At 40.7% G+C, this 243,793-nt stretch overlaps 4 protein-coding genes across 13 annotated transcripts; 2 read left to right on the top strand and 2 right to left on the bottom strand.

Moving 5' to 3' along the window:
* Positions 1-21,746: 21,746 nt before the first annotated feature.
* On the bottom strand, positions 21,747-154,099 carry LOC125906131 (potassium/sodium hyperpolarization-activated cyclic nucleotide-gated channel 1). Of its 2 annotated transcripts, XM_049604561.1 has the most exons (9): positions 153,944-154,099; positions 153,437-153,523; positions 109,368-109,791; positions 77,650-77,811; positions 61,535-61,753; positions 52,430-52,576; positions 46,900-47,140; positions 35,912-36,076; positions 21,747-27,340 (listed from the first exon to the last, which is right to left on the bottom strand). In XM_049604561.1, exons 3-9 carry the CDS (start codon positions 109,770-109,772, stop codon positions 26,217-26,219), a joined length of 2,463 nt encoding a protein of 820 aa, XP_049460518.1. In that variant the 5' UTR covers positions 109,773-109,791; positions 153,437-153,523; positions 153,944-154,099; the 3' UTR covers positions 21,747-26,216. The 2 variants fall into 2 exon arrangements, with proteins under 2 accessions (XP_049460518.1, XP_049460517.1); XM_049604560.1 differs by lacking the exons at positions 153,437-153,523; positions 153,944-154,099 and adding an exon at positions 117,200-117,847.
* A 2,671-nt stretch (positions 154,100-156,770) lies between these two features.
* LOC125906206 (actinia tenebrosa protease inhibitors-like) lies at positions 156,771-169,677 on the top strand. Of its 2 annotated transcripts, XM_049604678.1 has the most exons (8): positions 156,771-156,942; positions 157,276-157,420; positions 157,696-157,863; positions 158,016-158,183; positions 159,172-159,339; positions 160,342-160,509; positions 167,985-168,152; positions 169,457-169,677. In XM_049604678.1, exons 1-8 carry the CDS (start codon positions 156,859-156,861, stop codon positions 169,660-169,662), a joined length of 1,275 nt encoding a protein of 424 aa, XP_049460635.1. In that variant the 5' UTR covers positions 156,771-156,858; the 3' UTR covers positions 169,663-169,677. The 2 variants fall into 2 exon arrangements, with proteins under 2 accessions (XP_049460635.1, XP_049460633.1); XM_049604676.1 differs by lacking the exon at positions 167,985-168,152.
* Positions 169,678-175,037: 5,360 nt separating this feature from the next.
* Positions 175,038-230,577, bottom strand: LOC125905543 (probable E3 ubiquitin-protein ligase HERC1). Of its 8 annotated transcripts, none has more exons than XM_049603556.1 (80): positions 230,442-230,577; positions 226,336-227,338; positions 224,676-224,771; positions 224,386-224,568; positions 223,177-223,389; positions 222,823-222,921; positions 222,609-222,705; positions 222,349-222,492; positions 221,966-222,093; positions 221,243-221,387; positions 220,959-221,130; positions 220,529-220,663; positions 220,216-220,381; positions 219,824-219,949; positions 219,102-219,326; positions 218,709-218,861; positions 218,478-218,610; positions 217,450-217,653; positions 217,056-217,277; positions 216,473-216,646; positions 216,108-216,222; positions 215,863-215,980; positions 215,145-215,346; positions 214,657-214,957; positions 214,509-214,557; positions 214,387-214,432; positions 213,501-213,754; positions 211,728-211,925; positions 211,425-211,545; positions 211,047-211,287; positions 210,796-210,962; positions 210,483-210,635; positions 210,273-210,370; positions 210,030-210,125; positions 202,914-203,081; positions 202,536-202,775; positions 202,353-202,436; positions 201,678-201,903; positions 199,920-200,214; positions 198,862-199,568; positions 197,115-197,328; positions 196,901-196,947; positions 194,949-195,032; positions 193,913-194,099; positions 193,671-193,798; positions 192,929-193,137; positions 192,526-192,785; positions 192,342-192,394; positions 192,048-192,245; positions 190,445-190,610; positions 190,104-190,353; positions 189,344-189,572; positions 188,952-189,229; positions 187,806-187,933; positions 187,411-187,538; positions 186,858-187,085; positions 184,572-184,699; positions 184,239-184,438; positions 183,963-184,077; positions 183,666-183,797; positions 183,397-183,495; positions 182,897-183,070; positions 182,388-182,672; positions 182,186-182,251; positions 181,908-182,033; positions 181,672-181,810; positions 181,259-181,440; positions 180,973-181,128; positions 180,727-180,849; positions 180,413-180,515; positions 179,135-179,304; positions 178,901-179,039; positions 178,630-178,799; positions 178,299-178,468; positions 177,871-178,036; positions 177,675-177,751; positions 177,323-177,575; positions 177,043-177,195; positions 175,677-175,982; positions 175,038-175,580 (listed from the first exon to the last, which is right to left on the bottom strand). In XM_049603556.1, exons 2-80 carry the CDS (start codon positions 227,305-227,307, stop codon positions 175,395-175,397), a joined length of 14,271 nt encoding a protein of 4,756 aa, XP_049459513.1. In that variant the 5' UTR covers positions 227,308-227,338; positions 230,442-230,577; the 3' UTR covers positions 175,038-175,394. The 8 variants fall into 8 exon arrangements, with proteins under 8 accessions (XP_049459513.1, XP_049459514.1, XP_049459515.1 ...); XM_049603557.1 differs by having other exon boundaries at positions 196,901-196,929; XM_049603558.1 differs by having other exon boundaries at positions 196,901-196,926.
* A 2,772-nt stretch (positions 230,578-233,349) lies between these two features.
* Positions 233,350-235,211, top strand: esm1 (endothelial cell-specific molecule 1). Its single transcript, XM_049604242.1, has 3 exons — positions 233,350-233,865; positions 234,284-234,427; positions 234,589-235,211. The coding sequence occupies exons 1-3, from the start codon at positions 233,370-233,372 to the stop codon at positions 234,681-234,683; spliced, it is 735 nt and encodes a 244-aa protein (XP_049460199.1). The 5' UTR covers positions 233,350-233,369; the 3' UTR covers positions 234,684-235,211.
* The last annotated feature ends 8,582 nt before the right edge of the window (positions 235,212-243,793 follow it).

Genomic DNA, 243,793 nt, shown 5'->3' with positions numbered 1-243,793 from the left:
CCAAAAGTGCGCCCTATATTGCTATGGTGACAACGGATACATGGAAGGCTTGAGCTTCTCGTTACACTGCCACCTACAGGTTTGGCATGCTCTTGTGTATATATACACAGGTAAGTGTAAACGAAGAAAACGGAGACGGTGAAATGTCCATTTATTAAAATAGCCGGCAATGTGTAAACGGCCTCTAAGGGTTATTGTTGAACTGCAGTGGTGGAGAGTGACAAAGTAGATTCATTCAAGTAGCCTACTATGTACAATTCTGAGTTACTACAATTAGCTCTACTATTAGGCTACTGCCAGCTGCAACTTTAAAATAAATCTTATATGTGACTGCATCAATAACAATTAAATAGTATAATAGATATTAATGTAACGACACAAAGCCTATTTTGGTGGCATAGAAAGCATTTTTACTTTTAGTAGATATTCTTGATTTGTACTTTCATTTAAGTAAGTGTAACAGAGTATACTTAAATTGTGGTATCGCATACTACTAATGCTAACACTTCCACCACTGCAGGACTGTCAGATGTAATTCATTAAAGCAGTGATAACATTAGGCTCTTGCTACTGCTAACGTTCCGTAGCTAGTTAGCTAACTGCTACACCTACTAATGTTACTGCTAACGTTCCGTAGCTAGTTAGCTAACTGCTAACCCTGCTACTGCTAACGTTACGTAGCTAGTTCGCTAACTGCTAACCCTGCTACTGTGTTAGCTTCTTCTGCCTCTGCTGTTTAGCGTTAGCATTGTCATTAGCAAGCTCACCTGTCAACATGTGACTCCAGGAGAAATACCGGTAAATGTGAGCTCCATAGCCGGCCTTCCATGTCGAGTTTTTGTATTTGTCCTTCTAGCACTTAGCTAGCTAACCATTTTACGAGCAGTGGACACGTTAGCTGTTATCAGCTAATGACCACACACCTGAAGTTCAAACAAGTCCTGCTGCTGCCTTCCACGTGGTCTTCCGGCGATTTTTCATAAAGTTGTTTTGAGCTTGAACATCATTAGTTCACCTGTTGGCTGTGTTCACCTGTAGTGGACCATTTCATTTCATGAAGCTGCAGACCTCCTGCTACTGATGACTATTTTCTTGCTCTCTGTTTATAATCTTGTGTTCAATTTTCAGCTTTTTCTGTCACTGTATAAAGTATTGTAAGGTAGATCACAAACGTTAAGTTTGACCCTCCGTTATCCTGTCATAAGATGTGTTATGTGTTGCTAAGCATGTTGATTGGTTAGTGAGAGTCACGTGATTACCATGTTTTCAGTTTGTTGTTGGATGTTGAACGGTGCTCACGGCTCACTGCATGGACAGCCTAGCTTGCTGTTCTGTGCCCGAGCTAGAGGCCACAACCCAACCTAAAAAGCGTGCCATTGAGATGTATGTTCTGTACTTACTGGCTGAAGTCCAGTAGAGTCTACAAACGAAGATTCCTTGTTGTGTGAAGTACTTTCCACCCACGCACAAAGGATTACAACTCATCAAAAGGTCCGAGCACAACAGTATCTTTCACCATCTTGTTGTGATTAATGGTTGTAGCAGAGGTCAGCTGTGGCTGGGTGGAATGACTTTTGTATAATAATTATTTCATGCTGTTGGTTTAGATCGTGGTGAAATATTAAAGTTCCTTCCCTTGTTTTAGAGTTGAGAGATTGCTCCAAAGCATATTGTGATTTCCATATTTGTAAGTTATTGATTTGTCTGTCCTTGAATGAGTGGCAGATTAATCAGTAGGCCTAATGAAAATAATCATTAGCAGCCCTACTTGACTTCCAAATCTCTAAATTGCACCAACCAAAGAACAATAAAGACAAACAAGATTACAATATATTAGGGGAGAGATATTATGATTATTAGGGTACAGAATTCTAACAGTATTATTGAATCCATATTAAGAATTCAAGAGACTTTGAAGCCCTAAAAAAACGGATTTTCACAATGAGCTGCTTAATGTACATTACGGTGTCCAGAGCTCATCTTGGCTTCATCATAGCTTCATCTGATCTGATTTTGTTGATTATTCAGTTTGCCTTTAAAACATCAGAAAATTTCAAAATTCAAGCATTTTAAGAAACTGGAGTTATCCTAATATTTTCCTTTTCTGCTTGAAAAAAAAAAAAAAATTTTAAAAATATTGTAGATAGGGAAAAAAATGACTTGAGCAGAATACCTGCAGAATAATTTTCTGTTGATCAACTAATTGACCAGTTGTTTAACCATCTATTTTGTGCCTACATTAGTTCAATCAGAAGAGACCTGTTTTTATAGTAACAAGAATATTTATTGACATGTGCACATATGAATGAAAAATGTGAAGAGTCTTTGGCGATTAGACCCCGTAGAGATTGTATGATTTAAGGAGGGTGTTGAATCCATAGTGGAATAGGGAACCCAACGGGATCTAGACGTTGGTCGTGGTAGAGGTGGTGAAGATGAGGTTGGTGAAGATGAGAAGTGCTGATGATCTGGATGAGTGGAGGAATGAGCCTTTGTTGAGCTTGACTTGGACTCTGGATATGATAGCTGGAGGTGATTGAGTTGGAGGAGAGCAAGACAGTTCTGCCTAAAATGACAGCTGACAGTAACATCCTGATTGGCTGAAGCTCTGTGTCCTGTTATGTTTGATATAAAACCCTGTAGATCAGTTCAGTGTGCAACTGAGTCCGACTCAGTGCACAGTTGTCAACAATGTCTGTTGCGGACGAGGCCTTGACCTTGAGTGGATCAGAGAGTGGATGTCAGGTTTCCCTTTGCCCCTTCACTTGTTCATGTTGTAGGCTGGCATTTCTGGGAAAGAATTAATCCTGTCTCGTTCAGACGGATTACCGTTGGAGAGCAAAGGAGCTGGTCTGGTAAAGGGATATTCTTGATGTAGTTAAAAGATAATCTGCTGATCGAGACCCCTCAGAGGGCCCCTGCTGCTTGTGTGGGATCAAAGCCGTGAGTCAGAGGGAGGGTTTCAGATGAGCGACTGAAGATACGCAGCTTCTCATGGGGCGATGTATTCATCCACAGTTGAGTGTGTCATATGTTTGATGTCAAATAAAATGCTGCTTAAAACAATAATGTCGGGATAAAATGTCTGAAGTTTTGATGTTTACCACAGTGACAAATGAATCCTTGTCAAAAACCTGAGAGAAGAAGATGTCTAAATCGCATTTGTGCTTGCAAATGAAGATAACTGATTATTGGGAGGCCACAAAATGAACTTTTTGGATAAATTTAATAACATCCCCCACTTACTGTATCTGATCTAATGTGCCTCTCCCTGCAGTTAATCAGCAGTTTAGACAGCTATTATCTCTAGACTGTGAAGCTCAATTGGATTGAGACAAACCTGTGGTGCTCTGTGCCTTTCTAATCATTTTAGTCCCCTAATGTGTGTGTACTGATACTTTACATTGTGCAGATGTTGGGGGAATTTTAATCTTGTTGTTTATTTTGTTGTGTATAGGAATGCAAAGGAATAGATGCTAATCAAGCTGTACAATCTTTGAAAAACAATTAGCCTCATTCTGCTGTCTCGTCCCATTGAGAAGTACATACAGGTTTTGTCTGTAATTATCAGACAACTTAATGGATTTTCCCTTTATTTGGTCACTATAGAGGAACTTAAAGAATACTTCACCTCCCCAAAAGACCATTTGTGTATCAGTTACTCTGTTACGTTGAATTATGAAAAAAAAACCAACGAAAACCCCAAAATGGAGAACGTCATAGGGGTCAGTGTTTAACAACAGCAAAACATATGACTTAGGGGGCATCTGAACTAACAACACATTGTCATTGCGACCTTGTCACATAACAAACATTTGGTCATGGACTTTCCACGTCCAGATACGACATGCAAGGTACCCTGGGTGTGTTGGTTTTTGACATTCTGGGACACCGTGTCAAGTTCTGTCTGTTACATGCATTGTCCTCTTTCAAATACACTTCCGTTTTCACAGGAAATTTAACGTTTACACACAGTCTCTTTCAAAATGAACACACTACATTTGTACAACCCTGCCAATTGACTTTTTTTCTCCCTTCAACCACTAACACACGTGCGCAGTTAAACTATAACGGCATCCGGCCATGTATCATGCCAATGTTAGAGGACTGCTTTTTTTCCTTGTGTCTGACACCGCAAGTCACTGCCCAAGCAACACATTCTCACTCCGACTTCATCACATATTGACGTTTGGTCGTGGACTTTCCATGTCCAGATACTGCATGCAAGGTACCCTGGGTGCATTAGTTGTTGACGTTCTGGGACATTATTTCTCTTCTTTGATACACTTCCATTTTCACTTTAAAATAAACGCACTATGTCAGTACAACACTGCGAATTGACGTTTTTTTCCTACAACAACAAACACACATGGTTGGGTTTGGGCAACAGAAGGAAGTGGTTAGGTTTAGGAGAAAAGAACAGGGTTTGGCTTTAGAATCTTAAGAGGATGCGAAGTCTCCTCTCTTGGGTGAAAGTCCGTGTTTGTTGGATTCATCCACCATCCCTCCCATTGGCCCCACTCAGACTTTCACCACCTTAACTTTTGTCCTTGTTCCGCTGCGTTTCCCCCTGACAAAGCTGAGTGCTGTTAAACTATAATGGCAACCGTATCATGCCAGCGTTAGAGGATGGCATTTTTTTTTGTCGGTGTCTGATACTGCAAGTCACTGCTCAAGCATGGGATTTCGACATCTTCAGAGTCAGACCATGTTGGAATTAACCCTTTGAAAAAACCAAAGTCAAACAACAGTCGGTTTCCCCTTTGGAAAGGTCTGTCTGGGAATTACTGAGCGTACAACTGAATAAATGAGACTTGGATTACACTGCCCGAGTTGTGTGAGTTTGATAGCGGATGTTTAGATATAGTTTTGCTGTTGTTAAATGCAGGCTCTTTTTGCATTCTTCATTCACTGTGTAGGCAGTGGGGAAAAACGTTTTCTCCACGAATTGATACACAAATGATAATGGTGGACGTAAAGTATTCCTTTAATCAATTCTGAGTGGGCAAAGTTGATGTAGTCTGTTATGGACTGGAATGAATGAGCTCACTTACACGTATAAAAGCTTCTTGACTTCACAGACACAGGCTGCACGGAATATTTTCTCAGTCGGCCTTGTATTGACTGCAGATTTGGGGGCAATAGAGGAGAATAAAAATTCAGGATTTGAAGATATCCTCTAAGTGTAACTGATGGAAAGATGTGTTCCATGAAGGAGATGACAAACACCATCTGCTGACAGTTCATCAATCAAAAGGTGTGTGAGTGCTGAAGGCCTGGTAGATAAAACACGGCAAGGAAGCTAATATAATGATATTCATATCTCATTTTACCCCATGTCACTCTCATGGTGCTCACTTTATCTTTCATTGCTTTGTGTCTGCCCCCCCCTCTTTCCTGGACACGCTCTCAAAATGCTATTGCTGATAAACAGGATTCAGCTTTTGGTGATACAGGAAGGCTTCTGCCGAGGGAGAGACAAAATGTGTGTGTGTGGGAGAGAGAAAGAGAAAGACAGTGTGAGTAACAAGATAACAAGAAGCCTCCAACCTCCACCGCGGGGTCAGCAGAGACGTCCAGCAGTCATATCTGAGGTTAAATGCTATGTGAAGGCAAGGTGCTCGGGAAAGGTTAAAGTGACTCACAGCACATCTGGGTACCACACGCAAGTAGGAAAACAGAAAATGAAAAAAAAAAGAATCCTGCTAGGCAGAGGAAATGTCTCTGGTGTTCAACAGCAGAGAGAAGCTGCTGTGTGCGGTCTGCTTGGTATTAACGGTCCATGTGAGAGGGCTGCAAGGATCAATTGTTCAGTCAACTGGAAATGAATCATTGACATGTTTAATATTTACCAATCACTGGCTGGTTACCATTTATTTTCTTGAATGTGAGGAGGACTTGCAGCTTTTCCCATCAGCACTGTACATCAGTCAAGTTTCCATTAACTATAGATCACATTTTAACCAAATTTCTAGTCGTCAGGCAAAAAAAATGCATTTCTATCCACTACTGTTACACTAGAAGTTGTTTCATTAAGATAAGCAGTGATGCTAATTCACCAGTCAGAAGAAGATACACGTAATAAGAGTGCTGTTCAAACCTAAATAGGTGGAAAACAATGTAAAAAAACATGATGGAGATATGGCAGGTTATTTCATATATTAAATGTACAGTCAGAAACTCTATTCAATTTATTTTTTGTTAGATTCTACTACCCTCCCTTCTCCACGTCCAATCCCACAAGGAGCAGATCTACACCATGATAGTACTGCAGGGCACAACAATAAGGACTGCCCAAGTGGTACAAAAGAATTTAACACATTATTTTTTCAGGAGCTGATGATGAAAGTAGGTAAGGAGTGAGCCATCTCTCTTCCTTCTCATCTCTGCTGAGAGTTGCACATGAACAGTACCATTTGGTAACTTGATAAAAATGGCGACAGGTACAGACAAAGTTTATGAGCTGAAGTGCAAGGGAGCATTTTAATTATCCTGGAAACAGGAGTTTAGTTGGGTGGCTTTAGAGGATGTAGGTGAAACTCCAACCATGTATTGCATGGTTTGATGCAAGTTTGAGAGCCAAGTGGATAAAACAGGAATATTTTTCAATAGCATCACACCCAGTGGTGTATGATAGTTAGGATGGGCCCCAGTGCATGCTAGTATGATGGGTCCTTGTGCCAGATTTTGCATCTTAACTAGCAACTTAACTGTCATCTTGTCACATGATCAAATGCAAGAAACAGAAAAAAGGGCATATATAGCAGATGGTACCATTTTTATTTTACATGAATTCTTATTATTTCTGATCAATCTAAATCACTCACAAGGGCCTGTTCTCTACCCAACACATCGTTGGAGCCCCCCACCTGACTCCACCATCCCATGGGCCCCAGTGCAATTGCACTGCCTGCACTGTCTATACTTACCCTCTTGATCACACCATGAAAATTAACATTAGTCTTTGTTGTTATTTGATAACCACTATTTAGAAACAATTTGTAGGACCAAATAAATATTGATACTGGGCAAGTAAATTTCAGCCCCACTTACCCAACTGGCCAAGTGAAAAAACACTAACGCTGAATCCTGGTAATGAAACGTTACTAACATTGAGGATACTACTGGAGCTTCAGAGGGAGCACTGTCGGGAGGGGTGTATTTGTTTGACATTTGAGTTCAGATATCAACAATCTTTCTCCAGAGTCACAAACTCCGCCTTTACTTTTAAGAATGTTTCAGTTTCAGTCGGTCCACACAGATCTAATGTTTTCATCTGCCATTTTTTTTGTCTTGTCATTGAAGTCAAAAGCTTCACGTATGCCATGATACGTTCTGCAAGTATGTTTCTTTGCACCCCATTGTACAAAAATGAAAATGTGCAAAAACTGATGGATGGAAATACACTTTGAGCTCCAAGTTAGAGAGCAACTCTCCAAAATGTTCATCTCTGTGTGGCTGCACTGTTTAACTGTCCCACTTTGAAAATGGCCTCCTGTGAAGAGCAGTCAGAGACCTCACAGAGCTAATCTTGATTGACTTTTCTGTTGCTATACAGACTTCAATATTGAGCTCAGCCCACGGAGGCGGCGCTCCTGCTGTGTCCTCTTTCAAGAAGATGCGTAATGAGTTGACTCCATTTCCACTGCAATGCATAATAACCTCTGACCTTTTGCTGTCCATATTAGTGTATGTAAATGGATGCAGCCTGAGCTAAATCAAGTCCAGTATGCCTCTGCAGAAGACTGTGTGTGATCAAGCTGTGAGATTCATGTTTAAAAGAAGTATGTTAGGAGTATTGTACTTGTAGTGTGCATCATGTCTAAGCGTATTTATTGATATAACAGTTTATGGACATGTCATTTGTCATACAGCTACAGACATGGGATGCCTTATAAGGAAGCATGTTTTTGAGAAGGCAGGTTCACAATATAAAAGTTGCAAATCATTTGTATTCCCACCTATAGGTCAGAGAGTTCAAAGGGTCATAAACCTGACTTCAAAGAGACCAACTGGTGTGTCTGTGGGTGTGTGTATGATTTGTAGACGACTGCACACAGAGACAAAGCAGCAGAGGAAGGCTGCTCTTGCATTCTAATCAGAGTCCAGTGTTTTGGCTCCCAGGAAGCTCTCACCCAACAGGCCAGGACATTGTGCATCTCATCAGTGCTTGCACAGATACCGAGTAAACACACAAACACACAGTGACCGAGCGAAATGAGTCTGACTCAGGACAGTGGGGGAAATATCGGATGTGAAAGGAGGTGGGTGACCGTGGGACAAACCAGGAAATGAGGTGACCCCTCTAAACACAGTCCACAATCAATCTCTGGACTGCTGTCAAAATGAAAACTGCATAAATATGACTAATTTCAGGTCGGAACACGTCAGAAATCACCTTGTGGATTACCATGGTTGTCGCTCCTTATGGGTGTGACCTTTATGTCGACACCTGAGGATGGTCGCTCAGTCCTTTAATATTACAAAATGTCTTGAGATGATTGTTTGAAATGAAATGCGACGGGGGGAAGGAAATTAAGCTGACATTGATTCGACTGGCCTGATGAAATTCGATCACAAGGGACAGACAGGACACAAACTGAAGGGACTGCCTCTTTGTGAAGTGACAAGTGTTGCTGTGCATGCAGTTGAATTTAAACTTGTGAGGAAAATGTTTTCTTTCCATGCCTCAAGTGAATGATGAATCCAAAAATGGAGAAAAAACTTGATGAATTGAAGTCATAGGGGTCCATGTTTAACAATAGCACAACTATATCAAATCATCGTTCATTAGGGAGGTGAACATCGAGAAAAAAAGTTTTCCTTACAAATTCAGTGTAACACAGGGTGTGTAAATGATTTACAATTGGTCATTTAGGGAGGTGAAGCATTCCTTTAACCCTCTAAACCAAAGAACTTAATTTTAATTTCCAGTGGAGACCTCAGAGTTTCCAAAATATGTAAGGCTAAGTGTCCAAATTGATGCACAGGACATTTAGATTATTTTCACATTTATTCTAAAGTAGTCATACTTATGTATCTGTGATATTGTAAACTTTTGCAGTGTGATTTGTTTGTTAAAAAAAAGAAAAAAATCTTAAAGCCACAGTGTGTAGGAATTTCTCCCATCTAACGCTGAAATCATATATTGCATTCAAACGGATAGTGCACTCTAGCGCCTCACTGTTTCAAACGCGTATTGCAACAATGGCAGATGCTGTGTACCAAAAAGCTATGATAACATTGATGAAACCATGTCATCCGATACGTCATGGAGTATTCATTCAGGCTCCTGCACAGACACACGCGACGCGAGTTGACAAACCCCCTCCTCACCATGCTGGCTGTGTTTACAATGTAGGACTGTTGGGGCGGGTGTAAATCGAAACAAACCAATCACGTCTTGTGTTTTGACAACTGACAAATGGCTCAACCTCACACATCCCTCTCCTCGCATCACTGCGCTGCTGACTGCTGTTAGTGGCTCCAAAAAAAGAGGACATTCGGCCGGCCACGACATAGCCTACTTAAATGATACTCACAGTTTACTCAAAGAAGCCTTATAATTTTAATATATTTAAAATGTATATGTATGGATAGAAAATTCAGTTATATCACAAAATAATATCTCTCAAAGACAGAAATTCAGATAGGCCCCAATAGGGGACACATACACACACTAGAGTGTGGCGATCCGTGCCCGACGGTACCCGACGGGTCGGCCGGGTTTGGTCAGAAATGTAGCTATAAATTGTATTCGGGCTCGGGTCGGATTTGGTCAGCTTTCAGTGAAAATATAGTGTAAAAATAAATAAAATCCTATTGTCTGTCCTGTTTATTGCTTGGGCACTGTTATTTACGTGACAACACCTGAACATAACACACAGACACACATTGGCTGTTTGTTTCTACCTCTCTCCTCGCTGGAAGTCTCGGACCTCCAGCCGCCCGCCTCCGCCTTGATTAAACGCTGAAAATAAAATAAAAGAGGGAGACAGGTTTTTCCTATTTTATCTTATTTTGTTTTATTTCTCCCTCTCCTCTCGCTAGAAGCGTCGGACCTCCCGCCTCCCGCTCCCGTCTCAAACACAGAGGTCTCCCTCTCCGCAGCTGAGCACCCACGGCACACACCCAGCCTGTTAAATAGCCTGTAACCACTGTGTGACACAAACTCAGTGCTTTGGTCATTAATGTCGGGCTCGGTTCGGGTTCGGACAGAAATATGCGGCCCGTGCCACACTCTAACACACACACAAACACATGGAAAACCGGACATTATAAAAACCCCCCGGACGAGACGTGAAAAGTGGACATGTCCGGGCAAAAGAGGACGTTTGGTCAGCCTAACCACTGGCACAACTGCAGCATAACAAAGTCCCACTCTTTGAGCATAATGCAGGATCATGCATACGCGGCATCATGGGGGACGGAATCCTCGTCGCCAAGAAAGCACAAAAGGTGGAAAGAGCTACTGAAAGAGAAAGGTAATGCAATCACAGGCCAGTGCTGCTGTTAGCTGGGAAAACAGCTAACAGCGACAAGTGGCTCAACCTCACACACCTCATCCCTCTCCTCGCATCACTGCGCTGCTGTTAGCTGTTAGCCGCTAGCCGCTAAAAGCAGCGCAGTGATGCGAGGAGAGGGATGAGGATTCCGTCTCCCATGATGCTGCATATGCATGATCCTGCATTATGCTCAAAGAGTGGGATTTTGTTTCAAATTTGCCAGGGTTGTAGCGAAGTCCCTCTTGCTCCTCTCCTTCAGCTCCTCAGTCTCGCAGCGCTGGCCTGGCTCTCAATGGAAACGCCAAAGGCTGGGCTGTATGTCCCTTGCTGGCGGATGTATTCTCAATGTAGGGTTCTCTAAAAATGAGTAAAAACATTCATTTTCTATTTTACTGTGTTTCTGTAATCTGAGTGATGGTAAAAATATGCGGATTCTGCCTTTATATTGCTTTTAAAACACAGAGTAAGGTAGGACTTCATTTCCCAGAATCCTCTGGTTTTTCGGGTTTTCCGATAGTCCTGTTAAAATAAATATTGTTCATATATTAACTCTGTAATTCATGTTTTATAATGTTTAAAAGTATTCTCTGGTCGATAAAAATTATAGAGGTCAGGTTTTGTGTGTTTTAATAAAAAGACTAGAGTTTTCTCCGGGAGGAAGTATCCCAGACTCCACCGGGACAGTGAAGGAGCTGGCGGCACTTTCCTCATCGCCAGAGGCAGAGAGAGCTAAGTCAATGTTTGGAGACTCGAACTAAAAGTTGGCCCAGATATTGCACTGCCCAGAGAGACTTTAACCGGCCACAGTACTCTTTTCACATATCTCAGTCGAGTGTGAGTAGTTTACACAACGGTGATGTTTACGAGCCGCGCTAGCATGGACTCCGCTACTAGCTCGTGCTGAGCGTTAGCTCAGTGACAGAGGACTAGCCGACTTCACCGAACGGACACGAGGAAGTCTACACGGACATTCGTGCGCGCGGGAGGACGGTGACGACGGAGCAGACGGAGCGGACGAGGTGACAGCAGGGAACGAGGACGCGTCGCAGGTAGCTGGAGCTACGGGACTCGGCGGGAGCTGTCTGGACATCGCTCTACGGCCTGGCTGGCTGCACCGCCATGTTGCTTCTACAGTGCGAGGTCGCGTGAGTACTTGACATTGGAACGGAACCGAGTGAAGGATACAGGCACCGTACTGTGTTAAAGCAGACTGCGTGAACTGTCCCGGGTTTCTAAAGGTTAAGTTCTTTCACTGGATAAAACTTCATGTGCACCAACTCTGCAAAGGGGCCCCAACGGTTAGGAAGATTAACCAAGCGCTTGGGTTAGACTTTTACTGGTACCATTATCAGTTATGTGAACTGTGAAAAATATTTTTGGGTACAGGTGTGAGTACTGGTTATTGTGTTTGAATACACAAAGCACTGTTTTGATATTTCTATGCATTTGGGTTCTTGAGTGAGCATTCCATAGGTGAATACAGTTAAAAGAGTTAAAATACAGAAAGGGTTTTGTTTATTATTTTTTTTATTTGTTTATTTCATTCTTGAAGCGTTCTTTCATTTAAAGGTACAACTCCAAAGAACTAAAGAGAATGTTTAATAAATAAATGTTTGTGTTTTACCTTTATCTATGGTTATGGAACCCCACAGACGACTTACCCGCACAATGTACAAACAAATCCGAAATTCTCCGTTTACAAGAATAAGTCAGATTATTGGTGGAGGTAATAGTACACCAGTGATGACATATTTATGAATGCAGACATCAACTTTTTGCCAATAAACAACTGAAAATGTTACACAATGTCCCTTTAAGGCAGCACACTGAGATGCCACCAAACCCAATAAAGTACTGGGTGTGGGGTAAGCAGAGAAGCTCATTAAGCCTTTGATAAATGGTAAGCTGTTGCCATATAAATCATAAGTTATGACCATTTGTTCCACAGATTCATTATAAAACATCTGAATGTAAAAGTAATTAAATTTCATATCCATTATGTGTCAGGAGAACTCTCCACAGTGCATATTTTATTCCAAAGTGACCCCATGGCTGTTCTCTATCATTCTGTCCTTGGTATGATTTAACTTATGTGATTATTGACCCCCAGTGCTGCAGGTTAAATAAACTGCTTTCATATGCAATCCTAAATAATTGAATCTACAGTATAGGATAACATCATTCTAAAGGACAAGCAAATTTAGTTGTAAGTCATTGTGTGGTCACACCAAGGTTAAAGCACATGTTCTTTTAATGTAACGCTGAGATTAAAACATGACAGATTTGCCACACAGATGGTCTCATGCACGCACCTCAGTCTATACCTGACTGAATATGTTTCAACACAGAACCACAGAACAAATAAGCAATATTGCAGCCTCTTTTGAACAGATAATGTAAGGACGTAGATAACACATTTCTGGAAACATTAAAAACGTGGTGTCCAGGATGACTGGGACATAAGGTCAACTAACTATACAGGGTTAATTTGTTCACCTGCTGTAAAACCACATAATCAAAATTGCATGCCCTCATTAGTGTGTCAACATGTGGGTGGACGGGGCAAGCATCCAACAAGAAGTTGACTCTGCAAACAACAGCACTGGCCTCTATCAGGATTTGATCCCTTCAGTCCAATAACATTTCAAAAGTCTAGAAGAGCCACATGATTAGATTATTTTTATCCCTATTCAAGTTGGCGAAGGCAAACTGGAAGTTAGCTGCTGTGCCATGCTTGGACACTAGTACTTTTGCTCTATGGGCCCCACAGTGCAGCAGGTCTATGTAATTTCATGCTGCTGAAATCAAGCCTTTTTGGGTTTTTGTATCACTAAACTTTCATAGGAATAAACAGGGGACCACCTCTCTTTATACATCATGTGCAACATATGAGTTGAGGAAAAATGACATAAGCTGTAGTCACTCATAAAACTGTCGTTGCTAATATGCTGCACAGATGGAAACATGATTATACTACAGCAAAAAAATCTGTAAAAAAAAACAAAACATGATTGTTGTTTATTGGGACAGTGCTGAAAGGCTTTGCTAATGAAGAACATTTACAACCTTGCAATCCAGAACCATTTTTTGTGCTCTGTATACTCAAGATTAGGTTTTTATTGATTTCTTAGAAATGCTTTATAAAAGTTGGATCTACTTGATCTTTATGATCACCTTCTTAAAGGGCCAGTGTGTAATATTTGGCATGGTTTATTGTCAATCTGAATCTGAATCTGAATCTTCTACCCATTAATATGTTTATACAAGTGTATAATCGCTATAAAATAAAATTCGTTTGGTTTTCGTAGCCTTATAATTATGCTTATATACATATATATATATATATATATATGTATGTGTAGCAAGAGCCTTGCTTTAGAGAGGTTGCCATCTTGCGCCGCCATGTATGTACGGCAGACCGAGTGGACAATCCAGCCAGCCAGAGAACGCGTTTCACGTGTATAAATAAACCAACAAATACAGTGGAAGGAAGGAAGAAGGAGGAGGAAACAACAGAGAGTGTTAGTAGTTCGTCGATAGAGAGTAGTGAAAAGTTTTTTTAGTTATAAAGTTTGGGAATGGACCACACTTACCACGCAACAGGAGAGAATGAACCCGAACCGTCATCTGCGAGGAAAAGAAGACGCAACTTCACTCCTTGTGATGCACTCTCTGCGGCGCTTTTCCTCCTGATGATATATCTCCCCAACGATGGCAGGAGTAGCACCAAATCCCATTCTGTGCATTCAGCCTCTCTTCTCGCCTGCTCAGCATCAAACACATGGAGTTCCTCATCTGTATGCTCCGGCTCAAACAGGTATGGCTCTGGGTCTGTGTCCGCTACAAGAAACTCTTCAAAATCGCGTTCAAAGTCGTCCATTGCAGCTACTATAGTCCGGAGATATTGCTAGGCTAAATAAACTGCTGAGCTCTGTTTACTGGCTACGCTGTCAGTCAGTGTGCGGGCTGGAGATTGGCGGAGCAGAGAGGGGAGGGGGTCCCCACTCGGTATGGTAAACGAATATGTGTGTATGAAGTGTGTCTGTTACGCTAGAAGAGTCAGAGTTTGGGACGGAGTCTTTTACCCCCTGGAGTGTTACCGGAGTTTCTGGAGTGCTCAAATAAACGGGCCTTTTTCCTGAACGCTCCTCTGGTCTCCTGCTCGTGAGGGATTCATTACAATATCGTAACATGGTTTAGATTTCTAAATAAATATTCACCTCGTCACTAGATAGACCTGCTCCTGAAAAACTTGTGCGCAAGGCTTTTTGTCCCTACGAGGCCGCTGTCATTTACCCGACGGAAGGGGTGAGCGAGTGAGCCTTGCAATCTAGAATTTGACCACTGATGTCACTGTTTTCAACCCATTTTACACACTGGCCCTTGAACACAACTCTTCTCTTGCAAATATGTTAACACTTTTTCACACATTTTTCACACCCTCTTACAAACCAGGTAACACAGATTTTACAGAAGGACCCAAAACTCTATTGTATTAGCTGTGTGAAACAAATTCTAACTATTCACAGCTGAAAGAAATTAGGCTATGTGCATAATTATGAACCACTAATGCAACTGTGTGAAACTCCTTTGCACAACTCTTCAATCGGCAATCAGTTGTTATTCATCTGTAAAAGATGCCACCTCTGTGTTGCTATTTGCAAGCATGGATCAAAGAGGCCAAAGGCACATGGAAATGAGTAATGCATGCAATAAGATGAATGAAGAAAACTTTCTCAGATAATCTATCTCTCTCATTTTTAAACAGTATTTTTAACACAGCATCTCTAAAAACAAACAAACATGGATGCTTCACACACACAAGATCTTTACAATCAGCACAGTTTAAAGGTCGGTACCGAAGATTAGTGTCACCAATTCAGTATCTGACTAAATGTCTCCTCTTCTGTTTCTGAGTTATTAAGTTGAATGATGGTCAGAAAAGTGTTTTATGCAGAACATTATGATGTCACAGTGAAGCTGACCTTTGACCTTTTGGATATAAAATGTCATCACTTCATTATTTTATCCTATTAGACATTTATGTACAGTTTTCTCATAATTAGCATATGAATTCTTGAGGTATAGCCAAAAACACATTTTGTGAGGTCAAACTGAGCTCGACCACAAAATTCTAATCAGTTTATTCTTCAGTCCAAGTGGATATTTTTGCCAAATTTAAAGAAATTACCTTAAGATGTCCTTGAGATATCATGCTCAAGAGAGTGAGACAGATGCCAGGTCACTCTGACCTTGACCTCATCGCTTATCATTGGGTGGACATTTGTGCCAAATTTGAAGAAATCCCCTTGAGGCATTCTTGAGATATCATGTTCACAAGGATGGGATGTGCGGTTATATGGATGAACGGACAAACAATGAGACAATGAGAAAATAATGCCTTGGGTAAAAGGTGCAGCTGCAGAGTGCAGCAGGGTTTGTTAGCTTAAATAAAATAATCTTGGGAAAAATTAATACAAATCATGCTTTGACTCATGCTTACTTGCCTTTTTTGGGCACACACTATAACTATGTTAAGTATCAACGAATGACACAGGCATAAAGCACAAAGTAAAGTTTTGGCCTGAGTGTTACTGTTTCGAAAGGAGAAATGTGTGTAAACCGAAAGCAAACTTGTTGTTCCTAACCTCTTTATGTATGCATACCCCTAATCCTCCTAAGAAATCTTCATGGACTAGCTGGATTTTGCTAAGGTGTGTTTTTCCAGCAAAAATAACTAAAACCCAACACTAAGTTTACTCTCGACCTTTTGACCCATCCCGTACTAATCCTGGTTAATCTATTGCAGAGCTGAATGGCACTAGTGACACCTAACTAACCCCTAACCCTTGGACATGAAGCAGCTTTTTTTAACTTCAAATAAAGGGTTCATCTTCAGTATTACATTAGTGTGTCATCTGTTTGACTCATTATTTGAATTTATGGGAGGAAAAGCTGGAAATTAAAAAAACAACAACAAAAAAAATCATCCATTATTAACTTTCTGAGGGGCTTTGCATATTTTCTACAAATACGATGCCTTCTCGCAAACACATTTGCACATTTGTCAACCTTGAGTCACGGCTGGATCAGTGAGGGTCAAGCCTAAGCCTGTAACCCTATTTTAGTCTTATTTCAAAGGATAACCCTGACTAATCCTCACCGTATACATGCAAGCCTGTATGAGAGGTCAGCTAAGTAAGGTATGAAAGGGAGTGACAGATGAAGGGATGTAGGGATGAGAGACTTTTTGTTTTAATTATGTTGACAGGTGCACCCTGGGAGTTAGGCCCACTAATGCATTCATGACGACCTGGTGAGACATCACAGTTCCCCTGAAATAACCTGGACAATCCATGAACTGACTCAGGATGGCACAATGAACAAAGACTGTGCTGTAGTTAAAATATTATGTAAGTGAAAGTTGTTGTCTTTGTTGTGTTGACAGTTGGCAGTTTTTATGTTATCCAAGGTAACAACCAGCAACTAGATAATAACTTGTTCTGCTTTTAATAACAAAATAAAGTTATGGACGTCACTCACCCTGGTTGGCTCATCTCTCCTCCCCTCCAGTCGACTTGGGCAGCTCACACTTTGTGGCGGTCCTGGACATTTTGGTGCCCTAAGCATCAACCTCTCTACCTCCTTTATCTCAGGATAAGAAGCCCACCCATCCCAGGCACAAGGATGAGTGCAGTCATGTAGTCAAACTGCACCAAACTGGGTGCAAATAAACAGTTTTATTACTGTGCTGTTGTCAGTGTTCACAAATTAGAATGATAGACACAGAAATAACAGAGGGGAAATTATGAATAGAATTTCACATGACAGTAAATAGATATTTGGTAGATATTAAAACATCACACCCATGCCACAAAAACAAATTCTGCTAGAACTGCACTATGACTCTGAATCAGGTTGTTTTTTTATAGGGGGTAATAATGTTGGCTATGATTCCATTACCAGTGTGCAAGCACGCTAATCAGTCCATTCATTCACCCCATTAGGGCGAGCTATCTCTATAATTAAACACAAGTTGAACAGTTTTACCAGCTGAATGGAAGATGAATGGATGTGCTTTGTTCCTGCTGAGCACTGTAACTCGCAGAATGGTAACGCAGATTTAGAAAAGTCGACACATCTTTTTTTCCCAGCGCTTTCAACCACATCCTGTCAGACAGTCACATCATCTTTGACAGATTTAGATGGACAAGCACCCATCAAGTAGTATGAGACGTAAGTTTCAAGCTTCAGTCTGTGATGACAACTGAGGAAACTCTTACTGAAGAAGATCATGAAAATTTGGTTGAAAGTTATGCTCATTTAAAAAGCTAGTAAGTCGACCTTGAGTTAAAAGAAGAAATGACCCTTTGTATGTCAATTACTCACCCTGTGTTACTCTGAAATTGTGAGGAAAAACATGCCTTCAGTGGACAAAAAATCCAAAAACAGAGACTATTCTTGATGAAGTAATGGGTGGCCGCATTAAACAAAAGCAAAATTATATAAAAACACCTGTTTACAAACTCTCACACAACTTGTGCAGTATAATCCAAGTCTCATTTAACCAGTCGTATGCTCAGTACTTTCCAAACAAACAGAACTTTCCAACAGGGAACTGAACTTCAAAGCAAGACTCCATTGACAAAATCAGTAATTTTACCTCACTGAACACAGGAGCTGCTGGTTTACTGCTGCCTCGATCAGTTTGTTTGTGTTATTATTATTACTGTGTTATTTGCTCAGTACTTTCTAAACAAACAGCCCTTTCTGATGGGAAAGCTAACGGGAAGTGAAACTTATCAATGTTCTCTTCAAAGCCAGACTCCATTGACAAAAACGGTAAATCTTTCTGTGCTAAACTCAGGAGCTGCTGGTCTACTGCTGCCTTGATAAGTAGTTTGTTTGTGTCATTGTGTGACTTTGGTCAATCTGAACCAACTCTTTAAAACACCAAAGTCACACAATAACACAAAGAAACCTCCAGTCGAGGCAGCAGACCAACAGCTCCCATGTTCGATGAGGTAAAATTACTGTTTTTGTCAGTGGAGTCTGGCTTAGAAGAGAGCATAGTTGAGTTTCACTTTCCATTCATTTCCCTGTCAGAATGGGTTAGAGTGTGGGGAGTACTGAGCATACAACTTGGTAAATGTGACTTAAATGACACTGCCTGACTTGTGTGAGAGTTTGTAAACAGATGATTTGATATAGTTTTGCTGTTGTTAAATGTGGACCCCTTTTTATACTCCAATTCATCAAGAATTTTCTCCTGTTTTTGTACTCTTCGTCCACCAGAGGCATGCATAAAAAAAGTTTTCCTCACAAATTCGCTGTAACAAAGGGGAAGCAGCTGATATACAAATGATCATTTGGGAGTTGAAGATTTCCTTTAAGGTTATTTTTAAGACCATATGAAATTTGATCACTCTCAGCTATAAGCAGCTCTAAGACTAAAGATGCTTCACATACTTACTTGTTTCAGTCTATAAACAGTATATAGCAGTGTAACAGTATATGTATTTTTCTATAATGACATGAATATCAATATATTCTCAATATCTATTAATATTACATTACATTATTGTAAAGGTGATCTCTCAGGTAACAGTGCTCCTGTGATGATAGCTTTTGTAAACAAACTTTGGTTGTCTTCTTAAGTCACATGAACACATGCTAAAAAATTCATCTCCCCCTGAGTACAATTACTCACATTTAATGAAGCATAAATGCCTAATGGAGGGCAGTGTGTCTCTGATAACGGAGCCACAGATCAACTGAAGCATGCGTCACCCTGGTGTAACCCCTGTGAGCACGGCTTTCAAAAGGTAACCGCAAACCACCGCTGCAATTTGAGCTGTGCTCAGTTTGAAATTGGGAGTGAAGAGACAGATAGCCATGTGTGAAATACTCATTCATGAAATTTCATAAAAAGTGTTATGTGTGATATTTGTTTTGATGACAAATATCTGTAAAAGTTAGGGCTGTAAATAACAAGTATTCCTAATGAATGATTAATCTGATGATCGTTTGTTAGAATAATCAACTGATCGTTTTGTCTGTTAAATGTCAGATAGTAGTGAAAAATGCTCATTTTAATTTGAGGTGACATCTTCAGATGACTTGTTTTGTCTTACCAACAGCAGGAAACTCAAAGATGTTCAGTTCACTAACTTGTATGACAAAGAAAGCAATCAAATCCAGATATGTAAGCAGCTGGGATACTTGAGTGTATAAACTCAAAATAGTTACAAGTTAATTTTATGTCAATAAAAAAAATCAATTAAACAACTAATCTTTACAGCTCTACTGAAATGCAATCAAAAATCAATGTCACTTTATTATATCAAGGTTCAGTTAGTAACTGCTCCCATCTATCAGTACATAGTCATGCAGAGAAGTCTGTCTTTTGTATGACGACTTCATGACTGATAACTGGATTGAGGGTAATGAATGGAAATCCCTGGTGGCCCTATGGAGCGATTTTTCACCTCGCCTGTAACTGCTGACAGACACTATTTCTGAATACTCTATGACCCTCTCTATCACTGCTGCATCTCTGAAATCATTTCTCCATTTTCTCCCTCAATCAAACCGTAAATTAGTAAAAGCGGCTGTCTTCATACAAAACCCCAGGGTGGGACCTGGTCATTGTTTTGCAAGTCACAAGTAAGTTTCAAGTCATTGTGCACTCAAGTCCCAAGTCCTAAAATTTGAGTTTCAAGTCCTGAACAAGTCACAATGCACCCTTCACCAAAATGCCACTTTAATCTTACAAAAATCATGAGTGCTTTTTAAAATTTGTAGTTGTTAAAACAAGTGCGACTGAACTTTATCATGAAAAAGTAGTGCTGCCCATTTGTGACACACAGCACAATTAGCTCATAGCACCCACATTACCTCTTTAATGTAATGCTCAATTTCTTATCGACTTCTTTGTGTAGAAGAAGATAGGTGTAGCGTCTCTGTAATTTTCGACCCTCATGTTTAGCATACTGCAATTTCTTTTTTGTTGAAAACTGCATGGATTTTGTACATGAACAAAATTATTGTTGGTATCATGTTCTCCAACTGGTGTTCAGTAAGGTAATGTTATTTCAACATAGTTCACCCCTGTAGCTTGACTGGTTCAAATAACATGGATTTGGGAAATTAAGTGTTGACTTGCTGGGAATTAATGGCGTTAGTGTTAGTTGATTCAGATAATGAGGTGAAATGAACAGATTCTTGGTGGGTTTGGGTGTTGTGGGTTTAGAGAGCAAATGTTCCGTGGTTGTTTTGGTGTCTTGGTTGTGATAAATCATACTTTATAACCTTTCAAGACATTCTCACTCCGACCTCATCACATATTGACATTTTTGTCATGGACTTCCCACGTCTAGATATGACATGAAAGGTACGCTGGGTGCGTTGGTTATTGACGTTCTGGGATGCTGTGTCAAGTTCTGCCTGTAACTTGCATTGTCTCAGGAAATTTACCGTTTACATACAGTCTCTTTCAAAATAAACGCACTACATCAGTACAACAACGCAAATTTTAGTTTTTTTTTTTTCCTACAACAACCAACGCTCATGGTTGGGTTTAGGCAATAAAAGCATGTGGTTAGGTTTAGGAAAAACGAACAGGGTCTGGCTTTAGAATCTTATGGGACGTGAACACCGCTCTCTCGGGTTAAAGTCAGTGTTTGTCGGGCCCAACGGCCTCACTCGGACTTTTGCTGCCTTAACATTCGTCCTTGTCCCGCCACATTTCCCCCTGACACCGCTGGGTGCCATTGAAATATAACAGGAACCAGCCATGTATCATGCCAACGTTAAAGGACACCTGTTTTCATTGGTTTCTGATGTTGCAAGTCCGTGCCCAAGTGCCGGATTTTGACGACTCTGGAGTGAGATCAGGCTCAACCTTTTAGGCTTTGGGGAAAGTATCAAGTATTTTCAGATCAAAAGGCTGTAGTCAAAGTGAAGTCACGAGTTTTTGGCGGTAAAGTCCGAGTCCAGTTGCAAGTCTTTTTTTATTTTGTCAAGTTGAGTCTAAAGTCATCAAATTTGTGACCCAAGTCACGTGACTCGGGTCCACACCTCTGCATGACACACTGTGCTGATGCTGACAATAGAACGACACACACTCGTTTTTAAATGACAATATGTCTTTTATTTTCTATATTTTAAAGGTTTATTATTTACAAACAAAATAAACAAAAAAAAATCAAAAAGATTTTTTGACAAACACTGTTTGTCTGCATATTGTTGTAAGAAAGTTTACATTTACCTTTCTTGCGTCTGTATCAAGTAACCAACTGACAGTTCTTTTTCTCTAAGCCTTGGATTACAGAAATGAGCTGAACAATGACCATGTGAGTGGGCTTTAAGAGGACCCAGCAGCTCGCCGTAGCTCCTGCCCCTCTCGCTCTCCACTGCGCACATCATCAGTAAACATATGAAACCTGCGGTCGTCAAAACCAAATAAGTATTTGGTTTGTCCTCTCTGGGCATTATTATTCTCAGTTCCTTTTTGCATCTCTTCTGTTTTTCCTCAAACCAACAAAACAACAAACAAAAAGAAATATACAAATATATGTGCTGGTTTGTTGAGAGTCTCTATACTGCTAATATGTAAGCTCATTAGTTTGTGTTGTACATCACCATTAATGCCCATTCCAGTATGTTAGTTGTGATAGTGAAAAAAGCACATAGTTGGGAAGCTCTCCCTCCAAAGGCAAGTATCAAAAACAGCACAAAGCAACAGTGCTGCTGCTATCCATCTTGACTGTGTACTAGTTCCTATACACTATGGCATATTCACGATTAAGCGCTCTTCGTTGCAAATAGAACACCCCCCCCGCCTCTCATTTAGAACCTCATACAGGATCAGGGCAGCACAAATTCACGGGGATGTCGCTCCCTTACTAACTCCTTCAACATCTATAACCTAGCTGCGAGAATCTGTACTTTCTTCTTTTTATTAGTAAATCAGAAAGTGCAATTTAAAACAAAGACAATGAATGTTTCGCTTTGGCCAGTTTCCTTCCACACATCAATATTCAACCCAAACATTAGTGGCTAGCTACAAAGAAAGGTATAAAGGTGCTCCAATTTTACACAATGTCTCATTGAGCGTGATATTACTGCTAAAGATAGCACTTTTTCCTTTTTTTTTTTTTTTTTTTAAACTGTACATGACCTCAATAAATATTCTATATAGCTTGACCGAGAATGTTAGAAAAAACCTGCCTCTAGAAGTTCACATTGTAAATAAAGATACCAATTGGATAAACTTGAGACATTTGGCCATCGTCGCGTACTCCTTTCCTGTCTAAAAACACTGAGACATAGAACACATAGAGTATAGTAAGAATGATGCGCAGTTGTGTGCAGAAGTGCCCCCCCCCTCCCCCGAACGCACCGAGCTCACACTCATAACAAAGGATGGAACATGGCTATAGTTTAGGCACAAATACTTAAGAATGTCCATGTGAAAAAAGTCAATGCTTCTGTTCACACACAGATAAAACGTCTAGGCAGACAGACAATGAACAAAACATAATCTAACATTACATTTAACGTCAACATTTTTGAGATAGTATCTTTAAGTATTTGTGACAGTGCATGCTTTCATGACATTTGGTGGGTTGACTGTATTGGTACACTATCGACACAATCTGTAGCGAGGACTTGTAATCTTTTTAAAACGGCATCTCAGAGGGCTTAGTCACTTTGAACTGATGGGATGTTCGGCGCCATGAAAACTATGACTCTCTACGGACATTCTGCACGACTGGCAGCAGAATACTTTGTCACGTTTGACTCGCTGTGCGAAGACTGCAGGAAGGCCTCGTGCACACATCTACTGTATGTGCAGGGAGATGACCTGTAAGCCGTAATGGCTGGCTTATTTTAGTCGAGTCATGAAATACTTTTATTACTGTAAGATTAAAATATTCAAAATAGCTCTTATCCTTTTGGACAGAGTCACAATATTCTGGCTTGACCTTGCTTCCCTGCCTCAACATCAGTCCAGGTCAGTTTAGAGTACCTAAGCCCACAGAATGGATTTACATGAGACAGAAACCTTAATGCAAACCAGCAATTCTTTATCTGACTTGCAGCAGCACAAAAACACCTCTCGCTGAAAATGTACCTCTCTGCACATTTGAGTGACGTCTTTAACCTAAAGTGTATGAGCTGATAGTGTCGTGCCAGGCTCTTCAACTACAGTTAGTGTGATATGACAACGTACAGTACAGTTTTACTCAAGAAGCAGTTGAAGAAAAGGTGTGATGAATAAAAAAATGTGGGTCTCATTTACGCCCTCGAATGATATATTTCAGAAAATGATCAGCCCCTCCAGGATGTTGCCATCTCAAAAATGAATGACTCCTGTGCAACCTTGAAATCTTGTCCATTCACTGCAACTTAACTAATAACTAATAATTTAAAATGGGTAAAATCTCATTTCATTGTAGAGCTGTGCGCAGCGTATTGATTTTCTCGCCCCTCCTTGCCCCTCTGTTATGCTGTGTTCACACTACAGGCAATACAGTAACAGGTTACAGGTCGTTTTCAATGGAAGCCGACATGAAGCTACAAACTGACACCCGACATTTGTCACTGTGGACGTGCTAGAAATTAAATCTGAGCTGGCCTAAACTTTAATCAGCACACCAATGACGCAGTCATATGGTTTGTCTCTAGCTGTGGTGCTGTGTTAAATAGTTTAGTTAGCTGATGCTAGCAGGAACAGGGGACAGGGATTCAAAGAGAGCTAGCGGTGAAATTTAATGTTAAATGGGGCTCAAACACTGATGAAACGCACAGATATTTTTTGGCTAAATATAGTTGTTGCTTGTAGTGTGAGCACAGCATTACTATGTCTCTCACTTTCTGTTTATCATGAGACTGGTGCTGCAGGAGTGTGAGCTCCATGCCTGGAACAGAGTCACACACACACAGTGACAGGGCTAACTGTTAGCATCACCGTTGTTATCCAACGGTTATTAATGGGTCAAGACATTGAGACTGAGATTTTTTGGACCATTTTATATTTTTTTATATTAGCGGTTGGCGCTGTGTTAGCTCATGCTAAGATGTCAGAGAGAGCAAGAAGACAGCAGCTCACAAAAGTTTAAGGGGTACGGCAGATAGATTCCTAATATATAAGTAATTTTCACTTGCGTCAGAAATTTCCCAGCCCCCCCCCAAAAAAAAAAAAGGACTGAAAACATCAGAAATGCATCGCCTTTTTTTTTTTTTTTTTTTTTGAAAAGCTGCCCTGTAATTAGGCATTTTAGACCACAAATCCCAAAAAACGCCACAAAATCCTGGAAGGACTGAATGAATCAATTTGACTGTGAAGAAAAGAATCATTCCCAAAATGATCCTCAGCAACGATGTGTATCGTTGATAAATATTGTATATGTTCACTTGATGTAAAATCAAAACCTACACTGGGGCTAGGAATAGTATACAGAGAGAGAGGGATTCTTCAACGTCCTCCGATCGGGCATTTCTCAGCATCAAGTAGTGCTAGCTATTGCATTAAGGTTTGTTCATCTCTTATGAAACATATGTATTTTGTCACTAAACCTTTTTCGCGTATAGATGATATCCAGGTTCCTGATAGAAGTAAGACATTGTTATGATAGAGAATGCACCACACAGTATCTGTAAATACTAGATCTACAAAACTATTTACAGCACACATATAGGTAATCTTTATGTCACAGTCTATTGCATAATGGTGATAATCTTTAGTTTATAAATATTATAAATATACACAGAATTTTTAAGCAACATTAAGTAACATCTCAGCCATCTGAAATCAGAAATAGAAAACAATAGCATCCATCCATATCTTGCTCCACACTCCATTCTCCTCGAAGAAAAACAAAGAAAGCAGCATTTCTATTATCTATTCCCTTTGGACCCATAACACTGTCATGGTTCATATGTGAGCCGCTGTGGGGACATAGCGGCTCAGCATACTGTATTTGTGTTGCAGAGAGCAACATAACACTTAGTTACAGTATCTGTGTTGGTTTCTGAAATGAAGGGTTCAGGAAATTGGTGTGAGATTCATTCATGAGTGTGTGCTTTTTGAGATTATTTGTCAGAGTTGCTTGCATGTATAATTCCACAGTGGTGCCTAAAGCTGCTTAATAGGAGAAGACGATTTTTCTCTTTCTTAATGGTACAAAAAAAAAAAAGAAATATATGTCATTGTCAGAATCCACAATGCATTCCAGTTTAAAAAAAAAAACAAAAAGCAAAAAGAAAATAAATTAAAAAACTTCATACACTGTATATAATTCTTTATATTTCTCAGAAAGGAAGACTCATGTTTATACTACAGCTTTTTAAATTGCCATCGCCAAATATTCTAGTTGGATTTTACACACACGGTCACATGCACACACTCTCACACACCCATACACACAGCAGTATATATATATACATATGTATATATATATATGGCGTCAAAGAAAAGAGAGATGTATCTGTATAATATACATTCTTAAGTTTAGGGAGACAATGTGTCTAAAATATAATACAAGGGCTTGTATGTACAGGGTTTCTATGAGGTTATTTTAGAAGAAAACTGGAGAGAAACAAAAATGCTGAAGTTCCTCATCTTTATCTCTTTTGTTGTATCTCCGTTTTTAAAAATGAATTGAAACATATTTAAGTTTAAAAAATGAAAAGGGAAAAATGGGATCATAAATTTGATGCAAAACGCATTTTGTCTTGCTCAGTCTCTGTACTGCTCAGGACAGAATCTCTCCTAGATCCGGGGGATTCCCTGTGCTGGGTTGAGGATGATGATGCTGCCGCCACCGCTGCCGCCGCTGCTGCTGCCGCCGCAGCCGAGCGCACCGGGGGCAAGGCTCCTGACGACATCTGCCGGAATAAGTTGACACGCTGGGGCACTGTGGTGCGGATGCCGCTCTGCAGATTCATTCCCTGGATCCCTGCCGCCGTTGGTGGCACGATGGAGGCCAGAGAGTCTCCTGAGGCTGGGTGCACTCTGGGCCCCAGAGATGTGTCATGTGGCAGTGATGGTTGGGAGGCCGATAAATGTCTGACATCTCGACTCAAGCTGCCCGACTGCAGGGCCTGTGTGCTCTTGTGGACTTCTCCCCGCTGAGGCGAAGGGACCTGCTGCTGCTGCTGCTGAGGTGACGGCTGCTGCTGTTGCTGTTGCTGCTGCTGCTGCTGCTGCTGTGCTGCAGAGGCTGTGGCTGCAGTTGTTGCAGCAGGCTGCTGGGCGAGCTGCTGCTGCGTGGGTAGAGATGGTTGAGCCATGGGCTGCTGGATAAGCGACAGCTGGGAGGCTGTACGCGAGCCGTACTGGAAGCTCCGGCTAGCCAGAGGGGTCTGCACGGGCGGACTACACATAGCAGCCGTGAAGGAGCAGGGCGACATGATGGCTCCTTGCTGCTGTGGATTGATTGAGGATGAATTCAGGTTGCCATGGGAAAGACTGGGAGGAGGGTAAACCCCCTGCGCTGCAACAGCGGCAGCGGCAGCGGCTGGCAGCATGCGGGCAGCAGAGGCATTGGCAATAGCTGAAGCACTGTAGGTCATGGGGACAGAGGACTGCTGGAGCTGATTGGTGCTGAAGGCAGTGGGGAAGGGAGGCTGGGCTGGCGAGTTAATGATGGAGTTTCCTGACATTGGTGTTGAGTTCATCCCGGTGACTGACTGCTTGCGGTCCACCATCATCACCATCTCCCTGTCCTGACGGATAATCTGCTTCAATATCTCGTTCTCCTGCGTGTTGAAAACGCCGGCGTTCAGATCCTTCTGGAACTTCTGCAGCAGCAAAGAGTTCTTCTTCCCTGTTGGGTGCAGTCAAGAGAGGTGAGCACATACAGCCATGGCAAACTTTGGTTGCCCTGAACCACAGGAAAAGGGCAGGATTCAGGACAGTAATTATAAAGATGCAGCTTGCACATTTCAGCAGCAAAAACTTGAGCTTTTTTTTCTGTCACCACATTTTCAATAGAGAAGATTCATCCTCTCAATTCCTCTAATTTCACTCAACTAATTTCAACTCTTACAAGCTGCATCTTTTCACGTCCACTCATGTTTCTCATATTGAATATAAAGTGTAAAGGACACTGAATGGTAATGACTATGGGAAATACACAGTTTGGAAGGAGTGAAGGACACATAAGGAGACAAAGATTACTGAAAGTGTGACGTGGTAGCATAGACTGTGAAGGTGCTGATGTGGACGATGAGACACAGAAGAATACTGATGAATTGTACCCACACGTCACGTTACTGGACAGCTTTTGTCGAAGAAATGACAAAAAAGTCTAGACTCTAAGAATAAATTTAAAGCCACAGACTAGTTAAATCACGGTAACAGCTCCGCTAAGACACATCACAAGGACAATTAGAGGTATTCAATTTATGAACAAGGTGACAATAAAAACAAGTAAAGAAAGAGACAAAGATCTATTCCTAACACACTAACACAGAGGGTAAATATCCTTATTCATTAAATACCTTAATGGAAAACTAAACTCCTTACCACAGAATACTGTTATCTTTGAAATTTGCATGGAATTCTCTCAAGATTGTTGTTCAAATTACACTTATTTGTTATAGTTTAGAGTGAATTTGTCAGCAACATTAAATAAAAACACATTACTACAGGGGAAAAAAAATGTTTTTAAAAGTGCTTTCTTTCAGCTCTTTAAAGGGCATTTTGAGCCCACAGGCCTGCAAATCTTTCCCAGCCTGTCACAAGTCATGAACCGTGATAATAAAAGCTTGACAGATGGCTTCTTTAAACACCGACCACTTTTGTGGCTTTGGGAGTTAGGGAGCAAAACTGTGGTAAAATGCTAAGTGGTACTAAAAACATGATAGATGTCTTGAAACTGGTCTTTTGTAGAAAGAATCGCCACATTTGACACTATTAATAAAAAAAGAATTTAATGTGTTTAACATCTTTACTTTGAATGACTGTGTCCAAATTTATTTAGAGAATGTGTTTCCTGTAATTACTGTTGACCTTGTGTATCGACAGGCTGTGAAGCGTTACTTGTCGGTAAAGAAGACAGAGTTGACTTTTCGTGGGCTGAAGGCTTTAGCCACAGTCAATCAATCATTAAGCCCCGTCCTTGAGGGTGGGAGATTTCTGTGTAGTGTACAGTTGAGCAGCATTTTCTGGGCGGCTTTCTCTTCTCAAGGCTGCCAACAAGCCGTGCATTAAGCTATAAGACGGGATTGATGTTATGTTTTGCAGCCATTTTGACTGCAACAGTCGCTACAGGGGCAGGCTGACAGCTAGAACTAGCACCACGTACATACTATCAGACTACTGTTAACTTACAAGGCTTCTTTGATAGCATTTTTAAAGGTGACAGGGTCAAACTCTGTAGATTGGAAGGACAACACATATTCATTATTCCTCCAAATATAGCCTGTGAGGATCTGAACGCTTGCTGGTAGTAAGACACAGGGGTATTCTTAGGATTTGCTGTTCCTGCAGCCCTCCTGGCCTCTTCTTGTTTCTCTCCTCCTCTAATCTCTCTTTTTGACATTTTATCCTCTTTTTCTTCTCTGTCAGTTAAGGGCGTGCAAAAGACAAATAGACACTTATCAAATCATTTAACAGACCTTTAGAGCTATATATATACACTTACATTTATGTTATTTTTAAAAGCAAAATTATTGCACTTCACATCCTCTCCTAGAAAGCTGTTATTTTCTATTCCACATTATGGCTACAGAGAAAAAAAAAACTTATCTGAATGGCTACAATATATATTATATACATACTGTAACAAGTCAAACTCAGGGTAAACTTTTAGGCATTCAGTTTTCAGTACTCACAAACTGCCAGCTTGGAAACACTTGAGCTACATCTCTGTAAACACTCACACTATCAGTGACATGTGAGTTTGATTTGTGCCTTAATACACACATTTACGATAGAAACATGGGACTGCTCTGACCATAAAAAGTTGGGTTTCTTTTTAAGTTTATATCTCTACAGACAGAACCCATAATAAACAGACACTTTAATATGGAGGACGAAAAATGAATAGTATCAAAAAATAAACAAACGTATCAATAAATAAATACAGGAATAAATAAATAAAAGCATAATAAGTAAATAAATAAATAAATAAATAATAGCAGCGTTAAGGACCTTCTGCCTCATTAACATACAGACACATAAATACATAAACAAATAAATATATTTGCACAAAAATGGTGAATTGATGTCCTGTTCAATCATCAAATTTGATTTATTTATGCGTCTATTTATTTCTGTATTTATTTCAGCATTTATTTAAACATTCATCTATTTATTTTCACATTTATTTATTTACTTATTTTATACATTTATTTATTTATTTATTGCTGTTTTTACTTTTTATTTATTTAATTATTTATTGATACCCAAGTCATTTTTCGTCCTCCATACTTAAAACTCTGCTCAAAATATCTTGGACTGCTTTTCTGACTTTAAAAACATTATCAGAAGATTGTCAAAAGAAAATATTATCCCTTAAAATCGAAGTGAAAAAAAAAAAACCCAACATACAAATACATAAACAAAATGTAAACACCACTTATGAGTAAAGAAATGTTTCTTTTTTTTTACATACATAACTTGTGAAGTTGAAAAAAAAAAAGATCAGCTATGGGTCAAATCGCCAATATATTACTATTACAGTACTGTGTTAGTAATTTCTTTTTCCTGGCACAAATAGAACCAGTGAGATTAATTTAATATAAAAACAATATGATTCGAAAATAATAAAAGTACAGTAATTAACCCATACCTGACATCTGAACAAAACATGTTGTAAAACAGTCTAAAAGCCAACTAACACACCAAACAAACAAATAAAGAAACAAACAAGCAAAACACAAACATCATAATGTTCACAAACATCATATAAATAATGAGGGCTGTGTTTTGTTAAAAAGTAAAATACACAAATTTTGAGATGCATTCAAGGCTTTACAGAGACACATTTTTCATTCTGACTTGATGCAATTTCATCAATAATTTCAACAATTTTCAATAATTAGTTGTTTTTGTTTATGAGTCACTGCAGGAAATGTTTTTTTCTCCAGTGTCTTCTTGTTGAGGGATATTTTAAGAACATATTTTAGAGAGGATACGTGTGTGTGAGAAAATGATTCTTAACTTCTGCCCTTCACGTGTCGTCAGCATGACATCACTGCAGCTCTGTGTCTACATACAGTTTGACACTTTCCTGTGATTAGTGTCAGAAAAGCCTAAATATTTTCCCTTTTTTTTTTTTTATTTTTTTATTTTACACAAAAGACAGAATTCATATTTCAAGCCAGACAATCAGAAACAAACTTTTTTTCCATTGGTGAAAACATGAATAAATAATGAAATGAGATTTCTGCATGTAACAAAAACTGTGTGTGGCATTGCATTAGTAAAATTTTTACTAATCTGCAGACATGGTTTTGTTTGTGAGTTCACTTTGAACAAAGGGTTCAAAGATTAAATAAAAAATGTCACACCAATAGAGCTCAGCATGTGCTTATAATCCAGTTAATTACTCTGTGAAAATCTCTTACAAAATAAAATGGGCATGTAACATTGAATGAGAAATCTTTTGTTTCTTTGATTGTCTTAGTTGTTGACATTTTGAATGTGTCCATCAAAACATCTGCAGGACTGGTGTGGGTGACTTGATTTATGTGTCACTGATGCAGGAATTAAACAGTTAATGTAACCTCCAACAAGAGGTCAGACTCTTGGAGGATGAATTTGAGACCGGATCCATTTAGCAAGCCTCTATAGGTCAATTTGTCCCTGTTCGAATATTGGAATTGGAATAAAGTGTTTACCTGATGCCTACTCGTCGGCCAGGACACTCTTGAAAACGAGATGTGCTCGTCTCAAGACGGACTCCTGGTCAAATAATTTTTAGATAGATAAAAGATAATGTCAAATGTGCAACACGTTATTGGTTTCAAAGCATGGTTACTTTTCTTCTTTCCTTTTTAGAGCAAGACAAGCATGTAACCAAATGCAGTTCATATATAGAAACGATACAACCAGCACGGATCATGACAAAGTATCTTCCCTCGTATGAGACAAAACCCCCTTCATGGTTAGTCTGAAAGGATGGATCGAATCTAAATCACTCTGAGAAGTGTCAGTCAGAGTGGGCAGCTTTCGTTTTTATCACATTTGGTGAAAAGCTAACTCAGCTGGTAGCTCTCATAAAAAGGGCAAATGTAGATTTGGACTGTTGAGGCCAAACGGCATTCAGTGTTTGTGAAGGGACTTCACTACAGGGCAGAAAAAGCTTTTTATTTTATTTTATGCTAGTTCAAAAAATGCAACCTTGTCTCCTGTGAATTACGCTCATATGCAGCGACTTCACAATTAGTTATTAGAATTCAGCTGTAATGGAAAAATTTAGAGGACATTCATGTAGCACAGGGGAAAGTGTGGGTGTTGATTCACAGGTGGATGAAAGCACAAAGCTGGAGATGGAGGTTTATGTCCCGTATTAAACTAGAAATCACTGCTGTCATTTGTAAAATTCAAACATGATCACGTCCTTCCCCTAAATTCTCCCAAGTAGTTTTATTTGCCAAATCCACACATTAATGCAACGCATGTTCGATAAACACTCAAAATCAAAATACATATCTTTCCTCTTAAACATAGTTAATTCATTTATTTATCCATTTTTCGTAACTGCTTATCCCATTGGGAGTTGTGGGAAGTGGGGCTGGAGCCTATCCCAGCTGTACATTGGGTGAGAGGCGGGGTACACCCTGGACAGGTCACCAGACTATCACAGGGCTGACACATAGAGACAGACAACCATTCATGCTCACATTCTCACCTACCACCAATTTTGGGTGCTTTCAGACCTAGAGATGTCTTACTTTGGTCCGAATCAGGGACTAATTTTGTTAGAGAGTTGCATAATTACCTAGAGTTGGTTTGTGTTCTCACGGCAGCATTTACAAGCGGACCAGATAAAATGCCTTGCACGAGAAAGCTGCATTTGATTGGTCAGAATTTCCATGCGGTAAACATCCAGGAAGTAAACAATACATTGAAGAAGAGTACACTTGCAAAATAAATGCAACACTTTCTAATGTCACAATGTAGGGACAACTACTGTATGCAGGTTGATTTTAGCGCTGCTCATTGTGTGCTAAATTGCTTTCATTATTCGTTTTAGTCAAACCATACAGTTTGAAAACAAGGCACGGCAATGGGATTGCCTTGTTCACATCTGCCCAAACGAACTGCACTTAGGGGGCAAATGAACTTGAGTTCAATTGAACCGAACCAAACAGGGGAGGTGTGAAAGCACCCTTAGAGTCACCAATTAACCTAGCCAGCATGTCTTTGGACAAGGGGAGAACATGCAAACCCCACCCTGGGTTCAAAACAGGGACTCTCTTGCTGTGAGGCAACAATGCTAACCACTGTACTACTGTGCCACCTGCTTACCTGTAGTGCTATTTATCAGTCTAGATTGTTTTGGTGTGAGTTATTGAGTGTTGGAGATGTTAGCCGTAGAGATGTCTGTCTTCTCTACAATATAATGGAACTAGATGGCACTTGGCTTGTGGTGCTCAAAGTGCTAAAAAAAAAAAATACATTTGAAAAACTCAACAGCAATGACCAGGTTACTCAAGATAATCCACAGACCTTGTTGTGAGCAGTTTCATGTAGGAACTATTTTCTTTCTACCGCACTACATTCGGCAACCATATCACTGCACAGAAGGACTCTTACCTAGCACCACTAAGCTAGCTAACATTACAGCTCAGCCAAAGAGGAAGCCATTAATGTTTACATCTAGCGCTGTCATGAGTATGAGCCTCTTGTCCATCAGTAGATGCAGGTTTCTTAGAAAAAGGTAGAAAAAAAGAAACCGCTCACAACAAGGTCTGTGAATTATCTTGAGTAACCAGGTCATGAGTTCTGGAAAGATACATTTCTGTCAAGTGTTTTCAAATGTGATTTTTTTTTTGTACTCTGTACCCCTCAAGCTGAGTGCAATCTAGTTCCATTAAATTTGAGATTAGGCAGTCATATCTAAGGCAGATATTGCCAACACTCAGCAACTAACAACAAAATAATCTACAATGATGAACAGCGCTACAGGTAAGAGGAAAAATATGTTTTTTTGATTTTGGGGTGAACTGTCCCTTTAACATTTGCAGATGTGATTGGCATGAATTTCAGTGTGAACAATTTGCAAACATGTTTTGTGAGGTATTTTGATATAAATCCAGTCATTCAGCCACCACTGAGTTTCCCCCTAAAAACAGTTGACATATGAGCGTAACTCTGAGGAGAAAAGGTTGTCTCAACAGTGACACACATCTGTTGTTGGATTCTCATTGGTTCTGAGCGGTCTTGTTCCAAATATTTTGTCTATCTATTTGACTTGCCTGACACTACAGTATTTCAATGTTGAGTCAACACTCGGGTTGCAAAGCAAATTCAATACTGACGTGCCTGTGTCAGGCAAAAAAATACACAAATACAAAGCCATGACAAAGAAAAACAACAATAACAGATAGAGAAGTAGATACAGACTGCAAGCTTTAACCACTGATATGAGACAACATTGGCACACTGTCATTATGCAAATTAAACTTTAATTTTGTAATTCGGGTGATACTGTTTCCTGGTTAATGTGATAAGGAAACAAATCACCAAACATTTGGGCCTCTAGTGTTATTGGCAGGGATAAAAGTTTGTTCTTTGTCTTAACATTTATTATGATGAGCTAATAATATGAATCATGAATCATTTCCAAAATGGTTAGTTTAACAAATTCTACTTCTATCTATACAAGAAATAAAATTCATTACTGATTTTTCCTTTTTTCTGTTTGACAAAAGAGGAAGGAGCCATCTATAAAACAGCAGGACTGCATGAAATGTTTTATCGTATTCACCACCAATAACCTGTCGCCTTAGGAGCAAATATTCATTACTTGAAGAGCATTCACCCGCAATTTAAAAATGAAGTTTTGTGTTCGCTAGGTGTCACAAGTCGAAATACACTAGTCAAACTATTGTCAGAATATTCCTTGAATGCCGCCTTACTGACAGTGTACAGTATTTGAGCTCCAGAGAAAACAGAAATGTGCTATGAGAACTGAACTTGTGCCATTCACACGTGTTCATACATTACAGAGCATTTTAAATCTAAACCTGCCTTTTTCAAGTCCTGACGAATCGTCATTTTATTTTTTTAAACAAAGGGGTCAGGGACCAGACCCTCAGATGTCAACACATACTGAAAATAATCCTCATGATACACTTTAACTTTACTCTCTACATTCATCTTACTGCTTGAATGTGACACTGAGATGTTCATGAAATGTGCTGAATTATTATTGTCAAGTTATTCATACATAAAAGGTAATGAAAGCAGAAAATTATCATTTCAGAAAGATACATATTTTTACTGCAGCAAAACATAAGCCAAGACAAAGTCAGTTATAAAAAAGATCCTTTTATACATCACTTTCATATTATCATATTCTACATGTTTAATTTATCAGTGTCTCAGTTCCAATCAAAGTATTAGAGCAGACTGAACACATTTAAAGATAAGGAGTGGGAGAATGTGCAACTTAAGGGTCAATGCAACCAATTATTGCCCTGTTTGCATTATATACATGTGCCCCTTTTTTAACTCTAACAAATATACATGTGTCTGAACCATTATCACTCTATTTCTGCTATAATCTGTCATGGCCAGGTTGGTTTTTAAATCAGACTGTGAGAGTAAGGAAACGATGTTGATGGGAAGCTGAATGAAACTCTACAGCGTCCTGCCTGTTGGCTGGACTGGATGGCTAGTGCCTGAAACAACTCCCTGATGTCACCTGGCTTGTTTCTTTTAAAAGGGTCTGGTTGATTTTTGAGGACTCTGATATGGGGTGGGGTGCTGCTCATACCCAGGAGTGCAGATGAGTGGAAAGAGGGCCAGACACACATGCATGTGAGGTTAGCTTCCATCCACTCGCTGACATCCAGTGGGGGGGTCAACACCAAACCAACGAGGGGGCGAACTGACTCCCTCCCGGACAGCGACATGCACTGCCTTCCAGTTAATCCAACCACAAAACGCTACTTTGGTTCTTTAGAAGGATTAATGCTGGTTACAACAAATTTTCTTTAATGTTATTTAAGACAAAGAAAGAGACGGGAAAAAAAACATCAACAAAATAAAAAAAAAACCCAATAGCATACAGGTCATGCAGCACAAGATGGCAGACACAATGCTTTTATGAAGAAAGAAGGCAAACAAATACTGATAGAGACAAGACAACAAGGCACGATGACAGGCAAAAGATTCAACCAATCAGACAGGACAGGGATTAGATGTAGGCAGGTCTTACCGATGCGGTCCAATCGGTCGATGGCGACAGTTTCGAATGCGCGTCGCATCATGGGGTACTCTTCTAGCACCTCATTGAAATGATCAACAGAGAGGGAGAAGAGTCGACAGTAGGTGTCTGCACGCACGCTCGCAGTTCGTCTGCCCTTGGTGAGCAGACAGATCTCTGTATGGCGGGGACACGGAGACACAAAGGAGAACAAAGAGTGAGAGCATAAGAGATTTGACACATGAAGAAACACTAACAAAAGCGGAGGGTGCAGAGGGATTTAAAGGAAATCATCCCAGTAATTGCAGAACAGATTACCATAGAGATGAACCAAGATTACAAAAGGTAGAGAGGCAGAAGCTAATGTGAATGTAAATAAAATGAGAAGCCCATCAGTGCTGCTGTCACTTGCATTATACTAACATAATTCATCATCCTGCAGGGAGCTAATGGTCCCATAATACAATACAGTACTCAGCTTTACAAAAAAAAAAAGCTTGTCAGGCGTCACTGCATTACTGCATCACCTCATCAATGCACTGCATCAGCTCTCAGATGTAATGCATGACCAAACAGGGGTATAGTTACGTAGCATTCCTGCTCATTCACTGTGGGTTCTCACATGAGGAGATGTAAAGAGAACACATGTGTTATGTTTAGAGCGATAGATGGATGCAACAAAACACTCTGCACCTCACCTAACACCAGATAATAACATAGCACACATCTTGTTTCTTATTTCTGTACATGCAGCTACCAAACACTGTGTAAAATAATGGACGTAGCTACAGTTATGTCACCTATTGGTTTTTGGACCTCTGTTTTGAATGAGTAGGTATAACTGTGGCTAGAACAGTGACGAGACCCACCCTCCACGAGTCTCTTACCAAACCTACACGACTGGCATCCTATCCAAATCTATGAAGTGTTAGGTTAAAAGAAAGGTGGTTAAGCTGAGGGTAAGGGTAAAGGTAAGGGTACATCTTGCTTTTTATAAGGTAAATCATGTCTTCACGTGTAATGAATAAAGTGAACGGATAAAGTGGGTTATTGCTATTGTATTAATTACAACGTTGTAGCAGAGTTTAAAGAGCATGGTGTTGGTGGGTTTGTCTTGTACTGGTGGTGGCTGTGGTTTGTAGGGGCGTGTCACCTCCTTGGATTTTTGGAGCCAGAAGTGACCATATTTGGATGAAAGGGTGGAGCTATGAAAGAGCGAGGGGTGGGTCTGACTGAAACCAGAGGTGACGCCTTGAAAACAGCCTGTCACTCAAAGCAGCCACACCCTTTAATATGTGTAACTTTAAACCTTAGTAAAATGTAAAAGGGCAATTTACATAAAAATGCACCCCCCCATAGAGTTGTCATGAATGTTGAAATTAGCTTTAGAGACCAAAACTGTTTTTTTGTTCCAGGCTGTAAACTTGTTTATTTGCTATAAAATTGGGCATTTTAACATGGGGGTCCCGCTCTTGGAGCCAGCCTCAAGTGCCTGTTGGAGGACCTGCCATTTTTGGCACTTCCAAATTGGCTTCATTTCTCAGCCCTAGTGGTTGCTGCTTGGTAGCGACATTTACCTCTAAAATTGAAATAACAGCACTATACACACTTGATAATTGAGGTTACAAATGACAGACTGTCCTAACAGACAATACTGTATATGCTGATAATATACACACATATGTATGGGACCATAATCAATATGTTTAAAGGGTCCTAATAAAAACTACAAAAAATAATCCACTGTTCTAGTTTTAAATATCCTGAGCAGTGGTGGAAGAAGTTCTGATTGCTTAACTAGACGCAGCAAAGCAACAATGTAAAAGTACAAGAAAAACTGAATGTAAATCCTACTTAAGTAAAAGTACAGAAGTATTAATAGCAAAATGTACTTAAAATATCAAAAGTTAAAGTACTTGTTCTGTAGAAAATTGCCCCCCCCCTTCTTTATTTTGCATGCAGATAACCATCTAATTGACATTTGTAAGTGTAATACATGAATATAAAGTAATGAAACGAACAGCTTTGTGATTTACTGACCATTTAAAAATACAGTGACATTAAAGCTGTTTCAAATGCTTTCAAATTATTGAACAAATAAAATTACTGTACTGTGTATAATTTGAATATACTATAATACAGCACAGTACTGTATATTAAATATTGCTTACACTAGTTCAAATTTCCCTCATTATCGGACATTATCAATCCACTTCACAGAGGGCTGCTTCAATCACATGTTTTCACATTCTTTTTCAGTCTCCATCACTGGCAGACGTGACTTTCTCTTTGTATGAACAGACTAGTCTGAAGAACACCAAGTTTTACAGCTGCATCTCAATGTTTTGGCAGTTTCTGGGAGGATATAATAAGCTTCTATAAGCTTCTAGGAGACTACATTGTTCACTGAGGGAAAATGACTTTCTTTTGCCTGTCACAGCACCAGCCTCAGGGAGCCAGCTGAAATGTAGGTAAAAGGTAAAAAGTAGAAATAAACGTACTTAGTCAATATCCAGCACTGATTGTCATTTCAATACACCACACAAACACACAGTGATGTGTTCAGGTTTGTCCATCTGATAAATATGCTGCAGCACAGTCACATCTCTGACTGGAAATGTTACTTTGGATCAAACTCTCAGATTGCAATGCCAAAATTGCTCATTTTCTCTTCGTAGGATGCTTATTATCGCTTCTACCAGTCATTCAAGCACTCTGATCTTTTGAAGAGTGAGTAGATGATTGCAAACAGAACTCATGTTGAGAGGAAAAGGTCATGCTGTTGATTCAGCCTAAAGTAATGGGTCCTAACATGTTAATGACCACAAGAAATTTTTCACTTCTGATGTCAGTAACACCTGGCTAAAATTCAGTTTCTATGATGCTGTGATTAGACAAGAAGATTTTAAACTGCTGCTGGAATATGAGATGCCTGAAAAGGACGTGCAAACCAATCTGCATTTCTTCATCTTATTTAGCTGGCTGTAAATAAATGTATGCTGCTGCAGATGATATGTGATGGTATAACCTGACACTCACAGTGCCTGATCTCCTCAGTGTTTTCATGAATCAATGACACGAGGCAGAAAGTTCACAATCTAACCGCCCCCCATTCTTTCAGCCCACATTTTTCTTCTTTTTATACGCTCATAAACCAGTACCCGCCTTCTAAGTATCAACTTCCCTTGGCTCCTGTTCAATCCTTTTCATCCACCAACACCACTCAACCTCCGCCCACATTTGCACTTCTGTCCAATCTACAGCACAACTTCCATCTTCGTTAAGTCGTTAAATGTTAACTTGTCGTGATGACTTGGCTACGCTGTGAGTGTGCACAAGATGTGAGAGCAGCACTCTCAAGCTGTGGGCGTGAATAAGGTGTTAGTACTGTTGTGATGGAAAAGCTCCCTTTAAGTGGTACCTCTGTTAACACAGGAAGATACACAGAGAAGAAAGAGACGGAGAGACAGCGGGAGAGAGAAAAACCTGCATCAACCTGAGGCAGACACAAAGACAGATAGTGAGGAGTCTGTACACACGCTTCCATGATGCGCTGTGTGGTAACATCCAGAGATAAATGTGTTACATGACAGTTAATAAGGTGATAATTAGTGAGCTTTACAAGTGCTGGTAGGCAGAGCTAGGCACAGGCTGTTCTCATACACTGTTTGTAGGTATACCTACAAAAAGTAATGCACCAGCAATTCCTGTATAACCCATGTAATGGGGAAGGCTGTGATCACCCAACCTAAGCAGTGACGGGAGGACAGAGGGAAGTTACGTCGTAACCGTGTTTCTTTTCCTAAACCTAACCTATGTAACTTAACGTTAAGTTCATAACTTGAGGTTAAGTACATAACTTGAGGTTAAGTACATAACTCGATTCATGGGGTACTAATTTGTAAGATATCATATGAACTATTGTACAAGGATATGTTGCTGGGCAATTTATCAATATTGATATATTGTCTTGATTTTGAATATCGTAATATCGTGTTGTCTTTTCCTGGTTTTAAAAACTGTGTTACAGTAAAGTGATGACAGTGATGTAATTTTCTAAACTTACCGGACTATTCTATTTGCCTTTAAACACTTACTCTTTATATCCACATTACTGATGAATATTTAGCAAAATCTCATTGTGTTAATATTTTGTGAAAGCACCAACAGTCAACCCCACAATATCAGTGCAACATCGATATTGAGGAATGTGTTAAAAAATATTGTGATATTTGATTTCCTCCATATTGCCCAGCCCTACTGGTAGACAAATATATATATATATTTTTTAATGTTTGGATGTTTGTGAGGGGCTGGTGAGATGTTTCGCGCTGCTTCTCGTATTAATGCTACACTAACTGTATTCTAGCTCTAGCTTCATATGTGGTGTAAAAGCCTAAGAGTGGTATCAATTCTCTCATCTCACTCTCAACAAGAAAGGGAACAGAAGTATTTCCACAAATGTCCATTCTTTGAATAGTATAGTTTGGGAAACTTTCAGCAAGACATGCTAAGGCAACCGAAACTACCGGTAGGAGTCACTGGCTCTGTTTACACAGAAATTGTGCTATAGAGGAGCTTAGAAGTCCCTTCTTTATGCCTCCTTTTCATTTTTACACAAAACCAAACAACAGCAGCATCACTGCGCTCCACTGTGTGATTTTAGAGAGCATGCTGGTATTACAGAGGCAAGAAAGGTGTGACAGGCATGGCATGTAACACAAGAGTGTCAGCATCTAGTGTGACATGTAACATCTGTGTCAGTAGTGCTTTATTAAACAATAGCAATGGCATAACATGGCAATAATGATCATTTACTGTCTCTGTTTCACGTCGGCCGATCTTGTCCTCTGCTTGGAGGTTAAGGAACTTCCGGACCTCAGCGTTTTCCCAAATTGCTGACATTTTCAGCTGCTGTTCCTCTTCTTTGAGTTAGCTTCTACCTGCTACTTTTAAAATCTCCCGCGATCACATGCATGACATGTTATCAAAATGTCATCAAAATGTCACACCTGTGCCACCCATGATTCTGCTCTGCCTGCTATCCCACTATGAAGATATTGTTTCAGGACTGTTACTACCTTCTGTACTGGCGTAACGGTGAGACAACTCTGTCCCCCATTTCACTGTACCTTTTAAAAAGAACGGCAAGGCAGATAACCAGTGCCAAATTCTCGCCTTGAAGAGGCAGAGCAAAACAGGCTACTAATAAAGCAACAAGGATGAGAACTCTCGCAGCTTACTGTGAATGCAACCTAGACATTACAATATCAGCAATGGAGGATTTTGCCTTTCATTTATTTTTCACTTGTTCTCTGAAACATCAGTGAAGGGGACAATTTGCTTCACCGAGCTCTGCTTTGATTTGGACGTCAGGTTACCACACCACCCCAAAACCGAATTAACCAGCAGCAGAATAATGGGACGAGCAACAGTGGGAGACAAAACTTTCTTGCTCTTTTTTCCTCTGTTGGAATAACACGTTCAAACTGAGCTCATTCATTTTGTCAGACTGAACTGAACCCCAGTTGTGAGTGATTGTTTGAGAACATGAAAGCTGATGATTAGCTGACAGAGAGCATGAAAAGTCTGTATTTTTAGACTGCGCTTACTGCGTTCACTGCTTTAACACTTTATACATACAAACATCACACATCAGAAATGTGAAGCTACACTCCTGCTTTCTCTCAGAATACTTATATAATGTGCTGGTATTTGTGGCCTACTGTAAATTACCGACTCTTGTGTGGTAGGCAAGACTCTTGAAGTAATTTACAACTCAGCATGTAAGCACAGTTTTCATTTTTGATTTTCTACCATCGTCTGTCCTTTGCAGGTGGCAAACCTGACAAAATGTCAAACTTTGAACAGATATTTCAAAACTCAGAGGAAAACATTGATGCTGTCACCTGAAAGACGTGTGTACAAGTGTATTCCAAGCTGTCTGAGTGTGTGTGTGTGTGTGTGTGTGTGTGTGTGTGTAAGGCAAGGTCCCATTAACACTTCACATGATGCAGTTTGACACGTGTCTGTTGCCTAGCCACAAAGCATCACAGTTGACCCCAGGAGCATTTGTGGAAATTTGCCATCACTTCACGTGTCACATACACTCATGGCAACCAGCTCCCCTTCTCTTTCTCCCTCCACGGCTGTGACCAAGGAAAGAGGGAGTCCCGTATGACTAAGACATTCAAGCCCAATAAGGATTTTCATGCGCTGTCTGTCATTGTCATAGCATTACACTCTATTAGTCCCTTAGCCTCAGAGTGACTTCACCACAGAGCTATGTGGTACCAATATGTAATCCCATTCATGGTGGCCCAAGAGTGATTACTATGATACCTTTTTAGCATGCAGGCGTGGCATTGACCGTGGTTGGAGGTGCTTTGTGACCTACTGTCCTCATAGATGTCCTGCTCATTACTATGCTAATAGTTTCCTGTGGCCAGGCTCGGTTTTGTTACTCGCTCTGCCTCCCTCTGTGTCTGTCTCAGTCCCCCTCGATGATTTCTCATTCTGCCCACGGTTTGGCCTGGTTGTAAGGGGAGTGTGAATCATTGGAGGAAAGGGGGAAGAGTGAGGTGCCTGGTACAGCCAGCTGCTCCCAACTCGGGGCTCATCTACTAATGCCATACAAACGGGTAAAAATACCAGCTGGGCAGAAGGCAACAGCAGGTGGCCCGGCACACACAGAACACAGCAAAGTGAACTGAGCACCCTTTGTTATTTGAACAGATAAAACACATATCTTTTAATTAAAAGATTAAATGGGGACATCTACTGTATGTTCTCAATGTTCTCTCCATGTTTTGTCCATATTCATTCAACTGATTATAGATGATGATATTTTACAGTACACTCTTTTACTTTGTGAACTCCTTTTGTATTCTCCTACATCAATCTGCATTGAGCTGTTATTTGTGAGTGTCTGTACAGGATGAGACAGCAAACAAAACAAAGTTAGAGTTAATATTTTGTTGTGCAAAATAACCTTCAAAATGTTTTTAGACAAAGCTTGAAAAACCATAATCCAAAAATCCCTGAAAAGTACTAACTGCCAAGCTGCCTCAACACATTTCCTGGATTTATAAATGTGGTCTCCAGAGGTCAATTTTCAGCAGAGCTGTTTGTTGAGACTCTTGTTAGTGAACAGTCTAACACGTCATCTTCTGCAGAAAGCCTGGTAGTTTGCCCTTTAAAAAACAGTTATACGATGCATCACCTATGACCCACAAAAGCTGCGTGGTGGTGTGTTCATCTGCAGAGACTCTATCCTCTGCCATTATTTTCTTCTTCTCTTCTTACTTTGCTGTGCTCGGGACGTTCCTGGGCTGCCACCTTTGGGAATTGGCATGCAGCCCCTAACAGTAACAGCGTGCAGGTGAGGTTGGGACTTTATAAAAAAGCCAGTGACGCATGCATCCAAGAGGACGCTAGGAAAATCACATACACAGGGCCAAAAAGAGCGCAAATCTGGCAAGGCAAATCACCAAGCTGCAGAGCAGGTTCCAAAACGAGTGAAGGAGAGGATGGGGATGAAGAGTGATGCAGAGTTGTTGGACATGTAGCTGCAAGTTTTTTACCTTAGTTAGACTGATAAACAGTTGCTTTTTCTATTACAACAAATGCAACGTTGATTAAAATAGTAGCTTGTCGTGTACATACAAGCAGTGTAGGAAGGAGGGGCCAAGTTTGAACGTGTTTATAAACAGTACCCAGCAATTCCTGCATAATATACCTTTAACTCCATGCTTCTATTATATTCCAGTCTAGAGATGAAACAGTTACTTGATAAATCAATTAGGTAACTGACAAAAAAGTAAACTGGCAACTCTTTTGATAAGTGATAATTCATTTGAGTCAATTTTTGGGCCGAACATTTGTTGTTTGAAAGTTTGCCCTGGCCGGTGGGCAGTGTTTCAGATCGGCAGTTTCCAACGTGACCGCCCAGTCACAAACTTTCTCATTTCACAGGTAAACAGTACACTAAAATGTGTCTGAAAACATGTAAGGTGAGATCTAGGCAATGTAACAGAATCTGGATTCATATTTAATCAGCGCTGCCTAGTTTGACAGTTTGACAGCTGTTCACAAGCAGTGATTGACATGATTGACAGCTGTGTTATAGACTCCTTGGCTCTGTTTGGTTATTTTTGTTAACATGCAGTGAGGCCATTGGAAGCACTACAAGGCAATAGAGTAAGCAGAGGAGTATGATTTTTTTTAACTGATTATTCATCTCATTGAATGCTGTGAGAATGTAGTGACCGTTTCAGCAAATATGACAAGTGTTATTTTTTTTTTTATAAAAGAGACCAACTGCTTTAAATCTACAAAACGTAATTTTGTTTTTGGCCACCTAGGGGCAGTGGAAACAGTTGTGAGCACACCATTTACATATCATCACTTCTTAAGTTTATATAGTGAATTTGTTAGTAAACAGTTGCTTATTTACACATTCAGCCATGACAAAGCAACATGATTATTCATTCTGAGCAGTGGCGATTGCTCTAAGACTGTAAGGGAAGCTCAGCTTCCCCTAAAATGTCAAAAAATAAGTGGTCAAATATGTACTGTTGTGTTTACATTTCATTGACTAAATATGCGCTAGAACGCGTTCAACTTTTGTTCAGAATCAGCTACTTATCACACGTCACTGACGCGACTTTCTTCTCATTCATTCCTGTAGCGTCATAGTGCATTAAACAGTGGAAGCTCAGCGTCCAAAGACTTCAATGGGGAAGCATAGAGTGAGTGGGTTGTTCCACTGCAGCGAAACTAGACAGTCATTGGATAAATGCTCGGTTTTGTCCTGCCCATCGGACGCTCAGTGTCTCTGGGGGTCTATGAGGCAGTGGGCTGGCCTCGGCTGGCCTGGACGCTGGGCTTCTGCATGATGATTGGATGATCTGTCTGAGGCTGAATCCCATTTTGATTGACAGCGAAATGAGCGAATCAGCGATCTTGAAATATAAACCACCACCGGAGCATTTTTCAAGTTTCATTCCGTTGTTCCGAGTTGATCTGGAGACTTTTCCAATCCTCTTAGTGACTTTTTCTTTGTTAAAATCAACTAGCGACAAATCTAGTATCTTTTTCTGGTGTTATTGGAGACTGTACTCGTGTTTGGAGACTCTGACTTCTGTCGCTCTGCAGTTACTGTCCCCATCGAGCAGTGGGTGCTGCTGTGAGCCCCCTCCACCATCCCAAAGCACTCACAGGCGGTCACACTAGCTTCGCACAGCAGCCCCAGAGGGTAGAATTTATGTATAAATAAACGGACACATTTTATGATCTAGGCCGAAAATGAGCTTCCCCTCCTTGAAAGACCAGCAGCCGCCATTGATTCTGAGTCATGTACCTGGTCACCTGATGAATGTCAGTCTAATATCAACTTGGTTTTAGCTCAGTTTTTGGTCTCTACCAACTCCTGAGGAAATTTTCGGGCTCTTTTTTTCCCCAGCTAGTTGCTAATTTGTGTCTGCTGTTTGGTACTGAGCAGAATGTGTGCAGTGGGCTTTTAGAGCCTTGTCCCTGAAAATGAGCATGTGTCAAAAATACTGATTATAGCCGCTTCAACTTAACACATTAGAGCCACTAGAAGGACCACCAGGGGTACACAAGACTGAAAGTTTTAGCTTTCTAAAAGGGTTAATCTTATTGTGTGTGCTCTGTCAAAAGCCTTAATTAACACAGACAGTATAGGTGTTATAGCGAAGATCTGACAGTTGAATTTAAATGATGATAAACAAGTGTCTGTCAAAACATAGCATTATCAAGCACCGTTCAGTCAACTAACAACTACCATTATTACTTTTCACCTTCCAACAGGAAACAATAGCCAATTAAACTGCTGCAGTTTCTTTTCTTCTTGTCTGACATTATTTGACAAATATGATCACACTCACCACCATTAAGATCCATTTGTGAGAGCCTTATTGGCCGAAGGTTTTATCCTGACATTTCAGCTTAGTTTCTTCAACAAGATCTACTTGTTCTGTGCCACAATGACTCTTTAACAGAATATCTCATGAGCTGCAGCCCCAGGGGATTAATCGTTTGAACAGCACTGAAACTGCCACATCTCTTACCATACGACATGTCCACTCTGTGCAGAATGTAAAATGCTCCTTGGGCAACCCACATATAAAGCAAGTAGCTTTGCACACTTAGTGGCATGACAGCAATCCTGTGGTTTGAACAAGCAGGGGAAAAAAAGACGACTCATTTCTTTTTTTGAATCGCTGCCTTCCTTGGCTCGCCTGCGAGACATGAACTGCATGCTGCAAACACACACCAAAGCGAAGGTATTCTTAGACTCTTCAGCCTCCTTCCATGGTGGGGATGAACTCATGAGATAAAATATGCAAGAACCTCTAAAATAGGAAACTTTGCTTTGCTTTCACATTGACAAAATCCGCAAGCAGACACTGTCGTGTCCAAGTAAACAACGTGCAATGAAATTACATTTGACGTTTAAAAAATTGATGATATCTGTAATGTTTTGGAGAGGGAATGGGACCCGTGCCGAGAGAAAGAGAGAGATGAAGGCGGAGAACAGAACGAGGGAAAAGCTCCTGATTCTACACTAGCTGCTCTTGTTAGTGCCAAGTATATGCAGCAGGAACGTATGGAGGGGGAGAAGAGTTCATGCATGTGTATGTGTGAGGGTGGGGGAGGATCCTCTGTGTGTCCTAAGGGATGCCTGATCCACGCCTTGGCCTACTCCAACAACCAGATGAGTGGTTACATAACCGCAGAAGCTGACTAACGTCCAACACTGGTTAATGAGAATCTACATCCACAATAACTTAACTTCCAACAGCATCAAACGCGAGACCTCAGGCCAGACTCGTGTCTCAATATATAACTGTATGTAGGAATGCATGCGTGACTGCGAGTATGGCATTCTTGCATGGCAGTGCCCACGTATATAATTCATGTTTGGATTTTCATGTGGCAAATCTATAAATGATTATATCAGATTGTTGTGTTCTAACCTCCAAAGTAGGATCCGTCAGTCAGCTTCATCTCCTTGTTGAACTTGGTGATGACACTCGCTACACCATGTTGAATGAAGTACATCTTCTTCCCGACTGTGCCTTCCCTGATAATGTAGTCGTTGGGTTGAAAGACCTCGAACTTCAACTTGCTCAGCATGCCCGTCACGAAGTTGGGGTCTGCGTTGGCAAACAAAGGCATGGTGGCCACGAGTTTACGGCAATTGAAGTTGACAATTTCCTGGTGGAGGAAAAAAAAAGAAGAAGGTTTTGATGAAACAGATGAGATTATGCCATAAATAATTCAGTAATTTCAACGTACAACTTGAGAAATGAGCATCGGTTAGGTAGCCTGACACAAAACACCACTGCAAATCCTTCATCTCTGCTGCTTTTATCTGCGGGCATAAATGAATTCGATTGCTGCTTTATCCCTAATACTTCTAAAGCACTTCCATCACTCCTGAGACGAAACTTTTTGGCACACAAGTCAGATCCTGATGAGTTTGCCCTCTGGTGCCAGCTGCAGGCCATCTCTCTGGTCTCATCCTGTCCCCTCAGACCCAGCAGGAGATTAGGAGCTTGTTGTCTGTTTACCCACACATCTCTGTTGCTGTGCAGATGGAAAGCCGGGGCACTTGGCATCTGTGGCGGTGTGTTGTTGACCCCCCATAAGGGATAACTCTCCTCCAGTGACAACAGGACATTAACAGAGAGATAACCAATCTCTGGGACGCTCGCAAAGAGATGTTAGCTCAGCCCTAGATGCCGGTGTCAGCTAATGCCACGGGGCTCTGACCTCAATCATGCACCAGAACTAATGAATTAGATAGTAAGCAATTTTCATGCCCAGCCAGGAGTCCTCTTGGGGAAACAATCTTTGGCTATGCCTATTTAAAGATTTGTCATATGGCGGAGAATAAGAGGCAGCGAGACAGAGGAAAGGAAACACCAAAACAGTCCGGCTGTAAAGTTATATTTAAGCACATTAATGACAAACTGTGTTTTACATGGTTATATTTATATATATTTTACATTTGCTTGTTTAATTGTTTTACTGGTCTAAAAGCCCCCTTGCAGAAATCTTCAACTTTTTGTAGTAATACAGTTAACAGCAGGGACTGTTTGGAAAATTCTCCCTGTTGGTGCATTAATGGGCATCTGACATCTGAGACATAGCTGCTGAACAGCAAACCTTTTGATGCAATGCAGTTTTTTCTTTTCCCTTTCTTTTTGATTTTGTATTTGCCAGGGCACCTTTGTTGACCAGATTTTCCGATACCAGAGCTTATCAATTAAATGCTTTTGGGCAGCAAACAATCAATTATTGGATGCTGGAGTGCCCTTGAAAGCAACACCAAGGAGAATTTCTAAAGTGGTTTCTGCCCACAACTGCAGCAGAGCAGCAAACTGTTTGATGTGATGGATTACCTGGGTCAAGCAAATGGGAATTAACTGCATTTTCATAGTGCACCAAAACAAAAACAAACCAGTAAAGGGTATTTGGAAACAACATATAGACCCAGTTATCACAAATATTTATGATATTGATAAGCTGATGTTAAAGGGACAGTGTGTAGGATTTGGGGATTCAGTGGCATCTAGCAGTTAGGACTGCAGACTGCAGCCAGCTGATACATCTCCCATGTGCCAAGCGTGAATTCCCAGTTACGATTCCTCAGTGTTCATCATTCAGGAGGTTTTTGTTAGGAGCTGAATTACCTGCAGAAGTCTCCTCCTCTCCAAAACAAATGGACCAGGTGAATAAAACTGGTAAAAACACTCAATAAAGTAGTTTCACGTTACAAATCAGTGTTTCTGCGACACTATTTGGCATGTCAGAGACAGGCCGCTAATCCAGCACCTGCTAATGTGCGCTCACCGTTTTTCTTCAATAACTTATAGATAGACTTAAGATAGATAGATAACTAGATAACTTAAGATCCAGACTTTCAGGAGGTTTTTACCATGAGCCGAATTATCTGCAGAGGTTTTGTCCTTTCAAAAACAAACTGACCCGGTGATTTAAACAGGGACTGCTAACTACGGAGGCTGATGCAAAAACGAGAACGGCACTATATAGAGCCAGTGTTTGGTTAGTTCGCTCTGGGCTACTGTAGAAACATGGCAGTACAACACTGCAAACTTTGTGCACATGGACCCCCTCCCTATTTATACGACTCATTCTGAGGTAACAACACACATTAATTCTTATTTTCTGGTGATTATTATATTATATTCCATTTATGCCAATATATCTTCCTAAATCCTACACACTTGACCTTTGTGTCTCATAGCACAGCAGATGGAATTTAAAGTAATTCTACCAATGTCCATAGCTGCACACCGGGATGATTAACTGAGGAATTTTCTGTAGGCCTCATTACCTTTGACCTTCACATCAAACCCAAAGCTGTTTTATCCACTGAATCGAGTTTTCATGTGAGTTGCAGGTAGTGGTAATGCTCAAGCAGCCTCAATCTGGCACATCTGGTTGACAGACTCATGCAAGACTTGTGATGAATGACTTGCCAGAATCAGTTAAAGTACACTTGGGCTGATTTCATGGCCCTCCTTCAGCCCAAAGCAAGTCTGAGTGCTGCTAAGTAGAGCTGATTCTGATCCCAAATTGACCCATAAGTCAGCACCCCCAAAATTGCGCTGGACACTCAGCGGCAATCAGCCGGACTCAGCTAGTCCTCAGTAAGTCCACGTGGAATCGGTCTGGCATGGAGCTGCATTAAGTGATTTCTGGCTGCTAAATGGTTAGGGACCAGGGTACAGATGAGGGACGTGGAGATTGAAAAATAAACCCCACTGCTCCCATCTTTTATCCCTCAAAAACAAAACGTATGACCACTTTATTACAGAGGCCAATTGGACTGAGCCAGAGAAGGTGCCATTAGTTGTGCTACACTGGCAGATCAAGATGTATCTAACTGCATAAGCTATAATTTATCACTGTTTGTGAAGTGTACAGCTGCTTTTAGTCTCATACGATTTAAATGGGAGTTGGCAAAGGCAAGAAAGGTGGCACTGGCACTCACATGGAGGCTGGCATTACTCATTTAGCTTTTTAAAAGGATAGTCTCAGTGCAGAATAGGTGAGGCTGAGGTGTAGATGGGTAACACAGAAGATTATCAAGCTAAAACCTGGCATTAATTGTTGATAACACATCATGAATATAGCATTCACTAATCTTCCAAAGCCAAGTATTGTCCTCACTTCGTTTCATCGCTGCACTGTTCTGACCCGTTCTGAGCCACACTTCTTGTAAGCTGCTTCGGATTTTGTTTTTATTGGGTTTAATTATGGACAAATTACACAGTCAACCCTCAAGTGACCTAATTCTCCAATGGATGATCAGATAAAAACCTTCAGTTTTAGAGAATGGGAATAAACAGGCTGCATACCTCTCATCAGAGGTGCATATCAGCCGATATCGAGTAGTGACTCGGTACCAGCTTTATGCCTCACTGTATGGGAGTGACTGGGGTCATTCTTTTAAGTGTATGGCAACATCAGGCTTGAAATACCGCCAAACATCTCATATGTTGTATATACGTTCTTACAGTAGCTACCTCAGCAATGCGGCCTATTGGTGTGCTGCTGACCAGGATGTGGTACGTAATGTGTAGTCATAAACTTAAAATTAAACTGACCAGCCCCATTGTCACGATACCCAATTCAGCTACTTGAGTCAGTGTCAACCCGATATTAGATATCAATATGGGACAGGTGCATCTCCATAAGAAGCAGGATTAGAAATAGAGTAAAACCAACCAATAGCTGTTTGTTTGGCAGCACAAGCTCAGTTCTTATTTTCATATCTTCCTTTGCGAAAAAACTGAGTGAACAGATACCCCTTCTCCACCGTGTAAAACCAAGTGAACCTTGACTCGTTTTAAAGTAGATCATCACCATATTTCTTTTCCTAACCTATGTACCTAACCTTTATTGCTTAACACTAAACCCTCATAACTTTCAAAGGTTAGGTACACAGCTGAGGTTTAGGAAAACAAACATGGTGACGATGTAGCTTTAAATAACTTAAGGTTCATTTGGTTTTACAAGGTCCCGAACACCGGTTTCTCGGGGTAAAGTCCTGTGTTTTGTGATCCCACCCAACACCACAACCTGCCTCCTAAGGTAGACTTTTGATCTTTAAATTAGTTCCTTTTTTTACTTGCATCAGCACACTGATCACCTTACTTCAGCTTTCCTGATGACGTGGGTTATACATGGATTACTGGCTTGTGATTATGCAGGTATATATACGAATAGTGGTGCATTACTTTTCACAGGTATACGTACAAACAGTGCATGAGAACAGCCTGATCAGAAGCACAGCAGAAGACAAATTAATCTTTACTTTCACCTGCATCAAAATTGCAATTTGATTCTCTTGAAGGGATGCCTTATTGCAAAATAACTGACAGTAATACACTGTGTAGAAAATGAGCCACACAGAAGTGGTCCTTTGCCTGAGTTCCCCTTTGTAAATTACCTGCTTCTTCTATCTTCTCTGGGAGGAGACAGAACAGTTATTCAGTGAAATGGCAATGCGAGCTAGTTCATGTGTCCTGTTTTGCTCTGGTGCGACTCAGTTTGTTTTTATCCGTCTGTCCCATGGGCATAGCTTTCATTGTGCGACACTGTCTCTATGCAGATTTTAACTTTGCTTGCTATGCACGGCCGACTAAGCCTGTAGGATTCTCTGTGTAGTAAGTCATAGCTTTATATCCCTGCACCTTCCCGTGAGTGTTTGGGATCGTGCAGCAACTCCCCACACCGCTGCACGGTGACTTAATGGGGCTACGTGAGGGATGGTCTCGATTTCTACACTTGCTTTGCTTTTCAGTCCTCTCCTGTCCCATCCACCTCTGCTTAATTACCCATGTAATCTGCTGATATGAGGGGATGAGGCTGGAACTTAAAAACTGGTCACTGAGTCCACAATAAATTTCAATATTCCTTCTCATTACCTCTCTTTGTGAATAATATACAGTGTGCTCAGTTGATCCCTGGGGCTGTGTATCTGTGCTCATCTGACTATGTGTAAATATTATAAATAAAAGAGCGATTGTTAAACAGCTCTGGAGCTCAGGTTGTTTATCACAAGTGAAGCTCAGGTTTCTGCGCAGAATATTTTCATATCTTTGACAAATGCTCAGTCTGGGTTCACCCAGGATGCTGAGGAGAATCCGTTTTGCTGTTTTTTTCCTTTGACCTTGTATGATGAGATGACAGGTGTTGGTATTTTAGCTTCACGTCCTGCGCACTTAAAGGCGCCAAATGAAGATTCACTCTTCATCTTGGGGGAATAAACTCATTCATGTTCCCGAAGTAAAACCAGTGTGTGACAGCCTACCTGTCAAGAATTTTTTTTTTAGATTTAAGGTGTATTTTTTACCTGTTCTAAAAATAAAACTTTCAAATGAACAATCTTAAAAAGATTTATAAATGTTGATAAGTGAAAGAGCCAATGATTCAATTCAGTTCATGGTCTTAAGGGAGAAGTTGTCTCACCTCTTTGAGAGGGTCGTTGAGTTCACTCAGGATGTTGTCCTCATCAAAGATTTTGCCTTGGTAGCGATGTTCATAGTAGTCGTGGATTTTCTGCCGCATGTCTGCTGGAAGCTTGTGGAAGGACATGTATTGCTCCACTTGCTTGTACTGAGGAGACAAAGAAAGCAGATGCATATCAGTTGCTGCATGTATACTGCACGTACCCCAAATATTCGAATGACAGTGCTAATAAGTAACACAAACAAGCAGGAGCACATCTTTATAAACAACAAAGCTCTACAAAAGTGTGGTATTCACCGTGCGTGTATTTGTGTCTCTGTATTGAGGACAAGCCGTGCTCTCACATAGTCACAGTGCCATGTCCTGGTTCCGTGTGGGGGGAGGGAGAGAGACAGAACGAGGGAGGCAGGTGGTGGAGGAAAAGTAGGAACATGTACAGGCCCGGGGCTATGTCAGGCCAAGGTAGCAGTTCCGATTATCTCACCCATGCAGGAAGCCCGGTCCTAATGGGCAACCACGCTATGATCTAATGTGAACGAGCAAGGTATACCTGATATCCTGGAGAGATTTAAGAGCGGCGTACAAAACAAAGCAGATGGCGCATATTGCATGACTGATAATTATTTGCATGATACCTTTTGAATATTTTGCTGTGATTTCTTTGATTCCGAGCACATGAGCAGAGTACAGTATTGATTTCTAGCGTCTGCCAAGGTGATGCCAAAGGGATTTTATTCTCTCTCTCTTGTCTGCCATACTCTTATCTCCCTTATTTCCTGTTGAAGTTCAAATGTATGGAAAACACTTTGAAACTGTCTCAGTGTATAAATTGAGCTGTTCGGTATCACTCTCAGAACCCATCGGCTATATTCGGCGTCTGACTTCCAGCAGATGGCGATGCAGCCTCTGGGGGCAGACCCCTGATTTTTTGACATTCCGGTTTGATTTGGGCGGAGGAGGCGAATTTCTGTTTGCGATTTCCATTTATATATAAGTAAATATGCTGCACCACTGCGATTCAGATTCAGAGTTTGCAGTGATGCCAATTATGTTCCGCCTCGTTAGTTCACCGCACAGTCCGTTTAACCTGGCAACAACTGCAGCCGGCTCAAACGTGATTGGTCAATATCACGCGGACTACAAACAGCCAACAACTGCAAACCAGGGCTCTTCCGCTCTTCTTCCGGAGGCAAGATCTCCGGGGTTTGCCTACAGACTCTACAATCACTGAATGTAGAGTCTGTATATAGAGACTAGTTTGGTGCTGTTAATGTAACAGCATTATCGTTTATGATTTGAAATGTGACACCTAACTTTGTTCCTCAACAAATAAATAAATAAATAAAAAATTGTAAATTTCAGAATAATTAAGCAGTAATCAGTGACTTATTTTTAAAACAATAAAAGTGGTGTCAATTTTAATTATGTAATTCTATAATTTTATAGTTTATATATAATGAATCCTGACTTATTAAACATGTTTTATGTCCTTTGTAGTTTCCTGTTTTAATTCATACTGCAAGGAAAAATAATAAAAATAAATAACTTGCCATTTTGTGTTGAAATTTAAAATTAAAGCAATATTTACAGTTAGAACTATAGCAACCATAATTTACTGATTTAGACAAAATATTGCAATTACTTGTTATAATTTCAGATAAATCTTTTTTAAAACTTCTACTATGTGCCTGGTGTTTAGGAGAACTACGGTGGCCGAGGCGAAAATGCGAATGGCCCTATCTAGAGCCACAGTTGGATTTGTCCATTTCGGGCTACTGTAGACTCAACATGGCTGACACCGTGTAAGAGGACCTGCTCCTTATGTAGATATAAATTAAGGTCACAAAAACACAATAATTCTTGTGTTCAGGTGTATACACTAATGAAAACATAGTTATAAATATTATATTCCATTCTTACCAGTATATCCTCCTTAATCATACACACTGGACTTTTATACATAATTAACTGGTTAGTAAGTTACTGGTTGTACTTTCAATACAATTCTTATCGAGCACAATATATTTCAGTTCTTTAGAATTAGCAGGATGTATCTTCTAAAGAGTTGATGGATATATGAAATAAAACATAATGATATTAAAACCACTGCTGTGAATGTTGCACTAACAGTGCAGTACACAGGCCAGAGGACAAGGAGGAGAAGAGAGAGGGAGAAAAATTGGAAGAAAAGGGATAGAAAGGATGAAATATTCTGTGGCCTCACTATCAGAAAGCCAGATGGCCTGTGACCCTCCCTTTTTTTGCCTCACTGCACATGCATGGCTGGACGCAGGACTTTTCCATTTGTGCAGTTTTGCCAGTAACGAGATGTGAGAATCGTCCCGTCTCTGGCTCATTAATTTCATCTTAGTCGAAGTTAAAATTTTGCCCAAATTAACCTGAAGGCAAGTATTGACCCAAAGGAGAGGGAAAGAGAGAGAAAATACTTAAGCTCATCTATTTTGATCAGTCTCGGTTTCCTCACACAGGTTTTTCCACAGACAGGGCCAGGGTCGTGAAAACAATCTTCCCAGCCAGTCCAAGGCCCTGACACCTGAAAATAAACACTGTCTCCCACACTGCCTCTGGCGATCACAATAGAGAGGTGGGTGAGAGCCAACAGCAGCTGTGAGGTCGGTTATCCAGGCCAGTGGGCGCCTCTACACGGCCGGTGTGATGCAAGCACGACCCACAGAATGAGAGTTGTCAACGAGAGAGAAGACACTTGAGTCATAACACCTTCATTAATTCTTCTCCCGGCTGCAGAAAGGTGATACTGTGATTGAGTTCACAGTGGAAGCTGGAGAGTGTTGCACAGCGTCAGGCACTGACACGACGTCCCTGATACGTCAGGTTTGATATGTGGCCTCCAGCTTTAGGTCATGTCAAGTTTTCATAATGATGACTTAATTCCTAAATTTGTTACTTTATTGGTTAATTATCCGGTTATACTTTCTAATGGAGCAGTTTAGATAAATGTTGAGTACATTCCTCACCATCCATGTCTCTCTTTGTGCCTCTCTCTCTCTAGAGATAGCCAGTACTACACTCACACTGGGATGAACCATTTGGTACAAAATTAACCCACTTCTGTTCCTGCCAGGGGCACTGTCGGGCACTCCTGTTGATATAACACAGCTTGAGGGACACTTTGTTATGGCCAAAAATACAGTCCCATGGAAATATAAGTTGTGAAGTACTGTAAGATGTGGTAAATGCCAATTAAATATAACTTGTATTCTGTTTGCAAAAAGGTATCTGCTGTTCTTAGACAAAAAGGACAACATAGTGAGTCAAGAAAGACAGATTTGTGGTGTTTGCATCAAATGGATCGCTCAGAAATGGATTTGACACCTATTTGTGTCATCTGGAGAAGGAAAAGATGGAGTGCTTTTGTCTCTCTGGCTTCGAGAATACCAATTTTGTTTTTTACAAAGCTGTTAAAAAAAAACTAAAGAGAGATGTTTTCAGAAATGTTAATGGCAGTCCAATTTTAAAAAGCATTTGGGGGAGAAAATAATCATCAAATAGTTTGACATTTGGGAAATTTGTTTTCTTGCCAAGAGTTTGATGAGAAGAAAGTAAGAAGTAAGTAAGATTTTTCCTTTTAAACAAAGTTTACAAAGTGGTTCACAGGATCCAGATGCATAAAAGTAAGACAGTACTTATATAGAGATGACACAAAGAGATGGAGAGGTCACAAATAAATTGAAGCCTCTGTGCGGGGATGGTGAGTCAGTTGAGATGAGTTTTAAGAATTTTTTTGAAACAGTTTATGGACTCAGTTGGTCTAACAGAGGAGGGGAGACAATTCCAGCGGGATGGAGCCCAATGGCAGAAGTGCTATAACCATGGATCTGCAGAGGGAGCAGGATATGAATAAGAAATCTTAGTCGAATGATCTGAGTGGCCTAGAGAAGGTATAGGGAGCTTTGGAGAGTTTGTAGATGATAAGCAGTATCTTGAAGTCTATTCTGAACGCTATGGGAAGCCAATGAAGGGATTGCTGTGATGTGGGATCTACAGTTGGACTTAGCTAACAGTCTGACTGCAGTGTTTTGCACGAGTTGCAGGCGGGACAGGGACTGAGACAGGAAACAGGAGGACTGATGCTATTTTCGTATCTGTGTGTAAAATATAACTCTAGAGCCAGCAGACAATTATCTTAGCTTAGCAGAAAGACTGTAAACAGCGGGTAACAGATACCCTGGCTCTCTCCAAAGCTGATGTAAAAACAAGTTGTAGTTTTACTGGGGGATATGTCCTGGACTATGTCTTTGCCAGGGCCTGGAAAGAAGTAGCTACACCAGATAACTCTATTCTTTCACTGCTGTTTCTTTAACAAGATATTAGTTGTATATTAGTGAGCTTTACAGATACTGATAGGTTGATTTTGTTACCTTTAGACAGAGCCAGGTTGCCTGTTTCCCCTGTTTCCAGTCAGTATGCTAACATACTTAGCATACTGACTTCATCTCCTGGCTGTAGCTTCAATGTGAAATATGAGAGTGGAAACGATCTTTTCAACTGACTCCAATGAAACATTTCACAAAGTGTGTAACTATTGCTTTTATGCTTGGCTGCTTTTATAATGTAATTGCCAAATGCATACAGTATTCACTGTCTTTATTGGCCTCTTTTTGACACAGACGGCTGCACATTCAACATGTTCAATCACAAGTTAGTGTTTTAAACCTTGTTTAACCAGTACAGTACATCAGGGCAGACGGGTTACATTAGACTCTAAGCCCTGTATATGAACTAAGGCGCAGATTATATATGTCTTAAGGCAGAGCTCTTCTGTTGCTGGATGGTGATTCAGTGATTCAGCACCAGAGCATCACAGCAGGCATGTCTTGAGACCATGCATGCTTTACACCATCATTTCCTTCCACCCCCTCCTGCGATTCCTCTGAGTCCTCTATATCTTTTGTAAGTCTGTTTCCTTCCAATCTTTTTTAAATCATGGTCTTCTTTGATCGTGTAGTTTTTTTCTTTTCTCTGATTGTAACCATAAGAGAGCACAAAAAAGGTTTTTGTATTTTGAGTAAAACACATCGACAAGAACGATTACTTGCATCGTTCTTTCTCTGTCATCGTCATCTTCTCATAAGCATCCTCCAACCGTCCTTAGCTAATGTCTAACCTCACACCAACATCCATCTCTCCATGTTTCCAACCCCCCCAGCTGTGACAGTGATAGATGTAATGACTACAGGCTGAGCACCCTGAACTCATCCCTGCTGCTCCTCAGCCTGCTCCACTGATATGCACAGCCATGCAGCAAATCAGCCCGAGCTGAATCTGGCTCCACACTGGGGCTCTGTTACCACGAACGCGGCGTTCACAGCCTCGGAGTTGTCAGTTCGATGCCCGGAGGGATGTGGAGAGGCTAAAGTGGGATGTAGATTAAGCAGATTTGCTGTGAAGCAGATGTACATCACATACCGAGCAAGACACATGTCACTAATTCAAACAGCGACTTTGAAACGGCTGACTTGTTTGCTGTCGGCGACCCTCTGTCATTAGTTTTTGGTGGAATGTGCTGTGACATCTGTGTATCTGGCTATGATCAATCATATAATTATGTTTCAAATTACAATAATGTCAAGTTCATGAAGAAATCAGCCTCATGCTGGGAATTAAATAACCATGGAACTGAGAGTGGTGTTTTTTGGTAAAGTTACTTTTTTAGTTTGGATTTATTCGGCTTTTTCTGATCTGCTATCAGTTCTGTTGTCAATCCACACCTGAATTAATGACTAGACCTGCTCATAAGTAGTTTGAGGCTGGGTGGTAATGCTCAAAATGTCCCCCTAGTATATAGAAAAATGATATAAAGAAAGCAATTGCTATGCTTTGACAGCTAACCATGCACCGCCATCCAAAACGACGATGGTCGTCAAATGTAATTATAATCATAAATAAACTTAACATATTGCCACTATTATTATTACAGGTTGGAATATTACGGTGAAGTTCTGTGTGTGGTTTGTTCAAATGGTTTTGCCATACCCCAGCGTAAGCTATTGCTCGACCTCTGTTTGTAGGTACAATCAATGCCAAACACTGTACTGTCTCTCTATTACTTTCAAATGTATTAAAAATTGCAAAACCAGAATACAATGAGTGTTACGTAGGTTATATCACTGTCGACTGTTATAGTTTCTGTGAAGTGTCAGTCTGTTGTAAAAAAAAAAAAAAAAAAGCCATTAAAAAAGTCATAGTGTGTGCACTTTTCCCATGTGGTCCTCAATCATATGCTGGTTCTGCACTCTGGCACTTCGTCAGTAAAACTTTGAGAACTCCTGATACTAGATTTTTGTTTAAAATGTTCTAAAATGGTCAATTTTGCTGTTAAATATATAAAAAAAAAATCTCCTGTGAGGATTACATTTTCTTTTAACAGATGGTGAAATTGAATGATAGTTTAACCTCCTAAGCATGATGTCTACTAGATTAGTCTTCTCCTGAAGTGTATTTCCCCATTTCCACCCCTTTTTTAATTTGTAAGTTGCGGGTGGCTTTGGACCATAATGATACTGCAGCAATTAGTATTGTATTTTGCATTAGGGCATAAAAGCTTGTGTTACTAATGATGATTTTTTTTTTTAGTGCAATGTATAACAACACTGCAACACTGCACCAAAAACCACAGATCAGACATAGAGGGGTTGTTTCTCTAGATTTTCCCTGACACAGAAGCAGCTGGCAAGGTCAGGTCGTCGTTCGAGAATGAATTGATAACGGCTAAATGCTCTCATGTGCAAGGTGCAAATTAATGAACTGGTATTTTAGCATGTCCTATTATAGTCACAGCCAAGGTGACTCTGTCGACACTCTGATAAGAATCATGGTAACAGTACCCTGCAGGATAATTTATGTATACCTTGTATATCAGTCCAGTCCAGTCTGTGTATATGCTCACAAGAATACAGCTGGGCTGTAACTGACAATCTTTTTTAATCAGTATTTCATTTGTTGAAATGTTTAGTTAGTTAGTTGACTGGTCAATAAATATTGTTTCAAATTATTTTTCAAGCATTTACTCAAATGTGAGGATTTGCTGTTTTTCTTTGATATACACGATACAACTGAATGTTTCTGGATTTTAGACTGTTGACCAAACAAAACTCTTGGGCACTGTAATGCCATTTTCAAAATTTCCTGACATTTATTTTCTAACATTTTACAGATGGAGTTTTAACTTTGTAAAATGTGAATGAAAACTGGCCACTATAATTCACCCTCAATAAAAATGGTGCTAAGCACTACCCAGAGTTTTCTTTTTCCTTGTAATCATCTTTCAGTTAAAGGTGCTATACAGCCCCTTTGTTATTAAGTTGTGTATATATAGCCATTAGAAATCTCATGCAGCACTTGTTCTAGAATTTTTCAGCCTGATGGCCATGAATGATGCTAGGTAATAATAGAGTCACTATGCTTCTCAATAAGACTTTTACTTCAAGTATGATAAAGTATGATTACTAATGATTTCTTGCAAAATTTTGGCTTGAAAGATTCAGAATGCTGTATTAAATTCTTACTGAGAAACACAACACATTACCTTTTATAACCTGGAATACTTTCATGCACATGGAGGCAAAATGGTTCAGAGCCACTGCTTTAAAGATGTATCATCAAAAATTTAGTTTATGGGCTACATTAATGTAATGTTTTTATAATACTGGGACTTATAAAGTTCTCTACTGGTTCTTCAGCTTAGTTTAGTTCAGTTCACTGGGGAAAGAACCTGTGGAGAAATTCTAAAGAACCACACAGGGGCTTAAAAAGTTGTTGTGGCTGCGATGCTATGTAGCACCTCAACCCACGCCAAAGAACCGCTGAGAAACCAACACTTTTCTGTGGGTATAAACTGAGAAAGTATATAGCAGGTAATCCATAATTAAAATAATCGTGAGTCTCAGCCCTAATTTTCTGCTGATTTTCTCATTAAATCTTGGAAAAGTTTATGCCATCTAACTTGTTTTTTCTGCTCAAACAACACACAGCAAGTCCTGAAAAGCGAAGAGAGCAAGGATGTTTGGCATTATTGCTTGAAAAGACACTCAACCAGTTATTAGATTTTTAAAACTGTTTGAGATTATTCGTCTAAAACTACAGATAATTTCAGCTCCAACACATCAATTTGTAAAAATAAATGTCATAATGACTACAATTAAGACCATTACCAATTTCTGTTCATCAGTCTTTCACTATGTTGACATAAAACACTGTTTCCTTTGAAAAACTATGTATATTTAAAAAACAAACCCTCTACATATATGGCAGATGAATCAGTCCTTCTGTGCTTACATCATCAGAGTTACCACACAAGTTAAAGGTCAGCTCTTCATTTTAATCATAACTTAAAACTTAAGTAGATCACAACATACAACAGAGTACTATAATCCCCCGCACTACAGTGGTATATGTACATGGAATTCTGTGGCATACGTGTAGGGAAAGTTTGGGAGTTAAACTCAGGTTTGTTGCGTGAGAGCACTGAGCGCATCAGTCATGTCCGTGTGTTCTGTGAATTGCCCAGGCCCCTCAGCGGAATCACAGATGGTGACTCGGCTGAAATGCTGGATAATCACCCGCCACACACAACAACAACAACAAAAAAAACAAAAAAATGATGTAAGTGGGACTCAAATGAAAGAGAAGAATAAAATGTGTTCCCTGGCAGCATACAGACAATGAGGTGGCTGGTCGTGTCATAGACCTCTTCACCCCGTTGGCCTTATGTGATCTGCTTGGGGGAAGAAAATCCTCTTTCCTAGTCATCGCCCCGGATATTGTGATCTGTGAGAGCTCAACCCATTGGTCCATGGGGCCGCTGAGAGAAGACCTAATTTATTTAAGTCTAGCTCCAATGAGCAGGATTTTATGGCAGTCGGAAAGAGCAAAACCCTCAGATTAATACTTTAAGACCATCCCACTGGTTATTAGCATTACTTACCTTGAAACAACAAAACATGAAAGATTTGCACATCATACCATGCAGTTACTTAATTGAAATAACATCCAGTATGATGAAAATTATGTCAACCAAATCTTCTTAATAATCTCAGGTACTTATTATAATTTCATAATGCTTACCTTCTCTTGGTATTGCCTGCGCGAAGAGTCCAGGGATTGAATTAGAGCTGTGGCGTGACCGACAAACATGGCATAGCACGTGGCTCCTACAATCATACTCAGCATGGTGATCCACAGGTCAGACATGCTGACGGGTGCCCGGGCGCCATACCCGATGCACAGCATGTGGCTCATGGCTTTGAAGAGGGCATAAGAGTACTGCTTACCCCAGGAAACGTTCTGCAAGGACGAAGAGAGAGAGGGAGAAAGGAGGGGGGGAGAGACAGAGAGGGGGTTGGGGGAGTTACTGCGAGGCAAGGCAGGGAGGGAAGGCTCTCCAGCAGGCACGATAGAAAGACAGGCTTTCCTTTGATGGATCACTGAATCTCCACCAAACACTCTGCCAGCACGCTCTTCATGCCTCACAGGGTAATGCCCTCACTGAGTGGCTGAACTTTCTACCTGTCTCTTTTTCTCTCTTGTCTTTCACTCAGTCTTTCAACACCCTCTCTGTCTGGACCTACCTGGCTTTACTTATTTTCCCATTTGCCAAAGGGAGCAAAACAGTTAATGTTTGCAAGTGCTAGTGAAAAAAACAACAACCCTTGCATTATTTACAGAAGTCTGAGGAATTCTTTGCCTCAAAGCCCCGGGCAACTTTCACAGTGAGGGGCGCCGAAAAGGGAGGTCTGGCCTGGATTGTTGTCCCATCGCTCAGGTTTGATCTTCACAAGTGTTGTACTGGGATTCAGTGCGCATGAAGCAGGAGAACAGAAATACAGAGCCGCAGTCAGCTGACAGTCACGTAACATATCAGTTTAAGTGTTAAGTGTCCTCCTGGTTGAAAATGTAATGAGCCAGTCTTTAACAGCTCTCTTCAGCAGCTCTTTGTTACAAACTAAAGGGAGTGATATATGCTGGGTAAGAGTCATTCCTTTTATCGTCACGGTATGTGTTCTCCTTGCAAAGTGACATCGTCCTGTGTGCCTTCAACTATACAATAATGTCTCAAGTCAGGTTCATGAGGCCCCTGTTACCCAATAATGTGTCCAGCTGGGTTTATGTAAAGCCATTTCAATGTCGACTTGTCATTACTCTGCTCTAAGTTGTTTAAGAAACCTGATTCATTGCTGCCGACTGATAAAAAGACCGAGATGCAGCCAGGAGTTTAATTCTGTCACTCAAGATCAGCTCCCGTGCCTCCCATTGACTATCATTACTTTTTGACAAAATGCATCTAACACTGAGGTATTATGAGGCATGGATGGATCATAACAAGATTAGTCTCGCATAGCCAGATCTATTTCCACACTTCATTTTGTGCAAGTGCTGGAGAAAGGTCTGGCTGAACCCGTCATAATTCCACAGTAAGGGAACTAGAATTACTGTCTCATGGTCGTACGCCTCTGTGAACCAGTCTACATCCATGTCTCTCCAGACTCATGTGTAGCCATGACTGTAGACAATGCTTCAAATGTTGCTGCAAAGAAGCTACAAATTCTAAAACATGGATGCTTCACACACAACAGCATCAAGATCTATACAATCAGCACAGTTTCAAGATGGACAACCAAGATTAGTGTCAGCAATTCAGTATCTGACCAAATGTCTCCCCTTCTGTTCCTGAGAGGACACGTTTTCTTTCCTATTTAGAACATTATGATGTCACAGTGACCTTTGACCTTTTGGCTATAAAACGTCACCACTTCATCATTTTATCCTATTGGCATTTGTGCAATTATGATTTGTGGTGTTATTTGTGTGAATATTTGTCATAATTAGTGCAAGAATTCTTGAGTTATGGTCAAAAACATGTTTGTGAGGTCACAGTGACCTTTGACCTTCAACCACCAAATTCTAATCAGTTTATTTTTCAGTCCAAGCTGATGTTTGTGCCAAATTTGAGGAAATTCCCTCAAGGTGTTCCTGAGATACTGTGTTCACAAGAATGTGACGGACGAGATCACAGTGACCTTGACCTTTCACCTTTGACCACAAAATTCTAATCAGTTTATCCTTGACTCAAAGTGGATGTTTGTGCCAAATTTAAAGAAATTCCCTCAAGGCGCAGTTGAGATATCAGGTTCACAAGAATGAGATGGACACAAGATCACAGTGACCTTGAACCTTGACCACCAAAATCTAATCAGTTTATCTTTGAGTCCAAGTGGACATTTGTGACAAATTTAAAGAAATTCTGCAAGGTATTCTTGAGATATCGCTTTAATGACCAGGGTGGACTGATGGACAGACAACTCAAAAAACATAATACCCCTGGCCACAGCTGTTACTGTCACCATCGCTCTGGGTTGTTTGTATTTCTTTAAACCAATCACAGTCATTTTGAGTGGCACCAACCCCAGGATGCAGCAATGGTGCCCTTGCAAAATAGTGTCGGGGGGAACTTATTTTGGTGAAACATCTGCACGTGGGCAGGTGGGCCCTCGCATTAAAATGGCTACAACCCCACAAAAAAGCCACATAAAACATTCAGTGTGTAGGCTGCTCACTCAGAAGTTTCTCGTACCAACTGGGATTTTGGACGCGGATTTTGGACATGATGGGATGACACATTGTACAAAAATAGCTAGTTTCAAGCATACCCCAGACCTTGGGCAACCTTTTAGATTTTTAAAAGAACTTTTTTTTTTTTTTTTTTTTACTTTGCATTAAGAGATCTTACAAACAGTCACTTCAAAGGCTTTTATATAGGACCCCTGGCCCGTGGGGCACCTAGCCTTACACCCATTTTATAATCCATCCATGTTGTCAGGTAGTATCACTATACAAGGCATGAAGATGTACTGCCTTTATAGCTGCATTTCAGATTTCACAGATTTCTTTTTCCTCACTTTTTGTAGGTCTCAGCCTCAGAAGAAGTCATGTCTCGGAGTCAGAGCAGGATTTAGACTCCTCATTAATACAGTATATGTCAAATGTGTGTCTTTTTGCCGGGGGACATGCAAAATCTCTACCGAGCTTCCAAACAGGGCCATGGAGGCTTGTGAAACCCAGTAAGTTCCTATCTGGAGACAAATGCGACAGCTCCCCCGGTTCGGGCGTTGTAGCCACAGCCAAACTGCTGACTCCTCCAATAGATTCACCTTCTGCGAACAAGAAATGCTGAGGAGGCGCTCCATAGAGAATACCTATCTCACCCTTAACAGAACAGCAAATGAAAGAAATATGAAACCTCCGGAAAATGTATTTAATCTCTGTCTTTTCTCATGGGCTGACATAGTTAGCACATGCCACACTGTAATATAGCACACCTCATCATGTTCACATGCTGCTGCCTCCTTTTGTCACGGTATTCTCCGTTTTGCTCAGCTCCACGCTGTTCATCAACTGGGATTTAGTAAATGAGTAAATTTATAGCTAATCATCTGCCCTGGATGACTCACCAATTCTCATCTCCATGCTGATTAGTTTATTCTTCCAGAGACTGATTAGAAAATTTGTGATAATTACACTTGCCAGCTTTAATAATAAATAGAGTCCAGTTTGTTTGTCTTGGCAGCATGATTTTTTTAAGCCAACAAAATACGGTCTTGAAGTTCCATACAAATAACCATTTTTCCCACAATATACACTGTAATGAAAATATCTGTAGAAATATGTAGCTACTGTAGCACACATACATTAGATAACCTATTAGCACACACAGACACACACAGAGAACAAACCCAGCCTTCCATGTAACTGGCACAAATAACATTCGTGAGGTCATAAGCCTGTGGTGTCCTTTCACATGTGTACATTTAGCATGTGTGGTCGAGATGGTGGGCAACACTGCAGAAGGTTTGTGTTGACATATTCATGGGCATGGAAAAGCAGCGAAATGCAGTTTTGCCGGATGAAAACCGATAAGCTGGGGGGTGACTCACCGCACCTTTTGCTATTTGTCCTTGTGTGTGTTTCTGTGCACACATAAACAGATCCAACCGGGAATATCTACACTACATGAGCGTGTCATATAATTATATATAATTTACGTCACATCTCATTGCACTGTATGTCATATTTCTGATTGCACTTGTTTATATATAGGACATACGATTCAGGTTTGAGGCACATTTTAGAACAGATTTATGAATGAAAATAAGCAGTGAAATCTAAAAGGAGCAGGTGAAATGCTGAGACAAGTGTTGAGGATGTTTTCATATCTTGTCCGTCTAAAGTTGTCTAACAGCAGTTCGTTTAAATATTTTTCTTTATCAAATTTAACGAAGAAATCACAAGAAGTCACCACTGGATGATAAACCTCATTGTATTAATAAAACCACGATAGGACTCCATTGTTTAGTAAAGGCGGATTTCTGTAATCTTAATGAGTATGTAATTTGTTCCATTTGAAAGAGGTCCCAGACTTTCTGGATCCATGTACTGTATGTGGGAGGGTCTGGTTTCAGCCATCTGATGGTTATACACTTGAAAGCTGGTGTAAGTAATATATGTAAGAGGTACTTCTTATCCCTCACATTCAGACTTTCAGGAATACCACCCAGTAGTACCACTGCAGGATCTTGTGAAATATCTTTAAGGGCATCAAATACCTCTCTTCAATATATGCCTGGCTTCAGACATTGCAAAAATATATGGGTGTGACTGGCAGTACATGTTCCACAGTTTGTCCAACATGAGCTGGGATGTGTTGGGCGCATTTTAGATATCATTTCTGGTGTTCTGAAAAATCAAATCAAAACCTCCATGTGTTGGAAATTCCAATTGCAATGTCAACATAAAAACAATTTTTCATTCAGCCCAGTGCTGGTCAACTCATTGTGAACTAACCAAACACTGTCTCTACTGAACTCAACTTTCACAGGTGCTCCTGTGAAACGGATGAAACAATAATGATATCTCACCCGTCTTCAGTCAAGTCCTTATAGAAATAAACAGACACAAACTGTTTATCTACTGTAAGAGTCAAATTCAAACAAAGATTTTAAAGAGGTTAAGTTTCATAACAAACTAGACATGCTAATGAGTCAGATGGTATTTGTTCAACATGGGGCTCTGGGAACAATTTGCATGGTCAAAATGACATAAATTATCTTTGCTTCAAGCTGCATGTTTAAGGCAATTTGACAAGTTATGTGGCTTGTTGCAGAGGATATAAGACCCTGAAACAGGGGAGGAGAGAATGCAAATTCATACAAATGGCAGCAGAAAGTAATGTATCATCGTGACCTCTGTGACAAAAAATTCCATCTGCGATTCAACATCTCAGAGATACAGGTGTAAAATGTCCAAAACTTTGGAAAAACGTTTTGGACTGAGACAGACTGAGAGAGAGACCCTTGATAACCAAACGTTGCAGCAATAACATCTGCCTTATTACTGGTTTGAGTTTTTATCCTTTGCAATTACAGCAAGTGACTCACAGCAGGTCTGGTGCATTTTGATCATAGCAGGCAATCACATATAGTACTGGATTTTTTTGGTCTGTTTGCAGTAGTAATCAAAGCACAGACATAAACGTGTATTATCCAGCTGTACATTAAAAGTGTCAAGCAGCAGCAGAAATCTCCCAGACTGACAGCATTATTTAACTGTTATTTTTTTTTGCACTGTAGCCTCCTGTTCTTTGGAAAGAGTGAGTCATTGCTGTATTAACACCAGAAAGTGCAGACTAGTCAGACTAGTTCCAGCCTAGTCAGACAAGCATGAACTGAAGAAGCCTCTTGGATAAGAGGTGAAACGTCTTCTAAAGACAAAACCTAGTCCAGTTGCGTTCGATTCAATTGCCTTGAGATTACCAGAAAATGCAGTTTCTACTTTTTTCCTATTCTCTACAGTCCCCTTGATTTTAATGAATGTGGCTAACACAGCAGATGTATTCAGTTCCCCCAGAGTTCTAAATATAATTAAGCTCTGGATGCAGCAAAACAAGTGACATCAGATGCTGCATATTCATCACTCAGCAGCTCAGCCTTTTGTTTCTGAGCACAAGAGTGCAGTGAACTCACAGACGTCATTGTCGCGTGCAGTAAAACTAATCTCAAGTATCCAAATCACTTAAAAGTTTCTAGAATTAGACCGAGCCAAGTGTTTGACTCTGCTTGTGTGTTTAACAACTCCCCAGCATTTGAATTCATTCGTCACCACATGGTGCCTCCGACAGCCCCGTCACACAAGATGTCACTGGTTATGTGACTGGGAAGGCAATCGATGCTTCACCATCGTCCCAGTGTTGAGTGTGACCCAGAGGCTTTGGTTGTTGTCGATACCAGTGAGTAACTATGAGACTAACAGGATGTAATGCACTGCTGCAAAGGACAGGATCTGACCCCTCGACAGCATCAGTGCTCATAGGGCAAACAACAAAAGCTAGAGTGGTTACTCATCTGCACTCCCACTGACGCACACCGATTCAATAGCCGTCCTAGTTTTAACGCAACATCACTTTTTAGTAAGAGCCAAAGAAAATACATTTCCTCTGTGCCAAATATCATTATTTTAATTTAAGGATTTTCATTATCACATCTCATTCCAGGTAAATGCCTCCCTTGTGTGTTTTTTTTATCCACATTTAAAAAGAACGAGCACAAAAACATCCGCATTAACTGGTTTTAATTACTCAATCATATAACTCTCTAAAACCCGGCAAGCTGTCCCATGCATGGGAGAGAGAGCGAAAAAAAAAAGGAAAAAAAAGTGATGCACAATATTCATTTTTCAATTACGTAATCAAACTACAAGCTGTTCTCCCTGGGAGTGCACAGAAGGCGCAACAGTCTTTGAACACATAAGCGAGGAAGTGCAGGGGTCTGCTGGCCTGCACGAGTACCAAACTGGAAGTTGGCAAGGAAAGCGCTCACAGCGGTGTATCTCAGTGTGAGGGTTGTGGTTCTCCTTGTCTCAAACTCAGCAGAGGATCCTTCTTGGACTTGGCCTGCATAACATTTCTACAGTTTTCAATTTTCTCCTTTAAAAGGGCCAGTGGCATGGTTTATTGTCAATCTGAATCTGAATATTCTACCCATTAACATGTTTATACAAGTGTATAATCGCTATAAAATAAAAAATTTTTGGTTTTCGTAGCCTTATAGTTATGCTTTTACACACACACATAAATATATATATATATATATTTTTTTTATATATATATATGTGTGTGTGTGTGTGTGTGTGTGTGTGTATATATATATATATATATATATATATATATATATATATATATACATATAGCAAGGGCCTTGCTTTAGAGAGGTTGCCATCTTGCGCCGCCATGTATGTACGGCAGACCGAGCGGACAATCCAGCCAGCCAGAGAACGCGTTTTGCGTGTATAAATAAACCAACGAAGACAGCGGAAGGAAGGAAGAAGGAGGAGGAAACAGCAGAGAGTGTTAGTAGTTCGTCGATAAAGAGTAGTGAAAAGTTTTTTTTTAGTTATAAAGTTTGCGAATGGACCACACTTACCACGCAACAGGAGAGAATGAACCTGAACCATCATCTGCGAGGAAAAGAAGACGCAACTTCACTCCTTGTGATGCACTCTCTGCGGCGCTTTTCCTCCTGATAATATATCTCCCCAACGATGGCAGGAGTAGCACCGAATCCCATTCTGTGCATTCAGCCTCTCTTCTCGCCTGCTCAGCATCAAACACATGGAGTTCCTCATCTGTATGCTCCGGCTCAAACAGGTATGGCTCTGGGTCTGTGTCCGCTACAAGAAACTCTTCAAAATCGCGTTCAAAGTCGTCCATTGCAGCTACTATAGTCCGGAGATATTGCTAGGCTAAATAAACAGCTGAGCTCTGTTTACTGGCTGGAGTGTGCGGGCTGGAGATTGGCGGAGCAGAGAGGGGAGGGGGTCCCCACTTAGTATGGTAAACGAGTATGTGTGTATGAAGTGTGTCGTTACGCTAGAAGAGTCAGAGTTTGGGACAGAGTCTTTTACCCCCTGGCTTGTTACTGTAGTTTTTGGAGTGCTCAAATAAACGGGCCTTTTTCCCGAATGCTCTTCTGGTCTCCTGCTCGTGAGGGATTCATTACAATATCGTAACATGGCTTAGATTTCTAAATAAATATTCACCTCGTCACTAGATAGACCTACTCCTGAAAAACTCGTGCGCAAGGCTTTTTGTCCCTACGAGGCCACCGTCATTTACCCGACAGGAGGGGTGAGCGAGAGAGCCCTGCAATCTAGAATTTGACCACTGATGTCACTGTTTTCAACCCATTTTACACACCGGGCCATTAATGTGCATTTTTTGGTTGCTGTTGGGGTTTTTTTTGCAGAGGTCTTCCCTGCTTTCTTCAGGGTTGCAATGCTGGGTTGTTAGTGGCATTGCAACTGATGTATTTTCATTGACAACCATTCTGGCATTTATTTTCTCATTTAATCTTCTGGTATACAAAATGTCAAAAAAGTGAGAAATGGTTGTTAAAACTTCCTGAAGAATTTCTGAAGTTTTGTCCAAAAAGCATCAAATTTGAGTGGCTTGAACTAGTTCATGTTTGGCACCAATTAAATTTATTTTCATCTCTAGGTGTTGGGTGTGGGTTTGGTTGGAAGTTATGTAAGACTGTTATTCCTCTCCACCTTATTATCCTGTGCTTTGGAATGTATTTACCTCCCTTATTATTTTCCCTATTGCATAATATATACAGGTGACTAAATGTTGTCATCTTGGTAAGAGGCTTATCTTTGTATGAATGTTAATCAATAAATGTCAAAAACAAGAGTGACATTCTGAGGAGTGAGATGACTTCTTGTTTTTCTTTTAGTTTCCAATCATGTACATCCAAGTATGCATCAGCCACTTTCACTGATTAGCACAACCTCAAACAGAAAGGTAAAACGACACAAGGCAGCAGCCTGTTTTACGTGTGGTATCAAGAAACTGTGTGCACTCTCCGGATGGTAACAGCCTCCTGTATAACAAAAGTGATCTTGTCAAACGTCCTGCGACAGCCCTTTAAAATTAAACACTGCTTTTGTTGCAGTGCCGTATGTAGCAACTGTTCCTGACATCTTGACAATTCAGGTGGCTCTGAAACAAAGATGCTCAGAGATGAGTGTGACTTAAACTCAGTATCATCAGATTCGCCAAAAGGGACACACCCAACATTTGACCTATCCTATGTCCCGCCCCCCTTAATTACTGTTGTTAGGTTTGACAAGCTTGACAAAAGGAAACATGGTAACAATGGTTCTATTTAGCCTGGTGTCACCTCAAAAAGCCAACAACAACAATTACAGTACGTAATGGAAGGATATACTGAAATTGTGCATATCTAAATAAATAACACCGGAAGTTACATACCACATAGCCTCACAGGGATTATATAAGGAAAGGGATGGTAGCCTTGATCTTTCTGTCAACTTAAAAATATGTCAGCAACCAACCTATCTTTTCCCATTCTCTTTGACCTCACCACAGAAATTAGGAGGAAGCAAACCTGGCTGACATTGTTGATCTGACATAAGGCTAAAGCCTGCTTTACAGTAGAGTGCTCATCACTTTTAAAAGTGTCGTGCAACAGAAATTAGGTATTTTTGACAAAAAAAGGTGTCACTTAGCACTTTTCTTTCATGTTGTGCACCTGAAGAATTTTGTTATGTTGCACACATCGTCTTATTTTGTCATACAGTGTGATTAGTAGATAATAGTTTTCAATCAACACTGACTCCAATCGGCATTCAACGTCTCTGTCCACAGAAGCAGCCATCTGTCAGTGGACTTAAAATGTTTTGCTGAAGCATACATTGAAAACGACCCGCGACTGTTAAATTTCTTTTAAGCAACAATCACTCCTCTTGATGTTGCTCTATATGAGCTAGTTGTTAGCTAGTGTTTTGCTAAAATTAGCTAACTTAAAGGCATTATGTGTAACAATTTCAGGTGTTGAGACAAACAAATTTTGCAGTCAAAAGTGTGTCCTAGCACATGTGTATTTACCTCCATCAGCGTATCTAAGTACGTTTGTAGGCTTTGAAATTCTCATTTACATATACATTGCGACCGGTGTCTCATCATGTATGTGCGCCATCTTGAAAATACAGGTACGTACAGGGACATACTTGAGAAATACGGAATCGCCTTTCGCGTTTTCACTTGTCGGTTTCCAGTTTCTGCCTGCAGGTAGAGTGATGAAAAGCAGCAGCAAGCAGGCTAGTCACAATTGCCGGTGCATTTGAAAAAAGGCAAAAAAAAAAAAAAAGCAACGTGACCGGCGATTTCAAAAAATGAGGGTCAACATCAGGGTAGCCTTTCCCAGGTGGAGAGAGCTGCTGAAGGAGAATCATAGCTAACAGCGGCTAACAGCTGTTAACGACCAGTGCCGCGAACAACTGTTAGCCGCTGTTAGTGCTGTTAGCGGCGCTGGTTGCTAACAGCTGTTAGCGAGGCAGTGTTGCGAGGAGAGGGATGAGGTGTGTGAGGTTGAGCCACTTGTCAGTTGTCAAAAGACAAGACGTGATTGGTTTGTTTTGATTTACACCCGCCCCAACAGTCCTACATTGTAAACACAGCCAGCATGGTGAGGAGGGGGTTTGTCAACTCGCATTGCGTGTGTCTGTGTAGGAGCCTGAATGAATACTCCATGACGTATCGGATGACATGGTTTCATCAATGTTATCATAGCTTTTTGGTACACAGCAGCCACCATTGTTGCAATACGCGTTTGAAACAGTGACAGTTTGAATGCAATATACAATCTCAACACTAGATGGGAGAAATTCCTACATAGTGCACATTTAAGATGTGACTTCATACAATGTAATGTGTCTGTGAGATTACAACAGTCCCCCAGCCACATCTTGTAATCATCTTTAAAATTCGGTTTTCTTTTCAACATATACAAGCTTAGCACATAGCTTATAAGTTTATCGGGAAAGAAGAAAGTCTAGTGAGGTTCTGCCAAAGTTTGATCAAATGATATTTGATTTGAGGACTTGGGAAAGGTCAATTTCAACCAATTAATTTACTCTGCACCAAATAATTAACCAGCCACAGCAGTTAACATTTGAGCAAAAGTAGTCTTGCATTTTAGTCAGATGAAACCAATGTGCTCTGATGTTGAGGGGAGCGTCATGAGAGAGGAGAGTTATATATATAAAACAAGGAAAGTTTGATTAATTCATAAACTCTGACTCTGGCTGTTGGAAGTGACTCATTCAGAGGTTGGGGAAGAAAGAGATTGGAAAGTAGTGGGTGGTTCAGGGATAAAAGAGGCTGATGGGTGGTTATGCATGGTTAGGCCAAGGCTTTCCGTTTTGTTTTTTGTCCCATCTACCTACAGTGTCTGTCTCTCTGTCTGCTCTCACATCTCTCTGAGACATGAATCCTCCGCAGGCTACCGCCCAGCTGTCTGTCTCCTTAATATGAGACCTAGACAGAAACAGTACACACACAAACACTCACAAAACACATGTGTTCCTTCATGTTCCTAAACATATCTTTGCATTGTACATGTGGACAAAAGCAATATCCCCTCACCCTCTCACCCGAGCCAACACAGCGACAGCAGCATTATCTTGTCTGGTGATTAAGTAAATGCAGCCTCTAAAGAGTAAGAAGCTACTCTCAGGCCATTAGTCAAGAAGATAACAGTCCTACACCCTGTACTGCACCACTCAGCAGTATCTGCAGTCCTCGTTGGCCCCACTCTTCTCCTCACAGCTGGAGACAGAAAGTACCAAGCCAACAACAGAAAAGAAAAAAATATGACGCAATCTGAATTTAAAACAGTCACTTCGTGAGCAGCTGAAAGATGCAACCTTTAAAGACAACATTCACCTGACAGTCTCTCTCCTTAAGGTCCAGAAGGAACACATCATGTATTTACACCTGCAGTAAACAGAAGGGGAGATATGTAATCGAGATTTCAGGCTTATGAACACTAATGCATTGCGATAGTGTGAGAAAAGGAATCCCACATGTGGGCAGGGCTTTCACTTTGGATTTGCCAGACCGCAGTCAGCACACAGGCCTCTACTTCTGAGGATCCACAGGGACGAGATTCCACAAATTGCTCATTCTACCACATTACAGTCAGTAACACTATGTTAGCTGCTGACATCCTACAATACCAATTACACAGGCAAAGATTTTGCCTCCAATATGTCTTTCAAAGGGCTGCAACTAATGATTATTTTCATCAGTAATTTTTGCATTCATTTTGTTCTGCACATTTAGGTCCAATGCAATCAAAAAACCTGGGGAAAAATCACAAGGCACCCTATAGTGTCTATATGGGATGCACTGGGCTTTCACCTTACTCCAATGTAATCCCATCTGTGACAACCACTTAGTGGAAAGAACTGGAAAGTAGGGTTGGTGGGAACGAGGGGTGGTGGATGGGTCAAACACACACACACACGCAACTTTCACCCAGGAGGCCGACGTTTGTGTCCCATGTGAACCCAAAAGTCAAGTTTAGGATTTTTAAACTATATAACGCAGTTAGAGGTTTAGGGGGACATAACTGTGACATAGCCATCAAGTAACCATAAAATCCACCGTAAAATTTCATGTAGCCCAAGAAGCATTTTCCTCAAGACCACCCTCATAAAAGAGATGTCTGCAAAACTGTTGAAAGAACACATGGAACTGCAAACAAGGTCAATTATGACTCTTTCTATTGTGAATTTTTTGATCCGTGGAGGTTTTATATTTGTTAAACTTTCCTCAAGCTAAGAAAAGCCATTTTAAAATCTATAATGTCATCACAATGTAAAGTCTATGAGCTAAACTCATGGGCGGGGCCAGCAGGAGTAATACTACTGTGCATATTCAGTGGGCTGCACACAGCAGAGGTAAACCTGAAAGCTAGAAATTTCTTGCCGTATGAACCAGACGAGCAACTCCATTGCTAAAACTACCGTCTTGGTGTGCTGTATCTAGTTATTATTGTACTTCCATGGTTTTGTCTGAGTAACAGTCCAAAACTCGAAGATATTCTATTTACAATTTAAAAAAAAAAAAGAGACAAACTTCTTGTTTGGGAAGCTGGAACCAGAAGATGTTTGGCTTTTCAAAATTGTTGCAGATTAATTTTCTGTCTATCGACTAATTAAATCGACCAATCTTTTAGCACACTCAGCGCTGTCACAATCTGTATTTTCGTACCTGAACACAAGAAGCAAAACTGGGCTAGACTCATGAAATATATGGTAATCCTAATCCAAGAAGTTGTGAAACTGCTGAGATCTGAAAGCATTATTGTCTCCTCAGACTCCCAAACAGATGAACTCTGTGAGGTGCTATATATAGGTGTGCTAGTCTGCAGCTGCAGTCAGAGCATATCACTAGAAACTTTATATCTGTGAGGAGCTGGGAGACATCTTTGTAATGTTGTTTCAACATACTGCATATAAATGATCCTAGTTTCATTTTACCAGTCGTCACAGTTGTTCTATTTCACCTGCAAGTGCTGAGCACACAGGTATCCTACAGTATATTAGCTCTTTGTTTCAGGGGCACTTTTGCAATTGACAGCTATGCCTATAGATTTCCATATTAGCCTTCTACACGATTCCCATCTCGTATCGATTTGCATACAGGAAGGGGAATATGTAATTTACTCAGAGCAGAAGGAGCAACACCCAGCACTAGTGCAAGGAAACATTAATAGTTAAGCTCAGAGATTACAAGTAAATATGAATCCAAAGCCATGTGGATCATAGAAAGGTTTAAAACAATCTGTGGTGCTGCTGTAAGTGAAGGAGCTGTTTTGTGTATATCACCATTAGCAGCGATGAATTGTGACAGTTAAGTGGAAAATTATATCACTGCAAATTCATCTTTGGTGCAAAGAGAGATGGATGATGTCTGTTCGGGATGAATAACACATGGTAGTTGGTATTGGGCTCACTTGGGCAACTCATTGCCTCAAAGTACAAATAAGAGTGGGGGATACAGGGTTGTGATGCTGAGGAAAGCTGACATTTGCACCTCCGGTCCGATGCCTCTGAGCAGTCAGTGTGCATGTGGAGTACAGAAATGTTTGTCAGGGAGAGGGAGATGAGAGGGCAGGAGAGTTCCCTGGGCGAGCATTTACAATCAGCATTACCCGGGAGGCCTGTACACACTTCTACACTACCACATTGCTCTGAGAGAAGCAGCCACAGTCCGTTTGACCCCAGCTCAGAGAAAGAGAGGGGAAAAACTGAAAACAGTTCACACAAGAAAAAAGCACATACAGAGGGGAGACAGTCCCCAGAGACCTAAGACTATGCAATTTTCTGCTTGGAAATCCATGTAGAATATGTAGAATAAAAATACATGGAGAAAGGTCTGCACACTGTAGCTCCTGTAGTGCAATTTATCAGCACATCCACAAGTGACACTTAAGGGAGCTACAGTGTGCAGACCTTTCTTCATGTTTTATTGCTATCTTTTTTGGTCCAGCACCTGCCTTAAACAGTTTTTGAATGTGCATAACTACCACTAAACATAAAAATACATTCTCAAATCTAGTTCAGAAAAAGTGTGATATGTGTAAATACTATTAAACAAAAAGACAATGGAAAACATAGAATGTTGCTGCAAATGTAAAGAAAGATTTGACAGAAGCTGGACAAGAACATACACAAAAAAAAAAAAAAAAAATTAAAATGCAGCACATTACTGTAAAGGTCTTTGCAAACTCCAAAGTCCGAAACTTTTGTCCGTCATTAAAATTTTAGTAACAATTTTGATTTTCTGCGTTTTTTCGCATCTGTCAGAAGCCTGTAGAGCTGTTTGACCAAGAATCAGTGAAGGAAATGTGGCAGCGGGACACATCCACAACAAGAGAAATGGCGCGCACAGAATCATTTTATAACTCCAATAGCTCACTTTCAACAGGTCAGATAGTAATATTCAGGTGGCTAATGATGAAGAGGAGGAGGAGGATGTGGACCACACACCGAATGTGGAGGACAGCTCCAGCCCGTCATGCAGCTGCGGTGCCAAATGCAAGACAGGGAGGGAGTGATGACAGCCAGATAAGTAACTCCAGTAGAGACAGGAAAAGGTGGAAATGTGTCTTTTCATTTTGTCATGTACTGCAAATTTTTGCTACAAATAGAACGATAAAACGCATCAGACTCAGTGTGCGAATCTCCTGTTCATAATGATTTTTTTCAGATGACAGATTAAGAAACGTGTCCGAAAAAAAAAGAGAGACTCAGTGTGCAAGGGCCTTTGAATTTACCACTGGTATTTATGCACTGTCTCCCTGCTTCTTTAAGCTATGTTTCTTTGCGTGTTGGCAGATTAATAATGTACCTGCAACTATGGCCCTCATGAAATGTACCTGCAGTTCTTATTTATAGGTGAATTCCTGCACCAAATTAACCCAGCACTCAAAATAAAAAACCAAGAGAGGACAAGCCCATGCCTGTTGTTTCATGTTTAAAAAAAAAACAAAACAAAAAAAACCCCCAACTCATTATACAGTTACTGCAGCTTTTTTTTTAATTAAAAACACTTGTCATAGATAGAGCTAATATATATTTTATCATTTGGCAAACACATTGGTCAGTCTTTCTCTTAAAAACCTTTTCTATTGCATATGGGTGGATTATGAGACAATGGGCCCCTTGGCACAGACATGCAGAGGACCTCACCACCTCTCCTGCATAGGAGCAAGACAAAGACTTTATAGTTATTTAGACTCTTCTTGATGTTGTTTTGTGTCTCCCTGTGGTCATTGTGAGTCTCTTTGTGTCTCTTTGCAGCTGTTTTGCATCTTTTTGTAATCATTTTGTGTCTTTTTGGAGTCGTTCTATGCATCTCTGTGTTCATCTAAAGTCTCTTCCTGGTACAAGTCTCTTTGCGTGACATTTTGAAGGTGATAGCTGAGGGGGTCCCTGACACACCCAAAAGGCCTGCTCAGTAATTCATCTATACTGTTGCACCCTTAAAAGTGTCAACATACTGTCTGAACATACGAGTATATATGCAAGCTAAAAAGCCAGGCAGGGTTATTTTAGAATGAAATGACTACCTGCCCTTATATTTTTCTCATCATACTACACTGCCAGGACTAACTAGTTCTACACTGCAATACAAGTAAAGTCCCATTTTTCCTGGGACATGTGTCTTTAGCACAATATCATGTACATAGTCATGAAAACCCTCTTACATATGCCCAATGCCAAAATAACAAACAAAGAGAAGAGTGTGTAATACTTACAACCATACCGTTTAGGGACACCCAGCAGTCAGGGGGGAAGTCTTGGAGGAGAGGCACCAGATACTGGAGGCAGCCATCCCAGTGACACAGAAGCAGCATCATCCCTATCAAATTAAATATTCTTACCACTGCACTAGCCAGGTCATAGGTCATATGGAAAATCTGCAAAGGAGAAGAAGAGACAGAGAGACCTCAGTTAGACCTCTTCACTAACTCCTTTGTTGTGTGAAAACATACATTTAAATTCTGAGCATACATTGTGTGTAAGTATATTATGTTGTGAAACACAGACAGACAGTGGTTCAGATTTAGATCTGTTAGTGTCTCTGGAACATCACATGTATTGGTATTTCAGAGATACAAAAAGATTTAAGAAAAAAAGATTAAAAAGGTACTTAAAACGTTCACAAAAGTACAAAGTCACCTTTGAAGTGGAGGGCATGGTGTGCCTGTTTGGCCAGCAGAGAATGTGTTGTCACCAGTGTGTGTTTGTGTGTGTGTGTGTGTGTGCGTGCGTGCGTGCGTGCGTGCGTGCGTGCGTGCGTGCGTGTGTGTGTGTGTGTGTTAGGCTTAGGTGGTATCAAGGCATAATGGTAAACCAGGGTATTTGGAAATCCTGAAGGTATTATTTTCAGTACCATTAAAAGTACAGAGCTCCTTTTTCCATTAAACAGATAGGGAGATGCTGTATTGAGGCAATATAGTGCGCAGCACTTGGCACCAGAGATCAGTGTCCACTGGTGGAACTGGCAGCTGAGCTGTGAAAGAAGGCGACTGTGAGAGATGTGGATAATGTTAGAGGACTGGTAAAACGTCGGCCAGCAGTGGCAGAAAGAGACAGTGGGGGACAGCAGTGGAGGAGCTCGCACATTTTCACATCTAACTAAGTGTCTTAAACGTTTATTTCAACCAAACCAGAGCTGGTGATTGTTGTAACAAGGGCTAAGTTTGAATGAAGTGTGTTTTGCGATGAGTTAACAAGGCAATGAAGCTTGTCGTAGTTCAGTGGCTGAGAGAGAAACTTGAACTGTATTTTTATGTTTAGTAGGAAAAATAAAATTTTGCAAACATTTTTTTTGTTTATTTGACTAAAAAGCTAAGAGAGCATGTGAAACATAGCAAACTCGCCGCTTGAATACATTTCCCAGCTGAAACTTCTGGAGGCGATCGCCATTACGCTATAAAACTTTGTATTCAGGTTTAAGAAACAAAACTAGGTGGTAAGGTCTGTAACGAAACATAGAGGTATGTCACATGACAGACATCATATATGTCCCGTCACATGTGTAGCGTAGTGTGCTACACATGCTAGCACACTACGCTATGTTTTAATCAAATTAAGTCAACGTTCACTTCGGGGCTAGTTTGACCCAGCCACAACTCCTCCGTCCATATATAGGAACTTAAAGAATTATACATTACTTTGTCATTTTTATGCCACACGTCACGTATGTCATGTCACTTCCTCCCTTGCTCTTGTAATAATTACTACAGCTGCTAGAGGGTGCTGCCGTACAATAAACATAAGTATGGGTCCTAATAAGGTGCTTGCACAGTCCACATTTTTTTGTAAGAGTGGCCTCCCTCTATTACCAGCAGCTCAGCTTTTAAGTTTTTATTTCTTAGACAGTTATATTTTTACAGTTTTTTTTCCCCCCACAAATACCGTTATCTACTGTATACCTCTGTGAAATGTCAGGAAGGTATGGAGGTATGAAAAAATAGGTACTGCCTGAGCCTAGCGTGTGTGTGTGTGTGTGTGTGTGTGTGTGTGTGTGTGTGTGTGTGTGTGTGTGTGAGTGTGAGTGTATCTCACAGATGTTGTGCTGTATAATTCAACATGGCTCCTCTCCAAAACAAACTGACCAGTGGAGGATATACACACACAGCACAGAGTAGGTAATGCAGAGTGACTGAGGTGAAGGGAATACTGAATGATGAAGGCAATGCATTCATCTGGAATAATCAGCCAGTACTTGTGTTCAAATGCATATCATTTCATCAGAGCACGAAATTTCCGAACAGAAAGTCATCAGCAGGGTGACTAAGCGTATGTGCAATGTGAAGCGGTTTCATTCACGTCGGATCTGGGCGAAGAGAATTGACTCACGCCCGGCTGGTTGTGGCACTAATTTAGAGTTTCCCATTAGCATGAGGAACCCATTACTTCTTTCCAGGTTAGTTATTCCATAATCACCGTGGCGCTGGCGCTCAGTTTCTCCCTCTAAAAAAGTTAAATATGGAAGGAAGAAGATTGGCGATTGCTGATTGCCGGGTTGTGCATAATAAACCTGCACCATTTGCCAATTTGTTGAATGAAAGATTTTAGGTAATTAGTGTCTATTTTTAAGTTTATGGCTTTCTTTCTCTTTAAACTGCCCATTCTGCTAATCCCAAGTGTAATGACAATTTAACTGGGCCTCAGGGTATGTTGCACCACGCTGTCATGAGCTTAAAAGAAATTGAACTAAGTGAGAAATGGTAAACATTTTGTCTCAACTATGTTTTTCCACACTAGTGATAAAAGTTTCAAAGTTCTTAATGCTGATGATAGTCTAATTTAACCTATTGCAATATTTTACCTGAATAAGAGCAGAAATTAGCAGTTCTTTGTTTTTCTGAACATTTATATGTTATAATAGCATGTTTTACTCCAGGTCCAGCCTTTAGTTTGGCGATATTTACCTTTTATTGTCCTCCATTCCTCTGTTTTTATTTTTTCTGGATTTTATACTTGAAATTGGACACATACTGACCACTTCTGACCAAACTGCAAGGACTACTTGCCTCCACTTTTCATAAAGAGCAATAGGGTTGAGCGATAATTTCTTTTTTCATATTGTCTTTTTGCGGTTACTCGAGATCACAGATTGACGATCCAATCATCAGGGGGCTGTAGGAGTGGAAGGAGTTCAGGGGAATTACATCACAACACACCAGTGAAATGCCAGCATGGATGACTTGATTCTTAGCTTCAAAGGAGAGGTCTTATATTTGGAGATATTCTAATATAGAATATCACAGCATCATGTCCCATTACATAATCTTTAATATCACAATCCAAATTTTTTTCACAACATTAAGTACTCTTATGGAGCTCAAAATTTTGGTGAGCAGGCATGGGGAGAACGCAGATGGGGGGGTGGAAAAGAGACGGCAAACTGGTTTGTAATTAAGGATTTAAGATTCACTCATCACTCCTGCTGAGTAACGGGGCTGTGCAGGTGCCACATCAAGAGCATCATCTCTAAATGCACAGTAGGGCTCAGATTCTGGAGATTGTGTTTATAACATTTTAGTTCTGACAGTAAGTTAGTTAAAATTGCCTTGATATCAGCGTAAGAAAAAGAATCATTGATGTATCCATTCCATCCACAATATACAATCTAGTTGCCAATCGGGATAAGCTCAGAGTGCAATCACTCCAGAAAAGAAACACAGCCTGAGCATGGACTTCATGTTGTGCTGATTCTGAACCAGTATTGCCATGCGTATGCAAAATCTGCGTGTGATTAACACCACCCCACCCCCTAAACACCAGGTGTTTTAAAAGCTCTTTGAATCCACATCTCTCCACCCAGGCCTATTGTGACTGTCCTGTAACCTTTCTGCACAAAGGACAGTGTCCACACACAGAACAGATGAGAGAACAAGAGGCTGAGCTGATGCTCAGATCCCTCTATGGTTCAACTCATCCACAGGGGGATACAGTGCACTGCCCTCACAGGCTAAAATTAGCCACTAGCTTACAGGATGGCTGTCTCAACGCACCCAGTATCTCCTCCACTGCCTACATCTTTATCCTTAATTTAGCAGAACTCTCTCTCCCTCTATTGGGTGTGTGTGTCTTCACATTCATCATGGTTTGGTGACACAACAGGAGAGAACAACAGGCACAGGGCAAGAGAGAACGGGGGAGACGACAACAAAGACAGAAAGGTAACTAATACAGGTACACATTCTTGGAGGATTGCAACAAGACTGGAAAACAGGAAGTAGCACCTTGGTCTCTATTTGAATTGCAAATGATTTGCAGCAGGCAGAAATAGAAAAGGGTTGACTGCTTGTCTACACTTTCCTCTTTCAACTAATGCATGATCAAAAAATACAACAAAAGGGACTCTGGAAAATTCAGGGCTGGGGATAGGGGTGTGTGCGAAGGTTGTAGAGAGGTTTTACAAATTCCCAGGGACCGTTTCACTTTGCTGGGAAGCCTCTGTGACCTCTGGGTCACGCTGACTCACGGAGGGCAGAGAGGAAACATGTAGAAACTCATTAACGCAATGTGGGATTTGTTTGGGTTCGTATTTCAGGGGGCACCAGTTTGAAAAGTCTGCTAGTGGCAGCAGGTAGCCACGAGGTATTACTCTATTAATAGAGTTGTTAATAATAGAGGCTCCGGGTGTAGATCACTGGTCAGGTCACAGGATTATGCAGGATAACCTTCACTGTGAGGTAGGGATATACGAGGGTGAATTTTAATTTGAAACAGTGAGGTGTTGGGAGTTGTTACCACTGCTGGAATACACTATGTTAGGACTAAAACAATGTCTCCATATAGCATTTAATACACTGAATATGTGCAACCTTTGCACAGTGAAGGCTCTAAGACACAAAAGTAACACAGGGTGTGGAGGGAGAGAGTGTCCAGACAAAGTCCAGACTCTGAAGGCCAATGTTCCTGTGGTTGAGAGCAGTCCCTACGTCATGCTCAGGATATGTATCGTCAGAATCTAAGATACTACACTTTCCAACATGCAGGTATTGGATCATCACTCAGCAACTTTCTGCAGCCAGGCATTTAGGAGTTGCACTGAGGCCACAGATTGGGAGACAGCAGAGTGTCTGTGCAGCACACAATGTTGATGGAGAGGATTAAAATATAGGCCAACATGTGAAGTAAGGGAAATCAAACGAGATCTAAAAATAAACTTAACACAGCACTGATGGTGTTTCAGCCTTTTTACTAAAGCTTTCAAGTAAAAGAAATGTCATCACGTTTGAGGAAGTTACTTAAACAAGCTACAGAAGCTTGAAAATTCTCTGGCTTGAATGAAGTGAGGAAGGTGACATCTGGAAACACACAAATGGATTATTTTCCTGTGACTTAACACCACACCAAGAAGCATAGCAGCCCAATGGCCAAAAGAAAATGTTGGCATTATATTTCTACAAACCAAGATTAGTTAGATTTGCAAGTTTCATATGAATCATATCAAAGTTTCTAAAGTGGGTGGCAAGGGCTCATAGCTTGCCACCAGCACATTTTTTCAGGTTCCTTCAGATAAGGAACTACGTAAGGACACACATACCTCAATTTGAATCGTTGCCTACGCATGATACATTGGATAATATTCTTCAGCATACACTGGGCTCTAAAGGATCAGTTGCTTTTTTCCATGACATTTTACAAGCTAACATAGCGGTTTCCAGTGATAAACTGAGGAGTGACTGGGAAAAGGATTTGGACACTACAATTCCCGAGGAAGTCTGGATGTCAGTTTTGGATAATATTCATCATAGTTCCATAAATGCCAGACATACTTTAGTTCAATTTAAAATAGTCCATAGACTTCACTACTCGCAGTCCAAGCTTCACTCCATATATCCTAACACCTCCCCACTATGTGACGAGTGTAAGCAGGAGACCGGTACGCTTGCCCATCACTTTTGGTTTTGCCCTAAGCTAAATTCTTTTTGGTCACTGGTTTTCGACTATATATCAAAAGCCTTTAAGAAAGATATTGCCTGGAACTCACTTTTTGCTATTTTTTGGATCAGTAACAGTTAACCCCTCTATCAACAAATTCGAAGGTCAAGCCATATCCCTGTGCACACTGCTGGCTAGACGTTTAATTCTACAACAATGGAAGTCTGAGGATGGCCCTCAGTTACAGCAGTGGCTTAAAGATCTGGGGAATGTGTTCCATATGGAGAGGCTTCGTTATAACCTAATTAATAAGGATTTTATTTTTTTGAGAATATGGCAGCCTCTGCTGGACAAATGGTCGGTCTCTTGTGGTAAGGCTCGTGCACAGGATGGCTCCTCTTGTATTTGAGTAGGTTTGATCCAGATCTTTGTGCTCTTTGCTCTGTAGTGTTTTACCTGGTATACTGTTTGCTGTCAAAATTGTTTATTACGTATCTTATTTCTTTTCCTTTTTTTCTTTTTTTTTCTTTCTCTTTTTCTTTTTGCTTCTCTATATGTAAGTTTTCGGGTGGGGGTGGGTTGAGAAGGTTTTTGTTTTGTTTTTTCTCTTAAAATACTACAAAACTAAGGATTAATTGTTCACCAACTTCATTGTGGCATTGCTGTGATGTGCAAATCCTCAATAAATTTAAAATTAAAAGTTTCTAAAGTGATGTAATATATGAGTTGTCTTTGTCACTGGGAGCTGGAGAGGTATGTGGATGGCGTGTCGCTGAAGTGCCAGGCTGCAGACCATCAATAATGAGTGCTGTTTTTTATAGAAACATCGCTGCTTTCTCTGCCAGGATTGTGCCCCCAAAGCGAGTATTTTTAAGTCAAGACAATCTTTTTCTAACCATAACCAAGTGGGATTTGCGCCTTAATCTGACCACACATTAACCATCGCTTTGTTGAAATGTAAAATTTCAATGTATCAGCTACATAATAACATGTAAATGTAACATATCCATGGTTTGTAGAAAACATTTAAAGCCAACACTTTTTCTGGCGACTGGGTTGAGCATCACAACCCTATTTCAAAGCTATTCAAAAATGTCTGCGATTAATAGTTACTCTCATGATCAATTAATCTGCTAACTGTTTTCTCGATTAATTTATTGCAAGGTGACACATACAGATAGCTTGTTTTGTCTGACCAGTAGTCAAATATCTAAATATATTCAATTTTCAACTGTAGGAAAAAAAGACAGCAGGTAGTTATTCTCCACATTTTGGAAGGCTGAACAAGCTAGTGTTTGATATATTTTTTCTTTAAATGTAACAATTATCAAAATAGTTGTGTGACTTAGTGATTGACTAATCAATTAATTGTTTCAGTTTTAATAACAACAACAAACTGTTTGTAGAGCAGGGTGGTATATAAGAGCCCTTGAACTGCCATGTAAATTGTTAAGCAAGTGCTTTTCTTTAAGAAGATTCCGGGCTTCTGATTGGCTGCAGTATCAGCCTGTCCTACTCTCTGAGTTCGGTCGCCTCGGCATGTTTTTGAGAAGACGTGAGCAAAGCTGCTCTGCAAAAGCAGCATTAGTACAAGCTTACACTGTGTTATGTCATGCAAGGCCCCACTTCTTTCTGCTGTTCTGCGGTCTGACGTGTTGCTGGGTTGTTCCTCCGTCAATTTATTGATTTAATTTTGTGACTGTCACACTCTGTTTGTGCCGATCCATGTAGTTTAGTGTGTAGCCTGTATAAAAGCCTTGTGTAATCCAACACCTCCACTTACTCTGTGCAGTTATTGTGTTTATGACTTTGCATGATTGTGCCCATATGTCATAGGTTAAGAGGGGTCCTGTAAAATCTTGAAAACTACCTTCTCACATCATAAATACACAGGAGAGGAAGGCAGTGACGGTAAATGAACACATCAGAACTGCTTCCCTAAAGGTAAACACAACAATTGACCAAGCTGTGTGTCCACCAGAATGTTTCTCAGCCGCCATAAGCTCTCAATAACTGCACCGCTACAGGAAATAGGTAGCACTGACCAAGAGCCAAAAGCATCACCCATGCTCTCGGTTGGCATCTGCAAAATATAGGCTTAGAATTAAGTGCGTCAAGCTTAAATTTGACCGGGGACAGGGGTATAGGTCAGCATAATCCTCTAATACAGTAGACACAAACAGCCAAGATGTGATGTGATAGCAGCACAAGGTCACATGCTAGTTGTGTCCAGCCAGCACGGCACTCATTCACATTTGGCACATCCCCATCCATTCATCAGTACAGTACCGTGGAGTAGACGAGGGTTCGGATGCCAACCTGGGAGGTGTCTCATGTATACATACACAAATACACTTCTATAAACAGGATTTAAAAGACTGCGGGCAACAAAACTTAGTCCATGTGTTACAGTCTACGTATGAAACTCACAGAGGTGATCCGACATGTGTTTCACTTCAGCTTTTAAAGTGTTTACTCCACCGCAATCTGTCAGGTTAATGTATGTACTGGCGGTTGATTTTTTTTTTTTTTTGCATCTGATGTGCAGAGAAAAGAGCATGCAGGAGAATTACTCACCATCAAGCTGTGGGCCTCAAACACGCAATTACAAAGTGTTCTTTATGCATCTTCAAATTGGACATGAGTGACCTCTGTTTGAGGTTAGTGAGGATTAGCGAGGGACTAATTTGAGGGGATTAAATCCACCACTGGCTATTACATTGAAGGATGACAAAACGGCTTCCAGGAAAATCTGGAATTCTCCCGCTTAACATCGTCTTGTAAATCTCCTTTTTGGATCTCGCCTGGTTTTGCTTAATCACAAAATTACAGTTGAACTTGGATTTGAAAAATCATATTATCATGTAATGGGAATTCACTGGGATTTAGCAAGCCTCATGTTTTCCTCCCTCTGCTTCTATATACAAGAAAAGTTGTTGGGTACTAAACTCTTTTCTTTGAAAGATTATAAAAGAAAGCAGCAACAACAACAGAACTCATGAAGACAGTGTGTATGTCTTTGCAGATTAAGCTGAACATGGAATATCTTATATAGACTGGAAATAGACTTCCTGTCGCCATTCTCTCCGCCCAAAGAAAAGCAGCTTGCTGGAAGTAATTACCGTTCACATGCCTGTAATGCCCCATGCGCAATCATGTTGGTACATGTATAGTTCAGCAATAAATAAACATAAATAGAGTTGGCATCATTTCAGTGCTTCAGGCAGCATACTGTAAACTCAGAGAAGCTAATCAGTCTGCAAATCTGTCTACAATGCAGACTAGAATAGACCTGACTACGCAAGTAGGGGACAGGAAATCTTTTCAGCAATGTCATACATGGTTCTTCCCGAGCCATGTTAGAGCCGAGTGAAAACTGTTGTTCCTCTGAATAAAAGGCTCTGGATGTGCAGCAGTACATTTAGGTAATGAGGCCCAACAGTAATTTGTAGTTGGAGACTTAATTAAAAAGGCAGGTGGTGATCAATGGGATCTTTACACAGCCAGAAAACAAGTAGTGATCTATTAATGTAACAGGGAACTCTTTAAAGAGGAGGTCATTATTTCTTCACTGTGTGCACTCCTGCTTTACACGCACAGCAGAGCATAATATCCAGAGAGGAAATACTAGTTAATACTTAAACAGGGCGTCTACAGGTATCAGACCCTGAAATGCCTTTTAAGATGCTTGAAGATCATTTTTAACCCAATTTAAAACCGATATTTTGGACAAATAATCATTTTCTTATTCAAGCACTGCAGGTAAGTATAAAGGTAAGTAAGTAGTACAGTATGTGGTCTTGTGCAGAGTTTTACATAGGAATACAGTAATTAGAGTATTTTGGGTTTATCTACATTTTGCTGACAGGTAAGTAAAAGTATAGAGTAAAAGACTGTAGGTTCAGTGGCAGGTTTAGAGTCAAATTTGGACCTTAATGCAAAAGAGCCTGACTCAATTTGAAAAAAAGAAATTAAAAGATAGATAAATGAAATTAGATAAAATGTTTGTAGCAATTAAGACCCCAGAAATGTAATTTTGAATCCATCTAATGGCTTTTAAGGCCTAGTTTTTAGAAAATTGAATTTCTGGTTAAAAGAAAGAAAAAACCCTAACCCTAACCCTAACCCGAAAAGCAGAAAAGTTTGATATTGTTATTATAATATTATAATGCATTAATGTCTAAGCATAATTTTAATGTATTAGTTGGTCAATCTTCATTTACTACTTTATGTACTGCTGAGTAGTTATATCAATAGCAAGATTCATGTTTTTCATGTTATGTTGAATGAAGAAAATTTTGTTTTCTCGCATTCCTCCCCCATGAACAAAGAATCCAAAAACTGAGAAAGTTCTCAAGCAAATTGTGCAGTATAAACCACTTCTCATTTATCATTTATACGTTCAGTTCATCCCAAAAGACAGCCCTTTCTGACAAGTAAGTAAGTAAAAGTGGAACCTTTCTATGCTCTTTCAAAAGCCAAATTCCACTGACAAACACAGTAAATTTACCTCGCTAAACACGGGAGGTGCTGGTGTACCGCTGCATCGATCACTTAGTTTGTTTGTGATATTGTGTGACTTTGGTGAATCTGAACTAACCCTTGAAAACACCAAAATCGCACATTAACACAAACAAGCTATTTATGAATACAGTGATACCAGTAGCTCACATTTTCAACAAGGATAAATTACTTAATTAATTGAAGAGAGTGAAGATATGTTTCACTTTCTGTTCAGTTCCCTGTTGGAAAGTGTTGTCTGTGTGGGAAGTACTGAGCATATGACTGGTTAAATGAGACTTGGATTACACTGCACGAGTTGTGTGAAAGTTTGTAAACAGTTGTTTTGATATTGTTTTGCCGTTGTTAAACATGGACCCCTTTGACTTCAATTCATGAAGAATTTTCTGTTTTTGGATTCTTCGTTCAAAGTTTTCTTCACACATTCAGCCTAACACAGGGTGAGTAATTGATATACAAATAGCAATTTGGGGGTGAAATTTTCTTTAAGTTAGGTAAATGTACTTAGTTACTTTACACCATTGTTGTTCTAAAACTATCAGTAACACGACAAAAGATTTTTTTTAAAAAAAAAAACCTCAGTCTCTAGAATTATTTCTAATATTAATTTAATGTAATACAAAACATTTCTTTAACATGCTGCTTATCCCACACAAATCCCTGCCATCCTCTGTGACAGTCATTCATATTGTTACCATATTAAGCTGTTACCACCTGAGCAGCAAACCTTTAATGAAAGAAACAAACGTTTGACAAGCGCTCAAATTCTAGTAGCATTTCTTGCAATAAAAGATTTGCATCGCTGCACTCATTGCCACTAATGAGCCACAGAGGATAGAACTGTAGTAATAAATACACATTACAGCTAAAACTTATTGGGAGTCACATATTGTCGTGTTATCCAAAGTTAGCTTCCTTTAAAGTCTGTCATTTAATATTCAACTTGTAAAACAAATGATAGACTGGGGACTTATTTTATTTTTTTGCATGCTGCTCTTTTTATTTTATGCAGCTACTTTGATATGAAATTTTCAACACATTTAATCTACAAATGCCTTGTGACCTCAGCAGATTCTTGATCTCAAATATGACAACTTAATGTGAAAGTGTAGAATAAAAATAGACTGCATGTGTGGTGCTGTAAAGGATATGGTGATACTGTTCTTTACTGGATTAACCCTAACACCAACCATCAACCAATGCATTCATTAAACTGGGAAAGTCATCCCTTGGTCATGTGTCAATCGGGAGTTAAAATAAAGACTCTTTCTGCCCATGTAGCTCTTTTCCTTTGGGAGTTCATCTGCTCTGTTTTCCATCATTTCTGTGTCCGTCAGCAGTATTCTCCTGTTCCTCCACTAAGCACATCACACTGTACTGCGAGCGTAGCTGCCTTGCCCGCTGTCTCACCCGCTCTGCGTCTATTTTGGTCGTGTGAGCTTGATAACCTCGACACTACTGTTCTGCCTAAATCCGTGCTCAACCATTCAGAGCTGCATTGGCAGAGGCAGCATGCTCTGGGGCAGAAGCTCACGCAGCCACAGGGGTCACATTTATGATGTTTTCTGCATGGACGATGTGTGGTAAATAAATATTAACTTGAAATGCAATAGAAAAACCTTGTTTCTGACTGTAATAATGTTGTACTGTATGCAATTAAGTTAATTTCTGTACTTTCTTTCAGAAATGTCTTTCAAGGCTTATAAAAGTCTTTATGCAGGGAAAGGCTCAGTGCATCAGGGGAACAAGCAAATGTATTTATGGATGAGGAGGAGGCTGAATGTTCTATTGATTTGTACCTGTAACCTGAGCAGCGGCAACAAAATAACAACATCAGCTCAGCTCTAAGAAAACATGTACACATGACTGACATCTCCAAACACAAGCAATGCTTTTAGCTTGGGCGGCAACACCTGTGCAACTGCAACTCATCTGTCCAATGAGAAGATTTTCTGAGAGACCAAATGAATCTGTTTGGACATATTGTTAAAAAAAACAGTTGACTGTTTCCACCATATGACCCATTTTCCCTTCAATTGTCTGCTTATGCAAGTCTGTTTCAGCAGGTCAGTTTGTCTGAGGACACTGATTTAATTCCTGGAATAATGTTGTCACTCAGTCTATGATGGGGGAGAGAGGCAAAGAGCCGAGAGATAACGGGGAGGTGACAGAGAGGCGTGCTCCATCGATATGAGGCAGAAAACAGAAACAGATCAATTCGGCAAAATATTTAGAGAGATAAAATGTGTCTGATACCAGTAAACATTATTTGTCTGCAGTTAGTGAACACATATTCGATTCCATCTATGGCAATGCCTCTCTCAGGACACTTCAGTATAAATGTCTTACAGTATGTATTTAATTTGTATTGTAAGTTAATATCACTATTTACCCTGTAGTTTAATAAAGCCTGAGATAACTGATGTTTTTGCAGCAGAAACAAGTTGTGAACACAACTTTGACATATCATCAACTTTTAAGGGCTGATATGGTGAACTTGTTAGCAAACAGTTGCATTTACACAAACAGCAGTGGTGAAGAAACATCATCTTTCATTTGGAGTCCTGTTTCTGTCCATGTGATAAAAGTCCAAAATTCACTCCTTCATATCTGTGCTCGGTCTCTGCCTTTTGAGAGACATTTCTGATTCTTTAGCTGCTAAATGTTGCTCTCTGTTCACCAGCTAGTCATTAACTTTGTCTGTCTGCTGTTTACTGCTGAGCAGGTTGTGTGCAGAGGGTTTTTCAGAGTTTTTTTGCTAAAATCTGCTAAAAGCAACACTATGAGAGCAGTGGGAGTGAACCAGAACACTAAAGTTGCAGGTCGGACAGTTAAGCAATGAACTGAAACTTACTTTAAAGCTCCATAAAGCTGAGGGGAGCTGCAGATTCGTGTGATGATTCCACTGTCCATGCCATTTGTTAGTTTATTACTATTGTTGAGTTTTCATCCAAATGTAGTGCAGATTTTAACAGAATATTTTAGTAAATTGGAAGGAACTGCAAATGTATGTGCTTTTCCATCCACAACTGTTATGCAAATACCGGGGGTTGGTTCATTGAGATAAGCAGTAGGTGGCGCTAATTTGCATGTCAGGTGCCACTGCAGAACAGAGATGTCAGAGATGACATATTTAAAAGAGCATGACTCAAACTTCAAACAGCCCCAAACAAAGGAAAACAATGGATGTATAATAATAGCAGAGAGCACACTCGACAATGGAAATAAAAAGTTCTAAACAACTACAGCTCTTTGCTATTGGAAGAGTTTTGGGAACAGTCCTGTGTGCATGAGCATCTTAAAAGCCATCCAGATACAACAAAAAGAGTTTGCGGTGGCCTGATGGTATAACGTAGACGTAACGTTTGCAGTGTTACAGGATTCTTTGAATAACACATTTATTTATTAATGTGTGAACTGAAAATGCACATAAAAAGGTGGATGAAAATGTACCATATAAACGACAACTTTCACTTTTTAAAGAAATTTAAGTTGCAAGTTTAAAGGGATTTCACAAACATTTGAAGCCACACTGCATTTTACAAAATAAATTGAATTGTCTGACAACTTTATATTTAATTTTTGGCTTTAAGGAGTAGGAGTATCAAAAGAGAAATTTTTGTACATCTTGGGGGACTTCATCATTTGAATTTGACCACACTTAATTTACAAAGAAAAAATACTGCAGGCAGGCAAGCGACAGAGAAACAAAGACGACAGCAAAGATGCCGTTTTTGCAGATGTCATGGAGGAGTGAAAGAGAGGAAGGGCGAGCGTTGGAGCTTGAGTTGTGGTTGTGCTAAGACGGCAGTCAGGGAAGATTAGCGCCCATGTGAGAGCAGGAGGGATTTGACTGGATTGCACAGGGTGACCTGCTGTGCTCATGCAAACATCAGCAAGATGGACCCTTCCTTCCACATTTTACAGCGAGGGCACACTCTTCCCAAAATACAGAAACAGCCTCACAGGTTTAGATTAGTGAATCATTCGTACTCAGTGATATTGATATATTAATAAATTAAATTGATACTGCAATTGATCCTTCCTGTTTACTGTGGCCTCTGGATTGCAAATGCAACTTATGATGGCTCTAATAGTGGCAATGTTTCTTCTTGGCATGATGTGGAAAAAGACTCAGCAAAACATAAGTGCTATATAACCATAACAATGCAATAATACTGTAAACAGACAGCCTTATGGGGGCAGATATTATAACCCAGAGTGGAGCAACAGCATTATCTGGTCTCACATACCTCTGACTGTGTTAGCTGTAGCATCATCAGTAACTGCACTTGATATGCTACATAATCTAATCTGTGCTGTAGTCACAAATGGACATCCATACTAACACTCCATGATGCAATAATAGCTCATTGCTGTAGTTATTTCCCTATATGACACGTTATAAATGATTGTTTTTAGATACATATTAACAGCTAGACTTGAAAAGATGAGCACAGCTGCCTTTATGACAGATGGATGAAGGGTGTACCAGTAAATCCATCCACCACAAAATTAACTGTTGGGAAATGAGAGTAGGAAAACCCTAAATGCTTCACTAGTTACAAATTAATTATGGTGCACAAAGCATCATTACAGGATATGTTTGCTATGAGTGGTGTGACCAGGGATCATTATGTGCCTCATAGAGAATCAGTCAGGGTTTGTAGTACACAGATCATAAGCTTTTCTCAGGGATCACCAATGTTTTCTTTAGTGTGAGCCTCCCAATATACCTCTCTCACACACACACACACACACACACACACACACACACACACACACACACACACACACACCAACAACAGCCCGGCGAACAAAAATAACCCGAGATTAGCTTAATCTCCACACTTATCACTTTAGCCCTCTCCCAAGACTATATCTGTCATCTGTCTGCTCACTGTACTGTGCACACCATGCCCAAGGAAACTTGTGTGCAGAGGGGGATATCCCATGGGGACGGACAGGCGATCAAAGCCGCTCTCGTTGACTGTTTTCCCATTCAGAACTCTGGAGGGGGTTAACACAAATCATGGAAATTATTCATATTTTTTGCTGAATATCATAAAATAAAGTGTAAAAACAAAACGATGCTTAAAAAATAAGGAGCAGATGTCGGAGGAAACAGCAGATGTTGATTTTGTTTGACTGCTGTGGGGCTGCTGAAACAGTTACACCCCAGGCTCAGTGACTGAAGAAGGCAGTGCATGTGCTTCTCTGATTTGTGTAGCATAAAACCTGACTCCATTTATCTTTATGATTCAAACACGTTTATGTTGGTATTGTATAAGATTTGGCCTCCTGTCTAGACAAACTGTCCTTTCTCTTTTTCTCAGTCTGCCCCACGGTGTCACTGCCTCTCTGTCTCTATGTCTCTACTGTGTCTGTTTATATCTTACATCAAATAATGGACCAAACTGGGAGAGAGACTGACAGTGACAGTAAGAGATGAAAACAGAGAGATATACGTATGGAGGTTTTCCCACTGGAGGAGGATACAACATTTTAAATGTCATGCATCAACTTACAGTGACAGTGTGATACGAACCGACCTGTAAAGCCTGCAGCAGGTATTATATAAGGATTCTAAGCTCAATGAATATGATCTATAAGCACGTTTTTATTTAATCACATACACATCAGGCAGAAAAAGTAGTTTATAAGAGACACAGCAACAGCGTGTCTCTTAGACCCAGTGCCCATCCTAGGCTCTAGGGGGCGCCAGGCAAAGAAGCCCATTGAGACCCTGTTTTATCGCACAGTGACGGTTACACCTAATATTGTATGTATGACAGTCCTAAGTAACAGTTACAAGGACCCCTTCTTAAGGAGTTTTTGGACACTGTATAGCGCCTTTATAGGAGGTTTAAGGGGTTTATAGTTGCTACTGCAAAATGTAACAAATAACTTACATAATTTACGTTAAGTTAAGGAGGTTAATAAAGTTACTGTGGTTGGGTTTTGGAAAAGAAACATGGTTTGCTTCCTTCTTTGGTCATATGGTCGTAGCCTTTCAATATGCATGAATTACTGGCTAATCATGATGTTGGATATGCATGAGTTTTGGTGCCTGATGGTGCCTGTGGCCTGATGGTGCCTGCTTAGACTTAGACATCTAATTAGCAATTCAAACCTTGGCCTATGTAGAGCCACTGTTTGGTTTATCCATCCAGGGCTTCTGCAGAAACAACATGGCTGACTCTGTGGGAGAGGACCCACACTGTATATGGACAGCTCATTCTAAAGTAACAAAAACACAATGTGATTACAAATGAATGAAAACGTAGTTACCAATATTATATACCATTTCTGCCAAAGATGTGCTCATCTTTTAAAAATTATACGTAAGATATAAAAAGACAAAGCGAGCTTTAAGTGATCCTGAACATTACCTAATAAGGAAATACATTTTCACTGAACACTGTGTTTTATTTATTTTAAGCTTGAAGCATATGGGTGCTGACGATGTAGCCTATTTTTAACCTATATTTCCTCTCACTTGAATGCTTTCTAGCCTCCCTCTTGCTCTTTGATCTATTTATGAAGGTATCTAGAAGACACACTGAGTGTGTGCCTGTGTGTGTGTGTGGTACATCCAGTGTTTGATATATCAAGACAAACACCTGCACACCACCTCCAAGCCACACTTTTATTCATTTAACCAATAAGTTATAATGAGACTGTGTACTGGAGCTGTTGTGCAGGCGTTGCTGCTGACATACTGATTTTAATCACCTTGTATTTATAGTGTTGTGTGTAAAACTACCTCCAGTCTCTGACTCAACAATAACAACAACACTATAATCAGTGTGTTTAAAGCTATACTTTTCTCTCCACTTTAACGCCATGGGTCTGACAATTAACTCTGTACTCTAAACCATATGGTCAAGCAATTAACACTCTCTACTGCAGTTAACAAGACCAACAAGCAACAGAAGGAGCACTGAGTGACTTGGCAAGGGAAAATGGGTTAAATCTACAGGGAATGAGGAGGAAGAACTCTTTCTTTCAGGCAGTGGAGTCTGGGATTTTCCACCCCGTGGGCCAAGAGTGAGCTTCCCTCAGTGAGCCGAGCAAGAACACGATTCAAGGCACATTATGTTCATCGTCAGAGAGCCGTGTCTTAAAACAGAGAGGACAACAACACAGACAGCATGAGAGGGGGAAAAAGCATTGTCCTTCAATTTTGTCTGCGAGACAAAATTGGACTGGAGGAGTCCATTAGGCTGTTGTGTGTGTGTGTGTGTGTGTGTGTGTGTGTGTGTGTGTGTGTGTGTGTGTGTGTGTGTGTGTGTGTCTTTACTTGCTTGCTTTGTGTGTGAGTGTGTGTGTGTGTGTTTGTGTGTGTGTGAGATGGGGTGAAAAGATATAGAAATAGAAGAAATAGAAATAGATATAGAGGCAGAGACATAATGTTTGTTTTGGAAAAGATTAATTGCTAAAAGCTGCACTAAAAGAAAGGACTGCACCCCCAAAAATGTGCATGTTAATCTGAATTCAGTACTACATAAATCTGTTGGAAAGCCATAATTCAACATTTATTAATATATATTATGATGCACAATCTAAAGCTTAAATAAATCAACAAACAATTATGGTAGCAGAAAGACAATAAATAATTTAAAAAGCACATTTTTGTTTATAACCAATTCCTGTCCAGAGCGGTTAACATTGATGCTGTTGCTATGGCACTGAGCTTGTCTCTTAAACAGGAAAAGGTCCCCCTCCTCACAACATGTCAAATGTGTGACAGGCAGACTGTCACACATAAACACGTGACAGAGTTCTTTAGCCCCCCGCAGGCTGCAGCTCCCACACTTGAGACAACAGAGGTCTGCTTCGCCTCCTACAGCCTGCCCCGTCATGCTCCGCAGCACTACATACAGGGCGGGGGGTTCCCAAATCTGTTTCTGACAACGACCACCAAGGGGCTACAGTATCCTGTTGCTTCCTCCAACAGCAAAAAACAGACTATTCAAAGCATAAATACAGGCATTCACAAGCTATACTGTCACAAAGTCAGGACCGAATATGAAAAGATGCAAAACACTCTCATTGTTAACATGAAAATGCTAATTTGTTAGCTTTTTTCCATAAAAACAGGGCTGCTGTTTTAAGACTTGCTCAACCAAATGGGATAAAGTATGCACAAAAACAAACACCACTATGGAGCCTGAACACTGATGAAAAATTGAAGAGTGAAGAAGAGGGAACAGTGAATTCACTGTCAAATGTATGCTGAACCTTTTATTTAAAGGGTAAGTTTGGTATTTTACAAACTGATCCCTATTTTCCCACGTTTTTGTGTCTATGTGACTGATGGGAACAGCAACTTTTGAAAGTGGTCCAGTGCTGCAGCCAGCAGCGGCGAAACAGGCTGCAACATAACACTCAGGACTGGTGTGCACCATTAATGTACATTCACTAAAAGTGCTTTAAGAGTAACATCCTTTTTGTTCAACCAGAAACAGCCCCAAAATCGCTGTCGCTAAACCCACCAGACTCCATTTAAATTAACAGTCATTATAGCATCATGAGCATTCATCTTACTAAAAGTCAGCAGACCAGTGGTGGAATTTGTCTAACTTAATTATTATAATTATATAAAATACACCTGCAAAAACATCATGACAATCTGTATTTATAGATTTGTAAAATGCAAGATGAGTCATTCAACATTTATAAACTACGTCTAATAAGATGGAGGGACATAATGTAAAATACTGAACACTAAAAGCACCAAAAAGTCACTTCAAACAGCAGAGCAGCACCAAAGCAGGAGACAGGTGACCCAGACAGAGCGCCCGCTCCAGCAGAAGCTCAGATCACAGCTGCATGGAGGGGGTGTGGGTGGCAGTGATATGATTGATGTCTCTATGGACTCTTGCGTAACTGTATCCAAATGCACACTAGAAACGTCTCATCAAAATGTCATTGTGCACTGGATACCAGGTTTATTACAGCTGCAACTAGGGATGGGACGATAGAAGATTTTATTGCAGATCACAATAAAAACAATCACAATAAGTTGAATGTGGTGAATCATCAATCAGTCTGCATATGCACCAAACTAAAATGCATAAAAATAAAATGTAAACTTCACTCACGACGCACAGGCTGCTGCCTCTGTTTGATAAATGACATGTACGACTTCAGGCACAGAGAGATTGTCCCTCAGTGTCCCCAACATGCCCTTGAGTGAAGCCAGACCTTTGTGTGCTTTGCAAAACAACATCCAACGTCCGAGTTGGTGTTGTTGGAGAGCATTAAATATAAACAACCAGCTGTGCAGCTGTGGCTACTTGTGCGTCATGCAGCAGGAATACAGAATCTAGGCTAACTAACACCTGCTCTAAAGTTGAAACATGTCCTGGGTTTTTCAGCTTTCTTAGCAAAGTTTCAATAAATCTCCACCAGCAGACTTCCTTATCAAACAGTGTTAAATTGAACTCCAGAGGCTTTCTTTTCACTCACTAATTTTGGGTCATTATCTCCATTATTTGTCTCTGCTGCAGCGAACCCAAACGTGGTACCAGCGGCTTGATATTTACAGTATATTGCAGGAAGCAAAAAGATCGCATGTCCTACAGTACCAAGCTGTCACATGTCACCTCCAGACATGACACAGTCCCGCAACAATCCGCTGCCTCGCACATCACATCAGAGCAAATCAACTCTAATCACATCAAATCACATCTCATAACAGGAAACAGTTGTATACAGTCATCAGCCAGTGACTGTGCTCCAACACAGCTCTTTCACGGAGGAGAGTCCTGCAGCCGGTCACATCCCTGCTCCTCACTACTGTATGTGTGTCCTACAACTAAATGCCATTTGAGAGCACATGGTAATGAGGCCAGGCTCCTTTTAGTTAGCCTCCTATAAATGGCATTTGTTCTTGGTGATGAATGCATTGTAGATTCACAGATTCATGTCATCCTTGTTTAGTCGTGCTGTGATGAATTGCATGTAGGTGCAAACAGAGCAGAGGTCGAATGCATGTTAACAAACAAAAAAACACCGCTGGGTCATAAAAACCCTTTGTCCTTACTTTAATTACACGCTGTAATAATTACAGAGAGAAAGAGGCTCAACACAATATAAAATCAATCAGGGGAACATAGAACAAGAATCACCGTTGCTGCTGTTTTAAATGTAACACACACTACCCTCCTCCCTTTGTTTCTTCTCTTCCTCTCTATTTCCATCTGTCTCTCTTGGTCTCTCTTTCAACCTCACGCATGATTCAGCACTTCATGATTCAGCACACCTTCTGTGTGTGTGTGTGTGTGTGTGTGTGTGCGTGCGTGCGTGCCTGCGTGTGCGGTTATGCACCTGTGTCCCTGTATGGGACTGGGGCGGAGGCTTCATGTCACAGAGGACTTGGCGTGGCCTGTTCAGAGACAGGTGAATCAACTCCACAGGAGTCTATAAACCAAAGCCGACTAATCTCTGTGACGCTGCACACTATCTGTTGCTGAGGTGGCAAATTGCACACAGTGGCTTCATCGTGATCTCCTCTTACATCTTACGACACCAGTGCTTTCTAACAGTTTATTGTATGTACATACTGAATATATTAGCTTTAACCTTTGGATTGTTGGTTGGAGACAAAATGCAACCCCCATGGCATTTGTTAAGCAGCAGCCTCGGGGGCTGAAAAATGAAGCCTATGCAGAAGTGCCAAAAACTGCAGATCCTCTCATGGCCTCTTAAGGCTGGCTCCAAAACAGAGTCAATCACCATAGAATCCTCTGTTAAAATCAAGTGGCAACCTCTGGGGCCTAAAAATGAAGCCAATGCGGAAGTGCCAAAAACTAATGGCCATTTGAAGCTTTCTCCAAAAGCCAGTCAATCCCCATAGACCCCCAAAATGCCCAACTTTACAGCAGAAAGAAACAGCCTGGTACAAAAAACAGTTTTGGTCTATGTAGCTAATTTCCCTGATCACGAAACCTGTATGAGGGATCGATGTTCTTTATAACTGGCCGATTTACATTTTATTAAGGCTTAAAGTTAGTCATCATTAAGGATAGCCACTTTGAGTGACAGGCTGTCTGCCAATAGTGTCCTCGGCTTCTCAGTCAGATCCACCCCTTGCTCCTCCACAGCGCCAGCCTCTCGTCCTTATACGGTCACTTCCTGCTGTTGGCGACGGTTGACGAGCCGAACTCGAAGCTTCTAAACGGTAATCCACAAACCACTGGGTGACGTCATGATAGCTATGTCCATTATTTTCACAGTCTATGGTTAAAAAAACTAACTTTACAGAACAGAAAAACTTTTTTACAGCCTGGTACAAAAAAACGATTGTGGTCTCTACAGCTAATTTCAACATTCATGACGACTTTATGGGGGTGAAGTCACCTGTTTAAATGTTATTAAGGGTTAAAGTTATGCATAATTAAGGGCCTGGCCACGCTGAGTGATAAGAGGGTGCCATCTATTGACAAGTCGCTACCACATGGGACAACGTTGTTTAGCTAATATAACCATGACAAAACTAAATTCAGCGGTAGCTGTCACTATTTCAGTATGCTTTCAATTCATGAAAGTTAAATGTAAAAATTTGGTTGCCTAAAACCGTCTTGTTTAGTTTTACTAAAAAACCCCACAAGGAGTCAGATATTCAGTTTTTCCACTAAGTAGATTTTATTTTAATGGTTTTAAGCCTGTTTTTCACTAAAAAAAATTTAGCATTAGCATTATCAAAGTTAACCATAGCCATAAAAAGCACCATACTAACCAAGCTAGCAGCTAGCATTAGGGTTATCTCCATCATCTTGTCCAAATATGGTCACTTCTGTCTCAAAAAAGTCCAAGATGGTGACGGCCAAAATGCCAAAGTGAAGGCTTCAAAACAGAAGTTGACAAACAGTGGCTACATCCATTATTTTGTACACTCTATGATATCTGTCAAAGAAGTAATACAGTAGAGAGACACAGTTCCTTGCAGCCCTGTTCTCTTGTCCTATACCTTGATGTGAAATGCCCGTTTTCTTTACAGTAATGTATCTACTTTTGGAACTGCACTATGTATTGTAAGAAGTGCAGGTAACAGGTAAGGAAAAGCTATTTCTATAACTATGTATGTAAAGAAATAAAAATGTATGTAAAGAAACACTTTTTAAGTTCTGTCTTGGCTTTAATTCAGCATGGCCATTAAGCTAAAAAAAAAAAAAAAAAAAAAAAAAAAAATACCACAAGACACTGTGAAAAGGCGCAGACAAACATTTACACCTCCACTGTCAGTCTGTTGACACACTGAGTTAAAAAAAAGGTCGGCTGTCAGGCTGTCACACAATAGTGGAGACCAAATTTAGCCAGCGTAATGTAGTTAACGTCTCCTCTACAGCTCCCACACAGTAAACTAGATACCCAGGTCAGTTGGCTCACATTTTCCCCCCTTTCAGATCAATTTACTGACTGAGCTGTGAATCAACCGTGTGCCTTTGCTTTGGACAAGGTATCGCTGCAGACGCTATAATTAAACAGATCACTTGCATCATGCCCTGCAGGCGGCTCTGGCAGATGCTGCCTATCTCCTGTCAAAAACAACAACAACTAGGCAGTTTAAAAGACAAATCATAAACCAGTGTCTTTTTCGTTAGCAGTGAATTAATAAAACAATCTGATCTTGAGAAGTGACTCAGTCTCTCAAGTTGATGTTGCATGACAGCTCTATGATTCTGATGCTGACAAAGTGGAGCTGCACACAGCGGGCTAGCATAGCAGCCACTTCCTACAGGCAAGCTGCAATGTGCCTCACGCACATTCAGTTAATTTTCCTTAAATAAAAAAAAATTAAAAAAAAAAAAATGAATATAGCTCTTATTGCATGCCAGAGATCATGACATAAATCAACATGAATGATTCAGGGAAGAATGTATACAGTGCATCTGATTGGCAGAGGCCCTTGAAAAATTATGCTTGAGGGCATATTTATACCACAAACCCAACTCTGGTGATGACACAATGTCATGAGATGATGATATAGTTTCATCATTGGGAGCTGCCTTTCAAAAGCAGAAAAAAAGAAACTGGAAAAGACCCATGTAAAGGGAAAAAAAAGTGCACCACTCAGGAACAATACTGTATCTTACCCATATTAATGCGAAGGCGCTGCACTTCTGGGTGGTAGGTGACACCGGTAACATTACCTCCTGTCCTGCTACCCTACTATGTTTATACTGACTATACAAGGTAGCAATCATAGTGTAACATACCATGTCTGATACAATGTGTTACAATGGTATCAAAATACAGTTGACTCTGCAACATGACCAGATGACATGTATTGTGATACACGTCAATATCTGTTTAACTAACAAGGAAACCTACCCTTGAATAAAAAAGAAAATGGTTCAAAATACATTTACCACATGTAGTCAATGTATTACAAGGTAGGTATTTTATAAAGTATGGTTAACCTAAGTTACAGTGTTTAACACAGCAGAGTCTGTGCCGTTTTAACACACACAAACAAGCAAACACACAAAAATGGTGTGCCCTTATTCAAATGTTAGACCTCAGCTGCCACAAAGCAGAGCACAGTTAAATGTCAATAAAACAAATCTCCCACAGTTTATAAGAGAGTATGCCATGATTTTACAGCTAGTTTATCAGTAAAAGATAAATGCAATATATTGCCATATATCAATAATTAGTCCGTAGGGATTATACATGCTTAGACTACTGTTAGCTCCCCAGCTGTGCAGTTTGCTAAAATAGCTTGCAAACATTTTATCACTTATGTATTCATATTAATGTTCAATGCAGCAACACAGACAATAAATAAATAGGTCCCAAAAGATGTCCTAAAAAGCAATCATTGATGACTCCTCTGCAGGGAACAGATCTAATATATACAGCAAATGTTAAAATGAATGATGTCTGGTTTTATGCTGGTAAAATATAGCCTCTAAAACTGAAAATATTTAGACTAAATTGTAATGTGTAGACCATACATTGTACCTTATACAGACAATAGCACAGTGTCAGTTTTCTAAGTCTGAGATATTACCACACATGTCCACAAAAGCTGAGATGTTCCTCTTTTTAGTATGTACATGTTTGCTGTGGGTTCTTTATTCTTACTCATTGTCAATATATATTTTCAGTACTAGATTATAAATATGCCATTATTTATAGTGAGACTTAATTATTACAGCACTTCAGTGAATAAAACACAAAAGTGTAAAGATTGGGTCAACTGATTTGTTACTGACAAGTTTTAAACAATGGTAGAGCGACAGACAAATTCTCCCCAGGGCATCTGAAAAGGGTACAAACACCCCTGGGGGGCTGGTATACTGCCACAAGCTCAACCTGAGCCCTTGTGCTTGAGCTGGGATCTGGCAGGAGGCCTGGTGGCTGTGATGAGCCAGATGTGGCAGTGGGAGCTGTGGGGATTCTCTGCAGCCGTTTAAAAATGTTATCCCCCTGGTGTGCATGTTTGTAGTAAATATAATGAAGCAAAAAATGGTGGTATCTAAATCTATTCCTGGAATATCTCTCCGACATTAGCACATGTCCAAAAGTAACAGCAGAAGTTTGAGGGGGGGAAAAGCAGTGACTCTAAGGTCATTGGGATAATTAGCTCTGTATCTGAGAGGACATGAAATAATAAGAAAACATAAGGGAAGCAGGGTTAGAAATGAATAGGAGCAGGGGGCAAAAATGCCCTTGAAAGATCTAAAAATGCCTGTGAAATTACAGATGAAAGGGCAAAAAATGCCCTCGATAAGTGCTCTCATTATTTCATTGAATTATTAAATACTCAGCAATTAAATACAATTCTCCCATGGGCTGCTATAGGTGAGTGTTAGGAACCGATGGGGGATATTTTGTCAGGGTTCTCTGGGTGAGTAATACTGAGCTATCACACATGCTCAGTGGTGGACCTTCCTATAGATGACAAACCAATCCCTCCCCCCATCAGAGTAAGAGAAAATGAAAAGGCAAGAGCCAACCAAGGCACAATAATCCCTCCGCCGAAAAAAATAATGAGGTGAAATTTTTTGATTTGCGCATATTGTATTCTTTCACTGTTTTTGATTTAGAAGCTGAGTTGTGTAAGTTATCATTAGCTCTTGTTCTTGTTTGCGATAAATACATGCTATATTTTATTCCAGGGTGGTGGGGATGGAGGGGTCGTTCGCCAGGGGAAGCTCGCCTAGGGCACCAAATATGCTAGGTCTGGAATTGCTAATGCATAACTTGTACATTCAAAAGACAGGGGACAACATAAGCCTTTCCTTTGGGGTCGTGTTTCTGGCCACCTGATGAGTATGAATCCAGTATTCACCAGGGTTCGACATAACCCATGGCCTGATGGTCTGGGGCCAATCAAAAAGTATGTCGGGCAAGTTGACTGACAGGTCACAGGCCCGCTAGGGCCAGTGACGCTCTAAGGCTTTTTTTGTCAGGGGAACAACTCCAGCGGATTTTTATCCTACTTTTCTCGAGCTTTCAGTGGATTTATTGGGCTTTTTGGCCAAAGGTGCCCTCACCTTTGTGCAATGAAATGCCGGAGGAGGGGGAAACGTGCCGGTGCACTTGTGTGTCTCCGCCAACGCGGACACCGCACACCGCTGCCATGCAGGTATATTTCTCTCCAATGTGCGTTCACTGGCCAGTAAACTGGATGAACTTCAGCTACTGATGGTGAAAAACAGAGACTTTTCTACACTTGCAGTTTTGTGCTTCACGGAGACGTGGCTGTGTGGATCGATACCGGACTCTGCACTGCAGCTGGCAGGCTTCCAACTCTTGAGCGGATCGCAACACAGAAACTCTCCGGCAAAACTAAAGGTGGAGGTATCTGTTTTTACACTACCAGTGGCTGGCGTAATGACGTGACAGTAATCCAGCGGCACTGCTCTCCTGATCTGGAATCTTTTTTTCATCAGCTGCAAACCTTTTTACTCCTCCCGTGAGTTTGCTTCATTCATTCTGGTCGGTGTTTACATCCCACCGCAGGCCAACATGCAGGAGGTAGGCTACAGCGCATGCTCGCCGATCAGATAGCCTACTGTGTGTGGAGCGGACTCCTTAGTTAATGTCCTTGGCGACTTCAACAAAGGTTACCTCACCCATGAACTCCCCAAATACAAACAGTTTATAAAATGTCCGACCAGAGAGAAGAATACCCTGGATCACTGTTACACAACTGTTAACGCCTATCACGCCGTCCCCCGCGCTGCACTGGGCCACTCTGACCACAACACCGTCCACCTGATTCCCTCATACAGGCAGAAGCTCTGTAATCCTGTTGTGAGGTCATCTAAGAAGTGGATGAGTACACAGAGGCTGTGACATCATACGTCAGCTTCTGCGAGGACTGCTGTACCATCACGCACTACGATGAGGTATAATGGAGTTAAATGAAATGAAGATAAATTAAATGAAGTTTTATATTCATTTTCTCTCTCTCTCTCTCTCTCTCTCTCTCTTTCTCTTTTACTTGGGCAAGTAAGAATACACAAGAGGCCAGTAAAACTCTGAACTACTGGCCCGGGGGGCCAGTGGGGGAAAAATGTTATGTTGAACACTGTTCACGTTAGAAAGTTGCGACTTTAAAGCCAAAATCATGAACTCCCAAGATGCTAAAATGCTCTGTAGTGCTGAGGAGAACTACAGGTGTAAATCCTCTGTGGGTTCATCACTAAGATCGACACTTTTCACATTACATTGACCCACTGTCAATATTAAAATGTTGATTTTATGCAGCTTAAAACAAAAAGCTGATTTCCCACTACAACACTATAGCAAAAGAAATGTTTTAAATAGTACTGCTTCAGTAAAAGTTTTCTCTGAAAATGACCAAAACGCTTAAGATCTTGTCAAGAGAGGCAAAACAACATGTCCTTGAAAAAACATTTCCCTAGGCAGAAGACAAAACTTGCTCTACATATTCTCATTGCCCTTTCTGGCACACATACAAAGTGTCTAAAACACTTTCTGTGTAGCGTGCAGGGTGTACACGAGTCAAGCTATACATCGTGTACAGTGAAAACATGCTGATGCCACTTAGAATCACTAAAAGGGTCCAATTTAAGTGCTTACATGATCACAAGAATACAAGAAAAAAAACCCACAGAGTTACTTCCAGATGTGTCAACAGTGCGGCAGCCTCCATTTGGTTCGTGCTTGTTTAAATTGTGGTGTTTGAGTACACAGCGTATTTACTGCTCTGCGTGACCTTCACACTGTATGCTGCAATTTCCCTAAGCACCACGCATTGCAATAATTATGTGTGAGCACACAAATGAATGAATGATTGAACAAACACACAGAGAACTGTGCATACAGTTAGAAACAGTAACAACTAGTAGCATGAAAGCTGGGGTCGGAGCTTGTGTAACAAAAAATTACAAATTCCGTCTTACTAGTTATCTAGTAGAGGTGGCATTAATAATTAATCAAACTATTGCATCAAATATAGATTTTTTTTGTTTGTTGTTGTTGCCATCATTATTATTCTGACTAATTGGCACAGCCAGATGGAGTCATCTACTGCTCCTCTCTAATGAGTGACAATCAGTGAGTTGCTTAAATAAGATGCATCAGTTCCTTCGTGGGCACCGATACAGTTGCCACTCAGCTGTTTTACTTACAGCCATAATAGCCACTTCCCAGCAGTACTGTCCGTACGTGGTTCCTGTTTTGACACAAGCACTTATAAGAAGGCAAAGGTGAGTATTTACTGAGAAAACTGAGACGTGAAGTAACACAAGGACAATTCATCCCCAAATCAAAAGTACATATTTTACATCTTACCTGTTGTACTATTTACCAGTCAAGATTGATTTGGTGTGAGTTGCTGAGTGCTTGTGGTGCTCAAAGCGCCAAAAAAATATGTTTGAAAAACTCAACAGCAATGTCTCTTTTCAGAAATCAAGACCTGGTTACTCAAGCTAATCCACAGACCTTGTTGTGAGCAGGTTCATGTCGGAGCTATTTTCTTTGTCGACACCCCTCTCACTGTGCAGAAGGAAGAGGCATCTACCGCTAGCTCCTTTAGCACCACTGAGCTAGCTAACATTATGCTCAGCTGAGGAAGACACCCTTAATGTTTACATCTGACGCTGTTAGGAACACTGGCCTCTCATCCATGAGTAGATGCACACTTCCTTCTGTGCAGTGATAAGGTTGGTGGGTGTAGTTTGGTAGAAAGAAAAAAGTTCCATGTTAAATAACTCACAACAAGGTCTTTGGATTATCTTGAGTAACTGGGTCATGATTTGGAAAGACACATTGCTTTCCAGCTGAGTGCCATCTAGTTACATTATATTTGAGACAAAGCTGACACCTGTAAGGCCGATATCTCAAATACTCTGTGCCTCACACCAAAACAAGCTAGATCGATAACTAGCACTACAAGTAAGAGGAAAAAATATGTATTTTTGTTTTTGGAGTGAACTGTGCCTTTAATGTGATACCTCATAACTCAGTTTTTTTCATCAAATACTCTTTAGAGTCTTGTATGTATCTGGTATCTGTCACACCAAGCAGGAAAATTCTGCTCCTGTGAGGTAAAAGTGAAGGCTGTAGGAGTGTAAAGCCTGTGAGTAGAAGAAGAAACCACAGAATAAGACTGACAGAGAGAACTGGCCAAACAACAAATCTGACTTAGCCCAGTTCTGACGCTGGTGAAATAACGGCCCTCTTTACTTCGCAGATGGAGAGAAGAGATGGTGACAAAGTGAAAAGAGGGGGGGGCAGGGAGCACACGACAGATGAAGGAATGACGGACATACAGGCTGGGAGATGATTTATTGCCAAAACTCACTGTCTGAATAACTAACTGAGTCCATCCCTGGGCTGATGTAATGATGGTTCGCTGCTTGAAACCCATTATGACGGCAGGAGACTGCATTTGTCTTCCCATTAAAGCACTAATCCTGCATCCTACACCTAACATGTTACGACAGCTTGGAATATTTCCACCGAGCGCCTTTTCTTTCCTCTCACGTCTCCTGTGGACATGTCCGATTCGCTGTTGTTTTATTATTCAGTGTGTCTCTTTAATGTGGTTACACCAAAACAACTGTATTCAATTTCTTTACTGTATTTTTAAGCACACAAAAGGTTAGACAAAACAGCATGTAGATAAAGACAGGGTGCTAAAAGAGGACTGCATACTGTGAGTGAAGGAGGGAGAAAAGGCATGCACAGGGGGTGAGAGAGGGGAAGAACCAGAGTGAAAGAATCGGGCAGGCAGAGTTTGAGAAGAAGAGAGACGGTTGGAGACAAAGAGGAATGACTGAGCACGAGAGAGACGAAGTGAGAGTGCAGGGCTGTGAGCTCTGCTGTTGTATCCGAGCATTATGACACATCCATATATATATACTGCACTGCCTGCCTCCCTGCATGCTCACTGCAGATTTTCATTAACCTTGCGGCGCCGTCTATTTGTGTGTCTAACCTGGTCCATACCATCTTATCCTCCCACTGCATGCAGCTCTGCAAACTACATGGCAACATCGTATACGGTACTGCCCCTATTGGAAATTCATAATCGACTTTCCACATATGTGTACATTACAAGATAACACCAAGCAACTGCAATCCATATGGTGCTCACTTTCAGAATATGGTTTGTGACGTGTTTGTGTTTGTGTGTGTGTGTGTGTGTGTGTGTATCTTACAGTAAACCCACATTTGGAGCTGGAGTAATGCTTTGCTGAAGCGTGAATAATGCTTTTGTTTTCCAAATGCCACATTATGCAGAATGGGTGGGTAATATAACACAGCTTAAAACATACACTGACAGAAAAATATAAGATACCATAAATACTGTCAAAGTCCGCTGCCTCTTTGGTACTCCAGCAAAGATGATCTTTTGCTGCTCCATGAATGTTCACTGATCCATAGCATGGGGGCTGGGGATTGGACACACTGCACAATTGCACTATTCACACTAAGTCATAGCTGTTAGAGTGCTTGTAAAAGCTTTGATTCATAACAGTTACTTTGCCAAATGCATCTTTATACAGTAAATAAACTATTATTTTATTATTATTTATTATCATTTAACTATACAGTGTGTGTGCACTCCAAAGAATTTAAGTTCAGGTTGAGCCCTGACAAAAACATAATTTGCTTCAAGCAGTGTAGCAAACAGCATGGATAAGAGCAGCGATAACAACAAGGGAGTCAGACAATGAGGGACGGACAGGAAGCCGTGGAGCAAGGACGTTCAGGACGAGGTGAGGGAGAGCGGTTATTGTTATATTCGACCATGTACATTTTATCTAAACTCCATTTTATACCAAATGTAATGTCGGTGCTTTCAGTCATAATGTCTAAAATGTACCCATCTGCCAGAATGGTTTGCTCATGATACGGAGGAGCACAATCTTGAGGTGCGTAATGAAATCGTTACCAGGAGGAGGAGAGCTTGGTTAAACAGTCTGAGTCAGGGAGTGCAATGACTCAATGGAGGGTAATAATGTGTCACTCTCAGTTATGTCCGGTGGGGTTTAACCTTGTGGATGTTCATAATCAGAGTCATCTAGTACAAACACACCAGCAAAACATTAAGGAGGACCTATTGTGCTCACTTTCAGGTTGATAGTTGTATTTTAGTTTTCTACTAGAACATGTTTACATGCTTTAATGTTCAAAAAACACTTTGTTTCCCTCATACTGTCTGTGCTGGAACACCTGTATTTACTCTCTGTCTGAGACATTCTGTTTAATAGTCTGTGTCTTTAGGCCTTCCCTCTAAAAAATAAAAAGCCCAGTCTTGTCTGATTGGTCAGTGTTCCCAGGTCTTTCGCATCTGTGCATCTCTGCACAGCTACTGCAGCTGGGCAATGACTGTAACAGAGAATAGCAACCCTTTCTAACATGCAAAATCACCAATAAAAGCTTCTAAACTAAAATCTTCTCAAACAGACATGTTCCAGCAGGTATATGATCCAAAATTGGGGAGAAAATTAAAACGCTGGCAACCAGGTTTACATGTTCCCTTTATGTTAACATGTTGCTACATGTAACAGTGTTGGCTATGTTCAAAATGTCCTGAAACCTGAGGATTTTGCTCACAGGGATTATTTCTCCATATGTTTACCTTATTATCTGAAACTTTGCCCAAATATAATATTAACATCCTTTATTGTAACATTATGTGTGAGCAACAAAATATGAAAAAGCATAATAGGTCCCCCTTAAGAAAGCAGTTCATTTAGCATCTCGTACACATTATATACCTTACATTATAAAGAAATGGGAGGCAATTTCTTTTTGAATTACTGACTTTGAATTAATTTCACCCATCAGTGAGCTTAAACTGACAATACTACTTGTTACCCACAGATAAGCCCTCTGACCAGTGATGACTGACAGCACCTATTAGTATTAAATGTGCACAATTATAACTGTGCGTTAACCTTTCAAGGTTGTTACCATGATGCTCGGAAAAGCACCCAGCCAGAGAGGCACCATCTAAACAACCATAAGCCTGTATCACTGTCCTGCCCTCTGCTTAATATCAATCTCCTTATATTTTACTGATGTACACAAACATACATATACTCACCTCCTCCCACTGATGTATGTATCTGATGAGTCGGGACAGTCTCAACAGACGCAGAAGACTGAGGATCTTGGTGAAGCGGACGATTCGCAGGGCACGAGCTGTTTTATATACCTCCGAGTCAAAGCCTTTCTCAACTATTAAAAAGATATAATCCACTGGAATGGAGGAGAGGAAGTCCACAACAAACCAGCTCTTTAGGTAATTCATCTTGATGACCTTGGGGTCGAGGATGATCTCGGAGCTCTCCTCATTGACGATCCCCGTCCTGAAGTTCATGACCAGGTCCACCAGGAAGATGGTGTCCGAGGCCACATTGAAGACCAGCCAGGTGGTGGTAGTCTGCTCTGAGAAGAAGGTTATTCCCACAGGAATGATGATTAGATTCCCCATCATCATGATGAGCATTATCAAGTCCCAGTAGAACCTGCAAAGTGACACATATGAATCAGTTATGCAAGGTAGAAAACATGTTGTACACAGTTAATGCAGACAAAGTGGCCTGACATTTCCAAATAGTTTAATTGCACTTGAAGGACTTTGTTTGAGGGGATAAAGCTGTCCATTTTTTGCATCAAAGTCCTCCATTAAGGCTGTAAGAGTGAAGCTAAACAACATTTAAGTAAAGGGAAATAGAGAACATCAAGAGTCTACAGCAGCTCTGCAAAGCAGTACTGAAACACAGTGGTGCTTTGAGATAAATGCTAATGTCTAGATGTTTTGGCTTCACTTTTGGCATCTTTACTGCACAGTCCGTGGGTTGAGACATTTCACTCACAACCACAAATATCAACTTTGTGGTGGTGCTCTGGGGACCACGACTATCTGTACAACATTTCACAGCAATTTAACCAATATGTGTTTCAGTCTGGACCGAAGTGCGGGACTGACCGATTGAACGCCATTCCTTGAGCCCTGCAGCTAACGTGGCTAAACAACAATGTTATGGTTGTTATTGAAGTCTTATTTGTTGTTTCTGTGATGGAACTTTCATATATCAGCTTACATGCTACCACAAAGAAAAGTCTTCAAGACTGAGGTCAGTGTATGTGCAGAGGGTCATAGACCCCGCTGTCCTACAAGTGGAAGTAAGAAGCATAAGGTCCAGCTCTGACATCCACACATGCTTGCGCTGTTACCTACATGTCTTCTTAGTCTTTTGTCAGGCCCCAAAATTATCTATGATTCAAGGACATCAAGAAATGTGCTGCTGACACTTGCTGTATGTATTCAGGGCCCTGTAAGAATGAAACCCTCTCATCCTTCCTGGCTGTGTTAATGTCCCTGCCCTCTGTCTTGTGATGAACAGAGCCAGTAGTGATTCATCAGCACCCTGCTCTTTTCACGAAGTGTCCTGGGCCTCGATAAAGGCCGAGCAACCGTAAATGAAAATAGATGCTTTCAGGAATCCTATCTCGTGCTAAAAACTCTCCACTGACGCCATCCCTGCCTGCCTCTGCTCTGCCTTGCTACCCATCCATTGCTGCTGCTGAAGATGGAAATGGACTTGCTGACTGGTTGGCAGGCTGCCTGTCTGGCTGGCCACCCAGTAATGGATCTGTTTGAATGAATTAAGACGGGGCCTTGGCTTTATAAATATCCACAGATCATGTGTCCGATAATTGTCTTCACTTCAACTAAGCAGCGGTCATCTAGGTGGTTCATAATATCCATCATAGGTATTTTTACACCAGCAGGTATTGAACTGGGGCCTATGGAGAGGACTCTTCATATGGAGAGCCTCGACTTAACACCTTGAGTGGGGAATCAAAGCACAGAACATGATGCACTTTGGATTATTTGATGCTATTCAGTCCTCTCAAGTTTTAATGGTAGACACATACAGTATTTATGCAATAATCTCAACGAGCATGAGATTTAATACCAAAAATACCATAAATCACACCACTTTGAACCCACGCACTCTACTGTCAACCTTTCAATTTAATGTTACCCCTTTAGCCGGGATAATGTGCATACAGTAAAGTAAGTGTGTGTGTGTGTGTGTGTGTGTGTGTGTGTGTGTGTATGGCATGAGTTCCTCTTGTCCTATATATTTTAATGTTTAATAAGAGGCTGCAGTGATGACATCTGCTATGATTCATCTTTTTGACTGCTTCATAACAAAACACGCTGAATGAACTATTTATATCTGAGGAGAACAAATATAAAGATTACACCATGATTATAACCATATTTTTAGGGATCTTTGTAGAAAACATATATTACTTTAGACAATTTGTCTGTTGTTAAAAAGAGGGAGCTGTATTAGAACAGAGAGAAAAAATAAAAGAGGAAGTTAAAAATCAAGAGCTCAAAGAGCCTGTTTACACCTGGTGTTAAGACACGTTTTGGGTGATCCAGTCTTTGTCTGTTCATACCTGGCATTAAAGTCCATCTCCAATGAAAACGTGTGATCATATTTCACTTCCTCATTCTATGTGCAAATAAACACGCACATCATTTCCATTTGCAAAGTTCAAATGTGTTGTTGTTTTTAACTGGTGGGAGGTTTGTGTCAGTTTTACTTCTGTGGCTCTGCGCCTATGCGTTCTGCACAGGCAATTTCAAACCCCTTTTGTACGTGCCAGGCATATAAATGCAGCGGAATGTACATAATGTATTTTAACATATGTATGTTGGGACCAGAACTGTCAAGGAATCCCACCTCCCGGCTCTGATATCCCAACTTCTGTGGCATGTAATGATATTTTTCAAGATGTGTGTCACTGCGGCTCTTGCCAAGCCTCACAAATCATGTCAGTGACTCTGCGGAACCTTTGTGCAAAATAAAATTAGGTATTAGTGCTGCGGGAGTGCAAGCCTCGTGCTGGGGACGGTGTGTAAGAGTCCACCTGTGCATTCACAGTGGCAGGGCTAATGATTAGCATCATGTGGCTAACATTATCTAACAGTTATTGACGGGATTAATGACAAGCCTCAAGCTGATACTATGTTGATGTGAGTTTATTGGGACTGTTTAACGGCTGCTGCTGTGTTAGCTCGTGCTAACTGGGCAGACGATGAACTGATTGTTCGCCAGGAAGAGAGTTACTCCAGAAACAGTTCCTTCCCGTGCAGCAACAGAAAGTTTCCTTAATATCCAATGAGGAGTCATATAAGCAAGGACGTCAGCTTCAATGGGGCCCAAGACACATTAACGTACACACTGCTGAAAGAATGTGGCCACATCTGAGTGATTGGATATCATGATGAGGACGGATTGGGTATATTTACACATGTGCTTAGAGCTGTTCACTTGTAATCTGATGACCCAAAATGCATGTTAATACAAGGTGCAAACAGGGCCAAAAAGTCAATGTTCATGATCTAAAATAATCTATGAAATAGCACGCAAAACAGTACTACTTACAATTAAACTACATTATTTTTCTTTTCATACTGAAAACTAGGGGTGACTCCGAATAGTCGATGATTCTGTGATTCGATTCGGAGAAGTCTGATTGAACACCCCTACTGAAAACAGCGTCATTACTGTACATTGACAATACAGTATCAAATTAATTGCCACCAAAAATCAATAGGGTTTAAAAGGAAGAATCAGAAAGTCCATTATACCACTCAAGAATTTCTATATTGGCATCTGTTAAATTGCTATTTTTCAAGTAATGTAAATGTGTGATGTTTTCCACTCATATTAATATAGTCAAAAGCCCACGGAGTGCCCACACCGCCAAGATAATTCTGTTTCTCCCATGACTTGTGTAGGAAGCATTTATACTGTACAAGACCTCTAAGACGCCCACTTATCTAATGAATAAAACATTGTGTTTTGCCTCTTGAATTACAAACTATAGAATAGGAAACAGCAAAACATGCTGCATTACAGAGAAGTTGTTCACAAAGTTTAAGAATAAACAGATTCCCTGAAAAAGAGACTTTCAGATGTCTGAAAGCTAAGTGAGTTGCCCTTTCTCTTTTTAAAGAGCCAGTCACAAAGTGTGCCAATGCGGCCAGCTCCAATGACAGCTCGAAGACTGCACCCAGCTTTTGCTGCATCATTGTAAAAAAGCTCTTGCTTCAACGCTTCAACTCTAGAATGCACTCAGCCCCAGTTAAACCAGTAGCTAAGAGCATGTGCACCCAGCTGTGAATGTAGCTCCTACTTCAGCAATGCACTCAGTCACCAGTCACACTCATGGTTTCAGGCTCGGCAGTTCCATTGGCGCACCTGCTTTGCTTCCACATACAATCACCTCCAGCTCCAGCCCGTAGGTGCCGAGAGGTTTTGCCCCAGCTATGCATTCACACCCAGATGAGCTCTGCACCCTGCACTACTGCTACTCATTTCTTATGCCAAGTCCTTCTTCAATTTGTCAACCCGCTCTGGAAGACACCAACAAACTGCTGTTCTGATTGATTAAAGTGGGAGTGGCAATCACTGGATCACTCTCCCCAAACACAGCAGGCTCTGCAGTGACACTGCAGACACAGCATTGGTTCCTGTGCCAGTGGTATGCACCCTGTATGAAACTAACTGTATGAAAAAAATGAGGTTTTCTCACCCCAATATACCATAGAAAAAATGTTCAGACAGCAAAACCAACCAAAAAGCCATATAAGATCTTTGGCAATAAGTTGACATGTGACTTTTATAGCTCATTAGACCAATAATAACAACAGGATCTTTGAGCTGTAGAACCCAAAAAAGACAAACCATGAAGCGCCAATGATCGTAGTGGAGCTACCACCCCTGCTGCAGATCAAAGCTTCAGCCGAATAATCATGCTCCAAATCCAGCCAGCTCATTCCTTCTTGTAGGTTTCCTCCCTACAACAAGTGCTCCATCATAATCAATGCCAGACCACTCCTGCCAAGCAACAGAGGGAACCCCATACAATCTTACTCAGCAGGGCCAGACCCCATCTGATCTGCAACGTAACGAGCACAGCATGCTACAAGAGGTGACATACCTGTACTGATAAATACAGTGAGAAAAATTGGATTTCAGATCAAATAAATGGAGGTCTAAGTCATCTCTGACTGATAAGGTTTTTAAAATGCAGCATGCAAATACATTGTTCACTGTAGACCTGTCTCTTAGAGGGTAATACGTTTGCTTGAATCAGCTACAATGTTCCACATGTTCTAATTTTACATGACATGGAGAGGTTGCCATATAAAATTGCCCGATTTTGTTTACAATACTTTCCAGGTAGCACATCAACATAAAACTGCAAACAAAAATATGGCCACGGTCCTGGCCAAACAGGCAGCCTCTTTAAAAACAACACTGAGAGTCTTTCAGGCCACGACAAAGGCCTCTTCTTAGCATAACCCGAGGTGTATGAGGCCATGCATGGGGCCTCTCTAAAAATCTATGAATAATTAATATTACTAACCTGCCATTAATCTTTAAGCAGCCACTGTGTACAAAGAATATGTTGGATATTAAGTTTCAAACACTCCCACAAAGAGATATAAAGCCCGCGTGAATAGTGGTGTCATTCATGGGCTGTACTTACGTAAGAGTTTTCATTAAAAGACCATACAGTGTTTTCTTTTTTTTGGTCATACAAGGTTCTGCTAGAGTACAGAAAAGAATGAGGGAGATAAAATGTTTAATATATAACAAAAATAGTGAAATACACTTGTGCAGCAAACTAACAAAACTAATTAGGTGGTTAAGTTAAGCCTCACTGTTGAGAACTAGATTACCTTTTAAGCTACAGTACAAGGGGAGCTGCCAGACTAAGTGTACCCTTGCATCTACATCATTTATGCACCAGCCTGATAGGTAGCTTGAAGCACTGGGAAATAACCTCAAAGTACAAGCCACCAGGCAATCTCACTGGCATAAAGGGGCCGTGTCTTTAAACTAGCTAGAGGACAACGACTTCGTATGGGGGGAAAAAAAAAAACGCCCTTTGGAAAATGTCATGAGGAAGGAACCTCAGGGAGCCTGAGTTAGTGGAATAAAAGGGCCGATCTCCTTGAGCAGAGATTAAATCGTAAAATTCTCACTGATGGCTCAATATGTCTCATATTTAGAATACATTCAGACATACAGTGACATGATCCATTATTTCTCATTATAGCGCTTTTCCCCTTCGCTTTTCCCCTAATTTTTCCATCTCTTTCATCAAAGTTCAGCATATGGGAGATCACAAACACAGCCTATTAATTGCCAGCTGTGAACAAGGTACGCATATCACTGAATGGTTCAGGTCTTACCCTTTGGCCATCTTGTGGGGGGGGGGTGGGTCAATCTCCTTACATAATTGTTTTCAGAGATTGCTAAGCTCATTGACTGTTGTGTTGTACTACTAATCCTTGCCCACCATCATTGTACATCTGCGTGAGCACATGGGCATGTGCATATGCCAATGTCTCTGTGTGGGTGAGTGCGGGATATCCTAGTTAGCATTATTCTTTATGTGTGATTACATGGTAAGTGCACTTTAGCGCTGCCCGTGATGTGTTTTATCGTCGCATTAAAACCATTGTGTATCAATAAAAAAGCAAAGCAAAGCCACTCAGTCATAAATTTCAATTCTTTATGTTAGAATTCAGCCTGCAGAACCCAGCGGCTCTGAATCAGCAGCAGCAGTGGCAGCGGCAGCAGCAGTATAAAAGCTGTGAGGAGCAGAGTGCTGCATACTCAGGCCTGCTCTGAGTTCAGGACCACAGACAGCTCCAGTGTTAAGTTAAAGGCAGAGAGGGATCAACGTGCCCTGGCAAGTTACATGTAGCTTCAATGGAAAACTGGGGGATGATTGTCACCATCAAGCTGTGCCAGGGGACACTGGTGCAGGGACTGGGCCAGATGAGATGCTTAATTGGTTGAGTGGTGAACTGTAAACACGCAGCTTGTGGAGGACCGGTCCTGGCTGTACCTGATCTCATTTGTTTACCATATGAATGCACTGTGCCAGAAATGTAAAACAAATTAAGGCAAATCAGAAGCAGTTTGTCTGGACTCACGCTGGCCGGGCTCATTTGCAACACTGCTTTTCATACATGTATGATATATGGGCTCTTTAAACAGGCAGTTTTACAGTGTTGTTTTCAATCATTAAGAGAATACACTATAAGTGTTCAGTTGAGAGATTGACAAGCCACATAAATACCAATAATCATGTCACTGTGGCATTTAGTGGATGCCAAGGAGGGGAGTGTGACATGAAACAAACACATTCCATCACATTTCCTCCCTCAAAAACACATCACTGTTTCACCAGCGCTGTCAAATGTTTGCATGATCTATTTTGACTGATTAATTCAAAACACGACCATTTTCTCTTTAATCGTTTCCGTGCACGATCTTACCGCATTCTGTGCATCTTTTTTTTTTTCGCTACCCAGGCCCGTCGTCTTATACCGCCGCCTACAATGAAATGTTTACAACCGTGATGGTGCAGTGGCATTGTCACGTTGTGTCCAGGTACTGTCGCCCCTGCACGGGTCGAATATGTCGCAATGAGGACCTGACACTGTGCTGCTATTGCGAAACAACCATGAAGGGGGGGAAAAGGTGCGCTTGTGTGTGTTTTCAAATCATGACATTCACCATCCTTCTTCCAAGGACATCTCACTGATACACCTTTGTAGCTTTAATGCGTCCCTCTCTACTCATAAAAATGCCGCAATGAAACACACACACTCGCTGGGCACATTTTGAGTCAGTGAAGCTGTCAGCCGGCGGAAGCCTGATTGCCTAAATACAGAGGTAGATTAGCGCTTCGGGGCAGGCTGTGCGTGTGCCGATGACAGAGCGTTATGTGTGAAAGTGTATAGCTTGCAGACCCTAGGGTGACGGGAGGGGTGGGTAGAAAGGGGAGGGTGGGTGAGCAGGTGTCTTTTCCAGCTCTTACCTAAAATCGCTATATGGATGAATGATCCAGTATCCGGCCGTTTGAACCCTCTCTTGCTCTTTCTCCACGGCTTTCTGACTGCCGAACATACGCAAGGAGAACTTATTGACTCCGGGCTGCATCATGGCCCCAAATTGCCTCTGCATAAAACCATGTTGCCTGGCCGCCCCCTCCAGATCGTCAAAACCGACCATGGCCTCTTCCCGCTCCCCCTTGAAGCCCACTGAGTTGCCGTGGTCCTTCATGTTCTGGCTCCCCGTGTTATTTTTCTGTATCGAGTCTTGCCTCTGAAAAACATTATTCCCATCCGCCTTCTCCTCCTTGTTGCTAGAGAACGAATTAGATTTGTCTTCCATGGCGTTTTTAGTTTTCCCGTTTTCTCTTGGTGGCAAAGGGTTCCGTCTCCGGCTCGGGAGGGCTGCGCGCAAAACTCGAGAGGACCCGCCGTGAGCTCTCCTGGGCTTTCTCTTTTTTCTTTTCTTTTTCTATTATGTCCTTCAAACTGTTCAGCTCCTCTGTCTTCAGTGCGAGTGCTGCAAACTGAGACAGAGTGCCCGAGAACCCTGTGGATCAGGTTTCTTGGGTTACCGCCATCTACCGACGGCCCCGGCTTCAACCGTCCAAAGCCTCTGCTTCTGTCTCACTTCGCACGGCACTGCGGTTTAACTGGCACATGCCCCTGCACCTTATTTACATAATGTGGCTCATGATAGCCCCCTCCGTCACCTCTCCCCTCCTCTCCCACCAGCATCACACAGGAGGAAGGGAGGGAGCCAGTATCAAAGGAGCACAGATAATGCTATATGAAGTTAATGAAGACGCGTTTTTTTTGTCTTCTAATGAATTGACAGCATGTGTGCCTCCTGTGGCTCGACTGGCGACAGGTTTGTTTCCTACTGAGGAGTGATAATAGAAGACAACACGGTGAAACAGATTGTAATGTCGGTGTGATCGTAGTTAGAGCCCACTGGTCATGTGAGGAAAAACTAGTTGAACATCTTGTGGAAATCACACCTTTTAAGGTGTTGCAGATATGATCCAACATTTAGAGTGTGAATGCACTGACGGCACCGTAGCCTACTGTCTATAGTTGCAGGAAGCACTTGTTCGCATACAAGCAACCTGAGCTTCATTATGCATTCAAAGTAGATAATGTGCTCCAAATAAAAGCATCTGCATGGTGCATTTTAAGTAAAAGTTGATTAGGTAATGTCTGCAGAATGCATTATGATGTATAAATTTTGGGATGACCTCCAACACGCCTCCTATAACATCCACAAACTTTGTTAAATCAACATATCAGCTTTTTCTGGCAGTTTATTATAGAGTTCAATATTGTTTAGATAAACCAGCCACCTGTACAGGAAAAGGGTTCCTTTAGTTATGTAAAAGTACTAATATCACACTGTTAAAACACCCCATAACTTGTAAAAGTCCTGCACTCAAAAGGTTACTTAAGTAGACTAAAAGTTTGCCAGTACAAAATAAATGCAGGCTACTTAAAAGGTCCAGTGTGTATGGATTTAGGGGGATCTATTGGCAAAACAAGAATATAATATTCATAACTTTGTTCTCATTAGTTTATAGGCTACTCACTGAAAAATATGAATCGTGGGTTTTTTCTATTATCTGAGAATGAGAGGTTTAGGCTATATTTATATATACAGAGCAGGTCCCCTTCTACATAGTCCTCCATGTTGTTTCTACAGTAGCCCGGAACGGACAAACAAAACTAGTCTCCTGAGATCAGAACTTATGTTTGGTAGGCATTTTTAGGGATCTCGGGGATATTTGGGATTAGTAGGATCTAATAAGTATAGAAATGTCCTCAAATGAGACAATAATAAAATCCCAATGTCGTCAGACGATAATTAAGTCCCAATATCCTTAAAGGAGATGACAATAAATTCCCAATGTCTTCAAATGTCTACTTTCCAACTAACAGTGTCTAAGCTTGTTACTGTTGCTAAAATTGGTAGAAATGTGTAGCATATCAAACTACAAACTTTATTAATCATAAATAAACAAGTTTCAACAATAAAATCTGATCAAGTTTTGTAGCTTATCCACTTTTGTGTCAGGATCAGCTACATACTGACTTAGTTTAGTTTATTAGTTTAGTTTATTTAGTTTATCAAGGGACAGTGTGCAATAGCATTAATCATTTACAAGAGATGAGGAGATGGTTGACTTGGCAGAGATGGCTGCCATCTTGTTTTTACGTGGATTAGTGTATTGTGCTCTTACTACCAGTAGACAGAACAAAAAAAAAATCTCCACAAATGAGGAAAACAGGTCTAAGTTAAACAGAATTAAGTATATAAACCCAAAATGTGATGTCCTCATATGAGGACACAGGGTTTCAGGAGGCTAGATAGGGCCATTTGCGTTTTTGCATTTTTGCCTCTGCCACCATCTCCTACACGCTTGGCACAGGGGAGACGTTTCAGTTCTGCAACCTCACTGCTAGATGCCACTAATTCCCACACACTGGACCTTTAAGTACAAATATGTATGCACACAATAATGTGCTTACACTCGGTGTGTCGGTAGCGTAGTGGATAGTTCCAGCGCCCCATGTACAGAGGCAATGCCTCACTCTTTCCTGTTCATTAAAGGCAGCAAACAAAAAATAATCTTTAAAAAAAAAAAAAAAAAAATGATGGTAATGTCATATCTTAAAATGACTCAAAGTTTACGCAAAGTTCACACAGGTACCAAACATCTGTCTCCTTGGGAAAGTCCTGGGTAAAAGTCTTGTGTTTTGTGACCCATCCACCACCCCAACTTGTGTCTTTCCTTCATTATCCCCATCAGAGCTTCAGTCACATGATTGCGTCTTTCCCAAATATATGGGTTCTATACTAATTACTAGCTCATGATTACATGGGATATGTATGAATTTTGGTGTATTGCTTTACATAGGACAATGTACCAACAGTGAATGATACCAGCCTGTATACTGTTATATTAAATCACTATATTATTATTACTTATACATTAATACTGTAAAAGCAGGATTTTACTGTTGTAGTTGGTTTGTTATTAATATCAACAATTGAAGCTCAGCGTAAGTTCAATCAGGAAGACTTTCTTTATGCTATACTCATTTACAGTTCTCTCTTTATCCCACTCCCTCCAATCAGCTGACTATGGGTGTTCCTTCTCCTGGTTAGCCAATCAAACTTTGCCACAATCTCCTTCAGCCTTTCATGTTGCCACTGCCAAACTTTAAATCTGTTTTCCTGTCAGCTATCATTTTAGGTGGAATCATTGAGCCCTCCCCCACTCCATTCTCCTCCAGTCACCTTATCCAGAACCCAGGACAAGCTCATCAAAAGTCCATTCCTCTTCACATCTAAATCCTCAGCTCCCTCTTCATCTCATTTCATTACCACCACAAGCGTCTAGACTCCATAGGGCGGATTCCCTAATCTTCTACACCTTTACCATCCTCCTGAAATATATGACACGAAGGGTTCTAATCGCCAAAGACTTTTTTTGTCACTCCTGATTGAAATCTATTGATTAACTATATGGTTTGTAAAACTTAAAAAACAAACAAAAAACAGATTAGAGAAATTCCTGTCACAAATAATTCCAAAGTGAAACCTTCACAGTGCCTGCTTTGTCCAACCAATAGTCCAAACCAGTGGTGGTTCTAGGCCAGTTTCAATGGGGGGCCAAGCTAGGGCCAGTCCTTTTGATACAGGGGCAAATACAAGTAGGGTCAAATATCTAAGTCTTAAGATATATATATATATATATATATATATATATATTTCAAAAGCTCTCTGGTAGTTGAATGCCTCTGGGACAGGCCCATTTATGGCAACCCAATGGATCCATGGCATGCGCGACCCGGCTGAGGCGTGGGTGCCGGAGCTAATAGCAGCCATTCAAGTCAATGTAAGCTGCTCCACCAGCCGTGGCCTAGAAGCAGCTCGAGCTAGAACCATCAAATGTTTGGCATTTTGCATGAAAAATGACTTAAACCATTATCAAAATAGTTATAAGCACATCACATTTCTTATGCAAAGATCTGTTTAGCTATCAGATACGTACCTATCAGATAAATGCAATGCAGTAAAAAGTACAATATTTCCCACTGAAATGTAGTGGAGTAGAAGCATAAAGCGGCAAGTACAAGTGCCTAAAATGTGTACCTGAATAAAGGTCGAGTAAATGTTGTTGGTTACATCCACCACAGAAAAATAGTCAGAATGGGGAAAAGAGGAGGAAAAGAGACCCAGACAGAATAAAATTAAAGAGACTGGAATTACAAAACAGCAGAAATGAAGCGATGTGGAAGGAATATTTATTACAGAGAAAGGAGAGGGAGTAAACAACACAGGACAACAAAACAGGATACAGTACAGTAGATAACTGTAGAGATGACATGATTAGTCAATTAATCGGTTAGTCAATTGATACTAAATTTATCGGTTATCAAAAGAGCTATTATCCCTAATTTAACAACAAAATATCTTGTTGGTTTATACCCTCTAAGACAACAGGTAAGTGTTTTCTGATCTGACACAAACATCACAGCTTCAAAATACAAGAATAAGACTTTCTGATAAAGCTTGGGTAGGTTTAGGTACAAACACAACTTTGTTAGGGTTAGGAGAACATCATGGTTTGGGTTAACATACCGCTTTGTTAAACTTAAAACAAGAACCACTTTGTTACAATTAGGGAATGACCGTGGTCATGGTTAAAAGAAACCGACACTGAATGTCAGCAGGAAACGGTATAATGAGCAGCACTGACTGCCTCCTTAGCTCCTGACAAATATAATGTTGAGTTCACTGAATAAATGAAATCTGAGTTATCCAAGTAATGCATATGTTTCAGAGTCTTTGTTTTTTGCGCATAATATAAGTGTATTCTCTCTGTTTTTATGGCCCTGAATTGTGAAACTCCCTCCCTTTAGATCCAAAAACTGCAAACTTTTTAAAAAAAAAAAAAAAAATTTAAAAGAAATTAAAAAAAATAATATATATATATTTTTTAAAGAAATTAAAGAGTTATCTTTTTTATTTGGCTTTCAACTTGGGTCAATTTTACTGGTATCAAAGTATTAAAGTTGTGTTACTTGTTTTTGTCTTGTTGGTTTTTGTCTCACTTACAGCTATGGCTAACATGGACATTTTTTTTTCTTCTTTTTTATTTTTATTGTTTATTTACACCGGATCTTGACTTGTTAAGCAATTTGGACTTTATCTGTCCATGAACTGTGCTTTATAAATACAATTATTATTAGTATCAATATTATTATTATTTAGTCAAGTGAGCTACTTGTAGTTGGTTATATCTGTGTCATACCACTTAATACTTCTATCCTACTCCACATTTCAGAAGGAAATATTGTACTTTTTACTCCACTACATTTACTACATTTACTTAACAGCTTTAGTTACTTTTATAGATTTTAAATACAAAACAAATCAGTTTATAAAATACCATGCATTGTTATAGACTAAACTATAGACTATGTAAATTAGTAAATTTAGCTCCAGCTTGAAAAAGTAAAGTAACAAAATGCTGCTTACACATGAATGCAAAACCGCTGAGAAGTTTTAAAGCAATAATGAAAGTAATATTTTACATACATTTCATTACTGTTGTACTTTTACTTAAGTTTTGAAATGCTGCATTTTTATTTGTAATGGAATATTTTTCCATTGAGGCGTTGCAACTTTTATTAAAGCAAAGAGTCTGAATACTTTTAACCATCACTGTAGACACACAGATACCTTTACTTTTATCTGTGTACATTTACAGTGAGTTAAAACTTTTATTAACATTCCTGCTTGGTTTTTGAATAAATATACATTTATTTAACCATTTGGAAGCAACTTTCATTAAATCTGTATGAATTAATAATAAAAGAAATTCTTCCTGGAACAGTCAGATAGCTTCATTCACTAAGACTCAGACTCTCTCCACAATGTGGCATTACATACCCACACTGAACCCACACGCTTAGTCTTTTCATGGCTACACAAAACCGCAGCTGGCTGTGTTCATCACTAGAGAGGACATTAGCTCAGATATTTTGCATGTTTAGTACTGGATTATTATGTAATGATCCAAATGTTATCGTAATTGAAAAAGACATCCCTTGATTTTTTTTGTGCATTTTTTTCTCTCAGCTGGGTTTGTGTTGGGTTGGATTAGCTGGCATGCCAACTGTTTCCCCTACACAACGCTTGTGTAACTTCAGTTACACAGTTAATGGGGCAGGGATGGGTACTGACGGAGAAAAAAAAATGTTGCATAAGATTTATGGCTTAACGTAATACTGATATTGAACAAAATGCAAATCCCAGATGACTCGTTCACATGTCAGGGTATAAATACAAGAAGAATATATTTACAGGTCAGGGAAAGTGCGTCAGATGCCATGGATAAACGTCATTTTGGGCAGATCTTATTACTGATTCCAAGTGTTGTCGTCATGCCTGAATCTGCGGAATAACTCCTCCAATGAAACGACTGTTATTGTAGTGAGTGCGGGGTGTGGGGTCATAATGTCAAAAATGAGATGCTGACATGTTTTCATCACATTTATAGTGATTGCATAAAATAAAATACACTGAAATATCAGTATTGAGATTTCTAACCTTGCATTTTGGACGTTAACAGAGTTATTACAGTACAGACTATCCAGAAAATGTTGAGACGAATATCCTGGTCCTGCATGATAAAATGTGTTCCCGATTCCTCATGATGGTCTCATTGGCCCTGCTGAAATTGCATTGTGTCTCTAAGATTACAGCCAGTCATCTCTGCTTACAGTCAATACCTCATCTGGACATGAAACATTACATACCTCCGCTCTGCCAGCCATTGCTTATGCCACAAATAGCATCAGCCAGCTACAGGATGGCAGCATTGTGTTACAATGCCCCCCTTGGCCCCTTTTCATTTTCTGCAAGTCATCCGACGTATAGTGAGTTTATCCTTTGGAGAGGCTTTGTTTCTACTCTCAATATTTTGAGGCAACGTTTAGAGTAATGCTCACAACAAACTGGTAAAAAATGTCTTTTGTTAATCTTTTATACTGTATTAAGTATACAGGGATACATCATCTGCAGTGTCCATTGATTTAGAGAACCTACCATATCCATCACAAAGTAAATTTTGGAGTTAAAAGTCGTAAATCACCTCTAGTGTCACTGAAACATCCGAGAGACCAAGCTCAATAACTGACACAAATTAAAAATACAAATCTTCCACCTCCTGGGCCAGACATGACTACTAATTCACTTGTCCTCTTTGGACTCTTGTCCCATGACTGACTGCTTTAATTAAACCATGATTGGGGCTGGGAAGATGGTAGTGTTCTAATAGGATTGCAAGCTTTGGTCCGTCTCCAGCTGAGACTATCAGGGTATCATGGACCTCAGGGATGAGGCTGAGGCGCTGGACGGGGACCAGCTGAGGCCAAGGTTGTCTTAATCAGCAAACTGACTGGTATAAACAAAATGAGGGCATTACGAAGCTCAGTCAAGAAGATGATTGCGATAAAATGATGGGGTATAGGTTTGAACACATCAAAACGAGCAACCCAATTAACGGACGGCAGAGAAACACACCGTCCCGTCGTTGCTCTTCCTTGGCAGTGAGCAATTTCACCGAGCTATGAACTCGCCTACTCGTCCCATTACAATAGAAAAACACTTTGCAATATTCAAGCAAAAACTGTCAGATTCAAACATTTGCAGAACATCCCGTTCCTTAACTTAATGTCAGTTACAACAGGGTAGTAAAGTGCGACTTAATGCATCAGTCAAATAAGAAAACGGGTTACATGTCAGTGGAGTTAATGTGACAGTTGGCATTACCATATCATAATTAGATCCACACAGCCGAGCTCTTGTTTAACCTCTACAGATTATGCAGCCACAAAGCTACAGCTGCACTTAACCTTTACATTCATATCCATGAATTAATGGTCATCTACTGCTCATCAACACTACATAGGAAAGAGGTTTTGTTTGACTCAAAGCTAACAAGGTCTTGTCACACTGTCAGTGGCTAAAGTTGCATAGCATGAAAGGGAATATCTAAAGGTTTGACCGGTACCTGACCCACACACAAAGCTGATCTCTACATGTATCCCACAACTTCTGACTTGAAATTAAACACTGCTATGTAACTAGCACACATGTAGGAATTGAGGGGGCATCTCGCCATTGTGCCATGGTAGAGATGGAAAAATTCCCGTGTTTACAACTTGTGTTAACATCAGTGGTCATCATCTCAAGACAGTTGTAGAGTTGTCAGTGTAATGGTTCAAAATACCGTGCATTGTTATATTAGCGCTATATCCATTTACATTGGGTTTGACTGCCTTGAACAGGGGTGGAGGAGATTGCCCAGGGACCCAATGGGAGGGGGGCCCTCAAGAAGCCTGGAATGAAAAGTTTGAATTTGTTTGCAATATCATTTTTCTAAGTAATAAGTGCCGAAACTAAATTAAGATGGCTGAATACCTCAGTTGAAAGACTGAACTTTGGATAAAAACTTAGTGGAAGCCCTCTGAGGCTCCATCTCATCTCTCAAAGCACAAAATGGTTTTGTCCACCCCTGCACTAGGATTTATCTCTAAACTCAGCCAGAGCCGAGTGAGTGAGTGACTGCTTACACTGCTGGACCACAAACATAAACTGTCTTTCCCAAAAAAAAGAAAAAAATCGGGTTTAAAAAAAAAAGACAGATGAAAAAGAAAGAGAAAGAAAGCAAACTGACTTGTAAAAAGAACAATGCCAAAGCGTACATGAGAGAAACATGGATCAAAAAATGAAGGATGGGGGGCCCACAGAAACCGCCTATGCATAGGTCATAGACGCCTGACCTTGAATGATAGACTTTGGCTAAGGCATCCATGTTTGGATGCCTCTGTGGATCATATTTTGGCTTAAAATACCTGGATTGGTCGCTACAAACATGGCTGGAAATATCCTAACCTCTTGTTAAAAAATACCCACTTTTGTCGCAATAAACAAGGCTGGAAATGTCCAAACCTTTTGTTAAAAAATGCCCGCTTTTGTTGCTGCAAACAAAGCTGACAATGTCCTGACCTCTTGTTAAAAAAATAACTGCTTTTGCACCTACAAATGTGGCTGGAAATGTCCCGACCTCTTGTTAAAAATGCCCACTTTTGTTGCTGCAAACAAAGGTGACAATGTCCTGACCTCTCGTTAAAAAAATACCTGCTTTTTCACCTACAAATATGGCTGGAAATGTCCCGACCTCTCGCTACACAATACCTGCTTTTATTGCTACAAACATGTCTGGAACTCTCTCAACCTCTTGTTAAAAATCCCCTGCTTTTGTCATTACAGATATGGCTGGCAATGTCCTGACTTCTCATTAAAAAAATACCTGCTTTTGTCACTACAAACATGTCTGGAACTCTCCCAACCTCTTGGTAAAAATCACCCGCTTGTGTCGCTACAAATATAGCTGGAACTCTCCGAACCTCTTTTTGAAAATCACCCGCTATTGTCACTACAAATATAGCTGGAACTCTCCCAACCTCTTGGTAAAAATCACCCGCTTTTGTCGCTACAAATATAGCTGGAACTCTCCCAACCTCTTGGTAAAATCACCCGCTTTTGTCGCTACAAATATAGCTGGAACTCTCTGAACCTCTTGTTAAAAATCCCCTGCTTTTGTCACTACAAATATGGCTGGCAATGTCCTGACCTCTCATTAAAAAAATACCTGCTTTTGTTGCTACAAACATGTCTGGAGCTCTCCCAACCTCTTGGTAAAATCAACCCCCTTTTGTTGCTACAAATATAGTTGGAACTCTCTGAACCTCTTTTTAAAAATCACCCGCTTTTGTTGCTACAAACATGGCTGGAAATGTCCGTCCCTCTTGTTAAAAAATATTTATTTTTGTTGCTATGAACATGGTTAGAAATGTCCTGACTTGTTAAAATAACCACTTTTGTTGAGACAGTGGTCTGCTCCTGTCTGCTGCCTGGCAGCAATCTTGCCTAGATGTCAGCCCATCCACCATCCCCTCCTCCTTCAGACAAGAAACTTAGGGTCATATAAATGTAAACTGAACTACATCATATGTATGAAATGCACAAATGTAGTATATCAGTAGTTTGCAGGACAACACCACACAACACCGATATTTTATTCTGGCAACTGGGGTGCCATGTGTATCATACTGTTAGTATCCTCTAGTATGGAATTGAGATACAGCAAAAGTCAGTTCCTGATACATAGTGGGCTGCCTGCCTAACCTGGAGGTAACCCAGCTTCTTCAATAGAGTGGCCCCACACCTGATCCTGATTAGTGTGGAGGACTCATAATTGTTGGCTATTACAAGTAAATGATTTTAGAGCTCACTGTGTACACAGTACCATGCCCTGGAATCTGGCCCTGACCTCAACACGGAGAGGTAGCCCAGTGAGAAACACTGCGTGTTCCAAAAACATATATTAGTAATACTCAAACAATTGAGTCTGTGCCCCCGAGTCCTCTGGCAAAACTTTAACACTGCAACCTATTATCGCCTATTTAATTTAAAGTATGTGCATGCACTTACTTGAGTAATGGATTTTACTCTTCATGCATGTTTATTCTGCCCAATTCTAACCACATTTCTAGGGGCAAGGAATGCGTTAATCCTTTAAGCACATATTTTCTCCATAAAATCAAACTTTATAAAGTAGCTTTCAACCTTTTTAAGAGAGTTGACAAAGTTCAGTGTAACATATGTTGCAGGTCATCTGAAGTCATTCAGTTACAGGCACCTTTGCCCTGAGGACACATGCCTAGACAGTGGATCAGGTGTTGATGCACCATTGACAGCTTTTCACCGCCTAATTCCAGATTTGTGGCATACACAGTGTCCACTTGCTATGCGTAGTAATCCCAAAGGATTGGCAAGTATTTTTAGTAATGGATTTACTGACGTCGGTTGATCCCTTGATGGGTGGTGTCTTTCAGAACAGTTGTGGACCACCCCAGCCTTGCTGAGCAAAGTGTTTACCAGTATGCACGTGTGGGTGGGTGGGGGTGTGTGGGGATAGCCTGTGTGTGTGTTGGTGTATGTAGGCTTCTTAGCCATCTACTCGCAGGGTCAACCACAGTGCTTGAATAAAGGAGTTAACCCCATTTGAAATGCAGTCATGTTTTCTTCCATTCTAACTTGAGAAAGTTGCCGTGTTTGTCTGCTGTCTTATCTGAAACTCGGCTTAATGAAAACCAAGAATCTTTTGAGGATGTCCTCACACTGATCATAGGTTATTCCTGTGTGTGAAGAAACTGAACTGATTTCAGCACAGAGTTTGTTGGTTACTTGATACCCAGTATCTACTGAACTGAAAATAAGTTGGGGAAATACCCATTTGGGTAGGGTAGAATCTCTCATTTGACTTACACATTAAAGATATTACAAGATATTCCACCTTTGAAATATTCTGAAGCTTTTTTTTAAACAAAAAACATGTCTTCAAAGTGCTTCTGCTAATGCATCAGTAATTGCCTGGGCTTGTACCGTCACACTTTTGTGTTTCTGTCCCAAGAATCAAGATGAAATAAGAGTGTTTTTCACCTGTGAATCTTTGAGAACAATTTTGTCGAGCAATTAGGGACGTGCTGTTCTCACTATTACATGACCAACTCAAGCTCTGTGTAGTTTAGGACTGAAAGAGTCTCTCCTTTTACTTCACACAATATTAATATAAGAACAGGCTTCTGGGAGCTTTTGGTCTGTCTGTATTATTACTTCCAATATCAGCCATATTAGTGTGGCTGTCTGTCTATTCTCTCTGAGGCACCTGTCGCATGCAGTGATTTTACTTCACAGTGGGGCTGCAGGCACTTCTTTGTGGATACCTAGCTGGACAAATGTTAAGTTTCTATCTCACTGTGTTTCTCTATAAATATTTTTATGTTATTTTATGTCATTTTGTGTCATTAGGTACTATTCCTTCATATAAATGACATAAATATGTGAGCGGTGTCTCGTATCACATCAATATGCAATGATAACTGGCAGATTTTGATTTAATAGCGTGACTTTTCTGTTTTTACGCTACATCAATGATCTGCAGTTCAATTTCAACCTTATCATGTCTGATATGTTGTGTATACATGTCTGCCATGCTATGAGCAAGCTGAAACCCCGGAGTAAAACGAGGGCTACGTCATGGCTGGCTGAGTATGAGACGAATGCAAATGTTAATTATGGCTCCAAAAAGTCAAATCGCCTAAACGTTGAAAGCCAGAGATTTTAGAGGCTGCTGGGAAAATCCCATAGTAATCCATGGTGATCTGAAGTACTCTAGCTCCCAGACAGCGCAGACCACAGCCAGCTGCAGACAGACAAGTGTCCTTCTGTGTGTGTGCATGCTTGTATGTGTGCCTGCGTTTGGGGCGGGGAACAAGAGGAGGGAATTACTTTAGATGAATTCTGAACGTTTTAGGGTAAGAGGATACGACATGTTCCTGGTCCAAGGCTGGGGGAAATGAAGTGAAGGGTACTCTACAGATGCAAATACGTAACCTGTGACGTCAGCTCTTTCCTCATCCATCCTCTGCATTATCCCCTTTTTTCCTGTCCAAACACTGAGCCTTCCTGTCAACTGTTCCTCTCAACCCATATTTTTAGTCCTGACACTGTAGCCCTCCCCTATTCCCACCCAGTTTTATCCTCCAGTTACCTCTTACTTCCTCAGCTGTCCTAACTAAACCCCACGCTATCACTCAGCTCTCTATATTTTTCCTGTTCTGTCATGGCTGTAAGGCTTCCTGGTGTTTTGGTCTGCTGCCTCAGCAGCACAGCAAGGTTAAATCTCCCAGAGGAAAGAGGTTCCCTGACGCTCCACCCATTACCACATACGGTGCACTCACCTTGGGAGATTGACGGTGTTCAGGCTTGATTATACATTTCACATACAAAAAGGATAAACAAAAAAGTTACCACTGAAATACACATGCACCATGGCAACCATCTTTAATATACAATCAATGCAGTTTGTTTAGATTAAAGCAAAATACACAAACAGATCAGAAGGTGAAGGTGTCCAGCTCAGGGGAGGTCAAGGAGGAGCCAAGGTCCTTTCACAGTTGCAAAGTCTCTTAATCTCTGAGCTATCTTGCCATAACTGCAGCCCCACAGGCAGTCTTTAATCCCAAGATGCCCCAAACGAGCTCCACCAATCAAATGATTCCGTTTTGGATCTGCAAATCCTCACAAAGAAGCCAGGATTTATGAGCAGCCCGTGACAAGAAAGTCCCAGATGACGGAAGAGCATAAATTCATTGATGTTTTGTGATTCTGTCACTGCATTTGTTCATAATCAAAACAAAATATATATAACTTCCACCTTATCCTTTGGTATTATACATGATTATGTGTTATTAAAAAATTACTCAACTTGGGTCTTTCTAACTTCCATGGTTTTAGCCACGGCTTCTGTTAATTATAGGGTGATTCTTCAAGTATTGTAATTTTTGTTTTGTTGTCAGAAACAACAGCAACTATAGTTACAAAAACACATTTTAAATTTAAATTTTTTTTGTCACACTTACATGACACCAAAAGCAACATACAAAAATCAATGATAGAAAACTAATTAACTTATTAAACAAAAAATGTTTGTGTTGTTTTTGCTATATTTTCTTTGTCCCTGAGCCAAAAGTTGGACATTCAACAAATTTAATACTGATTTAATAATAATTTTAAATACAAATGACATAAATACCCATATAAACTGTGTTGTAAGATATATTAGGATTCTCTGTCTTTTTTTTCTCCATAAAAAGAACATCTGTTCTTCGTGTTCCTGTCATAAGTTATTGTTTTATTTAATTATTATTTGTGCATTCAAAGGAAATATGAGCTGTTTGAAATTGACATCCAATAAAACATTCTTCATTTAAAAAAAATGACCTTGATTTCTTTTTATTTCATGTCATTCAGCCATGTGCTCTCCTGTCACATGACTGTTGCTGTGGTCACCAAGTATACAAAGCTAGCAGATAACATTGGCGGAGTCAGTTTCCAGGGCCCTGCTGTGCACGCTGGCTGATTGGCAGGTCTTGTGGGGGCCCTTTAATTGATCATTAAGGTTATTAGTCACATCTGTGCTTATCCTGCTATGACACGTCAAAATGTCTGCTACAAGAAAGGCCCATTAACCATGTGTAATATTGCCAACTCTCGACAGAAACAGAGTGGAGAAATGCTGACAGATAATTAAGAACCACTTCACAGTTATGAGGTTGTAACTTTGAGAAGGAGCTATTGATTAGAGAGTCTCACGTGGGCTATCTGTCTCCTGATTGTCCTCAACTTAACTGCTTTACTATGTTGGACCAGGCTCACTGATATGTTGTAATAACAAGGGATCAACTTATAACAGCTCAGCGTTTAAATATGAGTGATGGCTGGACACTTTTTACCCCCATCCTCACTGTCCCTTTTAAATATTCATTAGACAGCCTCCATGTAGCAATGCTAAAATGTATTTGATTTTTCAAAAATACAGGCCTTAATCCTGTCTATCAAAGTTAATGCACGTATTACACAGGATGTCGCTGCAAAATATTCTACCCAGAAGGCTTTTGTTGAAACTGAATCACAGACCTGAATGTGAAATGTGTCTTTGCTTGCCTTGTATTGATGATGAGCCCCATCAGTAGCAGAGTAAACAAGATGTTTGACTTGGCACCTGCGCTGCTGCTGTATTGAAATATGACTTGAATTCATTCTGTTGTACTTCTCTCATGTCTTAGGTGGTAAAGAGAAATGCAGTGTGCTTTTTTGGGCTTAATACAGCAAACAAGTTATCTGCTGTTCACGTGTATAGCATTTTGCTAGCTGTAAAGAAGTGGTCCAGGGAACATCCTTTGGCAGAAGTATTAATTATTCCATTTATTTTGCTTTTAACATGTTACAAAATCTGTTACTGACGCATTACATTGGTTCAGATTGCTGTAGCAGTCCTAAACCAATGCAATATTTATTGTGCTCTCTGTTTGCCTGAATCAGAAAGTGTGATAAGAACCTCCCGGTCACACCCATACTGACAGGATCCCTTAATGTTTAATCGACCATTAGGAATCAAGTTTTTAAAGTGTGTGGTGTCCATTTTAAACTGCCACTCCAGATTAAAGATATCATTTCTCTGTGAGTGATTTATCTGATTTGTTATTAACTGGATTAAGATGATAAGAAGATTTCTCTAATGTGGCCCAGCAGAGTTTAGAGAGATGAAATTGTGACCACACTGCTGCTGTTTTCATTCGCTGGACCAGCAAGTAACTAAATCGGCTGTTTAAATGAAGATAAAACGACTGGCCAGGACGTGCAATATATTCTTTTCCATCGTGACACAAAGTGACTGTCCTTTATATTGTTTCTCTATCTTTTAAACATTCATCAGAACCAAAAGCGTCTCAAGACAAAGCTTTAAATCCAGGTTTAAGTTCTTTGAGCTCACCCTTATGAATAATTAAGATGCCCACAATGGCAAGGTGCCCCAGTTCGATCCCAGGCTAATGAATCAATCACTAATGACTCACTTAGCTCATCAGGCTTGACATCAGTAGACTCAACATTTAACCAACACTTCAGCATGACTCTGTTAGCACAAGTGTTAGCTAAAGGTGTCAAAGCTCCTCTTCTGTCTCATCTCCAGCAACTCTTATTTCCCCAGAGGAAGAACAGTTGTTAGTCTGTTTTATTATACTGCCTGTCTCATTCTTAAAAAAACATTGCCACATTAACCGGTTGGAGGTTAGATTGACCGACCTAATCTTGTTTTTACTGCATTTTAATCCCTGTTCTCTTTGGGTGGATCTGGATATTAGTCAGGCGTAATTTGCTGGTGCCTAATGCTGGCCCTGTTTTTAGTTGCTTTGTGATTCGTCATGTTGTGATCCAGAGAGAAATTATGCACATATTCAGATCTGAACAATGTCCTCACTCTCCACCCAATACATCAGCTGCTGGGACTCTAAAAAAATGAAAGAAGCGGTGAAAAAGTCTTAACACAGGACTTGAACACGGTTGAAACTAAAGTTCCTATGACACATTTCTATCTCAAAATGATACAAGCATAGAAAGGGTGTCAGAGGAAACTGCCACAAAAAAAAAAAAAAATCCACTTCAAAACTAGATGTAATTTCCTTCAGTTTCTAATACCTAAAGTGTTCTTGGCACTCACTGCCAGCCACAGCATCTATCTAGTGTTTTCAGCTTGTGAGTCTGCATTTGCATATGTGTGTGTGTGTGTGTGTGTGTGTGTGTGTGTGTGTGTGTGTCTGCCGTCCTTGTAAAATGTGGTCCTGAAGACACCTATTATAGTGAGAACTACCATAGAGGCTGTTGTGGGTACTTTGCCAGATGTCTATACCCTCAGTTGTGGACAGATTTTGTCAAGATGACAGAGTCACAACCGAGCAAGATGCAGTCATGAAAAAGATGTAGCTGTAGCTGAGGTCAAAGGATCACTAAAGTTATTTGCTACAATTCATCCTGAAAGGGACATGCATGTCTGTATCAAATACCACAGTGATCCATCCAGTAGTTGATATATTTCAATCTGGACCAAAGTGGAGGATCGACCAACAGACTGACCGTTCCATACCATCCAGAGCCATGCAGCTCACATGCCTGAGAAAGGCTAACCATCTTAGACCGTTGTCATTGATAAAGACAATGCTCTGATAGCTATTAATATCATTAGCTGGTTATAAGCAGATTAATGAGCCAACGTGATGGAGCTTTCAGCAGGATATGAGGTGGCTGATGAGCTGAGAGAGGTAAGTACAGGTCAAGATACAGTATGTTTAGCCAATAGTGTAGCACAAAAATATGAAGCAGGAAAAATTACTTATTTGGAGACAAGTTGAAATTGTGGTTGTGAATTGCAACAAAATGTGCTGCTATGACCCGTTGAACTGTTCTAATAAGTTGTAGTCTACTTGGGTAACATAATGTTGACCTCATGTTTATTTCTGTATGTAGGCTATATTCATCCATTTTTGACTTATTTATGGCTTACTTGACTTACCAATGCATTCTCACTCCCAACTTATCAAATACTGACGCTTGGTCAGTGGCCCTACACGTCATACTATGACACCCCAATGTACCCGTCCTGCTTCAGTTTTGGACATTCAGGGATGGCATGTCAATTTACAGTTGTTACATGCATCGTGTCTTTTCAAAATAAACCTCAGTTTTCAAAGAAAATGTAAAGTTTCCGCTATTATGAGCCTAATTCTTCTTAAAATAACCTTAAGTTTAGGAAATAAAAGCACCTGGTTAGGTTTAGAAAAAAATGTATGTTTTGGTTTAAAATAAGCACATTAGTTACTAATGTAATATAAGGTCACATGACATGCACTACTCGCATACTAAGCTACACATACTAGCACACTATATTGTTGTTAAAATAACTAGATTGACTTCTGGTTTTACAAGGGTCACAGAAACCGAGCTCCTGGGCGAAAGTCCAGAGTGTGTTTAACCCATCCATCTCCAGTCCCTACAGCCCTATTCTGACTTTCTCGCTCTTTATACTATGGTAGTTGCCCAGAGCATCAACAAAGTCCAGAGCCCATCTTGTCCCATATCACCGCTAAAGGATGCCTCTGTGCATCAGTGTGTGACGTTGACAGGGCATTAACCAACATCAGTATTTGATGAGTTGTAATAATCACCAAAAATACATGTAGGATCAATGTCATATTACCTCTGATTTCTTATTAAAAAACAATAACTGTGTGCCTCTTTAACAGTGATGGGTGGATGTAGAATGTAGAGTAACATCACCCTGATCTATACATAATGTAATGTGATGCATTCATCATTGCAACAAAAATATCTGACTGCAAAGAATCCTAGTTAATTGTACTTGAGCAAATTAATGCAGCATTCAGAAAAGTCCCAGCTGCTTCTAGAAATGTTGCTGCCACCCCCTAACTGAGAGGTCACAGTATAAATATTGATTCCTGGCAAATCAAAACATTGTTCATAAAACTGTGGGCAGTAACTCTCAGCCCTCAAGCTCATACAAGCTGATTATACACTACCTGGACAGCACAAGATGGCAGAGAGCCAAAATAAACAAGTGGCTGGTGAAGATAGTAGAATATCAAGCCAGGCGAAAGACTCGCAGGAGTTGGCAGACAAAACCAGAGCTAAATTGTCAGTAAATGTTTAGTTTAAATTTGACAGATAGCGAGAAAGAGGATTCCAATGCAATGCTTATTCTGCGCTATAGATTATTGTGGGGGTCTTTCGGCTGCCTTATTTTAGATGTGATGTAAATATTAGTCACCATACATACTCAATTCACATACCTCATCAGACTGCGTTCAGAAAACGTTAACGTCTTAATCAATAGCACTCTGAAATAAATAACTGTTTTGACAGAACTGTTTTTAAAGTGTAAAGCTGTTCATTAAAAAGGCATATATGCATTTACAAATGGATTTTTCAATTTCACTGAAATCCAAATTGCATTTCTTACCTTATGGCCTTCATGCCCTCACATGAAGACTTTGTGCTCTGCTGCAGGCCAAGTGGCCTTGGCCCTAAAATTCCAGGCCTGAGCAGCACGCATCCAAGCTATGAAAACTGCAGATACTGCACTTAAAACAACACAAATACAGCAAGGCAAAATGCCAAGCGGACAAAGCTCATGAGCTCAAGAGTGAATCTGGGGTTGGCTTTTACCTTCACCTTTGCTGGTGAGCACTGAAGGAGAGGATGAGGATAAAGAACGACCCTGAGTTGGCCTGTTTTCTGTTGGACAAGTAGGTGCCAGCGGTTTGCTGAGTAAGCTTGCTAAAGTGTCAGTTTTGCCATTCAACAAATGTTCCCATTACAGCAGTTGCAGTGAATGTACCATGAGTGTATAAAGAGAACTGGATACAGTGTTGGAGGGGAGGCCCCGTTCGTTCCTATGATAGCTGATCAGTGGCATGAAGCCAGAAAAGATTTACTTCTTGGGTGTAGAATTACCCAGATCTTCTGCATCACTGGGTCCATAGAGCAGGCGCACTAGAGACTTCGGTAAGCTGAGTGGCTTCAAGTTTCACGCTTAACCCTCCTCAAACTCCAATAGGGATACAATTATTTAATCATGTGGCTCTTCTAGACTTTTCAAATGTCACTGGGCTGAATGGATCAAATCCTGATAGTGAAATGAGTCATTTCACGAGGGTTGTAATGCTCAAAAATGTATTCACTGATTTACAGGCCTCTCTTTCCCAGTGTAAGTCTATGGGGAAAAGATATTTTTAGCCCAATGGCATCACATGATGGAACCTGAAGTTGTAATTCCCCTGTTTGGCCACTAGCCCAACACACTTCCTGGGGGCCTGGTGAATACAAGTAGTCTAGGGAGGAGGGGCCATGTTTCAAACTTGTGTTTCCAAACAGTAAACAACAATTCCTGCATAGTACGAATTCAAGGACAGTGGACAGTATCTAGGCTAGTGGATGTTCCTCTTTTTATTATGTACTGCTTTCTCTTCCAAGCTCGCAATAAATCTGCTTTGGCGGGACAGACTATGGATGACTCAGAGTCAGTCCACCTACTTACATCACACAGTCATGCATCACATGTGAAAAACCTTTGGCTCTGCAGCTGTAACCCCATTGACAGAAAGCTATCAAGTAATACAGGAAGGCTCCAGCTGAGTGGATACAAACTGTCGCTGTATTTCACAGTCGGCAGTGGCGGGAAGCTGGCAGCATCCAGCCATTGAATGATGTTATAACCATGAGGAGGCTTTCAAGAAAATGAGGTTCCAGAGCCAGAACATGTACATGCACTGATGGATTGCCCTCAACTTTCCACCTTTATGGACATAAGGGCAGGGGGATCCTTCCTCTTCATTGTCCTTGTGAGTCAAAGCACGAGATGGTTCAATGGAAGGTCAGTCTGAAGTCTCACTAATCAAGAGCGGCACGTGTCTCTTGCTGTGCCATATGCCTATGCCCTTCAAATATGTGCATTTACAGCCATACATTTAGATCCAAAGGCAAAATGCTGCATCCTAAAGTGATGATGTAAACTTGCCATAAACCCAACATAATGTTCTGCAGAGAGGAGCAGCAAACAGTAAACAGCAGCTGTCTTGGACATGTGACTGAGCGCCCGCCACACAGGGAATGAGCTATATCATGATTGATAAGCCCAAGCATTGGCTTAATTGAACACAGTGTGCCAGCCAGGCATATCAGCTTGAAACAAACATACACAGTTGTACATACTGTATGCATGACTAAACTTCATACACAACATACGTGCACACACATACACACTTTTCTCAAAAGCACTCCCATTCATTTGCTGTTGTTCACTTGCTGTCTTTCCTTCTGCCTGCCATTTCTACAGCTTTCCCTCCTTTTGTGGCTAACAGAAATCCCTTATGCAACAAAAGGCCTGTCTCGATTATATTATCCGACTTCATCATCATACTAATAACGCAGCCAGTGTAACACGTGGTAGACAGCTGGTGCAGCTACCAGTCCAAATGCAGCCAGTTCCCACCCCAGCTTCCCTCTGCCAGCATCCTTACCCCGGGAGGTCAGCTGTGCACCGTTCCCCTGGTTTCATCTCATTATGCAATTCTTGCTATTAATATGCTTCATGGTTATTCCAGGTTTCTTTCCGAGAGAGACAGAACACTTCATACTAATTTTGAGCAGTTTTCTGCATGTTATAAAGAGTGATTCTGTTGCTTTCTTATAATGTTAAAATAGATACATCCATCTAAATGCAAAATAATCTCATATAAAGTGGATATGGAATCATCTGACACTATCTCATAATAATCACAATGCTGAGTTTATTAGGTAAGGTCATATACAGTATCTTCTGTCACACACACATCATCACTTCTTCCTGGGAGGTCATCTTAAGGCTAATCTGTATATATGTACAATACAGGCTATAGTTCTTTATCAGATCAGAAATTTATTTATGATGTATGGCTTCTCTTGCCACTTGTGGGCCACATTATTTTCATTTCAGTCATTTCATACACTGTTATTATAAAAGATATGGATTGTAGCCACTTTAGGTACCTGCAGAAACCCATGATAAGTAAAATAGAGGCTGGAAATCCCAAATTATTGTTAAGTTTTAAATCATAAAACAAATCATGCCATTAGGCAGGATAAAAATGTTTCTGAGAATAGGTATCAACAGTGACTATATGTAGTCTATAGTAAATGAATCATTCTGACTTTCCATATGGTTGGAGGAAAATGTTCCATGTATGCCCTTGTTGACCATTTGTTGATTTTAATTAACTGTTATACCGTCCCTTATTATCCAGACATGATGGTTACAGCACACTAAATCCACTTTTAAATGATGAATGAGGGAGCCTCTGCCGTTGCTAATGGGCACAAGTGCTTCCTAGTTAGCGCCTCCTCTCTGCACGGACACCACTGGACCTTTGTGTGAACATGTGCGTGTATAAATGTATCCAGTATCAGCTCTTCTCTTATCATCACCATCAATTCAAGTATAAAACTACACATTTCCATGATGCATCACACTTTAAGCCTGTCTTCTCTGCAAGCTGAACTCATGACTTTGAGCTAGAATCATTCGCAATTCTTCTGGAAAAGTGGGCAGAAGCTCTCAGCTTTCACAGTGCCACTTCTGTCTGTCTGTGAACTGGGTTGTGTTTACAAGTGCAACCAGGGCACCTGACACTTTGTGTGTAACACTAGAACAGTATTATCTACAACACTCACACCGGCACTGCAGGGTAAGATTTGATCACAGACACCTCAAGTGCAAAGAAAGGACAATTCATCTGAGTTGAGACAAAATCTCTGGGATTATTATCCTTAACATAGGGCTTTATGAATGTTGTATTTTATCATTTATTTACAATAGTGATCACCAAAATGTCGCAGAAGTGTATACTACTATGCAAATAAAAGCCATCAGACAGTTTTACATGACCACATGGGTCCAATGGTTCAAAACCTTCAACAATTCTTCCACTAACACCCACTGTAAACGCAAATAAAATCATGCAATCATGCAATATGCAAATTCTTCATTGTATTTTTTCTTTCTCTCACTGAACATAAACAAACCTTAACATCACAGGCATGGAGAACTGGTTGCATTTGCAGGTTTTAGATTACACACGAGGGACAGTTCGCTGTATGATTAATACTGCAGTTAACCAAGAAGCCGAAGATAAATCACAGACCCTGTTTAAAATATAATCTTCAAGGCTTTGACGTCAGCACTACGGTATACAAGGACTTTTATGTAGGTCGGGTTCATAAATTGTATTTTCATGGATGCCTAACACACAGATCAAGATCAGATCTGGAGTAATAAGTGAAATTATTTAGCTGGATATTCTTACAAAATAATCTAATCCGATATATTAAGCAGGGTTAGTACCTTTGCACTGTAGGTTGTTCAAGGGGCTAAAACATATATCAGCCTGCATTTGGTCTATTTTCTCCAAAACAAGAGTCAACACTGGAGCATTTGAAAAGAAAAGAAATCTTTAGCCTCTGAGTAAGATTAGAGGACCAGTGTGTAGCCATTAGTGGCATCTAGCAGTAAGGACTGCAGATTGAAAACAGCTAAAACTTCTCCTATATGCCAAGCGCAAAGTCACAGTTAGGATTCCCTCAGTGTTTATTGTTCAGGAGGTTTTTACCTGGAACTGAATTATCCACAGAGGTCCACTCAAAAACAAATGGACCAGGTATTTAAACTGATAAAAACACTGAATAGAGTGGTTTCACATCAAAAATCAGTGTATCTCCGATGCTGCTATGCTTTTTGCAAACAAGCTGCTTGCCCTGAACCTGCTAACGTGACCTCATCTTTTTCTCTGTTTACCTAAGATTCAGAAGTTCATGAGGTTTTTACTGGGAGCTGAATTATCCACAGAGGTCTTTTCCTTTCCAAAATAAACAAACCAGTGATTTTAACCAGTAAAAACACTTGAATAAAGAAGTTTCACATTCAAAAAAAAATGTGTTTTTTAAATGCTTTTCCTAGCCGAGGGGATAACTATGATGGCTGATGTGAAAACACGAATGGCCCCATCGTAGTTTGTCCATTCTGGACTACTGTAAAACAATATGGTGATGCAACATGGTGATCTCAGCAGACGAGGACCTGCTCCACATCTAGATATAAACAGCTCATTCTAAGATAACAAAACCACAGCAAGTCTTATTTTTTTATATTCCATTTCTGCCATATGTCCCACTAAATCCTACATACTGGACCTTTAAGTTTTGTCGCAGAGCTGCCATCACATTTATTGTACCTACAGTACTTTGCTCCACCAGTGTTCCCTTGCATGTTTTCAAGCACATACCTAGTCTATGCACACACATGCAGTAGTGCCAGTAATGTTTGGTTGGTGTATTAACAGCACGCTCAAGTGAATATACAGAGCATCTCAAGTGCTCTTGACCAGCACGGTTCTTTCCTGCTCTTCACACTAATGCCCCAATGCAGCAGCCACTTGTATGTTATGCACCAACAATCACAAAAGACCCATTCGCCTGCCTGAGATGGCTCTGTGTTCATGAGAAATGTATTTTCAGCCTCTGGTTAAAGTATTAGCCAATTTCAAAAACAGTGTATATTCAGGCCAGCAGACTTGTATTTTTCCTCATAGACTGAATGGTGAGAATATTTGAACATTCAGACCATCACTGCTTGCATCAAAACGAGTTGAATTAGTACTTGACATGAATTATATTAAAGTTTTTTACATGCATGCATGCATGTACTGTAGGTCCTCAGAGGAGGCTGTATTTCACCTGCAGTAATGCACATATGCATGCAGTGTACTATAGGTCCTGTGTTTGTCACACATACTGTTCTGTATGTATGCAGACGCAGACTGCATTGCAGTACTCTAGTGCCTCCATCAGCGCCTTTGATGTTCACTTCATGCAAGCCGCTCATTTCAGTGCTGACAAAACATCGTCTGTGATACTTTTCTCGAACTCTCTCATTTGCTATTTTCTTTATTCCTTTTGACTGTCACATAAAGAGGTGCTTTATATTTGTGAGGATGTAAAAATCATGGATTGAGTAGTGTGCCTCACAGAGAAAGAGGGAGGGAGGGTGTCTTTGAGGTGTTGGAATATAAATGATGTGAAAGGTTGATACACAGCTAGGTTGGTCTGTGTGACTATCCTGCAGGCACAGTTTGGCAACTGCTATGGGCTGCTTGACAGTTATTGTGTGTGAATGTTGCGTGTTAGTGTGCAGTGTACTGTTAGTGGGTCTATGCTACAGTAGGCTATATGTACATTATTCCAGGTGTCAGGTTTATACTGTATGATAAAGCCCTACTTTGTTTGGTATTTTAAGCTCACAGGGAGCTTAACTAGGTCCCTCACCAACCGCCCTTCCCTTTCTCCTGTGTGATCATCTCTCTGTCCCGACCCTCCAGTATGTGAACACAGGGTTGTATTTGTTATGGTGGAGATATACAGGCTTGTGTTGTCCCAGAAAATATATCTCTGAGGGTCTTAAAAGCAACAGCATATAATATTCAGAGACACATCAAAGCATTGTCTCATTTTTTCTGATGCCAAGCTGCCTTTTTTTTTTTTTTTTTTTCAAATGTCCAAACCATCAAACAAAAGTACAAAAAGTATTCATTCATATAACACGCCACATCCTGTGCTTGGAAATATTTGTACATCACTAATCTCACAAAAATAGCTTAGCCTAAACCAGCTTGTACATTTATATGTCTCTTTTTTTGACTAATAATCATGGTCAAGCCCATCAGACAACAACATGGCCAGATGGTGTACACCAGATGTTCATGATTACTGAGAATACAAAATGATTCCCGATTTCAACATCATTAGCAAATAAAAAAGGGGGTACGTGGGTAAGAGAAATTCCTGTTTCTGGCTCAGAATCAACAAAGCAAATAGGAATGCCCTTCGTGTTTTGATCCCACGGGTGGGAGAGAGGGAGGGGCTGGCTGGTATTGATGTAATCACCGCTGCTTTATAAAAAAGATGGACTGGTCTCGCAAGGTCCCTTGCCCAGATGCTGTTGCGTAATAGCTCATTGAAAATGAAAGCTCTGTTGTTTAGTATTGGCTTCCAACCTCTGGGAGCAGCCGGCCAGCTTTGGCTGTATGAAGCTGAGCTGATGCCTATTGCCAGCCACGGGAGGTAAAGCCGCAGCCATTGATGATGAACTGTCCGTAAGCCGCGGGATGGAAGGACACTCTGCTGTGCAATGTTTGTAAGCCTCGAGATATTAGACAACTACAGCTGCAGCGTCATACACATTTAGCAGATGATGCATCATCAGTGAAAGAGGATACACTGAGCCTCACTGGATATTTTGTGTCAGTTGCATGCAGGACGTCATGACACTAATTAGAAAATGGTGAGATGATGGTGATGATTGGCTGACCTCACTTTTGTGACAAGTGTGAGAATATCAGACTATATCTCCCCGAGACAAGCAGGTTGTGTTTTTTGAGGATGGCCCCAATGACTTAGACAAGTCTCTTGAGAAATAGATGGGCAGCTTGTAATGTGAAATAAATATCTAATGGAAAATCATATTAACCATGCTGAAATTAATCAGAAATTGCTAAATGCACAGTAGCTAATCTGGGACTATATTACATTGGGACTTCCATCTGGCCAAATATGCCTATAATGCTCTAAATCAGTGGTTGCCAACCTGAGGGTCTCAACCCCCACTAGGGGTCGTCAAAGCTTCACTGGGGTTTTAAGACTTTCGTGATTTTAAGGGGATTCAGACTTTTTAAATATATACAGTAGGCCTGTATTTCCAGATTTTATTAATTTCTGTGAAAAAACTATTATATTCAGGATATAAACTTTTAAAATTTATAAATATCAGGGACACTCATCTCTGATGCAATATGCAAAGGAAATAATCTGCTCGAAAATCATCATCATTTCACACAAACTTCCTGCAGATATTGCTCAACTCTTTGGGTTAATTGTACAGTTTATTAGTTGTTTTGTCCTGTTATTGTTATACATCAAATATAACATCAAATATCCATAAGGTATGTGACTTGGTCAGGGGTCGCCAGTTTACTCAGTGATAGAAAATGGGTCCCTCAGTCCTGAGGGTGCTTCAAATTATGAAAGTCTAAACAAAAAGACACAACAGGAGACAGTGTTCACAGATTTATGCTGCATCCACAATTGAAATGTGAATAAAATTAGATTTTGTATATTAAGTGAATTTTAATAGACTAAAGTTAATTTTAAAGCCATCTGAATTGACATCCGGTGTTTCCCAAAGAGCCAAAGTGGTGGGGCAGAGGAGCATCACTCTTTAGATGAGATTAGTCTGATGACCCACAAGGAGAAATTAGATTGTAGCAGGAGTAATGGTACTGAGCGGGAAAAGACAAATATAAATATAATGTACTGTAAATGTTGCGATGCAAGATGATGATGCGTTCAAGTTTATTTGAGAATATACTAGAAAAAGGATGACAGAGTTGGGGTTTTTTGCTGACTGCGACGTAGGTCATGCATAGGATACGATGCACAAGCTAAAACACATGTATTGCTGAATTATGTCAGGTGACTGGCTCAACTCAGTGTGCATGGCAAAATCTTACTGATGACCTCACCTGACAATTGTCTGTTAAGTGCTTATAATAGCTTTCTACCAGCTGATGCCTTCTGATCTCCATCTGCATAGTTAGTGGCAGCAGCAGTTGATCTACACATTCATTTAAGCTTATAATACAGACTCTCAAGTGAATTCATTTTAATTTTTCAGATTGATTATGTAAATATTTCTCGTAGACTTGTTATAGTCAGTTGTGGTTGGTTGGTAAATATTGCGATGACCACTGTTAAGTAATATGACTGTCTGTAGTCAGGCTCGCACCTCTGTGAGACTGTTCTTACAGCAGTGCTTTGAGCTAAATGCTAACATTAGCATGCTAACATGCTCACAATGACAATGCTAAAATGTTGATGTTTAGCAGGTGTAAAGTTGACTAAGATTGGGGTGTTAGCATGCTATTTGCCAAATAGCACTAAACACAAAGTACAGCCAGGGCTATAGAAATCATCAGTTTGCAAGTATTAGTTTGCCAGGATGAGAGATATTGACATTTTGACCTAATGATGCCACTAGACATGAGAGTCAGCAGATCATCATAGTTTTTAGAACTCATCCTGTGGGGAACATCAATGTCTGTACCAAATTTTATGACAATCCATCCAATAGTTGGAGACGTATTTCAATAAAATCTGAAATGTCAATCTGCTTGTGGAGCCAGAGGATAAAAGTCAGGCGATCAGTAAAGTAATTAGGATGCATTGTCTGAAAACTATCGTGTGCAAAACCATGTAGTTCACGTTGACATATTTCACTGAATAAGTTAGGTTAAGGTAGAGGAAAGGTCAGTTGATCAACAAAGTCATTCAATTTTAAAAGGACCTTAGATATCAGTAAAAAAAGTCATGGTCATCCACTTAATAATTAAATAGTTGCTGAAATATCAGGATAAAAGTGGTGGACTGACTGGGACACAGACATTGAGCCACACTAAACGAAAACTTAAAAATAGCAAACAGTTCAAAACCTAACCCCTTAAATTAAACAAGAGCACCTGATACAACTTTTTTAAAGGCATCTTTTGATTCATTCCACAAAGGTCCAGTTGTATGAGGAGATTGTGTTGCTCCTTCAGACACTGTTGCATTATTAATCAAAGCAGTCTCACCAGGCTCCCACCTAGTGCCACTTTAATCCTCCTTGAATCCCATGACACACCTCAGCTTTTCACTCCACAGGTCAAGCAAGTTGGTGAGAGGTGGCTAAAAGGTTACTATCATGACAAAAAATATTGAAAATAAAAATGTATTTTCAGGAAACCCAATCTACAAATTTGTTTTAAGATGTGACTTAAAACATGGCATTTGTCCTTGTCCTTCTCAGATAGGTTGTTCCAAGTGCAGATACCCTGGTGGAAAAAGCAGGGTCATATTTATTTTCATCTCAGGCTGCCAATTAGCTAATAGGTATGTTTACAACATTTTGATTCAAACAGTGGTTTCTAAGTAATATATATTAAAAGAAAAAAAAAAAATCAACACCACTTGCATTTTGAACAAGCGAGTGTTGTGAGAAGAAAAATTGTTCCTTAAGACGTTCACTTTTTGCTGTGATTTTGCCTAGTAAATCGATACCACTCTTGTATGTGTAGGCTATATCAAGCTACAGCCAACAGCGGAGTAGGTTAGCTTAGCATAAAAGACTGGAGGCAGGGGGAAACAAGTGGCCTGGCCCTATGTTTGTCATTGTGACTACATTAGCATGCTGATGTTATCATTTAGCTCAAACCCCAATATACCAAAGTATATCGCTTCCTAACTGGACGTGATGCGAGCAGGCAAACATCAGATTGTTTCAGAGTTTCCCAACGAAGATGTGCTAACTTCCTCCATGCATCAGGGAAGACGACATGTCGATGTTTGAAAAACCCCTCTCCCCGGGCTCTATTTTGTCAATGCTTTGCACATCTCTTGTTGTTACTCACAGAATATCTGGACAGTTTTTACACCCCTTTTTATATCATCAAATAACTAACTAACACCAAACTTATCAGAAAAATGAACACTTAAACACATGTCATCATGACAAGGACTACCTAAAATAGCTGAAACCATCTTTGGGAAATATTAATTTGACAAGTACTTTGATCTTTTAGTTTGGCCCGTGTCTCATCTGCTAACATGGAGGTGGAAGGGGTTTACAACTTATACTGCAGATCAACATGTCTTTGGTCAATTTTTGGGGAGTTATCTGTCCTCCATCCTTATTATACAGTCTTTGGTTCAGACAGAATGCAATGTGAATTTTAAAGGCAATTAGATTCGCCTGGGGTGGTACAAACTGATGTAAATACGCATCCGTGTCGGTTCAAAATATTTCAAATTGAAACATTTGCACGTACCCTAGGGCTTTATGGCTCTCCTTCATAAAAGTAGATAGATGAGAGGAAAATGGAGAGACTGGAGGGAAATAAGAGAAAGAAGAGGCTGATGTGGGCACAAACACACAGACACACTCCCATGGATATGGTCGGTGCTGCTGTTGATAGCTAGCATAGAGCTAATGTCTCTACAGTTGGTATACTGCTTTGGGCAAATAATCACAAACGCTGCGGCAGTCGAATTTGCGTGAATGACCTAAGGCGAAAATGCACCTTTAGTTTCGTTTATCTCCAGGGTTGCTGCTACCCCGTTTCCAGGATTTGTGCTTATCTAAGCTAATCGCCTGCTGGCTGTAGCTTCATATTTAACTGACAGATACCAGAGCGGGATCACCTTACTCCCACTAAGTCAGTTTGTAAGTCTATTTCCCAAAATGTCAAACTATTGTGTAAAGGTTTTCTCAAAAACTATGCAGACTGATTCTGTAAATTCTGATACTTTCAAGAACACACAGTTAGCAAACCACAAATCAGACTTCAGAGCCTTTCACCATGTCCTCCTTCCTGTCGTCTTATCTGGCAGATATCACAACAGCCTACATGTCAGCTGGCAGGAAGGCAAGCACGTCCGTATCACATCACCAACTGAAACTGTACCAGAGTCTTAAGTGTCTCTGAGGTACATGGGTCACACACTGCCTGTCCTGTCCTGTCCTGTAATAAGAGAAGAGGAGGTGCCAGTCGGGATACTCAAACAAGCCCTGAGCAGCCCAGGCACACATCACATCACCGCGTTACCTCAGCTATCCACTGACCCGCGCCCAAGTGAACTAGTTCTCACAGTAGCCCACATTCATTCACTGTCTAGATGAAATGAGCTCCTCTGATTTTGGAGGGAAGCAGGAGGAGGACGTTGATGGTGTACAGAGGAGGGTCAGGTGACCAGTCACATCCCTATGTTGCCTCAGTTAGGTTATGTAGGTCACACCCTCCTTTGACTAATTAAAAATTCAGGATGGAGATACCTGCTTAATTCACAGAGGCTTGACAAATGTTTCATGACAAAAATTTTTTTAAATCTAAGGTGTTTTGCAAAACATAACTATGTCAATTTGTGTTCTTTAAGTTCAGTCCTGGTTGGCAGTCTACTCTTAACACAAGAGATGACCACATTTTTCAAGCTGTGTAGCTCAGTTTAGAAAATCAAATCTCTCCTTGACAATCATTTTGTCTACCAGCACGTAGTTATTTTTGTTTGCATTCCCCTTTAGATTTCACATTATTACAGTTAAAAGGACTTAATAACCTCCAAAAATAAGTGTTATATTATAGTAGTTAACTTTTTGTCATTGTTGAAATGAAAGTTGAGCCTATAAGAGAATGCAAAGATGTAATCTGTGTACCTGCATCTCTCTCAGTAACCACCCTACAATAAGAGCTTAAAAAACAATAGCGTGGAGGGGAAAACAAGAGACACAGAAATATATTATTCAAATTACTTTGCACTTCCTTTGGTGATTGTGTAATTTTATTTGGACATCTAAGAGATAATAACATGCTCAGTGAAGCAGGCTCAATTCTGTTTTTTAAGCCTGGGGATATTTTTCATGGCAAACACTACGCTTTTAGATGTTTATGAAACAGAGGAGGGCAACTGTGAACATGGTCATACTCTACTGCCTTAATGCATAAATCTGTTGGTAATACAACTTACACACATGAGAAAGAGGGGGAAACTGTTAATTGCAGAAAAAAGTTGAATCTGATTTCGATTATTGCTGCTATTACAAGGTCCTGAATGCAGAAAGACCAGAGTACAATTACATTTAAAGGAATTAAAAAATATTGCTGTGGGCAGAATTAAATGTGTGTATTTCTTGTACAATATTTCTTGTTCAAGCCCTGTGTGACATATATACAACATACGATAGATTTTTGTGTGAGACTGAAGTTGCTGACACGCTGAGCAGATACTGAGCTGATTAAACCACAGTTATTGATGAAGTGTAAATTATTCAGCTGGAAAGGGGAACATGTAAGGGATTACTGACATTTACGGTTAAAGGGCCCTGAGTGAGCTGTTGTAGGTACGTATATAAGAACCTCTACCAGAGCCCCCACTGATGCCATTTAAAAGAATATTTCAACATTTTGCGAAATTATCTCATTTGTTTTTTGTTTGTTTTTTTCTGGTCACTGGTCTGTTATGTCCCTTTCCCACTGCATAAAAAGCCTGCTAACACTTTCTAAAATCTGGCCTCTATACTAAACGGGAAAGGTTACAAAGGGCATTCACACCCGGGTCAAATGACTCTGCAGTAGTCATGGATATTTATCAGCTCCAGCTCTGATCTGCATTAATGAAAATACAACGCTCAGGTGAACACACTAGTTTAAGCCCCTTCACCGGCAAGATGCAATGACGCACCACCACATATACCGTCTGTCTCTGCCCAAGCAGCGCTCAAACATCGTTACTAATTAGTCTGCACCAACTTTGAAAGACAGACTGAGTAAGTAACATTTTCACTGTCCTCCATGCTGCTTTCTACTGTTTACTAACCTATATTCCAGCCTCTCTGTGACATCAAACGTGACGCACCAGTAAACAAAACAGAAAGACATGCTCGCCTACTGCAGAGTCTACTAGCAATGGGAAATGAGTCTATCACCTATTTTTAGCAGGTATACCCATGTTTAAAAAACCTGCCTACATGTGCCAATTTTGTTGGAAAAGGGCTTTTACATGGGGCTACAGCCAGTGCCATTAACTTAGCACACAGGCTGTAAGCAGGGGGTAACAGCCAGCCTGAATCTGTCCAAAAATAATATCTCATTTGCGGTATCCGAACAGAACCAAAATAGCAATTTGAAGTATGATGTGGGGTTACTTGCTGAGTTTTTTCTTGGCTGAGAGCAATGATTTCCTAGATCTTTTCTGGTTTCCTGTAAGCCTCACACTGAAGACTCCAGAAATAGTACAGCACATAATTCCATAAAATACCACAAATTTAAATTTTTACAATTCGGTGACTGTAAAAATTTAACAAATTGAGATATAGTATGATAATTAGTGACCTTCAGCTCCTTGTAGGCAGATTTTGTTACCTGTGGACAGAGGGAGGCTGGCTGTTCCCCCTATTTCCAGTCTCTTGCTAAGCTAAGCTAAGATAAGCTAAGCTAAGCTAAGCTAAGGCTGAAGCCTCATATGTAACATACTAATATGACAGGAAACAATCTTCTCATCTGTTTTTTGGCAACATAGTGAATACATGCATTTCTTACAAGGTCACAGTAATCCTTTAGCATGGCAACAACTTAGTGTCATACTGTACTATCCTAGTGATGACATGGTAATAGATGCAGAGCAGAATTGGAGGCTCAGTAATGAGATATCTGCATGCCAAATGATGGAAAACTCGTAAACTGCATGATCATTAATTCAAATTCATTTTAACATATGCCAGTGTAACTAAGGCAGACCTCATGCTCGCTTTCAGTGAATACATGCTGCACTGCCATCACAGTGCTCCTGCTGAATTGCTTCCATGCAGTGTGCTAAATTATTATGTCAACCCCCTCTCCCTCTTTCTCCCCAGCGCCGCCTTGATTCATGCAGCCCACTTTATAACAAACATGCCATCCGAGAGGATTGCTCCCTATGATGCAGGTCATAGATCATCCTGCACTCTTGGCTTCACAGAGCCAAAATTCTGTGATTTTTAATGTATGAAAAAAAAGAGATGGATAAATTAGGAGATACCCATGTGCCTCTTTGAAACTGAGCAAACACATTTTTTTGTGAATTGCACCTGGGTTGAAACAAACCTAGGCGGCCTAGTTAGAGTAGTGACACGCGAGCAGTTCTTGCTTCTTTTTTTTTTTTTAAGTTCATGATGCAAACTAAGGCCAGCTGCACATATTTAGCCAGAACTAGAACATCTCAGTCCAAAAAACACCCATGTGTCAGTGTACTCAGGCTTTTAAAGGTGTAATGTTTGAGTAATTTGACCACATACTGTTTGTCATCCAGTATGTCATCCATTTGTACAGATCAAATTAGCTGATTGGGAGAAACAGGGTGACAGAGATTAGCTGACAGTGAAATGCATCATCAGCAATACAGGATCTGTGTATGTGTGTGAGTGTGTGAGTGTGTGTGTGTGTGTGTGTGTGCTGATCTCTGCTTATACTCAATGCTCTCCTGAACTTGCTTTGTGAAGTGATGCATCGAAGTGCAACAACCAGACTGCCCTCCTGTGGGAATAGGAAGTATTGCATATTCATAACGAGGTCTGTCTCCACTTTGATAATGAAAGCTGAAGCAAGTCTTACAGTATGTCAACAGTATTGATCTGTCAATCCTAATTTCTATATGGTAAAGGTTTTGCAGCTGCGGGAATTTTATATGTGTTTATAAAATATTCATTTTAAGGCCTTGGTTTAAATGGAGTGTGGCAGAGTTTATAAGAGGTTTCTTATCTCTGTCAGTGCTTCTACACATAAATCTGAATGAGAAAAGACATCTGGTGAAATTATTCAATACCACTGAAAAAGAATAATCTAATTCAGACACAGAGAGGATTTCATTCTGTTCATTTTCAAAGTAAGCTGCAATTTATTCCTACAATTCAAACCCTATTTGGTCTTTGTGTTGTCCTCAACTCTCCTTTTACCCATCCATACAGCTGCAGACAAAGCAGTAAAAGTGAAAGCAAAGTTCCTTTCAGGTCCAGCCAATCAGCAAAAGGACTAAAACAGACAAATATAATATATTTTTCAAGTGCGTAATTCCAGACAGGATATTTTCATTTGTTGTATTTGTGTGGCTGGATATACATTACAGTTTAACCTGAGGTAATGTCCTCTCCAGTGTCCCTATATGACTCTTGTGTTCACACATATTTGCAGCTGGATTTGATATAACATACTTGAATTCACACCTGCATCACAGAGGCAATAACCAGGAGAGCGCCCTGGCCTCTCTAAATATTGTGTACTTGTTAAGTTGATAGATGGATGTTATATTTATACCTGGCGAGGACTCTCATGAAAAAGCCTCCCTCTCTCAGCTGCAGGGCTGCTGACTGCAGGTTGAATTCTGCCTTACTAGCCACGCCGCACACAGGGAAACAGATGGGTAATAAGGTCATAGCAGACGTACCTCTCACTAGCACAGACAAATTGCAGACACACCAGCTGTGCTGACTCAGGACAACATTAGACTCAGGGGAATTGAATTAAGGTCTCCTTTTGTAATGAGCGAAGTTGTTGCTTTGTGTGTTATTTGCTTTTTATGTAAAGGCTGGCGGTCCTGAAAACCTATTTTCTCAATCAGCCTCTTTAATTTGAATGCAGGTTTTGTACATAAGCACACTATCTTATGCCAAAGATGCAACACTTTTTCACCTGAAAGGTGAAAGAAAAATACCAGTGCCGCCAGCAGGTCAAAGTTTTACTAATGTGATACACAATGGCCAAAAATGTAAATACACACTTTTGTTTTTGCTCCTATTTTTCAGAGGTTTAGGTTAAAGCAGGGTTCCTACAGCTGAAGGCAAATTCGATTTATGAAATTTAAAGACTTTTTAAATCCAATTTTACAATAACTAAAACTAAAGACAAAAAAACACAAACTGACATCATTGACTTATTTTCACAGTCCATAGTTGATTGCTCTCATGCCGAGTTTGAAAAACATTTTACATAAGATACACAAAGTCTCTGATGCATTGCCTTGTACTGGTTTCAGCTGTGCCACAAAATCTTGCTTTAATGGCCAATTGTCACTGAACGTCCCGATGTCATACAGGTACAGTGACAGCTAGTTAGTATCCTAGGCTGAAACAAATTACGAGCATTATTGGTTCTGCTATCAGGACATTACTGTAAAGCATCTGGTTAATTATTTAAAAAATAGATGTCACCAAATATTTTGAGGATTTTACAATGCAACATTAGAAAAAAAAAGGATTAATAAAATCCTACTTTCCATGTCTTAGCATTTTTAAGACTTTTTGGATATTGATTTAATATATTTTAATACCTTATTTTTAGATTAAATAATTCATTATCTTTTAAGACGTTTTAAAGTAAACTATGCAGGATATGTCGCTTACTGATTTTTAAAACAAACTTGGCCCCTCCTCTTCAGCTCCACAAAACTGAAAGAGCAGTGGTGTTCAAGCGAGCTTCAGAATTCATGAAGGAAGAGTGGTGTTATGGAGAGCAAAGCAGGGGATTAGAGAAATAAAATACTTTGATTGTTTCACAACCTTTATGTTCTAAAGCACAAATAAACACACCCACACCTCCACACACCCCTGTAGGAAGGTGCTGCATTGCTAGATTTTATATGATTTCAGCTGAAGTGCATGCTTCATCCTGTCTGCTTGGCCTCTCTGCTCTGCGTGTGGCTCAACTTCGCCCTCAATCAAACAGACATATAGACCTGCAGCTTGCATCCACAGAGCAGAAGAGAAAGATAGAGACAGCGGTGTAGCAAGGTTGATACGTTTTATAGAGTCCTGACCTCGCGCTGCTATTGGCTGGGGGCTACACACCACTACTCAAAGACTGACATCCAGAAATGTCTCACACAAACCATAATAGTAAGAAAATACAGGCAGAGGGCAGGTTCTCTGCAGATACAGACACTGCCACACACTGCTAGTGGGTCATAAGTGATGACTGAGAGGGATTACTTTTATGTGAGTCTATATATTCTTTTCTTTTTCTTTGAATCCTGCATGATATACCTTAAAGGATGCATGTGGAGCCTTAACAATGTTAGCAAGTGCATATCAGCTACATTATCATTTTCATTGCATCCCAGCTGAAGCAGAAACCAAACTGATGAGACATTCCCCATTTTGGCAGCAGGCTAGCTATGACCTGGCGGTATGACATCAGTTGGAACAAAGAATGTTGTTGGTCACATATATATTTCCATAGGCGAATCCACTAAAATTAAGTCCATCCCAATATCTTATCCCCTGCATGAATGTTGCACAGCGGTGTCCAAATATGCATAGAAAACCAAAACATTTTTGACAAATTTCAGAGCAAATTTTCCAGACAAAAATCTGTGCTTGGTGTGAACTCAGTGTTATTTTAAGGATCCCCTGATAAATTACATGAATCAATTATTTCTAAAGGTTTTTTTGGAGATCTTTACCGTTATGTATTTCAGTGACATAAATTAGTCTAGTCTGGGATTAGTGTGTGTCCACTTATATTTACAGTACCTAAGCAGAAGTGATCACAGTAGCGTGGATGTGGATCTTCAGAGTAGATTCCTCATCTCTCTCCCCTTTTCCTTGTCCCAACATAACCTGTAAAACAGAGAAAAACAAATAGGCATTTTGTCTACACAAATTATGACGTCAACTACATGTGCTGACAGATATATTATTATCCAGTGTAAGATTTATGTCCAGCTTGCAGTTTTTATAAAGCCTCCGACGCTCAAGGCTGGTGTCAAAGGGACTAGTTTGAAGCAGATAACCTACACCATGTAGCCTATGCTTGGCATTATTCCACATATCATTAGGAAGAATTTTAACTTATTAACTATAACGTTAATGATAACACACATGCGGTTAGGCTTGGCTGAGAGACTTCGGCTGGTGCAAATGATAACGAGCACATTAACTTTAGAGATAAACTATAAACTCGACTTAAGTGGCGGCTGGTGAACGTCGGCTAACTTCATGCTAACGCTAACTGGGCTAATTACACCTGCCTAACGTTACCTTTTGTGACGTAGTTTTTGGCCACCCAGGTGACTCCTTGTCGCCCAACTTTGTCAATCACTGGTGTTGTTATCCGGCTCTCAAAATATCGCTGGACGCCTGTCTGGAACTTAATTTGAGACATACCGTTGAGTTCAATCAAAATTTCAAGACGCAAACTAGCAAATACCGCAAATAAATATCAACCACACGGCACTAAAAGTGACGTCGAAAAATCACGCATGCGCAGACGGTATGTGTTTATGTTGACTTTTGCGACATAGGCTATCTACAGTGACCCAATAGGTCTAACAGAGCTACATCAGTGTAAAAAAAAAAAAAGGTAGCAATTATTTAACCATTAAGAATATAATAGAATATATCTTTATTGTCCACCATGTGTGTCTTTGGCTCACCAAACATAAAAAGCAACATTGTAAAAAGCAGACAAATAGTAAGACAAGCATATAAAGTCATAACACAGTAAGTCAGCTCATTGTCTGTCGGTGGTTTAAACCTTATCACTAACTTTGGTGAGTTAAGGATTTTGATGGCACTTGGGATGAAAGACTTACATACATTTTTAAGTGCCAGAGGGGCTCTATAGCGCCTCACCGAGCTCAGGAGTTCAAACTGGCTTAAGAAAGGGTGGATAGATGCTCCTTGCTTTCTTTCTCGTCCTTTCTGTAGTTGGGTCAAGGGCTTTTGTGGCTTGCCAGCTATTTCACTTGCCATAGTTACAATCCTAGGGAGTTTATTCTCAGTCACCTTCTGTCAAGGTGACCGTACCAGGCAGGAAGGTGACAAGTCAAAAGTTAAATAGTTTTGTACAAGTATTCTAAAATCTGCTGACTAACACCAAGACCTCTGAGTTTTCTAAGAAGATAAAGTTGCTGTGTGAGCATCTCTTGAAAATATAACAGCGTTGAAAGTTATTAATCGACTCCATAGGCCAAATATAAAAAGACTGCACTAAGAGATACAGTGGTCATCTTTGAGTTTGACTAAAATGGCAGTGCCACCTGATATAAAATCTCCTCTGAGTAAGTTCATGAGGTGTTTATGTATCATGTCTACCACTAAACATCTATACAAGTTGTACAGTACTTTTTATGTTTATCAGACTATAATGGAAAATGTGTGCATAGCCATCCTTTCTCACTGTTTTTCATTTCTCTATCTCAGCTTACATGTGGCATTGACCTGTGACTGATGTGTCTTGGGCTGCCCACACATGTATTCACTCCTACAGCCAAATAAAACACAAATGAGTAGGGAGAGCAAAGTTCGGCTTGTTGCATCATCAATAAATAAATAAATAAATAAATCTAATGAAATGAAAGAGTAATCTGTACCAAGCACATCATAATTTATCTTGCATGACATTCACATTTAAAAACAAGACTATGGTAAAAAACGAGAGTAACCATATCAAATTCTTAAGTACACTAAGGTAATATGGCACCAAAACTGTGTGGGATATAGTAAGGTAACTGCTTTCTTTCCCGGTGCTCAACCCCAAAGTTACCTAACATTGACAAACATGAATGATTAATAGAGTGTATATTTTTTACTCTGTCCCTCTAAAATGACACTGTGTTAAAGGTCCTTTGTGGAGGATTCATGGGGATATATTGGCTGAAATGAAATATAATATGAAAAGTATGTTTTCTTTAGTGTGTAATCACCTGGATATAAAAATTGTTGTGTATTCGTTATCTTAGAATGAGCCGTTTATATCGGTTTAGGGAGTGAGTCCTCATCCACAAACTGAGTCAGCCATGTTTCACCATCATGTTTCTACAGTGGCCCAAAATGGACAAATCAAACACTGGCTCCAGAAAGGACTATTTGCTTTTGTGTTTTTGCATTGGCCACCATAGTTGGCAGCTCCTCTGCAATGAGTCAAAGAGCTTTGGAAAAACATATATTTTTAACATGGAACTGCTTTATTCAGAGCTTTCTGGACCTCCTCTGATTGTTTTGGAGAGGAAGAGACCATCCATCCATCCATCCATCCATCCGTTTCCAACAGGTCATGGGTGCATCAGGCTGAGCAAAGCACTCCAGACGTCCCTCACCCAGCTACGCTTTCCAGTTCTTCGTGGGGGGTCTCGAGTTGTTCCCAGGCCAGATGAGGTATATAATCCCTCTGTCTTATTTCCTGCCCCAAGCGAGGGAGTTTAAGTATCTTGAGGAAGAGACCTCGGCTCCTGGTAAAAACCTCCTGAACAATGAACACTGAAGGAAGCCCAAGTGGGAGTTCACACTCGGCACATGGGAGAAGTTTCAGCTGGTTGCAATCCTCACCACTACATGGCACTAAATCCTACACATTGCTCCTTTAAATGTAGGTACAGCAAAAGAGAACAAGACCATGGGGAACAAGTGTTATATTACATCCTATTTATGCCAATATATCATCCATGTCCTGAGCACTGGACCTTTCAGTTATATTAAGAACTGTTAAGTATATTATTGCCCAGAATAGTTTCACTTTTCACTATATAAATGATCTAAACAAGCAATGGATGATCTATTGTTCTTTATTAGTCTTTACATTATACTTAGTATTTAAGAAGACTTTTTTCTTCAATCTCAGCTACTGTATCCATCCCAACAGCATCTGTCCATTCTGCACATATTGGATGTTATGTAGATGTTTGTTGGCTTTGTTTTCCTAAAAACAAATACTTGGAATTTTGATGTCTGAAGTCCAGAGTGGTCTAAGCTGGTCCAACAAGTCAGATAGCACAAGTTCAAAGTAAAAGATTAACTAATTTATTTATTTTTTTCTGTAGGAGTAAATACATGCTGGGGCAACACAGCACAGTGAGTCACAGGTCAATGCACTGTCTGGGCTGAGAGGGGCAAGAGGGTGGCTATATTTCAGGCACTCAGAACTTCAGAGAGAGTTGGACACAAAGACTTAAAGGATGGAGAAAACAGCGATTCTGTTTTCTGTGCTGCTCCTGGGGTGGACCTGGACCCTCCAGGGGGTCGCTGCTGATGACAATCAGGTGACTGGCTGAGCTCCTCAGTTCTCTCTGCAATTTTTTTTTTTTTTTTTTTTACAGATTGTCAAATACAAAATGAGTTTAAAATGTAGCAGGATAAACAGGACAACTACAATTTCTCTTTGATTTAATGCTGCAGATGTTAAAAAAGGGATATGAATGTCTCACTTAGAATGTTCATTGAGCTTCAGTGAAATGCTGGAATATGAGATTAAAGAGTTTGTGATGTTAACCAAATTGGAAAACGTGTCTCACAAGTTCAAATGAATGTTATGTGGAATACTTGGAGGAAAAAAAGGGTTTGAATGTCATTTTCTGTCTGTGTCTGCGGTACAGGTGAAGACCACTGAGAGTACTGTGGTGCCTGCAGACGCTGAGGGTGCTACTGTTAATACAGCTGTGCATGATGCAACTGAGCACAATACAACTCTACACAATGCAAAATATGCAGCTCGAATCAGGGCTCCGTTCAATGCAACAGGTAAGAGATCAACTTACTCTGCCGGTCCGTTACTTCTCCAACTCCACCTCAATGAGCTGTGAGAAATTCATCTATGGAGGGTGTGGGGGCAACAACTTTAAAAATGAGAAAGAGTGTATGCAGAGATGTCACACTGTAGGTGAGGAGTGGAATACAAATAATACTATTTATAATTGTTATAAATAAATTATTAAATAAGTCGGTGATCTAATCAATAATACAGGATAGAGAGCAATAATAGTAACTTATTATTATTAATCTCTCTCTTCCTGTAGCGGTCTGTAACGCACCACCTGAAACAGGTCAGTGTATGGCACACTTTGAGCGTTACTTCTATAACTCCACCTCAATGAGCTGTGAGACATTCACCTATGGAGGGTGTCCAGGCAACCGGAACAACTTTAAAAACAAGATAGAGTGTATGCAGAGTTGTCACCCTAAAGGTGAGGAGTGGAAAACAAATAATACTAATGATAATAATAATTGTTAAGTAAACAAAGAAATAAATAATTAAATAAGTCAATAATATAATCAATAATAGAGAATAGAGAATAATAATAGTAACATCTCATTATTAATCTCTCTCTTCCTGTAGCGGTCTGTAACGCACCACCTGAAACAGGCCCATGTAAGGCACACTTTGAGCATTACTTCTACAACTCCATCTCAAAGAGCTGTGGGAAATTCGTCTATGGAGGGTGTGCGGGCAACCGGAACAACTTTAAAGATGAGAAAGCGTGTATGCAGAGATGTCACCCTGAAGGTGAGAAATGAAATACAAAACATGTCTTTCACACATCTTGGAAAACTCACATATCAAAGTGTTGACTGGCTGAGCTCCAAAGTGCTGCTGATTGACATTAAACTTAACATGACCCAGTGGTGCAGGGGAGGGTATATGCCACTCTATCTGGCAGTACACCCACTTTATGAACTATCACTACACCACTGACATGACCTATCTTTATAGTATGACTGTGATACAGTTTCTTTTTTTGTTGATCTGGTAAAGCAAATAAATAAACAAGAACATCATTTTAAAGAATTAAAGACAATCATGTGTTAGGTCTTGGGGTGAGGGGGTATGTGTAATAGCAAGGGTAGTCTGTTGTGTAGGGAAAAGAAAAAAATAGGTAAATAAATAAAATGAAAATAAATACACTACGTTAATAATGTAGGCAGGAATAGATTTGCTGACACAGTTAAGAGAAGAGGTTAGCTGTGAGTGATGAGACCCAAGACAGAGCAAACAAAGGAGGAAAAAAGTGCTGGGTAGACCTAAAATAAAACATAATTAAATTAATTAAAATTAAATTGAATTGAATTGAATTGAATTGAATTCAAGTAAATTCTATTCAATAGTGAAAGTGGCACTGTAATAATAGAAAATAGAGAAAAGATGGAAAGGGGGAAAGTGAAGAAATTATTAAATTACTGTGGTCATGATAAGTGAAAGGAATAAGGATATAATAGTAAGAAAAGAAAGAAGTTAAAGAATAAATGATAAGGTTAATATTAGTAGCAATGATAGATGTGAACAGTGGTATCAGGAAATGAAGAAAAGCCAATAAATAAATACACTGATATTAGCTGATGGGGAAAACACATATTTCTGATAATAATGATTGAGTAAACAAAGAAATAAATTATTCGGTAATTTATTAATAATAATGAGTCGGTAAAAGAATCAATAATAGAGAATAGAGAATAATAATAGTAACATATCATTATTAATCTCTCTCTTCCTGTAGCGGTCTGTAATGCACCACCTGAAACAGGCCCATGTAAGGCATACTTTGAGCATTACTTCTACAACTCCACCTCAAAGAGTTGTGGCAAATTCATCTATGGAGGGTGTTTGGGCAACCAGAACAACTTTAAAGATGAGACAGAGTGTATGCAGAGATGTCACCCTGAAGGTGAGGAGTGGAATACAAAACACATGTTTCACACATGTTTGAAAACTCACATATCAAAGTGTTGACTGGCTGAACTCCAAGGTGCTGCTGATTGACATTAAACTTAACATGACCCAGTGGTGCAGGGGAGGGTATATGCCACTCTGGCAGTACACCCACTTCATGAACTATCACTACACCACTGACATGACCTATCTTTATAGTATGACTGTGATACAGTTTCTTTTTTTTTTGTTGATCTGGTAAAGCAAATAAATAAACAAGAACAACATTTTAAAGAATTAAAGAAAATCAAGTGTTAGGTCTTGGGGTGAGGGGGTATGTGTAATAGCAAGGGTAGTCTGTTGTGTAGGGAAAAGAAAAAAAATAGGTAAATAAATAAAATGAAAATAAATACACTACGTTAATAATGTAGGCAGGAATAGATTTGCTGACACAGTTAAGAGAAGAGGTTAGCTGTGAGTGATAAGACCCAAGACAGAGCAAACAAAGGAGGAAAAAAGTGCTGGGTAGACCTAAAATAAAACATAATTAAATTAATTAAAATTAAATTAAATTGAATTGAATTGAATTCAAGTAAATTCTATTCAATAGTGAAGGGGGGGGGGGGGGCAGTGGCACTGTAATAATAGAAAATAGAGAAAAGATGGAAAGGGGGAAAGTGAAGAAATTATTAAATTACTGTGGTCATGATAAGTGAAAGGAATAAGGATATAATAGTAAGAAAAGAAATAAAGAAGGTAAAGAATAAATGATAAGGTTAATATTAGTAGCAATGATAGATGTGAACAGTGGTATCAGGAAATGAAGAAAAGCCAATAAATAAATACACTGATATTAGCTGATGGGGAAAACACATATTTCTGATAATAATGATTAAGTAAACAAAGAAATAAATTATTCGGTAATTTATTAATAATAATAAGTCGGCAATAGAATCAATAATAGAGAACAGAGAATAATAATAGTAACATATCATTATTAATCTCTCTCTTCCTGAAGAGGTCTGTAACAAGGCACCTGAAACAGGCCCATGTGAGGCATACTTTGAGCGTTACTTCTACAACTCCACCTCAAAGAGCTGTGGCAAATTCGTCTATGGAGGGTGTTTGGGCAACCAGAACAACTTTAAAGATGAGACAGAGTGTATGCAGAGATGTCACCCTGAAGGTGAGGAGTGGAATACAAAACATATGATTCACACATGTTTGAAAACTCACATATCAAAGTGTTGACTGGCTGAGCTCCAAGGTGCTGCTGATTGACATTAAACTTAATATGACCCAGTGGTGCAGGGGAGGGTATATGCAGGTATACAGGGTATACCCTCCTCTGTAACCTAACCATCTACAGCAACTACCCACCCAGATATGATCAAAGCATTTAATGTATTGTTTCCCTTCTACAGAAGAAGAGCACCCAACAGCGGCGTGATCAGACTGTTGAAGTTCCATTTTTGGATGATGAGGAGAAGCTGTTTCTTGAAGGCAAACTGAGGAGATGAAGAAGCATCAATGCTTATCTGGTTATACAAAAACATGAACCATAGGGAGCATATTATGCAGATTACCAATAAAGCAATGCATTACTATGTTTTTACATTTGTCTAATGTTTACAAGAGGTTGATGTGGTTGACATACGTCCTGGCGTCCATCATACTAGACTGAATTAATAGAGAACCCAAACAGACAAAACAGACAGATCTATGAAATGATAACAGTGTTAGTTAGTGTAAAATAAAATACAGTTATGTATTGTAAATTTGAATAAGTGAACTAACTGTACACTCCGAACTGTATTTGGTTACTGGAGTACTTAGTTACTTTGGATTCTCTAACAGTGAGTATTTGTTTCCTCGTCATGTGACACCACATATGGTGTCATAAACAGCAGACTTTTGACAAAGCAAAGGTGAACATCAGCTTTTTGAAACTACTGTAGATGCCAACATGAAAACAATTGGGCCAAAGTTTAGCCCTCTGATGCATGAATTATGAAAGCCTTGGTCAAGATTTTTTTCTGAAGTGTTTTTATTCTTCTCAGGACATGAAAAAAAATGTTCAACTTTTTTTCCCAAAAATATGTTTTTTTCATAGAGTTCCAGACATGTCCAATCCAGTGGACTACATGTGCCTGAGCACTCAACATAAAACATTGTGAGCTTACTGTAAAAATGAATTAACTTGTGTTTTATATTAAATATACAAACACTTTTTATGCTTTGAAAAACATTTCAACAACTTTTTGGAAATTTCAACTCTGTATAGGCGCAATGTTTAGGCCTGAATAAGAAAACTATTGCCACTATTTATCAGTGCCACAGAAGCTTTGAAGTTGAGGAGTTTCATCTTTTCCCATCCAGGTAGAGGCGCCATGCATTTACAATGGTCACATCCAAAAAATGAAAAAACACTCGGATGTACCACCTCTTGTTTCGACGTCTGTGGAGGTACATTGCCAGACATTGGTCAACAAGATCAACCCCACTCGTGTTGATTGTAAAGGGCCACACAGAAGGGTTTTTGGACCCTGACCATCGTTTTTTCCTTCTTGACCCATTTGTTGGCAACATCTTCAGGGGACTGGCCAGCACAGGACGAGACCATGTGGATGACTGAACTGTCGAGCCAACGTGTGACAGTAATGTTTGCATTATTGCTGACAACAGAGCCAGCTCCTCTGCCCATTTCTTTCAGTTGTTTTTCACTTTTGAGTTTCTGATTTGCTCCCTTCAGCCTGTTTGCTCTGCATGTACCTGTGCCATAGATGCCTCGGTCTTTCAAGGCCTCAATGAGTGGAATGCTGCTGAAGAAGTTATCAAAAAACACCTTGTGATTTTTGTTTTTTATGTCATCACAAAGACGCATCACCACATCTCCAGCCATTCCCAATGCACTGAGGCAACCACTACTTGCAGAGCCTTGGTACACTTCAAATCTATTCATATAGCCTGAGGTTCCTGCCCTCACCCACACTTTCACTTCCCAGGGTTTGGGCTTTTTTGGTATGTATTATTTGATGGACATTAAGCCTTTGGAAGGAATGATCTGCTCATCAACTGACTGAAATTCCCCATGGTCTGCTGCTGCCTTGAATGTTTCCTGAAGTGCACTTAGCAATGGTCTTATTTTGAAGAGCCTATCTGTGTTTGCTGGCTGGTAAGTCAAGTTATCCACAAAGTGCAGGTATCTCAGGTATCTTGCTCATATCTGTTTACAGACATGGCATTTGCAATTATTCCAAGATGAAGGCCATCCTCACTAGACCAGTACATTCGTGCCCTAGGATACCGAATGTACCCATGATCATGTTGATGCCTAAAAAAATCTGCATTTCTTCTCCTGTCACTGCCAGATTTTCTTTCCCTTTCTGGAAAGCATACAAGTTGGTGTTTTGCATTATATCATCAATGAGATCTGCTGGAAACAGATGTGTGAAGAAATCTATGGGATCTCATCCCTCCACATTCAATTTCCACTCTCCTAGAAAAGGAGGCAAGTCTCCATCAAAGTCGTCGTCTTGGACTTTCCGGTTTGCGGGCTTGAGTATGGTCAGGTGCCATGTGCCCATCTTCCACAGCTCCCTGATCATGCTGACCTCCCTCTGCATCCTGCCCCTTATCATCTTGACTATGGGCACCCTCACTTTCTGCATCCTGACTGTATCTCCATCATCCTCAGCTCCTATGTCTCTGGTCTTCTCTGGCAGCCACTCATCATCACTGTTGTCACTATACTCATCATCACTGGAGCTGGATGGAATTTCCTGAACTATTCTGTAGGCTGCCTTATTCTTTGCTGCGTTTGAAGTCTACAAAATATGACAAAATAATTATTATAGTAACACAAACTACAGCTAACCTGTACAAAAATATATATTTTAAATGAATAGCTTATAAATATAACAATTATACACTGACATAACAAAAACAGTCACAAGAAACAGTGAAGCAATTACATAACTTGTATTGAAAATATACTGGTTGATGCATGATGTCCACTTCATTGGACACATGGTTAATCGGAATTTTCTACATATTGGAAATAAAAATGTCATATTCCAAATAGATAATATCCTTCCTTAGATGTTACTGTATATTATCATATTTTGTTTTTACCTCTGGGGTTCTTCTAGAATAGATGTTTTGACAGGATATGCCAGCAGTGGTTGGCAAGGGTGGCTGTCTAGCGGCCATCTTGGATTCAGAGGAAATTTACTTGCAGTTACACCGACTGACCACTCAATAGACCTCAATGGAGTGGGGCAGCAGAGAGCACTCTAGAGGCTGATATGCAGTTCCACCATAGAAACAATTGCATTTAAGAGAAAATGACTTTTTAGTAGTTGTCCGCTGCAGTGACTGCTATGCACCAGAGGGCTAGGGAGACATTTCCGAAATCACCCCCCAAAACTTTTAAAAGCCTCCAGAAGTCTGTTTTCAAGAACTTATGCAACAATTTGGAATCTACAGAGAGACCGTGTTGGTTTTAATGATGCCAGAGATGTTTTGCCACTTCTTTCAAATATCATCCGATGACACCGCCAAAGTGTGTACGATCCAGCATGAGACATCTATGTTTCTACAGTGACGTCACCCATTCGTTTGTGGATTCTTGTTTTAAAGCATCAAGTTCAGCATTTCGACTATCTCCATCTTGGTATCTGGAGACAGAAGTGACAAAATTTGGATGCGGGGGTGGAGCTGTGCATGAGCGAGGTGTGGATTTGACTCGGTGGTGACGCTTTGCAGACAGCCTGCCACTCAAAGAGATCCCGCCCTTACATATGCATAACTTTAAGCCCTAATAAAATGTAAATGGGTGAGTAAAATAAAAATTCACCCTCCGTACATTTGTCATGAATGTTGAAGCTAGCTATAGAGACCAAAACCATTTTTTGTACCAGGCTGTAAATATGTTTATTTCTGCTGTAAAGTTGGGCATTTTAACACAGGGGGCTATGGGGATTGACTCGCTTCCAAAGCCAGCCTTCAGTGGCCATTTAAAGAACTGTAGTTTTTAGCACTTCCACGTTGGCTTTATTTTTCAGCCCCGGAGGTTGCTGCTTGGTGACAGGCTGTCTATGGGGCATTGCTTCACCCTAAAAGTGAGATCCACCCATCGCTCATTCACAGCTCCACCCACTTGACCAAATATGGTCACTTCTGGCCCCATAAACCCAAGCTAATGGGAATCCAAAAGCTAATGGGGGATATCATGGTAGCTACATCCATTACTTTATACAATATGTGGCAAAAATACATTGACTGCTTTGATCTGGGTATTTGTTGTAAATTTGCATGAACAGATATGTATGTACTGTACAGCAGGCATTTAAATGTAAACTCCAGAATTTCTATGACCTGAGAGGCCTCAGGCATCTACAATGGAGTCTCCAGTTGAGTTCATCCTACTGATTGCGTTTGCAGTATTCATCATGCTTTGTTTGATGAACAACAGACGACGAAATAATATGTACGACAGGGGACTTCTGCTAGCTAGCTAGCTAACCAGCTAACATTACAAGGCAGCATAGTTATGCTAGCTGGCGTGTTATCGTAATGTGAAAAATCCAACAATTTTGCAGAACAGGACAGATGACAGACGCCAGATAGTGCGAGCAAGCTAGCTAGCGAACAAGCAACCTGACAGCGGTAACGTTAGCTAGCTGACTAGCTTTCTAGACAGACGTGAAATAACATTGTCAATAGCAATAAAAAACGGTTATACCATTCTCTACACAAATACACAGTTATTCGAAATAGTTTTTACAAAGGTTCCATGTTTATTTGCGAAATTATACGTACATGTATGAACTTTTTTCCTCGTCTCTTGCTCGGTGGTAGCCATGGTGACATCTACCCCTCGCTAGCAAGTCAGCATCTGAAATCCCTCGCTCTGAAGGGCTAGTTTCATACCAACTACTCCTCGTTATGCCCCCTACCCCTACACGCAAGAAGGAATTGGGACACCCCTACCCCTCGCAGGAACATGCAAATCTAGGGGTAGGGCCAAGGGGTAGGGCTAAGGGGGTATTGGGACAGGCCCTTTACCATCACGAAGAACAGTGTTGAAAGTCACTCAGCCTACTAAGTTGGCCAGATACAGACTGATGTGTCCTGGGGTGCCCCCACATGTATTCACTCCTACAGCCAAATAAAACACAAATGAGTAGAGAGAGCAAAGTCTGGCTTGTTGCAACATCAATAAATAAATAATCTCATGATGTGAAAGAGTAATCAGCAACAAACACATTATATTTTATCCAGCATTATTGTGTCTTGTAAAAAATATCGACAGTAAAAAAAAATTATAAAAGGTAGTTATCGGTACTTAAAAACAACAACAATCATATGATGATGTATTAAGACCATTGCTGGTACAACTTGACATTTCACGGGAACAGAGAAACCAAACTTTTAGTATTCTTGTAAATACTGATTACTTCCAGGGGTAGTGGAAAGACAAAGAAAGAAGAAAAGAAGACTTTTTTTTTTTAACCAACACTGGTATTCTGCAAAACCTATCAAGTAATTATTCAATAGTGTATAATCACCTGAAAATGAGAAGCGTTTCAGTGTGTCGCTGTGTTTTTGTTACACTAAAATGAGCCATTTATGTCTACATATGGAGCGGGTCCTCTTCCATGGAGTCTGCAATGTTGTTTCTACAGTGGCCTAGAGCGGACACACCAAACACTGGCTCTAGAAAAGGCCATTCATGTTTTTGCATCAGCCACCATAGTTCTCAGCCCCTCCGCGTGAATCAAACAGCACTGGAAAAACAGAGATTTTTACAAGTTTGAATCACCAAATCTGTTTGTTTTGGAGAGGAAGAGACCCCTGTGGATAACTGGGTAAAAATGTCCTAGACAATAAACAATGAAGGAATCCTAAGGGCTCATTTATGCTCAGAGTTAAAGACAGAGGGGAGACAGAGATGGACAGAGCCTCTGTCCATACTATATGTGCATTTCATCTGTATTTGTGCATGTCTTCTGAAAGCTTACAGAAATGTACGAAAAGGAGTCGTACCAGTGGAGATCATGGAGATCATGCAGTGTAGTAAAAGCGAGATGCAACCATTGGAGATGACAACGGAATTTAAATAATGGCAGAACAGAACAAATCAGTAATATATGATAATATATAGTTAAAACAGTGAAAAGAATTCTACGTCTGCATGTCGGGATGTATATAATGGCTGTAAAGACCATCACCATCTACAACACTGCCTCCATTTAAAGGTGCAGTGTTATGACCTCCTCCCCCATCACCTTGTTTGTTTTTGTGGGTATCTTTTGACTCTACCTTTGGTGCCATCTATTGACGGTGTCTATGCCATCAGAAAGAACGAACAGAGGTATGAGAGCAGTGATGTTTACAACATTTGAAACAGACATATCAATTTTCGTACATAAAGGGAGCATAAATTAGCCTTAACTGGGAGTTCATACTTGGCACATGATTGGGGATGATTGAGATGATTGATTTCACATGATTGAGGATATAGATTGCAACCAGCAAAAACTTTTCTCATTGGAAAAGATTTTGCTGGTTGCAATCTATATCCTCACCACTAGATGCCACTAAATCCTACACACTGTTTCTTTAAACCCCTTTACCCCATAATCTTATTTTCTTCAATCTCAGCTACTGTATCCATCCCAACAGCATCTGTCCATTCTGCACATATTGGATGTTATGTGTTTGTCCGTTGGCTTTGTTTTTTATTTACGAAACAAATACTTGGATTTTTTATGTCTGAAGTCCAATGCCTAAGCGGTCAGCTGCTCAAACAGCTCCAGTGCACATGCAGTAAAACATTAATTTATTTATTTATTTAGAGGAAATACATGCTGAGGCAACACAGCACAGTGAGTCACAGGTCAGTGCACTGTCTGGGCTGAGAGGGGCAAGAGGGTGGCTATATTTCAGGCACTCAGAACTTTAGAGAGTTGGACACAAAGACTTAAAGGATGGAGAAAACAGCGATTCTGTTTTCTGTGCTGCTCCTGGGGTGGACCTGGACCCTCCAGAGGGTCGCTGCTGATGATGATCAGGTGACTGGCTGAGCTCCTCAGTTCTCTCTGCAAATTATTTTTTTTTCACAGATTGTCAAATACAAAATGAGTTTAAAATGTAGCAGGATAAACAGGACAACTACAATTTCTCTTTGATTTAATGCTGCAGATGTTAAAAAAGGGATATGAATGTCTCACTTAGAATGTTCATTGAGCTTCAGTGAAATGCTGGAATATGAGATTAAAGAGTTTGTGATGTTAACCAAATTGGAAAACGTGTCTCACAAGTTCAAATGAATGTTATGTGGAATATTTGGAGGAAAAAAAGGTTTTGAACGTCATTTTCTGTCTGTGTCTGCGGTACAGGTGAAGACCACTGAGAGTACTGTGGTGCCTGCAGACGCTGAGGGTGCTACTGTTAATACAGCTGTGCATGATGCAACTGAGCACAGTACAACTCTAAACAATGCAACCGATGCAGCTCTGATCAGGGCTCCGTTCAATGCAACAGGTAAGAAATCAACTTACTCTGCTAATTAACTGCAGGCTGCTTATTGTGCAGTGATATGACATATGATAGAGTCAAGTTCTCATAAATGGTAATCTTCCCCTGTCTCTGTAGAGATCTGTGCCAAAGCACCTGAAACAGGCCCATGTAAGGCATATATTGAGCGTTACTTCTACAACTCCACCTCAAAGAGCTGTGAGAAATTCGTCTATGGAGGGTGTGCGGGCAACCGGAACAACTTTAAAGATGAGAAAGCGTGTATGCAGAGATGTCACACTGTAGGTGAGAAATGAAATACAAAACATGTCTTTCACACATCTTGGAAAACTCACATATCAAAGTGTTGACTGGCTGAGCTCCAAAGTGCTGCTGATTGACATTAAACTGAACATGACCCAGTGGTGCAGGGGAGGGTATATGCCACTCTATCTGGCAGTACAATAGAGTTTTCCCAGCAAGGGTCTTAAAGATGTCCCATCTCTCAACAATTTAATAACACTTTGCATCGTCTTTGTCCACATTAGTAATTTCATTCATTCAACTTTCACTGAAAACAGAGTTTTGTTTGTGCTGCAACTGCTAATGTATGTGCATTTATTTATTATTTCTTAAGGAATGGCAGTACTTGGAGCAGAGGAGGGTGAGGAGAGAGAGGAGCGAGAGGATGGAGAGGAGCGAGAGGAGGGTGAGGATGTGATTTGTTTTTGTTATGCGTTTCACAATGTGTGTTGAATGTAATTGTAGTGTGGAGTGATGTAATGTGTTTGATGTATGTGTGCGAGTGTCAGTGGGGGAATGTATATGAGAAACAGTAAGTGATCAGATACAATAATTATGCAAATAACAGCTTTAAAAATAAAAAAATAACAACAAAGCGGAAGGCAAGCCACAGGAAAAGAAAAAAAAGGTAAATAAATAAAGTGAAAATAAATACACTACGTTAATAATGTAGGCAGGAATAGATTTGCTGACACAGTTAGTAGAAGAGGTTAGCTGTGAGTGATAAGACCCAAGACAGAGCAAACAAAGGAGGAACAAGTGCTGGTTAGACTTAAAATAAAATAAAATAAAATAAAATTCAACTAAAGTAGTTGTAGTAGACTAGACATGATGATAGTAGCTGAAGGGGTTCAGGACATAATCATGATAACAATAATAATAGTGATGAATAGACAAATAACTAAATGTGTGAGTTGATAAAAGTAGTGAAGACGGGGGCAGTGGCACTGTAATAATAGAAAATAGAGAAAAGATGGAAAGGGGGAAGTAAAGAAATGATTAAATTACTGTGGTCATGATAAGTGAAAGGAATAAGGATATAATAGTAAGAAAATAAAGAAGTTATAGAATAAATGATAAGGTTAATATTAGTAGCAATGATAGATGTGAACAGTGGTATCAGGAAATGAAGAAAAGCCAATAAATAAATACATTGATATTAGCTGATGGGGAAAACACATATTTCTGATAATAATGATTGAGTAAACAAAGAAATAAATTATTAAATAAGTTGGTAATAGAATCAATAATAGAGGATACAGAATAATAATAGTAACATATCATTATTAATCTCTCTCTTCCTGAAGAGGTCTGTAACAAGGCACCTGAAACAGGCCCATGTGAGGCATACTTTGAGCGTTACTTCTACAACTCCACCTCAATGAGCTGTGGCAAATTCGTCTATGGAGGGTGTTTGGGCAACCAGAACAACTTTAAAGATGAGACAGAGTGTATCACATTATTATCACATTATTACACATTAAACCTCACGTATCAAAGTGTTGCTGATTGACATTAAACTTAACATGACCCAGTGGTGCAGGGGAGGGTATATGCAGGTATACAGGGTATACCCTCCTCTGTAAACCTAACCATGTACCCAGCAGTACACCCACCTCTTCAACCAACACTACACCAACATGAGCTGTGATACACTGTTTAACATCATCTACTGAATGTACAGCACATCTGTTCCCTCACATTTACAGCAGCTACCCACGCAGATATGGTCAAAGCATTTAATGTATTGTTTCCCTTCTACAGAAGAAGAGCACCCAACAGCGGCGTGATCAGACTGTTGAAGTTCCGTTTTTGGAGGATGAGGAGAAGCTGTTTCTTGAAGGCAAACTGAGGAGATGAAGAAGCATCAACACTTATCTGGTTATACAAAAACATGAACCATAGGGAGCATATTATGCAGATTACCAATAAAGCATTCGTTACTATGTTTTTACATTTGTCTATTGTTTACAAGAGGTTGATGTGGTTGACATACGTCCTGGCGTCCATCATACTAGACTGACTAGACTAGAGAACCCAAACAGACAAAACAGACAGACCTTTGAAATGATAACAGTGTTAGTTAGTGTAAAAATAAAATACAGTTATGTATTGTAAATTTGAATAAGTGAACTAACTGTACACTCCGAACTGTATTTGGTTACTGGAGTACTTAGTTACTTTGGATTCTCTAACAGTGAGTATTTGTTTCCTCGTCATGTGACACCACATATGATGACATAAATGGCAGACTTTTGACAAAGCAAAGGTGAACATCAGCTTTTTGAAACTACTGTAGATACCAACATGAAGCACCTGTTCAAAAAAAAAATTGGGCCAAAGTCTAGGGAGACATTTCCGAAATCACCACCCAGAATTTTTAAAAGCCTCCAGAAGTCTATTTTCAAGAACTTGTGCAACAATTTGGAATCTACAGAGAGACCGTGTTGGTTTTAATGATACCAGAGATGTTTTGCCACTTCTTTCAAATATCACCCGATGACACCGCCAAAGTGTGTACGATCCAGCATGAGACATCTATGTTTCTACAGTGACGTCACCCATTCGTTTGTGGATTCTCGTTTTAAAGCATCAAGTTCAGCATTTCGACTATCTCCATCTTGGTATCTGGAGACAGAAGTGACAAAATTTGGATGCGGGGGTGGAGCTGTGCATGAGCGAGGTGTGGATTTGACTCGGTGGTGACGCCTTGCATTTAGGATACTATGTTGGCCAGATACAGACTGATGTGTCCTGGGGTGCCCCCACATGTATTCACTCCTACAGCCAAATAAAACACAAACGAGTAGAGAGAGCAAAGTCTGGCTTGTTGCAACATCAATAAATAAATAATCTCATGATGTGAAAGAGTAATCAGCAACAAACACATTATATTTTATCCAGCATTATTGTGTCTTGTAAAAAATATCGACAGTAAAAAAAAACTGAACGCAACTGGACTTATTTAAATGAGAATATCCACAGGTGTAAGATAATGTATTAAGACCATTGCTGGTACAACTGGACATTTCGCAGGAACAGAGAAACCAAACTTTTAGTATTCTTGTAAATACTGATTACTTCCAGGGGTAGTGGAAAGACAAAATGAGGTTTGGAAAAAAATCTATTACCAGCACTGGTATTCTGCAAAACCTATCAAGTAATTATTCAATAGTGTATAATCACCTGAAAATAAGAGTCCGGTGTGTCGCTGTGTTTTTGTTACACTAAAATGAGCCATTTATGTCTACATACGGAGCGGGTCCTCTTCTATGGAGTCTACAATGTTGTTTCTACAGTGGCCTAGAGTGGACACACCAAACACTGGCTCTAGAAAAGGTTTTTGCATCAGCCACCATAGTTCGCAGCCCCTCCGTGTGAGTCAAACAGCACTGGAAAAACAGATTTTTAATGTGAAACTGCTTTATTCAGTGTTTTTGCCTGCCCCACTTCCTGAATAAGCTGTAGCAATAAGAGGGCAGAATAAAAATTACACAATAACCTGTACCTGTCATATAGTGTGAAGTAAATAAATCTTCAAGCATGTGATTCCAGGCCGGTCTTAACAGACACCTTGTCACGCTGGATGTCATCTTCCAGTCTGCTGCCTCAGTCAAAACTTTTTGACTGCTGTGATTGCCGACACAGGGCAGCTGTTGATCCTCTTTCTCTGAGGTTTTGTAATTTCTTGCCGTATCTGCTCAGTATCACATCGCAGATAAAGTGTTATTTGGGGACGGACCTAACTGTCTTTCAATGCCTAAACTCATCTAATGCAAACTTTAGTACTTGTGCAAGCACACTCCAATCGCATCATTTCAGAAATGGAAACCAGTAATGGCTGTAAAATCTAGGGGCCGATAGATAATGGCCTGGCCGATAATTATGTATTGGTGATTTTTTCCACCGATATGCCGATATACAGTTTTGTTTTCCTTAGCTGCGCTGTTTTGCCCATGGCATGCTTCTCACTGCCTACACGTACCACTCTAGGCTCTTAAAAGCAAACTCAAGACCTACCTTTTTAGCCTGGCTTTTGATTGAGCTCTCCTTTATTTTATTTTATTATTATTTTTTATTGTTTTTCATTTTATTTTTTAAATTTTGTATTTATAATTATTGTGTATTATTTATTTATTTTTGTTATTATTTAGCTGGCATATTCTTTAACTTTGTTACTTATTTATTTTTAACTTATTTAATTTCCTATTTATTGAAAGATCTAAAATTTCGTTCTTTATTCTGAGTTTTTATCCTGACTCTGGTGTTTCTTTGTCAGTGTTTATTTTTTTGTAATTCTGTGTCAACTATGACTTTTACAGCAGACATACAGTACAAGCCAAAAGTTTGGACACACCTTCTCATTCAATGCGTTTTCTTTATTTTCATGACTATTTACATTGTAGATTCTCACTGAAGGCATCAAAATTATGAATGAACACATGTGGAGTTATGTACTTAACAAAAAAGGTGAAATAACTGAAAACATGTTTTATATTCTAGTTTCTTCAAAATAGCCACCCTTTGCTCTGATTACTGCTTTGCACACTCTTGGCATTCTCTCCATGAGCTTCAAGAGGTAGTCACCTGAAATGGTTTCCACTTCACAGGTGTGCCTTATCAGGGTTAATTAGTGGAATTTCTTGCTTTATCAATGGGGTTGGGACCATCAGTTGTGTTGTGCAGAAGTCAGGTTAATACACAGCCGACAGCCCTATTGGACAACTGTTAAAATTCATATTATGGCAAGAACCAATCAGCTAACTAAAGAAAAACCAGTGGCCATCATTACTTTAAGAAATGAAGGTCAGTCAGTCCGGAAAATTGCAAAAACTTTAAATGTGTCCCCAAGTGGAGTCGCAAAAACCATCAAGCGCTACAACGAAACTGGCACACATGAGGACCGACCCAGGAAAGGAAGACCAAGAGTCACCTCTGCTTCTGAGGATAAGTTCATCCGAGTCACCAGCCTCAGAAATCGCAAGTTAACAACAGCTGAGATCAGAGACCAGATGAATGCCACACAGAGTTCTAGCAGCAGACCCATCTCTAGAACAACTGTTAAGAGGAGACTGCGCGAATCAGGCCTTCATGGTCAAATAGCTGCTAGGAAACCACTGCTAAGGAGAGGCAACAAGCAGAAGAGATTTGTTTGGGCCAAGAAACACAAGGAATGGACATTAGACCAGTGGAAATCTGTGCTTTGGTCTGATGAGTCCAAATTTGAGATCTTTGGTTCCAACCGCCGTGTCTTTGTGAGACGCAGAAAAGGTGAACGGATGGATTCCACATGCCTGGTTCCCACTGTGAAGCATGGAGGAGGAGGTGTGATGGTGTGGGGGTGTTTTGCTGGTGACACTGTTGGGGATTTATTCAAAACTGAAGGCACACTGAACCAGCATGGCTACCACAGCATCCTGCAGCGACATGCCATCCCATCCGGTTTGTGTTTAGTTGGACGATCATTTATTTTTCAACAGGACAATGACCCCAAACGCACCTCCAGGCTGTGTAAGGGCTATTTGACCAAGGAGAGTGATGGAGTGCTGCGGCAGATGACCTGGCCTCCACAGTCACCGGACCTGAACCCAGTCGAGATGGTTTGGGGTGAGCTGGACCGCAGAGTGAAGGCAAAGGGGCCAACAAGTGCTAAACACCTCTGGGAACTCCTTCAAGACTGTTGGAAAACCATTTCAGGTGACTACCTCTTGAAGCTCATGGAGAGAATGCCAAGAGTGTGCAAAGCAGTAATCAGAGCAAAGGATGGCTATTTTGAAGAAACTAGAATATAAAACATGTTTTCAATTATTTCACCTTTTTTTGTTAAGTACATAACTCCACGTGTTCATTCATAGTTTTGATGCCTTCAGTGAGAACCTACAATGTAAATAGTCATGAAAATAAAGAAAACGCATTGAATGAGAAGGTGTGTCCAAACTTTTGGCCTGTACTGTATATGGGTTGTAAATATCGGTCATCGGTATCTCAGTTTTATAATAATTGGTATCGACATCGGTTCTGAAAAAAAACCATATCGGTCGATCCCTAGTAAAATCTGCATTCTTTTTCACAAAGATTTGAAATTTTACATGCAATCACAGAAAGGAAGTGGTCATACAATGAATGTATTACATTAGTTGTAGGTCCTCCCCTCTTGGGGAAAGTGGCGCTGTTAGAACCGTACCTGGTCAGCCCCATGTATGCTAACTACCAACAGCAGACTCAAAACTATACTGTCAGTACTTAGTTGCTTTCCATCACTGGATTTTACACTTTTAAAATTGCACTGAAATGTTGTTGGACCAAAAAAACATGTGCATTTATATAATATATAACGTATACCTTTGATAATTACATATTCATATTTCATTTCCCCTTGATTTTGGATATTTTACATCCCATTTCAGATTAATAAAACTTTATCTGAAATGTTTTTAAGGATGAAAATGTCTACAGAGAGTCAAAATTTTCCCAAAACATTGTGTTTAGTCAACTTTTAAAAAACATCTATGTGTGATACATAACTCTGGTGCATCAGTGTGTTCAAATGTGTGACACAAGCACTTCTTACAAACCTGAATACACTCCAAGTCATTTTGAGTTTGCCTTAGCGGTGCTACTCTGCAGTACTAGTTTACCAACAGCTGCATCTCCCCTTTGATGTTGCATATGCAGATATGTACTTGTCATGGTGGGTTCATTCCAGCATCTACCTCTGAGGACATAATGCATGGGGCCATCCACACACAGCCACACACAGCCACACAGTGACCTTCTGGAGGAAAGCGCATTTAAGACACCATCCAGCCACTGACCTTAAATTGTAGGATAATAATAAATAACAGCAGCATCAACACCAGCAAAGATTTTAAATACAACACACCAAAATCCTTACTTAAACACTCTTTTATTTTACAATAATACTGCCTGTGTGGGACAGGTCATTAAATTATTACATTATTTTCAAACAAACAGGCACATTAACTCCTTTATTGTGGCTTATTCACCTATATTTTTAAAAATCTTATTCCGTATCCCTGTAGTTTTGATTCAGAGTAAGCACTGCAATAATTACAACACCTCGCACAGCTGGAAAACCAAAACTACACATATCTTCAAATCAACCGACATATAAACAGTTCACTACCTTACAGGTTTTGGCGAATAAAAATCTGTGTTCAGTGCATAATGTGCATGGCAAGGGAGAAAATACATTCATCACCAGGTTGGCCACAGCTGGCTGCTTCAGTCCTCGGTGTCGGAGCTGTCTGCTGGGTCTGTGTTGTGGGTCAGCATGTAGTTGTCCATGTCGATGGAGGGGCAGTTGTGGATGGAGTAACGCAGACGCTCAGCGAGGATTGCCTGGCTTGTGTACGGGGGCAGGCGAAACAGGAAGAAGCAGGTCTGTGCAGTAGGGAGGCCGTTGACGGGCTGAAGGTGATAATATGTGGAAGAAAATTATTGTTTGGACTATAAATATGGTTTTCCCTGTAAACATGCTTGTTTTTTTATTAGTAATAACCTCACCCTGTCAACCTTGATGATTTGAAACTTCTGTGTGATATCAGCGGGGTTGGAAGGCAACCTGGACCGGCCAGAGACGAAACGTAGGAACAGCACTCGCTCCTCATTGGTGAACTCCTCCAAGCTCTGCCAAAACCAGCCTATAAGCTGGTGGCTCTCTGTGATGTCACGGTAACGCACCAGCTTCTTCAGCATCTCAACTGAGACCTCTGGCAGGCCGCAGACCAGCTGCTCCAACTGCTGTGCCGTCAGCAGGGAGAGGAGGGGCACGGGGATGATGGTGGACATGCCCTCTCTGACTGCTGCCACCTGCACACAACAGAACAACGTCAGCTTTGATACTTCTGAGGACGAGATAAAGGGAACAACAACAGCACAACAGACAGGCTGTCTAGTGAGCACTAATGGAAACTGGTGGGCAGACTGGGTGTTTAAAATGGATGAGTTTCAGATACAACAGAGAGAATCCACACCACAAGTTTTTATTATACAATAATACTGCCTGTGTGTTTAAGAACTGTTTAGTAAATATAGTAACAAGAAATGTGTTTAAAGTTTATTTTTTTTAAACCATCCTTAAGAAATAATATAGAGCAGTGTGCATGTTCACAGGTTGTGAAGCGACAGATTAAAGGTCCAGTGTGTAAGATTTAGAGAAATATATTGGCAGAAATGTCCCCTTTTAGATATAAAACCACTGCTTCATTATTTTATTCTATTAGACATTTGTGTGAAACCTTGACCACCAAATTCTGATCTGTTCATTCTGGAGTCCAAGTGGACATGTGTGCCAAATTAGAAGAAAATCCCCTCAATGTGGTCTTAAAATATAAGGAAGTCAAAGTGACCTTGACATTCAACCTTTGACCACAAAAATGTAACCACTTCATTATTGAGTCCAAGTGGACGCTTGTGCCAAAGTTCAAGAAATTCCTTTGACGTGTTCCAGAGTTACTGTGTTCACGAGAATGGAAAGGACAGACAGACAGTCCAAAACCATAATGCATCTGACCACAGCCATCACCAGTGCAGAGACATAAAAGGTGAGCACACATTTACAGGTATTGGGCTAGCAGTCTGTCTCCAACAAGCCGAACAGAGTTGGAGAAACATTGATTTGTAACATAAAATGGTTTTATTGTGTGATTTTCCCTGTTTAAATCCCACAGTCAGTTTTGTTCGGAGAGGAAGAGACCTCTAAGAGACCTGCGGAGACCTCTGCAGATGATGTGGCTCACTGGGGAGAAGTTTCAGCTGGTTGTAATGTTCAACCCTCACCACTAGATGCCACTAAATCCTACACACTGCTCCTTTAACTAGTCTGCTAATTACACCCAAATTATTCTCTAACAGTTCAAACCCTACAAACCTGTGAATCCATTTCATGCAGCCTGTAGTCCAGAGCTCTCTCCACATATTCAGTCCGGTTGGCGAAGGTTAGTGAGATGTTTTGACCTCCAGGAACCACAGGTACCAGCCTTCCATCTGCACTGTGGGCCAGAAACGAATCCAGTGGAATCATCTTCAGAGGGTGACATGGCAGGAGTGAAAAAGGGTTAGTAAAGACAAAGGAAGTGAAAGGTTTGGAAACAAAGAATGAAAAGGCAGTGGGTAGACTCTGCAATAAGACATTCTGCATAGTATCTCACCACATGGAAATTATCCTCTGTGATTCCACTGTTTTCCAGGTGAAGGATGCCTTGAAGGGTGCGGTAGGTGAGCAGGTCAACCTCCTCCAGGTCAGGACCTCCCAATGGCATCGAGCAGAGCTGTTTCCACACCCAAGGAGCCAGATGTAAGTCCAGAGGTTTCTTGGTGCGGATAGCTACAGCCATGAGGATGCCCAGGAAGCGGAACTGGACCATGTGATCCTCTGAGAGTGCTGCTGGGTTCAACAGGAACCTGTGAGAGTAGTCAGAGAAGGCCAGAGATAGGGAGTGTTTTGAGAATTTGACACAATTACAGTTGGTTATTATTAAAAGATAACTACAAAATGCGCACCTATCAGTGTTGCTGCCCACATCTGCGAAGCTGTTGGGAGTATGAATCAAAAGATCCACAACACCAGACTGCAACTCCTGGTGAAAACACATTGTAAATTGTTAATTTACAAAAAGCAGAGAATATTCCAGGCTGTATTTTTATCATTTTTATAGCTGTCTCTGCTGCTCCCTTCTCTGTGCGGTTTCCATCCTACCTGGCACATCTCAGTGATGGTGTCATCAAACACTCCTCCGGCATCGTCAGCTCCCTCACCGACAAGCTTGACCTTCCAGGCTCGTGATGGAAGCCGCAGCTCCAGAGGATTCAGGCTCACCACTTGCTTTGCAATCTGCACAAAGATGGGCTTGCTCGAACGCCCTCTGTGGGAGTGTAAGAGAGGGGAGGGGGTCATTGATCAAAGTTTTCATAAGCAAACACTGTCTGACATAAAAACAAACTGAAAATTGCAGTATGAAGAAAACATGCAACCAAAGTGCCAGATGCAAGTCCTGAAATGCAAATAAGCCCTGCTGTCCAACTGGAAACACAGCCAGTTATTCTGGTCACCTCCTGTTTTCCACCAGCTCTCCTCTGAAGACACACAGATTGGGCAAAGAGACTGAACATCACTGTCAACCTCACCTTGTGGAAATCCGTTTCACAGTGATCTGTGGCCCATACGTTTTGCCCTGGGTCATTGTTCTGCCGATGGATCGCACCAGAGGCAGAGTGTTGACCTTGGGTGATAAAAGACCTCTGAGATCACCCCGGATAATGGCTGTCGTCCCTGAACTATAGCGTGATGTGGACACCTGGATGGAGGGAAGGACAGGGAATAAAAGTGGAGGAAGTAAATGTGGAATCACAATAAATACAGGATGAAGATTAACAAATAGCATGGGTATGATTATAAGCAGGAATTCAATTATCAGTTTATTTAAAAAAGAAGTCAGAAAATGGGATCAAAGATTACCGGATTCTTGGCATCCAGGTTGAGCAGCCTCCAGGACTTGTACATGAGATCAGAAAAGTGGTAGAGTACCCTGAGGCGCATGCTGAGGACATCAGGGCTGCAGTCTTTCAGAGTGTTGTACTGGGGAGGAACTGACTGGGGAAGACCAAGCTGGAAGCTTCCAGAGCCACCTGGAGATAAAGATTACAGAAAGGAGTCCCGAGTGTATTATCCTTCATGGATCATAGGTTGGAAGAGTATGTACATGTACTGTAGGACTGTGTCTGTGTACCTGAGTTTTTCATCGAGGTAGAGGGGGTGGTCCATGCTGAGCTGTGGCAGCGACCAGCAGAGATCTGTCTGATGTTTTTCCCCTGGAGGGTTGTTATGAGCGTAGGCTCTTTCACTGGGTTGGAGTGTCCAAGGCCAAGCTGGAACACACACATAAAAGACAACACAGATGTGCAACATAAGCAAACTTTAGATTTTCAAATCATATGATATTATAATAGACGATGTTGGTTACCTGTCCCTCATTGTTGCAGCCCCAGGCATAGACGTCTCCAGTGGAGGACAGGGCGAGCACATGTTCACAGCCCACAGCAATGTCTTCTATGAAGAGCCCCTCCAGAGACGGCACCACCTGAGGGCAGGATTTATTCTTCAGCATGGAGTCTGGCAGGCCGATCAGACGCTCTGAGTGATGAACAGAAGGAAGCTGAGTAACACAGTGGCATACACAAGTATGCTTTATTCTACATGCAGCTTTGTACCAAGTAAGTTGGTGAATAGATTCAGAAACATTTTCAAAAGAGCATTCACTTCATTTCAAACATGAAACATAAATATACTTTTAACTTTGAACATCAACACATTTGGACATAGTAGCAAAGTAGCATACAGTTCAGAAATGTTGCATGTTATGACAGATAATAGTCATTGTCGACCCAAGAAACAAATAGGATGTTTATTACTTAAAAACCCAAAGTGCTGGATTTGTAATGTTTGGACTCAGCAAATTTTAAGGGTCCTGACACAGGATGCGGTGTGGGTGTGTGCCACATAGTTGGCACTTGTTGGTCTTTGTTGGCTGCTTTTCGGCCAATTCAGCGTGTTGAATCAGTGTTGGTGAAGAGAAACAATTGGAAGGAAAGTAAACACCTGAAGTCAAGAGGGACTGAGATTGAAATAAACTGATTATATTCGGTAAGATTATGTTTTTAGCCACGGAGATCTTTAACGTAAATGGTTTGTAATTGTTTGTGTTATCGTCCTCTTGTGCACGGAAAATAGAATTCAACACCAGGTTGTGATGTTAATGTCTTTACTGGCTAACTAGCATCTTAAACCCACACTGTCGGTCTTCCAGTTTCCTTTTGAATGACAAATACAGACTACCGCCACCTGCTAGTTTTTGGGGAGTTTTTCCTTATCCGCTGTGAGGGTCCTAAGGACAGAGGGATGTTGTATGCTGTAAAGCCCTGTGAGGCAAATTGTGATTTGTGATATTGGGCTTTATAAATAAAATTGATTGATTGATTGATTGATAGTGTACAGACTTATTTTGTATGTGTATTTTGCATCAAAAAAGACACTGTTGCAGACAGCAACACAACAAGTGAAAAGCATTTGTACCTTTTTTAGATGCATTTACAAATGAGATTAAATCTCCATGTGATTGTGTTTTTTTAAGGGTAATTTCCATTTAACACTTTGCACACATAAAGAAAACACTACAGGCATTTCAAAAAGAAAATAAATGCAAAGCAACATTTTTTACAATCCACTCAACAATAAAACATACCTTGTCCAAATGTGTAAACATGTCCATCACAGGCCAACGCCACAGAGAACTGAGTTCCACAACAGATCTTTTTAATTCCCTTATTGCAAAGCTGATCCACTTTCTGAAAACAAGAACAGACACAAATAATATTTAATGAAAACTGTATAAAAGCACTCAGTAAATAAGTGAATAAATACTAAAAGCAATGGATACAAAGGAGGCAATGATAAGCACGGCTTTGGATTCTAACCAGATAAACTGTGCAACATATATAACATGTGTTGTGTCTTTTGAGGATTCCTGAACATGAGCCTTCATCATTATTAACTTACCTGAGGGTAGTATTTTGCTGTAGAGGAACCTGTTCCCAATTTGCCATAATCCCCATCTCCAAACGCCCACACAACCATGCCATCAAGGGATAGCACTAGCGTGTGGTTGAGACCACATGACACCTGAGAAAGGTAACCAAGTTAGCTTTGTTGGGTTATATTCATCATCAGAATCATTTTTCTGATACATGATTTCTGAATCACCATCTGAGTTTAAGAATTAAACACACACAATCCATTTCTTACCTGTCCCACATGGTATCCCTCTAGGGCAGCCACCCTTTCAGGCAGCATCTTGTTGGACGTGGACCTTTGACCCAGACGACCAGATTCCCCACTGCCGAAGGTGAACAGTTTCCCATCTGCTGTTACAACAGCTGAGTGCCGAAAACCGCAAGCAAGCTTGGAAAAAAAGAAAACCCCATATGAAAGTTTCAATTAAACTGATTTGTTTTATGTCTAACACTTTAATGTTTGTTTATTTTGGAACTTTTTTTGATACCACAGGAGTTTAAAGCACGTTCATCTCTACCTGAACAACCTCTTCTCCTTGTAAGGCCTCTATCTGTTTGGGCCTCCTCTGCCTTTCACTGTTGCCGTGGCCCAGTTTTCCGAAATCTCCATCTCCCCAACTGAACACCTCCCCAGTTTCAGTCAGAGCCATGGAGTGTCCATCTGACCCACAGGACGTCACCAGCTGAGTCACCACGTACCCTGCCAACAAATCAAAGAGTCAGTAAAGCTCAACTTATGAAAGGAACAATGAGGGAAAAAAATACACACTTGGGCCAAAGCAGAAGCTACCACACCAAATTTCAATACTGTAACAAAAATAGATTGTCCCCCACTTTTCTATTGTGGAAAAAAACATGGTTTGAGGCAAGAATGAAAATTCATCACAACAGCAGAACAGCTCCGACTTGGGGCCCTTGATGAATACTGTACCTTGAAAAGCAGAGATGATAGTGGGGACATAGAGATCATCAGAATTCCCCTGGCCCAGTCTGCCATATTGTCCTTCTCCTACAGCCAGTACTGTCCCATTGGACTGGACCAGGAAGGAACAGTTCTGTCCACAAACAACCTGAATGCCAATTTAACACACCCACAAAGGTGGAGAAAAATTAGAAAACAGTAGTAACCAAGGGCAACGTCTGTGTCCTGAGTGAAAAAGTTGCTACCTGTTGTGTCTGTAAGAGTGAGGGTGCAAGAGTAGGCACCATGAGGTTGGTTCCCATTCCTGCCAACTGTCCGTACCGTCCGTTCCCCCACAAGTAAACCTCACTCTTCCCCCCTAGCTGCCAGTCCTAAGAAACAAAGCAGGTAAAGCAGAAATTTTAATCTACCATAACACTCTCCAGCTTACAGAAAAGACAATCTCAAAGTGCAGACAGATGGTAAATTAAAGGGAAATCTAATTTTAATTGTGTGTGCTGTTCCAAAATGGCCAAGCTGTTACCTCTGGTCTAGTGGTGGCCCATGACATCAGCTGTTCATCCATCTTAAAGCTCCACTTACTGTTATCCTAGAAGACAGAGAAGTCACTCAAGAGATGCCTTTATTGAGGCGTCTTGTGTATATTTCAGTCAAATTAAATTCCTGAAATATTTTCAGCCATTTCCTGAACAGACAACAGCACAAAGGCAATTATCACCACTCACCAGTGCTTTGGTGATTTCAGTGGCATCCACCTCTTGAAACTCTGAAATATTAAAGGACTCTGGGAATGCAGTACCGCTGGCAATAGCCTCAGCACTGCGGACAGTGGTGGCGTATGTGGCGAGCCAGCTCCACTCTGATGGGCAGGAGTGGGCATCGGGACTTGTGTGGTGTGGGGGGCGTGGGAAGTGGCACAGGTGTTTCTCTAAGGACAAGCCGACAGTCAAGGAGGCCAGGCTCTGCAGGAAGGCACTGTGGACTAGCTGGTCACCTGCTGCCACATGGGTCTGCATGAGGAGGAGAAATTCAAAATCATGTCTCAGCTAAGGCCCAGAAAACAACACATTAACAACTCTGAAGGAGCAGTTCACCCCAAAATCAAAAATGGATGTTGTTCCTCTTACCTTTACTTCAAACTACATGCCAACCGTATCACAAAAACAAAAGGAAGGAAAAACATGTATCTTAAATTTTGGGGTGAACTGTCTCTTTAAGTAGTTGTAGTAATGACCCGCTCATAGCTGTACTGCTCTTGCAACAGCAAGGGCAGCCTCTCCAGGAAGACGGCCAAACAAGGTGCCCGATTTAGACCCAGGATGTTCTGGCTTCTGAGGACCATACGACAGGAAGCTAGCACGTGGTTTTGACTCATCCAGTCGGGGGTGCAGCAGATCAACAAAACATCCTGGGAAAGAAACAATGACAGATCAGAGCTGTAAAGTGGCACACGCAAGAGGACATGTTGCATCTGCATCTTTAAGTCACTTTTTTTACATCTGCTTTTATAGTAATAAACTGATATAAAAATTCATATTAGTAAAAGAAGAATGAAGAAAAGCACTGTGATTTTCTGGTTTCTCTAAAGGAGCAGTTTTTGGGGAATGTGCTTTTTTATCAAAAGTTAGATGAGAAGATGATGTCTGTATGCTACATATGAAGTCAGTTAGCTTAGACTGGCATAAAAGCTGGAAACAAGCCTTGGAAATTGAAGTTATGAGTAACCTGAATTACCTTCGACCTCCCAAAGCAGGCAGCTACACCCAAGTGTGGTATCCAGGTGGTATTGACGACTGAACCCAAACCTGTAACAGTCTGCAAGACTGAACCATCCTGCAAGATGCACAGAGAATGAAGAGAATTAAAACTCTGAAATGAAACCTCTGACAGATTTATGTTAGAGTTATACACTAAAACGGTTTAATAGTCTGATTATGTTGATTGTTAAGTGAGTAATGTTTGCACTGACTTCAGGTCAGTCACAGTGAATGTTCTTTTCTGACCTGTAAGGACCAGATGTTGAGCAGTCCCCCTATCCCTCCAGAGACCAGAGCCAGCCCGCTGGAGCAGAATGAAAGAGACTTCACCGCCGTAATGTGGCCATGAAGTACTAGCACACACTTTTCACTCCCCTGCTATAAAGGAAAACAGAGCTGTGTGATTACATGAGCTAAACTCAGAGGCAACTGCTGCAAACACAAAACTGCCACATAACATGCTGATGAGATTTTACCAAAAGTTTAAAATATTAGTATACCCAGGGCTGTAAAAGGGATTTCCAACAGCCGATCCAAACTGACCTTGACATCGGTGCTTTTATCCTGGCCCTGGGAGTTGTTCAGTATGTTGGGCAAAGATACAGAGGTACCCCCCTGTGGCAGTGTCCAGACATGCACAGAGCCATTCTGACAACCTCTACAGAAACATGGAAAGAATTAAATGAGAATTTATGAAAAACATATTTCAATAAACATTCTTTTTGTGCTGTAGCATTGTCACCATTTTTGTTGTTAATATTAAGAAAGAGGCAGAACATTCAACGGAGGAAGAAAGAAGGATCAGTTATGTAAACTCACACAGCCATCATGAGCCTGGGATCAGGTGCTCTGCCAGCGAGTGGGCACCATTCGGCAATAGTGACAGTGCTAGTGTGAATGAGGGAGTGGAGGGTCACCCAGGTGCCCCCAGAGCGTCCCAGTACCTCCACTACTTCTGACTTCCCTAAACAGAGCAGTAAGTGTCCTGTGGGGTCCCATTTGAGAGAACTCACACTATCCTGTCGAGTGAAGGGAGGGAGAGTGGAGTGGTCGATAAGAGAAGAGAAGAGTGGAAAATGTGTAGACAGCAAAGGCAATCACAGCTGTTTGTCTTTTGTTGTTGTGTTCTGGAGAGCATTTTTATATACAAACCTTGAAGACAGACAGCACTACAGGCTGCTCATTCTCATAGGTCTCAGTTGTGGCCAAAAGGATCTTTCCACTGGGGTAGCCCACTGCGAAAGGCTTGTCCTCACTGTGCCAGGCGACACACTGAGGAGCTAGGAGAGATCAGAAATTTGGGATAACTAAAATTACTGCCTCAGGGTTGTACGCCTCCACAAACCAGTCAAGTTGCAGTTTATATCCAAGTCTGCCCAGATACATATGTAGCCATGACAGTTGACAATGCTTCACATATGAATGTTGCAACAAAGAGTCTACATATTCTGAAAGATTCCAAAAGATCTTTACAATCGGCACAGTTTCAAGATGGAGACCCAGGATTAGTGTCACCAATTCTGTATCTGACACTGATGTCATCCTCTCTGTTCCTGAGATTATGATGTCACAGTGAAGCTGACTTTTGACCTTTTAGATATAAAATGTCATCACTTCATCATTTTATCCTATTACCCTGGGTTCACACTGGACGCGGAAGTGCCCCGATTTGTTAATTGTCGTGCAGCCGCCTGTCAGCGGTTGCCTGGCTGTGTGTATGGTTGTCTATGTGTGCATGAGCATGTGACTGTGTGTGTGGCTCTGCTTGGCTGCCTTGCTCTCTATTTTATACAAGTGACAAATATGTGGAAGCATGGGAAAAGAGGCAGACTGTAAGCAGAAGGAAAAAGCTAGCAGGGTTGTGTCCACACCAAATACTGCATTAAGAAGTGGATGTAGCTACTGTGAGGTCACCCTTTGGTTTGTGGACTCCTGTTTTGAAGCCTCGAGTTTGGCATGGCTGTTGCAATCTAAGTTTTTTGGAGGCAGGAGTGACTATATTTGCATCAGAGGGTGGAGCTGTGGAGGAGTGAGGGGTGGATTTGACTGAGAACACTAGGAAACTACTGAGGTAGCAACTTGTCAATCAGGTAGCCATGCCCTAAAGCTTAACCTGCTTTATGGTCTGTTCTACCCTAAATGGGACTATTAATTTACAAAATGAACATCATGGTGTATTGAAGAAGACCTGAAATTAGCGATTGAGATCATAAACTCATGAGGAAAATGTTTACTGAAGTCATAAATCCAGTGAGAAGTAGGGTCATTTTCTCATAGATTTTTTTCACGATGACTTCTTTTTGATACTAGAGTCGCCCCCTGCTGGCCGATAGAAAGATGCAGGTTTATGGTACTTCAGCATCCGCTTCACTTTTCAGACCTGGGGCTTTAGTTTCGCAGACCGGGCGAGGCGGGGGCGCAGCGCACCTGCGCTTCGCCAACTGGGTGTGGCCAGGTGGATTTTGCAAGTTTGGCACACCGTGCGCCTGGCGCAGCTACTCCTCTTTCCCACCTCCATCCCTCCTACCTGTGCAAGTCGGAAAGAGGAAGGAGAGGAGGCATGGAGTGGGTTTTACTCACATCACACCAATCAAATGAGCCCCTCTCCTCGCCCTTAAATGTGCCACGCGAAGGCGTAATGAGAGTTTACTCAATTCGTCATGACAGAAGAGAGCAGCAGCGTCAGACGGCCAAACTTCTCCCAGGAGGAAAATGATGTTTTGGTCCGGGAGGTCTGCTCGCAGTGTCTGAATATATGGAACTGCGAGCAGACCTCCATGGGCTGATGATGCAAAGGTAGCCTGGGAGGAGGTCACCACAATTGTAAATCAATGTTGCGTTTCTCTCGTGCGCGCGCGCTCTCTCTTTCTCTCTCGCAGTCTCACTCTGTTTCTTTTCTTTTGACTTTTCTAAGATGACAGATGCTGAAAATATACTCCCTATCTGATGCTGTGGCTGTTTGTGGTTGGCTGAGAGGGATGTGAACTCACTAGTTTGCAGCTGTTTAATCAAATCAGGTTGGGTTTCCATTACGCGTGCCAAACGGTGCCAATCCCCTTTGATCTGACATCAGATGTGATGAGACAGTCGATATAGAGATACATACTCGGTCTGCCAAACTACCAAACTGAGTGCGCCTCGGGTTGTGCTGCTCGAAACTAGCTCTGCGCGGGATTCGCCACCCTGCGCTGCGCCGGGAAACTAGAGCCCCTGGAGTTTCCTGCTTGCTCCACACCTAAAGATAACTCCAAGAAGACACTGCATCCAGCAAAGAAATAGTTCCAGCATGTGATGGCCTGTAAACCTGCAACTTATGCATACATCTCTGTTTGTGTACATATTAAATAAACAAGATATAGTGTGTACTGAGCTGTAGATTCTGTTAGAGTAAGAAGGTTTGGCTTTAAACAGTAACAGTGTGCGCAGCAGGTTCCTCACCCTCTTTCCTGTGGCAATGGGTGAGTTCAGTGCTCGTCACCTGCAGGTCTATCTGCTGCATTGTGACCTGCAGCCAGCAGAGGGAGCCGTCCAGTCGACCCAACAACAGGCTCTCAGCAGGTCTGTTCTTACTGGCCGTTGGCGGGTCAAGAACCCACAAGCTAAAGGTCTGAGCCCAGCAGAGGGCTGTGATCCGAGACACCTGAGCCTCCACATGACAGTGGGATCCTGTAAAGTACGAGGAAAAATTCAAATTGTAGAAAATACTGTGCTAATCATTAGGCATTTTACAACTCTTTAAAGTTGCTCTCTACTCAAAAATGTGTTTGGCTTAATGCTACTTCACTAAAACATTAAAGTTTCTCTGTGCTCAGAAATCAAATAAATCTACTGGACTACAAGCTACAACATTTTGTTTTGTTACATCGCTGAGAATTTATTACGTTAACAACTGAAACATGAAATATAATTAACTACAGTTATTTTTCTTTCATAGCAGTAATGGAATAAGAAATAATCCAGACTAGTTAAGAGACAGTATAGCCAGACTTACCCCTGATGTTCATGATGTTGATGTGTTTGTTCTCTGGGGCAGCCAAAAAGTTTCCTCCCGTACTCCAGTATACAGGTGACATTAGCTGACATCGAGCGGCCCTCTCACTGCTTGATCTGTCTGTCTTACTGGAGAGAGAGAGAGTCAGAGGAAGGAAAAGCTTACAGGTACAAGTACTCCCAGTTTTTTTGACATAGCAGCCCCTCTGTAAGATCTTCAGAAATCTCTCTTGCCTCATCTACAAAAACCAAGAAACTTGCCATTAACTTTTCATAATATGTGTGGAAGTGATCTCCAGTTTAATGATATAAATATGGATGAATAATCTTTTCAAATTAGCCTAACACGTTTAAAACTCTTACTGGACAATACAGTATTTACACAAGCAGACAAACCTGGTAATGCAGGAGAAGGTGGTCTGTAATTCCACTGTGTTCTGGCTGATGCTCCACAGTTGCACCACCTTGTCCTGAGAGCATGTAGCCAGCAAACTCTGGTCACTGTTCCAGGAACAGCTGGTCACCTGAACAGAACAGAGATAATGAAAAGCTTCTTTTTATGTAGTCACCAGAGTTGTCTGGTTATAGGTTGAGAAATGCCAGATCTGTCCCCAGTCCAGCTAACACTGAAATGTGACAGAGGCCAAGTTCTCAGTTGATTTTTCTTACTTGTCTATTTCTCAAAGAATGTTCTAAATAAAATGACTACTAAAATAGTCCCTGTCTTGCTGGATGTTTTACAGACAGTAATTCTCATTTCCAACCAATTGCAGCTCTGCACAGAAATGATTAGAGCTATAATTAAAGGCTCAGTGGGTACAGCACATATCATGAAGGCTGATCGTGCATTCATGTGGTGTTGGAATAATCAGAAAACAAGTCCCCGACTGGGAAAAATCACATGAACACCCCCTCAAGTTGGAACAACAACTCAGAGAGGCGGCCAAATTTTTGGTACACGACTTAAGCGAGCTGATGCTATAGACCCTTTATATGTTTGTAAATAGAGATTACGTATTTTGTGGGTGGAGCCAAACTGGTCGCAGACAGGGACAGTAGTGGTGTGAGGGTGAGCACCAAATTAAACATAAAAAGCACTGTTATTTTTATATTTCTCAACCGATTGCAATGAATCGTTTTTATATCCATGGGTTTATGATCTATGTGTACTAGAAAAAAAAAAAAAAAAAAAAGTTTTGTCTCCAGTTCTTTGCTCTCTATCTCTCTATCAAAATAAACCAGAAATGCCTAAAAAATGTTTCAAGCTACTCATTAGATTGCTGTTTTGGAGTGCTGTTAAATAAACATTAACAATAAACAATAAACATTTGCAGTGTTTACATAAATAATGGATGCGCTGGCTTTAAAAAATCTGAGTTTCTAAGCTAAACTCTGAAAAACAAACCAAAAAACATCTCATCCTGTTGTGAGAACCAAGGAAACACTATCTGGCCAATAAGGTTACAACAAGAAGGGTATAAACAACACTATTCTGTTTTAGAAGTAAATGTTATAATGCAGATTACAGTGCAAGTCCCTCACCTTGTTGTAATGTCCTTCCAGCCTCTTGAGGGGACATTTGCGCAGGTCTCCAGCCAGGTCACTGTACGACTGGGGCCTATGAGGACTGTCCCTTCCCGTGGCAGCCAAAGCCTGCACCAGCTGCTGTGCTGCCCACTGGCGGTGTCTACTGGTCAACCTGGCGGACAGGACACATGCTGCCAACGCATTAGCCAGCTCCAGAGGGCCCACTCTGGCACTCAGGTGGGGTAAAGGGGAAGGAGGCAAGGATGAAGAAGACACCCCTTGGTTTCCTGGATCTAGGTCACATATGCAGAGGAGAGCTACTATGAGTAAAATCACAACATTTGAAACACTGTAGTAAGTAACTACACATAACAACACAACTACTTGAGTAAATTACTTCCTCTCACCAGTGGCCTCGTGGTCAGTCTTATCTGGGCTGTAGCAGTGAACACCCCTCTCAGTTAGCAGGGACACCAGATTCTGTGTGACCAGGAATGTAGGTGGCGTCTGCTCATTGTAGCTGTTCTGTTGCTGGGCTCCCTGGACTGCAGCTGCTAGACTGGAGCTAAGACATCCTCTCTGCTGCGGGTCAGTGATGGCCCCAATGTTCACCCCTGTAGCTGCTGCCATTAAGTCCTACAGGCAGTAACATTAAAAATGTATTTTAGAATTTCCATCCATTTGCTAGCAGTTACAATGTTCACAATTCAATAATCCTTCAAATCCAGGATGATTACATGTTTAAATGGATCATAATTTCATCATTTGTAATTAGTAGGGCTGAAAAATAAACCAAATTTATTAATTACTAAGATTGTACTGACCTAAATTCACTCTCATTGCAGTTTCTAATAAATACATGGCCTGATTCACATACAAGTAAACTAAGAAAAGCTATGACGACTGTTATCTAACCAGATATTTTTAGAGGTCTGTAAATAATTCAGACAATTAAATAAAAGTAAGCAGCACAAAAAAGATGTGTAATTTACTGATGTATTAAAACATTATTTCATTTATTGTCATCAAAGACAATCAGGGCATTTTGTGATATAGTTCTGATATAGTGATATAGTTACTGTGCTGTGATTTTAGATCATATCTCCCAGCACTAGTAATTAGCATGTGCAGTATTTATAATGAGTGGATTAACTGAAGAAAACTGACCTGAGTGCATATCTCCACTAGCTGCCTGTAAGCAGTTGGGCTGTGGGACACCACACTGCCGATGGCTGAGGTAAGGAAGCTGAGGCAGGTGGAGTTGTTGCGCTCTGTCGCCACCCCCTTTGCACCTGGCTGTCTGTCCACACAGGTGTGAGCCCTGCCCCCAGCTGCTAGAGTCATTAAACGCACCAGGATGCGGATATCTGCCAGACCCAAGGACTCTAGTCCGTTAGAGTGGCTACACACTGATGCGCTGGAAAGGAAGACAAAAGAAGAGTCTTAAAACCACAATAAACTGGTGAAATAAACTGATTAACAATATGAAATACTCCGGTCAAATGTACCTGGAAGCAGTCTGAGACAGTGCTCTCATCACCATGCTGTAAGCTAGCAGAATCTGGGCTGTGGAGGTGACTCTTCTTAAAGCTTTCAATCTGTCATGAGAGTCCCTCAGTGATACTGCCTGTTGTCCAAGACTCAGAGAGGTCTTCTGCTCAACAAGGGCATTCCCTGGTGAGGAAAAACACATATCAAAGGGGATGCATTTATGGTAAATCACTGGACTAATTCCTGATACATCTCGCTAAACTCACATTTTATACACCATCTTGTGTGGGCATGCAAAAAAGTCAAAATACTGGATCAAATGGGACAACTGGGAGTACATTATGTGTACTTCAGATGCCCAGCTATGATAAATGAGTGATGAGTCACTATGCTGCAGTAAGTTTGACTGTGGTTGGACTCTTTTGCTGCCAACAAGCACAGAGGGAATGTGGGTGTGTGTTACAACAAGTGGGCTAAATCTTTCATCAGAGACTTACAGAAACATTCACTGCAGCATGAACAAGAGGACAGTTAGCTGCAGAGTAATTGTGACCTAATGCTGCTAATATGGCCTGAAACTCATATTTAGAGGTTTGCGGATGACAGAATATTAATTGTGGTTGTAGGTGGTTGGTTTGGTGTCACACTATCCTTGAGTCAGGGTAGACCTGCAGAAAAAGTGACTCAACAATCATGCAGAGGTAACGTGGACTATTTTTTCACATTAAACAACTTCATGTTGCAAAATGATGAATTTCAAAATTCCATACTTTTCCATACCCTAATTTCCAGACTTCTCTGCGTTTTTTTTTTTTTTTTTTTCCAGAGAATATGCAACATCTGAGTAAATATATTAGTGTATCATATTTCACATCATATTTAATTGTTCTTAATAGGCGATTATAGCCAAGTACCATAATGGCATGCAAATAAAAACTCAGGTAAGTTCAATGTCTGGGCTGAGGCAAAAAGGTTGGGACTCTGGGTGCAAGTGATGCAGTAATGAGATGTTGTTTTTTCCTTTCAAGTGGCTCAGAATCGCCTTCTCCCCCATGTTGGCGATGTCAAACGATTTCACACAAAGCTTGCATCTAGCTCTGTGTGTGAATTGGGAATCCTTGGCCAACCAGTATTTATATACGGTATTGTGAAGTCATCCATCCAAAAACTTGCACCTACCCATTGTGAACCACGTGAAACTTGTCTTCTTGTCGAAGGTGCAGTGTTGGAGTGAAACTTGATACCTGGGAGGCTGGAGGAGGGTCATGGGGCAGCGGACTGGACATACCACTTGTCAATCAGGTATGTATGTCAGGGCGGTATGTTTTCTGAGATGTTTGCTCTCACACAAACTGTGCTTGGCCCGGCATAAAACACAATCCGGATTGATTAAATTATTTTTGGAAATACCTAATTTTCTATTTTAGAAAACAGTATTTTAGAACAGTGGTAATAGTCTGGAAACATAAATATTTTTCCATACTTTATTTTTCATTTTCCATACTTTTTAATACCTGGAAATTTATCAAATTTATTTCCATACTTTTCCATACTTTCCATACTTGCATAGGAACCCTGTATACCATAACTAGCTGAAAAACAAAACAAAAAACATAATACCTTTGGGAGATACTGCTTTTGTAGGGTCAGCTGTGCTGTAAACCAGGGCTCCGAGGGGATCTGGCTCAGTGAAGGCAATGGGGTCTGGCACCAGCTTCTTTTCAGTCAGCCCCAGTGGTCTCAGCAACACCCCAAAGTCCTCCAGTCCTGTCAGCTTGTCTGTGTCGCACTCGTCTTGGTGGCTCATTTCCCAGTCATCTGTGCAAACACAAGCACCATTCAGATTATACAATTCATTGTAAATTATTTTAAAGATTAAATTGTTCACTTTAGAGTGAAAGTGAGCTTCCCTACCATCAGAAGTGCTGTCCAACTGGCCAATCAAATCAGATGTCAGACCTTTAATCCTGAAGCAAAGGATGATAACAATGATAAAAAAACAGGCCTTACAATCAGTTTACTTTAACCAACTAAATCTTTATGATAGAAGAAAAAACAGTCACGAGCCATCCATCATTTCCTGTATGATCTACTATACCTTTCATATTTAGAACTTGGGTCACTCAGGTTTGCAGCCAGATACCTTTCCCTGCAGGAGCTGCAGAGGAGGTAGAAGGGGAAGTTGGAGCCACACTCCCCTTTGAACCAGACATCAACGTAGGCCCCGGTGCTGTCATAACCCTTGCGTGCAGCACTCTGACCGCAACCTGGGTGACGGCGCTTTATGTGATTATTAAATTGTAGGGTGAGGGTGTTGCACAGTTCACACTTCACCATCTGACTGTGTTCTTCTCCGGCCTAAAAGGAGGGTAATAAGATGGATGACAATATTTACAGTATTAAGGACAATGAATAAAGACTTGCATATTCAGAGTAATAACAGATTGCATTTTTATTTTATGTCATGCAGCCTTAGTGATGACAACATGTGTGTGTGTCACCTCTACTATCTGGAGCGTGTCTCTCTCCAAGCTGAAGAATGAAGGGGTGAGCAGATCCTCATAAGTTTCTTCATGGTATGGGTCATCCATGTAGCCCAACTCTGACTCCTCCTCAGCAGAGTAGGGATGAAACTCCACCTGCTCTGGCCAATCACTGACTGAGCTGTGTTGTTGGTACAACTGCGGGAGGGGGTTGGGTGATGGCAAGTCTGAAAAGATGATGTTTGCTTCAAATGAAACCAAACAGTAAATGTATAGTAGTGTTGTTACAATACTGGAATTTCAAATTTTGATACAGAACCTTATATAAATATCAACATTTGTTACCATTTTCAATATCAAGGAGAAAATTTGGGGAAACTTTTTTACAGAAATGAAAACAATAAGGCAGTGTGCATGTTCAAAATCCTTTGAGACGGTCACATATTTAATGCAATATAAAGCAAGTAAAAAAACAAAACAAAATGGAGCTGCAAAAGCCTGTATGCAACCAGAGTGAATTAGACGAGTGACAAGACAACAGCATTGTGAGTAAATGCGGGGGTGGGGCTATATGGGGACACTACAGTGGTTTGTGTGTCAACTGTCAAAAAGAAGAGAGCATGAGGAAGTAGTATCGATAGTATGAGTAATAAAGAAAATGAGTATAGAAGCAGTTTCAACAGAAGCAGTGTTTAATGTCTGCAAACACATGAGCTTTGATGTGCACATTTTATTTCTAGTTCAATGCTGTGACTCTGACCTGCCCTTCGGAAAGAGGTCCTCTGACTCGGGCCTGAGCGTCGCCGCCGTGCTGGAGGAGGTCTGTTCCTAGTGAGGTGGACGTCCAGGAAGTTCTCCCTCTCTATCCAGTCGAGCCCTGGCAACAGACTTTAACAACATAACACACAGTCCATCATTCTGCTGGCTGCATTTATAACAATGAAAGTAACATAATGCCAGTATCAAATAAAAAAATGTCTGTCTGTTGTTCAAATCCCTGACCTTTCATTGGGGTGACTGGTGGGCCGCTCGGGACATTGTACCGTCTCTGGCCCATCTGGTGACGGCGTGTCAGGAGCACCCTCCGGTCTTGCTGACTCGGCTGCCTGCTGCTCCTCTGTCAGGGGGTGCTCTAGCATCCAGCTGGCCAACACCTCGATGGTCTGAGAGTCCAAGTCACCTGCTACATCTGGGAGGGACCACAGGGAAGTTGAACTGTCAGAGTTCAAAAAGAAAAGATGGATCATGGAGTGTTGCATTCCCTAATTTGTGTTGGACATCATCACCAGATGATCATGCTGAGGTGTACTGTCTGAGGTCATCTGCTCTAAGTGTTTTTCCTGGGTAAGTGTGTGACTTTTGTGAAACAGAAAGTGAGGGAAGGACTAAAATTTGAATAGTGTGGGGAGCTTGAGATCAAACGTGATGCTGAAAACATCACAATGTCTATCGATGCCATGCCTGAGAAAACAATCAGAATTTGGTTACCTTAAAGCCGGCATATTCCGTGTGCAACATTTTTGCGAGAATTTTATTTGCAAGTAAATTCAAAATGTATTATTGTAGGAATTTGAGACACAGTGTTTAGGGACTTGGATGATTTTTTCCTTCTTTTTTTTCCCCAAGAGAAATGGGTAAAATCTGAAAGCTATCCATCAAGATACATTGCTCCGGGAAGTGCAGTCTCTGAGGTACAGATTGTTTTGACGTAGAAAAGCAACAAAAACAACATATGCTCTTTGAACATCCTACAAACAATAATATACATCAAATATATGACACACATTTATATACTGAGGCTTGTTATTTTTAAAACAGGAAAATAACAATATGCACTGTTATACAACTCTGAAGCCTCAGTTGATATCCACCATACTTAACAGCATCATGTTAACTCTTAAACTAATACTTTCTTGTATCTATGAAATACAAAATTACTACTAAAGACTGCAGGACACAATGAGAGACAGATGTTTAAAATAGAAAGCACATGATGCAGAAGATTTAGTGATATCAGACACTCTTCACAAAGCAGTACCTGCTGCCTCCATGGCCCAGTAGATATGTCTCACAGAGAATCCCATTTCTAGCAACCGACTGGTGACAAACATTTGTGTCCGCTCTGGTGGTTGAGGAGAAAAGGGAAAGTACACACACACACACGCACGCACACACGCGCACACACACACACACACACACACACACACACACACACGCACGAACAAAAAAAATAAAAAATAAAACAGAAAACAAAAACAAGCCCACAGCTTCATTCTGTAAAATGTTCATATGTGCAGACTATAGTGAAATGTATCAGAACAATAAATTGGTTTCACATTTTGTTTGCTTCCCCCTTCAGTTTATCTTCTGCTTTACTCATTTACAGACCACAAAAAGCTGCTCCAACCAAAGTACACCTATTAAATTAAGCTTTTATATCCACAATGAATGACTGAACCTTAAAACCCTCTTAGTCCTAATGTATCCTAAGCCATTAAAACAAAGGAATGACCTTTAGTATAATGGACTTCCCAGGACTGTTCAAAAATAAAAACCAACATAATTGATGATGAAAAAAATGGTGGCATCCAAGCATGTGAGTGCACAAACTGTGGCATGCATGCATTTGATTTAAAGATATCTGTCTAACAGCAAAGCAAAACACATGCTGTTTTGACACAAATAGCTGAACATATAAGACCATGCAAGAGACAGACAGGTCCCACTCAGTAATCATACTGTACATCTATGTCTGGTACTCATGTTTAATCTAAATTAGTCGTTATATGTAATATGTATTAGTGATATGAAGCCAGCATGGGGAAAAAATTTGTTGAAGAATGAACTGACCTGCAGGACTGCAACGACTAGTGGAGCTATTCTATTTAACACAATCTGTTGTTTATTTTAAATCAGGAGAAACATTTAATTATCTCTCTTTTTTGCCTCTATATGTTGATGTTCTTTCCCCCATTAACATCTCTGTGCTTGTTCTTACCCAGGCTGCTTCTGGCCTGTGTGCTGCAAGGACCTGGTTCCATGAAGCTAGTCTGCTGCTCTGTGAAGGCATCACAAGAAGCAGAGCTGGCCAGGCTGAAGCAAGGATGCAGCACGGGGGGAGCGCTAACCAGGCCCGTAAGCGTGGGGAACCGAGTTAAGACCATGTGCCTGGAGGGAGTGAAGATACAGTATGTAAAGTAATAACACAGTGCATGTGGTGCTACACTGAATGAATAAGGTGCGTTTCATTTACCTGATTTTACACTTGGAGCCAAAACATCACCATAAATCAAGCATGTGTCCTTATATGTCAAAGACATGAATCATGACATTATGATAAAGCCTGGTATTTGTTGTTGTGGTAGTTACTCTTGTCAAAACTCTCCTCATTGGAGGGTTTCGATTGTACTTTCTTGCTGATTCATAGACTGTATAATAAAGATGGAACACATGACAGCTCCCCAAAAGGGAAGCCAAAACATCTCAATCGCCCCCTGGTGGCTGGCTGCAGTATACGTAATAGATACCGCCCCACACTGATGTATGTTCAAGTGTTTTTCTGATAAGTTTGGTTTTAATTAGTTAAGTTTAGTTTTATATAAGGGGCTGTGACATCATGATTGACAGCTGTGTGTGCTCACAATCAATGGTACTGCTTGTGATTGGTTGGACCCGTGTATGGACAGGAACTCAGTACCACAGAGATTGCTATTGTCTAGACTCTGGCTCCGCCTTATTCAGGATATTTTGGCTTCATTTTTGTACAGTGACAGGATGCAGAGACACTTTGTCCATCTTTATATACAGTCTATGGTTTGATTATAAAGCACTGATGCTGTCTGTTTGTGTGATTCTGAAAAGCAGGAAAACACTGACACTCTGGTCAGCTGGCTGGGTTAGGAGAAAAACAAGCAGGCGGCGCTGCAGCTGAGGTTAAAGACAGTGTAGGCAGAATCGTTGCTCTCTTGTTTCATATACATCCTAACTCACCCATTCCCTGGACTTCAGAAAAGCTGCTGCTGCCAAAAGATACAGGTCTGTAGTAATCAGTACAACATGAAAAATGAGGATAGCTCTAGTTATTGTGTTTGTGTCCATTCAATATGTTTCTGAGAATGTGCTGGACTAAGCATTTAGTATGAATTACTCCATAAACAGTTAAATCCAAACAAAATCATTCATGATTAACCATTTCTGTACTCACTGGAGGAGGCTGATGGGGAAGAAAGGATTGAAATTATCAAGGCCATCTGCCTGCAGGCTTGCTGGCAGAGAGGATGCCAAGTCAGTATTAGAGGATGAGGCAGAGGCTCTGTTTGATTGGCCAAAGATGGCAGTGCCTTCTGAACCCGCGCTGTACAAGGACACAGAGCTGGAGGACTTGGAAATGGGCTGAGAGGACAAGTGGTGGCCAGATTCTGCAAGGACAAAGAAGAGAGGAAGACTAGATCATACCAAATACTTATTATTAGGTTTTTTATTTTGACCCTAAATACAATAAAACAGAGCTTCTTTAACGTCTGTCAGTCCAACTTCGTAGTTTGTAAGGACAAGTTGAAGTCAGGTCACAAGTCTTTTTGCAAATTGCAAGTCAAGGTGCAAGTCTTTCAGGTCTCAATGGTCATTATTAACATATCATAGCTTTTCAACATTTTTCTTTTAAAAGCTGTGCTAATAGTACGTTTAAAACAAAGAAGAAGGGCTGTGCGCACATCCAAAGACCATATTAGGTGCCAGGTGCAGGACAAACAAGTGAAATCAAAAAAGAAGGAAAGTGTCCGCACACCGAGTTTAAGCTCCCGCTTTTATTTGGCTCAAAGCTGCAAGCTTTCAACTCTATCGGGTCTTCATCAGGCAAAAAAAAAAAAAAAAAAAAAAGTATACACCAACTAGAGCTGCAATGATAAGTTGATCGACAGACTTCTCCAAGGAGGGGTTTAAAGCTTCTGTTTTGTCTTAACATTATTGTACACTGAATATCTTTTCAGACAAAACAAGAACATTTCAGAGATAGGACCATGTCATTGTTTTGCAAGTCCCAAGTCAAGACAGTAAAGTCCCAAGTCCTTAACTTTGAGTTTTGAGTCCCAAACAAGTCGTAATCAAGTAATAATGTAAACTAATCAGCCTGCTAACTATATTAATATTAGCCTTGACTTACTGCTCTTTGTGCAATGTCAAATGTTGATCGAAGTTGGAAGTTGATCTCTGTCTGTAATTTTTGGCCTGCATGTTTTATCTACTGCGATTAATTTCTGTTGACCACTGCCTAGTTTTTGTACGTGACCAAATTTTCTTTGGAATCATTATTTTCCACTGGCACTCAGTAATATTTTATAAATTCATCATAATTCTTCCTACAACTTCGTTGGATGCCGTCAGATTGGTTTAATCAAGGTGGATCTGGGGAATTAAGTGTCAACTTGCTGGGAATAAATAATATTAATGTTGACTGATTCAAGAATTTGATTCATGGTACACTTTTTAAATAATATAGTTTTAGGGGAAGGTATCCGGTGTTTTCAAGTCAAAAGGCTCAAGCGCAAGTGTAGTCACCAGTCACTGGTGTTCAAGTCATGTTGCAAGTCTTTTTTGATTTTGTCAAGGTGAGTGATCGTCCAATCCTCTGTGAAGTCATCACCTTAGGCCCTGGGAGATTGTGATGGGCATTTTTCATAATTTATGAGGTTTTGTAGACCAAACTATTAATCGGAAAATAATCAGAAAATTAAGCAATAATGAAAACAATCATTGGTTGCGACCCTAATACCAATTAAGTCCTTTCACTGCAAAGGCCAAACAATGAAATATTCATAGTATGTAGCCTCCATATCACTATGTTATTTATTTCTTCATTCAATGTCAAAACAAATCAATAGCTCTGCAACACAGTATAATTTATGAAAAATAACAATCAAAGTATCTTTAATTTAATCCAGAAATCCTGATACCTTTGTGTTCTTTGTCCTCCTGCAGTCTGCTAAGGGCTCCTTTGTAGATCATAACCTGAGCCCTTTCCAGGTCGACAAGAGACACGCTCTGTTTGATGGGGCAGGGCCTGACTGCCCACTTCACCATGCTCTGCACCACGTACTGCAGCACCGATCTCAACTCAGCACTCTCATCCCACTGTCTGCTGCTGGCCTTAGCCTGGTCAGGGTTTGGGCTGGAGATGGGACTCATTGAGGAGTTGGAAGGGTCAAGTTTAGGCACCAGGAGCAAATCTGATAGCTTCTCGCAACTAAAAATGACAGTCAGGGATTTTAAAGCTCCAGTGAGAAGGTATGAGACTCTAACTGCTCTCAGTTCATGTGCAAAGGCATCCATTGTTTGGGATGTTTGGGGTAGACAGGTCAACTCCTGTTGGTCACTAATCTTTGTGGCTTCTTTGGTTGAGGATGGCGATGGGAAGGGGTCTGAATCGACACTGCAATTCATCTCACTCTCTTTCATGTTCTCCTCTGAGTATTTCCTTTTGGGGTTGGAGCCTGGATGAGCTCCCAGCCATCCCTGCTCCTCCAGAAGCCCCATCAAATAAATAAGATCTAACAACACTGTAGGTTTGAGGCCTCCAAGCGGGGTGACATCGCAGCAGGATATGTCACAGGGCTCCAACGAGATGATCGGCGTGTCGCTGGGTGACCAAGAATTCATGGAGCTTAGTTATTGGGAAGGATGGGAAGAACCCACAGATACAGCATGGAGTGACACCAGGACGGATTCAATAGGGGTTAATGGATTTAAGAATGAGGAGGAGGAAGCAAGAAGAAAGTAAGATCAGGGGGGTAAATGACGAAAATAAAGTAAGATGTTAGACAGATTACAGAGAAGGAAAAATAAACACTAACAGAAAAGAATTATACAGAGTAATAATCATGCTGAAAGGATCAAGACAAGAAAAATATAAGAATTGTTTAATGGAAGTTAATGAAAGTCATCATTTAAGAAACATATGCAAAGACATATCATATCATAAATAACTGGGCATATGAATATATATCTGTAATACCTGACAGAGAGGTCAGCCTCCTCCCACTGAAGCTTGGCCAGGGAGCTTCCTTCTTTCAGGACTCCCAGCAGAATGGCCCTGCGCCCACTGGGCTTGTGCAGGCACAGACCTCCAGCCCTGAGACCACTGTCCACTCCTCCGATCAGGGCCAACACCGGCCACACTTCAGTGCAAAGAGCAGCCAGCTTGGCGTCTGACAAGTATCGACGATGTGCCAACACATCCCCTGTGTCGTCACCAGCAGCAGCTCTGTCTCTTCCATCCTCTTCTGTCTCAAAGTGTGTGGGACCGAGGCCTGGAGGAGGATGTATGACAGTCAGATGAAAACAAAGACTGACAAGTGAGAGCTACGAATACAATCTGCTTTATAAGGATAAAACATATTATAAACGTGACATGATTAATATTGATTTTCAAATACTGGATATTCTAAAACAGTCAGTGACAGATGCTCAAGCTACAGATGTACCGAACCAACACAGCTGGTTTTCATCCAGCTGTTCTTTGCACCTGCTGTTTATTCCTCAGTCCAGTGTAGCCAGACTGTGATTGACAGTTACCGCTGACTTGATTTTAGTTTCACATAATTGAAAGGTAATGTGAAACCTAAATTAATTAAAGAGAAAATTAAACTGCATACCTCAGGGAGGGTACTGTATGTAATGTAACCGAGATGTAGTGTATCAGCCATGTGAAGCCAGCTTGTTAAAGGATTTAGAATTTATTTAGAAATTATTTGTGATAACAGATTTGCATACTGGTGGGTTTATACTATGAGCCTGGATAAAATAAAAGGGCATCAGAGATTTAGGTAAACAATGAGGGTGGCTACACAACAGAATAACCCAGGGAATAGATAGGATCTGTTTAGAGAAACAGGCTGAAATCTGACACAGAAGCTAAGTAATGTAAATCTACAGAGGGGGCAGCAACAAAACATATTTAAGCCATCTAAAAAACGTCCCACCTAAAACAAATCAATATCAATTTAAGTGTACACAATATTTTGAATATTTTACCTGCTTTACATTGCTGTCAGACTGCGATTCTTGACAGGGAAATTAAACCATTAAATCACTCTCTTCAGTGCCAGACTTGATTGTGAAATTCAGTGATTTAATATGGCTGAACAAAGGAGCTGTTGGACTAACGCTGCCTCGATGTTGTTTGTATTATTGCGTGACTTTGGTGAATCCAAACTAACCCTTTAAAGTGCCAAAGTCACACTAACTTAATGACCAAGGCTTTGGCAGACCAGCAGCTCACGTCTTCAGCAAGTCAAAATTAATATTTTTGTCAATGGAGTCTGGTGGCTTTGAGGAGAGCGTAGATGGGGAACTGAAGTCCTTAACGGCTTCTCCATTGGAACAGGCTGTCTGACAGCCAGGTAGAGCGGTGAAAATACTCTGAATATAGCATGCACTTTAACTGATGGATTTCTTTTTTAGGTGGCTAAAATATGTTTCGCTGCTGCCACCATCCACAGCAGTGCATTGGTTAGCTTCTGTGTTGGCACTCCCGCCTGCTTCTACAAACTGGAGGCATACCAACAGACATCTACAGTAAGTAATATACAGACTGTGTTGAAGTACCCCTACCTCACTTGAAAAAATCCAAACAATCCCTTTAAATGCTCCAGAAATAATAATAATTTTAAAAATATTCTCATGCAGAGGTGTATGTTTAAAAATGCTTGTTGTGTATGAAATAAACAACATTCAGAAACTAATAATAAACAATGCTTAAGCTGTATCTGACCTGAACTGAAGCTTCCCAAGTCATCCTCTCTCAGCAGGGGACCAATGAGCTCCAGGTGGGAGTGGATGTACTGGTTGATGTGCGAGGACCACTGGTCACACTGATGAAGCCTACGGAGGAGCTGCACTGTGGATTCCAGCAGCACCGTGGTCCGAGGGCTGCAGAGAGGCTCCCCGGGAAGTAGGTTACTGGGCATGCCTCGCATCTGGAGGTCACGCAGTGTCACCTGGGAGAAATACAGAGGCATAATTTTGTTGTGCTACACAGTGTTCTCAAAATAAAACTGATGTATGTGAAATTTCAGGGAATCTGCTGAAAAAGCTGAGAAAACCCATCTTCATTTGTTTTACACACTACTATGCAAAAGTTAGTTACTTTGTGTTTATGTGCGGTGACTCCAAAGACCAACTAACTGATCGAGGCAGTGGAAGATCAGCAGTTCTTATTGTTGGTGCGGCTGGAGAGTACTGACCATACAACTGGATAAATGCGACTTTAATTATTCTGCATAAATTATATGAGAGTTCGCAAACAGATAATTTGGATTCTTTGTTCACTGTAGATGCACGCAGACGTTTTCTGATATGAAAATGGTAAAAAGACACTAATGCCTTGCCTACACAGGCTTCACACATGGGAAGTAAATGCCTATAGTATGAACAATATATCCAGTACCTTCTCTCCAGGATTACTGCTATAGAACAATACACAGGGGTACAGTTCAGTGGCAACCACACCTTCAAATGCCAACTTTGGCTCCTAGCAGAAAAAGACAAACACGCAAATATTGCAGAAAAACACATCAGTCAATAAGAGTAAAACCTCTGAATACTGACTATTGTGAATATTCAATCAGACCTTGTCATTCTTGGCAAATGATATGGTGTGAGCCTCCATGTCCAGGATGCAGGTGATGGTGTCACCCTGGGTAAAGGAAGGAAGTGTGCGGACCAGTTCCCCTCCATGGTACAGGTTGCCACTATAGGCACGATACAGCCACATGTCAGTGGTAGTGTGGTGGTTGTGATCTCGGACTGGCCAGCGTGAAACACCAATACATGTGCCCTCGTTGCCTCTGTTCTCTTTGGTAATGTAGAACTGAGGAGAGACATCTAGGTCAGTTTGTTAAACATCGCAACATCTTGGAACATTTCTGTGGTAAAATCTGGACAATAACCAACAAAGAAAGCTAAGCTGCATGAGTTTATTTTTCTTTATGTAGACACCAGTCTTTACCTTCCAAATGAAACAGCCAGATGTGATGGCAGTGGTTGCCAAGCCGTAACCTTTTCCTCCTGAGCCATGGGAGAGGATGTTCCCACTCTCCAAAGAACAGCAGATCAGCTTGTGTGGGTCAAAGGAAAAATCACCAATGGGAATACATTCATCATAGCTGCCAGGATTCTGTGAAACATGAAATGGGGAAAAAACAGTTTTCCGACAGCCGTCATCAAGTAAATATACAAGTAAATGTTGCAATGTGCAATAATAGTGACATATATGACATATAGATAGGTGATTAGGAATGATAATTATCATATTAAACTGTAGGGTTATATTTTCTATGAATGCTCTCTGTGATGTGACACTAATTAAATTTGTTGTTATTTTTCTGTCCTCTCCACCTCTCATCCCACACCCACCATGGAGAACAGGCCCATCTGTTCTATCATAGCCCTGCTGTTTTCAATTTCATGACTGCCAGGAGTGAATTTCACTTGTTCCTAAACACAGCATTCTCTGACTCTTGGATTACTGCATTCATTCACAACTGTCAAAACACATTATCGATGCCTAAATACTAAATTATGCATTGATTATGTTAACTAAATAAGGTCACATAGCTTTAAGTTGAAGGTTGCCAGCTACAATAGAGTTGGGATAGCTCAAACCTTTAAAATGTTGGCTGTAAATTGTTATTCCAATACTGGATGGAAAACAAGAATGGCTGTCCTATTTTTCATATACACAAACTCACTGATCACTTTGGCTTTGTTTTTCAGGCAGCACATCAGTAGCTACAATGCGAGTAAACACTAGGGATGCACCCTGAAATTCTGGGCTGATGCTGATACTGATGTTCAAAATAACAGTTTGTCCGTTAGCCTATACCAATGTTTTTATTTTTTTTAATTTTGTTTTTGCTGTTATTTTTGCCAGGGAAACAAAGAAATGTACATTATGAAAAATAACTGATAGTTTTAAAGCCCTTCATCATGCCATCTTTGAATGAGCACAAATTTATTCATACAAATGTATGAAAAAACTTTTAATATAACCTTTCACATGAAAAACATTAGGTTTCAAAAATAACTGCTTTAAAAGCCCTTTTACTATATTAAATATATCATAATCCCCTCCCTAGTATCTACTTTATATTGCTGTGAAAACACCAACAAATTTAGACTTCATACAACTGTATTTATTTTATTTTTTAGAATAATTTTCTCTTAAGAAAATACTTCAACAAGATAACATTTGAACACATCATAAGAATGTTTTAATTTACCTTTGCCTAATACTGATTTTTACTGAAAAGAGCTTCAAGGCATCACAGTAACTCCATGCAACCTCTGTCAGCAGTTGCGGCCACCGGCTGCTAACGGCTAACTAGCTCCCCTTCTGTCGATTTTTACACCGATTTGTTGCTTACATTGTAGCGTTATCAGGAAAACAACAGGGTGCATTCCCTTCTGTGTCAATAGTGAGTTTACTGCATCTTTTCGTCCTGAAGGCATCCTGAGGAAGATCTCCGTTTGTCCCATAAACGTTTCCTATTGTCCCTGGGATGGCGGGACGCCGTTAATCTCGAGCCCTGCTTCTTAGCCTGTGCAAAATTGACGTGATGCAACGGAAAAACATCAGCCGCTGCCTTTGGTGGATGCCATCTTATTTGCCAATAGGCTGATGGCAGTCAACAAGGCGAATATTGGCCTATACGGATGTCTTGCCGATAAAGCTGCACTTCCCTCGTAAACACTTATCTATATGGGGATTATCAGACAAGGCATGCCATGGAACTGTGAGGACCATTTGTTTTACATGGTAACACATTGAAATTATACTGCTTATGTAACAGCATTATATAGTAAGAAGTACATAAGCCTTTAAAGTAGGGCTGGGCAATGTGTTTTGGGTATTATAATATGGTAAGTGTTCCCTTTCAGTCGATTCATTCGGTACAACACATACAGTATGGGATATCACAACCCCGCGTGGCCTGTCTGAAGAAACCTCTATTCACGCCTTTAAGGCAGATGATCTGTGGTGACGCATGTGAGGCCCCGCCCGCACACACACACACACACATACATATTTTTTATATATATATATATATATATATATATATATATATATATATATAAAAATATATATACCTGCGTCGCCACAGTCATTCTTCAGTTCTTACTCTCTTCACCTCTCTAAGAACACCTCTACCGAGTGGGTTAGCTAGCTGCTGCTAGTTATTAGCTTAACAGCCACTGTTGGTGTTAGCCATCGGCTACCCGCGGAGCGCTAATTTCGTGTGTATTTTCGAGGACTATTCATCGAAGGGTTTCGTGTCTCGGTATGAGCACCAAGCCTAAACAGGCGAAGAAGAAGTCTTCTGTTCGCCCCTGTCCTCAGGGGTGCGGTTTCGATTTGCACGACAAGGACCAGCACGAAGCGTGTCCCGTCTGTCTGGGAATCCTCCATGCTAGTAGGGCATTGATTGAGCCCGGGTCTTGTGCGTCTTGTCGCCAGCTCCGGAGCTCAACCCTGGAGAGCCGGGTCACGTTTGTAGAGAAAGTGCTGGGGAAGACGACCGTTTCACGGCAGGACCTCTTCTTCTCCGAGTCGAGGGACCCAGCTTCGTCTGAGTCCGACGGCGAGGAGCTTTTGGCCGAAGTCCCTGCTGGTGACCGAGCGGACCAAATGGAGTATGTTGACGGGTTAGCCGAGTGTGAAACGGACCCCTCCAAGGGCGCTAGCCAGCCGCCGCTTCAGCTAGCCGCTTGCCATGATGACGAAGACGTGCTCGACATCGGTTTGGACGTGCATGGCTTGTCGGAGGATGAACAGGAGGCTTTATCGTCGGGCCAGTACGCCGCCGCCGCTGCTGCGTCGGTTGACCAGGACGACACATCCTTCCTCTCACTGTACCGCCGTGCAGCCTAGAAGCTGGAGGTGGAGTGGCCCTCTCCCCCACCGGCTCAGAAACCGTTGCGGTTTGCGGGATTTTTTCCTTCCCCCCGAGCCGACGACTGTTAAAAACAGTCTGCCCTTGTTCCCTGATTTTGTCGCGGAGCTAACCTCGATGTGGAACAAGCCGCTGTCTACCCGCGTCACGGTGCCTGGCTATGGACAGTATTTGGACCTGAATGGAGCCGAAAAAGCGGGTCTGGTCAACCCTCTGCATAGGCTGCCAGGGACAGCTCCATAGGCGGAGGGTTGACCAGACCCGCTTTTCGGCTCCAAAACCACGGTGTCGGTGGCCCCATTACCCTCCCATCCAAGCACTGCAGGTTCTCAGCGTCGCAGTTGGAGAAGATTTACCAGGCACAGGCAGGCACGGCCCGTGCACTGAGCTCGGTCACTATGCTCCAGCCATATCAAGCCATATGTCTGGCGGAGCTTGGGTCACTCATGCCTTCCGACAGTCCACTGGCCCCTCTTCTCAGGTTAGAGTCGCTACGGATTACATCCTCTGCGTGTCCCACTGTGCAGCGCTCTCGCTGGGCAGAGGGATGGCTTCTACAGTGGTTGCGCAGAGGCACCTGTGGCTGACTCTTTCCGACGTTCCGGAGAGAGACAGGGCTGTTTCTTTGGATGAGCCAGTGTCTGCTAAAGGTCTGTTTGGACATTCGCTTGACGGTATTCAGAAAAAATTTGAGCTGAGAAAGAAGCAGACAGAAGCCCTGCGCAGCATCATCCCCAGACGTGATGCTAAACCAAAGCAGCCTGCCAAGCTGACACCCCCGCCTCCCCCCAAGAGGGCAGCACCACCTGTGAGTTTGGGCTCCCAGCCGGTGAAGCAGCAAGCGCCAGGCCAAACCCCACGCCAGTCGGCTTGGAGCAAGGGTCCGCCACCAGGCCTCCAGAAGGGTTCAGCGCCTAGGAGGATGAAGCCGCACTCATCCTAGCTCCGGGAGTGGGCCAAGTGGGGCTACAGCAGCAGGGAGACACTGCTGCCCCTCATCTGTTGCCGCCAAAGAGGCCGTGTTCATGTTTAGTTCTGGACGAGAAGCATTGCACTCCCCTGACACAGTCTCCCAAGCCCCCCCCCACACACACACACACACACACAAGTGCCCCAGTGTTGGTGCCTTCTGTTCACTGTGTGAATGTTGTAAATGTGCATTTATTGAATTCAATAAAGGTTCCGTTTTGTACCCAAAACAATACCAAACAAATAAACCAGGTAAAACTGATGGTGCCGTTCCCCTCTGGCACGCCAGGGGGTGACAGCTCATTCCCTACAGTGCTGCAGGTCAGTCAGCTAGCTGTCCACCTCCCTCAATGGCGCGTATGCGCAGTCTCACTGTGGGTAGAGAGGACTGTTGCCATGGGTTACCGGTTACAGTTCAGGGCCCGGCCACCCCGTTTCCACTCTATAACAATCACAGTTGTAGGGGACGAGGTAGCTGCAGCACTGAGGGAAGAAATAAACAGCTTGTTGAACAAGAGAGCGATACGAGATGTTCCCGCTTCGGAGACAAACAAAGGTTGGTACAGCTGCTATTTCGTTGTTCCGAAGAGAGGGGGGGAGTTCGTCCTATTTTAGACCTGCGAATGTTAAACAAGTATCTACGAACTTACAGGTTCAAAATGCTAACACTCAGACAGCTACTGAGCGCAATCGGACCAAGCGCTGGGCTTCTCGGTGAATTTACGGAAAAATTCACTGACCCCGAGTCAGCAGTTTTCTTTTCTCGGGCTGGAAATATGTTCGATTTCAAACCGAATGCGTCTGTCAGAGCACAGGGTGGCTGCGTTTCACCGCTGCCTCGCTCAGTTTCAGTTGGGACACAAACTACGTTTTCGGATGATTTTACAGCTGTTAGGCATGATGGCATCTATGATTGCTGTAGTGCCACTCGGGCTGTTAAAGATGTAAGCTATGGTGCAGTGCTCATTTTCTGTCTCTCAGAGCCACCCATGTCCCAGGCCACCTGAACCTGGGGTTGGACCTCCTCTCCAGGGGAGGTCCTCTTGTGAGGGAGTGGAGGTTGCACCCATTGGTGGTGACTCAAATATGGGACTGTTTTGGCAGGGCAGAAGTGGACCTTTTTGCCTCCAGAGCAAATACCCACTGCCCCCTGTTCTTTTTCATGACGGACCACAACACTCCCCTAGGGATGGACGCATTAGCGCACACATGGCCCGACACACTTCTGTATGCGTTTCCCCCTGTGGAGATGATTTTGTCAGTTCTGGAGAGGGTGCGCCGACAGGGTTTCTCTCCGATCCTAGTGGCCCCTCACTGGCCGGAGAAGTCGTGGTATGCTGAGATAATAAGTCTGCTGGCAGCGAGGCCCTGGCAGCTTCCCCTCCACAGGGACCTCCTCTCTCAGGTGGGAGGGGAGGTGGTTCACCCGCGCCCAGAGCTGTGGCGGTTGCATGCCTACCTGTTGAAAGGTCCAATCTAATAGCTAAGGGTCTGCCCCCAAGTGTGGTGGCAACGATCCAGAGTGCGAGGGCGTCGTCAACTAGGGGTTTGTATGCTTACAAATGGCGGGCGTTTGAGCAGTGGTGTCAAGACCGAAATGCACTCCGATTTCAGTGCTCTATTGTGGATGTTTTGACATTCCTCCAGGAACTGCTGGATAAGGGTCTCTCTTTCTCCACAACTAAGGTCTATTTGGTCGCTATATCTTCATGCCATGTTGGTTTTGATGGAGTGACACCAGGTGCTGATCCTTTTGCCATGTGTTTCCTAAAGGGAGTCCGCAGGCTGAGGCCTGTGATTAAACCCAGTGTTCCCTCATGGGATTTAGCTTTGGTGCTTGAGGCGCTTTGTGGACCCCCATTTGAGCCTATTGAGTCTACAGATATGAAGTTTCTTTCATATAAGACAGCACTACTTCTCGCTTTGGCTTCTGCAAAGCAGGTGGGCGACCTTCATGCGTTATCTGTACATCCCTCGTGTACTCAGTTCACATCGGATGGCTCTAAGGTTACATTGCGCCCAAATGTAGCATATTTGCCTAAGATTATCCCTGCAGCCTATAGCTCTATGACGTTTGAGCTTTTGAGCTTCTGTTCCCCTCCGTTTGCTTCCGAGGAGCAGAGGAGGTTACATTTCTTGTGCCCGTCATGCGCCGTGCCGCACACAGAGTGTGCGTTTATGTGACCACTTGTTTGTCTTTTTTGCTAATCCGGCTAAGGGTAAAGCTCTGTCTAAGCAGCGGCTTTCTCAATGGATTGTGGAGGCTACCTCCCTAGCATACAACAGCAGGGGTCTTCCATTGCCTCACAGTGTGAGGGCACATTCGACCAGGGGCATGGCAGCATCATGGGCTTTATTTAAAGGGGTATCTGTGAGTGATATCTGTGCTGCAGCCAGTTGGTCATCACCGCACACTTTTGTCCAGTTTTATCGTTTGGATGTGACAGCCCCTTCGGTGGCTCACTCTGTCCTTTCTGCTGGGTCTACGATGCACTAGAGTGCTGGAGGTGGACTCCGGTTCGGTGGCTGCTCTGCGGGGCATGTATACATGTCCCATACTATATGTGCTGTACCGAGTGAATCGACTGAAAGGGAACGAAATGTTATGACTATAACTTCTGTTCCCTGAAGGAGAGGAACGAGGTACAACACTAGATTGCCCCGCTGCGCAGCTGGGCTCGGTGAAGAGCGGCTATCGAACAGAAGAATGACTGTGGCGATGCAGGTATATATGTGCGGGCGGGGCCTCACATGTGTCACCACAGATCATCTGCCTTCAAGGCATGAATAGAGGTTTCTTCAGACAGGCCATGCGGGGTTGTGATATCCCATAATATATGTGCCGTACCTCGTTCCTCTCCTTCAGGGAACAGAAGTTATAGTCATAACATTTCGTTTTTAAGTGTGTAAGTCTTTTTCTGGTTTTAAGGGCTGCTTTACAGTAAAGTGATGTTACTGTTCCTGAACTTACCAAACTGTTCTAGCTGTTCTATTATTTGCCTTTACCTACTTAGTCATTATATCCACATTACTGATGATTATTTCAAAAAATCTTATTGTGTAACCATTTAGTTAAAGCACTATTAGTCAACCCTACAATAGTGTCACAATATTGACATCTAAGTATTTGATAAAAACTATTATATTTATCATCCAGCCCTACTTTGAAGTACATATATTATTATGTAGTACTGCTGTGTTACCCCCTTTTCTTTTTCAGCCGTCTCCTCGTGGTTCTTCTCAGCTAATGGTTCCTTCCACATGTAAACAGATACAAGCTGAAAGAGTTGTTTAACAATCTACAAGAAAACAGAGGAAAGAAACAAATGTAATAGATAATGTTTTCACATTCACACTTCACACTTATCACATTCACAATTTTACATGACCAAATGTCTTCTCGAGCTACTTCACTTGCATGCTGCATTCACATTTTGACATCATACCTGTTGAATTTGAGCAGGCTCAGAACAAGCAGGTAACAGTCTTTCTAAAACATGGAAGGCCAAAAGCTTCGTGCGAAGGTTCTGGAAGTGTGGAGATCCTGAGAAGTGAAGGGTGGTGGTGAACAGGAAATCAAAAGGAACCAAAGCAAACTGTTCTGCCCTGTAAACAATACCAATGCTGTTTTAAAATATTATTCTAAACTGTCTTACCTAAAGAGCACTTGTGTGAAATAATGGCCATGAGTGGATCAATCCATTTGACAAAAGTAGAAAGTCTTTTCATTACTCTTAAAGACAAAACACGCCTCAGAAAAACCAAGAAATCTGCAAGTTGAGATTCAACCACTTTGCTGCTTTCCACTCCTAAAACAACAAAAAATAGAAGGAAAACTATACTTAAAAACAGAAGGGCTACACAAGAAGACATTACAAAGGCAACATCTGTATTTAAAAATAAAATATTTCATTGTGCTTTTTGTAAAAAATATTTTAGTGATGTTCAATGTAGCTAAATTTGTAACACCAATTAGATTTGCGCTGTTGTTGCTGGAGTCCAGATCAGTTCTCTCAGCTGTTCCTCTCTCTGCTGTCTGCTGTTGGTGGAAAGTATACAGGATATTTTGGAGCTGCTCACACATCACTTCCATCAGAGCATGGGATACATCCATAGGCAGCAAATCCTCACAGGAGCTGAGAGCACAGGACAATTTGTTATGCAAATGTAAACACTTAAGTGTATTTTCACCTCTTAACTAATCAAATCTTCATTCTCACCTTGCAGCCACAGTTAGTATCTGAAGCAGGCGGGCACAGGCTAGTCTAACAGCCCCACTTAGCAGCATGGATCCAGATTTCGAGGCTGCAAACCAGCCCTGGTTCATCAGTGCACAGCTGTTGTTGGTAAGCATGGAAAGGATTTCCAGGATGCCACATTTGATAACCAGCACCAGGTCCACTGGTTGGTAGCAGAAATTCAGTGCAAACATTGTGGCTAAGAGAAGGTGCTGGCAGGAACCTGGGTATAATAGAGACAAAAATCTCAACTGCATGCAAAATAAAATAAAATCTACAGCAACAGGGAGTTTACAAGGTAATGCAAATGAAAATGAAATCATAATGTTTTAATTGCAGATGAAACATCAATAAACAAACCTGGATGTTCACTTTCCAACACGACCTTCTGTTTGAGGACACGCACCACCTGCTGGTAGAAGGTGTGGGCTGCAGATTGTAGCTCTCTTTGCGTATCAATAGAAGCTGAATGCGTACCCAACTGGGTGAAGATAAAAGGGATTGGAGAGAAATTTATACAACAAAATGTTTATGTAAGACAAACATCAAATGAATAGAATATTCAGTGATTCTCCTCTCTCCATCTGGCTTGAATTTAACACTTATTCATTCTTTTCATAAACATCTACACAAACATTGTGATAGCATGATTACTAGATGTACCATGTAATGCTGCATCTCATAATTAACTCTGGAGGTAGAGCCAATGATTTGTGTTCCCAAAGCAAAGCACCCAGAGAGGAACTGAAGCTGCACAGACTGCAACAACACAGGAAACTGAGGGGAGACGGTGAACCCACTGCTCTTTTCCTCCATCTTAGACAGGAAGGATGACATCTGACACAAGGCCTCCAGACGCAACTGATCAAAACAAAAGGAATAGTTAGTTCAGACCTTTAAATATTCACAGAGGCGCTCTTTATGTTTTGCTTTGTTGTGCATTGTTTGAATGAGACAAAAAAAAAACACCAATAAAGACCAATAAATGACCAAATAGCTGCAGGTGTTATAGGGTGACCTAATTTCTCAGCAGTAACAATTAAAGGGACAGCTCATGAAAAAAAATATATATATATTGTTCCTCTTACCTGTAGTGCTGTTTATTAATCTCGAATGTTTTGGTGTGAGTGCTGGAGATATTAGTCATAAAGATGTTTCCCCCTTTTTGAAAATAAAGGCCAAGACATATCAAACCGACATCAGAGAACTAGTGGCAACGAGAGCCCACTGCTGCATCAGTTCATGTTGCCGTGTCCTGGCCAAAAAGTTGCACATGAACACATCAAACCGACAGCCAACGAGCACATTTGTCCTGTGCCTGTATGAGAGGACATACCCTTCCATACCAGCAGCTGAAGTCATCTGTAATTATTATTCAAAAGGGGACCTGGAAGACTGTCTTGACACTAGTTAGCCAGTTAGGAAACATTTCTACTAAAGAGCTCAATGGCTAAAAGAAAATAATCTTACTTCCCATAACAAGCTTGTTTTGACCTCTCTATGTCTGGACTTTAGCCCTTTGTTTACTGTCCTCACCCTTACTGCCAATCATGTTATTCACTGATGGGCTCCGCTGTTGCCAACGCAAATTCAACATGCTGAATCAGCAGGAAAAAAGCAAACCCAAATGGTGCGAGACACATCAAACTGACAAGGTGGAAGACACTCATCAGTGGCCCAACTTTGACCAACAGCCGACTGTCGGCTTGGTGTGTTAGGGCCTTAATGGAACTGAATGGCACTTGGCTTATGGTCCTCAAAGCCCCCCCCAAAAAACTCATCAGCACCAGAAATCGTGACCCCGTTACTCAAGATAATCCACAGACATTGTGAGAAATTTTAAGTAGGAACTATTTTCTTTCTACTGAACCACACCTGCCAACCATATCACTGTGCAGATGGAAGCATGCATCTACCCATGGATGTAGGGCTCATTCCCTCGACAGTGTGAGATTTAAAAATTAATGGTGTCCTCCTCAGCTAAGCTGTAACATTAGCTAGCTCAATGGTGCTACATGTAGGTGAGCTAGCAGCAGATACATGCTTCTGCCTGCACTGTGATAAGGCTGACAGGTGTAGTTTGGTACAAAGACCATAGTTCCTACATTAAACTGCTCACAACAAGGTCTGTGGATTATCTTGAGTAACTGGGTCATGATTTCTGGAAAGACACATGGCTGTTGAGTTTTTTAAATGTACTCTTTTGGTGCTTTGAGCACCACAAGCAGAGCACCATTTAGTTCTTTTATATTACAGAGAAAGCAGACATCTCTACAGCTGACAACTCGCAGCAGCATTTTGCAAGTTACACTACAACAAACTACATAAATAAAGAGCACTGCAAGCGAGAGGAAAAATATGTTTTTTGATATGGGGTAAACTGTCCCTTTAACTTGTTTGGCTGTAATATCAGGTAAAAGAGAAAAACCTTATTACCTCAGCCCTCTGCTGCTGCTGCAGTATAGCAAAGGTAATGGCCTTTGGATCTGCCTGACTAGAAGTCTGTACACCCGGCAGTGTTGGTGAAGGGGATGACAAGTGGACCAGGCTCCCACAGACAAAGTGAAACACCTGGTTAAGAATAGGCAAAGTGTTGTTGCCATGGTAGGACATAGTGGTGGTCGGACTGATACACTGCCGCAGGCGATCCCAAGCGTCTTTCATGATGCCCAGAGAACACAGAGGTAAGCCTGGAACAGACACAACATGAGAATAATGGCCAGTATTGTACTCTGTCTGTTCTGATTTTATCTTTCAACACCTCTTACAGAGTTAGTCATGCAGTGTTAATTGCTGTATGGAGAAAAAAAACTTGGTGTGATTTTTCTCACTGACAAAAAAAAATAAAATTACATTGTAATCAAATTGTGTTCAGATTTATAATGAGAGACTCATTAAAAATGTTTATTTGTATTCACTCTTTCTGTCATTGTGCTGCATGTTCCCATAGAAATATTGCAAAGTTGACGTGCAACAAGCTTTCCTGACCCCAAGAGACAACTCTTTAAAAAAAAAAATCTAAATCTAAATTAGGATGACACATGATTAATTAAAAGTAATAATTGGACATTTTTTTTGAAATACATTTATTTGCTTTCCTGCCGAGTTACAGCTATACAGTGCCATAGCTCTTTCTCCCTGTTTCCAGTCTTTATGCTAAGCAGAGCCAACAGGTTAATAACTAAATATATAGCAGACAGATATGAGAGCTGTACTGATCTTCTCATTTAATGCTCTGCAAAACTATTCCTTTCATTCATGACTGTATGGATAAAAATGTATTAGCTGAACAAGTATTTTGGAGTAAACATTTTCCACCTACCCATTTTATTCTTGGAAGATCCCAATGAGTTTTTGGATTGGTCAGACTAAGTAAGACAAAGACAGTACATTAGCACTAATTAAGATGTCTTGGACCAAATTTTGGTGCAGTGCAAGACTCACCTGTTTTCGTCCATCAGCAACTATCGTAGAGAATTCTGTTGCTGACTTCCTAAATGTGGAATGATGTGGACAGTTAACACAGAAATGGCTTAAAGAAAAAACAACTGTGTTGAAAAAATGAAAACAAACACAGGCTGCCAAACTTTACCTTGCTCCTGTGCCCGCAGCCTGACTGTTCTCCCTTTCACTGGGTTCCACACAAGCAGGCCTGACCCCGAGCAGGAGGAAGAGACAGCGGGACACCACCAGATGGCAGGCGGCAGGGAAAGACATGCTTTCCTCGGAGTCCCTCTGCTTCTCCCACTGCTGCTTGGGATCCAGCTCCCTCTCTGGGCTGACTGGGCTTTCCATGCTGCTGGGGAGGGTGGAGGTGCCAAAGGATTCGTACACTGTCACATTCTGCTGCACTTGCATGGCCTCCCGGGTGGCCATGAATGATTCTAGGACCTCTGCAGAGACAGGAAAGACACGTGGGAATCAGATGTGTCATAATGATGATGAAAGGTTGAGTGGATGTGTGTGCAATGTGTATTTCTGCCTGGGTCTGTCTGCCTTAAAGCATTAAGCTACAAAAACATAATTAAATGTTTTAACACCGCTGGAGAAAGGGCAGAAACAGAGATGTGCATTTCTAACCTGACAGGTACATACGACTGTTGCTAAATGTGTCCTCCTCCACAACCTCCTCCTGGTTGTGGTTTGCTGTTGGGGGTGGGGGCACCTGAACCTCTCGGCTGCAGTGACCTCCTGACTGCTGCTCATGATCTTTTCCCACCTGCTCCACTGAGGTGCTCGGCTCTTGCCTGTCTGTATCAGGACTTTGGGGAGATGGAGTAGTCTGCAATACAACAAACATGTTTAATGCATCTGTGGAGCTTTTTCTCTTTATAATATGGTGGAAAAATAAACAATAAAAAATGGCTTCTTTAATACAAGGAATAAAATAAGGTGTAGTAATTGTTAAGTTGGAAATAGGCAAGTTTTTTGCCACTGCATACGACCTACTGGGAAATGAAGGCTCAAATTACAGCACAAAGGAAGTGTGTCAAACACTAAACTAAAACAGGAAGAGGATAGCGCTTTTGATTTACCCAAAAGAACATCACAGTAAATTCTTTGCAGTTACTATCTCCAGTAACAAAAAGGCAGAAAACCAAAGTAACTGTGGAAGCTGTGATAGTTGCTAATGAAGGTGCAATAATGATTAATATTAATACAGCAAAGCACACTTTTGTTGTAATGTCTGAACAATAAATATTACACTACACATTGTTTATAAATAACTGTTTTGTTCTATACTCATTTAACTGCCAAAAATAGTTGCATCGCATAATATTTGATGACATTTTAGTACCTGTTTAACAGCAGTCTGTGCCTGTGGTATCCTCGGAGAGTTTTTATGTGCCAAAAGAGTGCTTCTGATTTTATAAACTGTCTCATAGATGTCCAACAGCATCTCACAGGGCTCGTATCTGTCTCAGGGAAAGTGGATAAATTAAGGAGATAATTAGCATTGCTCTGCAGTCGCTCTGCATTGCAGTAATGATCTTACACAACAGAAACAGGCATTTCAGCAAATATTAGATTTGTGTTACCGACCTGTCCTGCCAACAAGCCTCATTCTGCAGCCCAGTGTGTTTCAGAAGAGCAGCCAGACTGCAGCGACAGACACTCTGCAGCAAGCAGTCGCCTGAAGAGCCTCCACTCTCCCATTCTGCTCTCACAGCAAAAAAACACAACTCGGTTACATCAAAGTCACAAAAAGGAAAAAGACACAACCTAAAGACCAGAGTTTAAAGAATAATCTATGATGTATTGTGCAGCAATTATCCAGGCAAATAGATGTATTGTGTATATGTATTTATAATTTCTCTATTTAACAAGATGATTTAAACATTGTTAGTCCATTATGATGTGGATATTTACATTAAACACTCTGAAACACAGGCATACTGTAAAAGTACCTTTGCTGTGAGCATACTCCTCCATATTCCGCCACAGGCCACCTGCAGGTCCTCTGGAAGATCCCAGCGCCAGTTCCAGTAAAGTCCTGGTTTCCTCATTCAGACTGAGCTCTGCCAGCCTGGCATCACTGCTGCCCAGCAGCACCACCTCACAGAGCCATGCCATGCTAGAGTCTACAGGATAAATAATCACATAAGACACAGAACACATTAACAAATGAAGAATACACACTACATTTCGAAAAGTATAGATTATTTCCTCATTTGCGTAATGAAATATCAAGTAACTTTAATAACTTCTTGTTTGTTATCCCCTAAACTCTATAGCCATGTCAACAACATAAGCATTACTCTTCACTCACTAATAGTCTCTGTAACATCCTCTTTACCCATTCTCTTTAAAAAATATTTGCTGTACTTTCATGTAGCCAACAATGTGCTTTCCTTATTGGAGGTTCCCAACAGAAGGTGGACACATTAGTGCAACATTAATCTGAGGATGAACACCGCATGCAGTTGGTATCTATTTAACAAAACATTGGCTCATATGAAAGCATGGAAAGCAAGCAGCATGTTCTCCTACCCAGCTGTTCAAAGTCCATCTCAAGCCCGTTCCTGAGGAGGACATTTGATAGCCAGAACTCTGACGTTTTCTCCTGAAGTGAGGGCGGCGGGCCTTGCAGCATACCACCAAGGCAACGGCCGACTGCCAACGCCACAGACCGTTCCAAATCCAACAGCCAGACCCACTTGCACTCCTCCTCCTGTTGCTGCTGTCCAACGCATGTGTTTTCTTCACTTTTATCTGTAAGGAAGGTCCCTTGTCATTGTTTGTATTTTATCTTGTAGGAAGAATCTCCAGTGTAAAAATTAACCATCCTATAAAAGCTATCCCTGTGATACTGCTGTAGCCACTAATAATACCAACAATCAAGGATAACATCTATGAGTCAAGTGTTGATCAAACTTCCACTGACCTAAACAGGTTTTCTGAGCCTCCAACCCCAGTTCTTGTTCCTCCAGGAGGCCTGTCTCCGGTAGCAACCTGTTGAAATCATTGAGTTGTTCCAACAAGGCCAGTAAATGGCTCAGGAGGGGTTGAACTGTGCCCAGGGGCAGCAGCAGCAAGGAGTACATTACTTGGCACAGCAGGCTGCCAGCCACTGAGTTGTACAACACCACTGGGACAAGGGTTGAGACGAAAGAGGGGGATTAGAGACTGATAAAAAGATAACTGAGAAATACAGTTACACGACAGATTTAAAATCAAAGTAACAGATTAAATCATGGATTTTCAAACATATGGGTGAATGTGTTTATGTGTTTGTCCTTAGACCAACTGACACTTCATTGTTAAGTGACCCAACAGCTCTAAATTCTAAAGGCCTGAATGTGCTGTGTATAAAAACGTAAAGACAGAATTATGAGGGGTGTATTTATACACTGATCCAGTGATCAATGGATACAAAGTCAAAACATTTATACTTATCTTTAAGCTATGAATTTATTTTGAAATTCCCATAGCACGTCTGTGTCACAGTGTCCCACCCAAGCACCCCTCCTTCGTTAACATTCAGACAGTGCTAGTGGCCTAGCGCCAGGCAGACAATGGCAAGCAGTCAAGAAAAATAAAATGCGGACATTTGCTGACATCATCTCATATCGATCACAGGCCCTAAATTTAATCATATTTTGGCAGACTGTGATCTCAGCAAATATCATAACGTTCTTCAAAGAATCAATAAATACCGCACCTTGACGAAAATTTACACCTCTAATAAATTATATTTGATGCAGTCTTTGGTAAACAGAACCCTACCATATACATAGAATATATGCATACATATTTGCTGTCTAAATGTTTGAAACTGTTTTTCCACTGGTCATTATTAGGGAAGTGATTTTATTGTATTTTTTTTGTGAAAAGACTCTGTACAAACAAGTCACATAACAAAAAATATGTGGGTAACAATGACACACACTTCTTAACAGCCATTATTCTTACCATGCAGCTTCTTGATTATTTGTTTATCCAGAGAACTCTCCTTCAACAGTTTGGTGGATCTCCTGAGTGTCTCAGCGGCGCAGGGAAGCAGCAGGTAAAGATGCTCACGAAGCAGCGTTACACTGCTATCATCCTACAGAACAGAGGAATCAGCGTAAACATATACAAATTATATGACTACAGGGCTGTGGGTAAAATATTAGGTCCAAATATATGTGAATTAAAGTGTACCTCAGTGCTGGAATGGATGTAGCAATGGGCGAGCAGGTGTTTGTGAAGTCCAGACAGCAGCTGGTGAAAGTGACAGGGAGGATCAGTCTGTCCCTGGCTATCACTTGATAGCTGCTTGTCACTGTTTTTCTCCAATTCCCCAAATGCCCGCTCCTGCATGAACACACACAAAAACAGAAAGTGTGTAGTAGGAATATTGCACTGATTCAAAGGTAACAATATGCACCAAAATATTCAGAAAATATAAGAAAATTTGAAAAGCTGAGCAACAATATTTGACTGAAAAATAATGCACTACAATTCCCCCAAAAGTTAAATCGTAAATCTATCCAAATTAAACACACATAAAATAAAAAAAAATGCACACAAATGCATAGGGTCCCCCTTACATACCGTGTAAAAGCCTATGCTGAGGAGCAGAGTTCTGAGCAGCACCTCTGCTAAGTGCAGGGGTTCATAGGCTTCAACAGAGCTGGATGAAGATGGGGGGCGGACGGACATGGCAGGGGTCAGAGGGGGTCCCAGAGCTGTCACCTCCCCGAAATTGCTGTAACCTAGTAGAGAAGCTACATGGCTCTGATCCTGAAGGCTGCTGAGTACCATGTCTAACTGCAGACGCTTTGAGAGACACAGAGGAAAGAAGAACAGAGAGCTGTCTGGTGTTTGATCATTTAATTGTGAGGTTACTGGAAACATCTCTGTGGAGAAGTCATTTTTTTTTACAGCAACAAATTTTCACAACATTCAAACAGCCTTCAACACATACTGCCTATCAACGCTCCAAGTTGGTGCTGTGATTTCAACAAACACTTTGTTTACTAGCCTCGACAATCCATCCATTTTATAGCCAAGTATCTGGATCAGAATCATAGTTAAAGTGAGGAAAGAAAGGAAGAAAGGAAGAAGAGTTTTTTGTTGAAGCTGTTGGTGTAAATATATAGCACATTTAAACAATTTGCTATATATTTACACCAACAGCTTCTAGAAAAAACACATGTCTGGCTGAAAATATATTGAGGCACGAATGCCAAAAAAAACATTTGGTCATGATAATCAGCAGCACTATAACCACACATACCGCAATGTTTAAAATGGCACACAGGAGCTTAACATACCTGTCCTTTGGAGAGGACATTTAAGCTCTGAGGGCCCTGAGGAAGGAGGGACAGGAGCAGTTCTGTTCTTTCCCTCAGCGGAGGAAGCAGCAGGGATGCACCAATGGACAGCGTGTTCAGAACTGCCTGAGGATGGACAGGAATGTCAACACAAGGTGGAAAGACACTTGAATATCAATGCTAAGCATTTACTGCATCAATAAATCAAATAGAAATTAGCACATACAGCACATATCTAACAACCCATTTCACATTTTAATTTAGACACAAAACAGTACTTATTATTTTGGTCCTTACAAACAACACCAACACTTCCCCCAGTTCCTTCTGTAAATATGTCAGCATAGGCATATCATGAAAATAATCTAGTAACAAACAGATTGTTAATTTACCTGTTGTATGGAGTCTGGCATATTGGTATCTATGAGCCGGAAGAGCAGGTTTCTGAGGGGCCTACCCTGAGCACCCAAAACCATGGCACCAGTGCCCCCAGCGTGGGCCAAGGACAAGTGGATGGACAGCAGCTTCATGCACAGTAAGAGAAACTGATGGTGGTCCCTGAGGAAAACACACACAGAGCATTAGGAGTCCATGCACCAGAACATTTTTTGCAGGTGATTCTGGACTAAATAAAGTCTAAAACAGGAATAATAAAATCCAATCTTCTGTAACAGATTAAAGTGCTGTGTTAATTAAATTTCCTACCTTTTAGATAAGAATGGGGCAGGGGGTGTGTCGTCAGCGATGCCGTCACAGTAACTTTCTAGAAAATTGCGTAGGTAGGTGAATGTACTCTCTTCCAAGTCAACACAAAAGGGCCTGTGCCATGCCACCAGTTGTCTGGAAAAAAGGAGACAGTTGCTTAAAAGGAGCTGCTCAAGCATAAACGTCTCAGAACTGACAAGACAGAATCACAGATTTGACAGGGGAGAAGAAAACAACAGTTCAGCAGTATAAAACAATGCTGAACACTCAATGGAAATGTTGCAACACAGAAATGCCACTCTGATATATATATGTATAAAGCTGAGATCACATGTTTTCAGTGTAGGTGAATGAAAAATATTACAAATAGCACACATGGAAAAATGAAAATGAAAATTTTACTTAGTAATGGGACGACATGAGGCTTTACCTGTCAGTTGGAACTGCAGTCCAAGCCAGGCTGTGAGAAGTGCCAGCAGTGATCTGTTGGATTGACACCCCCTCTAGACCGAGCACCTTCTTGGGTTTGGTAATTGGTGTTGAAGTGTGACCTTGCCCACACTGACCCATAGTGTTGTTCCCCCACGCGTAAACTTCATTCTCTGACAAAGGAGAACAGCGTACAATGCAGCACATTCACAATTTTAATATCCCATTAACAATCTGAATGATCTTATCTGAATAACTGACTGTTAATTGCTAGAGGATTCTCACCGTGCGTCAAAGCCAGACAGTGGCTGTCTCCACATGAGATATCAATGATCTTGGTGATACTCAGGTCTTCAATGAACCTGGGTCTCAGAGAGGTTGTCTCAGAGGAGCCACATCCCAAACACGAGCCACAGCCCCATGCAAAAACCTACATTAAAAAAAAATAAATAAATAAATGAACAAATAAATATCCTTTCCATATCTCCTTATTTGTCTTTGTATTCCATCCTTATATTCAGGATGTAATTGTGACATGAGCCTGGCTACACATATCAAGTGCTGATTAGTGTGTTGTAGTGTATTTATCTGCAGAGATTCTGCCTTCTGCCTGTATTTTCTTCTTATTTTGCTATGGTCAGTACATTCGTGGGCACAACACGCAGGTGAGGTTGGGTATTTATAAGTGCCAGGTTGTCAGCTGGATGCATCCAAGAGACAGCTAAAAAAAATCAGGAAGACAGTACCAAAAAATATGACAAATATAGCAAATAACAGCGAGGAAAAACAGAGTGAATCTGGAGTTAGCTTTCAGTTTCCCTGGGTGTTACTTTTTACCAGTAGCTGACAATTCCTGCATAGTATACCTTTAAGGTGATGTTAGTATGCTCCTTCAAAATAAAAGCTTTCCATAGGGAGAATGTAGAAAGAGCTGAGATGGCTTAGCAAATGTTATTTAAATGTTGGATAGACATTCTGACATTTTAAAATCAAAGTGCTGCATCTCACCTGTCCTGCAGAGGTAAGAGCCAGCGATGACTGGCTGCCAGCGCACACTTTCCTGATGATGAATCCGTGCAGGGCCTCTATGACCTTGGGGCGATACACACGATTGGTGTCTCCATGACCTAGTTTGCCTGCAAGGGTGAGTCATGTTCGAGCACCAGCGTTACTTCACAGTAGCTCAAGACATGCTTGTAAGATAAATCATAAAACAAACCACAATGGTACTGTCCTTTAGGTAAAACCAAAATGACACAGTGTGTTATTTTCAAGCACCTTTTATATTCTGTTCAGAACTGAAAACCTTCCACTCAAAGTGTGATTTCCACCAGTTCACATAGAACTGCATTAAGAGCTTAAATCAAGCTATAAGTCATCTGTCAACATACCATTATCCCCACCACCAAAGGACCACACAGTGCGTCCATCCTGCGCCACAGCAATGGTGTGGGAGCTGCCACAGGCCACCTGCCCGACACCACTGACATCCTTCACTAATGTGGGCACGTTCCGACTCTGACTGTCACTGTGACCTGCTCAGGGGACAAACACAGGAAGGCAGAGGTTGTTGCTGACACACCAAAGAAGGGGTTTCACTTAAGTTGTTGAGACAAATAAGAGCAAGCAACTTAAAAAATATGGAGTGTACCAAGTCTGCCAAAGTCGCCTTCTCCCCAGGTATAAAGCTCTCCATCATTAGTCACAGCAGCACTGTGTCTGTAGCCAGCAGACACACAAACAACGACCTGGCAGAGAAACCACAATGTATGAAAAATTATGTTCATTCACATGGCTTAAAACAAGAAGGCCTTAATTCCCCATCCGTCGTTTCCCCCGACAAGCTGGTGTTACTGTGTGCTTACTTTGCCAAACAGCGGTCCTTGTATGATTTTGGGGTATTTCTGTGTAGCACTGTTGCCATGGCCCAGTTTCCCATATTCTCCATCACCCCAGCTGAACACCTAACAGAAATATTTTGAAAACTTCATTATTCAAGCAAAAGAAGTTAAGTTTTTTTTTTTCAATTGATATCTCACTAACACCTAGAGAGGAAGTGGAAGTAATTTCGTTTTGTCACTATCAAGAATTTACTGTAAACTACTTTAAAATATTTGGGAAAAATACTTCTTAAATGTATTATGTGATAAAAATACAGTACAAAAAACTGTGAACTGTCAAAAGCTCAGTCTCCAGGAGTAATCATTTGAACTTGTTACCTCTCCCTCTACAGTGATGGCCAAAGTGTGACCATCAGAGCCCTTAGAGGAGGACACCTTCTTCATGTTCCTATGTGGCTCCAGCACAAGTTTTTTGGGCATGGACTGGTTGTTGGAGTCCCCCAGGCCCAGACGGCCATAGCTGCCTTTTCCACATGCTTTCACTGAACCGTCTGCAGACACTGAGAAGGTACAGTACTGGCCTGCCTCGATCTAAAGAAGGGCAAAGTGGATAAAAAAGGACATCAAGGGATGAGAGTAAAATAAGGAAGAAGAGGACAAATGACAAAAACATGAGGGTACATCAGCAGAACTGCCCAGACCATAAATATTTCAAACTTCTTCAATTAAAATGATCTTAGAGATCATGTGTCTCTAATGCACACAACACAGTGCCTAAGTGGGCATTAGCATGATTATTCTGCATCACCCAGGGCTCAAACTCACAAACTTAGTCATTACTTGCAAGTCAACCATAGATTGGCTTCACATTTTGAGTTTGGCAATCACCAGGGTCAGATGTAAAGACAGTTATCAAACTAGCATGAAAAATTCAGTTACCCACACAAAATTCTGGGAATTTTTGTGCTTCATTAGACAAGACACTGTAGAGATGTCTGTAATTTATTTTTACAAAGATTACTCCATAACATGAAAAGATGCTCTTGTGTCCACTGACCGCAACAGTTTATGAGGATAGAATTCAAAATACTGTTAAAAAAAAAAAAAAAAAAATCTGTTTTCAGATGCTATTTTGAAATTTACCACACTACTTCGCCCACAACATCAAAATTTTGTCTTTTTTTATGAACACTGGAGACTTTTTTTTAGCAAAAATTTGCTGGAGCTGTTTAAAGTTTTGTTTCCATTCAAATATTTTGAGGCACTCAGATAGGTGTGAATAGTTTTACAGTTTTTAAGAAAAACATCACCATTACTGCACCTTGAAGCATCTGAATATTTTTGCTCACTTTGGCCTACATTTTAGTAAAACCTGCAAGGCGGGAGCATGTATGACTGATTTGTTATGAATTGTTTAAGTTTTACACTGTACACAGTTGCTGCGTACTCCGATCAGGACTATTAGACCCACAATGCCAGCATCAGAGCTGCCCAGCCCCTAAAAATGAATACAGTAGAGAAATAAGTAAACAAGTAAAGTAGAAAAATGTTAGTCCCATGCTCACAGTCTAAGTAGCAATAACATACCATTTGGGCATCACTAAATCCCTGTGTCAGCTTTGGCAGCAGAATTTTCTCCAGAGTTCCCTCTGCCAGCTGGTGGCTGCTGTTGCTGCCCCACACATACACCATGACCGTGTCACTCTCTGAACCAGGAGCAGCTGCATCAGTGCTGCACGAGCACAGGCAGTAGGATGCTAGGTTACAAATCTGTCAAACAGGAGGAGAGTGAGGTCCATAAAGTTAGTAATTGGGCAGTATAACAGTTGTTAATAGCGCCTATGTGTTACAGTGTATGTGACTGAAATCTATCTTACCTCCTCAAAGAGGCAGAGAGCTGCCTGGGAGAGTCGACACAGTCCATCTGCATCCTTCTTCAGCACCTGAGTATTGACTGAGTCCCCACGGAAACCCTGGAGGGGAAAAAGATTTATGTTTGGTCTTCTATTGAAACCTGTGTAACTCACTGTGTGTACACATTATGTTGGTTTGGATATAAGGTACATCAGTTTTATAACTTAAAACTTGCAATTTTTATGCGCACATTCTTTCTAAACCAACAATTTATATCATAACAAGAAAAGTCTCTTTTCCCAAACACCAACATGCCACTGCATGATCAGGCAGAAGGCTAAATCAACATAGAAAGAAAGATAAGGATGCAAAATTTAAGATGTCAGTTTTACTAGATGCAGATCTTAAGTGTGTTTTATGTTGTCTAATCCCTTCAGACTTTCTTTATTACAGAAGTCTAAATTATGTGTAGGACGGTAAAATCAATCATGTGGTTGTTGGCAATACTCAGTCCTTGTTGTCATTTGTCCAGAAATATTGCAAAGCTGATTAGCCTGCTAGAGGATGACTCAATACACAAATAGAGGGAGGGCAGGAAGACTGGCTCGATCTTAATCCTTATCTGCACACTAATGCATCACTCTGAGCTTCGAATGAGACTGTTCAAATCAAAAGAACAGCCTTCAGCAGGAACGGATGTAACAGTGAAGAGAAATTTCCCTGCCTTATCAGTATGCGCATGCAAGGTACCTCATATAATTTCAAAACTCACCAAAACATTGATGCAAAATTACTAATTACTTATAATAAAGTGACACACCAAGGCAAAGCAGAACAACCACATACACAATTTCTAATGTATGGAGAACAATCACTCATTGTGAGTTGTCATCACATCTGAATTGCTTTCACAGGCTATTGCCTTTCTTGCATATGATGCATCTATATTAGCGCTCTTTTAATGGATAAGTGTTAAGATTTCTCATACAATCAGAACTGGGGTGATTACTCCAAGTGATCCTATGTTATGTTGTGGAAACATCAGACTTCTACATGATGTTAGAACAAAGAAATATAAAATAAATTCAGACGTAGCTGATAAATGCTGCCAAACATGTATTAACGTAGACACATATGCATGAAGTTAATTTCCTGCCAGACCTTAACAAACAAACAAAAGATGTTTTTCAAATGCCCTTCAATTCACAGACAGACACAGTGTGGTTTGCAAATACAAAACACCAAACGAATGCATTTTGTTTTGCAAATCAGACAAATACACAACATATCACATCACGCTTCAGAAACAAATACATGTCTTCCACCTACAAAAGAATAGATCCTACAGTACAAGACAAAAAAATGCCAAGTATCTTCTGGCACGCAATTTTTCCACTGTGTTGTGCTGAGGATTTTTTTTTTCTTTTCAAATACCCTGAATAAGCGCTACAAGTCAATTTAAATGCATAGGGAGGCATTTATCATTTTCCAGTTGTATAGTATTTGTTCAACATGTTTTGTTTGTTAAGTTTCGGCAGAAAATTAGCACCATACCAGTAGTGTTAATATGACAGCTATGGATGAACAAAGTTAAGGGAACGCACAGTATAAGGAGAAATACTCCAGAAAAGACTAAAAGGCAACGACAGACAAATAGACAAAAGTCCAAATTTAAAGACGTACCGAATATTGCTTCATTTGGAGAAGCGTTTGATGGATGACATCAAAGCCCACACCAGCTGAGTGCTGGGAATTCAGTGAGGAGGAGGAAGACAGTGTAGAGGTGGAGGAGGACATAGAGGCAGCCAAGGCTACCTCCACCCACTCCAGCAGAAACTTTAGTGAGCCCCTCTGCATGGCCAGGCCAAGCAGCAGCTCCAGCGCTAGCCTCCGACCAGTCGGGTCAGCGCCACCAGTCCCACTGCTCACTGACGTCTTCTTCAGGAAGTCTGCCACCTGCGCCAGGCAGTCCAGCCCAACTGACGGGATCTTATTCTCATTGGCCAGAGACAGCGGTGGCAGAGAAGACAACACAGAGGAAGCTGTGGCAAGCACATCGTTGCAAAGTACCGACTCTGGATGCACGGAGGCTGCGTATCTCCAGTTCTGCTGCAGTAATGAGAAGAGCAGACTCAAACCTGTCCTCACACCCATCTCTATCAGAACATCTGTACCCGACTTGACTTTGGATACACCCCCTGGCAGGCAGGGCTCTGAGGCCAGCTCAAGTTGCCCACATTCGGTGCCACTATCTGTGGACTGGGAGGGCAGCTGCACGCGGAATTTGTCATGGTATTTGCTGTGGAGTGCGTAGTAGATCCTCTGGAGAACCACCAGCCTGTGATGGAGGCCTAAGGTGTAGGAGGTTTGCGTCAGCATCCGGTGAGCCAGCCATCGTTGGCTATGAAGCAAGGATGACAGGTACTCTTCTTTCTCTGCCGAGGCACTGGACTCACACTCGAAGTCTGGCAGACGTGGGCCGACGAGTTCTTGAACAGGTTGGGCCAGCGTGACAACTTCCTTGTTGAGAAGCAGCTTATTGTAGAGCACAGCAGCTCCATGCCTCCTGGCTGTTTGTATGCTGTCTTCTGCTGCCCAGGAGCTATTGAAGTGCTCCTGCCACTTCAGCAACACGTGGGTCTGACAAGGCACCATGTCTGAGCATTATCTATACACTGATGTACACCTGAAAAACAGAGAGGGAAATGTGTTTTAAAGATGTGATGAGGCTTGTATATCAGCAGATTTATAACATCCACACATCTCACTTGCATACACTTGATTAACATAATGAAATGGCTCTTTTTTTAAATTTATCTCTGTCATAAATTTACAGGAATCACTTGCAGCTCAAAGCCAATGTTCTAATGTGTTTGCCTGCCAAGTAAATTCAGAGTAAAGGTGTCAGGTTTCTCCTTAGCATTGGCACTTTTCCAACATACAGTACATCCAGGCTAGTGGCATAGGCCCAGTGGGTATCACTGAAATAGGTCAGCTCACCCTATGATAACAGCTAACTAACACACCCACACTAATGAGGAGAATTTTGTCTCACAAGCTGTTGTGCTGCACAATACAAAGGGGTGCATTTAAAGTATTTGTTTCATAATATAACATGGCCAGTCAAAGAATTAAACCTGCTATGAGAGATCTGGCACATGAGAGATAATAATCTGATCCCTCTACCAATTCATTCATATTCTCAGTGCATCTTCATCTCCAAGTTGGTCACCTGACGAACTGAAACACAATCCCATTTTAAGGGGCTCCGCCTAACCCCAAGTCTGTTAGCCTGCATTTTTGTCTGCTTTCTAAACAAACAAAGCACAAGTCTGTTGCTGCTGCTGAGTGGAAACTGTATATATTCACAGGAAGAGCTTTCCTGGAACAAAGAAAGACTTTGCTCTTGCCAGCTTGCAATTTAGTTAATCATATGAGTTTTAGACTCAAACCCTTGGCAACCACATAATCCATAATGCAGGTTAAAACACGACAGTCCCCATGACAGTGACAAAACAGAGGCCAGCATTCATACAGTATCTTAGTGGGTGATTTTATGGGAATATCAGTTGCATGACATTCTCATGGTATTAGTTAAAGCACATTCACCCTCCCAATTCTATACTGCATAAAAGAGAGGATTTTATACAAGAAAGAATGCATGCAGAACTATGCTTTTATTACAAATGCATTTTTATTATGTGCAATAATGACCCCAAGAGAGAAGGCTGTCATATCAGTCAAGCAACACATACATTTAAGGTAATAAGTTTAAGGTAAACCATGGTGAAATATAGCTGTTAAGATGTGCACTAGAAATCTCCATACTGTTGGGTCATGGCTGAGACTTTTTCTATAATTAACACTTGTACAAAAACACGAACCGATATGTGTGAGAGAATGCCAGTTACAGGCTGATAAACATGTGAGCATGCCACCATGGTCCACAGTCACAGAGCCTCATCTCTCCTGCCTTGCCTGAGGCCTGTGGGGCTATATGGTTTCCACTCTGGACAAAAATAACAGCAAGCATTGATATAGCAATGGGCTCTTCGGGGTCAGACAACCACCAGCAATGTAAGGCGCAACCATCACTGATTACAAATTGTCTGGAGTTGCAGCACATAACGTTAAGACGTTTTTCTTCTTTCTTTTGTGTTTTTATCAAGCATTTACTGTTCAGCTCACTGATGTCAGTCCATCTGGAGTATTTGCAATACACAGAAACACACACACAACATATCTTGTATTCCTTCTTATTAATTACAGACAACAAACTGAGCCAAATATCCCAGAAACTTGCCAATAAGCTATAAAAATATAACTATAAAAGGCTCTTGTGTAGGCCTAGAGGCTAAAAACCACTCATACAATACAAATCAATATCAGTGACTGACTTTGAATGCATGCAGCACCATGTGTGATGGGAGGAAAAGTAAATGTCGGTGACATTAGGCAGGGGCGACAATTTACAGTACACAAACTATGTTGATGTGTATCTGAATGTCATATATTTTAACAGTCTCATTTTCCAAAAAGTTACCACAATACTGACAGCTGGTTAGTGGGATCAGCTGAAGTAGCATGCACACTCTTGACATTGAATTAAACAATATTAGATTTGAACCTTGGCTACATGTAACGGTTATTTCCCTTAGCGATTAATCTTGTCCATAATAGTTTTTTTTTTAGTTACTGATCAATCATTTCTTTATGAAATGTTAGAAAATGTTGAACATTCCGAGCCCAATTTTATCACTGGCAAATAACTTGTTTTGTCCTACCAATAGTCAGAAAACAGATTTACAGTGAAATCAGACAGGAAAACCCTCTGAAAATCCTCACCTGGATGTGTTAATGTGGCTACAGTGATCATGTTGCCAATTTTTCTGCAGCATAGACGGCTACAATCTAAAACAACATGAAATTCTCAGCTATTTGGGAGCCCTTTGGTGCTCTGTGGATATCCCTAAAGCTGACCCAGGACCAGCTGGAGGTGATCCAGGGGCTTGAAAATCATCCAGAGCAAGCTGGAGGAAGTTTGCTGTACCAAAGGACGTTTGGGCTGCTGTGTTGCCAGGACAACCTTGACCACAATGAGCATTTAGACAATGTGATGCAGGAAATAATAACAAACCTTGCTAATGTTAGCATTAGATGGATTTATTCACTATAGTCAGAGCTACATAATGTCTAACAACAACTAACTGCATTATGTTAAGATGCTGGAGGAGCTAAAACATACCGTTATACATTTACAATGTCATGTATTCAGAACTTAAGCGCTGACTCGGGCATTCATGCTAATGACATTAGCTGACAGGATGGTTTAATTCATGTACAATTATCCAGCTTTGCTATGTGGCGTCTTATTTTGAAGCGTCTGTCAACATTTAGTAGCGCAATGTATTTTTGGTCTCTGGCGACAGTTAGCTCAGTGTCACATTATAACGTTAGCTGGTGGCTACACCGACATAAAAAGCTAAATAGGTGAATTTGAGACGCAGTGTCCGTCGTGTCAGTGAAAAACACCGGTATCATTATTACTGCATCTGCGGTGACAGCTGAGCTAACGGCTGGCTGCAGTGCAGTTGCTAGTCTGGTCCATGGCTGTCAAAACCGACCAAGCCCCTCCGTTTGTAGGCTGACAGCTCTCAGCAAAACACTCCCGTCACCCGTTAGCGTCTTATCACAATGTCAAAACGGCTGTTATTAAAACTAAAATAAAATACAGCAGACATTTAAGTTACCTTGACTATAAAACCCCGCAGATAAATGGTTTGCGTTACCTGTCCCGTCCCGGTGAGGTCTCCCTTGGACGTGAATATCATATCAACCTTCTCCTCGCTCCTCTTCTTCTTCGTCTGCTGGAGCCTTAACAATTGATGGCAGCCATGTTGGATGACCGCCACCTTGTGTTTTGGAGCGATAATTACTTTTCATCATATTGTTTTTATTCACCTTTAATTTTTATTTTTCTGCCTGACACAGTCCCGACTGTGTAACATGTTTTATACTAATGTCAGTATTTTGTGGATCCCTAAACCAGTATTAAAATCATTAATCAAAAATAAATTCAGACTAAAGTAAAGCTTCTTTTTATTAATATTGTCCAGATATTAAAGCAGTAGACTATACTGAACATGATATGACTTTTAAAAAATATCTTATAATTAACTAAAACTCAGCCTGTGGTGGGAAAAGGATGCATAATGTCCTCTGTGACTCTGGAGGGAGCTTTGTCAAAACTGAGGAAATAACCTTGATGATGCTGCGTTATGGGAAGTGTAGGATCCAAGGGTTTTGGTCTAAAAATGAAGATGTCACTGCTCCTTTGATTTTGACCACTCTCTTCTTAATTTTGTGAGTCCTTAACTTTATGGAATTGCAATACTTAACTTGAAGTGCCCCCTGTTATTTGATGATTTTGTTAATGCCATCAATGAATTGATTTTTTTGTTACAATATTAATCCTTTCATGCATGAATTATTATGATCTCAGTCGAGATTTTTTTTTAGTGTTTTAATTCTCTTGTATGAAAAAAAATAATTTTTTAAACATGAGTTTTTCACATGTCCACTCAGGTGGACAGCATGTGTTTAAGTTTTCAACTGCAGAAATATAACCCAATTTAAAGATTGATATATATCATGTGAAACTATAAAAATATATATTTTTAATGCTCTTTCATTCATTTCCATAACCGCTTATCCTCTTGAGGGTCTGCTGGGACTGGCTCCAGTCCCAGCAGACATTGGGTGAGAGGCCGGGTACACCCTGGACAGGTCGCCAGACTATCACAGGGCTGACACACAGAGACAGACAACCACTCACACTCACATTCACACCTACAGGCAATTTAGAGTCACCAATTAACCTATCCCCAACCTGCATGTCTATGGATTGTGGGAGGAAGCAGGAGTACCCAGAGAAAACCCACACTGACACAGGGAGAACATACAAACTCCACACAGAGGGGCTCCCTCCTGGGGACAAGTTTAAACCAGTAACCCTCCTGCTGTGAGGCAACAGTGCTAACCACTACACCACTGTGGCGCCCTTTCTTAAACCAATGTCATAAATATATTTTAACAGATTCTAATACTGTTCAATGCCATGCAGAAGTGCTGAACCTTGCTCCTGACTCTTCAGCTTCTCCCGTCTTTTCAACTGCTTCCTCTTCACTCCTCCTCACCCACCTCCCCCCGTTGAACTATATCATTTTTTTCCAATCAACATTTTCTGCGCAAATATTCTCAAAATATTATGTCTGTTACAAAAACTGTTCATTACATGCTAATAACATAAATCAATTGATTTACAGCCATGAAAACCATTGCAGGTAAAGCATTTTCAAGAAAAACAAAGTTGCAGTAATAGTAGGCTATTTAATGTAGTTGAAATACAGCCAGCATTGCATGATGTCCAGTTTAGTAAACAGATGATTAATTGTTATCTCCTCAAAACATAAAATTAATACTTGGAAAATGTAACGACTGCATCACTCCTTGGATATTAATTGATGTTCCCAGATTGTTTGTATCTAACAGGGTCTCCTATTATAGAAGGACTGGCAAGATACTCTTGAGCTGAACATTTCTTCCTTTCTGTCGGCCATCTTGGTTTTGAAAGATCTGTGTTGCACTGACAGCACCTGGCCAGTGGGTGGCACTGTATTAAACGATGCACTGGGGTCCACTGGAGTGACTTAAATGCAACTAGAGCATCAAAACCCAGGCATGTACAAGAAAATGGCTTTTAAACAGCTGTCCACTGCAGTGACCACTTTGTTTGAAAGGGTTAAAAAAATCAACATAAATCATGACAGACTATATTTAGAATCTTTAAACTAGGCAGTAAGTATAATGTATCTGGGGACCCCAGCGTATTACTTTCAAATATATTCAAATGTGGAAAACTATGAGGGTTATATAGGCTATATCACTGTGTTAGTCATAAAAAATGTCGTTAAAAAAGGTCATAAAAAGTTGCCTCGCTCAGTCATAGCGTGTGCACCCCTGTGTTGCCCTCAATCATATGCTAGCACCTATAAAATGGTACTATGTCATCTTAAATAATCGAGAACCCTTGATCTCAGAGTTTTTGTTTAAAAAAAATATTTTAAAAGGGTTACTTTAGTTATGAAGTTTCTAAAAAGTTCTCCTGGGACCCAACCCCCTCATGTTGAATGGGTGATTACGGCCCTGTTAAAAAAAACAGTACAGATACAGATTGTGGTAAAAACTGCTTTTACATGCTACATTTAATGGCTTTTGTTTTATTACTAGCCAGTTCCTATTCCTATTCTGTTCCTATTTTTAATATAACTTAAAAGTTTCCATAATTTTTTTTCCTCTTTTAAAACTTTAGACACAACCTTATTCAAAATTACCTTATTCATTCTTATGTGATTCTATATAATGACTTAATTGAGCTAACACTGATTAATCTCCTGTTGTGTTAAATATTGTCAGTATTATTTCCAATCATAGGATGTTGTGACTAAAAACATCCAAACATCAAATGTGATTCTTCAAAGCTGAGCCGGGAGGTTTGGGGGGTTCCGTCAGTCACTAACACAAAAACAAACCAAAGATAACTTATGACATCAGGTCACACGAATTTCAATTCCTGGATGGCGGTCCAGAGTTAATCCCACTTCCAAGCCGGATTTCTAAAAAGGGGGCTGACTGGCAGAAAGGACGACAACACCGGAATGAGGAAATTGACGAGAGCAAAGCCATGTGCAAAACAAAGTTGTTCATCGCTGATAACCATACAACCTGATGCACCAGAGGTCACTCCGCTCAAGTCTCCCAGAGGTGCTCCGCTTCTCCTGCTCTTCTTCCCGAGACATCCCAAAAGACAGCAGCCCTTCCACGAGCTCTCCACACCGCATCCAGTCATGTCTTTTCTCCTCATCACAGTGTTGTCCTCACTCATAGTGCGAGATGCTGAGGCGTGGGGCGCCAATGTCAAGTACGCGGTGAACTGCCCCGACAGATGCAACGCGGAGCGGTGCGGCGGGACGCAGCGGTGCACACGGACCGTCCTGGATGACTGCGGCTGTTGCCAGGTCTGTGCAGCCGGCAGAGGGGAGCACTGTTACCGCACGGTGTCGGGGATGCACGGGGTGAAGTGCGGACCGGGATTATTCTGCGAGTTCTACAAGGATGAGGACGATTATGGAGACGAATATGGGATTTGCAAAGGTACACTAACATTCAGTATTCAATGTGTGCTGTTTCTGCCTGTGTGCTGCGTTTTGATGTGATGCTCTGCTGCACCAAATGCAGTCTTTAGGCTCTATTTATTGAGTTAATCACAATGAACAGCACCACTGCCATATAATCAGTGGTTAGAGAGGAGCATGTATTGTAACTGTGCATCCATGCTTCAAATAACATTTGACCTGATGATCAGACCATTAGAGGCTTGGAGTTTAACATCAGTGCTCATCCAACTATCCACTTGCAGTTATTTGCCTTTCCCCATTTCTCTCACTCACTGATCATCATTATTTTGACTGTGAATATGAGTCTGTAGGAACATTACATGTCAGGTACATGAACCTTTTCCCTGCTTGTTCTGCAAGACAAAGCTCTAAAATAATGTTTCCTTTCTTTACAGACTGCCTGTATGGAACCTACGGGGTTGAGTGCCGCAAGACATGCGACTGCAAAGGTGGCATATGTGACAGGGAGACAGGAGCTTGCCTCACCCTCAGATTCTTTGCCAAAATTGCCAGCAAGCTCAAGACTGAGACTCAAGAAGGTAACAAACAGTGAGATTTCTTAGAATAAAGATTGCTGCTTTTTAAAAAGTGTTGGTATTTTGTGAATTCTTACTCAAATGTCCTCTACTAAATGGATTGAATCAAGCCATGAAAAGATATTTATTTGGAAATTCAATGAGTTCTTTCACTTGTATTTCAGGGGGAGAGGTGGGCTCAGGAGAGGTCAGCACTGCCCAGAACTCAGTTCAACACACGGACAGATCCACTGCTCCAAAGCGGCTCAACCCTCGCTGACAAGTGCTGACAAGACTGAATCTATTCAGTGTAAATGTAGCATTAACTTATAAATGAACTGAAAGATATATTTTATTATGTTAAATGATGAAAAAAACTTTTTTACAGCATTTGGAAGTTTTGTTTGGTTTGTTCGGTCCTTACTTGGCATAGGCATCATTTTCTAATGAAATATGCAGATGATATTATTCTCTTCAAATTCTCCATTTTTCTGTTTTGTTCTTCATCTGTTTCTCGAGATTGTCCTGTAGGAGCTTCAGTGTAGACCTGATTGTCTCATTTAGTGTGCCTTCATACATTACTGTTGAGAAAATGAGAGTTAATGTCACAAAAGGACCTTGCATTTATTTCCAAACTGGACACAGCAATATTTTTTCATCCATTCATCATTGTAGTCCACTAAATATTTTGAAGTTTTCCATGCTGATATTTTATTTGTATTGTATATATGAAAAGAGGACATGGAAAATATCATGTGTATGACACCAGCCAATGTAAAGAATGCTCTTACAATTAAACCAAAGTTATCACTGACTCTTGTCATTTGATTTTCATTGCCTTAAACATTTGTTAACTTAATTAGTGGTGCATCAATTGATATTGAAAAGGCCTGAGTGCTTTTATTATGTAGTAATCAATAGTTTCAAACTAAGCAGTTGCAGATTTATATTTCAGGCAAAGGTTCATTACATCTAAATGAGTGGAATGTGCAGTAGACTCTATCTATAAATGGCATTCAGTCAGTCATGCTGTGCCTTACATATCTCTTTATAGTTGTGTAAATAATGGTGCTGTAAAATGAAAGACACATAACAACAATCACTTAGGAGAAGAGACAAATGATTAAATGACAAAGTGTTTAGTCAAGTGTAAAGAGTATGGAAAGGGTGTAAAGTCAATTGAATCTGCAAAAGTGAGTTTAGCAAAATAAAGTAAGTCAGCAGCAGTTAGAACAGGGGTGTAAAATATGTGGCTCATGGGCCAGAACTGGCCCGTCAAAGGGTCCAATCTGGCCAATTGGATGACTTTTGACACCTGGACACCTGATATTGATGCACCTGTGGAAGCTCAGAGGTTGTGGGATTCAGGAGCAAAATGCTGGTTCAGAGGCTTTTCAACACAATCATAATTCTCTGAAAAGAAACAATGAAAACTTATCGTGGACATATTTAAAGATACGGCATATTGTGCACAATGTAGTCAGTCAGTCAGTCAGTAGCTTCAGTACAAAAGAATCTGTATCAGACATCTATCCTAAAATGATATTGATGAAACCCTTTTGCCAAAATTTAACATTTGTAGATGGTTTGTAAGGCATGGGATAAGTTAACTTGCTTCCTCAATAGCTGTCACTTGAGTTTGGTGCAGTGATGCCAGCATTACTACACAGGAATGGAAATGTATGGGAAAATGCATAGTTGACTGACTGCACAAGGAAAAACTGAGGCATATTCACCATATGTTTTGTAAATAGCGTTTCAGAATGTACTTTTTCACGCTAAAAGAAAGGGGAAAACATTAGAGGTATGGTTATTATAGATTTTTATGCAATGGTTTTATTGGTCTGGCTCACCTGAGATCAAACTGGGGTGTATGTGGCCCATGAACTAATATAAGTTACATACCCCTGTGCAAGTGTGTGCATTGTTTGGTTTGCTGTATGGTTATTTTAGTTATGTGGAGTATTTTATATATTCTTTATCTCATTGTTTAATGTTTTCTATGTTTTACTCTAAAGCACATTGTGTAATTGCCATAACTGTACTTAGCATTAGTCACGTCCTGGTCTGCACGGTTGCCTGACAGCTGTATACTTCATTTTATTCTCATATTACTCTAAGAATTAGATCTCACATCATTCTGAGGTTGAGCCTTTGCTGGAGTTTCTTAAAAGGATGTCTTTGCTCTTTTCTCTTTTTGCACTATTCCGTAGTATCATCCCAGTGATGAGCAGTTAGCTGGATTTCATCAGACAAAATGTTGGAATTGATACCAAGAGACCATTCTTCATCTAAGAAGAATCTTTTCCCTTATGCTCCAAATATTTTTAGTGCTCTCATTTGCTTTGCGGCCCTTTTATTGTAAGGCCTAGTTGTGTGAACACTGTGGAGACTGATGACTATCAGAAAGATTCTCTCTACAGAGGAAGTTCATTATTATCATTTATAATATTACATCCCCAGTACTGGCGATGGAGAACTGAATTCATATATGTGTGAGTATATAGAGAGAGTGAAGCTGTTCAGTCAAACAGGAAACACATTTGTTATTCATGCTAACATTTGTTAAGTTGCATGTTTTGTGTCTTCAACATTATGAGACCATCAGTGTTCTCACTTTAAAATGTGATCCCATGGACTTATCCAATGCTGGCTGACTTTGAGTAGGAAGGCTAACATGTGCATTTAAGATATTGCGTGTGCACTTAATGCAGTATTTCTCAGTTCATTCAATATATCAACATGTCGCAGAGATGCATGGCACATTTGAAAATCCCGTGGCAAATTAAATTCTGAATAAATTTCTGTGGGAAAAAAAGAGGAGGAGACACTGATATTCTGATATTCTCAGCAAGACATTAGAGAGATTTATTTATGGGAGGTGGAAAAAGACTCTCTGAACTATGTAAAAATGCAAAGAAGTCTAGATAGAAATATGCCTTCTGCGTAGAAGGAGTTCTTGTTTCCCATGATGATATGAAGTGGTACATCTAAACACAGGAGCAGAAAGTGCTGAGAAATGTTCAGGCATCCTCGACTCTTAAGTCTTGGTTGGAACGCCCTACTTTCTCAACTTCCACAAATAGCAAAATATTCTTTGTTCCCATGCAGAAAACATTTCTCAGCCGTGGAACAAATATTTTCACCACTAATGGCATAAGAAGAACTGACGAGCAAAGACAGGATTTATGAAAGATCACAGACGGGAGAGAATTTGAGGAAGTTTCTCTGTCTATGCAACTCCATGGAGAAACTTTTGTACATAGCTTTGCCTGTAAAGTTAATTTTAACTTAATAAAATGCAGCCATAGCAGATGGGACTTACATCAGTCAACATAAACAAAGTGATGAATACAAATTATTAAAAATCTGAGATATTGCTAAAGATCTTTCTTGAGAAATACATATAATGTCATTTCCTTCCTGGAGGGAAACATTCATTAAAGTCTTTCAACTCATCTCTGAGCCCTACTGAGAGTTCTGGCTTATACAGTTAAACTGAAATGAATCATTCTTCTGAGCAAGCAGAACAATTATTACCATTACAGTGGCTATTTGACAAACCTTTAAATGAATCAGAGACTCAATTCCTTTGATTATTTACAACAGACAGATTTCATTTCATAACGTAACGTAAATGTGGTCACTATCAAATCATACTGTATTACAGGCAGAGGCGCAATCCAGATTTTGAAGGGGGTGGTGGTGGGCACAGTTCGAGTGTAACACAGAGGACACATCCTCCTCAATATTTGGAATGTGCGCTTGTCCCCCAAAGTGCATTAAAGTACCAGAGGAGTTTTATTTTGACAAAATAAAAGACAATTACAACATATACTGTAATGATGCAGAGAAGGCATAAATTGGTGCATATATATGGGTACATCGTGCAGATCCAGGTTTTTCAGATGCCCCAACCCAAAGTACAACAAAACATGACCATGTTTTTTAATATTTTTGATATCTCCCCTGTGATGGTCTTAACAAAAGCATTTTATACAGTTAAATATAGCAAAAAAGTGATTAAATTGATCACTATTTAGACTCAACCAGTAGGTGAAAAAGTGCAGGATAATACCACTTTAGAGGTGGTGGTGGGAGGGTATTATAAGACTATTGTCTGGAGATTTATAAACACAAAGTTGTCAGATGTAGACATTTTAAACAGACATCTTTATAATCAAAAATCAAAATTCAGCCATATGGAGCTCAAGTTTTCAAAAAGGTATCTCCTCTTACAATTTTTAAAATTAGACAACCCAAGCTCCACTATAATATTTAGATTCAGATTCTCCCATCTTGATTTAATTTGATTTAATTTAATTTAATTTAATTATGTCACTATTTATTTTTTATTTATCAGTTTATTCTATTTTATTTTATTCAATTATTTCATTATTATTTTTTAAATATAACTTTAGTTTTCAGACAGTAAAAAGTACATACATATTGGTCTGCGGTAAATGCTGTAAACGATCACAATGATTCAATTAGACAATCATCTTTGTGATTTGGATTTTTAAAGGTTGTAATGGAACCACAGGTCATTCATAATTGAACGTAATAAGCGAACCTTGGTTAGAGGGAGATGTTTTTTAGTCTCTCAAGTCCTCTTTTACTACGTCACCACGCAGTGTAACAAAACATCTAATGGAAATCAGAACCATATCAAACATTTTGTCCAAAGCTGCACATAATAACCCTGTCCCAGCTAAAAATATCTCTTATTAGCCTCACCTCTGACTCTTACTGGTACAAAAATGTTTTCCAGTATTCAGCTTGTTTATTTCCTGTGCTTCCTGACACCTGTGAAAATGGCCCTTCTTCCTGTTGTTGTTGTGTCTGTCCAGGACAGGAATTTAAAAGCAAGGATTTTTTTTTTCTTTTTTTCAAGAGACACTCTTGAAAACGCTTGGAATTTATCAGTGACACACAACTGCAACTGCAAAGTCCACTTGTTGAGAGACAGAAGAGGACACTTTCAATCTGCTTTATTCAATTATTAGTAAAATGGAAGATCGGCACCTCAACAGACAAGCTGTTCCTGAGGCAAATATCAATTTTTAATGTGATTAGAAATCGAAAAAATATGAGTGACAAGGAGTTATTCTTATGATCTATAGATCAATATATTGAATTTTCAAGTCATCCCTTCAGTAAAAAAAAAATTGGGAAATGAGGAATTAGAGATATTTTTAGTAGGAAGAAAACATTATTTGCTTTAAAACTACAAAATCAGTCCAGTGTAGCTGCAGCATCAAACTTTGAATTAATGAAGGTATTTTTTTCTCTCATTCTGTCATTTAATTTCAACAATTATGGCTTAAAACCACCTTAATGTATATTAATGTATAGTTAAATTCAAAGGCATATGAAGAATAAAGTTCCCTTAAACAGAAGTGACTTCACTGCAGGGATGTACCTCTTAAAATCCAAGGACAAGGTGACACACAAACACATACGCACACACACACACAGGGTGATGCAGACAGGTATGGGAGCAGTCTGTGTACGAGGGCCGGAGTGTTCATAAGTGCTTGGGGCTCGAATGTTCCCCTGAGAACAGACAGGCCGAGGCCTCGCAACCAAACAAAGGACCCTGGAAAATAACAGGAAAGCGTTGGTGAGAAATACCCTTTATCTGACTCCCTGAACACGTCACTGCCGCCTCTGCAGAAACAAAGGTGCGTGAACGGAGTAGTAAATAACACTGATTTACTGCAAATAGATGTTCTGGTATTTACAGATTGGCCCTGCCTCAACAGGTTGTTTATTGTAGCTGTAGAATGACAAGGCTCAATGGAGACAACACGTCAACACTGTGAACAAGGAAATTAAGTGGTGAGATTGATTACACTGATAGCACATATCCAAACTGAGGCTGATGAAATGCAACAAGGAGCACTTCAACTCACACGCTGTCATGTCACTTGACTGAAACGGGACTGAGTCTGATTAATTAACTCTTTGTCTCCTTTGATCCAGGATTCCCCCTCCTCTTTTTTAACAGTTCTCAGGGACATCTTGCAGCAGACGTGTCGAGCCTTGACCTTTGTGACCTGACAGACTTGTGAACCCTGGAGGGAATGTCTTGTTTCTTGTAAGTGTGACGTGAGAAGGAACATTTTCCAACAGGTCTTTTATCACACCTCATATTTACGGAAAGTTATAATCTTATTACAGGTGGCCAGTCCAAAAATAAATCCATAACTGTCGGACTAGTAATTGTATTACTTAAGTGTGTTTTCCTGTTAAAAGACTGGTGGGGTTACATTTTGATTTCGATTAGTTGGAGCTTAAAAATTCCTGTCTATGACTTTGTCCTTTTTTCTGTGTCTCCTCTGCATTAGAAATAGCATAAATACTTTTCTTTTTAGAGCCACATCCTTCTATCCACAAGTGTAGATTTTGCTGGGGGACACAGGGGACAGTAATACTGAATAGAGCATGAAGTGCTTCTACATTTAGACAAATGTGATAGTTATTTTAGTACATTTGTTAGGTTTTGCTTCAATAAAATTGATAACTTGACACTTCACAGTCTTTGAGTACAATAAATACTTATTTTAGACATATTTTATGCTTTCAAAATTTAAAGGGACAGTTCACCCTAAAATCAAAACTTTATATTTTTGCTCCCACATGTAGTGCTGTTTGTTAGTTTAGATTGTTTTGGTGAGTTGGTGAGCGTTGAAGATACTGGCCTTAGTAATGTCAGCTGTCTTTCCAATATAATGGAACTAGATGGCACTCGGCTTGTGATGCTCAAAGTACAAAAATAATTAAATAAATAAGTAAAATTAAATTTTAAAAAAATTGAAAAATTCTACAAAAACGTCTCTCCAGAAATCATGTCTGAGTACCTCAAGGTAATCCTAAACTATTTTTTTCTACCAAACTACACCCACCAACCATATCACTGCGGAAAAGGAAGCGTGCATCTACTGCTAGCTCACCTGGCACCACTGAGCAAGCTAACCTTACAGTTGAGCTAATGATAGTCTGAGTGGGCAGAAGTTCGCTACTTAGATCAGCCTCTCATTGGGCGGAACGAGCCACCCGCTGAAGTCCCGCCCTACCACCTCCGGTTGCAGTTTTCAACACGTCCTTTACTAACTTTTGTGGTGTTTGATCTTGCGGGGATGTAGCCATTTTTCTGCCATGGTTCGTGTCCTGTAGACGATATTTTTGTGGGTGTGTTACACCAAAACCTGTTTCCCCCCCGGCAATATTTTTGCAAGCACACCGTTGCTGTGGCACCGCCCAGAACGACTGTGATTGGTTGAAAGAAATACAAGCAGCCGGGGCGTTTTTTTCTTCCAATCTTAAAGTGAGAGTCGGCCCAGGATGGGGGCTGGAGCTTATCCCAGCTGACACTGGGTGAGAGGCAGGGTACACCCTGGACTGTCGTAGGGCTGACACATGGAGACAGACAACCACATTCACACTCACATTCACATCTACAGACAATTTAGAGTCACCAATTAATCTATCCCCAACCTGCATGTGTTTGGATTGTGGGAGGAAGCCGGAGTACCCTGAGAAAACCCACGCTGACACAGGGAAAACATGCAAACCCCGCACAGAAGGGCTCCCTCCTGGGATTGAACCAGGAACCCTTTTGCTGTGAGGCAACAGTGCTAAGCACTACATCACCGTGCCGCCCCATTTAAATTTAGACCAGAATAATTTAACAACCAAAAACAAGTAGTAACTTACAATTGTAGTGTATTATTGTGTTTGGCCAGTATATCATGAGCAAATGCTACTGGAAGCCACTGGATGACTGAGACATCAGGAAGAGGCAGGTAGTATTTATGATGTAGCTGGTGAGGGGACTGATTTGACTGTAATACTGTATATATCAATTTTTTGTTCTTTTTATCATTATTTTTTTTTTTTTTACTATGTAATACAATTTGTATATTTGGTATGTACTGTATGTTTGTCCAATTATCACACTTTAGAGAATGTTTTTTATGACTTGCAAACTAAATTAATTATATGTACATCATATAATAATAAAACAAATGTCCTTTTGGAGCTGCAAAAATATTAATACAGTGGTTTAATCCAAGGCAGGTTTTTCGAAAGGCACATGCAACATGTGTGTGCTTTTTTTGCTGTGACACATGGACCTCTGGTGGCTCCCTGATGGTATTGTATCACATGGTTGTTTTGCATCTGTTTGCCATTCAGAATGTCTCGAAGCTCTGACAGATACTGCAAAAATTAAATTTATCTTGATCTGTCTTTATTTGGATTAAAGCCTGTCTATTTATCTAATAGGAATTTTACAGCATTGACCTCAAGTAAATTCTAGTGGCACAGTGCCATATACCATAATAAAAATATTGTCTTTAAATGAAATATTAAAGTTATGAGTAATAATGTATGTGCTGAATTTTAAAGATAAAGAGATACAGCTACAAATAGGCTTGTTAAACTTCTTAATCCAAAAGTTTTACAAGTCACCACCAGAGAGCAATGTTGCATCAAGAACAAGAATGAGATGATCTTTGGTGCAGAGGAAAACTACTGTCTCTCGAGAAAGATCAACTTTATCAATCCCTTATGGACAATAAGGCTGTGGCAGTGGTAAAGAATATACTTTATATAAGAGCAAAAACAAATTAACTATAATTGATACTAAAATACTAAAAGTAATACTAAAATAAAGAATCATTAACATGCTGATGTAAGGCAGTTTATAGATAATTCATGTGGAGGCATATGTAGAGATGAAGCAATGTTTGCAGTTCGTGGAAGGCGTCAACTGGACTTTTCAGTGTAATTCAGGAAGGAGGGAGGTCTCTGTGTTTGCACTGACCTTTCAAAACAACTGTCAGCAAGTTACGAGAAGAAGCTTTCTGTTTCTATTGATGTCAGAAGAAAATTGAAACCAGCAGTGAAACAATGTAGGGGGCGACCTTGACCTTACAAACAACAACATAGTGTACTCCCTCACACTGACTCTTACCATCATGGAAAATGATGACCTCTCACTTCTTATACATGCTTTTACAATAAATATATATTTATTTTTGACATTTTATGCTTTTAGAGATCCGAGAGTTGATAGTAGAGAGCTGAAATAAAATGAAGAAAGGAGATCTGGGGTTATGTGCTATATAGGTTCCCACCCACACTCAAACTATGTTGATGATCAGTACTTTAAATCCCCAAGGCCAGCGGGGCGCCTCCAACTTTAGTTTTTTGTTTGTTTATTTATTTTCACTTCTTTGAATTGCGCTGGTGATGGTCTTATGACTTTCTTGTTTTTTAACCTGTCATCTTTTGGATATTAAATCTGCAATAACTGATTTGGCCACTAGAGGGGCATCAGAAACAAGCAGTAAACACCTAATTTTTATGGTGATAGTTGCAGTG

This window comes from Epinephelus fuscoguttatus, linkage group LG18, assembly GCF_011397635.1.
Source record: "Epinephelus fuscoguttatus linkage group LG18, E.fuscoguttatus.final_Chr_v1".
Lineage (NCBI taxonomy): Eukaryota > Metazoa > Chordata > Actinopteri > Perciformes > Serranidae > Epinephelus > Epinephelus fuscoguttatus.
Note: the sequence above shows the minus strand (reverse complement) of the source record. Positions and strands in the feature narration are given on the sequence as shown.

Excerpts from the sequence above, each read along its gene's own strand:
- LOC125906131 (XM_049604560.1), bottom strand. The coding sequence starts at position 117,555 with ATGGAAGACAAATCTAATTCGTTCTCTAGCAACAAGGAGGAGAAGGCG. Across the intron at positions 77,812-109,367 it reads ACATACATCAGTGGGAGGAG|ATTTTCCATATGACCTATGA; the intron begins GTGAGTATATGT and ends TCTCCTTTGCAG. Across the intron at positions 27,341-35,911 it reads CGACCGATTGGACCGCATCG|GGAAGAAGAACTCTTTGCTG; the intron begins GTAAGACCTGCC and ends TGCACCCAACAG.
- LOC125905543 (XM_049603551.1), bottom strand. The coding sequence starts at position 227,307 with ATGGTGCCTTGTCAGACCCACGTGTTGCTGAAGTGGCAGGAGCACTTC. Across the intron at positions 222,922-223,176 it reads CCATCACTGTAGAGGGAGAG|GTGTTCAGCTGGGGTGATGG; the intron begins GTAACAAGTTCA and ends TATTTCTGTTAG. Across the intron at positions 187,086-187,410 it reads CAACATCATGAACATCAGGG|GATCCCACTGTCATGTGGAG; the intron begins GTAAGTCTGGCT and ends CGTACTTTACAG.
- LOC125906206 (XM_049604678.1), top strand. The coding sequence starts at position 156,859 with ATGGAGAAAACAGCGATTCTGTTTTCTGTGCTGCTCCTGGGGTGGACC. Across the intron at positions 157,864-158,015 it reads GCAGAGTTGTCACCCTAAAG|CGGTCTGTAACGCACCACCT; the intron begins GTGAGGAGTGGA and ends CTCTTCCTGTAG. Across the intron at positions 158,184-159,171 it reads GCAGAGATGTCACCCTGAAG|CGGTCTGTAATGCACCACCT; the intron begins GTGAGAAATGAA and ends CTCTTCCTGTAG.
- esm1 (XM_049604242.1), top strand. The coding sequence starts at position 233,370 with ATGAGGAAATTGACGAGAGCAAAGCCATGTGCAAAACAAAGTTGTTCA. Across the intron at positions 233,866-234,283 it reads CGAATATGGGATTTGCAAAG|ACTGCCTGTATGGAACCTAC; the intron begins GTACACTAACAT and ends CTTTCTTTACAG. Across the intron at positions 234,428-234,588 it reads CAAGACTGAGACTCAAGAAG|GGGGAGAGGTGGGCTCAGGA; the intron begins GTAACAAACAGT and ends CTTGTATTTCAG.